Source organism: Eleutherodactylus coqui, chromosome 13 (genome assembly GCF_035609145.1).
Source record: "Eleutherodactylus coqui strain aEleCoq1 chromosome 13, aEleCoq1.hap1, whole genome shotgun sequence".
NCBI classification, from domain to species: domain Eukaryota; kingdom Metazoa; phylum Chordata; class Amphibia; order Anura; family Eleutherodactylidae; genus Eleutherodactylus; species Eleutherodactylus coqui.
In genome coordinates, this window is record NC_089849.1 from 21295325 (window position 1) to 21583682 (window position 288358).

General features: G+C 46.5%; 3 protein-coding genes across 7 annotated transcripts in view; all 3 read left to right on the plus strand.

Moving 5' to 3' along the window:
- Positions 1–14929: 14929 nt before the first annotated feature.
- GNAS (GNAS complex locus) lies at positions 14930–207955 on the plus strand. 4 transcript variants are annotated; one of them, XM_066587231.1, is made up of 14 exons: positions 14930–15040; positions 15159–15394; positions 148232–148304; positions 161700–161754; positions 161839–161958; positions 174444–174541; positions 187172–187226; positions 190930–191003; positions 192127–192185; positions 192586–192706; positions 195432–195562; positions 196295–196362; positions 205233–205373; positions 206662–207955. In XM_066587231.1, exons 2-14 carry the CDS (start codon positions 15169–15171, stop codon positions 206806–206808), a joined length of 1368 nt encoding a protein of 455 aa, XP_066443328.1. In that variant the 5' UTR covers positions 14930–15040; positions 15159–15168; the 3' UTR covers positions 206809–207955. The 4 variants fall into 4 exon arrangements, with proteins under 4 accessions (XP_066443328.1, XP_066443330.1, XP_066443329.1 ...); XM_066587233.1 differs by lacking the exon at positions 205233–205373; XM_066587232.1 differs by lacking the exons at positions 14930–15040; positions 15159–15394 and adding an exon at positions 126297–127426.
- Positions 207956–224902: 16947 nt separating this feature from the next.
- On the plus strand, positions 224903–244553 carry NELFCD (negative elongation factor complex member C/D). Of its 2 annotated transcripts, XM_066586099.1 has the most exons (15): positions 224903–225108; positions 226757–226869; positions 227567–227676; positions 230955–231064; positions 234083–234190; positions 234549–234701; positions 234821–234951; positions 237541–237706; positions 238430–238564; positions 240037–240176; positions 240313–240427; positions 241292–241387; positions 242331–242471; positions 242560–242689; positions 244339–244553. In XM_066586099.1, the coding sequence occupies exons 1-15, from the start codon at positions 224971–224973 to the stop codon at positions 244371–244373; spliced, it is 1821 nt and encodes a 606-aa protein (XP_066442196.1). In that variant the 5' UTR covers positions 224903–224970; the 3' UTR covers positions 244374–244553. The 2 variants fall into 2 exon arrangements, with proteins under 2 accessions (XP_066442196.1, XP_066442197.1); XM_066586100.1 differs by lacking the exon at positions 224903–225108 and having other exon boundaries at positions 227567–227693.
- A 20116-nt stretch (positions 244554–264669) lies between these two features.
- Positions 264670–288358, plus strand: part of ADA (adenosine deaminase) — a 99463-nt gene continuing 75774 nt past the window's right edge. The window contains exon 1 of the mRNA XM_066586269.1: positions 264670–264696. Coding sequence (XP_066442366.1) covers positions 264685–264696 — 12 coding nt within the window. The 5' untranslated portion in view covers positions 264670–264684. The remainder of the gene's footprint in view (positions 264697–288358) is intronic.

Genomic DNA, 288358 nt, shown 5'->3' on the forward strand with positions numbered 1-288358 from the left:
TTTGGATATAGTCCACACTTTCCAACAGTCCTGTGTGTTGTTGCCAACTGGCTTGTAAACCAGATGCTAGTTTATGCAAATTTAGCATTTGTAATTTTTGGGGGCGAAATGGTAGCAAACTTATAAATGCTGCATGATTTGCGATACAAATGTTGGCAACTACATATAGTGGTGCCCTTGGTTCCTATGCAGTTGGGGGTTTTACCAATAGGGAACGATGTGGACCATGCATACTATGGGGAAATTTACAAACCCTTTACGCCAGTAGCTCTTTGCTGGTGTAGGTTTCAGTCTGGTGCATGAAGTGGCCAGATATTCACCAAGTTTATTAAAAGGACTTGACCCAATCTGTCTTTACTTAGACCCTATAAAATTCTATTCTAAGTATATCTGTTCTACAAGCCTGGGCTAAATAGAATGGCTTTTCAGGCCCTTCATGTTGTGCACCAGACATGATCTGGTAATATTGCTAGCGTGCTCTGTAGATGGCAACACGAGGGGGAAATGTGGTCTTACATTGTGCCCATTCAAATGAAACACATGGCCATACTGTGCCAGCCAGAGCGAGAACTATTCTTTCCAGCAGCTGTGTGCTCCAAGTCCTGCTAACATAGATTCAGTATGCCAGCAAGAACAGGGTGCAGATAGACAGGAGTATGACTGCAAGATCAGATTTGTTTTTAGTTACCATAAAAACTGATTTTTTTTTTTTGTCAAGATTATTCGCAAAGTTGCTTCATTGATTGTTTTAGATAAATTGAACCTATATAAAAGTTTGGTTGCATAAGTGTACATCGCTTTTAACCCCTGAAAGACACGACCTTTTTTTTTCCATTTTCGTTTCCCCTCTTTCTTTTAAAAAATCATAACTCCTTTATTTATCCATCAATCTAGCTGTATGATAGCTTATTGTTTTTTGTGGGACGAGTTGTATTTTTTAATGGTGCTATTTAATGCACCATATAATGTACTGAAAAACTTTGCAAAAGTTTTGAGTGGAGTAAAATGAAAAAAAAAAAAAACATTCCGCCATCTTTCAGTGCGTCTTGTTTTTACGGCGCACAAACTGCAACACAAATGACACGTTAACTTTATTCTGTGGGTCAGTACGATTACTGCGATACCAAATTTGTATAGTTTTTTTTTGCTGTACTACTTTTAATTATTTTCTGCCGCCATTTCATGTGCACAATAACTTTTTTAGTTTCCATCAACGTAGTTGAGCAAGGGCTCATTTTTGCAAGACATCCTGTAGTTTACCTTGGTACCATTTCAGAATACATACGACTTTTTGATCGCTTTTTATTTCATTTTTTCTGGGAGACAGGGTGACCGAAAAGCGCATTCCTGGCGTTCTTTTTTTTTTTTTTGGACGACGTTCACTGTGCGGGGTAAATAATGTGTTACTTTGATAGATCAGACTTTTACGGACGCAGCAATACCAAATATGTATTTTTGTTTTATGATTTAGACTTGATTATTATAGATATGGCAAAAGGGGGGTGATTTAAACTTTTATTACCTTTTTACATTTTTTTTTTGCAATTAGTAAAACTTTATTGATCTTTTTTTTACTTTTTTTTTTAGCCCCCTTAGGGGACCACAACTAACTATGCTTTGGTCGCTCCTGCAGTATGATGTAATGCCGTAGCATTACATCATACTGCAATCTGACAGACAGTCTATCAAGCCACCCCACGGGGATGGCTTGATAGGCAGTCTACTAAGGCAGCCCTGGGGCCTTTCAGTAGGCCCCCGGCTGCTATGACACCAGCACGACTCTCTGCGATCTCATCAGAATTGACAGCGGCATTTAAAGGGTTAACAGTGCCAGTCAGCCGCGCGGCTGATTGCAGCTATTGCCCGCGGGTGTCAGCTGTAATAAACAGCTGACGCCTGCTCTATATGAAGAGAGGTCGCCTCGCAAATCTCTCTTTATACATACCCTGACGCTGCAGGAGCATTAAGGGGTTAAAAGGGAATATTTCACCAACCAAAGTTTTAAAAATTAAATCCAAATAGAGAAACATATATATTATATTTTTCTAATCTGTTTTTATTTTCTGATTGTAGATTATCTATACTTGACTGTGGGGGCAGCCATCTAGCCTGAGCTACATTTAACAGTATTTAGAGCACTAGATGGACCCGATGTTTGGAGAGATTGTTGTAGATGTTTTGAGAACTGTGGAACTGAGGATTCGTCTTAAACTGTTCACTGGCCACGGCTTGGTCTTCCATGTTTTGTGGACATGGCAACAGTCAATCTGGTAAGCACTTTATATGAACGTTCATTAGCACCACTTGACTCTCCCAAGCGGCGATGTTGGCTGAAGCACAACAGCACCGCTAGACATTCCGCCTGCGGATTTCCGCGCAGAATCTGACACCGACCGCAGCGGTTAACCCTGCGTTCCAGTGTGTGCAGGCGGTGTCTGCGCGGACCTCTTTTCTTTCGACTTCTCTGTTCTGCTGATGGTCCCGATTCCGCAGCAAAAATCCGCCCGTGTGCATTGGGCCTTACCATAGGAACTTTGACTTTGCCTGACAGGTCACTCAATGTATCAAACTCAAATCTTATGATTTTACGGCGGTGGTGAGGATGTCACAAATCTAATTCATCACCAACACCAAAATCATCCACCAAAGGTCACGCAAAAGGGTCAAAGTTTGGTGCAAGAAAAAGCCTCTAGGCTTTTTTATATTAGATTTAGAAATAAGCTTTACTGCAGCTTCATGGAACATTTACACAGTGGATAGGAGGGACCCACTGACCTGTATGGGAGACTGTTCTAGACATGCTCTGTGTCCTGTGCGGGGGTCATTTTGCAGGGAGGAAGGTAGATAGTTACAGCTTATACCTATTATGAATGGTGGATCCTGAGTTATCTACACATAGGTGTCACTTCTCTGTGTAATCCTGCTTGTCATGTTGGTGAGATGACTGCTGCAAAGCCTTCTCTACAGATCAGGTACTATCAGACCGTTTTTAGGCTCTGTGCCCAGTGTCAACGAAGCAGGATTTTATAATTCTTTTAAAAATATAGATTGTGACTGAAGGTTAAAAAAATCGCCAAAAATTGTTTTAAAATATGTTTAACACAAAAATGTGATTTGTATAATAAATGGATAGTTGATAAATGTCTGATCTCTGGGTTCTCCACCCCGAGTGTTGTACTTGGCTTTCTCTTTCAGTCCCATACCAACTCCACCTTACTATTAGGCCTCTTTCATACGGGCGACAGCAATATCGGCACTGCAAAAATCACGGCAATATCGCAGCTGTGTTCCCATGATTTTGTCGCAAGAAGGTTAATGTAAGGAGAATTTATGTGTTTATCAAGGAGAAGACAATCCCAGATCTCGTGTAGAAGTCTGAGCCCATAGGAGAAATACAAATCACACCAGCCTTGTTGCTGTATCAAATGATTTCTAATTTATTCTAAGGTGTATTTGGTTTTTATACCATAAATAACATCACAGGAAAAGTACATACCTCCAAGATTAATAAGAATACATGATAGAGTACAACTAAAATGTTTAACATAAGTTACACCTTTTAAGGTGTAACTATAACATACAAAGAAACCGTTATGAATTCAGTGAAAAGAATTGCAAGGGGGTCTGGGAAACTGTCTTATCTTCTGTCTGTCTCTATCCGTAACATTCACTGGTATAGAAAAGGTTTCTTTTAACCCCTTCACTACTTATACTAGCATCATGCTATATCTTTCTAGTCTAGAATATAATAGAAAAACAATTAACTGATACAGTATTCAACAATTTTCTTAACAGTTAAACCCTCCCCCTAAAATAAGACCTAGCTGAATTCCCTGGAAAAAAAGCGAAATACTTACCTAAAAGGCTTGGTGCGGGTTTCCCGCTGCTCTCCGAAGCTTTGCCGGGCGTCCTGCAATCCTCATTCGCCCACAGAAGATCACTTCCAGGTTGTTGGATTCCAAAATCCCACCCCAAGGAAGCGATGGCTCTAATTAGTTCATCCAACGCTACTCAGCCAATCAATGCAGCGCCCTATCAACTGTGATTGGTTCATCCAGCTCTGCATTGATTAGCTGAGCAGAGTTTGAAGAACCAATCATGCTGTGGAGGCAGGATTTATGAATTGACTGAGCCGTGGTATTGATTGGCCAATTCATAAATCCCTCCTGCAGAATGTGATTGGCTGAGCAGAGTTTGAAGAACCAATCAATGCAGAGTTGGATGAACCAATCACAGCTTTCGCATTAATTGGCTGAGTAGCGCTGGATAAACCAATCAGAGCCATCGCTTCCTGGAGGTGGGATTTTTGAATCCTGCAACCAGGAAGTGATGTAATGTGAGTGAATGAGGACTGCAGGATGCCCGGCAGAGCTCCGGTATCAGGGAGAGGGCCCGGACTAAGCCTGCTAGGTAAGTATTCCTTTGTTTCTTGGGAATGCTGCTAGGGCTTATTTTAGGAGTAGGGAAACGCATTGCATCTCACGAACATCGCTAGTTCGAGAGATGCTATGCGATAAACAAGGAGGCTCCAGAGGGAAACATGAGCTACAGAACATTGCAAATCGCGGCAGTATAAAGCATGCCACGATATTGTTCTCTAGCAACATCGCATCAGACAAAACATCACTAATGTGAAAGAACCCATAGGAAAGCAGGGGCTTCACATATATGGGATTAATAGCGCTGTTGCAATCGCACGATTTTGTCGCCCGTGTGAAAGTGGCCGAAGTCAGGGAAGTGGAACAGGGAGTTTAAGACCCCCTTTCTAATGATTGGTGGGCCCACAATGATCAGACTTTTATCAACTATCCTATGAATAGGTTGTATATGTCAATTGCGGGATAATTGCAGAGCTGAATGGTGGCCGGACAATCGTTCCCCCAGCATATTTGCTCATATAAAATGCCAATCAAACCAGCACCAATCTCAATGATCATTACTCGCTTCATGTTGGTATCATCCTGTGTAAGGGACCTTTTACAGGAGCAGCACTGTTACGCAGGACGCAGTGGAATTCGCTATTCTGCAAGAAATTTTGCACTAAAATTTGCATGCCTAATGAACATGGCTTCCTTCTGTCTGCAGTTCCACATCAAAAACTGCATTCAGACATGCAGGTTTTGGTGTGGATTTCAGGGATGGCAAGTTCCGCTGCATCCTGTGGAACAATTTGCGTCTGTGTGAAAGGTCCCTAAAAGGGCTCTTACTTTGCTTTCTTTGTCAGTGCTCCTTTCTTTAATTACTGGGTCGCTATCATTGCTCTTGAAATTTTCCACAGCTGATGTCGGTACAGAGCTGCCCTGTCTTGATGAAAGGCTCTATTTTGCATTTACAAAGGGGAAGTTCTTCAAGCAACTATTTAAAGATCATATCGACGTGCTAATTTTAGGCTACAATATTATCACTAGGATCAACACTGTTTAACAGATCGTTAATGCAAAACTAATTTGCCTCTTCTCTATGAGGAAGTGAGTAGAACTTTAGAGCGGACGGTCGCAGTGATGTCTGGATGCACTATTTTACTTTAATGGATCCATGTGCTGTCCATACAGAGTCAGGAAAAAATACAGACCGCACACGCACAGAAAATACACCCATGCAAATGGGTCTTGAAAACGGACGGTTTTAACCATAAAGAGCAATCATCAGATAAAATTTAACAATGAGGGCTTATTCACAGGAGCATATATTGGCCGCTGTGTCCACGGCCGGCCGATATATGCTACCATTTGAGCTGTATTCCCCTTGCTGGCTCCCTGCCTCTCTCCTGCCTTACGGCTGTTAGCAATTGGATGGGGGCGGAGCTAAGATCCCACCCCCTCCCTGCCGATTGTTCGGAGCCAGCAACATAACAAAAAATCTCAGCATGCTCTATCTTTCTGCAATGTGCGTTCTTTTTTTTCTTCCTATTTCCCATGTTTCCTTATGGAGCCTTCCTATGTGTTCGCATTGAATGGCTGTGATTGGTTCATCGAGGGTTACAGTGAGTGGCTGAGCTGCGGTGCTGGAGAACCAATCAGAGCCAGCGCTTCCTGGAGGCGGGTTTTTTAAACTCCTTCACCGGGAAGTGCTGACAGAAGAGTACAGACAAGTGCCGTAGTTTCTGAAGGAGACGTGCGGTGGAGCAGACAGCGCCTGTTACTGCAGCCAGGCTTATTTTCCGGGTAGGGCTTATATTTCAAGCCCCCACAAAAATCCTGGCAAAAGAGCGCTGCAAATAATTGTAATACCATGTATAACCACTAGTTCACTCATTTTTTTTATAATTGTACAATCTGTCTGGCTCATGTGCTCATAAGCCAACTATGAAATATCACAGCACTATGTAAACTAACTCTGTGCCAGTGCTGGGCCCAGCTCTTTCACACTCTGGAGACCTCCTCTCACTGTGCACCAGCCAATGAAGATGCTGGGCTGCCACTGCAGTGAAGAAGTGAACGCGCCAGGGCCACTGACAAGGCAGAGAGGGAAGACCATCAGGGAAAGGTAAGAGAGTACGCCGAGGACAAGTCTCACCTGCCAGGGCCATTGGTCCTTCCTGCCCCTGCCGGTATTTAGTAAGTGGTGAGCGGCCGATGGCTCTGCATGCCAGCAGAGAGGGCTCTGCGTGCCACCTCTTGCACATGTACCATAGGTTCGCCACCACTGGAATAGAGTAAGGCGACGAATTTGGATTTTGTATTCCTTGATCATCATCTGCACGGACTATCTGTGGTAAAACGTGGGCATTGAAAGACATGCATTTTTGCTTTTTCATTCACACTCGCAAACACTAATTGTCCGGAAGAAAAAGCGCAGCATGCTTTATTCTGCGCAGAATCTGCATAATGACTAAGCGACAGCGTGGGAAATTCAAAGAAAAACCTTGTACTGCGCATGACCATCAGCGAATGAATGAAAGGCGTTACATGTAGGAAACTTTGTAGAACAATTAGATGGTTGGGTGAAAACATTTTGGCACTATGGTGGTGCCTGTTGGCATCTTGGCAGCTATCCTGGATTTATCCCAAGAAACTTTAATGAAAAGAGGGGAGACATGGGATACAGAATTTAAGGGTAAAATTTCATCAGAAAAGACAGCTGCAATTTTTTGAATATCTGCAACCATTTTTGAGTTATGGATGATGTCGTGTTCCGTATTAATAAAGTTGTTATGTTGAATTTTGTGGTATGGAAAACACTAATCGCATATTTTTTCAGGTACCAGAAGATGCCGTTAACAAACAAGGACAGAATTGAGATTATCTTGATGGACTCTAACAGAAGGTCTTGTTAGGTGGCCTTGGCCTTCAATTAAGCACACCCAGGAAGACAGACAATAAGTGTATTTACTGTCAGGAAATGTATTCAGAAGGTCAGAGAAATGGGCATAGTGTCCACTGTCCAGGACTCTTCAAGAACTGGTTGAGAAGTGTATCTGATCCTCAGGTGTCTGCAGTTGTGCTACTGTGTTTCCCCCAGTCTTAAATTAAAATTTCCCACCAAATAGGCACAGGGTCTTATTTTGGGGGGGATGTCTATTGGTATGTAAACCCGCCTCCAGCAAGTGATTGCTCTAATTGGTTCTCCACAGTGATTGGCTGAGCCGTGACGCTCGACGAATCAATCACAGCTATTCAGTGCGATGCTGTGATTGGTCCATCAAGTGTTGCAATAATTGGCTGAGCCACGGCGCTCGAGAACCAGTCGGAGCAATCGCTCGCTGGAGGCGGGGTTTACAAACCCTATTACCAGCAAGCGATGTTCTGTCGGCGCTGAGAACTGCAAGGAAGCCTGTCGGAACTGCGGAGACCAGCAGGAGGGACCTGGACGCCGCCTGCTAAGTATTGTTTTTTTTTTTGTATGTAGTGTAGCTAGGGCTTATTTTCAGGGTATGGCTTATATTTCAAGCATCATGCCTTTTAGGGGTAGGTCTTACTTTTGGGGAAACACGGTAGCTGTCCACAGAAAAGCATCAGTAGACTAGCATTGGAGCATGGTGCAAGTCGGGTTCTCCAGTTCTTGGTTTGTCCTGGACACTACCAGTTTCTTCTTAATCACTTTCCAGACAGTCATGCACTCACTGGCTATCTTCCTGGTTGCTTCTGATTGAAAGCCTCAGCCATCTGACGTGAACTTCTCTAACCAGGATGATCTCTGCTCTGTCCTGGATTGTTATCGGCATCTGCTGATACCTGAACAGATATGCTATGAGTGTTTTCTATACCACATAACTCAACAGGAGAAAAGCTTCAGCCAGCTCACCTGTATATAGTCAACATCCAGGTATGTTCTAACACTCCGTGTGCGGATGTTCCCAGAGGAGGCTTCACCAAATGGCAAAGATGGAAGTAATCTAGCAGCAGGGAACTTCATTAAAACCAAGCGTTTATTTCATGAGGTTAAACACCAGCAAGCAGTTCACATGGAGACAAATTCAGTTCATGTGTTTCGGATGGAACATCCTTAGGCCGCTTTCACACGAGCGTTTTTATTGCCCCTCGAAGGACTTCTCGCATCTTTTGCTAGAATACGCCGGCCGTTCCCATAAACTTCTATGAGAGCCATCAGAAAAGGCAAGGGGGAGGGAGTTTAGCAGCGGCTTGCATTGCTAAAGCTTCCCCCTTGCCGGCAGCTCCCATACCCTGAGGAGGAAATTTAGTGTGACAAGTGCTGCTAAAGTTCCTCCACCTCCCCTTTATGGCAGCTCCAATTGGCTTCTATGGGAGCTTCTATTGCCACGATCAGCTGACAAGGGAAGGGAGTGGGAGAAACTTTAGCAGCGCTAAGGTCTCTCCCCCCCGGCCCACGGAATTCCGGGTTGTGGCCTATATACACCACTGTCCGCCCATGTGAACGGTCGAGAAAACGGGAGATTCAGCTGCGACGTGCGATGCGGATGGCCAAAAATCACAACGTCCGTGTGAAAGAGCCCTTAAACAAAACATGACACATAAAACATTCTCACACTATCGCATGAAAATGATCGCCCGATCTGAAACCGACCAATGCATAATTACACTAATTAAAATCTCAATATGTAAATAAAAGTGTATCGGTAGTGATAGAGGGTGTCCAGTCCAATGTTCATGCCCTTTGGAATAAGGGTATGTAATAACACAATCTAGAATGCCTCTTGATTTAAAAGCTCATGTTTGTAATCTCCCCACCTTAGGGGTTTGGTTACCTTCTCAATGCAAAAGAATCTTAGTTGCCATTATGGCATTTCCAAAAATGCTAGGACACTTTAGACATATTTAATGCATTACGATATCTAACCTCAGAGAGATGCCTACGTATTCTGATTTTAGGTGGACCTGTGGTGCATCCGACATATTGTATGTTCCATAAATAAACTACATAGTTGCTGGTGCAGTTAAGAAAATGTCTGATATTATAGGTTTTATAAGTAATGCTAGAAGCAAAAGTAGTAGATCTGTCCACAAATGTGCACACCTTACATACATTATGACCACAACCATAACAGCTGCCATGCTGGGTCTTGTGGTACTAACAGAAGTGCTAGGTGATAACAAGTTACGGAGAGCGGGAGCAAACAAAATGAATTAGATTTTTTAATATTTCATGCAGTTTTATCTTGATGTAAAATGGGAATATATGTTTTCTATCAATTAAATAACATGAGAATTTGGTGACAGAATGTGGTGAAAAAGGTAATAACTTTGGAATTGGCATTATTGTGACCTCTAGGGGGCTCCTTATCCACAAGCAACTCAGCTACAGTAACTTCCGCTCGATCTAACATCCATTTAGGATAATTCCGCTTCTGTAATTTATTGCGTGCTTTTTTAATTTCCTGTGAATAAACGTCATCCTGTGTGCAATTTATCTTTATTCTTACGAACTCTCCCGCTGGTATGACTTTTTGTAACATGATTTGGATGGCATGATGAAGCTGACAAAACGGAATTTGTAGCTGTAGGTTTAACGAAAAGGGAAATCGTGATGTTATGAGATATTATGACGAAGGATGTTGCATCCGAAACGCGTCAACTGAATTTGTCTCCATGTGAATTGTTTACTGGTCTTTAAACCCTTTTAAAATAAACGCCTGGTTTTAATGAATTACTTATATCTTTGACATAATGAAACAAAAATTTATTAAAGGGGTTACCCAGGGACATAGCTCTGTTAAAAAACATCTTCAGTCTGCCATAGTACAGTGACAGAACCCTTACACTTCTTCCAGGCCCCCTTCGCTACTGCCATTTCGCTGGCTCTTAGGCCGCCTGCACACAGCCGGATTTGCATTGCGGAATCCGGAGTGGCCGTCCGCCTCTGGATTCTGGAGCAAATACCTGCCATAGCATGCTATGGAAAACCGCTTTTTCCTGCCCACAAGCAGAAATCACTTGCGATTTTCTGCTCGCGGAGAAAAAGCTGCAGCATGCTCTATTTTATGGCGGATTCAGTGTGGACGGCTTCCATTGAAGTCAATAGAAGCTATCCGACCCACGGCCCTTTCTCAATCATCATTGTGGAAAGGTTGCGGGATCCACGTCATCGCCCGCCTAGCAACAACGCGGCATTATATGTACTGCACATATGTGTCGACGTACCAGCTGGAGCATCCGTAATACAAAATAGAAGAATCCGGACAGGTACACAGGGGTCACCGGACGGGCACCGGGTCGAATTTGCATGCAGAATCCGACTTGGTCGTGTGCAGGCGGCCTTAGGTACCCGCTAAACTTCACCTCCTGGAGGGGAGTCCTAATGACCCAACACCTGGTTACGGGAGCACAGTGGCTTTTCATAGGCTAAAGGGAGCCAGAGTTCGGCTGCGGTGTTCACATTGCCTTTTTGTCAGAAACGTCATCAACGGCTACCTGCATCGGGAAGTGAAGACCTTCGGGAGCCGATGAAATGGCAGCAGTGGGGGAGCATGGGAGGTGAGAAAGAGCTCTGTTATTTTACTACCGCAGACTGGAGACTATGTCCCCGGATAAGCCCTTTAATAGTCAACATGACCTCATCCATAACTTGTAAATGGTAGCATGAATTGAAAAAGTGACTGCACCAATCAATTTCTGATTAAATTCTATCCTAAAAGGTGTTTTGTGGGGCATTAAAAAAATTACAAGGGGTTAAAATGAAGAACAATTGAATACTCACCCATCCGGACGGCTCTCTATCCAGTGCTGTAGCCCTGGTGCCCATTACTTGGAATCCATGTCAGGCCGTCACGTGTCATCCATTGTACATCTGATGGCTGAGCCATTCACAAGCTTCAGCAGTGCTTCTTCTACTTAGCATGCCATAACTTGAAAATGGTTGCAGGTATTGAAAAAAATGACTGCACTACTGATGAGATTCTACCCTTACATCATGTATTCCTATTTTTTAATGTCCTTGAAAATCCCTTTAAAGGGAACCTGTCACCTTGAACATGCTGTCCAAACTGCAGGCATCATGTTATAAAGCTGGAGAAGCTGAGCGGATTCATACGTAGCTTTTGGGAAAAGATTCTGTATAACTTGTACTTTATTTTTATATTTCTGATTATTCCGACAGGTGGTTCTATCAGTGATCGACAGCCTTCCCTGTATGTAGACTAATACACAAATTGTTGTCCATCACCTCTAGGCCCGCCCACTGGACTGTTCAGAGATGGAAATGAATAAAATGCTGAATGTTTTCCCATAAAACTATATATCAGTCTGCTCAGCTTCTCCTGCTCCATAACATGCTGACTGCAGTTTGGACATCATGTTAAAGCTGACAAACCCCCTTTTAGTCATGCATCCCATGACCACCTTTGCATTGAAGTTTCAAAGGCTAAAGTTGGATTCACATGGCCATTGGTGTTTATATGTACGCCCGCCGGTGCCGTTACAATGTGTGAACAGGCTCACAAATCTAACATTTGTGCGGCCGTTCAGACGGCATGGACTAGGCACATATACGCCGAGCCTGCAAAGCCTTTCGGCGGGTGGGGGGACAGTTTAACTCTGCTAAGCTGTTCTCCTTCTTTTCTCCCCCTCGCCGACTCTCTGCAAGGGGAGGAGGCGTGATGGGGCAGGAGCTAGTGTGCTAAGCTCCCGCCGCATCTTCGCCCCTTGTCGGCCGTCGCGCCCCCTGCCATTGCAAAGGTGCGGAGAGAAGGGAGAGGGGGTTTAGCAGTCACGCTGCTAAGCTCCCTCCCACCTTCCCTCTCCAGCAGCTGTCATTGGTTCCCATAGGAGTCTATGGCAGCAGCCGTATTCCGGCCGGGAAAGATAGATCCAGGATTATCTTTCCTGTCCGGCGTAAAAGCGCCCGGGCCGGCCAATATAGCTCCGGGGGTTTTTTGCCGGACAGGAAAGATAATACACCTGTGTGATCTGATGCATTGGAATCCAATGCATCAGATGGTAGCATATATCGGCCAGCCCTGAAAACAGCGGCCGATATACTCTCGTGTGAATAAGCCCTAAATTCAAGACTGCTGACTGGAACCACCATAGTGCCAAAATGTTTCTTCCACTCATCTAAATGTTCTGCAAAGTTCTCTACTTTTATCTTTTTTCCTTCAGTAGATGATCCAGATGGCCTGGACTTTTGAATCACACTGTCTGTATTCCATAATAGATATATAGCATATGCAGTTGACTTTTTTTTATCTGGCACCACCTTCCCCAAGTCAGTCATGTCAACGTATCTTATAATAGTTGGTATAATTTGTGAGTTTGTCATTTACTGTTTGTCTGTTGTCACCTATCTGATCAGCTTTGTTCATAGCTTCATACAAAGTTGTATCATAATTACCATCACCAGTGTTCTGTCTGCCATGGTAAAGCATTTTTGTTCTTTTTTTGTAAATTGTGTGTAATGTGTTTCATTTAACCCTCGTTATAACAACAACCTGTCTTTTTATGTATTGATTTAGGTTTCTATGGGTTACATCTGAGGATTGTTTTCCTGTCTCCTCGGTAAGACTTTGATTACTTGCGTGTTTTGTGTATGCTTTTGTGTATTATAAATCACTTCTTTTTTGGCTAACTGTGTACTCCTCTCATTCCTCGTGTTCTTTAGGTACATATTGTGCAGATTTAGAAATTTATAGGGCGATTTCCATGTATCTCATATCTCACAGACTATCTAATTAATCTGTCTGACAAGCTGCAAAGTTCTATATAATTTGTCCACCCTTGCTGCAAGTATGTGCAATGTAATGTTTGCCCCAGGTAAACAGATTTAACTCCTCCTGCCAACTTTCTAGAGTGCAAAGAAATCAGGCGAACTAGAAGACCCACAGTTCTTCCTTGTTTGGGTCCTTTTACACGTGAATATAAATTTTGTAAAAACGAGCGCCAGTTGGTAAAAGCGGGTTTTAACATTCAAAAAACATGAATTTATACATTGCATGGCCACTTTATTAAAGACAACCATCTAATAGTGTGTTGTACCTCCGTAGGAACAGCAATTCATCATGGCATCCACTGACAGTTATCGGACTACCTAGTGTGTTATTCCAGCTCCACCAGGCTGACAGGACAGGATCATCAATTCTTGCTACTCGTGCCAAATTTTTACCGTCCCATCATCATGGTGCAACAGAAATCTGGATTCATCTGAGCAGGTGATGTTTTTTCCACTACTCAGTGATACAATTTTTATGCTCTTGTGCATTTCGCCTTTCTCTTTCACAAGGGAGCTGGAACTGGTCATCTGCTATTATACCCCATCCATGCTAAGGAATGCCAAGTTGTGCATTTTTCCGCAGATTTCGTGCAGACAGCTTCCATCGAAGTAAATAGAAGCTGTACGTTCCAGGGACCATCCACGGTGGCGTGGGAAAATTTTTAAAAAAACCTGTATTATGCATGTGCGACGGTCAGTCGCCGGGTCCATTTGCAGTACAGATTACCCAGTGACAGACCAGGTACACACGGATGCCGCTGCTGGCAAAGCCGGATTCTGCTGTGGGATTCTACATGCGGAACCTGGCTCTTCAGTGTGCAGGGGGCCTAATGTGGATTCACACTGAAGTTAATCCAAGGAAAACTTGTCACGTAATTTTATGCTGCACTCCGGGGTCACAGGGATCATTTCCACACAAAGAAATGCCAATTGGGAAAGGACTGGCGACTCTAATAAAGTGGCCATTCAGTGTATTTAACACTAATTGTATGTGGGTTTTTTCCCCCCGTAATTTCGATCGCTTTTATGATTGCTTGTCTTACCGTCTGTCTCCATTGCTAACGACTATTAGATGCCTTTTTACACGAGGAGTTATAACGGCGACAAATGATAACTAGAGATGAGCGAGCGTACTCGGAAAAGCACTACTCGCTCGAGTAATTTGCTTTATCCGAGTATCGCTGTGCTCGGGTCTGAAGATTCGGGTGCCGCTGCGGCTGACAGGTGAGTCGCAGCGGGGAGCAGGGCAGAGCGGGTGGGAGAGAGGGAGAGAAAGATCTCCCCTCCGTTCCTCCCCGCTCTCCCCTGCAGCTCCCCGCTCCGTGCCGGCACCCGAATCTTCAGACCCGAGCACAGCGATACTCGGATAAAGCCAATTACTCGAGCGAGTAGTGCTTTTCCGAGTACGCTCGCTCATCTCTAATGATAACATTTAGGTCATTCTAAAAGGTTTGATCAACGACACACAAGCTCATACAATCGCTGCATATGTTGCATTGGACAATGATTGGAAACATTTGCTGTTTTTTTTCTGTTTACATTATAATCACCACATATTTAAGGCCCCTTACGGGCGTTATAATAATTTCAAGGCAGTGCTTTGATCTTGTTGCTCCGCTCTCATTAGTGTTTACCTGATATTGGACATCAATCTTCCTTGCTGTATTTCTTGTGGGATCAGAAAGGTGAAGCGCAAAGTTTCCACTTCGTTCTGTACGTTTGATCACCTGGATTCCCTTGCTGGGACCTGAGTTTCTAAACATTACGGTAAACAGGGTGCTCTCTAGTCACGTGGCACTAAAGAGTATGTTTCTCCTTTGCTTCTCAAACAAATTAACAGTGAGAGAGAGAGAAATAGGGAGGGAGGGAGAGGGACAGTGTGTCCGGGAGGCTGAGAGCAGGAAAGCACTGGAATACGGTAAGGGAGTGGGACAAGGAGAACTGCACACTGCTACCTCTGGGGTGCACGCTCTCTTATTGGGATTATGTTGGCTATTGGATATTAAAACTTTTTCTTCCACAACTCTGTCCCTCAGCTGCATCATTATGGGGATGTGTTCCAGCCTCAGGCCCAGGCTGTTAGGAGACCATGCACTTTCCTGTACGAGCGATACTGGGACTGGAGGTAACGATGATGGATGTAATACTGACACAGATGCTTCCAAACTGCGAAACCAGCAGAAGGCGGATAAGAAAAGGAGCAGAATTATTGACGACATGTTAAAGGCAGAGAAAAGGGCATACAAACAGATACACCGACTGCTACTCCTGGGTGAGTGGACACTGACATATGTAAAAATATGCAACTTTGTTGCCATACACCTGGATTCATTACAAAGAAGCAACATCCCGTCCTACTAGAATATATGGGGGCAGGTGTTATTTGTAAGCCATAGCCTAGGAAGAGTTGTGAATGTCATTATCTACATTTGTCGGTGTTACTGCATAGTTTTTAAAGGGGTTTTCCAAGTTCTAAAGAAATTTTGGACATGGCAACAAATAGTTAATAATGAGAAACTGCAGTATACTTGCTACTCTGATCCCTCGACAGTCCTGCAGCGCCCCTCCTGTCCTCACTGCCAGTCTGTGTTTACAGTCACATTCCGTATACACAGTTACCGGCCTCAGCAGTTTACCGCTCGGTACCACTAGGCTATTGATTGGCTGAAGCGGTCAAGTGTGGATACACACTTGTCACCACCGGTGTTTTATTAAAAAAAAAAAAAAAAAGACCGATGGTAAGGATGGAGGCGGTGGTGCCGGATCAGTGGCAATCAGAGCGGTAGCTATACCATAGTTTGTTATTTTAACAATTTGCAGCTCTTACCAAATTTTTTATTAGAACTTTAAATACACCTTTAAAATAACCCTCTGTTTTCTGGACAAAATTCTGTCCTGGGACCAGATTGTGGAGGGGCTATATTACCTGTACTTTTCTCGCCTGTACCTCCTTTCCACCAGTATTCTTGTGGCCAACATGGCCGCTGCCATCTTTATACTACGTAATCCCCTGTAGTCGCACTGGTAGTGTTAGGATTACCAGCTGCACTATACCTGCTCTGGAATTGGTCAGTGCAGCTTGTGGGATCAGTACTGGCCAATCACAGAGCAGTGCATAGTGTAGTTAGAAAATGGTGGCAGTCACCTTGGCGGTCAGAAAATGGGACTCGGAACTGGAGAACGGAGGGACAGCCGAAAGGAACAAGTACAGGTAATATATTCTATCAACCGTCCGGTCCTGGGACAGAAATGTGTCTTGAAACCAGAAGGCCACTTTAACTTTGTAATGAGTTTGTGAAAGTGTGCTAAAAGTTTGTCCCTGGTCTTTGTAGTTGGGTCTAGGCAACCTGTGACTCTTTTCAGACATTTTACTACCGATCCCAGAAAACCCAACCATCTTGTCTTTTGTAAAAGCTGAGAAAAAACAGCTTAGCTAGTGCAATGCAATGGACGTGTCAGCATAAGTTCACTCATCGGTAGAGGAAACGTCTAAGTCATTAATTTATGCCTTTGTCATTTGTACCGTGATGTAATCTTGTAAATTGCAAGCTTCATGACCGAAGAATGTCAGTTAATGTTCTCTGATTGTATCAGCTAAAACCGCAGAGAGATTATTATTACTAACCATAATTATCCTAATATATACCTGCTCCGTCGAGCTTACAGCATTTCGTTGTCTGGATGGTAGAAGCAAAAGTGACTTGTACAAGGTCACAAAGAGCGCTCAGTTGTGTCTCAACCAGGTTCCTTCCCCAGTTCTTACAGCTCTTGTCTTACAATCGTCACCAACACGAAAGACAGATTGTATTGGTAACGTCTAAACATGTCCTATCTGGGCTGGGATTGTCCTACCGTTAGTATATGGGACACTGATCCTTAAGGTGCCTTTATATGGGGCGACTATCGAGCGCATGGGCACCTGACAGCCATCCCATGGACTACCACCCAAACCCTGCTTCTACAGGATTGATAAGCGTTTGAGTGAGTGGCAACAAAGCAGTCCTACATAAAAGCATTGGGGTTTAAAGCTTAAGGCTTTATTCAGATGAGCGTATATACGCAGTTATATACCTGCGTAAATCCAATGCATTCATTCTGATGGCCATTGTATTTACACAGGTATATAGCTGTGTATATACGCTCATGTGAAGACATCCTAAGTAAAACCTGCACCTCGGAGTGCTCCTGCTCCGCTGGCTGTTTTTGTCTCCTTCTAGCAGCTGAAGACAATCCCATATAGCGCTTATGTAGCACTGTATGGGGTCGTCTTCAGCTACTGGAAGGAGAGGAAAACAGCTGATGGAAAAGGAGTGCTCCGAAGTGAAAGTGCAGGTAGTCTTTAACCCCTTAGTGACCACCCTATAGTGTTTTTACGTCCTGCAGCTGCAGGACGTGTATGGAGGGAGGTAGCGCCGCTATTACAGCTGACACCCGCGGGCAATAGCCGCGATCGGCCGATCGCGGCTATTAAACCTTTAAATGCCCCGAACGCTGTTTGGGGGTCCCGCATGGCCCCCCGCGGTGAGATCGGGGGATCCGTGCAGGTGTCATGGCAGCCAGGGGTCTAATGAATGGCCCCAGGGCTGCCTTAGCAGACTGCCTATCAAGCCATCCACACAGGGTGGCTTCATAGACTGCCTGTAAAAAAGCAGTATGACGTAATGCTATAGCATTACGTCATACTGCAGGAGCGATCAAAGCATCGCATGTTAAAGTCCCCCAGGGGGACTTCAAAGTAAAGTTAAAAAAAAAAAGTTCTAAAAGTTTAAATCGCCCCCCTTTTGCCATATCTTATTAAAAAATCTAAAACATAAAATAAAAATATGTATTTGATATCGCCGCGTCCGTAAAAGTCAGATCTATTAAAGTAGTGCATTATTTTTCCTACACGGTGAACGTCGTCCGAAAAAAAAAATAAAGAACGCCAGAAATACACTTTTTTAGTTACCCTGTCTTCCAGAAAAAATGCAATAAAAAGTGATCAAAAAGTTGTATGTATTTCAAATTGATACTATCGGAAACTACAGGACATCCCGCAAAAATTGAGTCCTTGCACAACTACGAAAATAAAAAAGTTATTGCGCGCACAAAATGACAGCAGAAAATAACTGAAAAAAATTAAATATCTTAAAAAAAAAATACAAGTACTACAGCAAAAAAAAACTATACAGGTTTGGTATCATAGTAATCGTACTGACCCATAGAATAAAAATATCAGGTCGTTTTTGTTGCAGTTTGTGCACCGTAGAAACAGGACGCACCGAAAGATGGTGGAATGTCGTTTTTTTTTTCCATTTCTCTCCGCTAAGAATTTTTAAAAAGTTTTTCAGTACATTATATGGTACAATAAATAGTGCCATTGAAAAATACAACTCGTCCCGCAAAAGACAAGCCCTCATACAGCGACGTCGATGGATAAGGGAGTAGGAAAAAACAAAAATGGGAAAAAGCAAAAAAGCCTGGTCACTAAGGGGCTAAGCCAGGGCAGCAGACATGTATTTATCCACATGTCAACTCACAAAGTGCACGGAAAAGCTATAAAAATTGCTGCGAATGGCATTAAAGTGAATGTATCACTTAGATTTTCTTACTGATTTAAACCATATTTATTTTCTGATAGTAGATTTTTTAAAAAATTTCATTATCTGTATGTGACTACGGGAGCGGCCATATTTCTTTTGACTGATATATATATATATATAATATATACCGTATATACCGGCGTATAAGGCGACGGGGCGTATAAGACGACCCCCCAACTGTCACCTTATACGCCGGTATACAGTGGAGAAAAAAAAAAAATTCATTACTCACCTCCCACGGCGTTCTGTCGCGCTCCGGCAGGATGTCGCTCGCTCCGGCAGGCTGTCGCTCGCTCCTCGTCCCCGGCGCAGCATAGCTTTCTGAATGCGGGGCTTGAAATCCCCGCTTCCAGAAAGCTAATACACACGCCGGCAGCCATGACATCATTGAATGGCTGTGATTGGCTAAAGCACACGTGGCTTCAGCCAATCACACTATTCAATGACATCATTGAATGGGTGTGATTGCTAACACGTGCGCCTTCAGCCAATCACAGCCATTCAATGATGTCATTGAATAGTGTGATTGGCTGAAGCCACGTGTGCTTTAGCCAATCACAGCCATTCAATGCTGTCATGGCTGCCGGCGTGTGTATTAGCTTTCTGGAAGCGGGGATTTCAAGCCCCGCATTCAGAAAGCTATGCTGCGCCGGGGACGAGGAGCGAGCGACAGCCTGCCGGAGCGAGCGACATCCTGCCGGAGCGCGACAGAACGCCGTGGGAGGTGAGTAATAAATTTTTTTTTTTTTACACTTTTTTTTTTTTTGTATTACCGGCGCATAAGACGACCCCCGACTGCAGAGCAGATTTTTCGGGGTTCAAAAGTCGTCTTATACGCCGTATATATAATATGTGTCACCTTTGAGTGTAATCCTGGGAAGTTTTCTCTACAGAACAGGAAGTTATAAGACTATTATAAGGCTTAGTGTAGTGAAAAAAGTAAAAAAAAAACTTTTTCTGCGCTACTTTAGGAATTGTCTCGTTCTCCACAAACTCCGGATAAACCAAGTCCAAGAAGGGAATTTTATTTACATATAGAAATAAGAGGTGATCAACGTCTCTTTTAAAAAAACAAAAATAAATAAATAAAAAAACATCCAAACTCCATATGCAACGCGTTACGGCATTAACAAACGCCTTTATCAAGCATAATAAACACTGACAATCATTGCAGAAGGCTCAGTGTGGGAGATTTTAGGGTTTGTTTAAAGTATAGTTCAAAAATTAAAATCAACCAAAATTCTTTAAAAGCTTAAAAGGGTTGTCTCGAGGAAGCAGTGATTTTTTTTTTTTTGCCCAGTCCCCCTAATTAAGCAAACATTACTAAGCCCCCCTGTAAATGACTTTTCTAGCTGGTTTGTACTTACCGTTCCAGCGTTTCAGCAACTTATAAAAGTTTCCCCAAGATGGCCGCCGGCTCTTTTCCCGTCGCTTGCTGTAGCCCGACGTGCGCGCTCCCGAGACGCTACCAGCTGTGTCTCCCTGACAACCAGACGCCCCGCAGCCGCCGACCGGACCCCGGGATTGAACGCCGCCGACCAGTCACCCACCGCCAGGCAGCAGGTAACCGGTGCTAGCCCCCGGCTCCCCAGCGCTAGCCCCCGGCTCCCCAGCGCTACGCCCCGGCCCCCCCCGCGCTAGACCCTGACAACAGACGAAGGCCCCTCGGCCCAGCGGTAGGCCCCGGAGCCCAGCGCTGGGCTCCGGAACCTAGCGCTGGGCTCCGGGGCCTACCGCTGTGGCCCGGGACCTTCACCTGTTAGTGACACATCACCCCCGACCCATCACTTACCTGGGCGGCTTCTCAGGACAGCTGGACGGCGGGACAGCTGGGCGGCTCCAGTTTCTGCACCTTCCTCTAACAGAGGATGGTACAGAATGGCCGCTCCAGCGCGCTCCCGAGCAGTGACAGCTCGTCTGCGCATGCGCAGAAGAGCTGTAGCTGGGAGCACACTGAAGCGGCTCGTGCTGAAAGGAGAAGAACGGACTGCGCAAGCGCGTCTAAAAAAGCAAGCTGCCGGCGAATTTAGACGGATCCATGGCGACAGGGACGATAGCAACGGAGCAGGTAAGTAAATAACTTCTGTATGGCTCATATTTAATGCACGATGTATATTACAAAGTGCATTAATATGGCCATACAGAAGTGTATAACCCCACTTGATTTCGCAAGACAACCCCTTTAATATAAAAAGTTGATTTGTACAATCGGTAATTTCTTGAAGAGACAGCAGGAGGTGTCGTATCTATGTGCCATATTATTATAGTGGTTGGCTGTCAGTTTTTACCTCTTTTGCTTGTGGTCAGTGAATTTCTGGGCAAGATGAAAATCTTTTGCTCCATAAAGCCCCTTTCACACAGTGTAAGTTATATATTATTTGTACTCAAATCTGGCACCAAAACCTGCAATAAAATTCACGCATGACTTTGTTACAAATTTTAGTGTGTTAGGGCTCCTGCTCACAGCAGTATATGTGCTGCGGAATCCGCAGTCGGCGTCTGCACTGTGAATCTGCAGCAAATACTGCCCATTACTTACTATGGAGATCCGCTGCTTCCTCCAAACGAGTGGAAATCAATTGCGATTTCCGCTTGCGGCGGAAAAATCGCAGCATGCTCCATTTTTACGTGGATTCTGCACGGACAACTTCTATTGAAGTCAATGGAAGACATCCGACCCACAGCTATTGCGAACTGGTTGCGGATTCCGTGTTGATGCCTAGCGACGGCGTGGGAAAGAAGTGTTGGAAAAAAGAAACTTGTACTGTGCATATGCAAAAGCAAGCCGCCGGGTGTGCGACAGAGCAGGTACGTGGGGAAGCCGCTGCTGCCAGAGCCGGATTCCGCTGCGGGATTCTGCATGCAGAATCCGGCTCTGCAGTGTGCAGGAGGACTAAATAGCTGTGGATTTCATGCAGCTCATTGCAGTGAATGAAATGTGGAGAATCTGTTGTGGCTTTATTCCGCTGTGAATGAATGGCACGGATCTGCACCTAAATTCCACAATAAAGTGTTGCACTACTAGAATGGGGTGCCCAGGAACCACCAGTAAAACGTATTCATGGGACCCACTATATAGCTACATGTAAATATTATAGTTTGTGTGGTTAGCAAATGTGCAGCTGACGCGTTCCGGCCCTGGTAGCAGAGGCGTCTGCGCGTACCTGCTTTCTTGATCCTCATCTGGACTGCGGATGTTCCACACGTCTGGCTCTCAGACATGCGCAGTACAGTTATTTTATTTTTAAACTCCTGCTTTTCCTGCGGGCACCACAGGACAATAAAGCATCATATACGAGCGGAAACCGCAATTGCTTTCTGCTCATGTGCATGAAGAATCACTTTGGCATAGCATGTTATGGGCAGTATATGCTGCAGGAATCCAGAGGCGGTCGCCGGCTCCGGATTCCGCGATTCAAATCCGCCGGTGTGCATTCACCCTAAGTGGGAATCAGTTGACTCCCATTCATTCCCAGAGGTTGCATTCATGGCATATCCTTTAAAGGACAAGGTCACACAGAATAGCCACAGTACGACCGGAAACTGGGCCAGCATGACGTTTTATCATAAAATGTCAGTTTTTAAATAGATTTTTAATGGTTGCATGCTTTTGCAGGTGAAAAGCAGTTTTACCTATTTAACCATATGGCCACTAGCAATAAATTTGAAAACCATGTCAATTTGCGCTAAAACTGGATACCAATGTGATATTTGTGTGACCCCACCCTTAAAGGGAACCTGTCATCCTCTTTTATCCTCATAAACTAGGTTATTGGGCACAAAGATGATGAAGCAAGGAGTCTGCGGAGGGGTGTTTCATACTCACAGGGTACCCCGTTACAGTGTTGTGTCCCCGCAAAGCTGCTGCACGCACACAGCGTGACTCTGTGCATGTTCTGTCCCATTCATCTATATGGGAGAGCACATACACAGAACCAGCTGAAAAGAGTCATGCTGTGCGTGTGCAATGTTGCAGGGAAACACTGCTGGAATGGGCGCCTAGCGAGTATGAAACACCACTCCCTGGACTCCTTGTTCCATCATCTTTCGGCCCCATAACGTAGTTTATAAGGCTAAAGGTGATAACAGGTTCCCTTTAACAAAGTAGCTTGTGAATATGCCTATCTGCAGGTACTGTAGTACAGCGAGTGTACTGTGGCATGCACTGCTCGTGCAGGATTGGGGAGTTGGAGCCCTCTCTGGCATAGGCTCCACCAGGGGATTCACCTGTTCCCCTGAGGTCCAGTCTGTACCTGGAAACAAAGTAGCTTGTGAATATGCCTATCTGCAGGTACTGTAGTACAGCGAGTGTACTGTGGCATGCACTGCTCGTGCAGGATTGGGGAGTTGAAAATATCTTTAAAAGTTTTACTAACCCGCACTGTTTATAGTTGGACTCCATTAACATCAGCGTTATCTATCAGTTTTTAACAGATCCATTATAAAATTAAAGTAAACTGATTAGAAGCTGAAACATAACAGAAACAATGTCTCCATTTTTAACAGAAACGTTTGACGGTCCCTTAAAAAAAAATGGACACTTTGATCTCCCTTTTCTTTCGTGAAGCTTCTGTTTCTCATCAGTTTTTGGGGGATCCGTCGCTTATATTCTGCACATGTTCAGATGAGAAAACTGATCTGTTAAATGGAATAAATATGAATAGGAACAGAAACCATCCCGTTTGCATCCGTTTCCCATTAACTTCAGTGTTAAAAAAAGATTAAATTGTCCCTTTAGTCGCGGTTCTATTGTTTTGAATAGTAGAAATAGCGCTGCAGAATGTATTATTTTCTCCATCCACAAAATGGCGAAACTGAAACAAACTGAAGGGAACAGAGATGATTTTTTTCCCCCCCGTTGACATCAGTTGGACTTAGGCCTCATGTCCACTAGCTAAATGGAATTGCAGCAGATTTTGCCCATAGGGGATCATTGGCCATCCGCGGTCCATTAAATTGATTTTTGCACCCGTGGATGGCATTTTAAAAGAATTGCGTCTTTCACACACGGGAGAAAAAACTCGGCATGCTCTATTCTGCTGCGGATTCCGCGCGGATCAGCAACTTTGCTATCACATTGATAGCAATGTGTGCGGATATCTGCATGCAAAAAAATACCATTTAAAGCAAATACGCGCGGAATCTGCCGCAGAAATCCGCGGCAGATTCTGCGCGGATTGTATTTTTCAAGTGGACATGAGGCCTTAGGCTGCCTGTTTACGGGTGATGATCCGCGGGCAATTTATCACACTCTGTGAAGCTTTTCATAGGATTAATATGGAAAGCATATTCTCCACTCGCGGGATTTAAATCACGGCAATTGCCACAATTCTCTGCGGTGAGCCTATTAGATAGGCTCACTGCTAATGATATTCCACCTCAGGGGGCCTTAAGGTGGATCCATTTATTTCTATTTTTCTGGTCTGAAAATGGAACAGAACAATGGAAAATATAACGCTGATGTAAACTGAGCCTAACTTGGGGTTATAAAAAACTATACATGGTCATCAAGTTCAAGCAGGGGAACAGACATGGATGAAAAGAAGGAAGGGGGAAGGATTGATCCTCAGGATAGGTTTCAATATCTGATCAGTGGCGATCCCCAATTCATTACCCCTAGCGATCAGCTGACTGAAGAGGCTGCATCAGAGGGTGAGCACTGTCCTCTCTTCTCAGGCTTGTGATGTCACTCTCATTGGTCACATGGGCCTGAGAACAATCCAATCCCATTCAGATGATTGGGATTGAGCTGCAGTACCAGGCATAGCCGCTATGAAATGTACAGCGCTGCACCTTGTATCAATGAAGTGACAGAGCCAATCACCAGAGTTCCACGGCCACTTGGGGATCTTGAGTGCTAGGGGTCATGAGGTTAGGTCATCAGTATTGAAGTTCTGGAAAAGCCCTTTAAAGTGGGAGAAAAAAAATATTGCATGAGCCAATGTAACATGAAAAAAAGGATCTCAGTAAGGATATGTTCACATGGCGGAATCCGAAGTGGAATTTCACACATGGATTCTGCCTCCACAGCCGTGGCAGAAACTATGACTATGCCTCATATTTTATAGACAAATTTTACGTGGCTATTTAGCCGTGTTTTCACGCCAGCCGAAAATCGCGACCATCTGAGGTATTGGATTCCAAACAATCGCCCCGTTGGGCAAAATAGCGCATATGCTGCCGACTCCGGTAGCTCTGGCTGTATCTTTTGACCGATGTACGCCGGCGGCTTCCATAGACTCCTATGGGAGCTGGAAAAATAGGGAGGGGGAGGCAGTTTAGCTGTGTCCAAAGCAGGGAAACGCTTACAGGTGCTTCTATTTAGGCATTTGAAGTCATTCCGAGGATTTATGCCGAGCGAGGGTATTCCGGGCTGCGGCGTATTTTTTCGCGAATACATCGCACCCAGCTGTGTGAATGGACGAGAAAACACTAATTAAGCTCATGACTTGATCACGTCATTTCTTCATTCACGCGATTTAACGGCACGTGCTGTATACTGTTCCTATGACCTAAACTGGGTCCGTTTACAAAGTGACATGAGGATGCCATAATGGTCCTTAGGCCTCTTTCACACGAGCGTGCTTTTAGCGCATTATAGGCACGGGAAAAGATCACATCTATTAGAGACAATGGTTTCCTATAGAAGCGTTCACATGAAGGAATCTTAAACGCGCAAAATACTTGCATCTAACAAAAATAAAACATGCGACTGCAAAACTCGTATTTAAAGTCTACTAAGCCTATGACAACAGCTTATTAGACTTTGTGGGAGGCGGGGCTTAGTCACATAGCAGACATGTAGGCCTTTGCCTTGGGAAGCCATCGGTACCTTGTGATCACACTACAGGGTTTCTGATTAGTGAACGGCTTACTTGCAGCCATTGCTATTGATTGCGGCATGTAGGGTATTAAACTGCCAGGATCTGAGGTTTTTCTGTTCCTGGCTGTTGGAGTAGGAGCCTGGCAGTCAGTAGTCACTGAAGCCACCGCCTAAGGCCGCCTGCACACAGCAGGGCCATGGATCGGACGGCTTCCATTGACTTCAGTGTAAGCCGTCCGCGCAGAATCTGAGCAAAAATGGAGCATGCTGTGATTTTTTTTTTTTCACTTGTGGAAACTGCAATTGGTTTCCGCGAGTGTGCAGGAAAAAGCGATTTCCCCTTAGCATGCTATGAACGATTTGTGCTGATGACCCGCGGTACGGACCCACGCTGTGGATTCCGCAGCAAAAATCCATTCGTGTGCAGGCGGCTTTACAAAGATGTATGTGCTGGTTAAAGCCCTTTAGTAAAGTGCATAAAAAATGCATATTGGTGGTCACTAGAGACGAGTGAGTAGTGCCTTAGTCGAGTATCTGCCTGCTCGTGTCTAAAGATTCGGGTGACGGCGGGGAGCGGTGGGGGAGAGCGGGGAGGAACGAAGGGGAGATCCCTCGCTCCCCCCTGCTCACCGCCGCAACTCACCTGTCACCCGCGCCGGCAGCCGAATCTTTATACACGAGCGGGTGATACTCGACTAAGGCACTACTCACTCGTCTCTAGTAGTCACTAAGGTATTAATTACTAGCATATTTCTGTATGCTTATTATGTAATTTGGAACATATCTTTGTATTTCTATTGCAGACGTCGCTGTTTGAGGGCTTCTTTTCGCGGGATGAGGTGTATTTTTTCATGTTTCATGTTCACTCAGACTATCTAGAATCAATAACACAGAGTAGGTAGGGATACCTGTGAAGAATTCCTCTAATCCAGGTGCAGATATATAGATGGTTTACGCAAGGTGAGATTTGAACAATAGAAGCACAATAGACACTTACAAACTGTGGCCCTTGAACTTCTGTGAAAGTAAAAATTCAAGTTGGATCACTTCCCAGGACTGGATGTTCTAGAGCTGCCAAGGAGCCAAAAGTTACCTCTACATGACGTCTATCAGTGGGGCAAAAGACCTTCCCCATGACTGAACTCGGAAACATAACTGAAACTCAATGCTTCTTGTTCATTGCATTGTAGTTTATGATAAGATGGTCACCAAAGGGTTTGTCGGGTTTAGGGAGCCCGTTCGCAATAATTAGGAGTTAATGAAGAGTCTCTCCAATCAGAATACATTCTCATCTATTAGCCAGGAGGGAGAACAGCTTCAAAGAGCCTCTCTGGGGGATCACGTCTGTACATTACACAGACAGCCCATTGATTTCAGTAGGAATCTTGTAATGCTTCCTTTTTCCTGTGGTGGCGCTGCGTAGAACTGAATGCTTGCTGCTGGTTTCCATCACAGATTACAGTTGGTGTCTAGGGGTCCCAGCAGCAGGACACTATGTTATCAACTAATTGTCGTGGAACCCTAATAAGAGAGGACTGACGACCCACAGATGACCGTTAAAGTGAATCATAAGCTTAGGCCCCCTGTCCACGGGCGTTCTGGGAGCTGATGCCCAGGAGCAGGAGCCGGCAGACAATTCTCCGCTGGTCAGCCTATCTGACAGATAGGCTGACCGCGTAGAATCAGGACAATTTGCAGCATGCTGCGAATTGCCGGCCGCAAGCGGAGAATCTCAGTGATTCTCCGTTCGCAGACACGGGGCCGGCGCTTTCCATGGCAACGCTATTGAAAGCTTCAGATGGCGTGATTCGCCGACGAAATCACATCCGTTGACAGGGGGCCTTATAGATTATAAATAATATTTACTATTGAATTTTTAACCCCTTAATTATGCTGCCCCCATTTCCTTTTTTCAGTTTTTTTTTCCCCACTTTCAAAAAATTTTCTTTTTTTTTTCTTTTCCATAGAAGTTGCTGTTTGAGGGCTTCTTTTTGCGGGATGAGTTGTATTTTTTTAGTGTTAGTATTTAGTGTACCATATAATGTAATGAAAAGCATAAAAAAATTCTAACTTTTCTTTTTTTACTTTCCCATCGATATAGTTGTGCGAGGGCGCATTTTTTGTGGGACGTCCTGTAGTTTCTATTGGTACCATTTTGTAGTTCCTATAACGTTTTTTGATCTGAATTTATTAATTTTTTTTTCTCGGAGACCGGGTGACCAAAAAGAGTGCAATTCTGACATTGTGTATTTTTCTTTCTGATGATGTTCACCATGCGAGATAAATAATGTTTTTTATTTTATTATAAATATAGGACACAGCAGTTTTTAAACCTTTTAGTACGTTTTATATTTTTTATCAATTAATAAAACTTTTTTTTACTCATTTAAACTTGCAATCATTTGATCGCTAATCGAGTATAAGGCTGGTTTCACAAGCCTGAGAAATTCGTGTAAGATTTGTGCGTTGCGAGATGCACAAATCCCACACGAAGAAGAACCCCATTCTTTTGAATGGAGCCATACACATGAGTGATGAAGTGCGGGAAAAAAATCCTTGCATGTCCGATCTCTTCCGGTTCCTCGGAACACATCACCCATTGATTTCAATGGGACCTTTTATGCATTGCATGGCTCTCTCATGCTGTGAGATGTGCATGGGAGTGCGACGTTGGGTTTCCCATAGATGTCAATGGAAAACACTTTCAATCCTCTATCGCATATGAAACTCGATGGCGTGGATCCCGCAACCTTTCTGCAATGATAATTGCAGAAGGGCCGCGGGTCAGTCGACTTCCATTGACTGCTCTGGGAGCAGGAAAATCGCAATCTATTTCCACTCCTGTAGAGGAAATCGCACTTCGCCATAGCATGCTATGGGTGGTATTTGCTGCGAAGTCCAGAGGCGGATGACCACTCCTGATTCCACAATACAAATCCGCCCGTGTTTAGGCGCCCAATGGGTTTCCCCGATTCTAAAGAATTGGTAACTTACATGTACATGGATACAACAAAAAAAGTATTGAGAAGCAAATTTTATACTCCCTTCTCCTGTGGCCCACCGCTCCAGTGCTTGCAGTCTCTGTTCCCTTTCGGGTTCTGCAGTCACGTGTCTATCTAACCTTGTGAGTGCTCTGGCCAATCACCGGCTTTTGTATGCATTGAGGCCAGCGATTGGCCTTAGTGGTCACATGCTTAGACAGGCATATGACTGCTGGCGCTGGAAGCGGAGACCACGTGTAAGCCTGCTGGATTAGGTGAGTATTAGTGCCTGTCAAACTGTAACACAGGTGTCCTAAGGCGAGCTCGGGGAGGACAGAGACCTCCTGTGGGGCAATAGTGGGGGGCAAGGGTGGAGCGAGGAGAATGTTTTATTACCCGTACATTGGGCCCACTCTATCAGGAGGCAGAGAACATTCAGTACCTGTTGTCACCCCAACAGGTCCTCTTTAACTAGACATTGTGGTCTTATAAAATATCAGACGGCAGAGTCTGTAATTTTATCCCGTTAGTCACATATAAAAGGAATAATTCTAAAGATGGTAACAGCCGTGTCCCGTCAGATGTCTGTTCCAATATATAGAGAGGGGGAACGAGGGGGATGTTGTGGAACATCATGACAGCCCTCTCCTCTCTCGACTGCCAAAAATAGCACCTGTAGTCTGTGGATGGCGCCAGGGAAAGCAGCCACAGGGAATTTGATTCCTTGCACTTGATCTCAGGTAAATTGCTCCTACTTCTATTGGAGTAATTGGACAAATAGGTATACATTAGGAAATTGCTCCCTAATGTAGAAGTGAAAGTCTACATGATACCTTTTATTGTACATTTAACAAAAAATTGTCATTGGAGCCTAATTCCAGTATAGGTTATGATCAACATCGGATGAAACAGAATAACAATCTCTATTTCCAGTCCTATTAACTATCTTGCTGGGCTTGAGAGGCAGACAATGCCGTAACAGGATGATGACATTGGCCTCCACCCAACCTACCTGCTCTCCAAGATTACAGTGTTTTTCCTGTGTGTTTAATGAATGGATATTTCACCCTGCATTTCAGGTGTCAGACCAGATCCTAGAGAGAGGTTGTCCTTTGGACGGGACTATTTCTGTGTCTAAGGTCATTGTGTGACCAGTATACTGTACGATTAATGGGAACCTGGCATTAACTATTAGCACCGTAGCCCAAGTTATGGTGCTTAGAATTTAGGCGATGGGGAGTCAGGGAAACCTTTTTTCATACTCACTCAGCGCCCCGTTCCTGCGGTGCCCAAAGTCAGCATGACTCTTCCGAAGACTGTGCGCACTCCCATGGAGATGAATGGAAATGCATCTGAACAGAGTCACGCTGACTGTGCTTTACTTTGCCGGAAAATACCCCAAGAAAGGGGGTACTGGTTGAGTATGAGACACGACTCCCTGGACAGCCTGTCACCTAAACTATAAGCACCATAACTTAGTTTATCGTGCTTATAGTTTAAGACAAGTTCCCTTTACTGGCCACTTTATTAGAGACCCCATCTAGTAGTGTGCTGACCCTCATTTGGTCTTCAGAAGCACAGCAAATCATTGTGGTGTAGATTCTACTGGGAGACGAAATCGTTCTGCAGGAATATCGGCCCCTGCGGACAGGAAGATTTTTGTAGTTGCCGAAGATTAGACGGAGGTGCTGACATGTTCTGACCAGCTGACAGGAAGGGGTCATCGATTCATGCTGTTTGCGCCAAATTCTGACCTCCCATCAGCACCATGCAACTGAAATCTGGATTCATCTGACCAGGAGATGTTTTTCCGCCGCTCAGTGATACAATTTTTATGCTCTTTTGCCCGCTGGAGTCTCGCTTTTCTGTTTCTCTTAGACACAATAGAGCTGTAACTGGTCGTCTGCTGTTATAGCCCATCTGTGCTAAAGAACGGCGAGTTGTGTGTTCAGTCACATTAGTTGGAGATCCAGCGTTGCATGTAGCTGCCATTTACTTGACTGTGCAGCACCTATTAATCAGGACAATTCCTGACATCCTCCTCTGACCCCTTTCGGTGACATGTTGTTTCCATCCGCATGATCCCTTTTCGCTGGATGTTTTCCTCCATCACAGACTCTTGGTATACTCTTCGCATTAGTACATGGGAAAACCCCACCTGGTTGGCAGTGAGACCTCGGCTAGTCTAGCACCGATGACCCGGCCTAGTTAGAAGTCGCTTGGATTTCTGGATTTTTCCATCTAATGTGGATTCACACTGAAAACTGATCCAAGGAAAACTTGTCACAAGATTTTATGCTGCACTCCGGGGTCACGGGGAGAATTTACAGACAGAAAAAGTGCCAATCATGAAAGGGCCGGGGGCTCTAATAAAGGGGCCATTCAGTGTACATTGGAAATATATACAAGCAGTTTAGATCAGTCATGTACACGGATCGCTCATTGTTACATCTGTAATCAGAAGTTATTCCAGTAGCTGTTTCTCTGAATGTTTCACACAGAGCCTTTTCATTCACCTAAGCTCTGCAGGACCAAACGAGGATTTCTACAGTAAGGCCAAGTGTAGTTAGACCTACGAAGAGCAGACGTGGAAACAATACCCATATTGTCAGGACTGAGTTACCTGACTTGTGTGATTTGTTCAGCCCTGAGGTCTGCTATAGCTAACATAATAAATGGATTATAATACAATAGTAGAGATATTGCCAAATTGTAAAAACTGCAGGTGGAGTGTAATTGTCATGAATAACATTATCGGCCATTTTTTCCAACTGTAATGTAATGGGCGGTAATACTATTAGCACAATATGGGATGTTACACCATAACCCAGAATCTCATTGTGCAGGAGAAAGCTGATGGCCAGAGCCTGAAAATACATTTCTAAAGGTCTCTTTACATGGGACTGCTGTCAGGCGCGTTAGACCTGACGGCCGCCCCGGGGGCTATCGCTCTTGTGGTTCTACACAGTAGCGATAATCGTTCTGTGAATGGAAGTAGAGTGTGCTGGAGAACTCTTCTGACCCGCTCGCCTCCATTCACAATAAACAGGCAGTCGCTCAAAGATTGAGCAGTTCCTGTTTACACGGCCAACAGTCACTTGGTTTTTAGTTGAGATAAAACGAAAGGACTCCAACTCCCTTTACACAGGGCGATCACTTAAAACTGTTGGCCTATGTAAATAGGAGCCACTCAATCTTTGAGCGACTGCTTGTTTACTGTGAATGAAGGCAAGCGGTCGGAAAAGAGATCTCTGGCGCACTCCGCCTATATTTACTGGACAGCTATTGCTCCTATGTAAAGGCACAGGAGTGGTATAGTCACTGGGATGGCTGTCAGGCACTAATGTGCCCGACAGTCGTTCTGTGTAACGAGACCGTAAGGCTATGTTCACATAAGTGCCAGAGTGTGCAGATCTGGCATGAAAACCTGGACGAAATAGTTCAGCATGCTGCACTATTTTAATGGGGAAAATTTCTGCCTGCATGCCTAAAACCGGAAAAACTCCATTATTGCCAATTGGGTCCGTTCGGTACTGACTGAGTCCAGAATGTGCCAAATCTGGCACTTCTGTTCTTCTGTTATCCTGCTATGAGAATAGAGCCAAACAATGGAAAACAGAATGCTCATGTGAAATAAGCCTAAAGCCAGATTCAGACATATGTATTGTCACATGCATGCAAAACGGTTCCATAATACGGACGTGTTACAGATAACATTGCAGCCGTGTTACAGATAACATTGCAGCCGTATGTCATCAGTAGTTGATCTATTTTTGCCTCTTTATTTGCAGTCATTGATTTGATTTCTACAGGCCAAATACAGTGGAGAATGATACAATTTAATGCAAAAACAGACACAGGCCTCATGCCCACGGCCCGGGTCAGATTCCGAATGCGACATTTCGCAGCGGAATCAAACCTACTTCCGCCCAGAGACACACTATACTCACCTGTCAGGATCTGCGGTGAGAGTCTCGGCTGACGCACATGTGCAGTGTAGCGCATGACGCTGCCGTTGCGCCAGCGATTACGCGGATTCGTGGCGACTTGCCGATGGGACGGACGGCTTCCATTGAATGCAATGGAAGCCGTCTATACGATTTTCCGCACAGAATAGAACATTCTGCGATTCTCCCCCGCGAGCTGAAAATCGCGTTTGATTTCCTCTCATGGGCAGGGAAGAATCTTTTAACATGGCACGTCTATGGACGGACATTGCTGCAAAATTCTGCAGCAATAATCCGTCTGTGGGCATTGGGCCATAAGTAGCACATGCTGCAGCCTTGTGAATAGACACATAGATTTACACAACCTTCGTACTACAGTCCGTAAAACCTGGCCCAAATACAGCGTAAAAATACGCTCATCTGAAAGGGGTCTAGGAGTGGGAATTAAGATCAGAATATAATGTTTTGTAACACTTAGGTTTCACTTTAGGATGTTTTTTCACACAGCTTTTTGGGGGGAAAAGCCCACGTTTTTATTGTCACTTTTCCAGGAGTTTATACCTCAGCCTTTTCTTAGTTGTATGTTAATAGGTGATTATAAAATGCACTGAATAAACTAATAAACAGTGAATTTTTTTTTGTCAGTGACACTTTTGCAATTGTAGCAAGCCGTAGAGTTTTTTTTCTGGCAGTTTAGTATAGGCTTTTCTATAGGAAATGGAAGATGCCACCGAAAATACCGTAAAACTGACAGACCACGTTGTACGTCCCTCTTACAAACAGACGCCAGGACATAAGAGGAAACGGAGCCCTATATGTTCTGGTATTATTGGATGCTGTCTTGTCTGAGCTCTATTATCAAATATTTTCTAATTCCCTTTATCCAACTGCATCACGTTATCGCCACTCTCACACATGCATTCAGTTATACGCCGTTCGGAACTGCAGCATTTCACCGTGATTTCGAGCTGCATTTTTGACTGCATGTAACAGCGTTTGACGGCGCTTTTTAACGCACCCCATCATTGTGACGGGTGATGGGGTGCGTTTAAAAAACATGAAAAACCTGAAAAATAGCACAGACACGCTAATTGCAGTAAAAAGCGGTGTGTGTAAGAGTGGCCTAAGAAAGGGAGCAGGGAAAAGTAACTTTTTGGGGTTTCTACTGATTTCAGAGGACACCTCCCATTCGGAGGAACCTCCTTAAGGTACCGTCACACGGGACAACTACCCAGAGGCGTAACTTGAAGCTCCTGGGCCCCAATGCAAAACATGTAACAGGGCTCCCAACTATAATGCTTTATTCATAGTACTGGGCTCCCTATATGGAAAAGAAAGGCCTTATGGGCCCCCTAAGGCTCCTGGGCCCCGATGCAAAACCTGTAACAGGGTCCCCAACTATAATGCTTTATTCATAGTACTGGGTTCCCTATATAGAGAAGAGAGGCCTTATGGGCCCCCTAAGGCTTCTGGGCCCGGGTGCAACCGCATCCCCTGCAGTTACGCCAGTCTGCCTGACATCTATCCCAACAACTATCATGCCTGTGCTTCCACACAGGAGCAATAGTCAGTGAGCGGAGCTGCTGGAGATCCTCTGCTGTCACCCACCTCCATGAACAGTAAACAGGCAGTCAGTCATTCATAGATGAACACCTCCTGTTTACACTGAGGTTCCAAGTGAGCCGAAACAAAGAGACTAGCTACTACTGAGCAAGTTGCGGCACGGTACCCTCTTGGGGGCTGTGTTTATACAGGACGGCTATCGCCCCAAAATCTCTGTTTCCAGCTATTATTTAGGCAATAATCGCCCTGTGTAAAGGTAACTTTAATTAGCTTACAGTACCGCAATACGGCTGTAACCAATAAACCCATTTAAATGGTTACTACGTGGTGGGGTGTAGCGGGCGGTTTACTTTTTGCTGCTGGTGGAGATCTTTTTGTTTTGATAAAGTGACTCTCATACGTAACTGCCGGGAGTGTTCTACTTGCCTGTTTCCCAGGGCTGGAAAGTATTTTTAGGACCCTGACCCAGTAAGATTTAACTTGGGAGAACAGGAGCAACATTCTCATATTGCTGTGAAACAACAAACTGCAAAAATAAAAAATATGTCCACACAGACTGCCCAGCCATAATATTGTGCAGTTGTGTAGGGCCCCGTGTACTGCTGAAAAGCACTGACCCCTTGAGACTTGGCTCCTAGACATTAGCCACAGATCCTATAAGTCCTGTAAGTTGTGGCCTCTATGAATCAGACTTATTTTTACAGCAAATCTCACAGATGCCCAAATGGATTGAGATCTGAGACATTCAGAGGCCAAGTCATCACCTTGGACCTCGGTCTGTTTGGCGTTTTTTAAACAATTGCTGAACAATATTTGCAGTGCAGCCGGGTGCAAGAGGCTACTGGCATTAACTGGGGTTTTCACGCAAATGCTATTGATGACGTATCCCGAGTATAGTTCATAAATAGTTGATCGACTGAGGTCTACTGCTTGGAAACCCAGCTGATCGGGCACCAGCTGTGAGCGCCACAATACATGGATTGATCGCTCCAACTCTTATAGTGTGTCCACGATTGTAAGAGCAGATGCAGCTGTTATTGATTTTAATGAGGGCTGTGCCTGCTGTTACAAATGCCGGCCACTATATGGAGGTTCGAGCTGACTGCTTCTGCTCAGACCCATTTGCATTGTGGTGCAGACAGCAAGTGTGCAATCGGCTGACTGGCTGGGATCCCAAGCAAGTGGACCCCAGACGATTAACTACTGATGACCTGTCCTCAGAAAAAGTAATAAATAGTATTTGCTTGAAAAACCCCTATAGGCTGGGTTCACACTGGGCGGAATTGCCGCACGGAAATTCCACCTGAATCTTAAGCCTAAGACTAGGCAGCAAAGTGGACGAGATTTTTGCAAAAATCTCATCCACACGCGGCGGACAGTCCGCGCTGAAACGGACAAGCCTCGCGGAATTCAAAGCCGTGACATGTGAATTGTGTCGCCGTTTCCGTTGTGGGCTCTCTCCTCTCTAGGGGGAGAGATGGCTGCATCAGAATAAACCGCTTTCAAAACCCGCGCCAAATGTCTCGGGACTTCGGCTGCAGAAATTTTGCAGAATTTCCTGGAGGTCCTGATGCTGACATTCCGCGGGATTTCCACCCGTGTGAACTCAGCCTTAAGGGTGTACTTGTCTGTACAATGTTTAGCTAGGTAGGTGGCACATCCACATAAATGCCTGGCTTCATTTCTTCCCAAGGTTAGTGATGTAATGATACTCGCCTGGCCATCCGTATGATATAAAAGTAGATGTTATTCTTCAAAACAGGCCACGTTCTTCTGTTGCTCACATGGCCATTGTAGACAGGGATGGACAGGGATCAGAAGGGGCCCTCTGACTGGTCTTTGGCTATAATCCATACATTGCAAGCTGCGATGCCCTGTATGATCTGTCATCTCTCTGTATTAGCCAACAGTACCTTTTTTTTTTAGCAATTTGTATTCCAGTAGCTCTTCTCTGGAATTGTAGCAGACAGGTTAGCCTTTGCTCCCTACACACATCCCTGAGTGTTTGGCACCCGACACCCTTTTGCTGGTTCACCGATTTTTTTTTTTTCCTTCCCTGGACCACTTTTGGTAGGTGCTACCAACCTTGGACCACAAGACCTGCCAGTTTGCAGCTGCTCTGACCCAGTCGTCTAGACATCACTACTTGTCCCATCTCAGAGTTGCTCACACTTGCTCACTTTTCATTTTTACAGCACATGAACATCAAGAACCGACTATACCGTGCAGTGACGGGCGAACTTTTCAAAAGCTTGGTTTGTCTGGTTCACCGAGTTAGTACTAAAAGTTCAGTTTGGTCCGAATTAGTTCAAACTGAACCAGAACTTCAACAATACCTCTAAAACTGGTCTATAACACCATCTAAGGGCTCACTCACACAATCCCATTTTGGCTGCATATTACGTGCGATATACGCAGTGTTAAAACCCCATTGATTGGGACATTCAGACCTGTATTTTTCACCTGCATGTGTCACCCAAGTAAAAAAAAAAAGCCCTATCACTGTTAAAGGGGTTGTCCCGCGAAAGCAAGTGGGTTATACACTTCTGTATGGCCATATTAATGCACTTTGTAATATACATCGTGCATTAAATATGAGCCATACAGAAGTTATTCACTTACCTGCTCCGTTGCTAGCGTCCTCGTCTCCATGGTGCCGTCTAATTTCAGCGTCTAATCGCCCGATTAGACGCGCTTGCGCAGTCCGGTCTTCTCCCTGGTGAATGGGGCCGCTCATGCCGGAGAGCTGGTCCCGCGTCGTCATCGTAGCTCTGCCCCGTCACGTGTGCCGATTCCAGCCAATCAGGAGGCTGGAATCGGCAATGGACCGCACAGAGCCCACGGTGCACCATGGGAGAAGACCCGCGGTGCATCGTGGGTGAAGATCCCGGCGGCCATCTTAGTAAGGTAAGGAAGAAGTCGCCGCAGCGCGGGGATTCGGGTAAGTACTAAACGTTTTGTTTTTTTTAACACATGCATTGGGTTTGTCTCGCGCCGAACGGGGGTCCTATTGAACAAAAAAAACCCGTTTCGGCGCGAGACAACCCCTTTAAGTCACCTAGGAGAGTATCTAAGTCCTTTTGAGCTGTTGTTAAAGCAAAGTTAATGAAGAAGAAAAATGATAGAAGGAAAATATTTGTTTTCCTTCTTTGCCGTCGTTTTTTTCTTTCTCCTTTTTAAAAGAAGGAAAAAGAAGAGGAGGAAGAAGAATTCGGCCCAGACGAACCGCCTGAGGTTTAGGTTTGCGCCAAGCCGAACTTTTAGTAAAGTTCGAGCCAAAACAGGGTTAGACTATTTTGGTTCGCTCAGCAATAAGACCGTGCAGTATACCTTTGTTAACATGGGATGCTATTGGCAACATGTGCCACTATGAGCCTGTTCAGCTATGGAGCCTTCAATCAGAGATCTATGTCAGGAAATGCTCATAACGCATACCTCTGAGAAAATGCTCAAACGCAATATGGACAGAGTCTGCCATTCACTTAGGCCGGTTTCACACGGCCAAAAATCTCGGCGGGAATGGTGTGTTGCGATTTTTTTTGAATGGGGTCATACACTTGAGCAATAAAGAAAATTGTGGCATGTTCTATCTTTGGGCGTGCCTTCGCATCGCATTGCCTATTGTTTTCAATGGGGTCAGCAAAGCATCGCACCTCGTGCTAGATGCATGCGAGTGCGATACAAGGTTTCCAATTGAAAACCGTGGAAAACACTCCATGATCCACAGCCATTGTGGAGAATTGCTCCTTCTCCGAAGTGATCCGAGATGTTAAAAACGCATTGCATCCATGGGGAAGTCATATGTTGGTGAGCACGATATTGAGTCATCTTTCATGGCCCAATATCACACTCGCCCATTTGAAATTAGCCTTAAGCCTGTTTCACATGCTACAAAACACGTGTATGTGAGGATCATGGTTTCCAATAAGTTCTTTCAGGCTATAAAACATCACTCATGTGAAAGAACCCATTGGAAACCATGGGCCTCACATGTGTTTTGTAGCCCGTGTGAAACAGGCTTTACAAAATGTAGCTTGATTGGTCGCCATGGCCAACATACATACACATCGCTCCTCTCTGAATGAATGTCTTGTGTTAAAAGCATTTGCATTGGTATTTTTTCACCTTCCGAGAAATCGGGGGACCCTTGACCTAAATTTGCAATACAAGTCACCAGGTGGATGCTAAGAGGAGGAGCAACAGGAAGGGCTGACTGTACATATATGCAATTCTCTTCATTATATACAAAAGATAAACTCTACGGGGGTTACAGAAACATTTGAAGGGATATGCCGTAAATGTAGTTGGTCAGGTGTGAAAACAGTAAAAGTAGCGCATTTTCCGGTCCTCGGCCCCAGCAATCCAACGCGGCAGCCCTTTTCTTCTCAATCTTTCATTAAGATCAGAAACCACGTGACTGCTGTAGCCAATCAGACGCTGCTGCAGCCAGGTGCCCTTATCCTGGCATCGTAGCTTCCATTCTCAGAGCGATGATGCCAGAATGGCACCTGTCTGCTGCTGTCACTAATTCGCTGCAGCGCTATATTGCCTTGGCAGAGGACAGGTAAATACCGCTATTTTATTGTTTTCACAGATTTGGATCTGTTTAAAAAAAAATTATAGCATCCAGGCAATCCCTTCAAAGGGAACCAGTCACGTCCCCACAGCACCAAAAACTAAGTTATGGTGCTGTTAGGGAAGGTGATGGGGCTCCGGGTGTGTATTTTCTTATACTCGCCCGCTCCCGTGATCCAGCGCCGTCACCCGGTAAAGTCGTCACGCGGCACAGAAATCTGACTCTTTTCAGACTCCCATGGACGCTTTCTTCCATACAAGTCTGTGGAGAGCGCATGCACTGGATCCTGAAAAGAGTCTGATTTTCAAGCCCCGCATGAGTTTCGAGGGGGAAAATCATGGGAGTGGGTAAGTATAACAAATACATCAGCTGGCTGCCTGTCACGTCCCCTAATCGCACTATAACCTTTTAGTTTTTAATGCTGTGGGGACGTGGCAGGTTCCCTTTAAATATGGTTATTATTGTTCTATTAGTTTAACATTGCTCATAGTTATGCCTTATGACTGTTAACCGCTGCCTGCCCTGTAAAATATGAACAATTCTGGCTTGTTGAATCCTAGTTCGTGTTCTTCAGCCGAGGGAATGTTTCTCTTTTTGAGCGTTGTGTTCAGTACATTTACTATTTTTAGCAAAATATGTTATTTAATCAGTTTGTCCTTTCAGCATATAGAGGCTGTGTTGGAAAAGCCTCAGATCATTATTTATGTACAGAAACAAGTCCCATCCGCTCTCCTCACATGTCCGATTTCTTGTAACTATTTGTATTCTACATATAATTACAGTTCTGTTGCATCTTCTCTACGTTGTACTGTTCCTCTGTTATTCCTGTCGGAAATATGCGAATAAATTGACAACCGCTGTTAGTGTTCCTATTGTCAAAGTGATGTGTCCTTATATCATCATCACTGATTGGACGATGTCAGGCTGTGCAGGGACACGCCGCCAGCTGGTAACACCCAGTCGTCACTTTATTCATACGTTTGTAGGCGGAATCACAGCGGTGCGGCACAATGTAGAGCGCTGAGAAAAGATGCTCCAGAAGTGTTACATTTTGGGCAATGCAAGTATTTACTAAAATAGGCCGCTGATAGATCCTTTTTAAAGGGTTTGTCCCATTTGGATAACCAAATCTTAAAGGGGTTGTCTGGGACTTTTTCTTTTTTTCTATTGATGACCTGTCCTCAGACTTCAGGTTTGCTGCTATTGATTTTGTTATTTCTCTTACATGGTTATTTAATATATCCAAATTTTTTAGGCATTTATACCTTATACCCTATGTAGTAGTGCAGTACACAGAAGGGCCTGTAGAGGGCTGCAGACAGGACTTCTGGTGCAAAGGTTAACGCAAAGGGGTGGAGCAGGAACTAGAAAAGGGTCAGTTCCTGCCAAAATCAAGTTAGAGATGAGAGAGGACCAGCGCAGCAGAGCTGAGGTGCTGCAGGCTGGTGGTCTAGCAAAGGCCAGAGTCCGACAGGGGGACAACCCTGGACTCACCCAAGCTGAGAGAGGACCAGTGCAAGCAGAGCTGAGGTGCTGGTGGCCTAGCAGAGGCCAGAGTCCGACAGGGGCGACAACCCTGGACTTGCACCAGGGTTGTCAAAGTGGGGTGCATATGGACTGTGTACATTGACATTGGATGATATTGCTGTGTTTTGTGAGTGCGGTTATGACAAATAAAGGCTGGCAGGAGCCAGATAAAGAAACCCACATCTCCTGAGCAGTTTCTACACGTGTGGTGTGCCATTATCATGTGCAAGAGGTCGGTGATCTGCAGGCAAGTGCACCCCGCTTGCTACACCTGATACTGGAAAATGTGCCTAAAAATATATTACCTTTCCTCTCCTAACTTACACATTACAATTATCATTATTATGATATCTGATATTTGGTATTATGCGCTGTTTGTTAGCCATCACCTTTGGCTAACTTCACATGGGGGAGCGTGATACCTGGCCAAGATTCACTGCCTGATATTGCGTTCACTAACATGTGAATTCCCTGTAGATGCAAGGCGTTTTTATGTAAAAACCGTCTCACATCACTTTCGGGAGGAAGCGATCCTCCACCTTGGGTGATACCCGCGGCCGAGGATCGCAGAGTTTCTCCTATTGTTTTCAGTGGGAGACCTCACATCGCATGCACCTAGCACATAGTGTGATGCTGCCACCAGCACCATTGTAAACAATGGGAGATGCGATGCGACACACGCAGCAAAACAGAACATGTCGCGATTTGTTTCCCGGACCGCGGTGCCATTTCCGAAAACATCGCTCGTGTGCATGACCTCATTCAAAAGAGGTGTGGTATATTATACATTACTTTAAATGGTACCATTGAAAAATACAAGTCATCCTGCAAAAAGCAAGCCCTTATGTAGCTATATCACCGGAAAGATAAAAAAAAGTTATATTTTTTTAAACTAGGGATGCCAGAAATGCAGAATGTGACCTGGAACAGGAGCATCAGTGGGCCTTGTGAAAGTGTGAAATAATATACATGTATGTAGAAAATTGTCAGGTGAACACAATGGGAGAAATGTTGTCACATGTGAATACTTTGGTTTATTTTCCAACTTTTCACTTAAATACAAGACAATCAATGAGCCTGCTGAGCTGGCGGCTCCAGAGGGCGCCATTCCTCGGTCTTGAACAACCATAAGTATACTTTTTGCTTTACAGCAGTGTTGGACCCGCAGTGTAGAGATCACGGATCTGCTGCCATGTTGTCAGGTCAGGCCGTCTTCACACACGCAGGATCCGCTGCAGGAATACTGCAGTGTTTACAGTACAAACCAAGTGAATGAGATCTTCAAGCGCTCCTGCACATGTGGCAGAATCTTTCTGCTATGGATACACAACAAATATAAAACTGCTGTGCATTACAAATCTGCAGCATGTTGAACTGTGTTGTGAAAACTGTACAGAAACGCAGCACAGTTTTGCTAAGGAGAACATAAAAACTTTCCAAAATAAACAAATACAATTTTATTGTGGATTTTGAAGCCTTTCTGCTGTGGAAACTTAGGCTGGGTTCACACAGGGCGGATTTGCCGCGCGGCAAATCCGCCTGCGGCCGCTAATCTCGGGATTAGCCAGCCATGTGGACGAGATTTCTCAGAAACCTCGTCCACACAGGACGGCCAATCCGCTGCGGTAAGTTCGGCTGAAACTGCGGCGGCCGCAGCAGCGGTTTCAGAAGATGCAGCATGTCTATTTACCTTTCCTTTTTTGTTTATTTTCGTCGCGGCCGCGCTCTCCTCTATGGGAGCGCCGGCTGCAATGGAAAAGCGAGCGGCCGGGCCGCTTCAACCGTGGCGGTTCTCCTGGCGGAAATCTCGCGGTTTTTGCTGCGGCCAAACCGCAAGATTTCCGACGGGAATACGCCTAGTGTGAACCCAGCCTTACTGGTTCTGCTTGGAAATACGCATTTGTTGATGTGTGAAAACTAAAGTTTACCAGTGTGAACTAAGTGCAGGAACTACGGCGGCCAGATCACAAGAAAGTAACACAATCCGCAGCAGAAAATCCGCACATAAAAACGCAATTACAGATACAAATTCTGCAACAAAAACCACAGCAAATTCTGCAAAGCTCATTAATTCTGGCCATCTGCAGAAAAGCAACAAATTCTACGGCAGAATATGCGCAGCTCAGACATAGAGTATGAAGGAAGCCTTGGGCTGCATTCACACAGGTGAGCGTGAGATTGCGCGCGTCAATGTGCATTTTACCCACGGATAGAAAATGTTTTTCATGCAAAAACGCCTCGCTTTGCTTTTGTGAAATTCCTATTTTCACACGCCATAGAGGATTGCAAGTGTTTCCCATTGACTTCATGCAAGTGCAATGCAATGTCTTTCAGGTCCCATTAAAAACAATAGGCGGTGCGTTTGAGGAACGCAAAAAAATAGGACATGTAGTGTTTTTTGTTTTTTTTTAACCTCTCGTGTATGACTGCATTCGAAAGAATGGAGTTTACACTTGCGCAAGTTTCGTGCTCGTGTGCATGTAGCCTTACTATGAGAATCTACAACTGATTGAAACGATCTCTTGTTTATAGGGGTATTCATATCATACAGTGATATGTTATCACTTTTTAATTGGTAGGGTCCGACCTCTGGAACCTTCGCTGATCCTAAAAATTAAGAAGCTGCGGCCCTGGCATAGCACCGAGTCCTCTTCAGTGTTTTCCCCTGTACAATGGTATCCTTAGTGAATGGCGCGGTCGGCAGGTCCCTGCATAGGGATACAATGTTAATCAATGGAAGAAAAAATTTATTTTTTTTCTATTGTGGACTGTACTGGTGCGGCTATGCTATTTGTGAAGAAAAGCTTACACAATATGGGTTGATGGGTAACAAATAGGTAGCTGTAGCAAAGTAATTATGAGTTCCTGACAGTGAAATTGTCTTTCAACTACAGTACACACAGATACACTGACACACTAATTTATCCCTGGATTGTCGTCTTTGTCTTGTATTCATAGTGTCAAAATTGACATTAGATTATAAGAATTGTGTAATGCTTTATTTCACCTGTGGAGGCACTGCAAGAGAATTGAACACTTAGGGTTCCTGCATGGCGTCTGTTGTCTTTGTTGTTGTTTTCATGCACGCTCGGTTTATGTATGATGTTGGTGTCTGGTCGAGTGCATATTCTTTCTGTTTCTCTCCACTCTAGCCCTTATTTTGGTTGCGTTTCTGTAGGTTGTTGTTCCGACGGCCTGCTTGGATGTAACAGAAATCAATGGCTTCTGTTCTCTGCATATCATGTGTGTAAACTTTACATGCTCAACTACTTTCATGTGAATCTAGTCTTACTGTTGGCTCCCTCCACAAATTATGGCTGTTTGTTTACGGTACCATGTGTGGAAACCCCTATGATTAGCATATTACATAGTATGTAAGGCTGAAAAAAGACACATGTCCATCCAGTTCAGCCTATTACTCCCCAAATTTTATCCAGAAGGCGGCAAAAAAATAACCAATGAGGTAGAAGCCAATTTTCCTCTTATTAGAGAAAAAAATTTCCCCCCGACTCCAATCTGGCAATCAGAATAATCCGTGGATCACCGACACTTGTGAAGTAATGAGTGATGTAACATGTAATAATGTTACACTCCAGAAAGACATCCAGGCCCCTCTAGTACTCTTTTTTTAATATTAAATTTTGCCATCACCACATCCTCAGGAAGAAAGTTCCATAGTTTCACTCATCTTACAGTAAAAAAAAACCCTTTCATGTTGTGTAGAAATCGTATTTCCTCTGGAGATAGAGAGCGCCGGTACTGGTGTATCTTGACGCCACCGGAAGCTTGGGGCTGACCTGCGTTTGCTGGGGTTTACGCCCTCTGTCAAGACCCTAGCTTCTGATTGGCTGTTTGTCAGGCAGTAGTGCACTTGATCTGTGCTTCAGAAGTCGCTGTCACTGTCACAGCCGGACTTCCATCGATGTTCCCCGCTGTCAGTGTCAGAAGCCGCTGCACGGGTGGCCTCCCAGCAAAGTTCCCTGCTGTCAGTCTCAGGGGCCACCGTGTGTGCGGCTTCCCAGCAATATTCCCCGCTGTCAGTCTCAACCTCGGCGTCCGAGGCCGTGCACCTGGCTGTGCATGCCTTCCCATTCGGTGGTGTGACTGCTACTGGCGGCCTCCATGCGTCGCAGGCGTCCATGCTGTCAGTCTCTCAGCACCTGTGCATCAGCTCCTGTTCGGTGATGTGACTGCTACCACCGGCCTCCGTGTGTGCGTGGAATAGGTAATGCGTCCAAACGCCCCACAAGCCAGCACCGCTGTTGGTCTCCCCCTTCCCTGTATGGTGTCAGATACATCGTCTGGCAGGAGGGGGGGGGGGGGGGCACTCACAGCGCCTGTGAAACTCCACATGATAGGGGCACAGAGACCACAAAAAAATAACCAGCTGGGAGCTGAGATGGGATGGCACTGGGGCAGTGTCCCGATCTGCGGCACCATGCACAGTTATCAGCTGTTCCATGGCAGGACAGACGGTCACTGTCCCCTGGAGCCGGACGGCTGAGTGCAGCCAATCAGGCACTGGGGGCGTGAGCTGGCTGTCAAGCAGCCTAACACTTGTATACACCCACCACTTCTGGTGGTGTCAAGATACACCAGTACCAAGAACACCTTCTTGTTACAGTCTTAGTCCTTGGTATAAATAGATTGTGTGAGAGATCTCTGTATTGACCCCTGATATAGTTAAACATAGTTATAAGGTTGCCCCTCAGAGGTGAGCTGTATCCATTACCTATTGTAAATGGGGGATCTTGTGTTATCTGTAGGTGTGATAATTGCTGAGACATTTTCTCTACCAAACAAAGTGTCAGACTATTATGTTCAGTATTTAGAGTGAAAACTGCAGGATTTTATATAGATTCTTTTTAATATAGATGGTGAAATCAAAAAGCAAAAATTGTTCAACAAACATTTGATTTGTACTGTCAAGATCCTTCGCTGTGAACCCACAGTGCAACACACTGGTTTGACTTTGGCTCAGATCCAGAGGCTAAACCTGAAGAACCGTGGGCTTCACCCTTTAATCCCATCAATCATAATGTGGCCTTCACTGTGGTGTCCCCAGGCCATTACACTGGAAGTGGTCACTGACCGTACAATGGACCAGAGTGCGGTACCTGAATGTGTGAACCGAGGTGTAGTCAGGGAGATCTAGATAGAGATAGGCAGCATAACTTCAAAACGAGGGACAGGCCAGAGGACAGGGCAGACAGGAGAATGGTCAAGGCAACAAACCAAGGTCAGGGGTCGAAAACCCAGTAAAGTCAGGTATAGCCAGAGTTAGAAACGAGAAAGTCAGCGCAAATGAATAGCATCTTTAGCTGGAATAAAAGTTTTGGAAGCTGGCTTAGGCTGCTCTCACACGGCCGAGAAAATTGTGTAAGATTTGTGCGTTGGAAAAAATTGTGGGATGTTCTATCTTTTCGCGTTCCCCAGAACACATCACCCATTGATTTCAATCACAGCTTTAACGCCTTGCATGCCGTGTGATGTGACGAAACACTTCCCTTCCCCTATCGCACGAGAGGATCATGACAATGCGTTTTGCCTAAAAAAAAAAAAAAAAAAACGCCTTTCATCTGCAGGTACCTTGCATGTTCACGAGTGCAATATTAGGCTGAGTTTCACGGCCTGATATTTCACTCACCCAGGTATATGTAGTCTTGGGTTAAGGTGGCTGATACAACCAGAGATGCTCCATGATTGGCAGGGGACAGAAAATTAGGGTGAACAAAGAGAATGCGAACATGCAAGCAGCAGAAACGGTCAAGTAGGAGGCTGAAGCCGGATGCTTGCTGCAAACATTGAAAGAGAGCGTGCCGTGGCTGCCAGCAGAGAGAGAGGAGGCAAAAAATAACTCTTTTATTTGTATAGCGCCAACTTAGTCTGCAGCAGTTTCAGGTAATTTATTACCCGCCCCCCCACCCCCACCCCACTAAGCTGGGTACTCATTTTACAGCTCTCAGAAGGATTGAAGGCTGAGACAACCTTGAGCCGGCTACCTGAAACATGCGGGCATTGAACTCTCAACCTTCAGATCGTTAGCGAGAGCTTAGCACTGGCTTTCTGCTGCCTTAGCACTTTCCGCCACACAGGACTTTAGGCAAGATGGTGGATGCGAATCATAACATACAGTAGGTCATTTTCTGATCACACATGCTTTTTAAAGGGTGCACCCATTTAACTCTAGCAGCTGCTCTGAGCTAGGAATGCTTTGGGGACTTCACTCAAATTCTCCTTTCATAAGCAAGAGTACCCACATGGGCATATAAAACCATATCCACATGCCAGGGGCGGTCATCATTTAAAAGACAGCATTGAAAAATAACAGTTGCACGTTAATGTTTGCCTCATATGAGGCTTTGGTTTAAAAAGTTAAAAGTTTGCTTTTAGATTAAGAGATTTAATACACATCTAGTGTTCTGGACGTCTCATGATCCTGTCACATGGCAGCTATTTTTTGAGGCTAGAAGCAAACAGAGCATGTCTTGTCCCTCAAAGGCTTAGATAAGAGCATTTCAAAGGGGCCATTTTGCTCTTAAAAATATTTAGTAATCAATAGCTTGTCAATGATAAGATAAAAAATAATAGAAATAAGTAATAGAAATAAGTTTTTTAGGTTAAAAAGTTTGTCCAATTATAAACACTTAATGGCTTATCCTCAGAATAGGCCATCAGTAGTAGATTGGTGGGGCTTTTTGGCCAGGGACCCCTGTTGATCAGCTGTTAGCTTAGGATATGAGCACGCTAGCCCAGCAAACTTCAGCAGGAGCAAACAGCTCTGTTCTTACTATAGTGGTGAGACTTGGTATTACAGGCAAAGTTCCCACTGAAATTAATGAGAACTTTGCCTGCAATACCAAGCCTGGCCACTGCAGTGAGAACGGAGCAGTCTGCTTCCTGCAGAAATCAGCTTAGTGTATGAGTGCACCAGCCTAGCAAACAGCTGATCGGCAGGGGTCCTGGACGATAAACCCCCACCAATTTACTACTGTTGTCCTATCCTGCTGATAAGCCATTAAAGGTTTACAACTGGACAACCCATTTTAAACAATTTATTTAACTTGATCAATAATAAATTGGTTAAAGTGACCACCCCATAGACTTTAGTGGCCACCCCATAGACTTTCTATGTCCTGCTTTGCTGGGCTTTAATTTCCAGGGCCGTAAAAACACGCTTTCCCTGGGGATTAAAGCCCTGCAAGTTGTGGACATGATAGCTCCATGCTGTGGGTTACCGAAGGGAGGTGACAATCTGGAGCTGTCATGGGGGGCCGTGGGAAGTCCCCCCCATTCACCACCACCACCAGCAGAACGCGATTGCGGGTATCCACCAGATACCGGCGATCGCATTAAGCTCAAAGGAAAGTAAAAGAAAGTTAAAGCTTTAGCTCCCCTTACAGATCAGATCCGTAAGGGAAGTTGAGGATACTCACCCCCGTCCTCCGCAATCTCCTGCGGTGTTCTGGTCCTCCAGGGCCTGACGCCGGTCTTCTGTGCATGCACGCCACACGTCATTGTGTCACGCGCATGCGCAGAAACCCAAGAGGCCCGGGAAATTTAAAAACTCCTTGCTCCTGGCTAATAAGAGATTTCAAATCCCCCACGCCGATCCGGTATTTACTTTCATGCGATTGGTGTTCTCCATTGGATAGCGCTGATCGCATGATAGGGGGGTCAGAATTCCCAGCCCCTCTTCCCATGACAGCTCCAGGTTGTCGGCTACCTCCGTCAGCCATCTGCATGGAACGGTCATGCCCACAGCCCACGTGGCTTTACTCCTCAGAGCAAGCGTGTTTTTCGGCCCTGAGGATTAAAGCCCACTAAAGCAGGACGTAAAAAAGGCCATGAGGCTGTTACTAAGGGGTCAATATATATTTATTTTTTTAACTGTTAAACTATTAACCCCTTAGTTACCACCCCATAGCCTTTTTTACATCTTGGCTAAGTGGGCTTTATTCCCCATGGTCGTAAAAACACGCTTGCTCTGGGGATTAAAGCCATGTGGGCTGTGGACGTGACAGCTCCATGCTGTCAACAGCTGGAGGTAGCCGATATCCTGGAGCTGTCATGGGGGGCTGTGGGGAGCGACCCCTGGTCACACGTTAGCCGCTATCCACCGGTGTAGTACAGAGAGTGATACGTCAGATTTCGAAACATTAGTCTGGTCATTAAGACGCAAACAGGATTGGTCAATAAGGAGTTAAATCTTTTTTTACACTTTTATTTAGTCCACACAGGGGAATTGAACTTGCGGTCATTTGATTGTTTGTACTATATGCTGCAATACTTCAGTATTGCAGTATATAGAGATTTTTGATGTTGCCTTTCAAGCCCTGCCACAAGCCGGACACATGGGTAGCCTTAGCGTCTTCTGAAACACAAAGTACATTTCAAGCATAATATCAAGCTGCTGCTCTAACAACTGATTTCTATTTTAGCAAAATATCTTTCGAATTTTGATTCGTTTTACCTGTGGATTGTATAATTTTTCTTTATAAGGGATGGGGGGGGGGAATGGGGTAAGGTGGAATTAAAAAAAAATGAAAAAGGCATCACTTACCTTGTAAACTGCTCTCTCTTCCGCCTTCTCCCTGCCAGCCCTTACGTGGCTTCTGCATACTCACATGATCTCTGCAGCTAATCTCCTGCCATCTCGCTTTCCCAAAATGTAATGACACCAATGACATTGCAGATACTGTACTGGGCATATCATCTCTTAGCCCATGTGACTTGTATATGGGATGTAGAACAGGTAATATCACAGCTCATGTGACACACTGCTGGGGTGCCAAATAGATGCCCTTCTGGAAGGTACATTATTTACCAAGTTAATGCAAAAATAAAAATCAGAATCAATATTGTGATAACTAGTAGAGATGAGCGAACGTACTCGTTTCGAGTAATTACTCGATCGAGCACCGCGATTTTACTCGGGTGAAAAGATTCGGGGGCGAGGGGGGGGCGTGGCGGAGCGGGGGTAGCAGCGGGGAACAGGGGGGAGCCCTCTCCCCCCCACTCCCCGCTGCAACCCCCCACTCACCCACGGCGCCCCCCGAATCTTTTCGCCCGAGTACGGAAGTACTCGAAAATCACGGAGCTCGGGCGGGAAAGGGGCGTGGCCGAGTACGTTCGCTCATCTCTAATAACTAGCAAAAGTGCAAATTACTTAATTTATTTACCTAAAATTATGCTGATGTGCTTAAAAATCGCTCTAAAGTGCTAGAGGCCTTCCCTCCTTCCTTGCTTCCTACTGCCTGTTGTCAAGTGAAGTAATAAGATGGGTAACAGGATGTGGTGGGCTGGGTGTTGTCTCGTGCTACCTATAGAAGTCTATGAAGAAGGGGGAGGAAGAGGGATGTACTAACAAGAATCACACAGACATGCTATTATGGGTAATAGTGACTTGGTGTTACAGCTGCTGAAATAACATCTACACTCCTCAGTACTGAAGCATATCGTCCTGCATGATGCTGGATTCTGATTCTTTGTGTGTGCTACAGAGAATTAGGGTGGCTTAACGTGGGTAAACTAGTGGCTGAAAAATCATTTAAATGATCAATTTTGAGTGATAGTTATCTTGTGTAAACATGGGACCTAACAGGGTACTGAGCGAATTGCGGCATGGCTCATCTTTGGGCGTTCCCTTGAAACGCCTTGCCCATTGTTTTCAATGGGGCTGGCAAAAACATTGCAAGGTGCACGTGACTGCGATGCAAGGTTTTCTATTGAGAACAGTGGAAAACATTTGCCGATTGTCCGGCATGGCATTAAGCCCCACCAGAGGATCGCTACTTACCTGAAGTGATCCGCCCGTGGAAGCTGCTATAGGATTGCGTTATAAAACGCAATCCTATGCAAACGGACGCGATTTGTCCGCGCGAAATCTCGTGCGGAAAACAAACCGCGGCATGTCATTCCCTAGCCGCTGGCTCCGCTCTGTGCATGCGCCGGCTGGGCGGCAGCTGACATATCACAGAGCTGGAGCAGGTGAGTGTCACGCTGGTCTCTGCAGGGGCTCGGGTCAGGTCCCGCTGCGAGAATTCTCGCAGCGGGATCCGACCCGGCCGTCTGCAGGCGGCCTAAGGAAGACATCATAGCAGAGGGCTCCTTACACCAGCTCAGGGAAAACTGAGAATTTGAGATGCAGTCTGCAGAGGGGAAAACTGGACATAGAATTCCATGCAAGTCATATAATGACCAGAACGTGTTATTCCTCAAGTACTCACACACAGAAGTTTATTCTGGAACGTCTCCTGAAACTGTGAGTGCACTTTAAATAAAACAAGCCCTTTCTCCTAGCCCTGGTAGATTTAGTTGCTAAATGAAGAACTAAGAAAATGTGAATAGTAGTCAACAGAAACCACGATGAAAAGATAATTTTGCAACTAAATAAGTTTAATGTAGCCTCTTTTCGTAAACTGGCAACCTTTGTGCTCATGTCCAGCCACACCCTAAGTGCAAATGAAATTAATTTAGTTTTGGTATGATTTTCCATGATTCTATTAGTTGCATAAACTTAATTGGGACAGTGGAAAGTTAGAGTATCCTCTCCATATAAATAGTATATAAAGGCACAAGAATGTGAGAATGTTTGGGATAAACATCGGACTATTCTAAGAATCACTCAGGACAAACATTGACACAATGTTCTTGCCACAGATAAGTCAGTGGGCAGATTAGATGGAACTGTTGGTCTATCTGTTTAATATGTCTGTGCTTTTCAATGGATACAAGAGAAAAGTGTCCACACAAGTACATGGTTGTCTGGGTTAGAAAACCCACTTTCAGATACCCCATTAGAGAATTCTGTGATAATGATGGAGGATCCTGCATTCAAGGACCCTCATCTGTTTGAGGACTGAGCAGTTACAAAAATGTGCTTGTTGAGAACCCGACCCACCCATGCATTTCACAGACAGCTCATTGATTTCAATAGGAACTATGTACGGCTTAATTTCTCCAGTAGAGGCACTGGCTGTAACAAGGCTGATTGAACACTGAACAAAACAACTCTGCTTCACTTTTAGCAGTCGCCCTTCCTGGGTATAAACCGTGTCTCCTAGTATTCTGACACCCCCAGGATTTACAGTATTGCCGGCTGCTGCAAGAATATCTGATATGAATCAGGTAGCAAGACAGTGAAATGACAAATGAAACTAGGGATTCACTATTAGATGCTTGGGTCAGGGCATGATGATAAATTGATGAGGATAATGAATATAATGAAACTGGAAGTGGAGACTGGAATAAATGGTATGAAACTGAACTAGCAACCACAGAAATGTTGACCTTAAAGGGGTTGTCCCGCGCCGAAACGGGTTTTTTTTTTTTAACCCCCCCCCCCGGTTCGGCGCGAGACAACCCCGATGCAGGGGTTAAAAAAACAAACCGCTCAGCGCTTACCTGAATCCCGGCGGTCCGGCGTCTTCATACTTACCTGCTGAAGATGGCCGCCGGGGTCTGCTCCCTCCATGGACCGCAGCTCTTCTGTGCGGTCCATTGCCGATTCCAGCCTCCTGATTGGCTGGAATCGGCACGTGACGGGGCGGAGCTACACGGAGCCGGCATTCTGCACGAGCGGCTCCATTGAAGAGAGCAGAAGACCCGGACTGCGCAAGCGCGGCTAATTTGGCCATCGGAGGGCGAAAATTAGTCGGCTCCATGGGAACGAGGACGCTAGCAACGGAGCAGGTAAGTAAAAAACTTTTTATAACTTCTGTATGGCTCATAATTAATGCACAATGTACATTACAAAGTGCATTAATATGGCCATACAGAAGTGTATAGACCCACTTGCTGCCGCGGGACAACCCCTTTAAGGCTGCATGTCCACAGGCATGAGTCCACCGGCAGATCACGCTGTGTGAAGTTTTCCATAGGGTTGCTATGGAAAGTGCAGCCGCGGCGCCCACGAGTGGAGAATCATAGCGATTCTCTGCCAACGGGATCTAAATTGCTGAATGCCGCGATTCTCCACGGTGAGCCTATCTGACAGATAGGCTCACTGCTGAGAACAGTCAGCGCTCCCCTATTCTCCCGCGGCGCAACACCTGTGGACAGGGGACCTAAGACTCTCTCTCTCTCTCTCTGTCTCTTCCTGCTCTCTTCTTGACGCGTTCCTTCAACACCAGACCCCATTGTCCTTAAATAACCCCAAATTGGTCCTATAGATGACCATGTCTAAAACACTATCCCTGACAACAGGAGGGGGCCTGGGCCCTGATTAAAAAAGTAAGTGCTGAAATGATCCAAACCAGACCAAAACAAACAAAAGATTAGACAAACTAGGAAACACAAACAGGACTAGAAGACCAAGGAGCTAGACACACTGACAATAACTTAGACAGCAGGAGTTAATGACACAGTGGGACTTCTCCTGCTCATCGTAATACTTATTCAGACGTGTGTATATCAGCCAGGTTTTCACGCCCCTTCCGATATACGCTGTCCCTCCCACTCACCGGCTCTCTGCTTCTCTCCTCCCCTCCGAGCGGTTTGCAATGGGAGTGGGCGGGACGGGGGTGTTGCCAAGCTCCCGCCAACTCTCCATCCCTTTTCCATAGCCAGCAATGGGAGTGGGCGGGACAGAGTGGAGCTTAGCTCCGCCCCTCCCATTGCAAACGCAGGAGTGGAGGAGAGAGGTAGAGAGCTGGTGAGGGGGAGGGAGAGGGGGACTGCTTAGATGGAAGCGTATATCGTCCGGCCGTGAAAACAAGCCCAAGGCTGGCTTCACACGGCTGAAAAAAAATCACATGAGATGTGCGCATTGTGAGAAGCACAAATATGAACCCCATTCTTTTGAATGGGGTCATATACATGAGCCTTTTTTCCCCCCTGCATAGCACCGCAATACTATGGAAGAAACAAATTGTTCTATCTGGTTTCGTGATCTCACATCGCAGCCCGATTGTTCTCAATAGAGTCGGCGGCAGCAGCGCCGGCCCCAAATAAAAGCAATGGGAGAACTCTGCGATCCTCTGTCGTGGCTGTCACAACCGCGGCGGGGAATTTCCTTCACCCCTGAAGTGATGCAAGGCCGTTTTTACATAAAAAACAGTCCCATCCACGGGGCTTTCACATGGGTGACAAGGGTGATACCACCCTCACCTTTGCGAAGTTAACCTTAGCAACAGATCAACTTCTACCTCTCATTACTTGCAATGCATGTTAGAAAATAAAATTGCTGTTTACTTGGTAGCCATCTGCAACTTCTCCAGTTATCTAGTCTTTAAACATTCCTCCTCCTATAGTGTTATACACAGCTGTGAGTATGAATTGCAGTGTAAAGCATGGGGATGGGACAATGCAACAGCCAGAGGCTTTGGCGATACAGGAGATGGATCCCAGACTGCCATTAGATAATGCAGCTAAGGGCCCGACCACACTGCTCCGCATCCGTTTCACATATGGACTTTAGAAGTGTGTTACGTGCATATGATGCTCTGAGTTCGGCTGTGGAGACTCGCAGTCAGACTTCTGAAGTCTATACGTGAAACCGATGAATGAAAAGACAGTGTGGTCGGTCCCTTAGCTGGAATGACTGATCAAAGCTGCCATAATGGAGCCGGGCTAAAACGTAGTTTAACGTTATAGAAAGACTGGAGGTTTTTCATACATTTAGTGTTTTTATAGTTTTTGTCAATGAGGTTGTCGTAAGGCTTGGTTCACACAGGGCGGAATTGCCACGGAATGTCTGTGCAGACTTTCTGCATGGAAATTCCGCCTGCGTTTTCAATCCCGGGATTAGCCAACAAACTGGATGAGATTTGAAAAAATCTCGTCCACACACTGGTCAATCCATTGCGGTGAAGCCTCGCTGAAATTGACACGTGGCGCAGAAATCAAAGATGCAGCATGTCAATTCTTTCTCCGTTTCCGCAGGGGACGCTCTCCTCTCTATGGGAAGAGATGGCCGCAGCGGAATGCAGGCGGCGAAGCCGCTCCAAAATCCGTGGCCTAAGGCCGTGCGTTTTGAAGCTGCGCTTATCCTGCGGAAAGCTCACGGTTTTCCCGTGCAGTCACTCCACGAGATTTTCGCGGGATTTCGGTCCTGTGTAAACCCAGCCTTACATTGATGCGCTAGTAATATTTCGAGACCATTGGAAAGCTCTAATAATAATAAAGAATATATATTTGTTGAATGCATTATATTTTGGCGTTTGTATATGGTAGCTGGAGGAAAAAAGCAAACAACATGTTAATATTTAATAAGGCTGGGGTAGATGGGGTTGTGCTCCACAACAGGAGTTCTTGGAAAGAACAAACAAAAAATTGAAGTAGTTGATTTCTGCTGGGCTACGTTTATATCCCTTCTGTTAAAAATAGATGTTGAAATCCTTTTTCTTTCCATTGAAACATGTCTTACTGGCACAGCCCTCTACAGGATGGAAGTCATAACAATTAGACTAACATATTGATGACCTATCATCAATATCAGCTCAGCAGGAGGGGGGCCGCCTCTCAAGACTCTTCCCAAACAGCTGATTGAGGAAACTCGGGGTGCGCGACGCAGCCTCTACTCAGGCCTGTGACAATCACGTTCCTTGGTCATATGGCCTGAGCAGCTCAATCAGGTGAATGGAACTGAGCTTCAATACCAGGCACAATTGCTGAGTGCCGCGGTCACTTCAAACCGCTGAGGATAGGTCATCAGTAGAGATGAGCAAGCATACTCGCTAAGGACAATTACTCGATCGAGCATTGTCCTTAGCGAGTATTTTCCCGCTCGGCAGAGAAGGTTCGGGTGCCAGCGCGGGTTACAGGTGAGTTGCGGCAGTGAGCGTGGGGAGAGATCTCCCCTCCGTTCCTCCCCGCTCTCCGCCGCCGCCAGCAGCCGAACCTTTTGTCCGAGCGGGCAGGTACTCGCTAATGGCAATGCTCGCTTGAGCAATTGCCCTTAGCGAGTATGTTCGCTCATCACTAGACATCAGTATATTAGTCCCAGAAAGCCATACTAAACATTAACAGTGTATATGGCACAATGTAAAGGATTGTTTGTAGATATTACCTGCTGCAAGTTTGTTCAAGTCCAGCATGCATGGATATACAATATACACACTGAGTGGCCATTTTATTACATCTAGTAAAGAGTTGGACCTCCTTTCGCCTTCAGAACTGCAACAGTTCCTTGAGGTGTAGATTCCACTGGGTGATGAAATCATTCTGCAGGAATATCGGCCCCTGCGGACAGGAAGCTTCTTGTAGGTGCTGCCAATTAGATGTAGGTACTAACAGGTCCTGAGCAGTTGACAGGAGGGATCATCGATTCATGCTGCTTGCTCCAAATTCTGACTTCCCGTCAACACAGTGCAACAGAAATCATGATTCATTCAACCAGGAGACGTTTTTCCACTACTTAGTAATACAGGTCTTAAACGCTTTTGCCCACTGGAGTCTCAACTTTCTGTTTCTCTTGGACACAATGGTGCTGGCACTGGTCGTCTGCTGTTATAGCCCATCCATGCTAAGGAACAACGAGCTGTGCATTCAGACACATTAGTTGAAGCTCCAGCACTGCATTTGGCTGCAATTTGCTTGACGGTGCAGTTCCTGTTGGTAGGAATGATTCCTGACATCCTCCTCTGACCCCTTTCCTCTTTTGCTGACAAGTTTTTTCGTCCATAGGATCCCCTCTCACTGGATGTTTTTCCTTTCTCACACTATTCCCGGTATACTCTTCGCACTGCTGCACGAGAAAACCCTATGAGGCTTGCAGTGAAATCATTGGGCGATGCTTAGATTGACAGATTTTCCCACCTCATGTTGATTCACACTGAAACCGATCAATGGAAAACTTGTCATGTGATTTTATGCTGCACTTTGGGATCATGCTCTAATTTCCATACAGGAAATTCCAAACATGAAAGGGCCGGAGTCTCTAATAAAGTGGCCATTCAGTGTATACACCTTTGTTTGGATATTAGGAAGTTACATTATCAATAATTCCAAGTCACTTCTGCCAGAACATTTAGTAATAGGGGAGAGCAACCTTGGGAAAACGAAGCCTCCAGCAGTTACTCCACCTGGCGCCATCAGCACAATGCTGGTGTTATTTACAGTGCTCATGTCCTGTGAATGGAGAGAGGAGGTGCATTCATATGTGCCGGTGGCCATCATGACAGTTCCAGTCATAAAACACAAATGTTCCATAAAAATGTGGTAACCGGAGTGTAAAAGCAAAAATAGAAAAATAATTAAGTGAAAGTAAAATAAAACCTCCCAGTAGCCATAGTGCTGACATAACAGTATATACCAAAAGGAACAAACCTTTTTCTTATTTTTTGTTGTAAGAGTTATAGGTTTAGTTAACTTTCAGATGTATTTCTCCCTGTGTTGGCTGGCACTGTAGTTGTATATTTGTTGCCAGGTTCCCATACATAGGTGATCAGCTTTTTGGGGGATTGGAGGGGGGGTTAACAGGTCTTACTTAGCTCATGGGAGGGGAAAGCTGCATGGAAGTAGACTCAGGAATGTAGCCTGTTCTATACCAGGGGGTTTTCAGTTGTAAATATATAACATCTGCCTTGCTGACCATATATTAATGCACTTTAAGCCCTGCCTGTAGCTAATATTAAAAGTTACAATACACTGCAATATAGAAGTATTGCAGTATATTACACAAATGATTGCATATTAAAAAAAAAAAAAAAAAATGATGAAAGGGAAAGGGACTTGTTATTTGTATAGCACCAACTTATTCCGCAGCGCTTTTAGGTAATTTATGTATGGTATAATTGTATCTTGACGCCACTGGAAGCTAGGGGTTTGACAGGAGGAACGCCCCTCTCACACCCCTAGCTCCCGATTGTATCAACACTGGCAGGTCCTAGTAGCACAGTGTGGATTGATTTGTGCGTTCCCTGCAGGCTTACGGTCAGGGTAACATTTCTTCTTAGGCTTACATTATGAGTTGTCAATGCTGCCATATTACCGCTGTAACATGGCACTATTAACATCTAATAATGTTAGCCAAAGGATCAATATTAACCTCACACTAAGGTCCCCTGCTCACAGCTGCCACTCTCACTGCTTGTGCTCCGCCGCTGAAACGGTCATCTCTGTGGGCGGCCGCTCCCCCGCTCACAGCTGCCGCCCTCACTGCTTTTGCTCCACCGCCGAGACTGTCAGCTCCGCGTGCCAGCCGCTCCGCTGCTCACAGCTGCCGCCCTTACTGCTTGTGGTCCGCCGCCGGGAAAGCCAGCCGCCCACGGCCTCAATGCTGCAGGCGGCTGATCTCCCACTGACAGCTGGCAATGCTGGCTCACTGTGTGCTTGTGGTCCGTGGCAGGGAAAGGTGGATGCCTGCTGCCTCAGTGCTGCAGGCGGCTGTCAGCTGCGTGCCGACCGCCGCCTCTGTGCCCAGTGACGGCCGCCTTAGTAGCATTCCAGGACCTGCAGGCCAAGCAGCTCCCTAGCCAATCACGTACAGGGGGCGTCACCCCCTGTCAATCTTGGCTCCACCAGGACTTCCTGGTGGCGTCAAGATACAATTATACCTTTATGTATTACACCACAGCAAGCTGGGTACTCATTTTACTGACCTCGGAAGGATATAAGGTGTAATATATATATACACACACACACACACCCACACACAGTAAACCCTTGAGTAGCATTGCTCTTAAGTAACACTGTTTTCAACTTAGGTCGATGTGTCAGGGCAGCGACGGTCCCTCAAATAAAGTTGCATTCCTCAGATAAGGGCGCCGACCGCTCCATAACCCCGGGCACCGCTCAGTGAGCCTGCGCACCACTGATGCCGGTCGCTTCCTGCTTCTCCTGCATCAGCGCCCGCCTACTCCTGCCCCTCCCCTCTCCACAGTGCCGGCTGAGTGTTGCTGTGTCTGACTGCCTCCTGACACAATACAGCAGCTGAATCCCCAAAGTGCCGGCTGAACGCTGCCTGCCTCCTGAATCCCCACTGTACTGAAAAATGTAAGTACTGTACAGATGAGTACAGTAAAGAAACATTTGCAAATAAATACTGCAGTCCTATGTCAAAGGACAGATAACACTGTGATATATGCTGCTATAATGATGTCCCTGCAGTCCTATGTCAAAGCACTGTATATCATATTATATATGATATATATAAATTTACAAACCCAGTTTCCCATGAAAAACCTACACAATAAAAACAAATTAATTGATACTGCCGCATCTGTAAAAGTCTCATCTATTAAAATATCCAATTTTTCTCCGATATGGTGAACGCTGTAAAAATAAAAGAACACAATGCCAGAATTACTGGTTTCTTGTCACTCTGTCTCCCAAGAAAAATGTACTAAAAAGTGATCAAAAATTTATATGTACCCCAAAATAGTACCAAAAAAACTAAGGCTCAATGTGCAAAAAACAAGCCCAGACAGCCCCAAAGACCGAAAAATAATAAAGGTCTTGCATGTCATAGTTTAGTGACTTAATACAATGAATTTTGTAAATGAAAATCTAAGTAGTAAAGCATAAAAACATTACGTAAATATATCACAGTAATCGTACTGAACCACAGGATTGGGTTACCACACTGAACACCGTAAAAAAAAAAAAAAAAAAGGCACAATTGCATATTTTCCATCTCCTTCATCCCATTTAAAAAGTTTTTTTTTAAGTTTTTCAGTACATTTATATGGTACCATCATTGAAAATACAACTTTTCCTGGAAAAGGCAAGCTGTCGTCAGAAAAAAATAATTAGGGCCTTGAAAGGCAATGATAACAAAAAGAAACTAAAAACAAAAACCCGAAAATGTCTGGTCCTTAATTAATAATAGAAAAGCAAACTACTCAAAAATCTCTTTGTGGTTTAGGAGTGTGGGTCATATGGGTTCATCTATAGCTGGTTGTAAGAACACACTGTTTTCAGCGGAAACCCAACAAGCGATTCACAGCAAAGAATAACAATATAACCAGAAACAAAGTAGCACAAAATGACACAAAGTATCCAGCAGAATGCAGCGAGCAGGTGTTCTAGTAATTGCTACACAGCGATCTACATGTGACTAAGGTGCTTTCACATTTGCGCTCTCTGCTCCATTTAGGAAGCCAGAAAGGGGAATCCCCGTGGCCGAATGGTTCCGTTGCTAGACAGACCCGAACTGCACCAGCGGACCCCATAAACTATAATGTTGTCTGAAATAAATGTACAGAGCTGCTGTTCTTGAAGTGGAAATCCAAGTGATCAAGACTAGATGAGCGAACACGTTCGGCTCCGCCCCTTTTTCGCCCGAACACCGAACTTTGCGAACACTTCAGTGTTCGGGCGAAAAAGTTCGGGGGCCGCCGTGGCAGCGCGGGGGGGTGCGGCGGGGAGTGGGGGGGAGAGGGAGAGAGAGAGGGCTCCCCCCTGTTCCCCGCTACTGCCGCCCGCGCCGCCGCGCATCTCCCCGCCCCCCGGCGGCACCCGGACACTTACGCGCGAACACTGCAGTGTTCTGCAAAGCCGGTGTCCGGGTGCGGATGTGTCCGTAACGGACACGTTCGCTCATCCCTAATCAAGACTCTTTTTTACAGAGTTGAAACGCGTCCTATGTCTGTGCAGCATCTGACCTTTTTTATGTAGCACTTCTTATAATAAAGGCTTTTTTGGATTTCCACTTCAAGAACAGCAGCTCTCTATATATCTGGTGCATGGCCGTATTGGACTGAATGGCGGAACTGCCCTGATGGAATCCTGAGCCTGACACTATACTGGGAGCAGCACAGACATTAAAGGGGTTGTCTCGTGGCAGCAAGTGGGTCTATACACTTCTGTATGGCCATATTAATGCACTTTGTAATATACATCGTGCATTAAATATGAGCCATACAGAAGTTATTCACTTACCTGCTCTGTTGCTGGCGTCCACGTCTCCATGGCTCCGTCTAATTTCGCTGTCTTCTGGGGTTTTTAGACGCGCTTGCGCTGTGCGGTCTTCTACCTGGTGAATGGGGCCGCACGCGCCGGAGAGCTGGTCACCGCATCGTCATCGAAGCTCCGCCTCCATCACGTGGTGCCGATCAGCCAATGAGGTGGCTGTATCGGCAGTGGAACGCGGAAGACAGAAGAAGAAACTCCACGGTGCACCATGGGAAGACCCGCGGTGCACCGTGGGAGAAGACCAGCGGCGCCATCTTTAAAAGAAGAAATGAAGAAGCTGCAGAACGCTGATGCAGGTAAGTGCAATGTGCTTGTTAAAAACTAACACATGCTTTCTTTTTCACAGGGCCATTTAAAAAAAAAAAAAAACGCTTTCGCCGCGAGACAACCCCTTTAATGGGTGAGCGCCTTTTCCTTTATAATGGGGTCTGTCCGCTTTAAGCCCAGCTGCCCAGCTTTTGGACGGAAGAAAAAGTGCTGCATGCATCGCTGTTTTTTCCTGGTAGTTTGAGCTGGATCCGGCCGGAGGTTCCAGCGCACATGTGAAGCCCGCTTCCATCCGTAGCTGTGAAGCCATGTGAAGTAACTGCATACTTCAGTTCTATTTTTTCAAAAGATTGCCAACCCTGATGCTGTATGCAGAATTTTACAATTCAAGGGATTTGCCAGTAGGTGGCACTTTAGTACACAGACTGACAGACTCCACACTAGGAAGTTTTTTCAGTGCCTTTTAGTCGAAAAGGGAAAGTGTAGTGCCAGGCAAGTGATTAAGGAAATGTGCATTTTATTTTTTTGCAAATCTGCTGTGAATCAGTGGAAACTACTGTATGAGCTCTCAGCCTGACTACAGGACTTCCCTGGGAGGCGCACTCAGGAGTTTGTATGTGAAAGCTTGTCAAATAGGCTGGAATGTGTATAGAAATGAAGATACAAAAAACATCCTATTAGAACTCACCCTAACACAGTGGCACAATTTTTTGGTTTATGAGAGGGTGTCCAACCCATGGGCCACGGGCTGTATGCCACTGAGGGTGGCAATGAATGTGGTCCAAAGAGAAAGGGGACAGTGCAGGCTGGATCTGGAGAAGAGGAGGCCGCAGGTGCCAACTGACAGCGGACAGGCTCATACAGATGACGAGGCACTGGGCAACACTTGCCACTCTGTGACTGTCTGACTCCAGGTCCAGTGGGCGGCCTGCAAGGGTGATTCTCCTCCTTGTCCTCCAGAGTTCTGACTGCTCCTACCCAGTATCGAGGCGAGGACAAGAGATGGTGGTCTCATCATGGCCAGCCAACTCTGTGTCCCTTTCCTGGTGTCAAAAATGGGCTCGTGGTCATGAACTGCATGTAAGCCTGAATAGGTTTGTTTGTTACACTTGCATGCAGAAGCAGGCGCCGACTCCAGTCTGGAGTCCATATGGCCTGGTGGCAGTGGTGGAGGTTATTTAGGGGCACAGTGGAAGATGATGGGATATTTGGGGGCACAGTGGGAGTTGTTTAGAGGACTGTGGAGGATAATGGGGGTTGTGTGGAGGATGCTGCCCTGCATCCTTAGTGTTTGTGTATCTAATGTGTGACCCACGACAATTGTTCTTCCCATGTGGTCCAGAGATGCCAAAAGGTTGGATACCCCTGGATTATGACAATTAAAGTTTACTTGTAACTCCCCCCAAAATCTGAAAATTCAGGTTTGGCTGCGGTTGATCCCAATATCCTATTTCACTCGTCAAACTCACAAGGGTCCAATAAGTTAATATATGACAATGTTTCTTACATGGTTGGCCCACCTGAGTACCAAAGATTCAGAAACTTTCTGAAGGTGTGACCCACCTTTTGGCAAGACCTCCCCTCCCTACCCCCATAGCTGTACTTAACCCCTTTCAAAAAATATAAAGTCCCCATGACATTAATATCAGCAATAATTTTACTCAAAATGAGTGAAGATCATCAAAAGCTGAAAGCAAAGTCTATGTTGCAGCAATGATGCCAAATATTCTGCACAGACTTTTAAAAAGTTTATCTATCATTAATAAAATACGTAGAGCCGTACAAGTTGTTTAATATTCGTTGCTTCACTTGTCACTCTACAGTATGGCACAGACTGGAAATGATGCGTCATCGTGCTTTCCTGCTTAATATATAGTTTCCATAAGGCTCCATCTAGCCATGAATAGCGAGCACTCTCAAACATGCTGGAAAGTCCAGAAAATAAAGATAAACAAGTTGGGCTACCAGGTAACAGATGGCACAAGCATCACTTTCTATTTGTATTGAACTACTAGAACTATTGCTACAACGTCATGGCGGTACTAGTTCAAAGTGCTAGAAATGATGCTTACATAAGCCATATTACATACAGCTACTCAGTAGCCCAATTTATCGCACAGTATGCGCTGTCATCCAAACAAAAGGATCGGCACTAGAGATGAGCGAACGTACTCGGTAAGGGCGATTTCGCAATCGAGCACCGCGATTTTCGAGTACTTCACTACTCGGGTGAAAAGTACTCGGGTGCGCCGGGGGGCAGGGGGAGGCGCGGCGGAGCAGGGGGTAGCAGCGGGGAACAGGGGGGGAGCCCTCTCTCTCTCCCTCTCCCCCCTCCCCTCTGCAACCCCCCGCTCACCCACAGCGCACCCGAGCACTTTTCACCCGAGTAGTGAAGTACTCGAAAATCGCGGTGCTCGATTGCGAAATCGCCCTTACCGAGTACGTTCGCTCATCTCTAATCGGCACACTTCAACCATGTAGGGACCTTCGGGACACTGTTGTAGGGATCGGTGGGGATCCAAGCTTTCGGAACCCTACAATCCAAGTTTTCCCCTATCCTCTTCATAGGATATAACTTTGTGTCTTGGTACAACCCCTTTAAAACAGACACTTCACATCTGTGTTGTGGTTCTTGCCATGAACACCATCAATCCTGGCAGACTCCATTCAGATCAGACTGGTTCCTTGAGTCTGTCATATTGACGAGAAAAGTCGGGCTGCATGCACTACTTCTTTCCCATAAATAATGATGCAATCTGCAGTGGAGGATCCTAACTTCCCAAGGGCCAATTCACATGACTGTAATTTTGGGCTTTGTGCTGTCTGTGTATTTCCCGAATAGCACATGGCCCCACTATAACCTATGAGGCTATACATATATCCTATTTTTATATGAACTGAAGCAAAGTGACTAGTGAATGGATTCTCGCTCATCACCCAGTTGGTGACTATGTTTATATGGACTATGCATCACTTTTAAATTAGTTCTATTGAGCGGCTATTCAATCGGCAGTTTATCTTATCCCCTTGCACTTGCTAATATTCTTGATAATTACATACAATAGCACAGACAGCAGGTGGAAGAGAGTAAAGGCCCATTTACATGCAAAGACAATCTTTCAAAAGATTGACAGTTTTAGTGACCATTTTACATAAAGTGGTAAAGGACACTGATGTCCATTAACACTTTATCAGCTTGATTTGCGTGTAAAAAGGCCTTTGGCAGCTGTTTCCAGAGCACAGCGTGTGGTCTGACCTCTGCACACACCACCATTGTTTTTGCACGGGCTGTCGGCTGAATACAATGTAATTTCCAACTCCCATGCAGAACACAGCGTGCGCTCCCTGTTATCTCTCTCTGGCTGAAGAATGGATTTTAAGCTCATCTTAAAATCATCATTCATCCAAAGAGTGAATGATGGCAGCATTTACATGCAACGATTATCGTTCATATGCAATTGTTTGAACGAATTTTGAGTGATGATCGTTGCGTGTAAATGGGCCTTAACATGTGACTGCAGGATTAGACTACTCGGGGTTTGTTTGTAGTTTCTTTCCTCAGCGACAAACAGATCTGCATGTGAGCTGTGTACACAAAGTGGCATGTCATTTTTAGTGAAGAGCTTGCAACCATCGGCCCCATTGAAAATAATGGGAGTACATTGCGATCCCCTGCCCCGGCTGTGACGGCCACATCGGGGGATGCCTTCAGCCCTGCAGGAATGCAAGGCTGTTTCCATGTGAAAGCGCATCACATCCCGGGGTTTCCACATGGATGGCGAGGGCGATATCAGGCCAATATCGCCCTCACCAGTGTGAAGGACTGACTCTCCCTAACGGCGCTGTTGGCTGAAGCACAACCGCGCCACTAGACTTACCATAGGAACTTAGACTTTGCCTGCCAGGTCACTCAATGTATCAAACTCCAGTTTTATGATTTTACGTTGGTGGTGAGAATGTCACAAATCTAATGAGACCAAAAGCATCCAGCAAAGGTCACACTGAGGGGTCAAAGTGTGGTGCACGAAAAGTCTGTAGGCTTCTTTATATTAGAAAAGCTGGATGTAAATGTCTACATACCCTGGCTTTAAATAGTATTTTCAACCCAAACTGCAAAATACAGATTAATAAATCAGATAACAGCGCGAGAGTCAAACCTAATCAATTTGTGCATTTGTCTGCCTGCTAATCAACTATTTTTTGCAGAAATTATGGCTTTTTATCTTTTTTAATTCAGCTTCAGCATTGATGATCCCAAAAATTGCACATAACGGGTGAAGCCTGAGTGAGCATGTGCCCAATGAATGGCATGTGACCACTATCAACCTCTTCTGGGAGCTTGTGTGGCATGGGGGGGGGGGCGACATTTGAAGGGGTTGTACCAGAATAGAGCGCTGCCCAGTGAGCGCTCCATTCATTTCAGTGGAAGTGATGGAAATACCCAAATGCGTACTCTTTGGGTATCTCAGCAGTCCCATTGAAAGTGAATGGAGCACTGGTGTGCTTGTGGGACTGGCACTCCATTCAGTCTCCTCCTCATTGTGGAGGGTGGGGGTGCAGTGACCCCGCAATGAGGAGGATGGGGGACACGGGATAGGGACTCTTGTTCTTGAAATCAGCAAGTTATCTCATATTTTGTGTTTTTAGGGGATAACTTGAAATTCTGGTAAACCCCTTTCAGGAGGTGGGGAAGGCTTATTTCTTTATTTTACATTCTTTGGCCATAGAATTTTTGTTTAGTTCTGATAAACCCATTTAAGAACATATCAGTTACTGCAAACGTGGCGAACAATAAGGTGATTGGTCTGATTATCACTGGTTTGTACGAAATTGGTAGCTGTAGCGCAATAGAGAAATACCAATAACTATCTTAAAATACTATTGGCTGGGGTCAAGATAAAGGTATTGTGGTATTTGTTGCAAATTTTGGTGCAGATCTGCAGCAAATCAGCGAGGTGTGAATGCAATTTTAGACATGCAGATTCTGGTACGGATTACTGCAGTTGGAAACTCTTCTGCATGCTGTGGATCAATCCCAGCCCGTGTGAGGGGTTCCTAAGGCTTTCACAGCAACAGCTGTCACGGTTAGGGCTCATTCATATGGGTGTATCATCACCGCGTATAACACATGCGAATATTCCGTGTGCAACATGCGATGAATGGAGTCAATGGACTTTCATTGATCCATGCACACCTGTGTATTGAAACACAGGAGAAATAAATCGCAGCTTGCTCTATTTTCTGCGTATCATACGCAGCCCTTGTGTGGGCATCATTTACATATGCATCCCCACTCTGAACGTTTGTTTTCGGACACAGCTCCCTGCAGCTGACAGTGTGCTTTAGCACACCATATCATTGTGATGGGTGATGAGGTGCGCTAAACGGACAAAGATAGAGCAGGCAGCGTTGAACTTATCGGACGATCGTGTCTACTGGTGGTCTGTAGGGGGCGTCCTGAGCTCGGTCACCTTGTGTGCCCTCACACATCCACTGATCCCAACATCTCCTAACAGTCTGGTCAGGCGCTTCGATCTACTGGTGGTCTGTAGGGGGCGTCCTGAGCCCGGTCACCTTGTGTGTCCTCACACATCCACTGGTCCCAACATCTCCTAACAGTCTGGTCAGGCGCTTCGATCTACTGGTGGTCTGTAGGGGGCATCCTGAGCCCGGTCACCTTGTGTGCCCTCACACATCCACTGGTCCCAACACCTCCTAACAGTCTGGTCAGAACAGCCGGTGGGGGACAATTCATCGATACGACCATCCAGCTTCTCCCATCCCAATAATGCGCCCCTCTCAGACTCTGGTAACGGGGTGACATCTCTTCTCTGCGTTGTAGAGGCGTCTAGTGGCCAACAAGCTCTACACAAGTGGAAGAAGAGGTCACTACACACAAGGAGCCTCCGAGAGCCTCTTATAGGCCAAGGGGGAACCACTTTTAGGGCCTCCAGTGACAAGACTGTTCATCTAATCACCACAAGTCATTTACAGATCTGCCTGAGATGGAACGGCAGGACGGGTTTACAGGATAATAACTCCTTCTAGGGGACGGATTCTTTTTTGACAGAGCGTACATCCAGATCTCAGATATCGACATTTCTTTGGAATCTGTGGCTGACGGAAATCTTTATTAAGCATTTTTATGCTTTGTCAGTGCTATGTGGTGACTTGTCCGGTCATTCTGGTTTGGGACAGTCCTGTCTGGTTTTCTAAAGTATAATCAGCTTAAGTCAATTTAGAGATGATGAAATGGTGAGTGAAGTAATAATTGTAGAATGTGGCTGCGCAGTTCTAGAGCCCCTTCCCTTTCCAAGCTCCTACCTGTATCTAGGAAGACACATGCGGAAATAAACTATTTCTACATCGCTATTGGAGATCCTTTTTCACCAAATGACTAATTTCTGTGCTAAGTAAGATTCCATCAACTAGACAATTAAGGTTAGGGGTGCATGAACATTATTTTCTTTGGTCCAAGTCCTGCAGTCCAACGCAGATGATTTAAAGCATTACAAAAGGGCAACTAGACAAATTGCAAATGCAAAAACATTGGTCAGATCCACAGACAAATGCTGACTGATGTACCAGAAATGTCTAGAGTGTTTTCCACCTTGGAGTTGCAGATTGCTTTAGCCTGACCATCCCATATTTCCCATTCACTGTAACAGGAAGTGCCTATGCTATCCTCCACGAATAGGGCAATCCTGTTCTTAGAATCAGTGAGTCCCATCAATTAAGAATTCAAAAATACAACTACGGGCAATATGGGGCTGCGTATTATGGACGTAATACGCAGCACAGAGTTACATACGCACGTAGCATGTCTGTTTATTGTGTATTTTAAACCCATCATAGCCTATTATACCATAGAACACTATACCAGCACCACGTGGAAACGTAACCTTCCAGATACACCATAGTATACTATACCAGCACCACGTGGAAACGTAACCTTCCAGATACACCATAGAATACTATACCAGCACCACACGGAAACGTAACCTTCCAGATACACCATTGAATACTCGACCAGGACCACGCGGAAACGTAACCTTCCAGATACACCATAGAATACTATACCAGCGCCACGCGGAAATGTAACCTTCCAGATACACCATAGAATACTATACCAGCGCCACGCGGAAATGTAACCTTCCAGAAACATTATAGAATACTATACCAGCGCCACGCGGAAACGTAACCTTCCAGATACACCATAGAATACTATACCAGCGCCACGCGGAAATGTAACCTTCCAGAAACATTATAGAATACTATACCAGCGCCACGCGGAGACGTAACCTTCCAGATACACCATAGAATACTATACCAGCGCCACGCGGAAACGTAACCTTCCAGATACACCATAGAATACTATACCAGCGCCACTCGGAAACGTAACCTTCCAGATACACCATAGAATACTATACCAGCACCACGCGGAAACGTAACCTTCCAGAAACATTATAGAATACTCTACCAGCGCCACGTGGAAACGTAACCTTCCAGATACACCATAGAATACTATACCAGCACCACGCGGAAATGTAACCTTCCAGAAACACCATAGAATACTATACCAGCACCACGCGGAAATGTAACCTTCCAGAAACACCATAGAATACTCTACCAGCGCCACGTGGAAACGTAACCTTCCAGATACACCATAGAATACTCTACCAGCGCCACTCGGAAACATAACCTTCCAGATACACCATAGTATACCAGCACCACGCGGAAACTTAACCGTCCAGATACACCATAGAATACTATACCAGCGCCACGTGGAAACGTAACCTTCCAGATACACCATAGTATACCAGCACCACGCGGAAACTTAACCTTCCAGATACACCATAGAATACTATACCAGCGCCACGCGGAAATGTAACCTTCCAGATACACCATAGAATACTATACCAGCGCCACGCGGAAACGTAACCTTCCAGATACACCATAGAATACTATACCAGCACCACGTGGAAACGTAACCTTCCAGATACACCATAGAATACTCTACCAGCGCCACTCGGAAACATAACCTTCCAGATACACCATAGTATACCAGCACCACGCGGAAACTTAACCGTCCAGATACACCATAGAATACTATACCAGCGCCACGTGGAAACGTAACCTTCCAGATACACCATAGTATACCAGCACCACGCGGAAACTTAACCTTCCAGATACACCATAGAATACTATACCAGCGCCACGCGGAAATGTAACCTTCCAGATACACCATAGAATACTATACCAGCGCCACGCGGAAACGTAACCTTCCAGATACACCATAGAATACTATACCAGCACCACGTGGAAACGTAACCTTCCAGATACACCATAGAATACTCTACCAGCGCCACTCGGAAACATAACCTTCCAGATACACCATAGTATACCAGCACCACGCGGAAACTTAACCGTCCAGATACACCATAGAATACTATACCAGCGCCACGTGGAAACGTAACCTTCCAGATACACCATAGTATACCAGCACCACGCGGAAACTTAACCTTCCAGATACACCATAGAATACTATACCAGCGCCACGCGGAAATGTAACCTTCCAGATACACCATAGAATACTATACCAGCGCCACGCGGAAACGTAACCTTCCAGATACACCATAGAATACTATACCAGCGCCACGCGGAAACTTAACCTTCCAGATACACCATAGAATACTCTACCAGCGCCACGCGGAAACGTAACCTTCCAGATACACCATAGAATACTATACCAGCGCCACGCGGAAACGTAACCTTCCAGAAACACCATAGATTACTATACCAGCGCCACGTGGAAACGTAACCGTCCAGATACACCATAGTATACCAGCGCCACGCGGAAACGTAACCATCCAGAAACACCATAGAATACTCGACCAGCACCACTCGGAAACGTAACCTTCCGGATACACCATAGAATACTATACCAGCGCCACGTGGAAACGTAACCTTCCAGAAACACCATAGTATACCAGCACCACGTGGAAACGTAACCTTCCAGATACACCATAGAATACTATACCAGCGCCACGCGGAAACGTAATCTTCCAGATACACCATAGAATACTATACCAGCGCCACGCGGAAACGTAACCTTCCAGAAACACCATAGATTACTATACCAGCGCCACGTGGAAACGTAACCGTCCAGATACACCATAGTATACCAGCGCCACGCGGAAACGTAATCTTCCAGATACACCATAGAATACTATACCAGCGCCACGCGGAAACGTAACCTTCCAGAAACACCATAGAATACTCTACCAGCGCCACGCGGAAACTTAACCTTCCAGAAACACCATAGAATACTCTACCAGCGCCACGCGGAAACGTAACCTTCCAGATACACCATAGAATACTATACCAGCGCCACGCGGAAACGTAACCTTCCAGAAACACCATAGATTACTATACCAGCGCCACGTGGAAACGTAACCGTCCAGATACACCATAGTATACCAGCGCCACGCGGAAACGTAACCATCCAGAAACACCATAGAATACTCGACCAGCACCACTCGGAAACGTAACCTTCCGGATACACCATAGAATACTATACCAGCGCCACGCGGAAACGTAACCTTCCAGATACACCATAGAATACTATACCAGCGCCACGCGGAAACGTAACCTTCCAGAAACACCATAGAATACTATACCAGCGCCACGCGGAAACGTAACCTTCCAGAAACATTATAGAATACTCTACCAGCGCCACTCGGAAACGTAACCTTCCAGATACACCATAGAATACTATACCAGCGCCACGCGGAAACGTAACCTTCCAGATACACCATAGAATACTATACCAGCACCACGCGGAAACTTAACCTTCCAGATACACCATAGAATACTATACCAGCACCACGCGGAAACGTAACCTTCCAGATACACCACAGAATACTATACCAGCGCCACTCGGAAACGTAACCTTCCAGAAACATTATAGAATACTCTACCAGCGCCACGTGGAAATGTAACCTTCCAGATACACCATAGAATACTCTACCAGCGCCACTCGGAAACGTAACCTTCCAGAAACATTATAGAATACTCTACCAGCGCCACGTGGAAACGTAACCTTCCAGAAACACCATAGAATACTCTACCAGCGCCACGCGGAAACGTAACCTTCCAGATACACCATAGAATACCAGCACCACTCGGAAACGTAACCTTCCAGAAACACCATAGAATACTCTACCACCGCCACGTGGAAACGTAACCTTCCAGAAACACCATAGAATACTCTACCAGCGCCACGTGGAAACGTAACCTTCCAGAAACACCATAGAATACTCTACCAGCGCCACGTGGAAACGTAACCTTCCAGAAACACCATAGAATACTCTACCAGCGCCACTCGGAAACGTAACCTTCCAGAAACATTATAGAATACTCTACCAGCGCCCCGTGGAAATGTAACCTTCCAGATACACCATAGAATACTCTACCAGCGCCACGTGGAAACGTAACCTTCCAGAAACACCATAGAATACTCTACCAGCGCCACTCGGAAACGTAACCTTCCAGAAACATTATAGAATACTCTACCAGCGCCACGCGGAAACGTAACCTTCCAGATACATCATAGTATACCAGCACCACGCGGAAACGTAACCTTCCAGATACACCATAGAATACTATACCAGCGCCACTCGGAAACGTAACCTTCCAGAAACATTATAGAATACTCTACCAGCGCCACGTGGAAACGTAACCTTCCAGATACACCATAGAATACTCTACCAGCGCCATGTGGAAACGTAACCTTCCAGAAACACCATAGAATACTAAACCAGCGCCACGCGGAAACGTAACCTTCCAGATACACCATAGAATACTATACCAGCGCCACGTGGAAATGTAACCTTCCAGATACACCATAGAATACTCTACCAGCGCCACTCGGAAACGTAACCTTCGAGAAACATTATAGAATACTCTACCAGCGCCACGTGGAAACGTAACCTTCCAGATACACCATAGAATACTCTACGAGCGCCACGCGGAAACATAACCTTCCAGAAACACCATAGAATACTCTACCAGCGCCACGTGGAAACGTAACCTTCCAGAAACACCATAGAATACTCTACCAGCGCCACTCGGAAACGTAACCTTCCAGAAACACCATAGAATACTATACCAGCGCCACGCGGAAACGTAACCTTCCAGATACACCATAGAATACTCTACCAGTGCCACTCGGAAACGTAACCTTCCAGAAACATTATAGAATACTCTACCAGCGCCACGTGGAAATGTAACCTTCCAGATACACCATAGAATACTCTACCAGCGCCACTCGGAAACGTAACCTTCGAGAAACACCATAGAATACTCTACGAGCGCCACGCGGAAACATAACCTTCCAGAAACACCATAGAATACTATACCAGCACCACGAGGAAACGTAACCTTCCAGATACACCATAGTATACCAGCACCACGCGGAAACGTAACCTTCCAAATACACCATAGAATACTCTACCAGCACCACGCGGAAACGTAACCGTCCAGAAACACCATAGAATACTCTACCAGCGCCACGCGGAAACGTAACCTTCCAGAAACACCATAGAATACTCTACCAGCGCCACGCGGAAACATAACCTTCCAGAAACACCATAGAATACTATACCAGCGCCATGCGGAAACGTAACCGTCCAGAAACACCATAGAATACTCTACCAGCGCCATGCGGAAACGTAACCGTCCAGAAACACCATAGAATACTATACCAGCGCCACTCGGAAACGTAACCTTCCAGAAACACCATAGAATACTATACCAGCACCACGCGGAAACTTAACCTTCCAGATACACCATAGAATACTCTACCAGCGCCACTCGGAAACGTAACCTTCCAGATACACCATAGAATACTATACCAGCACCACGCGGAAACGTAACCTTCCAGAAACACCATAGAATACTATACCAGCGCCACGTGGAAACGTAACCTTCCAGATACACCATAGAATACTATACCAGCACCACGCGGAAACGTAACCTTCCAGATACACCATAGAATACTATACCAGCGCCACACGGAAACGTAACCTTCCAGAAACATTATAGAATACTCTACCAGCGCCACTCAGAAACGTAACCTTCCAGAAACACCATAGAATACTATACCAGCGCCACGCGGAAACGTAACCTTCCAGATACACCATAGAATACTATACCAGCGCCACGCGGAAACTTAACCTTCCAGATACACCATAGAATACTAGACCAGCACCACGCGGAAACGTAACCTTCCAGATACACCATAGAATACTATACCAGCGCCACGCGGAAACGTAACCTTCCAGAAACATTATAGAATACTCTACCAGCGCCACGTGGAAATGTAACCTTCCAGATACACCATAGAATACTCTACCAGCGCCACTCGGAAACATAACCTTCCAGAAACACCATAGTATACCAGCACCACGTGGAAACGTAACCTTCCAGATACACCATAGAATACTATACCAGCACCACTCGGAAACTTAACCTTCCAGATACACCATAGAATACTATACCAGCGCCACGCGGAAACGTAACCTTCCAGATACACCATAGAATACTATACCAGCGCCACGCGGAAACGTAACCTTCCAGATACACCATAGAATACTATACCAGCGCCACGCGGAAACGTAACCTTCCAGATACACCATAGAATACTATACCAGCGCCACGCGGAAACGTAACCTTCCAGAAACATTATAGAATACTCTACCAGCGCCACGCGGAAACGTAACCTTCCAGAAACACCATAGAATACTCTACCAGCGCCACGTGGAAACGTAACCTTCCAGAAACACCATAGTATACCAGCACCACGTGGAAACGTAACCTTCCAGAAACACCATAGTATACCAGCACCACGTGGAAACGTAACCTTCCAGATACACCATAGAATACTATACCAGCACCACTCGGAAACTTAACCTTCCAGATACACCATAGAATACTATACCAGCGCCACGCGGAAACGTAACCTTCCAGATACACCATAGAATACTATACCAGCGCCACGCGGAAACGTAACCTTCCAGATACACCATAGAATACTCTACCAGCGCCACGCGGAAACGTAACCTTCCAGATACACCATAGAATACTCTACCAGCGCCACGCGGAAACTTAACCTTCCAGATACACCATAGAATACTATACCAGCACCACGTGGAAACGTAACCTTCCAGATACACCATAGAATACTATACCAGCGCCACGCGGAAACGTAACCTTCCAGATACACCATAGAATACTATACCAGCGCCACGCGGAAACTTAACCTTCCAGATACACCATAGAATACTCTACCAGCGCCACGCGGAAACGTAACCTTCCAGATACACCATAGAATACTATACCAGCGCCACGCGGAAACGTAACCTTCCAGAAACATTATAGAATACTCTACCAGCGCCACGCGCAAACGTAACCTTCCAGAAACACCACAGAATACTCTACCAGCGCCACGCGGAAACGTAACCTTCCAGATACACCATAGAATACTCTACCAGCGCCACGCGGAAACGTAACCGTCCAGAAACACCATAGAATACTCGACCAGCACCACTCGGAAACGTAACCTTCCGGATACACCATAGAATACTATACCAGCGCCACGCGGAAACGTAACCTTCCAGAAACACCATAGAATACTCTACCAGCGCCACGCGGAAACGTAACCTTCCAGAAACATTATAGAATACTCTACCAGCGCCACGCGGAAACGTAACCTTCCAGAAACACCAAAGAATACTATACCAGCGCCACGCGGAAACGTAACCGTCCAGAAACACCATAGAATACTATACCAGCGCCACTCGGAAACGTAACCTTCCAGAAACACCATAGAATACTATACCAGCGCCACGCGGAAACGTAACCTTCCAGATACACCATAGAATACTCTACCAGCGCCACGTGGAAACGTAACCTTCCAGATACACCATAGAATACTATACCAGCGCCACGTGGAAACGTAACCTTCCAGAAACACCATATAATACTCTACCAGCGCCACGCGGAAACGTAACCTTCCAGAAACATTATAGAGTACTCTACCAGCGCCACGCGGAAACGTAACCTTCCAGAAACACCATAGAATACTATACCAGCGCCACGCGGAAACATAACCGTCCAGAAACACCATAGAATACTATACCAGCGCCACTCGGAAACGTAACCTTCCAGAAACACCATAGAATACTATACCAGCGCCACGCGGAAACGTAACCTTCCAGATACACCATAGAATACTCTACCAGCGCCACGTGAAAACGTAACCTTCCAGATACACCATAGAATACTATACCAGCACCACGCGGAAACGTAACCTTCCAGAAACACCATAGAATACTATACCAGCGCCACGTGGAAACGTAACCTTCCAGAAACACCATAGAATACTATACCAGCGCCACGCGGAAACGTAACCTTCCAGATACACCATAGAATACTATACCAGCGCCACGCGGAAACGTAACCTTCCAGATACACCATAGTATACCAGCACCACGCGGAAACGTAACCTTCCAGATACACCATAGAATACTATACCAGCGCCACGCGGAAACGTAACCTTCCAGAAACATTATAGAATACTCTACCAGCGCCACGCGGAAACGTAACCTTCCAGAAACACCATAGAATACTATACCAGCACCACACGGGAACGTAACCTTCCAGAAACACCATAGAATACTCTACCAGCGCCACGCGGAAACGTAACCTTCCAGAAACACCATAGAATACTATACCAGCGCCACGCGGAAACGTAACCTTCCAGAAACACCATAGAATACTATACCAGCGCCACGTGGAAACGTAACCTTCCAGAAACACCATAGAATACTATACCAGCGCCACGCGGAAACGTAACCTTCCAGATACACCATAGAATACTCTTCCAGCGCCACTCGGAAACGTAACCTTCCAGATACACCATAGTATACCAGCGCCACGCGGAAACGTAACCTTCCAGATACACCATAGTATACCAGCGCCACGCGGAAACGTAACCTTCCAGATACACCATAGAATACTATACCAGCGCCACGCGGAAACGTAACCTTCCAGAAACACCATAGAATACTATACCAGCGCCACGCGGAAACGTAACCTTCCAGATACACCATAGTATACCAGCGCCACGCGGAAACGTAACCTTCCAGAAACACCATAGAATACTATACCAGCGCCACGCGGAAACGTAACCTTCCAGATACACCATAGTATACCAGCACCACGCGGAAACGTAACCTTCCAGAAACACCATAGAATACTATACCAGCGCCACGCGGAAACGTAACCTTCCAGATACACCATAGAATACTATACCAGCGCCACGCGGAAACGTAACCTTCCAGAAACATTATAGAATACTCTACCAGCACCACTCGGAAACGTAACCTTCCAGATACACCATAGAATACTCTACCAGCGCCACGCGGAAACGTAACCTTCCAGATACACCATAGAATACTCTACCAGCGCCACGCGGAAACGTAACCTTCCAGAAACATTATAGAACACTATACCAGCGCCACGCGGAAACGTAACCTTCCAGAAACATTATAGAATACTCTACCAGCGCCACACGGAAACGTAACCTTCCAGATACACCATAGTATACCAGCGCCACGCGGAAACGTAACCTTCCAGAAACACCATAGAATACTCTACCAGCGCCACGCGGAAACGTAACCTTCCAGATACACCATAGAATACTCTACCAGCGCCACGTGGAAACGTAACCTTCCAGAAACACCATAGAATACTCTACCAGCGCCACTCGGAAACGTTACCTTCCAGATACACCATAGAATACTCTACCAGCGCCACTCGGAAACGTTACCTTCCAGATACGCCATAGAATACTATACCAGCGCCACGCGGAAACGTAACCTTCCAGATACACCATAGTATACCAGCACCACGCGGAAACGTAACCTTCCAGATACACCATAGAATACTATACCAGTGCCACGCGGAAACGTAACCTTCCAGAAACACCATAGAATACTCTACCAGCGCCACGCGGAAACGTAACCTTCCAGAAACACCATAGAATACTCTACCAGCGCCACGCGGAAACGTAACCTTCCAGAAACACCATAGAATACTCTACCAGCGCCACGCGGAAACGTAACCTTCCAGAAACACCATAGAATACTATACCAGCGCCACGCGGAAACGTAACCTTCCAGATACACCATAGAATACTATACCAGCGCCACGCGGAAACGTAACCTTCCAGATACACCATAGAATACTATACCAGCGCCACGCGGAAACGTAACCTTCCAGAAACACCATAGAATACTATACCAGCGCCACGCGGAAACGTAACCTTCCAGAAACACCATAGTATACTATACCAGCGCCACGCGGAAACGTAACCTTCCAGATACACCATAGAATACTATACCAGCGCCATGCGGAAACGTAACCTTCCAGAAACATTATAGAACACTATACCAGCGCCACGCGGAAACGTAACCTTCCAGAAACATTATAGAATACTCTACCAGCGCCACACGGAAACGTAACCTTCCAGATACACCATAGTATACCAGCGCCACGCGGAAACGTAACCTTCCAGAAACACCATAGAATACTCTACCAGCGCCACGCGGAAACGTAACCTTCCAGATACACCATAGAATACTCTACCAGCGCCACGTGGAAACGTAACCTTCCAGAAACACCATAGAATACTCTACCAGCGCCACTGGGAAACGTTACCTTCCAGATATACCATAGAATACTCTACCAGCGCCACTCGGAAACGTTACCTTCCAGATACGCCATAGAATACTATACCAGCGCCACGCGGAAACGTAACCTTCCAGATACACCATAGTATACCAGCACCACGCGGAAACGTAACCTTCCAGATACACCATAGAATACTCTACCAGTGCCACGCGGAAACGTAACCTTCCAGAAACACCATAGAATACTCTACCAGCGCCACGCGGAAACGTAACCTTCCAGAAACACCATAGAATACTCTACCAGCGCCACGCGGAAACGTAACCTTCCAGAAACACCATAGAATACTATACCAGCGCCACGCGGAAACGTAACCTTCCAGATACACCATAGAATACTATACCAGCGCCACTCGGAAACGTAACCTTCCAGAAACACCATAGAATACTATACGAGCGCCACGCGGAAACGTAACCTTCCAGAAACACCATAGAATACTATACCAGCGCCACGCGGAAACATAACCTTCCAGATACACCATAGAATACTATACCAGCGCCACTCGGAAACGTAACCTTCCAGAAACACCATAGAATACTATACCAGCGCCACTCGGAAACGTAACCTTCCAGATACACCATAGAATACTATACCAGCGCCACGCGGAAACGTAACCTTCCAGATACACCATAGAATACTATACCAGCGCCACGCGGAAACGTAACCTTCCAGAAACACCATAGAATACTATACCAGCGCCACTCGGAAACGTAACCTTCCAGATACACCATAGAATACTATACCAGCACCACGCGGAAACGTAACCTTCCAGAAACACCATAGAATACTCTACCAGCGCCACTCGGAAACGTAACCTTCCAGATACACCATAGAATACTCTACCAGCGCCACGCGGAAACGTAACCTTCCAGAAACACCATAGAATACTATACCAGCGCCACGCGGAAACGTAACCTTCCAGATACACCATAGTATACCAGCGCCACACGGAAACGTAACCTTCCAGAAACACCATAGAATACTATACCAGCGCCACGCGGAAACGTAACCTTCCAGATACACCATAGTATACCAGCGCCACGCGGAAACGTAACCTTCCAGAAACACCATAGAATACTATACCAGCGCCACGCGGAAACGTAACCTTCCAGATACACCATAGTATACCAGCGCCACGCGGAAACGTAACCTTCCAGAAACACCATAGAATACTATACCAGCGCCACGCGGAAACGTAACCTTCCAGAAACACCATAGAATACTATACCAGCACCACGCGGAAACGTAACCTTCCAGAAACACCATAGAATACTCTACCAGCGCCACTCGGAAACGTAACCTTCCAGATACACCATAGAATACTCTACCAGCGCCACGCGGAAACGTAACCTTCCAGAAACACCATAGAATACTATACCAGCGCCACGCGGAAACGTAACCTTCCAGATACACCATAGTATACCAGCGCCACACGGAAACGTAACCTTCCAGAAACACCATAGAATACTATACCAGCGCCACGCGGAAACGTAACCTTCCAGATACACCATAGTATACCAGCGCCACGCGGAAACGTAACCTTCCAGAAACACCATAGAATACTATACCAGCGCCTCTGCTCTTAGGGTGGGTTTTTTTTTGCATTTGATCCATATTTTGAAATTCCATTGATTTCCTTTTACTGACAGGTAACTGTTTTTTTTTTAGCGGTGTGTATTTTAACCATTAAGGACTAGGGACAGGATTTTACCCATGTGGTGGTTTTACTGATTGATTTTTTTCCCTGTGACATAAAGGACTATTTTTAGATCCTATTCCACCAACTTTTTTTTAGGGGAGAAAAGCTAAAAACAACAATTTTTTTTAAACCGTCTATATAAATTTGTATAGTCACAGATTATAGGGCGCATATGGCGACGGTTTTTGTTGGCGTCGGCAGTGGGTCATTTTCTTTTTTCTATATATATTTTTTATTTTATTCTATCATTTAAAAAAAATATATCTATGTCCCCCATGATGTCATATAAGAACTCTGGGGGAAAGAGAGAGAGAGAGACTATTGAGCAGATTAACTTAACTGCCCATTTCAATGAATGAGAGCATACTTTGCGTGCGCAAATGCGCACAATTTGCACGTGCAAGAGGTACAGTAAAGCATACAGATGAGTCCGCAAACACACGATGGCCATAGTGAATACGTGCATGTAAACATGCTGACATCTGTGTGACACTGGCCTTAGGGCGTATTCACACAAAGCTCTTGCCCTACATATTACATGTGCAAAATTTGCGCATTTTGGTCACGCAATTGAAATGCATGTTTTTTTATCATGCGTATTGTGCATGAAAATAGCACATATTAAATTAATCGACTTTATTGCCCAGTGAGATCAATAGTTCATGCTTGCAGGGTTTGAAGGAATCATGCGGGGATGAAGGAATGCGGGGATGAAGGAATCCTCTGCCACAGCTGTCACATCTGGGCAGAAGTCTATCATGCTGTCACATTGCTTTCAATGGGGTCGGCGCTGCTGCCGCCCCCATTGAAAGCAGTGGTTTGTGGCAACCCCTGCAGTATGATTTTTGGGGAAGGTCTTGAAATATAAGCCCTTCCATGAAAATCTTCATGAACTGGTTAAAAAAAAGCGCTTGATGAATAGCTAAGCGCTGCCTGTAATTGGCTGAGTGCTCAGCCAATCAGCACAGCCCTTTCAGGAGGCAGGGATTTTTTCAGGAGGCTGAAAGTGCTGGACAGCAGTGCCAGGGAGCCAGCCGGAGGACGCGTCTGAGCGGCGAAGAGGTGAGTAATTTATTTTTTTCTTTTTTTTAACCAGTTCATGATGATTTTCAGGGAAGGGCTTATATTTTAAGCCCTTCCCCGAAAAATCATACTGCAGGGGTTGCCACAAACCACTGCTTTCAATGGGGTCGGCAGCAGCGCCGAACCCATTGAAAGCAATGGAACAGTATGGTAGACTTCTGCAACAGCTGTCACAGCTGTGGCAGAGGATTCCTTCATCCCCGCAGTCCCGGCGGGGATGAAGGAAACTCCTGCCACATCTCTCACAGCTGCGGCAGAAGTCCGTCATATTCACCTTATGTTTTCAATGGGGCTAGCGCTTTTGCCGCTGGCCCCATTGAAAACACTGAGCGATATCGCAGTTTTCTTCTCTGCGATGCGCAGCTCTGCTGAAACATTGCAAGTGAGTATGAAAACATTGAAAAATCATTGGTTTCATATTCATCGCTGTCGCATCGCAGAGAAAAAAAGAATCGCAAGTGGGTGTCCAACCTTAGGCCGGCTTTAAACGGGTGATAAAATCTTGCAAGACACACAAATATAAACCCCATTCTTTTGAATGGAGTCATACACATGAGCAGTGTTTTCCTGCATGGCACCACGATACGATGCGGGAAACAAATCGCAGCACGTTCTATCTGGCTGCGTGATCTCATATCGCAGCGCGTATTGTTCTCAATGGGGCCAGCGGCAGCGTCGCTCCAAGTGCAAAGTGCTTGCAATGCGATGTCTCCCATTGAGAACAACCCAGCACCCCCGAAGTGATTTAAGGTTTTCACGCTTCGCATCCTCGTGGAATTCACATAGTGGGGAATGCGATATGGGGGAAGGATTCACAGCCCCATATCACGCTCGCCAGTGTGAGGTTAGCCTAATGGCTCCTGCAGACGGGCATAGGCGCAGATACGCTCATGATAGGATGACTTTTGGTGTTGCGAAGGTCACGCTATAGTCTTCGTATCGGTGCTTTTATCTATACTGTCTGCTGTGCCAGGGTCTGTCCACATTGGCCCCAGAGTGATTTAAAAGTCAGAGCAGCCTAATTAGTGTTATCTATTATCGATTTCCCCGCAAAATTGTGCAGTTTATTGCACAAGTTCACGGGGATCCGATGGCAAAATAGAGCAGGTTGTTTTTTTGGGGTTTTTTTGCGCACGTGAAACGCGCATGCAAAACCAAATGGCAATGCAGGCAAACGCGCTTGTGTGATTAAGCCCTGATACTGGGGTGGCTGCAGGATAAATGTCTGGCGGGCCGCAGGTTTCCCCAGAAAGATCAGCTGTTTGTTGAGGGTCCCGGGACCTACGGTGATCAGCTGCTCGCCCCATGTCCTACATTCTGAAAGAAGTTGTGTATGATGGCACAAAACCTCTAAGTGGTGGATAAGAAATTCCGCGCACACAAGACCTCATGTTGTTAGTGCAGCTTTGTGTTCCTGGGCGGCAAGAATCGCTGCATTGTGCAAGAAGATTACACAGCGTTCTTTTCCATAGAAAGCATGTTTGAGAAAAACCTCGTTCACATAGGACAACTTTATTATAAGCTTTTGGGAAGACGTCTACTGCCCTCCCTCAACAGATCCAAAAGACCTAAAAAGTAGAGATAAGCAGTAGAGATGAGTGAGCACCAAAATGCTCAGGTCCGCGAGGTTCGAGAGCTCTATTCGAGTAACGAACCCCATTGACTTCAATGGGAGACTCGAGCATTTTTGTATGGGACCCGCAGGTTGCCGAACCTTGTTTTTTTTTCCTTTCCTGTGTTCGCTCGTTCTCTCTCCCCCTCTCCTCCGCCAAGCCAGCCACAAACTACCGTTGACGTGCTCAGTGTCGCAGCGGGGAGACGTCAAATCTGAAGCATCGGGGAGGGGCCAAAACTGCGGGGGGAGGGGGGGGTCAAACACGGCATGATGCTCGCTCGAGTAGCAAGCACCATCGAGTATGCTTATACTCGAACGAGCATCAGAAGAGTACATTCACTCAACTCTAATAAGCAGTAGAATAGAAAGTACGGGACAACTAAACTTTCTATGCATCCATAGATTGCTCTGCTGAGCCAAGACCGTCACAGATGAGGAGGTACAATGCTCAGCTGAGCGCTTCCGCCACTTGGTTTCAGCAATGTTTGGGGATCCAGTGGTCAAAACTTCTGTCATATCAGTCTAAGGTCTCTTTCACACAGATGACAGCTCTATCACCGGCAGAAAATCGCTGCGTTTTCTCACTGCGATGGCCGTGATTGGCGCTCGAGAACCAATCAGAGCCAGTGCTTCCTGGAGGCGGGATTTATGAACCCCCTGACCAGGAAGTGGCGTCTGAAGACTACAAACAAGTGTGGCGGAACTGCCGGAGGAGAACTGTGGTAGAGCGGACAGCGCCTGTTGGGTAATGTTTTGTGTCTTTTTTTTTTACTTTAAATTTTAGGGACAAATAGTAGGACTTTAGGGACGAATAGTGGGCTACAAAACATCGCAATGTGCAGGAACCCATTGGAAAACATGGGCTTCACATACATGTAATTTGTAGCACTGTCGCATTGCGCGGTTTTGTTGCCCGTGAAGGTGGCCTTAGGCTACATTCACACGGGCGAACTTCATGCAAGTGCGATGTTGCTCCACGAAACTGACCGATATCGCACTTTGTCAAGATGCAATTGTTGTTGTTGGCCGTTTAGTCATTCACAACCCTCGGTGGCCCTGAAGACGAGCTCCCTCCATGTTTTTCGGTTTTGCACGGCTTCTTCCAGCTGTGTGATATCCATGCCAGTATCCGCTTTGACAGTATCGGTCATTGTGTTCTTTGGCGGCCGGGTCTTTTGCCACTGGTCTCTCCAAGCATTATAGATTTTTCTAGCGATTCTGCTCGCATTACATGGCCAAAATCCGTGAGTCTGAGCCCGGTCATCTTCCCCTCCAGTGATATATCAGGTCTTATACGGTTCAGGACTTCTCTGTTTGTTACTCTCGCCGTCCAGGATATACGCAGCAGCTTTCGCCAGCACCGCAGCTCAAACGCATTAGTCTTCTATCAGCTTTTTTGGCAGTCCAGCTCTCACATCCATACATGGCTGTGGGGAAAAAGGTGGTTTGCACATTTCTGCATGCAGTTGCTATACCAAGATCCCTACTTTTTCAGATTTCGTCTATGCTTCGCTCCAATGCTATCCTACGTTTTATCTCTGGCATAGATCCTCCTTCCTGGTCGAATCAAGGAAGATGAAGTCTTGCACGCCTCGTTTGATTTGAATTTGGCCATTTTTTTCAGTTGTCATAATTTGACGTTTTCTTGGCAGACTGTTTTTGCCACCAGCGCTTGCCATTGCCTTTTCCCTAGCATGCTGGGTACTCATTTTACCAACTTCAGAAGGCTGAAAGGCTGAGTCAACCCTCAGGTCGTGAGCGAGAGCTTAGGACTGCATTTCTGCTGCTTTAGGGTGCTTTCAGACGAGTGTGTGCGTACATAGGTGCGCACAAAACGGCACGTCTATTAGAACCATTGGTTCCCTATGGTGTGTTCACATGTCTATGTTTTACAGGCGTGTACCATAGGTCCGTGGTGCGTGTCAGTATTCCCCGCGGGAATTGACCTTGTCACTGAACACTGACAGCACTGTCAGATAGGCTCACCACCGAGAGCTGACAGCTCTCCCCCCTGCGGAATATCACTGGCAATATTCCGCAATGGCCTTGGACAGGAGGGCCTTAACACTCTGCGCCACACGAGGCTCTGAAATTCAGGTAGAGGCCCATTTTTTCACCGTCAGTTTTAATCTTACATATCGGCTGCTTCAGACCGGTTTCTTTTTCTGCAGAGTTGTGTCATCCGCATAACAGAGATTGTTGATGTTTCTTCCACCTATTTTCACCCCGTTTTCCAGTTCATGTAGGTCCACATGATCGCTTCCGGTTAAACAAGAAGGGTGAGAGGATGCAGCCCTGTCGGAAGCCTTTGCAGATCCCAAACCAATCTGTCCCCCTATACTGTGTTCCCATAGTGGCTTCTTTTTTGGTATAAAGTGATTTTATCAGCTTGACTAGATGTGCCGATACGCCCGTCTCTTGTAGGACCTGCCATAGCTTGTCATGGTCAACGCAGTCAAAGGCCTTGATGTAGTCGATGAAGCACATGTATATATCCTTTTAGTATTCTCGAGCTTTTTCCATGGTCCTTCGCAGGTTTACAATATGGTCGTGGGTGCTTGGTCCTCGCCGGAATCCTGCCTGCGCATAAGGGAGCGCCGCTTCAACTACCGATCTCAGTCTTTCCTGTATAATTTTGAGAAGGATCTTGCTTCTATGTGGAATGAGGGCTATTGTTCGGTAGTTGGAGCAATTCTAGAGGGATGAAGACAGATCTTTCCCAGTCCTGTGGCCATTATGTGGATGCCCATACTGCCTGGCGCACTGTGATTGTTTTCACGCATCGCAGCACTTGAGATTTTCTTAACCAGCCATTATTTCCTATGGGGGCAAAAAAGATCACATTGAACGGGCATGTACATGCGAGAGCAATGCGTTTTTTTTTCGGTTTCCATAGGGAAGAATGTGCTAAATTGCCAAAAATAAGAGACCCTGCAGTTCTTCACTCACATCGCATCTTCTCACAATGCTGAAATCGCACATGTAAACGCTCCATTAAAAACAATGGGTTCTCTTTCCATGTGATTTCTGTGCATCTTGCAACACACAGTAATCATGCGGGGGGGGGGGGGGAATTAAAAAAATCGGCTGTGTAAATGCACCATCAAACTACAATATAACAATGATCCTTATGTCTGCGGCGACCAGTGCGCTGAGTGTAGAAAAGATGAAGACATCTGTTATATCATTAACCCCTTAAGGTCACAGCCAGTTTTTATCCTCAGCTTCTAAGACACACAAGGTTTTTACTTTTCCATTGACCTAGCAGTATGAGGGCTTGTTTTCTGCACGAGTTATATATTTTTTTAATGGCATCATTTAACCCTTTCGTGACCAAAGGTCATTGATGCCCCTGTTTCCAGTTCACATTCTGCAGTTTTGGTATGCCCACTTAAAAAAAAAAATAAAAAATCACAAGTTTTTGTGGGACAACTTCTATTTTTCAGTGGCACCATTTCCCGTAGCATATAATGTATTGAAATATATTTTAAAACTTTTCAGTGGTGTGAAGTGGGGGGAAAAAAACCAAAAACACAATTACACCAATTTTTTACTTTCTTTTCTTTTTAGATATAACTGGGAAAGGTTTTTTTAAACTTGTAATATTTTTCCTTTCGCTCCACATAGCTTGTAGTGTAAACGCTGCGGAAATTCCACAGCATCTACTGCCTACGTGACTCTGGACTGAAGTGTTATTGTTCTCAGTAAGAGAAACCAAGTAATCTTGTAGATAGGAGACCTTTTAATGGCTAACAAAAATACATGATGTTATAGCAAGCTTTCAGATCGTCTATCGATCCTTCCTCAGGCTAAAATGGAACAGGGTTGGATGGGGCACATATATAATGTATAAATGCAGAGAGGACACTCCTCTTGATTGAAATACAAATGTTCACACACAGAAATTTGAGACTGTTTTGCACTCAAAACTTAAAACAGACAAACTGAGCTGAGAGATAAATACTTAATCAGTTCACTGAGCTCAGGAATGTGACAGTTTGATGTGTTTTATCTCTCCTTCAATCTTCACATGGAAGGAGATGCAGCACCACCTGTTGGATGGCAAAATTATTACAAGTCAAGTTCTAAATTTTTATGAAGTTTAAAAAAATAAAAAAAAAATGATTGGGAAGAGGACATCCCTCTTGACCTCCTTCAGACTTTTCATATTTTCCACTTATGCAAGAATCCCGGACTGAGGTTCATTCCATTCTTGAGGGTATCAAACATGGCCATAAAATTGTATTCCCAAATTCTTCTGTTATGCTGCGACTTAAACTTGCCCTTCAGTATGAGAACTCTCATCTGCTCTATGCTGTTTGCCTGACCACAAAAATGTTTTGCCACAGGTAGTTCAGTCTTTCTTTTTCTAATTGAGTGGCGATGAGATGTCATCCTGGCTCTTAGTTTTTATCCTGTTTCCCCGATATAAAGCCCCCTAACAGGACATTTACTGCACATGATCAGGTACACAACATTGGAGGTGGAACATGTGAATGTCCCCAGGATCTTATAGTCCTGCTGTATGTTGGGGATCCGTATCCTGTCCGCAGTCAGTATATGTGAGCAGGTCCTGCAGCTCCTTACCTTACAGGGATAAGTTCCTTTTTGTGTGTCAGAGAGCAATGCACTGTTGATTATACAGTTCCTTAAACTAGGAGGTTGCCTATAACATAGGAGGGGAGGGTCCGGGAGCATGGTTTTCAGATGGTCATCCTTGTTTAGGCTAGCTAACACGGTACCAAACCTTTTTTTTTCGTTTTACTGTGGACTGAAACATGCTGATTCAGCACATTTTCCTGCCTATTGGCATTTTCTTATGCAAGAAAATATGCAGCATATTTCCACACATAAAAAAAATAGCATGAAATCCGTTGATTTTTTTTGCGCAAATATACAACAAATGCACAGGTTTTCTGCCTTATTTAGGCCTCGTTCACATAGATGATTTTGTGCAGCTATTATACCTGCGCTAAAAAAAATCGTGACTAATAAAACCTATGGTTTCCAGTGGAAATGTTCAAATGAATGATTTTAAGCTGCCAAAAAAAAAATAAAAATCTCATCTAAAAATCTAGGACATCAGCGACTGAACTCAGCGACTCAAATTCCCCGCTGCGCAAAAAGATAGGTCTTGATCTATCTTTTGTCTGAAAAATGTAGGAGTGGCCATAGACTTCTACGGGAAGTGGGAAAAAAGGGAAGGGGGAGGGAGTTTAGCTGCGTCCAACGCTTGGAAAAGGAGACCGGTGCCTGTATTTAAGACATTAGAAGTCATTAGGAGGATTTTAACCAATAGAGGGAATTCCAAATAGCACATTTTTCCGGCACCACGTCGCTCCCGATTGTGTGAATGGCCGATTTAAGTACTAATGTGGCTCTGGACCTGATCGCAGAAAATCATCTGTTCGTGCGATTTTCAGGGGATTTTGCCACAATTTTTTGGGCACATTTTGACACCCGTGTGAACAGGCCCTTACTGTATATTTGCACACACCATTTCACTTCGATGAGCTATAGAGATAGGACATGTTGCAGTTTGTTTTTACATAACTTAAAGGGGTTGTCCCGCGGCGAAATCGAAAAATTGTTTTTTCACTTACCCCCGCATTCTGCCCTGTTAAAAAGAAAGCATAGGTTAGTTTTTAAAAATAGCATTGCGCTTACCTGCATCAGCGTCTGCAGCTTCTTTTCTTCTTTTAAAGATGGCGCCGCTGGCCTTCTCCCACGGTGGACCGTGGGTCTTCTCCCACGGTGCACCGTGGATTTTCTTCTGCTTCCTTGCGTTCCATTGCCGATTCCAGCCTCCTGATTGGCTGGAATCGGCACACGTGACGGGGCGGAGCTACGATGACGACACGGTGACCAGCTCTCCGGCACGAGCGGCCCCATTCACCAGGCAGAAGCACAAACTGCGCAAGCGCGTCTAAAAATGCCAGAAGACATCGAAATTAGACGGAGCCATGGAGACGGGGACGCCAGCAACAGAGCAGGTAAGTGAATAACTTCTGTATGGCTCATATTTAATGCACGATGTATATTACAAAGTGCATTAAAGGGGTTGTCTCGCGAAAGCAAGTGGTGTTAAGCACTTCTGTATGGCCATATTAATGCACTTTGTAATATACATCGTGCATTAAATATGAGCCATACAGAAGTTATTCACTTACCTGCTCTGTTGCTAGCGTCCCCGTCGCCATGGATCCGTCTGATTTCGGGGTCTTCTTGCTTTTTTAGACGTGCTTGCGCAGAAGGGTCTTCTCCTTCTGGTCGGTCCGGGCACGAGCGGCGTTCTGGCTCCGCCCCCTTCTACGCGTCATCGCCCCGTCACGTGCGCCGATTCCAGCCAATCAGGAGGCTGGAATCGGCAATGGACCGCACAGAGCCCACGGTGCACCATGGGAGAAGACCCGCGTTGCATCGTGGGTGAAGATCCCGGCGGCCATCTTGGAGAAGGAAGAAGGAAGAAGTCGCAGAGCGGGGATTCAGGCAAGTAATATATTTTTTTTTTTTATTTTAACACATCCCTTGGGTTTGTCCTGCGCCGAACGGGGGGCCTATGCGGAAAAAAAAACAACTCGTTTCGGCGAGAGACAACCCCTTTAATATGGCCATACAGAGATGTATAACCCCACTTGCTGCCGCGAGACAACCCCTTTAAAGTTGCATGAAAAATCCGCAGCTGTGAATAAACACATTGTATTTCACAACTATACAAATTCTATACATTGTAGCTGCAGGGTTCTGTTACACATTTTGCACTGGGGCGCAGCAGCTTCACCTTATGCATCTGTTGCCTATAAGGCATATGCAGATGATCAAAGGATGTTATCTGATAGGCATGGTCCAAAATACAAGCTATTAGAAGTAGTAAGAGGTTCTGAGGTCATTCGATGGGTTCTTTAAAATATTTGTTAGATTTCCTTCTAAGGCCTCGTTCACATGCATAATGGGGCCGGCGCTGCTGACGCCCCATTGAAAGCAATGGGATGAAGGCAACCCCCGTATCGATGATTTTCGGGGAAGGTCTTGAAATATAACCCTCACCCCGAAAATAACCCCTAGCTGCTCCGCCGCGTGTTTTCTCCGGCTCCCCGATACTGGTCTTCATCATTTTTTTCTGGCCGGGGATTTATTATCCCCGCCTCCTGGAAGCACTGCCTCTGATTGGCTGAGAGCAAAACAGACATTCAATCATTGAATGGCTGTGATTGGTTCCAGCGCTCAGCCAATCTTAGGCAACGCTTCTAGCAGGCAGGGATTTTGCTATCCCCGCACAGAAGAAATACAGAAAAAGACTGCTGGAGACCACAGAGAAGAGCCGGACAGCACTTCTAGGTGAGTTATGATTTTTTTTGTTTTTCTGCAGCTAGGGATGATTTTCAGGGTAGGGCTTATATTTCATCCCCGCGGGGAGTCCTCTCGTCACTGAACACGGACAGTGCTGTCACAGTGTTCAGTGATGAGGGGACCTTCGTGGGGATGTAGCTCCAGTGAATGGGCAAAGTTTTGTGCGCTGTGCATATGAAACTTTGCCCGTTCACGTGTTTTCTGCTCATGTGAGCACTGCAGTTTTTTCATGCACATGGGCGCGCAAAAAAACACGCTCGTCTGACCTCGGCCTAAAGCAGTAAACTTTGTCTGGAAATAGAAAGTCATCATCGGAAAAGCCGATGCGCGCAGCTATAAACAGTTTATTTTCTGCTTGAAAACAAGTTATTAATGATGTCAGCGTAGTGGAGTTTATACATAATAACTCATTTCTATTTACAATCGCAGCTAATAATAGAAACGCCTGATACATTTATAACTACAAGGAGGTGCCGGGGCCGCAGGCTGTATACCACCAATGATGTGCCTCCTGTGTCCACCGATTACAGACACGATCAAAAGCTGCCCGTATTGGCTGAGCATGCATGAGAGGGGAGTAAGGCCGCTTTCACACGGGCTACAAAACTGCACCATTTTCTCACGATGCCACAGCGCTACAAATCCCATGTATGTGGAGCCCATGCTTTCCTATGGGTTCTTCCACACGAGCGATGTCTTGTAGGCTGCTACATTGCGAGTATACAAAATCGTAGCATGCTCTATACAGCCGTGATTTGCGTTTTTATTTTTTTTATGTAACCCATGTTTTCCTATGGAACCTCCTAGTTTATCGCATTGTTCCAGGCACACCAGCATGTGGATACAGCATTTACATACTCAAGAGAAATAAATCGTAGCATGCACTATTTCTAGGGGCGCCGTATGAAAAGCTGTCCCTACACAGACATTGCGAGAGGGCAGCGTTCCGATACAGAGCAGGGAATTTGGAGGATTAGAAAGGCACATTACTACTGAAGTAGTGGGTATAAACTTGTTTTATTATTTTTTATGCATTTTTAACCCTTTAGTGACATAACTAATTTTAGGCTTAATTAAAATTTTTGCTATTTTATCACAGTTTTTTCAGATTTTTTTTTATGACTTTTACCATGGGGTATAAATATTATGTTGCTTTATTCTATAAGTCATTACGGATATGACAACACAAAATTTATAGAAGTTTTCTAATTTTTTTACCACTTTTGTGCAATAGAAACACCTTCCCCCCCCCCCCCAAAAAAAAACCTGTTGATTGGCGCCACATTCTAGAACCAGAGCGGTTTTATTTTTCAGTGGACAGAGCTGTATTGGGGTCTTATTTGCAAAAAAGCATATGTGCACGTACAATACGCAGTGAATACAACCCATTGATTTCTATGGGTTCGTTCACGTGTGTTTTTTGCGCACGCATTTCATTCACACACAAAAAAATAGACAACATGTCCTATTATGCTAATTAGACTTAATTGCTCACTGAAATCAATGGGAGCATGCTTCCTTGTTTTTTTGCGCATGAAATTACACAGGTCAGCAGTAACAGATGCACACGTGAGCAAAATACAACGCCCATCGCGCAAATGCTGAGGCTGGCTTCACCCAGGTGTAAGTGTATTTCCGCTGCAGTTTCGGACAATGGTCATTGCGTCTCTGAGCCAACATACTATTATGGTGCAGTGATGGCACGATCTCAGGAGTTAGTCTTCTGCCATCATTTGCGGCTAAATTTACTGAGAAAAAATTCCACGTGAATTCCAACCCCTACATCCACGTCTCCTTGGTATGTGGACACGCATGTGCAATTTGTCCTCATTTCCGCATAAAGAACTCATTTTTATCTAGTTTCCGCATCATTTCTGCTTCAAAATACCGCATGCGGATTTTGTCCATTAAAATGAAAAATCCTTGGTTACTCACCTCTTCACTCCCCTGTTTGTCCTCCGCCGGCTCCAGTCTCTGCTGTCTGTTTTGCAGGTAAGTAAAATCCCATAAACCTGCTGCAGCAGCCAATGACAGCGCTCAGCCATGATCACTGAACTGCTGCAGCTTGTTTGTAGATGGGCTCAGCCTGCAAGCGGACGTCACAGAAAGACCGGAGCCGGTGGCAATCATAGTTGTTATGGTACAAGTCCCCTACAGGGACATAAATTGTGTAAGAATAAACAAAAAGAAACCCCTCTATTAGTATAACAAACTTTTTGGTGTCATCTTATCCGTAACAATTCGTACAACTAATTACGTGCACTTTTTATCCTGCACGGCAAAAAGCGTAAAAAACCTGAGTTGTAAAATGCTTATTTTTTTCATTTTGCCTCCCAAAATAAACACAGTAAAAGTGATCTGTACCCCCAAATGTTGCCCATAAAAACTACAGCTCATCAAGCAATAAACAAGCCCTCACAGAGCTCCATTCATGAAGAAATAAAAAAAAAAAAAGTTATAGGATTTTGAATGCAGCGATTTAGAAAAAAAATTTTTCCCCAAAAAAGTTTTTTTATTGCAGAAAAGCCTTAAAAAAATTTTGGTATCGTTTCAATCGTACCAACCTGCAGAAAAAATGTATTGTGTCATTTATGCTGCATGATTAACACTGTAAAAAGCAATGCAGAATTGATGTGTTTTCTCTCTCTGCTATCATAATCTATGACCCCAAAAATGGCACCAATAAAAACTACTGTTCGCCGCGCAAAAAAACAAGCCCTCATGCGGCCACGTCGACGGAAAAATAAGTGTTATGGCTTTTGAGAAGTGGAGATGAAACTCCCCCCCCCAAAATCGTTGTGTCCTTATGCCCAAAATCGACCATGTCGTTAAGGGGTTAAAGCCTTTATCTACAAATCTGAATGCATGCAGTGAAATAGAAGACAAGGAGATATGTGTGCAGTACATTGTATCTGGTGATCGCCCCAAACAGGATATTGTGTGTATGGCCGTATGTGAACGCTATAAAAATGCAAACCTTGTAAGCCATTCAGAAAATCTATCTGGAGTGCGGACTTCACCTTCCCGGTGTATATGTGGCACAGACAGCAGAATTAGTGGAGAGGCAATTATTTAAGCTTATTTTTAGAAAAAGCAAAAACAGATGCCAAAGAACAAAGAATTAGAATCAGAGGCCAAGTCAATGTTCTGCAGACATGAGATGCAGGAAGCTAAATGCACACAGCCGTATTGTATATTGCATGTCCTATTCTCGTCTGTGATAATGGATGAGAACAGGACATAACAGCAATTTTTTTTTCACATGGATCATCCGTCCGTGTAAAAAAATTGTTGTCTTTCACTTACTAGCCAACAACTTTACGGAAAGCTGTGCACTTGTTCGACGTGTGCCTCCCACTAAATGCTAATTGGCTTCCACATTCTTTTTGAACATTTTCCCCATTCACTTAAAGGGGTTGTCCCGCGGCAGCAAGTGGGTCTATACACTTCTGTATGGCCATATTAATGCACTTTGTAATGTACATTGTGCATTAATTATGAGCCATACAGAAGTTATAAAAAGTTTTATACTTACCTGCTCCGTTGCTAGCGTCCTCGTCTCCATGGTGCCGACTAATTTTCGCCCTCCGATGGCCAAATTAGCCGCGCTTGCGCAGTCCGGGTCTTCTCCTGTCTTCTATGGAGCCGCTCGTGCAGAATGCAGGCTCCGTGTAGCTCCGCCCCGTCACGTGCCGATTCCAGCCAATCAGGAGGCTGGAATCGGCAATGGACCGCACAGAAGAGCTGCGGTCCACGGAGACAGAGGATCCCGGCGGCCATCTTCAGCGGTAAGTATTGAAGTCACCGGAGCGCGGGGATTAAGGTAAGCGCTCCGGTAAGCTTTCTTTACCTCCCTGCATCGGGGTTGTCTCGCGCCGACCGGGGGGGGGGGGGTTGAAAAAAAAAAAACCCCGTTTCGGCGCGGGACAACCCCTTTAATGCTCATTGGTTCCCTAAAACCCACAAATATGTGTCAGTGATCCTTGGCTGAACAGTCCCTGTTGGTCTTCGAAAGAGCACTCGCTGCTACACTCACTGCCGTTTTTTTTTTTTGCTGTCTTGGTTTTCAACGGAACGCTCGGTGCTATGGCCGGTACTGGTGTATCTTGTCTCCACCAGAAGAATAGGTGGAGACATCGGTTGAGAAGGCGGAGTAAGAGGGGGGGGCTCGGTGATTGCCAGAGCTGAGGATTGGCTGGCGCACACACACCTCCCCACACTGCTTTTAGCCGGGCTGTCAAACAGCAGCAGGCTGTGATTGCTGGGGTCCCTGCTGCTGTGGAGACACCGACAGGGGAGGACGGAGTATTCAGCTGCTGCCGAGAGGCTGAGAAACACACACACAGGGCATTCCCCTGTGACATGGCCCTGGCAGCTCACGCATGTGCCCTCTGTCTTCCAGCCACCGGGGACAAGTTGCAGCGAGCACCGCTACAGCCGGGAGGAGAGTGTTGGCACCAGGGTGTGCACCATGGAGGGACACACTGGCATCATGGAGGATCACAGCGGGAATCAAAAGCGACAGCAGTAGGGGAGCAGAGTGACAGCCTCATTGGCTGCAGCACAGAAGTGGAGCGGAGACAAAAGTTGGAAGCTGAGGGGGGGGGGGGCGTTAACAGGGAGGTAACGAGGTGTTATCTGTCACTGCGCAGGTCTCCACCCATATTTCTGGTGGAGACAAGATACCCTTTTACCGCTACGGCCTATTGCAGCAGCGAGTGTTCCCTCAATGACTGCTTGCACTTATTAATGGGCATTTAGTGAACTTTGTAACCAATGAGCGAGCGTTAGGGAAGTGACAAAATTTCAAATACATGTCCACTAAAAACCTCACGGCCCATAACACACAACCCACAACTAATATTTTGGCTGTGTAAATGCCACCAACAATTCATTCAGCTATTGCGAAACTGAACAAGTTAACAACAACAATGACTCCATGTAAAAGTACGTTTTAGTGATTATTTCAAACAACTATTCAGATGATTTTACACAGAGGCATCTCAACTTAGTATGAGTCTCACAGGGGGAGAACCCTAAAAAAACTTTTATTATACTTAGTTTAAAATTAAGAACGGGGCTAAAGACAGACACACAAAAAGACAGAAAAAGGAGAATAGTAATCAGAAGGTTGCCTTCCTAATCAGAGTATGTAACAATTTCATACCAGGCAACCATCGAGGCTCAAGGATAAAAATAAAGCTCGTTATTTGTACAGCGCCAACTTATTCCGCAGCGCTTTCAGGTCATTTATTTATTACCCCCCACAAAGCTGGGTAATTTTACTGACATATTGTTAAAGAATTTTTTGGTGCTTCTTTTTTTTTTTTTTTTTAAGTAATTTTTGGTCAGAATCTATTTTTATTTATTCTAAACTCCTGCATTCTTCACACTGACCACAAAGCCTAATACTAGTCTGTTACTTCCTGATCATGGACGCATGCGCAAAAGCCACAGATTGCCACGGTAATTTAAAATCTCCCCGCATCTGGCTACTAAATGTAGCTGAGAGCCTGGAGATCTCACGATGCAATAGATAACAGCGATCACGTAAAAGTAAAAAAAAGCTAAAGTTTCACCTCCCGTCACGGATCCAAACTGTGAGGGAAGGTGAAATTACTTAACAAAGGCCACCGGCGATGTCCCCCGACAGGATCCTTATCCGTGGACCTTTCCCCATCTTTGGCGCATGGGCACATCACCAAAATATCGGACGCAAGTGTAGGAGCTGGAGAGGGCCCGGAAATTTGAAATCTTCATCCTCATGGCTACTGAAGGTAACCGAGAGCTTAGAGCAGCAACCGAGGGCCGCGCTTAGCGGTCACCGATCACGTAACCGCCATTATTTAATGGATAATGGTGATCACGTAAAAGTTAAAAAACAGTTAAAGTTTGATGCTCTGTCCGGTTAGGGCCCCGTTATGCATCCAGACAGAAGATTAGGGCCACAATGGGTATGTTCCTGAACACGGGACAAATGAGGGTATTCATTTTGAGGTGAAAATCTTTATTCATATGTGTGCAGTACTAAAAAAAACTTTTTAAAATGACACAATTGCCAAAAAACAAAAATCGTATTTTTTTCCTTCTGCTTTGCTTTGATTCATTCAAAAACTGTGGTGTCAGAATACGCAGTACACCCCTAGATTAATTCGTTAAGGGGTCTATTTTTTAAAATGGGGTCATTTGTGGGGGTTCAGCCTCATTTTGGCTGCTCAAGGGCTCTACAAGTGGGCTAAATCACCTTCAAGCAAAATTTCTGTTCTGAAAGCCAGCAGCTGCTCCTTTCAGTTTGGGCCCGGTTGTGCATATAGATATAAGATTAGGGCCACAATGGGTATTTTTCTGAACACGGGACAAACAGGGGTATCCATTTTGGGGTGCAAATCCTCATTTTCATGTGCATTATAGGAAAAAAATCCTGTCCTTAAAATGATATATTTGCAAAAATATGAAATTTCATTTTTTTTCTCCTCTAAATTGCATTAACTCCAGAAAAGAAACTGTGGGGTCAAAATACTCCTGCCCCCCTCTCAGTGAATATATTAAGAGGTGTAGTTTTTAAAATGGGGTTATTTGTGGGGGTATCTATCATTCTGACACCTATGAGCCTTTGCAATCTTGGCTTGGTGCAGGAAAACAAAGTGTTCCTCAAAATGTTAATAATTAATGTTAAATTTTTACATCTGCTAAAAGTTTTTCCAATGTGCTTCCAGAATAAAGCAAACAGATGGAAATATATATCTTATCAAAAATGTCTATATTATGTTTGCACCTATTTGAGATATTGCAGTTGAAAATGTGAAAAAAAATGACTTTGTCAAAATTTTTTCAATTTTGACACTTTTAATAAATATACCCAAATTCTATCGGTCTATTTTTACCACCTAAATTAAGTACAATATGTGGCGAAAAAACGTCAGAATCACTTGGATATGCAAAACCTTTACGGAGTTATTCTATGTTAAAGTGACACATCTGATTTCCAAAATTTGGCCTGGTCATTAAGGCGCAAACAGGCTTGGTCACTAAGGAGTTAAATGCAGCTCAGGCAAGATGGCCGCCCCCACATAATAAAACAATTCTACAATCAGAAAATAAAACAGATTAGAAAAATGTAACATGCTGCCTAATATAGCTCCATTTATGGGTGTATTCACACAGGCAAGCACAAGTGGCACCTGGCATTCTCGGGACGACTTGCATGGCAGAGGACACGGGCACTCCGGTCGTGCGCAGGAGACGTACATCTGCATGTTCTGAACTCGTGCGAGACTCGCATGAAAATAGAACATGCCACAAATTTTCTGTCCCGTAGCATCACTGCAAGAGAATAATCACCCACGTGTATAACCTATTAAGAAGAGTGGGTTCTATTATCGTAATCTCACCACGCAGAAAACTCGCGTGCATTTAAATCGCCTGTGTGAACGCATTCTAAGTTTGCGTGGGAACTGAATACAGAAGAGTCTTTTCTTAACAGGACTATTTGAAAAGTTAGTAAATCTTTGGAATTTCAGAGAACTAATAACAAAAAATTATTTGCAAAAAGTCTGCATGCCCATTAATAAGTGAAACATGCGGCCGGTCCAAACTGGAAGCGACGATGGAACTGGGAAACAGCAGGCAAATTAATACGCAGTAATTGTGACTCACACGTTTTCCTGGATGCCGGGACAGTTTTTGACAGCGCACCTGTGAAGCGCGCATTGTCAGCGGCTCTCCATTTGTCTTGGACGACGTTACTTAGAAGGGGGGTTAAGCATCAGACATGTGTCCAGTACGGCGCTCGGCGGCCGCGGCCGGCACGAAGGCTTTGTGTACTTATTTATTACAGCACATCAATGCAGGAATGAAATATTTACTCGGATTACAGAGCTTTTTCTCCAAATATAGAAGGTGGCAGGATATTTATATGGATGAGTCACTTCCAGCTGCACATTCATCATAACAGGAACCATTTTCACAAAAATCAAAAGTGAACTTTTATTGTGGCTATTCCGTCTTTAACCATTTCATATCTGAGGAGGCTTCGTTGTAAACCGTGAAGTCGGCGTGTCATTCAAATAGACGTGTCATTCTAAGTGTGGCCAGTCTGAGTGATCGTATATACAGCCAGGCTTACAATTGGTTATAGATCTTTCATTAGGATTATATTAGTACAGTCCATTGTGCCTAAAATACACGGGGCTCCAGAAGACTCATCGGCTACTTCTTTCATGAAACGTTTAAATGCTGACTGTGGAAGCGTTTGCAGGATGGTAATCCCCCCAGAGACCCAGAACCCCTTCATTGTGTTGCCATACTGTTTTTGGCCTCATGTCCACAGGGACAGATCCGCAGTAGGTCACCCGCACTCGTGATCCGTGCCCCATAGGGATGCATTGGACGCCCGCAGGTAATTAAATACCTGCGGATGTCATTTTCCCCTGAGGCGCGGATTGCGTGTGTGGGAAAACACCCGCAGCATGCTCCATTTTAGTGCAGGTCTCCTATGGAAGCCGTCCGGATCTACGGCACACCCGCAGCTGAATTCCTGCTCTCCGGGGCGGGAGAGCAGGAGTTAAAAAAATTTTTAAAAGAGTGCACGGCGTATGCGCGTGGTTCACTGCCCGCGTGCCAAGCACATCTGCCGGGCCGAAGAAAGAAGATCCGGCCGCAATGGAGGACAGATTTGCAGCATCTGGACAGGTAAGTAATGCTTATTTTTAGGCCTCATGTCCGTGGGCAAGGAGGGACCCGCTGCGGGATTCTGCATGAAGAATCCGCGGCGGGCCTGATTTTCCCCGTGGACGTGAGGCCTTTAAGGGTTTTATATTTTTTGTTATGGTTTTAATTTTTCTTAGTATTGATTCTATGCAGTTATTTACAAATCAGTCATCAGGGTTGACTTTCTGCGCCGGCGATTATGCTTTCCTGTTCCATTCGGGAAGCAGGAAAAGGGAATACCCGCAGATGAACGGTTCCAAACAGTGCCGGGCAGACCGCATTGACCACAGTGGGGTCCGCCTGCTTTCTGCTCAGTTGCCCGGCTTTAGGATGGAAGAAAAAGCGCAGCGCTTTTTCTTCTGGTGTTTTCAGTCGGAATTGCGGGGTTGCGACGCAGATGTGTAATCACCCTCACTAATACTGCTGAACGTTTAACCGTGCAAACTTAGACAAGGCAGTCTGAAAAGGCGCCAGATTTATCACCGTGACTGCTGGATGAGAAACTGGCGCATTTTTAAACAGTCTAGTCTGATTTTACAACACATTAATTGGCTTAAGGCTATTTTACACCAGACGATTATTGTTAAAAAAAAAAAAATCGTACAAACGAGCCGAAGTGGACAATAATCATTCAATGCAAACGCAGCCAATAATAAAAGGATAACTCTTGCTCTTTTCGTTCATCATTCACTTTATGCAGTCATAATAATCACAGTTGGCTCATTCACTAATTCGGTTTTAATACGCGATGTGGGGGGGGGGAATCACTCTTGTGTATGACCTCATTCATATTGGTGCGTCTCGCAATGCACAAATCTCACCCGATTTTCTCTGCCGTGTTACAGCCGGCTCCATGTGCTGCAAATTGCATCTAAAAACTGGCTACTTTTCAGTAGTAAATCCACATCACTGTTGCAGACTTTTTTCCTGACTTGGGAAGTAGTTAGCCTCGCTCTGCTCCATGGGCTGTTTGAACGTTTACGTCATTGAAACAAACTTTTTGGGAGGTGTCTGAACATACTTTTCAGGGGGTGCACAGTTTTCAGGTGGGCGGGGGAACAGACAATTTTTAAAGGGGTTATCCCAGGATACTGCTAAGACACCCACCAACGCTGACAATGGAGGTCTTTTGTCACCCTCTTCTCCTCACTGTGGGCTTACTGCCCCCCCCCCCGCAGTGACATCAGGTTGAATGGAGAGCGGTTCACATATATGCGGTGCCGCTCCATTCATTTTAAAGGGGCTGACAGAGTATAAGTGCTCTGCTATCTCAGACAATCTCATTAAAAAATTAATGTAGCGGCACCGCGCTTGTGCGACCACCACTCTACTTCAGCCTTCGCCTCACTACAGAAGTGCCATGAGCCTGCAGCCAGGAGGAGGACACGCAACCCCAATGCTCAGGATTGATATAGATCTCTGCATAGGAACACTCACTGATCAAACTTTTATTCCCTTTCATATGGATAGGGAGTAAACGTTGTTTTAGGTACAACCCCTTTAACACCTTTTTACTTTTTTTAAATGTAATAGTTTGCTGGTATAATACACTGCAGTACAAAGATGGCAGACATGGGCCATTTCATTAGGCTGGGTTCCCACAGGGCGGAATCCTGCCGGAAATCTTGCGGTTTGGCCGCAGCGAAAAAACGGGAGATTTCCGCTGTGAAGGCGTCGCTTCAAAACTCGCGACACTTAGCAGCGGGTTTTGGGGCGGCTTGGCTGCATGCTTTTCCGTTGCAGCCGGTGCTCCCATAGAGGAGAGCGCAGCCACACCGAACCCCCCCCCCCCCCCCCCAAAAAAAAACAATTGACATGCTGCAGCTGGGGAATCCGCGCCGATGGTAACAGCGTTGATCCATCAGGGCAGTTTGGCCATCTGACTTCCTAAGCATGCTCTTATGTCGCCTGGGACTGTGATGGCCATTTTCTAGACCGGCAAACATGGAATTATTGTAATGTATGAAATGTTTCCTTCCATCTAAGGCCTTGTTAACATTTAGTGCTTTATTCCATTAAGTGTATACGGCAGGACGAGCTCTCAACGTATATATGATGGAAGGCTGTGATGGACACTTAACAGTGCCATCTGTCACCCATTAAACGTCTATGTGATGAAAAGCCTATGACATATACGTTTAATGGATGCCTGTGACAGATGCCATGCAGGGGCATCCATCACCCATATCGTATACCGCGTGATATACATTGTTTTATTGGATACTGGCAGAGGCCAGCAGAACACTCTTTTTGCCTCTGTTCGACAAATGGACCCCTATGGAAAGCATTCCCAGCATTACATCCCCAACCTGTGGCAAAAATGGGATGTAAATGAGACGAAAACTTTTTCTTGAGCGCCTTCTATAGAAATGATTTTATATAGTAATCTCTGAAATTACCCATCATTTAGGTTTCTATAGAAGAGGGTGATCCGCTCCGTAGTCTGGTGGGGGTCATAGACCACTGGGATGTTTGGAGAGGTGGTAGTGTGATGCCCACCCTCGGCTGTACTGCTGCTATCACAGCGTGACTCACTGCACTCAGGACTGTGTCTTTATTAAGCCGTAAGCTCTCCAGGCTTGTGAATCACTTACGGGAAAACTGTTTATTACCTGCGGACAAATACTCATTGAGAAGAACTGAAAGAAGCAGCCGAGAGCGACAGCGCTTGTTCAGAAACCTCTTTCTTGGAAACACTAGAATGTATGTCCTAATATACATCCGTAGAGGAGAAGAAAGAACATTGCGCTAAGATACATAGAGGTCAACACCTTCACCATAATACCGTACTGTCAAATCTGGAATTTGTTCTATAGTGAGTGGCCACATTATTAGAGACCCCCATCTAGTAGAGCATTGGACTCGTTTGGACTTCAGAACCGCAGCAATTCGTTGTGGTGTAGATTCCACTGGGGGATGAAATTGTCCTGCAGGAAAATCGGCCCCTGCGGACAGGAAACTACTTCGTTTAGATGGAGGTGCTAACAGGGTGTCTGTCATGCTGTTTGTGACAAATTCTGACCTCCCATCAACACGGTGCAACGTGCAAATGTGGATCCATCTGACCAGATGTTTTTCTGCTGCTTAGTGATACAAGTTTTCTGCTCTTTTGCCCCTGGAGTCTCGTCTTTCTGGTTTTCTTAGACAGCAGTGGTGCTGGTTGTCTGCTCTATAGCCCATCTGTTTTAAGAAATGCCAAGTTGTGCTTTCAGACAAAGCGTTGTATTTGGCTGAAATTTGCTTGACTGCGTACAGCGCCTGTTCACCAGAATGAATCTTGACATCCTCCTCTGACCCCTTTCAGCAATAAGTTGTTTCCATTCACACAATCCCCTTTCGCTGGATGCTTTCCTCGAACACGCCATTCTCAGTATGCACCCAACACCGCTGTATATTTACCCCCCCCCCCCCCCCCCCAAGTTTGGCAATGAAATCCTGGCTCCGACTAGTCTAGCACCAATGACTAGGCCTCAGATCGCTGGATTTTCCTATGTAATGTGCATTCACAATGAAATTGATCCAAGGAAAACTTGTCACGTGATTTTATGCCGCACTCCAGGGTCACGGGGAGAGTTTCCATGCAGAGAAGCTCCAATTGTGAAAGAATTGTGGCCTGTCATAAAGGGGCCATACGGTGTATGATGGCTCAGTGCTCAGAAGTGTAGTATTATAGCCCTGGAGACCTGGGTTCAAATCTAGTCAAGGACAACTTCTGCTCTGAGGTAGTTTACCTCTGACACGCCAAAAACTATACTGATTAATTGCTTTAGTGTGTATGCGTCTCCAGAAATTGCATTGTAAGCCACACAGGGCCTAATGTGAAGAGTGACGATCTCCATATAAGCACTGCTGAATATGTTCAGGTTATACAGAGAAAAAATATGATTTATAGCCCAATATTTTTTTTTAAGCCTTATTTCATACCTACTTTTTGTGTTTCGGTATATAGTCAGTGGTTGTAGTTCTCTTTTAAATATCACCTCAAACACCCCTTACATTTCCATGACCTTGGTCCCTTTTCTAGTTCTTTAGTCCTCTTATCTTTTCCGCGCTCCTGAGACTTGTGTGCAGCCTTTGTCCTAGAAAATGTACCCTCTGCAATGCTCCTTACGCCTCCTGTGCGCGACTGTACGAAAAACACTACCACTCGGCTCTCTGTAGTACACTGCACTTGTAAAGGTTACCCCATTTTGGACCATATGGTGTTCTGTATGTGAGCATTAGGAGTTCTCTCTACTTCTGCTCGAGTTCCATATGTTGTTACCTCTGAGTTACCCTATGGATGGGTTCGGACGGGGCTGATGTATAGCGGAATGTCCGAGGCAAATCAGCAGCAAGCCAGCCTCTAAACCTACGCCATTTGGTGCGGGTTTCATTGCGCATTTCTGTGCAGAATTCACCCCCTCACTGAGAAAAGGTGAATTCCACAGCGGAAACAGCGAGAAAATTGAATTCTGCGCCGCATGGCACTTTGCACAGGGTTTTACGCAAATTATTTCTGCAGCTTGTAGGTGAGATTTATCAAATCAACTTTGCTGTAAACGCCGTGGAATTTCAGTGCGGAGCGTCTGAGCGAGAATTCTGCAGCAAATCCCCCCCAAGGCTAGTTCCACCCGAACTATCGCAATTTTGCTGTGAGAAGATCACGGTAAAATTGTGTCTTTGTTGCCGTTTTTTTAATAATAATCTCACATCGGATCGCTGCCGCCCGTGATGAAAGTGCATGATTTTTAATCGCAAAAGTCAATAGGACTTCCTAATGTTAAAATCGCATCGCAACACAAGTTTGTGCGATGCGATAAAAAGAAAGCTCCATAGGGAAACATAGGAGATAGGAAAAAACAAACAAAAAACAAAACACACATTGCAGAAAGATAGAGCATGCTGGGATTTTTTGTTCTCGCAACTTTGCATCAGTGAAAGAATCGCTAATGGGAAGGAAACTATCGAAAATCATTGGTTTCAGAAATCTGCTTTTTTTACTCACTATCACCCGTGTTAAACCACCCCAAGGTCCAAGGTCCACTTGCACGCACGGATTTCGTGTAGGGAATCCCGCACAGAATCCGCCCGTGCCCGCAGCCATGGACAGTTTTTTACCTGTCAGGAGCCAGTGTGGGTATCCTCTGTCCACGGCCGGATCTTTTTTCTGCACCACGGATGCGCTTGGCATGCTGCGCGGCGTGCTGTGCGCATGCGCAGTCCTTTTTTTTGTTTAATTTCTGCTTTCCCGCGGATCTACTACCTTATGGCTTCTAAGTACTTAGTTGGAGCATCATACAGTTCTTTCCGGATTCCATATAAATTCCGTGTACACCTGGATTACAGCTCTGCATGGTATGAATCTTCTACGGAGCCACAGGACAGTCTGGTGCGTTGTTCATTGTACAATGCAGTCAGAAAGTCTTCACCCCCTTTCACACGTTATGTTGTGGTCTTGTGCAAATTTAAAAAGGAATTGATGTTTTTCCCCATCATCCTGCACTCAACACCTCATAATGACAAAATATTAGAAAGCTTTGTAAATAAAAAAAATGCAATAACATAAGTATTCAGATCCTTCTGTACGACACGTGAAATGTAGCAGTGAGGGCCTCCAATGTCTCTAGATCATCTTTGAGATGTTTCTACACCTTGATTGGAGTCACCTGTGGGAAATTCAGTTGATTGGACATAATGTTAAGGCCTCCTTCACACGGGCGACGAAGTCACAATTTTGTCACAATGCTACAAGTCGCGATTTTGTCACGTTGCTACAAGTCACATGTATGTGAAGTCCATGCTTTCCTATGGGTTAATTCACACAAAAACCTTGCGGGTCCGGTGATATGCCTGCGACTCGTGAGGTTTCATAGCCCATGTTTCCCTATGGAGCTTTCTTCTCTGTTGCATCGCACAAAAACACAATTTTCGTGCGATGCAACTTTAACAGTAGAAAATCCTACTGTCAAAGCGTAAACTAAGTCCTAACTGCAAGGGAAAAAAAACCTGCTCATCACCTGCCCAGTATCATCCCTACAGTGAAGCATGATTGGGGCAGCATCATGCTGTGTGTGGGGGAGGGGATGGGGGTTGGTTAGGTGGCTGGGCCAGGTAAAGCGGTCAGGGGTGATGAAAAGCTGAATGGAGCAAAGTATCAGAACCCTGATAGATCACAAGGGACCTCAGAAGGTTTGCCTTTAATATATTTATCAATGACCTGATAGAGGGGCTGCACAGTAAAATATCAATATTTGCAGAGGACACAAAATTATACAATATAATCGATGCAACGGAGGACAATGTGCGGCTACAAACGGACCTGGATAAGCTGGGGGCTTGGGCAGAAAAATGGCAAATGAAGTTCAATGTTGAAAAATGTAAGATTATGCACATGGGCAGGAGGAACGGATGTCACCAATATTCACTTAATGGGGTACCGCTGGGGAAAAGTGATATGGAAAAGGATCTGGGGGTACTAGTGGATAGTAGACTAAACTGGAGTAACCAATGCCAGTCAGCTGCTAAGGCAAATAAGGTCTTGGGGTGCATTAAAAGAGGTATAGGGGCGAAGGACGAGAACACTATCCTCCCACTATATAAGGCACTTGTCAGGCCTCACATGGAATACTGCGTACAGTTCTGGTCACCGGTGCTCAGGAAAGATGTCACAGTGCTTGAGGGGGTTCAAAGAAGAGCAACTAAACTAATACATGGAATGACGGGACTGGAATACCCAGAGAGGCATCAAAATTGGGATTATTTACTCTATAAAAAAAGACGGCTAAGGGGACGCTCAAAAATAACCATGTATAAATACATGAGGGGACAATATAAGGATCTCTCCCATGATCTGTTTATACCCAGGACTGCGACGGTAACAAGAGGGCATCCGCTACGATTAGAGGAAAGCAGGTTTCATCACCAACACAGAAGGGGATTCTTTACTGTTAGAGCAGTGAGACTGTGGAACTCTCTGCCTGAGGATGTGGTGATGGCAAAATCAATAGAGGAGTTTAAAAGGGGACTTGATGTCTTTCTGGAGAGGAAGGATATTATAGGTTATAAATCTAAGGTTATTTGTTAATCCGGGTATACAGGCAGGTAGGGACTATTAGGGGTTGATCCAGGGAACAGTCTGATTGCCATTAGGGAGTCGGGAAGGAATTTTTCCCCCAAAAGGGCTAATTGGCTTCTGCTCTTGGGGTTTTTTTGCCTTCCTCTGGATCAACACAGGAGGATAGAAGGCTGGACTAGATGGACAATGTCTTCATTCGACCTTACAAACTATGTTACTATGTATGTTACTATGTAACAAGACAATGGGGCACATTTATTAACAGGTTACACCAGAATACTGGCCCTGCTTGTGCAAAAATTTAGCAACTTTCCTTCCTCCTGTGCCGTCCCATGTTTCCGAAAAATGAGTGGAGCTTGTTAGGAGGTGGTGTGGTCACCCCAGATTGACAAGTTTATGTATAAATTATGCCAAAAATGTACTCCTGGCATAAGCACGCAGCCAAAACTGAGGAGTGGCTTAGGGGCAACTCTGTGAATGCCCTTGAGTGGCCCAGCCAGAGCCCTGACATGAACTCAATCGAACATTACTGGAGAGACCTGAAAATGACTGTCTACAGACGGCCCCCATGCAACCTGACAGTGATTGAGAGGATCTGCAGAGAAGAATGGCAGATAATCCCCAAATCGAGGTGTGCAAACCTTGTGGCATCAGACCCAAGAAGACTGGAGGCAGTAATCACTACCAAAAGGTGCTTCAACTGAGTACTGAGTACAGGGTGTGATTACATATATAGTAACACAGTATGTTGGGCTGAATGGAGACAATGTCCATCTAGTTCAGCCTCCCCCTCCTGCCCCCCTTGTTGATCCAGAGGAAGGCAAAAAAAAAACCACACACAATGAGGCAGTCAAAATAATCCCCGGATCAACATTTTGAAAGTTCCTACCCGACTCGAAGACCCGGCTCAACAACCCTGCTGGTTATTATAGGTCAGTGCAAAATGTTAGTTTTTTAAATTTTCTTTAAAGAATTTACAAAGATTTCTAACATTCTGTTGTCACATTTTTTGATTTGCACAAGACCACAACATAAAAATTTTTTTTAAAAAAAGGGAAAGGGTCCGAAGACTTTTCGAATGCAGTATATGCAATGCTATACATGCAGTTATGTGCCCGCGCTGTGGTGGACATACTGGTGGATTCTTGGTATTTTAGTTTTTCTCCCTGTTACTGCGGGGCTTCTGATGCTTCCTTCTGCTGAGTCACTGAATATATACCACGTATATCTCGCCTGGTGCAGGAATACACAGTGTTCTCTGCTGCTTTGTTGTTTTAAACTGATTATATTGAGTCATCATCCTACAGCGTAAAAAGCCCATTCATAGAAATGGCTCCGTTTAGGTAACAGCAAGGTCTGGGTAAAACACTCCTTATATCATACAAGGGGAGGGGGCTGCACAGAGGAAACTTGCTAAATAATCGAATACAGGTTGCTTTTTTTTTTTTTTTAAAGACCATTGTGGTGGTTTTCCTGAAGCTTTTGCATGGGGACACGTGTAGTCTCATCTATTTCAAGTCTGTTATATATTTATACAGAACCTACAGATCTAAGTTTTGCAGACTTTGCTGCTGGCCTGTAGTAGTTGGGCAGCACTCCAAATTGCAAAACATTAGCTAGGCGCCATGGCACCCGAAACTAAAAAAATTAGTCACCAAATGAAAATACATATATAATTAAGGTTGAAATGCTAAAATTTCTACTGTATGGTTCTCTAATAACACATACACATCTAGAGTGCCGCCCCCCAGTATAATCTACAGCGATCATCCAAAGTTTTTCTCCTCCAGTAATCATGTACACATTCAGAGTGAGGACCCCCCAGTACAAAATACACGGTGCCATGCCCCTAGTAAACTCATCCATAGCATCCCCTGAGCAGTATAATAGCCACATCCATAGCACCCCCCCACAAGGTATCATATCGACATCCGGAGTGTCCCCCGTGCACTATAACAGTGACATCCGGAGTGTCCCCCGTGCACTATAACAGTCACATCCGGAGTGTCCCCCGTGCACTATAACAGTCACATCCGGAGTGTCCCCCGTGCACTATAACAGTCACATCCGGAGTGTCCCCCGTGCACTATAACAGTCACATCCGGAGTGTCCCCCGTGCACTATAACAGTCACATCCGGAGTGTCCCCCGTGCACTATAACAGTCACATCCGGAGTGTCCCCCTACAGTAAAATAGTCACAACTGGAGTGTCCCCCGTGCAGTATAACAGTCACATCTGGAGTGTCCCCCTACAGTAAAATAGTCACATCCGGAGTGTCCCCCAGGCAGTATAATTGCCACATCTGGAGTGTCCTTCGTGCAGTATAATAGCCACATACGGGATGGCCTCCTACAATATAGTAGTCACATCTGGAGTGAAACCATGCCTGTTTACACTCCCTGCCATCATATGGAAAGCATCCAGGTGGCCCCTACTTGCCAGGTCACATGAATGGCAAGCAGACACCTCCTTCCCCCCAGTTCTGGTTCGGATACTTATGGTCAGGCAGGACACTCGTCCGTATTACAGACGCATAAATGTGGCCATAATACACTGTCACCAGCTGTAGCTGCAGCGTGTGTGAGACTCTGCCTGTTCCCTCACCCAGCAGCAGCTTGCTTCCTTCTTTATAGACTTCTATGGGTAGCACGAGTCGTCTCCTCCTGTATTCTGTCTTATCTCTGTTACCTGACAACAGGCAGTGGACTAGAAAAAAAGTGAGACCCCTAGTGGCAGCACTTGAGGGATCTTTCAGCACAACATCATCATTTTAGGTAAAGGCATTTGCACTTTGGTTATCACATAAGTTTGTTGAAAGGTCAGTGACTATTTAAGTTTTGCTAATTTACCCATTGTATCTAAGGAAGTAGGAGGAGGTGCGAGCTCTAGTGAAGCCCTTCAGCACTATCTGTCTGATGGCTTCCAAGGAGCAACAAAACTTTGTAAAAGAAAAAAATAGAAGTAATGGAGTGTTTTACAGAGATGGTCGATTCCACACTTCTGTCTCCGTATCCAGATTCGCTTTCTGATTTCCCAGGGTTTAGGCATCTCCTGGCCGCTGTCATTGCATTGGAATGCCTCGGCTTCAGCCTTCTGTGCGGTGGCTCTGGAACAATGGCATTGTATTTATTTATGCTTAGCCATAACAACACCGCTTTGGAATGAAGCGCTGTTTGTTTAAGTAGGTCAGTTATTGCGGGAGTGGTTTAGGTATTTAATAGAACAGTCTATATATAGAATTTGGCTTCCCTCGAGGTTACCTGTTTTATTAGTGAGTCGCCCGGACCTACCTGCCGTGTCATAGTGAATATATACGGAGACCTGCGATATAGAGAAAAGGGCAATACTATTGCTCATGAATAGTTAACTCCTCGTGTGCTCTCAACACTTAGCCTGGCCATAACAATGCTGAAACGGAAGAACTACACCTCCTTCACGGGACCTTTCACACAGAACGGAACAGGGCCGCATGACATACCACACCAAAATCTGAAGGCTACCTGTGGATTGTGATACAGAATTAAAAATGGCTTAAAACCTCCCTGAAATTCGGTATTAAAAACGGCCGCTCCCCCTGCTGTGTTTCATAGTTTTAATAGTTCTAGTCTTGGTTTCACATTCACCTCAAAAGGAGAGAAAGATCTAAAAAAAAAAAAAAGAGTAACAGGAAGGCCCCCTGTCCACAGGCGTTACAATATCCCGCGGCGAATCTCAGCTACGGGAGCAGGAGCCGGCAGACTGTTTTCCGCAGGTCAGCCTATCAGATAGGCTGACCGCGGAGAATCGGGGCAATTCGCAGCAAGCTGTAAATTGCCGGCCGCGATCGGAGAGTCGCAATGATTCTCTGCTCATGGACAGGGGGCCGGCGCTTTCCATAGCAATGCTATGGAAAGCTTCAGCCGGCGTGATTCACCAGCGATCTACCGCCAGCGAAATCACTGCCGTGGACAGGGGGCCAAATACCTGTTAGATTACCTGTAAACCGAACTGTGTGGATGCTAATTGTTTTGTTTTTATTGTGAATTGGCTGGCTGATCAGCTTGTAATAATTCATTTAGCTTTTTTCTGTGTGCTCACAGTGGAAGTATCGCGGGACGCACGGCTTCCATTCATTGCCATGAAAGCCGTCCGTGCGATTTTTCGCAAAAATTAGAACACGCTGCGATTCTCGTTTAACATGGCATGTCTACGGACGGACATTGCTGTGGAATTTGCGGCGGGTGCCTGACCCCGAATTCTGCAGCAATAATCCGTCCGTGGGGATTCGGCCTTCGACCTGCAGATTTGGCTGCATAACTTCATCCTGTGTGAAAGGCCCCTATAGTAGATGGCACATTCAACCTGTTCATTAAATATAGTGATGATACAATTAATCTCTTTATCACCTTGTTATTACAAATATAGTATAATGGGGATTAGATGATCTTCATGGCTTGGCCGCAATCATGTTATCAAAGATTACTACACCTCTCAACACTACCGCCCACTGGACATGACATAATACACTATTATACTGTATACATAGAGCACTACAACCCCCAGCATGACCGACTGCCGGACATGACATAATACACTTCTATTACACTGTATACATAGAGCACTACAACCCCCAGCATGACCGACCGCCGGACATGACATAATACACTATTATACTGTATACATAGAGCACTACAACCCCAGCATGACCGACCGCCGGACATGACATAATACACTATTATACTGTATACATAGAGCACTACAACCCCCAGCATGACCGACCACCGGACATGACATAATACACTTCTATTACACTGTATACATAGAGCACTACAACCCCCAGCATGACCGACCGCCGGACATGACATAATACACTATTATACTATATACATAGAGCACTACAACCCCCAGCATGACCGACCGCCGGACATGACATAATACACTATTATACTGTATACATAGAGCACTACAACCCCCAGCATGACCGACCGCCGGACATGACATACTACACTATTATACTGTATACATAGAGCACTACAACCCCCAGCATGACCGACCGCTGGACATGACATAATACACTATTATACTGTATACATAGAGCACTACAACCCCCAGCATGACCGCCCGCCAGACATGGCATAATACACTTCTGTTATGCTCTATAGAAATGCACTAATACTGGTATGTGTGATCAGCACCTCATTAATCGGACTAGGAGTCGGGCCGCCTGCGTCGCCCTCAGTCAGTGTGTATGAAGGTGCGAGCCTCAAGGCTACAGATTGCTTTCCTAAAAGAACCATATAAATAATTGTTCCTCCTCTCGCCCCTGATAGCGCTCGGTGTCCGCTGCAGATAAATGGCTCCAGCAGTCTAAACACCGAGGAGAGTTTAAAAACAACCCTATCACAGACCAAATACTTCCAGACCAAAGAGACCTCTAACACAGCCGGGTGTTCCTGTGCTGCCAGGGACAGGCATGGAGCTCCACAATCCATACCTACTCAGCCAAAAGTCAGGAAACACCCAAATAAGGGCCCATCCACACTGTTAAGCGTTTCTTGGAAGTGAAGAATGTACATAAAGTGTAAAAACGCATGCATTTTAGGCAGATATTTGTGTTTTTAAATCATCTGTGTTACACATTTCAAAACACTTTGATTTGTTTTGATAGTTTGTTTTTTTTTAATTAAAAATGTGTACATTTTACTGTAATTTTTTTTTAAATGCAAAAACATTGTATATGGACTTATTCCCACGCCCGGCCGATATATGCTCCCATCTAAGCAGTTCCCCCCTTACCGGCTCTCTCTCTCCTCCAGTCCTTTGTTTGCAATGGGAGTGGGTGGGACAGTGGCGGAGCTAAGCTCTGTTCTGTCCCGCCCACTCCTATTGCTGGCTATGGACAAGGGGTGGGGAGGGGAAGCAGGAGCTTAGCTCCGCCCCTATCCCACCTACTCCCATTGCAAACCATTCAGAGGGGAGGAGACAAGCAGAGAGTCAGTGAGTGGGAGGGACAGTGTATATCGGCTGGGCGTGGAAACCCGGCCGATATACATGTCTGAATAAGCCCTCTGTTTGTATCTGCTTTTTTGTGGAACAGAAATGCATAGTAGGCTATGCTTATCGATCGCAGAAAGAAAAAAAAAGGAAATGTATGCCATGCAGTGTAGTGTAGTCAATCATATGCATAGTTTGTGTAAGGACTGTGGATGTGGAACCACTGGGTCAACCTACCGGATAGGTGAAGATCCAGCACGGCTGACAGCCAACCCCAGCATGGGAGATAAGATACCAGATGAACAGCCCCATATATAGATGGAAACTAGGGAAGGTATCCTGCCCTGAACTGATAACCAGGAGAGGGAAACCCCTGTCCACAAGCGGAGCACTGGTGCTGATAAGGACGACCCCACGGTCTTCCTCTAGGCGCTGAGTGACTCTGGCGGGCCAGAACACCTATCAGACAAAGATAGAACAACACCAGGGAGTTAAGAAATAAAAGGAGGAACAAGCGGACAAGGATAAACAGAGAAGCGGACAACGGGACTAACAGACCACAGAGTACACGAACAAAGAACATAAGCAGATAGCAAGGTAACTGCCGAAGCAGCAGCTGGACATGAAGTGATAGGAACAGACTCTCAACAACACTGCAGCAAGGTCTGAAAGGCCCAGGGCAGCTATATAGGATGGTTATTGGAAAAGGTGCATCAGCTGAACAGGAGACCAGAAGCTATTAACCCTAGAAGTGCTGGAAAAGAGTAAATATAAACTCAGGGAACAGAGAGAATGGAAAAACGCCCATATTTTCCAGACACAGAAGCAGAATATTGTGTCTGAACAGTGCACCTAACAGTTTGATTACATTTAACACATTATTGAGTATGGATTCATGAAACACTGTTTTCAGCCATTTTTTGGACTAAAAATATGTGCGTTTCATGGATGATCATATGAGAGTATGGACAGGCCTAGGATGTGCAAAGGGGATGGATTCTTTTCCAAACAATTGCCTCAGTGCACTAAAAGAGAAGTAACATTGCAAAAAGTTTTCTTTAAAAATCTGATGATGTATACAGCTCCCATGCAGATCAATGTATCTCCATGGTTACAGGCTATAAACAAATCATGTCTAATCCTGCAGTCATGTGTAATACTTCATTTCTTCTGCCCTTTTTCCTGATAACTTAAAGGGGTTTTCCAGTGAAATACTACTGATGAGCTATCCTCAGAATAGGTCATCAATAGTTGATCGGCTGGGGTCCGTTGCTTGGGACCCCAACCGATCAGCTGAATGGGCGCATGCTGTCAGCACCGCAAATACACAGAGGTCGGAGCGGAAGCCTCGGAGCCGACCTCCCATGTAGTGGCTCTCATTCAAATCAATTAGTTGCCCTGTGCACACGGGGGCGCCGACAGGACACTGAGTGACAGATCACTCATTCGTTGGAGTCGATTGGTTATTAGCTCATCTAAAGACCAAGTGACTGTCAGTTAGGGTGCGTTCACAAGAGCGTATATCGGCTCGGTTTTCACGCCGAGCCGATATACGTCCTCCTCGTCTGCAGGGGGGGGGAGCCTGGAAGAGCCAGAAGCAGGAACTGAGGCTCCCGCCCCCTCTCTGCCCCTCTGCACTATTTTCAATGAGAGGAGGCGGGACAGGGGTGGGGCTAAGGTCCGTGAATTTGCAAATAGTGCAGAGGGGTGGAGAGGAGGCAGAGAGGGGGCGGGAGCTCAGTTCCTGCTCCTGGGCTCTTCCATCCTCCCCCCCCCCTGCACACGAGGACAACGTATATCGGCTCGGCGTGAAAACCGAGCCGATATACGTTTGTGTGAACGCACTCTTATGTAAACAGGAACTGCTCAGTCTCTAACAACGGCCTGTTTCTGGGGAATAGAGACGGGCGGCCGGAAGAGATATCCTGCCGCTCCACCTCCATTCACAAAATGACTATTGCTCCTGTGTTAAAGAGCGATAGTGGATGGGAGAACGTTGGACACTTATGTAAAGGGACCTTCAGGCTGGGTTCCCATGTATCAGTTGTATCTGGCCGGTTGTTTTATGCCAGAGTTGGACATAACTGATGACATTTTGGCGCACTCTGCCCACCAGTCTGGCATCTATAGATGGACAGGGAAATGCTGCATGTAATGTTTTTCTGTCAGGCACAGAGACATCTGGCATCACAACTGATACCCGGGATGCCATGAAGAATCCTAGAAAACTGTAGTATCAGTTCTGGCATGCGTTTCCCTCTGATGTTACACTACTGCACTGCAGGAGAAAAACCTGGCCGGATATATGGGAAGCCGACCTACCACACAGGAGAATAGGTGGCACCAAGAGGCCGTGCACATTAGACCAGAGGCAGGAGAACCCACACCTTTTGGTGGGATCAGCTAGCTATCCCCCAATGAACATTGCTGGGAACGTCAGGGTTGGGCATTTTGGCTAATCAATGTCTTATAATCGGTTCTCTCGGCTCAGTGGATATGTGAGATACCAGAATACAGTTCAGCATCGACTGCTGGGGTGTAAGAATGCCTGAACTAATCGATTAAAAGGATTGTATTGTTCACTATGACATACGGGTCTCGTAGAGCACAGGAGTTCATTTACAAAAGGTTTAGGCCGCTCTCTCACAGGATGCTTGTCCCGAACGCCGCGCTAACTGCGGTACAACGCCACTATTGACTTCAATAGGGCCTCGCAGACCAGCACTAGAATGCGGCGCTTCTAACGCCGTGGTTTTCGAGAGCTGTCTGCTCTATTTTCAGGAGGACGAGTGAGTTAGTAACCGGCAACCCAGTCCAAAGAACCGGAAATCTAGGGCTAACGGTACACAATCAGGTTGAATCCTGCAGCGGAATCCAACCCTGTATCCAGCCAGCATCCGCGCTTACCAGTCAGTCGTGTTCTTTTTTTTTTCTGTGATGCGGATGGTCTGACTGGCACACCGGCGCACATGCGCAATACAGATTTTGCCACATCGTCGCTAGGCAATGACACAGATCCCACGATCTTTCCGCAATGATGATTGCGAAAGGGTCGCGTCTCGGACAGCTTCCATTGACTTCAATCGAAGCCATTGGTACTGATTCCGCCTAAAAATAGAGCTTGCTGCATTTTTTTCCCTATGTGAGCAAAAAAAAATAAAGAAAAAAAAATAAATCGCAATTGATTTCCACTCGTGTGCAGGAAAAATCTCCTTTCCATTGCATGCTATGGGCGGTATTCGCTGCCCACTCCGGATTCCGCAATGCAAATACACCCGTGTGCAGGCGGCCTTAGTCTGTAGCGTCCATTTTCCTCCTGCACTGTAGACGTCATTTTGTTCACAGGGCCAGGCCACTTTATACTAGAAAGTAACGAGTCGAAGTAGTATGTTTCACAAGATGATCCACACTTCCATTCTGCGGGAAATCTCTCTTTTTCTTATAGAAATTATGGAGAATTTATCATAGGAATTATGGGTAATTTGAAAGTGAAGTAGAAAGTGACAAAATTAAAGTCTTCACACATGGCATAGACAGATTGGAGCCAAGTTTATATCCTGCCACACATTATCATATATGATACAATGTGCATTGAAATGCTAACATACATAGATTAGTATGGGGGCACCTATGCTTATGGGGCCCCTGGGCAAGTGCCCATCAGGCCCATGCATTAAGATCGCACTGGCCAGGATATACAATATTCCACATATTAGGCGACTCTCACAGAGGCGCTTGAATAAACACTGCATTATTATGCGTTTTTGCCTGCGTTTTCAGCACAGTTATAAACGCAGTCAAACATGCTGATAATGCCAGAACTGAAAAAACACAGTCAAAAACATTGCTGAACACATGGTAACCACATTCTACCGCGTTTTCATTTCAATTGGCAAAGCATCACATTTTAAAACGCAGTAACGTATGAAAATAGATTAGACAGAGCTTGAAAAACGCAGCGATTTAAGGCTTGTCTGAGAAGCCCCATTGAAATCAATGGTAGTAATTGACAGCATTTAGTGCTGCTCTGAAAACACAACGTTAAGTGCAGAAAAAACGCCTGTGTGAGAGTGGCCTTAAAGTTATTTTATTTTTTTATTCAGTGGGAGCTGCGCCTGCAGTACCTAACTGGGCCACTGCACTATGGACAGCACTATCTGCTTCCAGCTCTGTTTGCAGTGGCAGTGGGCCCAGCAAACAGCTGATAGGCAGGGATCCTGAGTGCCTGATTCCTACCGATCAACTATTGATGACCTTTCCTGAGAATAGATCATAAATAGTGAAGTCCCGGACAACCCTTTTAAGAAGGTTAATGTGAAGCCATCACTATCATTCAGACAAATACACTGGTGGAATTTTAAACTGTTACCCAAAAGGAATTTGTGAAATTTAAGGAAACCTGGTATATCTGTACAGTCATAGCTAGAATAAATGATAGCAAATTGGAATGAATCAGGCAAAGTTTATTACAGTTCGGTACAGGTTTCAGTAAAAAGTCAGCCCACCATGAGCAGCTCTACAATCTTGGATCCTTGCAGGTATCGAATCAATAAGTGTTCATAAATTTTGTTGAGGTCTCCCCATGCCAGCATGATTTGTGCGGTGAGTTTTTGTACAGTTTGTGGTTGTTAGCCATGTGACATAATGCGTCTACCTATGGCCTCACAGACATATTCTATTGATTTCAACTCTGGGGACCGCTTTTTTCATTTTTCTTGCCCAGATGTAGGACTTTGCATTTCTCCTTGTTAAATGCCATTCTGTTAGTCGCTGCCCACTGTTCAAGCTTTTTTAGGTCTTTTTGAATCCTCTCTCTCTCTTCCCTAGTGTTAGCTATCCCTCCTAGCTTTGTGTTGTCAACAAATTTGATCAGTTTTCCATCAATTCCCTTCTCCAGATTCTTTATAAAAATGTTGAATACTGGGCCTAGGACAGAGCCTTGTGGTACCCCACTTGATACATTCTTCCACTTGGATGTGCAGCCATTTATGACCATTCTTTGAGTACGATCACTCAGCCAGTTGTGAATCCACCTAACAATTGTCTTGTCAATTTGTCATTTTTTCAATAAGTATGGAATGAGATACTGTTGTGGCGGTTCTGCGATTGTTGCCATGCTGATAGTCTGGTGCAGGTTTTGCAGGGGGTTCTCCATCTTCTGGCCCTCGTAGCTGGGTATTAGGTGAGACATGCTTTGTCGTACCTGTGGGTAATTGTCATGGCTATTTAGTCTGCAAACAGTAATGGTTAACAGCAGTAAAAAAAGGCACACCAGCCCATGGTGTTCACAGCCCTCCAGGACGAGGAGAAAAAATGCAAAGCCAAAAAGGATGGGTCTGGATCTTGACCCAAATTATATCATGCACAAGTATGAGTCATTGGCGGCATCCGATGTAGATAATATCAAATTTTTAGTTCTCCATAGCTTAAAATAGCAAGCTTGATAAAGACCTATTTTGTTTTGGCTATTTAGTCTGCCTGATGCTGGACTGAATTGCCGTTGAATCTTCAGTCCAGCTCTGACTGTGGTTTCAGTCAGATCTTGGTCCTGGACCTATCATTTGCCTGCTGCATCTCAAAGCTAAGTTTGTGTTTCTTTTCTTTTGTGTTTCTTATGTTATTCCCCCGTCCCACGTAGGGTTAACTAAGGTCGGGTACGTCCTTGTCAGGGCAAATTGCCTGCATGTAGGTCCCCGTCCCTAAGGTTATTTAAATAGGGAAAGAGTCCCCATGTTTTAGTTTATTATTGTTTTAACGCAGTTTGTGTGTTTATGTGTGAGATCTGTGGGTTACGATTCCAGCACGTCCTGGTTGGACAAGACAGGTACTTTGTCAAATGCTTTAGGACTCATGCCCAGGGCCGAGTCTGATTCCGCCTGCAAAATATCGCAGCGGAATCAGATCCCCCCCCCCCCCCCCTTTAGTCGTTGTGTCTAAATGAGCCTTAATACCGTAAAAAAACAATGGCAGAATTAAAGGGGTTGTCCCGAGGCAGCAAGTGGGTCTATACACTTCTGCATGGCCATAATAATGCACTTTGTAATGTACATTGTGCATTAATTATGAGCCATGCAGAAGTTATAAAAAGTTTTATACTTACCTGCTCCGTTGCTAGCGTCCTCGTCTCCATGGTGCCGACTAATTTTCGGCCTCCGATGGCCAAATTAGCCGCGCTTGCGCAGTCCGGGTCTTCTGCAGTCTTCTATGGGGCTCCGTGTAGCTCCGTGTAGCTCCGCCCCGTCACGTGCCGATTCCAGCCAATCAGGAGGCTGGAATCGGCAATGGACCGCACAGAAGAGCTGCGGTCCACGGAGGAAGAGGCCATCTTCAGCGGTGAGTAGAGAAGTCACCGGAGCGCGGGGATTAAGGTAAGCGCTCCGGTGAGCTTTCTTTACCTCCCTGCATCGGGGTTGTCTCGCGCCGAACGGGGGGGGGGGTTGAAAAAAAAAAAAACCCGTTTCGGCGCGGGACAACCCCTTTAAGGTTTCTCTCCCTGCTCTCCAAAATATTTTCTAAAAGTTACACAATACATTACATGCACCCAAAAGTGATACCAATAAAAATTACAGCTTGCTACGCAAAAAACAAGCACTAATACGGCCGTGCCAACGGAGAAATAAAAAAGTTATGGCTTTTGAGAAGTGCAGATGAAAGTTCTCCAAAAAATCGTTGCATCCTTATGGCCAAAATAGGCCATGTCCTTAAGGGGTTAATGTAACACACTGCAAGGAGGTCCGAGGGAATGCAACCCAGCTCCAAGCAGTCGGTTTACAATTGTTCATGGGGTGACCCTGACTCCAACCCATGGCGTGCTGCAGTCGCCCATCTACCAACAACCGCCATCGCACAATTTGGGAGTTGTCACGTGGCGTTGTTCTGCGTGGACCAGTGTCAGGTCTGAGTACTGGAGCCCTCCTGTGTCCACTGAGCCACCACTCTCTATGGACAGGCCTTCAGGAGATTTCATGATATGAAGCCCTCATTTATCTGACCTCTCTGTCAGACATTTGGGTGGACAGAGTTCAAACTCCGATTTAGCTTGGTGTTACATAACACACTTTAAAACCTTTAATCTAAAACAATGTAACGTTTTGCATGACTAAGGGTCTCATACTTGCTTACTAAGGTTGTCTCTGCATGACCGGATTCCTATTGTGGAACCCATCAGCGATCGCGTCCGTGCGCAGGATCTGCAACAAATCACACACATTGGAAGGCATGTACTTTTGGTTTTTCGCTCACACTCGCGAAGGAAAAAACGCAGCATGCTGTATGGACGGACTCCATTGAAGTCATTGGAGGCCGTCCAACCCGTATATTGCATATAGGCTGTGGGTACCCCCGTCATCGCTAAGCAACAGTGTGGGAAATACAAGTATTGAAAAAAAAATCTGTACTGTGCGTGACCGACGGCGAGTACACAGGGTCACCGACCGGCTTCACAGCCGGAATCTGCTGCGGGATCACGTATGCGGAATCCAAACCCGGTTGTGCGCATAATTCTTAACTATTCACTACTCTTCATGTGGAAGGAGTTTTATCCATTTCTGCAGCTCTGTCTGGGTGTGAGGGCTCCTTCTCACGGACGACCACGGTTTTGCTGTGAGAAAATCGCAATTGTGTGTAGGCGTTTTTTGAGTGTCAGCGATGCTTTTTCTTGAGAATAGTTTTGCATGGCATCGCTGCCCGCGATAAAATCACACAATTTTTTAGCACTAAAGTCAATAGGACTTTGTAATGTTAAAAACGCATCGCAGAAAAATCGCAAGTTTGTGTGTTGCGATGCGATAAAAAGGAGGCTCCATACGGAAACATAGGAGATAAAAAATAATAATTTTTTTTAAAAATCGCAAAACGCAGAGAGATAGGACATACCGATGTTTATCGCAAATAGGAATGAAACCATTGAAAATCATTGGCTTCCTAATTCTGCGTTTTCACTCACTCATCGCACCAAAATTTTGTCGCAAGTGTGAAGGTCTTGTAACACAAATTTCCACCAATGTATATTTGTAACGCATGTTTTAGGCATATTGGGAAATCATGAATAAGGAGTGAACTGAGCTTTACCGCTGATAATGGGATTGTCTCATAAAGACCACCTGTGTCCATGCGCCCTGACTGAGGGGGCCTTCACACTGGCGAGAAAATCAGGCAATTGTGAGAGTGAGAACGCATGATTATAAAACCAATGAATTTTACTGGTTTCATTCACATTTGCGATGTTTTCACTCCTGTGATGCTGCGTGGAAAAAAACAAAAAGCAGCATGCCCATTCTTTTTGTGATATCACCCATTGCCTCCAATGGGGCCGGCGGCAGCAGCATCGGCCCCATTGAAAGCAATGGGAGAAGATCTGCAGGGATGCGAGGCTGTCACATTCAGGGGTTTCACCTTGTTCTCAATGGGGCCTGCGTTCCCCTCATCACTAAACACTGTGACAGTAGCGGCAAGGGTTTCCTTCATCCCCGCGGGGAGTCCCCTCATCACTGAACACTGTGACAGGAGGGGCAGGGGATTGCTTTATCCCCGCAGGGAGTCCCCTCATCACTGAACACTGTGACAGCAGCGGCAGGGTGTTCAGTGATGAGGGGACTCCCCAGCAGCAGCAGAGGATCGCAATGTTCTCCAATTGCTTTCAATGGGGCTGGAGTTGTTGCTGCCAATGAATGGCTGTGATTGGTTCATAGAGCGCTGGCTCTGATTGGCTGAGCATCACAGCACCCAGCCAATCAGAGGCAGTGCTTCCTGGAGGCGGGGATTTTCCAATTCCTGGCCAGAAGAGATGCTGAAGACCAGTGCCGGGGACCGGGGCGAAGATGCAGCGGAGCGGACAACGCTCCTTAGGTGATCTATTCTTTTTTTTTCTGCAGCCAAGGCTTATTTTTGGCGTAGGGCTTATATTTCAAGCTCAACCCTCACTCCCCCTCCCCCCTAAAAAAAGAAAAATCCTTGCAAGTGGTCGCACAACTTTGTAGCACCACAAAATCGCGGAAATGCAGCGATATTGCACAGACCACTGATGTGATTTAACTGCGATTTCACTGCAGCACTGCTGTGTTGCCCTTGTGAAGGAGGCCTTAGGCATGTATGTGAGGCCGCTTCCACACGGGCGACAGCGATATCGCTGCTATGTACACATGATTTTGTAGCATCAGTGATGCTTTTTTCTTGAGAAATATATAGCATCGCGCTGCTGCTACCAAGATTATGTTTAGCAATTTTGTAGGCGAAGGTTAATAGGACTTTCTAATGTTGAAAAAAAACCCCCACATAGCATGAAATTCGCAAGTTTGTGCTATGCTATGCGATGTGATAAACAAGGCGGGGAAACATGGGCTACAAAACATCGCAAATCACGCCAAAGCATCCGACAAAACATCGCTTGTGTGGAAGAACCAATAGGAAAGCATGGGCTCTACAAACGTGATTTGTAGCACTGTCACATTGCTAGAAAATCGCCCATGTGGAAGCGGCTTTAGGCCTCCTTCACACGAGCGACACAATATCACTGCGAGAAAATCGCATCAGTGATCCGTGCGTTATCACTGCGATTTCTCACAGCAATACCGCGATTTTGTAGCCCTAGGATTTTCGGGGAATGGGGGGAGGGGCTTGAAATATAAGCCCTACCCCGAAATTAAGCCCTAGCTGCAGTAAAAAAGCAAAAAACAATAATGCATCACCTAAAAAGCGCGGTTATCTCCGGCGCGGGTCTCCTCTTCACGTCCGGCACTTGTCTTCAGTCTTCTGCTAGCCCTTCCTGGAAGGGCCTCTAGGAAGGGCTGGTTGTGATTGGTTCACAAGGAAGGAAGGGTTGGCAGAAGACTTCAAGCAAGTGCCGGGTAGCTTCAAGGAAGACCCGCGCCGGAGATAACAGCGCCTCTTAGATGACATTATTTATTTTTTCCTGCAGTTAGGACTTAGTTTAGGGCTTTGACAGTAGGATTTTCTATTGTCAAAGTTGCACCGCACTGCACAAAAGTTGCGTTTTCATGCAATGCAATAGAGAGGAAGACTCCATAGGTAAACATGGGCTACAAAACCTCACAAGTCGCGTGCATATTGCGAAACCCGCGAGGCTTTTGACTCCCAATGTCGCATGCTACAATACCTCGCAAATGTGAAGGAACCCATTGGATAGCATGGGCTTCACATACATGCGACGTGTAGCATTGTTGCAACGCGTGTTACCCGGCGGCATCAGCCCGACAAGCTGCGCGGCCGATCGGGGCTGTTAAGCCTGTAAATCCCCACCCATGAGATCACAGGGAGCCGTGCGGGTGTCATGGCAGCCGGGGGCCTTCCAAAAGGCCCAGGGCTGTCATGGCAGAATGCCTATCAAGCCATCTCTGTGGGGTAACTTGATAGACTACCTACCCGATAGCAGTATGATGTAATGCTATGGAATTACATCATACTGCAGAAGCGATCAAAGCATCGCAAGTTGTCATCCCCTAGGGGGATTAAAAGAAAATGTAAAAATAAGAACAATAAAGTTTTACTAATTGTTAAAAAAAAAAGTAATAAAATTTAAAAAAAAAAAAAAACCCTTTTGCCATATTTACAATAAAAGAATCTAAATAATAAAACAAAAATACATTTTTGGTATCGCTGCATCTGTAAAAGTTCAATCTATCAAAGTAACGCATTATTTACCCCGCACAGTGACCGTTGTCCGAAAAAATAAAATAAAGAATGCCAGAAATGTGTTTTTGGTCACCCTGTCTCCAGGAAAAAATGTAATAAAAAGTGATCAAAAAGACGTATGTATTCAAAAATGATACCAACGCAAACTACAGGCCGTCCCGCACAAAATGAGGTCTTGCACAACTATGTCGACGGGAAAATAAAAATGTTATTGTGCGCAGAAGATGGAGACAGAAAATAATTTTAAAAAATACAAGTAGTACAGCCCCCCCCCCCCAAAAAACTATATAAGTTTGGTATCGTAGTAATCGTACTGACAAGGGATGAGCGAGTATACTCGCTAAGGCACTACTCGCTCGTCCCGAAAGATTAGGGTGCCGGGGCGGGGGAGAGCGGGGAGGAACGGAGGGGAGATCTCTCTCTCCCTCTCTCCCGCCCGCTCTCCCCTGCTCCCCGCCGCAACTCACCTGTCAGCTGCGGCGGCCCCCGAATCTTTAGGGACGAGTGGGGAGATACTCGGCTAAGGCACATTACTCGAGCGAGTAGTGCCTTAGCGAGTATACTCGCTCATCCCTAGTACTGACCGAAAAATGGCGGAATGTCTTTTTTTCCATATCTCTCTATTTTTTAAACGTTTTTCAGTACATTATATGATACATTAAATAGCACCATTAAAAAATACAACTCGTCCCGTCAAAAACAAGCCCTCATACAGCGACGTCCATGGATAAATAAAGGAGTTACGATATTTTAAGAGGAGGGAGGAAAAAAACAAAAAAAGCTCCGTCACCAAGGGGTTCAAGTTATCTCAGACAACCGTTTTAACCCCTTAGTGACCAAGCCTGTTTGCACCTTAATGACCAAGCCAAACTTTGGAAATCTGACATGTGTCACTTTAACATAGCATTACTCCGTAAAGGTTTTGCATATCCCAGTGATTCTGACGTTCTTTTTTGCCCCATGTTGTACTTCATTTAGTTGGTGAAAACAGTCTGATATAATTTGTGTATAATTATTAAAAGCGACAAAATTCGGAAAATTTTTAAAAAACTGTCATCCCACATTTACAACTGCAATATCGCAAATATGTGCAAACATACTGTATAAATTTTTAATGATATCTATATTTCCATCTGTTTATTCTGGAAGCACATTGGAAAAACTTTGGTGTTTTTTTAACCGTTTAGGAGACGTACAAATTTAACATTCATTATTAACATTTTGAGAAACATTTGGTTTTCTTACACGAAGCCAAGATTGTAAAGGCTCATAGGTGTGAGAATGATAGATACCCCCACAAATGACCCCATTTTAAAAAATATGCAAATATGTCATTGTAAAAACAGGTTTTTTTCCTATAGTGCACATGAAAATGAGGATTTACACCCCAAAATGGATACCCCTTTTTTCCTGTGTTCAGAAACATACCCATTGTGGCCCTAATCTTATATCTATATGCACAACGGGGCCCAAAACTAAAGGAGCAGCCGGTGGCTTTCAGAAGACATTTTGCTTGAAGGCGTTTTAGGCCCCATTGCCCACTTGTAGAACCCTTGAGCGGCCAAAATGATGGAGAACCCCCACAAATGAAAACTAGACCCCTTAACGAATTCATCTAGGGGTGCGCTGCATATTCTCACACCACAGTTTTTGAATGAATCTGAGCAAAGCAGAAGGAAAAAAATTACGATTTTTTTTGGCAATTGTGTCATTTTAAAAAGTTTTCTTTGTACAGTGTACATAGGAATGAAGACTTTCACCCCAAAATGGATCCCCCGTTTGTCCCGTGTGTTTAGAAACATACCCATTGTGGCCCCAATCTGCTGACTGGACACATGGCTAGGCCTATAATGGAGGGAACACCGATTGGATTTCAGGGCACAACTGAATAAATTCCAGACCCCACTGCTCACTTGTGCAGAAAAAAAATGGACTCCCTAAAAATACCCCCCTTTCTTTTTTAGCATTCCCTAAATCTTAGATGAAAGTAATAATGTAAACTGTGTAGTATGTCTGAAAACGGGTAATTACAGGGGCTGGTTGGGATGGGTACATGGGGCAATAAAACCAGGTATCCCTCCTCCTACAAAGCTTGCTGCAAACTCTGTTTTTGGCGGGGTACTTCTTGACCTCAGCGGCAGGGATGAGGTGTAAAATGTGGCGCTCTGTGAGGCTTCGTAAGCTTGCTGAGGTGCAGCGGTGTCACACAGAAGGCGCTCAACAAGCTGCTCCTGGTAGCAAGGAGATTTTAAATTTCCCGGGCCCTCCCCGGCTCCTTTGCATGTGTCCAACATTTATTCCAGTGGGCGCATGCACAGAAGTCGGGGAAGGTCTGTGGAGGAGGATCGCGTCAGGCTTGAAATGTAGAGACCTCCGGTAAGAAGTTTGATCTCTTCCTTTTTTACTTTCATTTTCACATCAATCCCATGATGCATCAGCACAGCATTCGCTATAGGTTATACCATTCTGCCTGCTGGGGTGGGGGGCAATTTAATTATCATTACCTTCATTATTCACCACAATAAGCTACAGACCATAAGTATACAGTCAGGAGGATGAGCTGCGGTCTCCTCTATTATGCCTGTGTGACAGGAGCTGTGTGATCAGCAGCAGTGCCTCTGTAAGCAGTTTCTATGGTAGACCCATTTTACACCAACACGCAAACTGAGAATCTGACTAGAAAAGGAATCCATAACCCCCCCAAGTAGATCTGAGCTGGTCAGAATTGAGATCACAAAAGGCAAAAAAAAGGCCAGGAGGTTGGGCTAGAGAGGAATAACTACCCAAGGTAACACCAGCTTATATATACTGGCAGATAGGTATATAATAAATGAATTTAAAAAATCAGCGGGCTGTCCCTTTAATGTAGGCCGTTCTGTTGAAGCGGGGTCCTTGTTGCTGCAGGATACAGATCTTCAGCAGATCCCGCAGCGGGCAGGCTCAGTCAGGAGTGGATTTTGCAGCAGAACTGGTGCTAAAATTGACATGCTGCGGATTTAAATCCCGCGCCACATTTCACTTTCCGCACGGGGTTGGTGCAGATTTTTTTCCCTCGGTGTGTGGGCCAGATAATAAAAAAACCTCGTCCCCTTTGCTGCTACTGTAAATGCAGCGGATTTTCTGTGTGGAGGGTCCGTATGGAAAATCCACAGCACATCCCCCCGTGTGACCACGCTCTGATCTGTATCCTGGTGTACGAGGGTACACTATATTTAGGGTACATTCACATATAGCGGATCGCCTGCAGTGGAGATAGACCTGCGGCAGCAGTGAGGCATTGTTACTTAGTGGTGTCATGTGACTCTCTGCTGCCCCATAGAGACCCCATGGGATTCCCCAGTCATCCATCCGTAATTACTGACAGAGCTGGGCACAGGTACCCCCCACATCCCCTAGCCATGGTCGTGTGCCGCACTGATGGGAACTGAAGGCTTCTCTCACCGCAGTGGCAGGAAATCCCGCGGCTGTAAGTGGCGCGCATCCTGCGGGATACGACTGATACACCTGGTGCTTACGTGATTTCACTTAGGGCTGTGCTGAGAATCACCTGCCAGAGGCGCCCAGGGGGCTCATTTATCTGCAGTGCGCTCCTGCGGCTCTTTGGCTGCCATTAACCCTTCTAGGACATTGAGCGAGTGGCAGTGTATTCAGCCCTATTGTATTGTGGCGCGGCTCCGTCTACAGAGGTATCACCCGTCGGTGTAGCGGTGGACATTGGCCGTGAATACCATGAAGCCACAGAGTGATTATATGGTGTGTGCCGCCATATAGGGTCCTCCTCCCCTTATTGAAATGCCCATTCCACCATGAGCTAAGCAGGATGAGACACTACGCCAGGGGCGTCCAAGCCGCGGCCGGGTGATGGGAGTGGTTTGGGGGCCCCGTGGAGGATGGTGAGGGTTGTGTTGGAGGGCTTGTTTTATGTTACCCTATTATCCTATATTTTATACACCCCTCAGTGACGTAATAACTTAGATGCGCAAATCATGCGGTCCCGCTGCGGAGATTCCGCGGGATTTCTGGCCCCTGTGAGCCAAGCCTAAAGCCATGTTAGTAAGCTGAGCCCTTGCCATCCACAACGGCTGCCGGCTGTGACCGACCCCCTGCTACAACAGCAGCGATCTGTGGGACCCCCGATCCCCACTGTTAACCCCTTACATCAGTGTTGAACGCAGCATCCAAAGTTCTCACAGAGGGAACCAGACAATGATGTCCGGGTCGGCGACGGTCCGTGATCTCTACCAATAGTGATAATGCACTGCAGCGTGCAGGTACTGCAGTGTATGATCAAAGCCGTCATAGGCTCAAAAGAAAAGAAAAACACTGATTTTAAAAAAAAATTGTGCACTTGTCCCCGTTACCAAAAGCGGGGTTTTTTTACATTTTTTTTTTTACCATGGCATCTACAACATCTCTATCCTGCACAACTGCTATACATAGAAAGCAATTCTAAAAAAAACTGAGCCGGGTGCTATTTTTGTCCCCCCCCCCCCCCCCAAAAAAGCACAATAAAAAAATGATCAAAAAGTATAGGTTTCAAAGTTTTCTTTTTCGTGCAACAAAAAAGCTTAGTACTCTTGGAACTCCTTGGCTCCAAAACCGGCACAGCACCGTACGCCATGCTAAGCGTGCGCGGCGACTGCGTTACCCGCACCACCGCCGTGGGGCGCAACTAAACGCTATGTCATCCGTTTTTTACAGTAACAACGTGCGCGATTCACGGATAACCGCAGCGGCCGGGCCCTAAAATACGTATGGCGGTACAGTATTATATGGCGGTACGGTATTATATGGCGGTACGGTATTATATGGCGGTACGGTATTATATGGCGGACTAGTCACCGAAACAGCGGCACAGGGTGTGCACAACGCCTAATGGAGACAACGGGGGTCATAGTGCAGAGAGGAGCAAAAGGGGCTCCTGGGTGGCTGTGAGCATGCAGGGGGGCTCCTGGGGGGCTGTGAGCATGCAGGGGGGCTCCGCACACTGCTTTGAAGAGGGCGCCCGGCGGAGCCCAGGCCTGACGTCTCATCATGTGAATCGCAGCCGTTTCCCGGCGTGCAGTGCGCGCTTTGCCCCACCCCGTGTCTCAGCCCTCATTTCCAAGCCGTGAGAAATAAGAGCAAAATACTGCAAGGAGCAGCAGCAGCCGCGGCGGTGGTGGAGGAGCCCTCCATCTACAGCACCAGGGACCGGGGCACCCCGACATCCCCCCCGCCCCCAGGGGGAGGAGGACGAGTCCAGCCGCAGCCACCAGAAGAGCGGGGGGGTCCTGCACCGCATCGGGAACCATCACCCCAATAATCAGGACTGTACCATCAGTCACCCCCCTTCTCCTCAGTGGATTATCCTACCGGACCTCATCTGCAGGGGGGGTGCTGTGTGCACCCAGTGACCCGGACAACCGCCGGGCCCATTACCGGGGCTCCCCGTCCAGCAGGATTGATTAACCCATTCACTGTCAGGCCGCCCCCCTCCCTCCCGCACATCCTGCTATTTACCTGGCCGCGCCCCCTACCGGTGACATTGCGGGTTCCCCTCTCCCCCCTTTTTTTCCCTGATCGATATCGGGGCGCTCCCCCAGTGTCGCCCCCCGCCGTGCGATCAGACCCCCGAGAGGAGGAGGAGAGACCGGGCCACCATTTTAAGACAGGAAGGAGCTGGAGAGAGGAGGGGGAGGCTGCTGGCACCCCCCGTCCCCGCGCCGCTACCAGGGGGCCGCCGCCACTGCAAATGGTTAATTCGGGGGCGTGTGACCCCCGCGCAGCTGTCACCGATGACTGACGGTTACCGGGCTCACTAGCGGCCGCGGTCATCGGGGCGGGGGGAGGCGCTCCGCCGGGTTTTTTCCCCTTCTGTCGCGTTTTATCGGGGACGTGAAAATTTGTTTTTTTTTTTTTTTTTTAATCGTGTGTCGTGACAGAGGGGGGGCGGGGAGGCCGCGGCCTACTTGTTTGTTTTGCCTCCTCCGGCCAGAGCGGGTTTTCCTGGGCGCGTAGGCCGGCCGGCGGGTGGCAGTGATCGGTCAGTGACGGGCGGAGTGCTCGGTGTGGTTGCGGGGCCTGACGAGGAGCGGACGGCGGAGGAGGAGGATGGGCTGCTTGGGGAACAGCAAGACGGAGGACCAGCGCAACGAGGAGAAGGCGCAGCGGGAGGCCAACAAGAAGATCGACAAGCAGCTGCAGAAGGACAAGCAGGTGTACCGGGCCACGCACAGGCTGCTGCTGCTGGGTGAGCGAGGGTGGGGCCGGGCGGGACTACAACCCCCAGCGGGCCGGGGCATACACTGCAACCCCCAGCGGGCCGGGGCATACACTGCAACCCCCAGCGGGCCAGGCGGGACTACAACCCCCAGCGGGCCGGGGCATACACTGCAACCCCCAGCGGGCCGGGGCATACACTGCAACCCCCAGCGGGCCGGGGCATACACTGCAACCCCCAGCGGGCCGGGCGGGACTACAACCCCCAGCGGGCCGGGCGGGACTACACTGCAACCCCCAGCGGGCCGGGGCATACACTGCAACCCCCAGCGGGCCGGGGCATACACTGCAACCCCCAGCGGGCCGGGGCATACACTGCAACCCCCAGCGGGCCGGGGCATACACTGCAACCCCCAGCGGGCCGGGGCATACACTGCAACCCCCAGGGTGCACTACAACCCCCAGTGGGCCGGGGGATACACTGCAACCCTCAGGGTGCACTACAACCCCCAGCCGGCCGGGGCATACACTACAACCCCCAGTGGGCTGGGACATGCACCACAACCCTCAGGGTGCACTACAACCCCCAGCAGGTCGAGGCATACACTGCAACCCCCAGCGGGCCGGGCCGTACACTGCAACCCCCAGCGGGCCGGGCTAATGCTACACCCCCAACAGGCCAGGCCCTACGCTACAGTCCACAGTGTGCTGAGCATGTACTACAATCCCCAGCATGGCAAGACCATACTCTACAACCATAATCGTACACTACAACCCCTGGCATGCTGGGCATACCCTACAATTCCAGTGTGCTGTGGCTGCACTATTACCCCCAGGGTATCGGGCCTGCACTACATCCTCCAATGTGCTGGGCATACACTATGACAGCCCTCCTGTGTGTCCAGCCTGGGGAGAGGTGTCGGGTCCAAGCAGCTGGAGGAACACAGGTTATGCCCACTGTCCTGGCATAGACATGCCCATACCGCACCGTTCTAGGACTTGCTAACGTTGGTCTGCAGTAACCGCTGCACACGGATGCTTAGCTTCAAGAGCGGGGTTCTTCTGAGCGCTATCTGTGTGTCTGACCGGCGGGACGTGATGAGCCATATAGGAGGCGGCCATAGACCTGGCATGGGGTGTCTGCCCTTCCCGACCCGCCCATATACTTGGGGGAGGGAAGCAAGCTGCTACCACACACCTCTGCCCCCTGGCAGCAGCTTACCTTATACAAATAAAGTACCAGACTTTTCTATCCAACATACCCCGTCATCCTTCCCAATGCTGGGGGAACAGTAGGATCTAGGGGGCTCCTTAAAGGGATCTCATCACATTAAAAAGGCTATTGGATCTTCGGTCAACAGGCTATAAAGCAGGAGGAGCCGGGCGGAATGATACATGACATGCGGGAAAAGATTCAGTAGGACTTGTTTAATGACCTGAATCTGTTCATTCTGGGCTTAGGAGTCCAGTGGGCGGTCCTATCAATGATAACTGAGATCTCTGATCATGCCATTCTAGAAGGAAGGGTGTCTGTCACCGATAGGACCGCCCACTGGACTCCAGACAGCTGTGCATGTACAACTAGATAACCGAGGCTGTCACTCACTGATAGGACCGCCCACTGGACTCCGAAGTCCGAAACAAGCAGAGATTCAGTGCCATGTACAAGTACTTTCCCCTTATGTTATATCAATCTGCTCAGCTCCTTCCGCTCTAACATGTGGGGGGAAAAATTCAGTAGATCTTGTATATTATGTGTAATCTGCTCGTTCCGGACTTAGAGTCTAGTGGGCAGAGCTGTCAGTGACTGACAGGCTTCCCGGTATAACTATACATGGAGAGAGAGCTGTCAGGAGTCCAGTGGGTGGTCCTGTCAGTGACTGACAGGCTTCCTGGTATAACTGCATACAGAGAGCTGTGAGTCACTGATGGGATCGCCCAGTGGACTCCTAAATGTACAGGAGGGATTAACAAAAGACACGTTATACTGCATGTTGTCCCACATGTCATATATCAATCTGCTCGGTAGCCGCTGCTCTTTTAATTCTCTAGTGACATGTCTTCTACACTTAGTATTCGTGATTAGTTTCCTGGTTTTCCCCTACAGTCCAAGGCTTGGTCAGTCACCCATGTTTGAAGTCAGTGTGACATGTAGAGATTGTTCCTGCTGTATCAGTCTGATGCACTACAGTTGGCTGATCGCTGGGGTCTTCCGGCTGCAACCCCAACTGATGTGGGACCTGCTGCTCCCGGTAGAGAGCTGGCTGTTGTAGTCTGTGAATGAGCTGTGTTACCAGATCTCAATGAAGAGCAGCCAATTCTCCACTAGTAAGCGGGGATGCCCACTTCCCAGTACATATGCTACTAATGATAGGATGTTTTTGAGTTAGTGTGATTGTTCTCGGTGAGAGAAACCAAGTAATCTTGTAGATATGAGACCTTTTAATGGCTAACATAATTACATGATGTTACAGCGAGCTTTCGCGTCTTCTATCGATCCTTCCTCAGGCTAAAATGGAACAGGATTGGATGGGGCACATATATAATGTATAAATGCAGAGAGGACACTCCTCTTGATTGAAATACAAATGTTCACACACAGAAATTTGAGACTGTTTTGCACTCAAAACGTAAAACAGACAAACCGAGCTGAGAGATAAATACTTAATCAGTCCACTGAGCTCAGGAATGTGACAGTTTGATGATGTCTTCTCTTTCAACCTGCACATGAAAGGAGATGCAGCACCACCTATTGTTAAAGGGGGTCATGCAACTTTATTTTATTTTTTAACTACTGGCCGTGCGATTAAAATGACAAAGTGAGCCATACTCTTCTGTCTTCTCTCAGGAAACGGCAAAACTGCCCTCAATCTGTACTGACAGCGGAGATCAGGTGGCAGCGAATCGGAGGCTGCAGCCAACAGCTAGGAACGCTGATACCAGGAGAACACGCTGCAGGCTCTGATTGGCTGCAGTGGTCACCTGACTTCCACTGCCAGTACGGACCGGGAGCGCTGTAGGGAGCAGACGGGTCAGTATTAGAGATGAGCGAACACGTTCGGCCCCGCCCCTTTTTCGCCCGAACACCGAACTTTGCGAACACCTCGGTGTTCGGGCGAAAAAGTTCGGGGGCCGCCGTGGCAGCGCGGGGGGGTGCGGCGGGGAGCGGGGGGGAGAGGGAGAGAGAGAGGGCTCCCCCCTGTTCCCCGCTACTGCCGCCCGCGCCGCCGCGCATCTCCCCGCCCCCCGGCGGCACCCGGACACTTACGCGCGAACACTCCAGTGTTCGCTAAAGCCGGTGTCCGGGTGCGGATGTGTCCGTTACGGACACGTTCGCTCATCTCTAGTCAGTATGGCTTCTTCTGTTATTTTATTCCATGGTCAGCCGTTGAAAATTAAAGCCAGCCATCCTTTCATGATTAATCAATTATGCGTTCGGTGATCCTGGGGTGGTTGGTATGTGCCTGTCTCCCTTTCCCAGGGTATATCAGTGTGCAAAAAGTGGAGCAGTTGCCCATAGCAACCAGATGAGTTTTAGCTCTTTATTCACCCTGGGCTGGCTGCCATGGACGGCACTTTTTTTTTTTTTTGCTGCTATTTGGTTCGTTTGATACAATAATATTAATGACCTCTTATATCCTCATCGCGGTCCTGCCGGCAGCTCGGAGGGTCACGGTGGTAGTGGATGGCGGTCGGTGAAGTCTTAGTACATTGGGAGGCTGAGTGTCCTTCCAACGACGAGGCGACTCCCTCCGCTACAGGTCCAAGATGCCATTTGCCCTCCTTAGACTTAGTTAAAGGGCCGCTGCATCAAAGCGCCAATTATCAGCAGCGGCAAGTCTTCTCCGCTATGAGAATATACTTTCTTGGTACACTGGGGTGCACATGCCAGTGACGGGGTGTGATTACCCAAAATACACCTGGACGTGATCTGGGTTGACTCCGTTTTGCTCCTTTTTTCCACTGTTGCTTCTGTTTTGATCAGGGCTGAACAAATGGAAGTATGTTAGAAGTGTGCCGGGACTTGGCCTTATGGAATGTCTTCTTCTGATATCTGCTGAGGTTCTCGCCCCTCTATGGTACCATGGGGGTCTACTTGGCCCCAGACTTGTTCATTGTAGTCCTGTACTTTGAAACTGGTATCATAGGAGGGTTAATGTTGGGCCACTAAAACTCAGATTGGCTACTAACACTTAAAATAGTTTGCACCTTTGATATCAACACATTATTAAAGGGGTATTTCGGGGCTTTTAGTACTGATGACTTCTCCAGGAAAGGTTATGAATAGTTGTTGGACAGGGGCCTGGTACTCGATCCCCTCCGATCAGCTGATCATTTGGTCCGCCGTCAGTGCCGGAAGTCACGGCTGATTACAACAGAGTCAAGCCAATAGGAGCGCCGCCTCTGATTGCACTTCTGGTTCCCCATTGCCATCCGGCCTGGACCACAAGGAGGGGTGGGAAGTCTAGTAGAAGGTACCACTGCCTTTGATTTCAGTGGAAGTAAAGCTGGCTATCGCACTTCCGGCGCTGACCAGTGATTACTACATTTTTGGCCCTGTGCATTGGCAGTAGGCCGGACGATCAGTTGATGGGCAGAGATCCCAAACGACGGCCCTTCATTGATGTCCTATCCTCAGGATAGGTTCTCAGTAGTTAAAGGGTATTCTGGGAGACTTTTACTGTTGAGGATTGACAGGTCATCAGTAGATGATCGTCGAGGACACGCCGTGAGGACTGACTGTAGCGCAGTGGTCGGAGTGGGTATTGCAGCACAGCCCTATTGAATTCAGTGCTTTCTCCGCTGGCCATAGCAACAGCAGCACTGGGAATCAGCTGATCGACCGGGATCAGAGCTGCGGGTCGCCACCGGTCATCTGTTAGTCATTAATAGCAAAAAGTTAGAAATGTCCCAGAATACCCCTTTAAGCAGTGATCATTTTACTCTGTATCTGTAGATGGTTCCTGTACTCTGAGACTGTTTGTTTGTCTTAGTGGTAAAACCCCCTGTAACACAGAATATGCATGATTGCCAGGGGTCTGACCGCTCGGACCACCAGTCATCCTGAGGATGCTTCCACTGAAGGCTCCATGTGAATGAACCTCCGCTGTATTCACTTCTATGGAACAGGCTGCACTCCGCAATCTTGTCCCTCCCATGAATGCGAATGGAGCGCTGATCACGCATGCGCACTGCTGCTCCATACCCGTGGGGCATTTGTGAGTGTTGTTCTCGGGATCACTGGTGGTCCCAGCAGTTGGACCTCATCCACAGGACAATATGGGACTGATTAGGAGAACAAATGGCTTTGGTGGTAAAACCCATTTTAATATGATAGTCAGTGTGCCCAAAATAAAAAGATCCCTCTAAAGTGGCTGGCACTAGGGGTCTACCATCCTTCTGATTGTCTAATAATATAAGTATCCACTGCCTGTTGTCAAATGATGTCAATTTCTGGTAAGAGAAATAACAAGATGGAGAGCAGGAAGTGGAGGATGATGGTTTATGCTGCACATAGAAGTCTATGGAGAAGGGAGGGAGGAGGAGGAAGCTGCTGCCTAGTGAGAGAGCACACAAGATAGGCCTGTTGCACAAAGGGGTGGGAATTTCGCAGTGGGATTTCCTGCAGAATTTCCGCCCGCTGCCATAGGATTGTATTAGATAATGCAATCCTATGCAGGCAGCCGCAATTTGACCGCGTGAAAACTCGCGCGGTAAACAAATCGCAGCATGTCCTATTTCTGTGTGAGCCTCGCAGAGGTCCCCACAGAAACGTCACGGGTGACGCGCCGGCTGGGCGGCAGCAGGCACATTGCAGAGCGGGGAGATGCCGGAGCAGGCCAGTCGCGGTGGTCACTGCAGTGGCACGGCTCGCATCCCGCTACGAGAATTTTTGCAGCGGGGTCTGACCCTGCTGTCTGCAGGAGGCCTTATTCACAGACGCTGCAGAATCTCCTAGTGAGTTCTTACTGGCGTGTGACCTCTCCTGCATTCATGCAGGGACCTATGGGGTCCTAGTGGTTGGACCCCACTGATCATAAAGTGATAACTTTATAACTTGGCACAACCCCTTTTAAAGGGACTTGTAGGGCCCTGTGTTTACCATATCGTAAGGCTATGGGTTCGTGTAAAGGGCCACACAGATCAGGGCTGTGCTGCTTATACTCTACTTCCTCCCTGTTCTCTTGCTACCTGCTCACAAACCCTTGGTCCATTAAAGGGGTCTTCTGGGACTTCAACCACTGATGACCTATCCTCGGCATGTGTAGTACGCTCATGCTCCAGTAGATGGATGACAGACGCATTGAGCGCAGTCTCAGGATGCGTTTTATAGCAATGTTGTCATTGCCATTGATCATTTGAACGCCGCCACACTTGTGATCTGCATTCAACCCTACAAATTTCTGGAGCACATCAAACGCACTCCGAGCGTGACCCAGTAATGACGAATGCCCTGAACGTGCGCTCCAGAGACACATGATGCAGTGATGAACAGGTAGAGCATGGTTGTTGCACTCTGAGCATGCTCGGAGTGCAGTGATGAATAAGAAGGCGCCGGCACATGTGGTCCTGGTAGGTGTTGTAGGAGTAAAGATACTCTGCATGGTCATGGTTTCTGGGATCGTCTCCGTCCATCTTACCCATGGTGGTTGTCATTCTGTCTTGCCGATGAGGCTGTGTATGACTTGATGGAGTAAAGAAGCTTCATGCCACAAGTCAGCAAAGTGTTTGCCCCCAGTTCTTGCCCATTATGGGAGATGGAAGACCCTAAGGACAGCGCTCAGTAGACGTCCTCATGCGCCCGTAGAAGCAGTTCTTCCACCTCTTGCTGGTTGTTTGTCCCGTAGAGGTCAGTGCGGAGGACGAAGCCTGCTGGATTTAGTTTTACAGCGCTGTGCAGGATTTCTAGGATCGTTAGTGCTTCAGCTGGGTGATTAGCCTGACACTTCCTAACTTCACAGGCATCGCTACTTCTTCTGCACTCTCATCCTTGTAGAACCACTAGAATACCAGAATCGGAATACTTCTGTTCTTAAGGCCCAACGTCCACAGGCGGATTTGAATTGCGGACGATCCACAGTTAAAGCCGCCAATGGGGAGGCACGGGGCGTCCGCACTGCAATCAACGCCTGCGGATTTGAGTTGTGGATGCCACACATGGAAAAGAAATTGCAGCATGCGCCATAGATCTCTACGGAAGCGAGCAATCCGCAATTCAATTGCGGATGCGTTGTGGATTTGTAGGCGGATACCGCTTTGGTTGCTTGGAGACCAAGCTTTACACATTCGTTGCCTCCTCAAATAATGGTATCTATGATTTTCTTCATAAAGGGTTAAAATGGAAAACGTCCACTAAAACATTTAAAGGGGTTTTCCTGTCAAATACGATCGCTGTATCCTCAGGATGTGTCGTCAGTGGTTGATCGGTTGGGGTCCACCGCTTGGAGCCCCGGCTGGTCGGGCACCCACTGTCAGCACCCACAGCATACCGTTACGGAGCAGAAGCAGTTGGCGCCAACCCCTGTGAAGTGTTGGCCACTTGTGATAGAAGGTGCAGGCTTTTAGTCGACTGATGACAGACTGCCATCATCTGCAAAGAAGGCTGCCATTTTTTAAAATTAGCTGGTCCATAAATGATTCATCCTTGATTGGACGTTAGCAGAAAAATCTTTCATCCTAGGACTTCCAATGGAGCGGTGGTCATGTGTGCACCTCGAAGCTTCATTCAGTTTCCATGGGACGCACTGAGATAGCCAAGCGCTAAACGGCATTATCTCCATCAGTCCCATAGTGCACAACCTTCCATTTAAAAAGTCTATTTCATGACCTCTTCCAGAACAGAAACTAGGAACCCCCGTCCTAGTGATCAGTGAGGTTACCAGCAGTCGTACATCTATTGCCCATTGAGTGATCCGGTGATAAATATTGTAATGCCCTGTGAGTCAATGTTGTTTCAACAAACTTTTCATAAGTTAATAGTACTGGTGAAAATCAGAAACTTTGTGTATTGTATTAGAGAAAAAAGCTTCTTCCTACATTTAGCAAGACTCTTCTCCCCTTCTTCCTACACTTCCACTGCTAAAATCTGCCTCGCCTCTTCTTCACTGACAAATCTGGTTACTTACTGCCCATAGAAGTCTACGAAGAGGAGAGGGAGCAGCTACAGAGTCGGCGATGCTGCTACTGATTCTATAGTCAGTGGTTTATCGCATCCTAGTACTGGATTCACATCTGTACTGCTGTATAATGTCCTCCATGCCACCGCTGGTCCTTGGTGTGCTACAGAGATATGGAGGTGCAGAATCTCCTTATCTGTATGCAGTGTATGGGGGACGACATGGCAGCGTACTGCACCCACCAGCTCAGGGAAGACTGAGAAGTAGATATACAGCCTGCAGAGAAAGCTGGGGATAAATATAAGATAATGGCGAGAAGTGGTGGTATTCATTATATGTACTTGGCATTATATGCCAAAACATCATATATGGACCGGTACAGTCTCTAAATGGAGTAGTTTATAGAATTATAGGAACGGTGTACGGCAGCTAATATAGCATCGGAGACTGTGGGGCGTTAGACGGGAATGAAGTGACTGTGCTAAACCACTCTGTCTCCTGTTTAGGTCCTTTTGGCTTTCTTCATTGGTGGCCAAACATGTAGTCATCAGGAAAACAACGAATGGAGCTACCGTGTTTCCCCGAAAATAAGACAGTGTCTTATATTAATGTTTGTTCAAAAAGGTTTAACTTTTTTACATGTATAGCTGCCTGGACACTATTTAAAATGACTTTTTTAATTAACTGTTAGCAGAGCTTAATTTTGGAGTAGGGCTTATATTTCAAGCATCCTCAAAAAGCCTGGAAAATCATTTTACATCCTCAAAAAATCTGGAAAATCATGCTATGTCTTATTTTCAGGGTATGTCTTATTTTCAGGGAAACAGGCTAACAGAAGGGACATGCATGCATTGTCAGGTTCCCACCGTTCGGATGTTGGCGATGTATGTCATGAGTGTTTTGTCCGTAGACAACCCCTTGTAAACTGCTAGCTTGTTGCTGCTAAATGATACCCCTTAGAATAAAGTTTGGTTTTTTTTTTTTTTTTTTTTTTTTAAAAGATGCTTTCAAATCATGAACAACCCCAATATACGCCCACATAATGATAAATGCATTCTTAGGGTTAAGGGTTATACAGCAGGTCTTACTGCAGTACTGGCGGTTTGTTGAGTCCAGCTCTGTTGATAGTACTACATACACTCACCGCTTTCCAGGGGCAGCCGGCCTATATTGAAGGCGATGTTCTGAGAGCACACTGACCCTATACAGGACCTACGATCACCCTGCCTAACTGTGGGGTAACCGCCCTGACAAAAGCGCCCCCCCACTCAACGGAGGCCAACTCTGCTGTAACTCTACGAAACCCTACAAACACTATATCCAGCTTAATGTTTCTCCCATATAGGTAGTTAATGGGGTCATCAGGATATTCGTAAGGAAGGACGTGGAGAGCAGGAATATCCACTATCCCAAAGTGATGTGAACACCATGATAATGGATGCTGACCTGTTAGAACGATCATATTATATAACTCCAAACTCCACTTACCACCCCACTAGGCCAACCGTGAATGCCAGACCCCCAGCGTGCGGTTACTGGGCACACACTGAAGCATGGCTGTTGAACACACGCCGACCATCGTCTTTTAGTGATGTTATTGCATGTGCACATTGATGTTAAAGGAGTATCCACCTCCGCACAGACTGACGGCACCCTTGGTTACCGTCGCCGTATACTCGTACAGCCGGTGCACACTTGCGTTCCACCATGCACGCATGTGAGATAACATCCGCATGTCTGATAAAACAGAGTGGCAGCTAAGTGCCATGCCGGGTTACATAGGGCGAGGCTGAAGGATCCCTCTGTCTTTAATTTGCCTATTAAGCATGAAGCGCCTGACAGCGGCGCCCCCCCCCCCCCCCCCCCACTTCGGCCGGAGAACGGGCACTTTGTTGTTTTAGTCATGTAGAAATAAAGTTTCCACTGTGTAAACTCTGAGCCGGAGGGTCACAAGACGAGCCGCGCCATCTTATATAACGGATATTATGTCTGCCTCCTCCATATTGCTTAAGGTGAGCGAAACGCTAAACTTACCGATAAGTTATGACTGCCTTCTGTGTCACACTTGCAGCAACTTGATAGTTGGGGGGGCTGAGTGATGCGGACCACGGAAAGGGAGTGTACCACCCGAAAACGTTTGCCACGACCCACAATGCCATAAGCTTATGTTGCTTTTAGGGGACTGTAAGGGAGCCGGATGATTCAATTTTTTTTTTTTTAATATGCTCCTGGGATCCAGCGGTATCCTCGTCTGAAATCGGCGCACGAAAATCTGACTGAGTACCATGCGTGTGATCTCCTATACAAGTCAATGGGAGAGTGTGGGCATGGGACTCTGAAAAGACTCCGATATAAGAGGACAACACGGCTGGATGATGGGAGCATGTCATTAACATAGTTACAATGGAGTTGTCCGGGTGGAAGGAAACTTTCTCTGTGACTGCAACGTTCATGTAAATAAGGGATTATAATACCCCTGGTAGAGGGAGGCTCTAGGACCCTGTTGTACCGCTTCTAGCTTGGATACAAGATGTGATACAGGCGGGCATGCAGGCTCTGGTACCCTGTTGTACCGCCTCTAGCTTGGATACAAATGTGATACAGGCAAGCATGGAGCCTCTAGTACCCTGTTGTACCGCCTATAGCTTGGATACAAGATGTGATACGGGCAGGCATGGAGGTTCTAGTACCCTGTTGTACCGCTTCTAGCTTGGATACAAGATGTGATACAGGCGGGCATGGAGGCTCTAGTACCCTGTTGTACCACCTCTAGCTTGGATACAAATGTGATACAGGCAAGCATGGAGGCTCTAGTACCCTGTTGTACCGCCTCTAGCTTGGATACAAGATGTGATACGGGCAGGCATGGAGGCTCTAGTACCCTGTTGTACCGCCTCTAGCTTGGATACAAGATGTGATGCAGGCAAGCATGTGTGCATACCTTCACACATCCACTGGTCCCAGCACCCCCCAACAGTCTGGTCAGACGCTCCTCTCTACTGGTGGTCTGTCGGAGGTCCTGAGCCCGGTCACCTTGTATGCCCTCACACATCCACTGGTCCCAACACCCCCTAACAGTCTGGTCAGACGCTCCTCTCTACTGGTGGTCTGTAGGGGGCGTCCTGAGCCCGGTCACCTTGTGTGCCCTCACACATCCACTGGTCCCAACACCTGCTAACAGTCCGGTCAGAACGGCCCGGTGGGGGACAATTCACTGACACGACCCTCCAGCTTCTCACATCCCAATAATGCGCCCCTCTCAGACTCTGGTAACGGGGTGAAATCTCTTCTCTGCGTCGTAGAGGCGTCTAGTGGTGAACAAGCTCTACACAAGCGGAAGAAGAGGTCACTACACACAAGGGGCCTCCGAGAGCCTCTTATAGGCCAAGGGGGGAACCACTTTTAGGGCCTCCGGTGACAAGACCGTCCATCTAATCACCACATCCCATCATTTACAGAATCACAACTTCTTCTGGGGACTGTATCTTATTGTTTTTTTGACCGTGTACATCGCCCGGCTCCCTGTCACATCCTCGAACAGCACCGTAACATAGTTTATTGTGCTGTGGGGATGTATGACGGCTTCCCTTTAAGTTATGTTTTAATATTGAACTTTAGTTTTAAGTTCTGTGTGTAAAATATATTTATCCTGCAGTTCTGACACTTCCTGTTCTGTAGAGGAAACTTCTGAGACTTCATCTTATCATTACAGACAGAACTGCAATGAAAGGTAACCCTTTTTTGTATGTAGGTACACCAGAATCCAAAATTCACTATAGGTGATCGTCATAGCTTACCTCCTCCTCCCTCGCTGCACAAGTGATAGAGCATGCTTACAACACTCTTCCGTAAAAATCCATGAGTCAGTCCATGAGTACAGGTTCCTATGCTTTACAGCAGTCTCATATCGTGTTTCCCCGATAATAAGCCTTACCCTGATTTTCAGGGGTGAGGGAGAGCTTAAAATATAAGCCCTCCCTGAAAATAAGCCCTAGCTACACTACATGAAGAAGAAAAACCTCGAAGACGGCGTCCCAGTTGTGATTGGCTCATCAAGCGCCGGCTGTGACTGGCTCAGGCTACGGTCCTGAGCCAATCACAGCATTCTCTTGCTGGAGGCGGGGTATTCAACCCATGTTACCAGGAAGAGAACACTGCAGCACCCCTGGAGGACACAGAGAGGGACTGGGACGCCACCTGTGAGGCGAGTATTAGGACATCCCCTGTAAATAAGACACCGTGCCTCTTTGGGGCAAAAATTAATATGACCATGTCTTGTTGTTGGGGAAACACAGTATCTCTCAATGTTAACTGTAGCTCAGGCATGATGGCTGCCCCCATGGTCATGTGCAGACAGTGGAAGGAAAAAAAATCTGCAATTAGAAAATAAAAGCATTGGATAAAAGTCACTATCTAACCTTCTTGGAGACCTGACATGTCCTATTTAAAGGGGGTTATCTGCACCCCGCCCCCCTCCCCCCGCCCCCCCCCCCCCCACACACACACACACTTGGGACCCCTGTCCATCTGCTGATCATCCAGTCTGCTGTCCACTGCAGCAGGCCAGACATTGTCATCGGCGGACAAGGGAGGAGGCGCAGGCGTCGGCTTCACTCCCATTACAATCGGTGTGAGAGCGGCGCTACTGCTGCACTTCCTGCGCTTCTTTTGGTCACGACTGGATATGATGTCCTGAGCGGAAAGTGCGGTAGCAGCGTGGCGCTCCTGACGCCAGTGAAGCCGCCGCCTGCACTTCCCTCCGTGTCCGCTTATGACAACATCCATCCCACTGGGAGATCAGCTGATCGTCCGGGTCCCGAGCAGCCTCGTGGGCATAGGAACCTGCAGTAGCACAGACGCAAGTGTGGCAGTGATGGAAATATCCCTGTAGGGCCGCCTGCAGACGGGCGGGTCGGATGTGGCGGGGATTCTCGCCGCGGGACCCGACCTGAGCGCCTGCAGGGACCAGCGCATACTCGCCCGCGCCCCGCAGCTCCGGCTTCTTCATGTGCCGGCGCAGACCGGAGCCGGCGGCGGCGAGTGACCCCGCACAGAAATTGGACATGCCGCTGTTTGTTTGCCGCGGTTGATTTCGCGCGGCTGTCTGCATAGGATTGCGTTTGCCGCGGAATTTCTGCCCTTGTGCAGGCGCCCTATGTGTTGGCTGAGAAGATAGGAAGCTGGTCCGTGCGTGGTTGGGTCTCGTTCTTGGCCCCGAAAGTGGGCCCAGTGTCTAAATCGGACTTTTGTGGCATTGCATATCAGTTCAGATGGGAATACCCCATCTACCGTACCCGAATTACTGCTTGTCCGGATCGTAGATCAGTTTCGGGCTTTTTTATTGTGCTACGATTTTCTCCATAACTGATATGCAAATAAATGAACAATTTGACAACTGGGCGTGACCCTGAGCTGCACCTTCTCTGTCCAATCAGAGCGGCTCCAGCAGCATGATCTCTGAGATTAAAGCCCCTCTTAAGCGGCACAATTATTGCGTAAATCATTAGATTGAGCGATTTGCACAATAATTGTGCAGTGAAAGAACGATCATAGATAAGTCACTGATGGGAACTTTCATGCAGACCTGAAGATCATCGCTGGCCTCCCGCTGCATCATTCCATATAACCGAGATGAATGGAGGCGGGCGGCCCGGAATGATCAGACCTGAGCGATGAGCCCTCCTGTGTAAAAGTACAGGAGCCATCATCGCTGGCCGACAGTCGGCCCTTGTAAAAGGGCTTTATACCATCTCCCTTCTGGCAGCGCCGAGGGCATTCGGGAGACGAGGAACAGGCAGCAGCAGGAGAGGCGGAGGAGATCCGGACTGGAACTTCTGCTTTCCCTGCTGCTTGCTGGCACTGAGTGCCGCGTCTCCTCTCTGCTACATGCTGTCTGGAGGGAGTGGGATCTCGGGGGGGATCGTGTGAGTCTCAAGAGGGCATGATGGATTTGGAAGATGTGACCGGTCCTCTAATTAGCGTATCAAATCTATAACTTTGGTCAAACATCTCTACAAAAGAGGGCGAATTTCTGTAGGACCTTTTTATGACCGCTCTATAATGAGGTTGCAGGGCTCCTTATACAAGAGAGCTGCATGTAAAGGAGCAAGGTAAACAGAACATCCTCATTTATGGCCCATTTACATGGAACGATTGTAGTGCGACATTCGTTCAAAATCGAGCGATAATCGTTGCGTCTAAACGCGAAGCCAACGTGCGCTACTCGTGCCGCTCAGCTGCATCCTGCATCTAAATCATCGCTGATCCGCTCACTTCTGGTTGCGTCTCACCGCTCCGTGTAGATATGGAACGTGAAGCGCTGAGCGAGACGTCGGCGATGATCTGCCGGTCTACACATTCTGCGGGGCGTGGACAACACGTCACCTGCTCGCTCAGAGGATGGTCCTCTAGTGTAAAAGGAGCATTACTGACTGCAAGCAGAGATCTTGAAAGTGGGGAGGAATTAACAGTGCGGCAGATCTACTAACACTGTACAATAGTGTAACAGAACGCACTTTTTCGCTGCAAGATAAATTGGAACGACCATGTGACCAGCGAGGAAGCAGCGATCGTCAGTAACATCCCTAACATAGAAGAAGTCGGATGGAAGAAAACTTTGTGTGATTGTAACATTGATACAAGTGATTACAGCATCAGAGCGAAAGGAGAACCGACCCCTTGTAGGGAGACTCTAGTACCCTGTTGTATCACCTCTAGCTTGGATACAAGATGTGATACAGGCAGGCATGGAGGCTCTAGTACCCTGTTGTACCGCTTCTAGCTTGGATACATGATGTGGTATGGGCAGGCATGGAGGCTCTAGTACCCTGTTGTACCACCTCTAGCTTGGATACAAGATGTGATACGGGTGGACATGGAGGCTCTAGTACCCTGCTGTATCGCCTCTAGCTTGGATACAAGGTGTGATACAGGTAGGCATGGAGGCTCTAGTACCCTGTTGTATCGCCTCTAGCTTGGATACAAGGTGTGATACAGGCAGGCATGGAGGCTCTAGTACCCTGTTGTATCGCCTCTAGCTTGGATACAAGGTGTGATACAGGTACTGTATGGCATTCTGCAGCATATCGGTGCACATTTTTGGTAACTGAGCCACTAGATCCTGTAAACTCGTAGGCTATGTACGTTTGTGTCCCAGATTGTCCCATACATGTTCCACTGGTGGTAAATCTGGCAACCATGCAACCACAGAAGTGTGACAATGTTGTGGGGGCTCTACTGGTGGTCTGTAGGGGGCGTCCTCAGCCTGGTCACCTTGTGTGCCCTCACACATCCACTGGGACTAACAGTCTGGTCAGAACGGCCCGGTAGGGGACAATTCATCGATACGACCATCCAGCTTCTCACATCCCAATAATGCGCCCCCCTCTGGTAACGGGGTGAAATCTCTTCTCTGCGTCGTAGAGGCGTCTAGTGGCCAACAAGCTCTACACAAGCAGAAGAAGAGGTCACTACACACAAGGAGCCTCCGAGAGCCTCTTATAGGCCAAGGGGGGAACCACTTCTAGGGCCTCCGGTGACAAGACCGTCCATCTAATCACCACAACTCTCATCATTTACAGATCTGCTGAGATGGAACCGCAGGATGAATTTACAGCAAAACTGTCTGCCTATCTTTTTTTCTACAGTATAGGTTTGCTTGGCATCATACTGAACACTAATTATTTTGGGGTAGTTTTGATCATGGATTGGGTTATAGCCGCTCCTCTAGTCCGCCCTTCTGCCACCACTTTCTATTTAGCAAATCGATCAACGCCTGTTCATACCGAAAGATCTGCAGCTGATCAACAATGATTTTCAGGTCCGTAAGATTATCACCAATTGGATGGTTCAAACGATTATTACTGATCAGTTGCTGCACACCTAACGATGATTGTGCCAACCAATCGATCTCCCCATTATTGGCAACAGCAATCTAAAAACGTGCCAGAGTTTCCGGTGTGGTTCATGCTGGATGATACATTTGGTGGATCTTTAGACACCTCTACCCTCTTGTATCACCTATTGCTTGGTTCACTGGCATTTCATTTGGACCCTTTCCCTTTTAAGCCACACCTCTTCCTCTTAGCCACACCCTTTTGTCAAGCAAAGGGCATTCTATTCTTTTTGGTGCATTTGCCTCAGAAATAGGTCTACGTGATGTGAAACATGCCAAGTTTGTTATATTCTGTAAGGATGTCTATGCGCCGCTACGTTAGGCAGTCTGGCCAGTGTCTTCATAAGTTGTAGAACTTTAAAGGGGTTTCCAGGACTTGGCTACTGATGACTTCTTCTCAGGTTAGGTGATCCATATCATGTTGGTGGGGCCTGCTGATTGAAGAGGCCACTGCTCTTGGGTTAATGCTGTGGCTTCTTCTCAGGCCTGTGATGTCATATTCATCGGTCGCATGACTTAGAGCAGCTCAATCCTATTCAAGTGAATGGGATTGAGCTGCTACTATGAAGTGTCCGCCGCCGCAACTTCTGACAGCTGATTGGCTAGTGGAGGTCCACCGCCGCTCAGAATTTTCCCTATCCTCAGGATAAAGCAGTCATGGTGCCATTGTATGACAGAGATGGTATAAATCTGTAGTATGGCGCTACGTGTGAGCCCATCCGTTGGTCCTCAGATGAAAGTACCTGCTGGTCAGGGATTTTAGATGACCGCTTTCTGAATGATTTGGCGGTCTGCGGGGGTTGATGACTTGATGCATTAACCCGCGGTATTGTTCCATTCGGACACAGCTGCGGTCTACTTTGGCCCTCCGTTCTGTTCGGCACAAACAGTCTTTCAACTACAGCACTTGCCGATATACGAAAAGATCCAAGAAGGCACAGAAGCCTCTCGACGCACCTCTACCGGTGAATGATTATCGTTCAATCAAGCAAAAGCGAACAATAATCGTTCGGTCTAAAGGCGAGCAGCGACAAACTATCTTCACCTTTTTGTTTTTGGGCACTTAAATCCCTATTGGCTCGTTCAGTCCCTCTCATTGACTTTTACAGGGAATGTGAAAGACTGACCGATTTTACGATTTAAACGATTCTCGTTTAACGAGCCAATGCTGTCTCTGCCTGCATGAATGGGCGAATGAATGAGCCATGACGTCACTCATTCAAACAGGAATTTGCTCGTCTAGAAGGACCTTTTTACAAATGCTTGCTAGTGTCGTTAAAGGGCCCGACCATTGGATGGCTGTTCGAAATTGGTATTTTCAGATTTCTGGTATATTGCCAGCTGTCACCCCTAGTGATCAGTCATGATGGCCAGGGAAAGTCGGGTCTAGAGGACCTCTTACACAGGTCAGTGTTTGGGTACAAATGTTTGCTTGCCTGGTTTTTGGGCTTCATGAAGGCCGACCCAATCAGCCGATGAACGAGCGAACGTCCAGTCATCAGCCGCTCATTAGTGCTGCTGGAAAAGTCATTGACCGCACATCCCTGTGTGTAAGATCCCCTAGGGGGACCAAACTGTTGTATGTACGATCGTTCATCATCCATCCTGATGGACACGTCAACCAACACTGATCTCGTTTATCAACGATCACTTCAAATGATCTTAAGGGGCCCGAACTGAACGCAGCAGTGTGTCAATGGGGCCGCGCCTCTTCTGTCACTTACAAGTCCCATGGCTCAAAGCAGGGTGACAACTATTACAGCCCCCCCCCCCCCTCCCATAGGGGTTGTGGGTATTTCCAGAATCCCGAGTGTTGCTGCGTCCCTAACCACAATCTATGCACCGTAGCAAAAAAGTGTCATTTTCTAGGTGGGCAAAGTAGCAAAAGCAGTAAAACTGTAGAGGCTGAAAAGACAGAAAATGCAATTGTGACAATCGTTTTTTGCCTATTTTGGCATTTGGTGTAGGGTGCCATGAAAACCCCTGCCGACTCCTGAGCTAGTCCTCGCAGGACTTGTCATGTCGCTAATGACACCCGGCTTGTTACATGAGTGTAAACAGCCGCACCCGTCAGATATGTTGTAAGTCCCTACCCCGCTCCTGGGTGTACAACCTGCTGCCGGCCCAAGGAGTTTCACTTTTTACACCCGGTGTATATCCTCCAAACAAGGCTAATGGCTTTCTCTCCGTGCGCGGCACTGAAGCGGCCCGCCCACGCTGCGAGGAATGAGTGTCGGCCTAATGTTGTGGCTTTGGGTTTTTTTTCGCTTTGTGTGACAACCGTATTCTACGAATCTCCTCGCAGCCTTCCGAGAGCTCTAAATGCCCCCCCTCCCCCACCCCCAGTACAATGTGATTGTGTGAACAGCTGATAACGCTGGGGCCAAACGCCTCTAATGCGTATAGTCCATAGGGGCCGTCCACTGGGGTTACCCTCCAACACGGGACTGATGCTTTCCCAGCCGGTATTTTGTATTCCTGCTGCCATAATGGAAATCGGAAATGCAAGTGTGGTCAGAGCTTTGCTTCACTTAAAGGGATTGTCCAGCTTTGCTTCACTTAAAGGGATTGTCCAGGGTTAGAAAAATATGGCTGCTTTCTTTCCAAACACAGCGCCACACTTGTCTGTAGGGTAGTGTGTGGTATTGCAGCTCAGCTCCATTGAAGTGAATGGGACATGAGCTGCAATACCAGACACAACCCACGGACAAGTGTGGTGCTGTATTTTGAAGAAGGCAGCCATGTTTTTCTAACCCTGGACAACTCCTTTAAATGGGTTTTCCTGGCAGTTTCCATTGGATATATCCTTTTTGGGATTGGCTATCAATAGTTTGAGGTTCGCGGCTCAGGACCCCAGCTGATAGGTTGTGCACTGTCAGCGCCACAGTGAAGGGAAGCACATATCTCCGACCTCCTGTGTAGTGGCTACCGCTTGTCATTGTAGGTACGGCTCCAGTTGAGTTTACTGGCAGCTGAGCCTGTAATTACCAGTGCCGACCACTACACATGTGCCAGAGCTATAGGCTTCCACTCTGTACACTGGGCTGTGGTGCTGATGGTGGGCACCCTTTCAGCTGGCTATCCAGGGTCCCGAGCTTTGAAATCCAGCTGATCAACTATTGATGACCTATTCTGAGGATGGATCATCAATGGCAATTGCCTGGAAAACCACTTTTTAAGGACCAAATAACCACGTCTGGGTTTTAAATGGATCAAATTTTTTTTTTTTTTTTTCTCTATCTGATACCAACTGAAGTGAACGGAGACACTATTTTGGCGGATCTGTTCGGTTTGTACCCGCTTTCTATCAGTTTTGATTAGTTTTTTTAAGAGTTGCTGTCGTTGCCTTTTAGCCCCATAAGCTGTTGTTGGACCTAAAGGTTTCCCTGCTATAAAACCGCCATGTTTTCCCCGCTGTGTGCCATGCCACCGCGCTGGATCTTCCCTGTGCCGTCATGTTTGCAGGCTGCTGCAGCCAACGACCGAGCTCTGCACTGAACCGCTGAAATCTGTTGGTGGCTGCAGCAGCCTGTGACATCTTGTAAACAAACGGCAGCGAGGAGAGTATATGGCGGTTTTATGGTGGCGGGAGGGATAAAATCTTGGGCATCCCCTATAAATATAGAGGAACACTCCAGGAAAAGTGTTCTGCCCGCTACATTACAGACCGCTGTGCTACCACCTATGTTGGTGTCTTCTCTCCAGCGCCCATTACTAATAGGTAGAGGAGGTGTAGGATTGATGTGGAGGGGAACGACCTCAAGCAAACTTGTTTTCTTGATTCTTAATTTAGTTTTTTGCCATTTTTGGGTTTTTAATTGTACTTTTAATTTCTGAGGCGTTTGGTGGCCACAGATTGGATGTCTTTGTGTTGAGTTCTACATATTAGTGGTTGTACAGCCGTGTCTGTTGGTCACCGACCGATCCTCACGGGGGCCGTTATGTACTCGTTGCGTATTTTGTTATCTAAGTGTTATAATGGTTTAGTGCATCTTGTTCTTCAAGCTGACGTGTACGTTGTATGAAAGGTGACGGCGGGTGAACGATTGATCATTTAAGGCTTATTTACAGGGGGGAGAAAACTGCATAAGTTCTGCGCATCAAGCAATGTATTAAAGGAGTTGTCCAGTTGTAAACTACTAATGGCCTATACTCAGGATAGCTCCTCAGTAGTGGATTGTGAGGGTTCACCGCCTGGCAACCTGCTGATGTGCTTGTTAACTGAGCTGACTTTTGCAGGAAGTAGACAGCGCCGTTCTCTCTGGAGTGGCCGTTGTTTGCTATGGGCCAGTTAAAAATCGCATGGAACTTGCATGTACATTCGAGTACTTAATAAAAGTTTGTGTGTTATATGGGGACTGTGGAGACCACCTCTCCCAGACAGCTCTGCCGACGACCGGTCAGGCACTGAAATTCAAAATCTTCAATCTCTCTCCCCCCCCCCCTCGTTAGGAATGATTGTTTGCCACTCAGTTGCTGGCAGCGGTTTCCCGGATGATTATCATTCAGGTTCCTGCAGTTCGTGGAGAATCTGAACGATAATCGCTCCATGTTAAAGGGCTCAGAGTAACAAAGTCTTCTGACTGGTTTGGATTTTTCTACACAATGAAGTTACCGAAGGTGGAAATGTTATGTAATTTTTTTTTTTTTTTTCATGTATTGAATCTACTTGTGTGTTTTGGTTCTCTTTGACTCGAGGATGTAACTTTGGATGGATTGGACTTCGCTGCCTTATTTGCTTCTCTGTTTAGTATAAATGTACTTTTCCTGGTTTTTTTTTTTCTGAGTTTTAATAAACTTTTTTTTTTTTTTTTTTTTTTTTTAGGCGCTGGAGAATCGGGGAAAAGCACAATTGTGAAGCAGATGAGAATTCTTCATGTGAATGGATTTAATGCAGAGTAAGTACGTCTATGATATGGCTCCTGATACGTGATGCACTTGATGCCAACTCTGAAGTACAGACGCTCGCACGGCGTTCCTACATGTAGGGTTGTGATCGCATTTGCTGTTTGGCGCAGAACCACAAAATCGTGCAGCATGAGAGATGCCCTACACACCCCATTGTAGTTAATGGGGGTCTATGGCGTGGGGTTCGTTTCCGTCATGGAACTGTTTTCCTGTTCTTATGTTGGATCAGGAAAACCTAAGGCCGCAACACTAATTGTTAACTTGGCCTTAAAGCGTTTTGCGTAAAGGGAAACTTCTGTCAACGGGTTCCCCATGAATTACATGCAAACTAGCAGTTACCTCCGCCATCAGCTCCGGTCTCCCTGTGATGTCACTTTGCACCCTGAGCCCGTCTACAAGCCAGCTGCCGCAGCCAATAATGGTGATCGTGGCTGAGCACTGTCATTGGCTGCTGCAGCAGGTTTATTGGATGCCGCAGCTGCCTGTAAACAGACAGTGGAGGATGAACGGGGAGAGGCGAGTAACTGCTGATTTATTTTGATGCATGGGGACCTGTTGACAGGGGTTTTCCTTGACTCGGACAACCCCTTTTGAAATGCCTTCTAGATTTCCGTTTTTTCTGTTCCTATGTCGTGGTTTCCAATGTTTTACTGGGAAAAAAAGTGCAGCATGTTGCGCTGTTTTTATTTATTTCCGCACCCCCGTCACTATTTTAGCCATATCCCACGATTGAAAATGTCTGATGGAAACTTGAACAGAGCCTTTTTGTCATGGCAGTAAAAAGTATTACTCCTAAATGGGAGTTTTTCGCTCCAACTTCATGTATTCTGCATGAAATGACAATGTTGGATCATGATTTATTTTCTTAGATGTTTGTGCTGTTCCTCTGTTATGCCTCCTGGAAATATTAATTTAATGACTGGGCCTACTAGTTGGCACATGCCCCTGCGCAGTATGACCAATCAGGGCTGAGAATGCCAGACTTGTCTAATGACACCTTCCCTCTTGTCAGTCAGGCGTAACACGCAGTTGTTGGTACGTGTATTTTCGGAAGGAATAACAAGCATCAAACTGTTACGAGAAGCTCCAGGGTTGTTGGCAAATCGTGAATTTGGTATTTACTAACTGTTTGGTCGCCCCTTTTCTTCGTTCATGCAGTGGAATACGTTTCAGGTTTTTCTACACAAATTTCACGTCTATAAACCCTCACACAGACTTATGTCAAATCCTCTGCAAATTTCCCGCCATGTGAACATTCTTTTTTGTGTCATTCCTCTGTATGTTCCTCTTGAAAATTCATGACTTAATTGACAATTGCATGTTGTCATTCCCTTTTATAAAAAAGAAGTGTTCCCATACAGCCTGGCAGCGATCAGAGGATGTCGGCCGGCTTAGGGCCACGCGTCCAGCTGGCAACAGCCATTACTTTATGCACTTCCAGGAGGAATAACAGAGGAACGGCACAGTACAAAGTTGTAAGAAGCTCTAAGATGCTTCCAAACTGTTTGCTGAAGAGTACAAGTATTTACTAACGGACACCTCGGGAGTTGTGATAGGTCCTCTTTAACAGCCTGAAGGATGGCGCGGTCATGGGTTCTGCGATTGTCCGTTTATTGGAACCTCCTGCAGTGAATTTTGCAGCTGCTTGAAAGGGGGCTGCTTATTGGCAGGGCTGTTTTAGAAGAGGGTGCTTAAGATTGGGCAGCCCGTTTAAGGAGTTTACCAAGCAGCTCCCATTCAATGAGCTCCCCAGCCTGCAGTTACAAGCACCGGCCACTATACAGGGGTCGGCACAGCAGCTTCCACTCCCAACCCCTGTATGTAGCAGTGCCGATGGCATGTGTCTGCAGCGGACCCCCGTCCAATGAATAGTAATTGTGCCTGGAAACCTCTTTAATATTCCATAGCCTGCATTTCATTCCATGGTTTGTGTAGTGATGGTGGCTTCACAACCTCCGTTCTCGGTCACATTGGAGGCTCCTCATTACCTGCCAGGCGGAGCTGCAGGGGAACGCTTGTTGTGCTCCACTTTCTGATCACACCTAGGATGTTGCATCTCTTGGACTTTGTTTTCTGGCTTGAAATGACTGTAATCTAAGAAATGGTGCCGGTGCCTTCATGTTGAGCATACGCGGGGCGTTCCCTACTCTGCAGGTTATATCATACACTGATTATATGTCATTATTATTATATAGCATTATGCTTTGGGTGTTGTAGCAGATCTAGGATCCTGTACCTTCCAGCCCCGAGCTGAATGTCTCCTTGATGAGCCACATTTGGAGGTTTTATTAGGGTGTGTAGAGATAATCATCTGACATGGTCTTGTGTTTTTGCGATGGCTACAAAGCCTGTTGCTAATTAATGTCCCATAGAGAAGCGCTGAGATTGCGATGCTGTAATTCCATGTTATTGCTAGGGGTTGAGCATGACCAAATGTCACCATATAGCCCAGTCTTAAAGGGGGGATCCGGGACTCCAATATTGATGACCAATGCCCAAACAATGGGGCTCCGCTGCTTGGGATCCCACCCAGTCAGCTGTCTAGAGACCAATGAGCTGACGTTCATACTTCACATGGCCTGAAAGCTGTCCGCTCCCATTCTAGTGGATAGGATTGAGCTGCTATACCGGAACCTTTGCCCTGACATGTATGCTGCTACACTTGGTATGCAACAAAGAGGTTATGGGGCTCGCCTGAGTTCCCTGGCCTCTTTAAACAGTTGATTGGTGGGGGTCCCACCAATCTGATAATGATGATCTATCAGGACGATAGGTCATCAATATCTTAGTCCCGGAAACTCACTTTAGTGTGACTTAAAGGGCTGTATGGGTTAAAAGAACAAACTGAAACCTACATATTCTCCGGCTGCCAGTATCCAGGGCTGCAGCCCCACTGTGGTCCCACTTGTGATTGCTGACGTTACAGGAACTCAGGTGACCGCTCCAGCCAATGAGAGGCTGCAGCATCACATTCCTTAACTCCTGGCATCATGGCCCTCAAGATGTGAGCGCGGACGCCAGGAGAACAAGCGGTGATGTTGCAGTGGTCAGCGATCACAACCACCACTGGGACCACAGCGGGGCTGCAGCCCTGGATGCCAGTGGCCACGGAGGTGTAAATAAGTTGTTTGTTTTAACCCTTGCAGCCCTAGTCAGGTAACCACACAACCCTTTTAAAAGGTGCTGAATAGTCAAATTTTGATATAGATGCTTCCGGTAGATAGACGGTTAAAGGAGATGTCCCGAGGCAGCAAGTGGGTCTATACACTTCTGTATGGCCATAATAATGCACTTTGTAATGTACATTGTGCATTAATTATGAGCCATACAGAAGTTATAAAAAGTTTTATACTTACCTGCTCCGTTGCTGGCGTCCTCGTCTCCATGGTGCCGACTAATTTTCGCCCTCCGATGGCCAAATTAGCCGCGCTTGCGCAGTCCGGGTCTTCTCCTCTTCTCTATGGGGCTCCGTGTAGCTCCGCCCCGTCACGTGCCGATTCCAGCCAATCAGGAGGCTGGAATCGGCAATGGACCGCACAGAAGCCCTGCGGTCCATGAAGATAGAGGATCCCGGCGGCCATCTTCAGCAGGTGAGTATGAAGACGCCGGACCGCCGGGATTCAGGTAAGCGCTGTGCGGGTGGTTTTTTTAACCCCTGCATCGGGGTTGTCTCGCGCCGAACGGGGGGGGGGGTTTAAAAAAAAAAAAACCCGTTTCGGCGCGGGACATCTCCTTTAAGGGGAATCTGTCGTTCGAAAATGACATAGTATAGAAACTAAGTTTTTAAGTTAAATTTTAAGAATTTCTGTTCTGCTCTAGGCTTCCATCCAAATATAGTTTAAAAAATAACATTCGCAGATCCTTCAGTTCTCACAATGACCAATGAAGGTAGGTTTACGCAGGGCCATTTATCCCTCCAATTAATTGCTGGGCAGTAATTTTCAGCGGTAGTTGCACGTATATACACGGCAACCTACGGGGGTCAGAGTGAGAAGCCGCTCAGCCGCTTTACATTCGCTCGGGGTAAACAGGAGGCGTTTAATCTGTGAGTGACTTCCTGTTCAGTGTGAGTGGAGGCAGCCAGAAGAGATCTCCGCCACGCTATGTCTCCACGCGCTGAACGAGTATCACAGATGGTCGTTGGAGTGGCTGTCGGGCACCTATGTAGCGGACGGTTGTCCTGTGGAGAGGGACCTTTAAGCCTAGAATGGTCCCTGACACTTCCTGTTCTGTAGAGAAACCTTCCCAGCTGTCATCTCCTCCTCGTCCTCACAGGCAGGATTACGCTTTATATACAGCGTGGAGTGAAAAAGCCGGTTCTATATTACAATAACAGTAGTGCACTGTAGTAGAAAGGCATGGATGCGCTACATAATGCATGGTGCACGGGCCCCTGGGGGCCCCAGAACACAGCATCTGAAACGCCGAGCTAAATGCAGTAAAAATCTCCTGTGTGAGCGGCCCAAGAGTAAGACCCAATCACAAGGGCGAAGAGGAGCATGCGAGAAGCAGAAAGAATGGAAAGCAGATGTCTAAGTCCAGTGGAACGGCTGCTATGACTGAAGTAAGGAACGTGCTGGAAGTGGCCGCCTGCTACGTTAGGGACAGATCTTGCAGGAAGTCATCCATCATCGTCTACAGAAGAGTCAAATATCCATCCATGTTGATAGTCCTTGGAATGAACACTGGTTCAAAGAGATGATTGTGCCATATTCTAACCCACACGGGCACTCTGAGATTTGCATTGGCTTCTGATTGGGTCATACTTTTACTATTCGTTCATGCATGGAGTCCAGGCCTGACGCCATCATTGGTGAACGGTGACGTGCCAGTTCAGTACAGACACCATGCAGATTACTAGTGAGAGCATGACCCAGCCAGAAGACCATGCAAACTTCAGTGTGAACGTGGGAGTTGGAATTTGGTGCAAACGCCTCGATGGACCGGTGATCATTCTAGGGAATTTCAACGCTGATGTGTACTTGGATCTCCTGCAGACGGTGGATGACCTCCTGGATGATCTGTCCCCGTCCTAACAGAAGGAGGAGGCCGCTTCCAGTACGCTTTCCTTACATCAGTCATAGCCGCAGTCCCACTGGACTTAAAGACGCGAGGAGCGGAATTTTGATTCTCACGTCCTACTCTTCAACTATGGAACTAGGTTTTACTGTCTTGTTCTGGGGCTTGCGGACCATACCATCGTGTAGCTCATCTATGCCTTCCTGTTCAAGTATTTTGATATAGAATACCAGTATTGAGAGACCGGGAGAGAGCGCTGGATCAGGTTGTTTTTTTTTTTTTTACTATTTCCTGTATAGATAATGGTGAATCCACCAATCACAATATGAGATGGACACAGCTCACCACCTCCCCCTCCCTGCACAGGTAACATGTATACAACCCTCAACCATAGAAATCAGTGGCCTCATGCACACGGGGAAAATTGAATTGCAGATCCCGCGCAGGCAATCCGCTGTTCACTTCACCCATAGCTGCGTGTGGAGATTCCGCTGCTCTGCGCACATATGTGGATTTTTATTTGCGGACACAATGTGCTGAAAATAAAATCCCAGCATGCTCTATTTTAGCCTGAATTCTGGGCAGACTGCTTTCATTGACGTCAAGGGAAGCCTTCCATCCCGCGGCCCTTCCGCAACGAGGGATCCGCATCATCACCTAGTGACGGTGTGGGGAAATCTGTACTGCGCATGTGCGTTGGTGGCACAGCCGCAGTACAGAAGGGAAAAATAAAAACCAGGGAGCGAGGTCGTGGGCACGAGCGGATTCTCCATGCAGAATCTGTGCGTGGCATGGACATGAGGCCTAACTGCTGTAAAGCATAACTCTAAATACGGTTGCCCAAGCAAGATGGCCGCTCCGTATTCATGTACACACAAGACAAAAATCTGATCCGTTTTACATTTCTGATTGTAGAACCTGAAATGTTTTAGTATCTGGTTCGAATTGGTTACATGTAGATGATACGTTCCTTGCTAGTATCCCGCTGTCCCTGTAATCTGTTCTGCTGACGGGCGCCATGATGTTCCGGGCTCTCCTTTGTCTTCTGGTGGAAGTAAGCGCCAAACAGTTGGTATTTCTGTGTATGGAGCCGTTATTGGACGTTCTGCGTGATGGTTATCGCGCTGCTGGTAGTCTTAGTGTTTCTATACATTTTTACTTTATCGTCTTGAAGTGTGGCTGTACTTTCTGAAACTGTTTGGCCTGTCATGGGGACGTGTCAGAGGTTTTGATAGTTGGGGATCCGGGTGATGACACCCCCGTCATTCACTACAGCAAAGCGGCTAAAGTGCTCATCCAGTCACTGCTTGCTACCCAAAGACTGGCTCATAGACCTTGTCAAGTCCCTCTTCAGCTGGCGAGCAATGATGGCGTTTGGATTAGCACTTCAGCTTCTGGGGGGGATCAGCACAATTACACTTTAAAGGGGCTATCTGGGGATTTAAATTCCTTACCAGTCCCTGCCAAGTCAGAAGGGCTGCGTTCCAACAAAGAGTATTGCGGCCCAGTGGTGTTGGTGGCCTCATCAAGCGAGGGACGGGCTGTTGGCTAATTATAATAAGCCTCTAACTTGGTTAATTACTAAAATGAGCTGTCAACTTGTCCCTCACCGATAAGGTCCCCAACACCATGTCCGCAGTACCACGTGTCTCCTTGTTAGAACGCAGCGGAAGTGGTCTGAATCGGCAAGTGCCGGTAACTAATTTAAATCCCCTGCAACATGCTGGATTATTGGCCAAAATAATGTAAGATGATGGCATATCGCTAGTTAATGCCGTCAATTTATGAGAAAGACGCTGGATCAGAGCAGCCCCTACACCATGTCTGACTGGTCAGGCTCTTCTCCCAGGTCCTTCTACCAGAGTATCTGCCCGACAAGCGGACTGTATGTACGGACCAACCATCAGCCAACAAATGAGCGACCGCACATTCATCAGCTGATCGTCGAGAGCATAAAAATGTGTCGGATGGTGGGCTGCGAACTAGAAGATGTACCAGTCACCATTTGGTCCATGGAAGAGAAAAGGCAAACGAGCGACGCGTGTGGATCTGTGCTTGTTAATACTGGGCTAAGAATTAGGCTAGTGTCTAATGGACCCTAAAACTTTTTCACGTTCACCTTGGGGCTTGTGGCCAGATCTGTGCCAAAATCCGGAAGGGCAGGATGGAAGCCGGACGCACCCCATTATAGTCCTAGGGGTCCATCCGCCATCAGTTCTGTTTATCGCACAGGTCCGTTCTCTAAGTCCGCCCATACGTACGGTGTCGCCGCCTTACAGGATCGCTGTCCCATTCTCACTTTGCCTGTGCAGCAGTACGGACTTGCCAGAAGTTTTGGCCATACTGCTGTGAGCTCCCTTACTGAAGAGTCCGCTTGTGTTGGGTGGCCCAGTGGTGTTGTACGCGACTACCTATCCCAGACCGGTGGCCACAGATTATGGGGGTTGGGAGTGATCAGTCAGTGACACCTACTGAGATTTACTTGCCTTTGCTCTCATGTAGGCAGTGAATATTCCACGGACACTCCTAGTGTTTTATAACGAGCCTCGCCGGAGCGCCGTCACGTTTTCTCTGTCTCCGGCGGATAGGGTTAATATGTTGGCAGCGATCGTGTTCTTTTCCCCCAGCGCACAGATTGATACCGTTTTGCCAGTAAATTTGCCAAGATAGAAGTTTCTGTGTGTCAGTGCCGGCTGCGTCCTCCCACTTACAGTGTGTCTCTTCCTCCGTTCCAGCAAGTCTCTAAACCTGACGGTACTAATTGCTTGTGCAATTCTGTATGAAGAGGAAACGACTACCTTATTAGGTCATCGGATCATGTGACCGACCCTCGCGTCTATTGTCACCATGGACAGAGAGGGGACCGTTTTCTAAAAGCGAATAGAATTCTTCTAGAGTAACTGCAGGACAGTCACTATTCGTCATGGTATAGCTAAGCCGCAGCCTGGCAATATAATGGTAGCAAGAGCAGGGTCACTGACTACTTTGAAGTCACATGATCCCTGTCCCCTTTGCATGGAAAAAGAAATCGCCAAATTTACCAATGCCGCGGTGCCTGTGCAAACATGTAGAAAATCGGCTTCTCTGATCCCCTGTGGCATAGCATGGAAGTACAGCTGAAGTGCAAGACGACCGCGATTGAGGCTTTTGTGAGTGTTGCGTCCAACTTGCATAAACGCAGTCAACCAACAGCAGTTACAAGAGGTCAACTGGTCTGTCTACATAGGCAATCACCATTACCGGCGATGTCAAACATGATGTCCTCTATGGTATTGGGAAGGCGTGGGCAACTGTCCAACAATGATGCCTTTGTGGCCTGTAGACGGTCACTTGCCAGGATCCCGAGTCGCCGACTCTGCTTTGCTGGACACATTCTAAGTTTCCCTGAGGCAAAACTGGCAAGAATCTTGTGGAATCCAAAAGTCCAGTCCAAAACTTGGGGCGCATCAAAAGATCACCCGACGCACATTTACAGAGGACTTGTGTACTGCCGACCTGTAATGGGATGATGCTGAAACCGCTGCCTTTGATCGCCAGCCATGGCGTTCACTCAATGCGCCAAGAAGCATGGAAGAACCCAAGTCTAAGGGGGTCCAGACTGGTGGATTTGCTGTGAGGTTACCACTCAGGCCCTCCACACAGAAACTCTGCGGCATTTTACAGTAGCCGCAAAGTCGATGAGAGTTTGAATGTCTCATCCGCCAGCTGTGGAAGTAATCCGCACAAAACCCGTGCGGAAATTGACATGCGGTGCGGAATTCAATTCTGCGGCGTGTCAATTTTATTTCTGTTTTCACTGTGGAAGTCGCCTCTTCTCAATGAGGGGGTGAAATCTGCGCAGAAATACACGATTAAATCAGCTTCAAAATCCGCACTAAATGGTGCAGTTGTATGGAGGCTTTCCGCTGCTGTGTATTGCCCGCTGCAGACGTTCTGCTGCAAATCGGCCCCCTATCCCCGTGTGCACCCTGCCTAAAGTCTCAGTAATTATATGGAAGTAAGTTCCGCGCAGCATGGCCTAGGAGCGAGGAAGGAGTTTAGTCATGGATGGATGGAGGGTTGGGGTCTCTAGTAACAGATAATAGATAATAAGATGGAGCACAGGAAGTGGAGGTCTCATGCGACCCATAAAAACCTATGAGTACCAAGAACGTGGCTGCTAAGGCTCACAAACTGCAATCACATCTACATTGATCGGTACTGCTGTCTAATGTCCTCCATGTTGCTATTACTAATGAGGTGTACTGCAAAGAGCTAGAAAAGAGATCCTACTCCTCTGTGTGTGGTGTACATAGACATCATAGCAGCAGTCTACCGCCACCAGCACAGAGATGGAGAAGAGATCCTGCTCTCCTGTGTGTGCAGTGTATGGGAGACATCATAGCAGCAGTCTACACCCACCAGCACAGAGATGGAGAAGAGATCCTGCTCTCCTGTGTGTGCAGTGTATGGGAGACATCATAGCAGCAGTCTACACCCACCAGCACAGAGATAGAGAAGAGATCCTCCTCTCCTATGTATACAGTGTATGGAGACATCATAGCAGCAGTCTACGGTACTGGTGTACCTTGACTCCACCGGAAGTGGTGTGTGTACACCAGTGTTAGGCTGCTTGACAACCAGGTGACGCCTCTACTTCCTGATTGGCTATTAACAGCAGGGCCGGCCTGATTGACATCGGAGGACAGGATGGAGAGGGGCGGAGCAGCAGGGGAGAAGGCACAGCAGCGGCGGCTGTTTGCAGCAGCGCCGACCTGATTGACAGCGGGGGACGGGACGGAGGGCGGCAGAGCAGCAGGGGAGAAAGCACAGCAGCAGTGGCGCCGGGGACCTTGACAGCAGGGGAGAAGGCGCAGCAGCAGCAAAAACTGCGTCGGGTAGATACACAGCAGGGGACGGAGAATGCCGGATCTGCAGGAAAGATGGCAGAGCAGCGGCCAAACTTACAGGTGCCAAAAAGCAACTAAGCACTCGGGTCGGCGTTGGAAGCGGCCTTGGCGGCAGTGCCGGGGGGGCTTCAGACACGGCCGCGTAAGTTCCGAGCAGCATGGCCTAGGAGCGAGGAAGGAGTTTAGTCATGGATGGATGGATGGAGGGTTGGGGTTAGGGATTGTTTCACAGTTACATACATGATGAGCGGTAAATGCTTCCATGTTAATGCCAGCCGCCGGCTCATGCATGGAAGGATTTACAGCTAATGTACGCCTAATTGTGAAACAACCCCTGACCCTAACCCTCCAACCATGACAAAACTCCTTCCACACTCCTAGGACCTTGCACCAGGCGGGCAATTGGGAGCTTTTCAGCCAATAAGCCACAGGGGCATCACCTGGCTGTCAAGCAGCCTAACGGTGGTGTACACCCACCACTTCCAGTGGCGTCAAGATACAACAGTACCGCAGTCTACCTCACCAGCTCAGAGCTAGAGAAGAGATCCTGTTCTCTTATGTGTGCAGTGTATGGAGACATCATAGCAGCAGTCTACACCCACCAGCTCAGAGATAGAGAAGAGATCCTGCTCTCCCATGTGTGCAGTGTATGTGAGACATCATGGGAGTAGTCTACACCCACCAGCTCAGAGATAGAGAAGAGATCCTGCTCTCCCATGTGTGCAGTGTATGTGAGACATCATGGGAGTAGTCTACACCCACCAGCTCAGGGATAGAGAAGAGATCCTGCTCTCCTATGTATACAGTGTATGGAGACATCATAGCAGCAGTCTACACCCACCAGCTCAGAGCTAGAGAAGAGATCCTGCTCTCCTATGTGTGGAGTGTATGGAGACATCATAACAGCAGTCTACACCCACCAGCCCAGAGATAAAGAGATCCTGGTCTCCTGTGTGTGCAGTGTATGTGAGACATCATGGGAGTAGTCTACACCCACCAGCTCAGAGATAGAGAAGAGATCCTGCTCTCCTATGTGTGCAGTGTATGTGAGACATCATAGCAGCAGTCTACACCCCCAGCTCAGAGATAGAGAAGAGATCCTGCTCTCCTATGTGTGGAGTGTATGGAGACATCATAACAGCAGTCTACACCCACCAGCCCAGAGAAGACAGAATGAGATATACAGCCTGCAGAGGGAACTGGTGATGCACAGGATACAAGTCATATAATGGTCAGCTATAGTGTTATTTCCCATGTACACACAACACTTATTCTGTAATGTCGCCTGAGAAGATTGATACACTTGAACCATGTTTGATGTTACTTGCCCCTTGATGGCACTTGTTGTCCTCTTGTGTTTGGCAGTTCATAATATTTGATGCCACAATATTCTTAACTGAGGCCCAATGTACACGGGCGTATTTGCATTGCGGAGTCTGGAGTGGGCGTCCGCCTCCGGATTCCGCAGCAGATACTACTCATAGACATGCTATGGAAAATCGCTTTTCCATGTCCACAAGCGGAAATCAATTGCATTCTCCCACCCCTCGTGGAGGGAAAATCGCAGCACATCCTATTCCAGCACGGATGCCTTCCATTGAAGTCAATGGGGGACGTCCGATCTGCGGCCCTTTCGCAATGACATTGCAGAAGCATTGCGGATTCGGCGTCATCGCCTAGCGACGGTGCGGCATTTTCTGTACTGTGCGTGTGCGCTGGAGGGGGTGGGGTGGGGTGGGGGGTCACCGACCAGGCACAGGGTCGGATTCCGCTGCAAGATCCGATCCTGCCGTGTGCAGCCGGCCTTAAATGGTGATTGCATATGGACAGACAATGATGTGGATATGTGTTTGGTTCGGAGTTATAATTTTCAGTACCTAATCCCAATACATAATCTATGACCTGGGCCTCAGTGTGTTTATGGGCGCCCTGGGCAGCAGCAGCTCTTCCCTCGCTGCGCCGCTGACTTTGCAAACACTACAATATACCTTTCCTTGTTGCTTGTATAAGATCCTGGTCAGCCTTCATGGGTGGGGTGTGTGTTCATTGCCTCAACTTCCAAGAGCCATAGCCATTTGAGGGATTGTTTTTTTTGACAGAAGCTTTTTTTTTTTTTCAAAAGCACTGGTTTTGGTTAACCCCTTAGTTTTTTCAGGACTATAGGGAGCCTGTGAGCCCATAAACCAATCCTATAGGCTCATAGGAGCTGAGTCTGGGGATGTGAGTCCCATACATTGCTTCCGCAATGTGTGCTGTCACAGCTGCCGCTGCATGCTCCTGGTGGACCACATAGTGAGTGAGGAGACTTATAAGGCCATTCATGCTCCTCTGGGTAATATGCAAATAAGGGAGATGGAACAATACCTCTGCAGCGCCACCTGTTGGAAGGCAGCGTTCCTGGAAATCGATGTTAGACTTTATACAAGCCTTGTGACAATGACTGGGAATTGAAAGCAAAGCCAGAATTCATACACGGACAGCTGTTTCGGAGTGTTTGCCCCTCATCAGTGTGCAGTAGGTTTCTGGCTTGGCTAGCGATATGGGTCAGAAACGCTAATGTTTCTCCTTGGGGAGAGCAGCTAGAAAGTAGGTGAATGAGGAGACTTATAAGGCCATTCATGCTCCTCTGGGTAATATGCAATTATACATATATGAAACTTCTGGCTTCTCTTTCCTCAGATGGTCATGGGATCTCAATTCTGACCATTACTTCACTTGTTCCGGGTCTGTGTGGATCTTCTGTGTCCTAGCCGGATGTTTTTTTTTCTGCACGGCAGATGTGTTACCGCGGCACTTCTGCAATATCGGCTGTGGGTGTGCCGCGTATTGAACGGCTTCCATTGACTTCAATGGAAGCCGTGAGTGCGGGATCCGCAGAAAAATGGAGCATGCTGCGATTTGTTTTCCGCACCAAAAAGTCTGCAAAACAAATCGGCATGCTTAAATTATTTTGTTGGCGCCCATAATTACCAATGGGCGGTTTGATTTGCGGGTATCCCGTACAGGTTCCGCAAATCAAACCCGCCCGTGGACATGAGGCCTAAAGGGAGGTGGGAGACGACGCCTCATTGTTTCCCCTCTTTTTTTCCTTAATACCTGCAGCCAGCCCATCTTAGGATCTTCGTGTAAAGTCTTGGCCAAAAAGTTCTTTGCTCTAGAAGTGCCCCAGACTGGAATATGCCGGGACTGTTGTGCCGTGTGCCCTGCGGGGTGCAGCTGGTGGGCCTTTCTCTAGGGATCCTCATGTGACTTCATCAAACTGTCATTCTTTCTAGAGTTTTACTCCTTTTAGCTGAAACTTTTAGTGTTTTGGTTTTTCTGATTTGTCGATTCCAGCTTTCTCTTGCGTAAGACTCGGCGCGCTTTAGCAGCATTAGTGACCGCTTTACATCCGTGTGCACCTCAAAATAGAAGGACACATGGAAGGCAGATGGCTCGTAATACAATAGACTTTTACAGTTATTTATTTTTTTACAGGGAGAAAAAGATAAAAGTTCAAGACATAAAGAATAACATTAAAGAGGCCATTGAGGTAAGTACTTACAGATTAATGCTGGGGTTACTTGGTGACTTCTTCTTCCTTATGTAAAGTGACTTTATTTTCTTCCATTTGCAGACCATAGTAACAGCAATGGGCAATCTGTCGCCTCCAGTGGAGCTAGCAAATCCAGACAACCAGTTCCGAATTGATTACATCACAAACTTACCGAGTCACAAGGATTTTGACTTTCCTTTGGTGAGTATCTGATTGTGCAATCTATTTGTTACCAGATGACCTTGTCCTTTTTCAGAGGGCTTATCTATCCTATTAAAGAGTTGTTCCCAAGATAACAAGGTATCCATGGAATAGGGAATAACTTGCTGATCAGTGGGAGTCTCAGCGGTGAGAACCCCATCAATCAGCAATTATGCCATATCTTGGGGATAGGTGATAACTTGTTGTTCTGGTAAGAACCCTTAAAGGACATTTACCCCCTATCCATAGCATAGGGGATACATTTTGGATTGATGAGACCCCCAGCAATCCTGGGACCTGTGCACCCAAATGCCGCATGTAAATGGAGCGGTGGTGTGCATGTGTGACCACGGCTTCATTCGCTCCTATGGGACAGACTGAGATTGATGTGCCTGGCTGTCTCCCTCCGTGGATGAGCCAGCACTGCTCCATTCACATAGAAGTGAATGGAGCAGTGCTCATCCATTTACATTGGGCATTCGGCTGCACTCTTCTCCGGGTTGCTGGTTGGGTACCAGCAGTTGGATCAGCAGCAGTCAGACATTTAACCCTGGATGAAGGGGACAAATGTCTTTTATGTGAAAAGCCCTCTTAAAGGAGTATGCCTATTGCTAGGATATGCCTTCACTTTCTGATCAATAGGGGTCCAACCTCTGGGATCACTGGTCCTGAGAATGTAGGGGTGCCAACGCTGGTTTAGTGCTGTGACTCCCTGTGCGGAGAACTGCAGTTGTCCCTATCCGCTTAATTGGAACTAGACTGCAAGGGAACTGCAGCATCGCTCCATTCAGGTAAATGGGGCTGAATGCGGTTCTCTGCACAGTAGGTGGTCAGGGCGCCGCTCTGCAGAGGGAACTTAGGACCAAACCAGCGCTGGTGCCCCTGCGGTATTGGGATCGTAGGGTATTCTAGAGGCCGGACCCTCACTGATCAGCATATACTATTTACTTTTTATAAGATTGGAGTACCACCTCTTAACACTTTCAAAGGGGCTATAGTTTTGACTCCATCGATTAAATCGCCTATCCATAGTGCTAGAACCGTGCTGCAGGTTTCATATATTCCTTCTATAACCCATATAGTGTTTGTCTTCACAAAAGAAAGCCCTTTGAGGAAGTTAAGGCTCGCCATGTGATTACGGCTCTGCTTTAAGCCCAGGCTACGCTGTCATACAGCCGCAGATGGCAAATATTATGCTGCTACATCCCAAATTGTGAATGTGGGTCATGTTGGGACCTGAAAGTTACCGCGACACAACAGTCTGCACAAATCCCAACCTGCTGGGTTTCCTCGTGGTCACATTAACTTCTCTTTGCCAGTCTTGGGCAGCCGGCTATATGTTGATTATTGCTATGTGGCAGGTCCTGAAATCTTACCTTCTTGGCTTGTCTGTAAGAGTGACTTCTAGGAAACCTCTAGATCCTCCAAAAAGTGAAGCCTCCTGCCTGCCTGTCCCTGTAAATCTTTTAGTAGAGTACACGGCAGGTCTGGTCTGTCACGCTTCCCATAAATGGACCTTTCATTATCTCCATTAGTCCCTAGATGAGGTAATAAATGCCTTGTGATCAGGAAAGTCCAGGATTGTGCAATTCCTGCGCTGAGGTGTGATATCCTGTAAATAATATGGCAGGGACGGGTGCCTGCTGCTCCGCTGTTAACCACTTGACACTACATTGTATCACTGCTGCACACCGAACAAAGCATTAAGAGGGCACTCTGCCTTGTGTGCGGAGGAACGATGCCGCAGTCCTACAAAATGACCTCCAGCGGCTACTCGCCAAATGTCAGAAACCCTCTGAGGGCCCGATGTCCTGAAGTGGGGGCCTACGCTCACAACCCGTGCAGATTGATCAGAAAGAATCTGGAGACGATGGAGATCAACAAGATCAGATGTGATCTGCCACTTGTGCTCAGCATGAACCTGCTGTCGTCTGTGAAAAGAATGGGGCGCCAATTGTGGACCTGCCAATTCGGATGAATGTCAATCGAGCTGCGTGGTGCTGGCTGTCAGCAGAGGGCCCCCTACAGGACGTCCTGGAGGCGGTGTGTGATAGTTTAGTCACCAGACCGCTGTAGGGCTCTTCCTTCAGTCCTGATGCCGGGTTGATGCCCTTCTCCTGTCCGGCTCTCTTTGTGTAACGGCCGTGTCCTGGTATCTGCTCCAGGCTCTTGAGATGCTGGGAGACACGGCAAACCTCCTTGTGCCATCCTGGAGGAGCAGAACTACCTGTACAATCTGATTGGGTGCAGGTAGCGCCTAATGTACCAGTAGTGACAAGGACACCAAAAAATGCAGAACTAGAGAAAAATCGGGAAGGAGGAGAGGAATTGTCTAGTTATACTGGGATGTGCAAGTGTTTGGGGTTTTTTTTGTTTTTTTTTTTTGCAGTGTGTGCGGGGTGCAATTCATCCTCAAATAACACTAGAGAAACCTACACCGTTCTGGTTCCTACAATGGCTGAGTAATCTCTTCCTCGTATGCTGGCCGTCCTCTCGTCAGCCCCGTGGCTTCTCTGACAGGTCATTGACCCTTGTGTAGTTTGTATGGTCGTTTGGTGTTTGTATACAAACAGACCCATGATCACACATACCAGTGCGAAGCTTTCTAATCTTGGACGCGGGACCCAGTCACCTGACCGGCGTTAATGTTTCCACTGGCCTTGTCCGTAACCCATTCAGCCAGCACCATCCGGAGCCGTTCTCCATCACTCATTTGTATGGACATTTCATCCTCGCTGTGCTGGCTGCTGTCCTATGCAGAAACGTTCCAGACAGACTAAAGTTGGAGGCTGTAACCGGTAGATGGATGGGGGATAATTTTCAGATCAGTGGAAGTCTGATCCCGACTGATCCTGAGAACAAGGGTGCCCCCATAAATGAGATGGTTGTCAAGCATGGGCACCACCGCTCCATACATTTCTGTGGGACTACTGAAGATCACCAAGCGTTTGAACTTGGCGATCTTCATCAGTCCTATTGAAACTATTGCTTTACCGCTGCTACATTCACTTCAGGGCCCCCGTTTTCCTGATCTGAAAGGGTGCCAGCAATTGGACCACCACTGATCAGATGGTTATTATCTAGCCTGTGGATAGGGGATAACTTTATTTCATCGAACAAGCCCTTTAACCTTAATTGCCTAGTTAGGAGTAGATTGTATAAGGTATATGAGCCACGCTTGTAAAGGTGGCCAAACACAGCAGGTGAATGTTTGTGACTCAGTCGATCATGTAATGTGTATGGAGGTGCCCTGATTATCCCTGATAGCAAAGGTGGCCATGTTGACTTTCAACCTGTCCGATTCATTGCTGCCATGGTAGATAAGCTGTTGACAGCAGTCTTCTGCCAATTGAATACGCATACACAGGTGAGTGTATGAGGAAGGCTGTGAGTGTATGAGGAAGGGTGGAGGTCGGGAGGAATAGCTATCAGCCAAAACCTGCTTTCTAGTCATGCAGGAACCTAATTATAACTTCTGGTTAACTATATAGACTTTAGAAGACTTGGGACTAAAGGTGGATTCGCATGGGATGCGGCTAAAAACTGCGTCTGCAAAATGCATGTTTCTGTTGTGAATGCCCATAATGCAGTGCTGCATCCTCTTCTTTCTGGGGATCCGTGGCAATCCCAGAGCTACAATAGGACCATCGCACATCAAAGGCTACACATCCAATTGGAAGAATGTATCAAGTGGGGTACCCCAAGGAGCAGTGGTGTTCAACATTTTTATAAATGATCTGGAGGAGGGAATTGATTAAAAACCGATCAAATTTACCAACAGCACAAAAGTAGGATGGATAGCTCACACTAGTGAAGAAAGAGTGAGTACTCAAAAAGCTCTAGACAAGCTTGCACAGTGGGCGGCAACTAACAGAATGGTATTAAACAAGGAGAAATGCAAAGTCCTACATCTGAGCAAGAAAAATGAAAAAAAGCACATACAGAATGGGAGGAATTGGGCTAAGCAGCAGCACATGTGAACAAGACTGCGGTACACTAATAGATCATAGACTGAACATGAGTGAACAATGTGATGCAGCAGCCAAAAAGGCAAACACAATTCTGGGATGTATTAAGAGAAGCATAGAGTCTAGATCACGTGAGGTAATTATCCCCCTCTACTCTTCCTTAGTCAGACCTCATCTGGAATACTGTGTCCGCTTCTGGGCACCCCACTTTAAAAAAGACAGACAAACTGGAGCAAGTTCAGAGAAGAATTACCAAGATGGTGAGCGGTCTGCAAATCATGTCCTATGAGGAACGGTTAAAGGATCTGGGAATGTATAGTTTGCAAAAAAGAAGGCTGAGAGGAGACGTAATAGCCGTCTACAAATATCTGAAGGGCTGCCACAGTGCAGAGGGATCAGCCCTATTCTCATCTGCACAAGGAAAGACTAGAAGCAATGGGATGAAACTGAAAGGGAGGAGACACAGACTAGACATTAGACAGTGAGGGGGATCAATGAGTGGAACAGGTTACCACAGGAGGTGGTGAGTTCTCCTTCAATGAAAGTGTTCAAACAAAGGCTGCACAAATATCTGTTCGGGAGGTTGGACCAGATGACCCTGGAGGTCCCTTCCAACTCTACCATTCTATGATTCATATCATAAAAGTTGATTGTAGACGGGAATACCCCTTTTAGATTCTCATTCTTTTCTGTCTTCCATAAGACGGCGGGTACTTTTGGCTGAAGAATGACTTAAAGGAGTGATTTAAAAAAAATAAATAAATAAATAAAAATTTTTAAGCAATACTGTGTTTTCCCCAAAAATAAGCCCTCCCCCAATGTGTTTGTTTTTTCTTTCTTTCCAGCGACTCGGACACCGTGGGCTAGGTGAGTATAAGACCTCCCCGAAAATAGGACACTGCCTCTTTTGGGGCCAAAATTATTATAAGATGGTGTCTAATTTTTGGAAAACGCTGTAGTTGTCCCATGTAAATGTGGGACTCGACAGTGCACTGAAGGGGAAATCCCTTGCTAGTCGCTCTGTTTTTGCTCCCTGAAGCAAAACGACTAATGAGCGACTCTCCACTCGGTATAAACAGGCAGTCGTTCACCTTTTAAACGGCTGCCTGTTCACAGTGAATGGAGACGCAGGGCCAGAAGAAATCCTCGGAGCCTCCGTTCACTGAGCGACTATCGCACCTGTGTGAAAGCTCAAGAGTGACGGTCCCGTGTAAAAGTACCCTAAAAGCTGCTTTTATGCAATTGGTGCACATCATACTGAATGGCGCTTACAAATAGTATCATGATACATTTATATATAGGATAACTCCATATAGCGCTATATGGGGCTGACTTCAGCTGCCAGAAGTGACTGCAAACAACGGACGGAGCATGAGCGCTCCAGCGTGAAAGTGTAGGTACTCTTAGATGCTGCACTAGAAAAGGTCAGAATCCACCAATGAGGGTGCGGACCTGCATTGGGAGCTCCTGGCCGGCGGTGGAACGCGGCCGATAAGTGGCCCCTGCTGCTGTGTACTTCTGCGGCTACCCACAGAGCCCTTGGTATGCCAGAGCTGCGTGTGAAGGAATATGCAGCACCTTTCCTCAGGTCGTTTACCCCTGTTCTGCTGCAGGTATAGTTGTTATTAATTACATGGTTTTCCAGTCCCTATCCAATTAACACTGCTTAATGAGTGGGCATCGTCCCTGTGCGGTAAAACTCCCCCCAACGCTGTTAAATTAACCTTCCGCTAATGTGCGCTAATAAATCAGGAGCGGGGCAGCATCTGTCTTGGTAGTCTGGACTGACCGTGCTCGTTAAGGCTTATTCATGTTGAGGTTTTTGTCGCAACTAATTTTCACCTAGCTAAAAGCTGGATGTATAAGGCAGCCTTCACACGGGCATCAAAATCAGGTGAGATTTGTGCGTTGCCAGACGCACATGTATGAACCCTATTCTTTTGGATGCGGTCATGCACATGAGGGAGGTTTTCCTGCATGGCACCGCAATGCTATGTAGGAAACCAATCACAGTGTGTTCTATCTTGTTGCATGCTTTCACATTGCAGCGCCCATTGTTTTCAATGCGACCAGCGGCAGGATCGCGATGTCCTGCATTGAAGATTGCTTCTTCCTCAAAGTGATTTGTGCGGCTGTTTTGACATGAAAACTCCTCACGTCCTCTGGAAATTCACATGGTGGAGAGCGCGATATGGGAGCAGGATTCACGGCCAGTGTAAAGTTAGCCTAAAAGTGACAGGGATTGGTGGAGGAGATCAGGAGGACAGAACAGAGGTAACCATTATTACAGAGGGCTGTAATTCACTCCAGGTAATTTTTCTGCTCTTATCAGCAGTAAGAGAGAGGATAATATTGTGGAGAGATAGCTGTGTAGTACTGAGTGGGCGTGGTTATGTTACACAGCCTTTGAAAGAGGAGAGGAGAGAAGAGGGGGAGCTGAGCTTGTGTGCATTCTTGAGCGAGACCAGCTGATCAGTACTGGGAATGCCTGTGGTCAGAAACTTGAATGTTGGAGAGCCTGCAAACAAAGTATGAGAGGCTTTCTAAATGCACGAGAAGGAAAACTCAATGCAAAAAAAAAGATGAGTAAAAAAAAAAGTATTCTTCCGGTAACTTAGTTCCATAGCCTTTTAAGTGAAGGGAAGTCCCAGCTTTATGGTGTGCTCACACTGCGGGTTATTTGGTGAGAATTCGGTTTCAGATCTGTGGCAGAATCCGTGCTAAGTGTCCCATTCATTTGAATTTGGAGCACAGATATAAAATCCCTGCGCAGGGGGAAAGTCTTCACACTGGTCGCACCCGCCTATCTGTAGTGTTTGCTGTTTGTGGCTTCAAACCCCTAATGCCCCGTAGAATAGCACAAGCAATAGAAAGGAAATGCAGCAGACTTCGGTTTAGTGTAGTTTAAAACTGGCTGCAGTTTATTTTCCTCGGGGTTTCAAAGACTTACGCAGGTTGTAGCAAAGTTTCTGCCTATTGTCCTTCCTGCTGCGAAGCAAACTATGTTGTTGCAAGAAAGTTGCTTATACCGAGCCAAAACGTAATTGGAGTCCAGATGACTCATGTGCAAAGATGAACGAACACGAGGAATATGCATATATCCACACCGGCGGCGTGGTCCCTGCGTTTTTACATGGGAGTCACCTGGACTCTCCTAATTGCCTTTCTGGTAACTACATGTTTTGCTACGTAGCCTGAAGTAGAGCAATAGGCAGAAACGTTGGTGTGACCTGTGATGGCGGTAATAGTATAATCGGTTTTGAATCGCATCTGTGGTATGTTATGTTTTTTGTTTTTTTCTGTTGGATGCGTAAAAAAAAAAGTGACTTGACGTTTTTGACATGGATTCGGAGTTGGAAATTCTGCCTGTGGATTTTCTCATTGACCGAGCTAAATCCATTCAATGGCAACCACATCCACCTCTGATTTGCAGATTTCTGCCCATTTGTCAAGTTAGGTCGCCGTGTCCAAACGGCACGGCCAAAGCAGGTGACTCTAGTCTGGTTATTCCCAAGCATGCTTTCATGAAGATAAAATGGGAATTGGTCTTGTTGGTAATTCAGCTTCCAGGACGTTTCCGAGCACAACGCTGTCCATCCGTAGTTAAACTATTCCCCAAAGCTGTAATTGGTCCTTGTTTTGACTTGGCGCTCTTTATAGACCCAAGGATAGTCTGTGGAGCAGTCTTATTTCTTGAATTTTTCTTGAACCAATTGATCCCTGGTATACGGTCATGGACGTCTGGGAAACCAGATCACCGCTACCACACATTCCTGTTTTTGCTACTTTCTTACAACGTATTGTCAGCGGGGTACAATAACATGCAAGTCATGCATCGCTATTTCCATTTTTATCAGTTACAAGGACCCATCGAGATCAATATTCGTTTATTTGGCTGTTTTAGACACCGTTGAAGATGATTGATCATTCTGTTGGTTCCCCACTCACCTTGTTAGCTCTGCAGCCCCGCTCCCGTTCACATGGGGATATGTGATGGCGGCAACTAGTTACTTATTTTCTGGAAGCGTCCTGATTCTTGCCAGATGTCGGCCATAACTGTGTAGATGGAGCAGCTAGTCCACAGAACTTCTCCTAGTGCTGGTTTCATCCCTGCAGCCGTTGGAAGGGAGCGCCAGGCACGTGATGGGATGAATGGGGATCCATACAGATAGACTATGACCAAATCAGATGAATTTGGCTACTTTCCTGTCAGACGGAGTGACTGTCAGCTGACGACCACAGCGTGGTTTTTGGAAGGGCCATATAATCTCAGCCGCTAACAATTGGGTATTTATTCGCTGCTTGTACTCCGTTACCAGGAAACTGCATAAGCCAAAAGAGACGGACGGAGTACTGGAGGAGCCCGTATGTGTGACTTCTATGCCCATCTACCGGAAGGAGGTCTTTCTGGTTTATTTTCTATTGATGTCTGTAATGCCCATTAGGAAATACTTATGATCAAGATTCCAAATTAAGCCATTATGTTTTTTTGAGAGTTCCTAGGTCCTTATGGTATCGGGGACCAATATGAGTAACCATCTCTATACAGCACTGTGGTTCTGTATAGTGGTTTTCTTGAGCCAGTCATCTGCTGTTCTAGACCATCTGTGCTAAGTAATGACAAGTTGTGCTTTCAAGGCACGTTATCTGGAGCACCAGTGTTTATTTCTTGGCTCCTTATCAAATCGATTCTTGACATCCTCCTCTGACCCCTTTTTAATGACAGGTGGTTTCCCTCCATAGGATTCCCTTTTTCTGGATTTTTTTCTTTTGGTCACGCCATTCTCTGTATTCTCTCCACATTACTGTACAAGAAAACCCCCACGCGGTCGGCAGTGACATCCCGGCCCCCCGGCTAGTCTAGCCCCGAAGACCAGGCCTCGCTGGAATCTCTCAGATCGCTGGAGTCACACTGAAACCGATTCACGGAATACTGGTCACATGATCTTATGCTGCACTCCGGGGTCACGGGGAGAATTTACATCCGGGGGGGGCTCCAGTTGTGGATGGGGCCAGGGGCTCTAATAAAGGGGCCATTCAGTGTGTATACACAAGTTACTGGTGTAAATCTAGTGGTCTCCTGGCATTTGATCAGATAGTTTGCGTCAGGCCATCTAGTTCTTTTTAAGGAGGTTGAAAGCGCTTATTTTAGAGGAAAATGAATGTTGATGGCAACCAAAAATGTTAACGAAACCGCGTGAAATGAAATTCCACTTTGTCGTAAACTGCACGAGATTTGATGTGGCCATATAATGTCCTGTGCCATAATGTAATACCGCATAGGCTGCTGAAGTTGATTGCAGGAAATTGCTTCGCTTTAGGTCTTGTAAGCAGCCGCAGGTTGGCCGGTGTTACTGTGTAACCACAGCGCCCCTAGTGGAGTGGGTAAGTAACTTACTCAGTTTAATGTACGTACACTAAAGGGGGCCATAACGTAATAGCTGTCCACCATACATTAGTTTGACTGACTGCTATTCCTCTCGCTCAGTCAAGCGTGCATCTATTAGTGAAGAGATTGTGGAAATTGGGGGGTCTGCCCGACTCTTAGGTGTTCGTTTCCGATGGCTGACAGTAATCGTGCAGCTTTACTATACAGGATTTGAGCTGGGTGGCCCTTATAGAGGACCTCAGTATGGCCGGGGCCCCTACCTGTAGCTGCAGAGTTCTGGAACGGCCCTGTCGGGCAGAGATTACAGGTTACATTCCTGAGCAGGAGTTGACCTAGAACTGTGGAGAGCGAGCGATCCACCTACGCTCCTCAACACGCTCATACCAGTCTAACCAGTGCTGCAAGGTGCCAAACTGGGAACCATTTTGGAGAAAGCATTCTTTTACTGGAAGCGCACTCCCCTCCCGTCACTTGGGTTGTTTATGTCTCGCTTTAATCCGAACTGGACTGTCCTGCAGGAACGCGCCCCCTCCTCCCAGTAGTGTTAGAACAGTACAGTCTGCCCCAGCCGGACGATTTTATTGGCTATGATCATAATCTGTGCGTTCCCTTCATGTTGGCATGTGACGAGCGTGCCGATGCCGGGTGACTAATAGCCGCTGAGCACAGGTGTTTGGGGGTGTTTATAATCTGTGCAAACTTGGTGCAATAGAAGGATTTCCAGTCTCCCCTGACTGGGCGGGGGGCGCTGTTCTCCTGCACACCAGAAACGTGCGTCTCGGTTCTCGGTGGCAGAAGTCTGTTTGCTCTCAAGGTCACGTTTGTTTATGCAATTTTTATAGGTTTCCAGCGCTAAACTCTTAATTAAGTATTGCTGACCTATATTCGGGATAGGTGACTGTATGCAGTGGATGGCCCCCCGCCAATCGGCTGTTTGAAGGGCCCCATGGCACTCGGGTGTATACCGCAGCCGCTTCTCAAACCAGTAATATCACATTGATTTTGTCGTTTGCCGATCAGCGGAGGTCCTGAGCGAAACCTCAACGCCGATCACCTGTTCATGGCCCGTTCCAAAGATGGATCATCAGTATTGAAGTCCTGGAAAAAACCCTTTAAGCGAACGTGAAATTCTTCACGTACATGAACAGCCGGAGGTTTGTCTGTTTTCACTGTAAAGTCTGTCCTTTCAGTAAGATTTTTGGTTCAGTGCCTTTTTTTGTAATTTGAGAACAAAAAACGGACATCTGAAAGCCGCTTCCGTGCTCGTTACCTATTGACCGTAAGTTAAAAAATAGCGTAGCTTTGTGTTTTGACGCTCCGCTCTTCTATCCCACAAACCACGTGTGCACTTTTGAACGGGACACGGAGCTAAATGTCTAAATATATCATTCTTGTAATCCAACATATAAGCTCAATGGATCTCCGACAGTAAGATGGGAACGGATCCCAGAATATATATATATATATAATTTATATATTTTTTATTATTTTTATTTTTTAACCTTTTTTAGGTTTTAAGTGTATTAAAAGAATTTCAGAGGAGTGGCTGAGCTTGTAAGGGTCATTTTTCACGTGCGATATCTGACTGACTGATGTGGTCCGATATCACCCGTGAAAAGGAACACATTGCGTTCAGGACTTGTTCACCTGAGCGATAGTTGTTTTTTTTAAAAAAAAAAACTGGTCCAAGAGTGGAGCATCGCTGCAGGTCTTCTTATTTTGGGCTACCGTGTTAAAATTGCCCCAAATGACCTGTGGCAGCAAAAAAATAAATTGCACCGCACTTGCATGCAGATGTGATTTTCATGTGAGTGTGATGTGACTTTTTATCCCTACTGAAACATGCGTTTTGGTTTTTTTTATATATATATATATATATATATATATATATATATATATATATATATATATATATATATATATATACGTGTATGAAATTTGCATGTTTGCATTTGATGTAATGTGTTTTTATCGCAAAATGCATCGCGCTTCCAGCAGAAATCAGTTTTTTTGCAAGCAGGATATCAGTCTGATGTGAATGCACCCTAACACAAGGATGGGCTGACTCCACCATGATGGGAGCTGCTCTCCATTCTTGCTCGGGGTGGGGGGAGTACTCTGCTTGTGTCCTATAAGGGCGTATACACATCATAGTTGGTCTTCATGAGACAATCTCCATGTTAAAGAATTGTTCATTAGGCCATCTGACCTGGTAAGGCTAACGATTCTTTCTCCTTGGGCATTATTTTCCTTTCCTGTGTTGTCCGTGTATTTTGCAGACAGCACATGGACCCATCATAGCCTGTGGGGGATGGAGGAATTGTTGTATGTCCTATTCCCGTTCATATATGTCTGCAGTCTCTGCGAATCGGTGTGCACACGGACAGGTCGGTGTGCTGGCCATTGTGAGGTGTGCCCAAGATTCTTCGGCACAGCTCATAATCTGGCTGTCTGAATGAGGCCATAGACTGACCGGAAGATGGGATCTCTGCAGAAAGAAGACAGATCCACGATCCTATCCTAGTATTGATGAAAGACCAGGTTTCATTGCTTTTGTCTAGATTATGCGTCTGAATGTGGAAGAATGTATATATCCTCTACGTACGGGCTCGCTCGCTCGCATCCATGATGCATGTTCCATTTGGAACTTCCTCGCCAATCAAAAAAAGGCTGCATGCTGCGCTATTTCATCCTGGGAACTGAAGGGACTCCATTATGCCCAGTGGGGTCCGCCCGGCACCGTTATATTCCATTCAGCCACTGGGTGCTGTTTTCTTGTTCTCATAACCTAAATATTTGAGGGCTCCTCCATGCATATAGTGACACGATGCATTCATATATAGGATTTCCTTTGTTTTTATTTGCATAGATATTTCACCTAAAATGCCTGTTTTGCTTCAGTTCTATGATATTATCTTAGAAGGGGCTCACCTCTAGGGACCTCCGTTATAACTTTGGGCCTGGCCCATCCATGGCTTAGCGACCACTAACCTGCTTCTGTTTAGGAAGGGGCTATCTTTGTGGGACGAACACTTTCCGCCCGGTATCACCCTTGTACATCCAAACTGTTTGGCCAGATCTTTTACCTTGTGATCGGAGTTTGCAGTAAATATCTGATTCTCTTGCAGGAGTTCTACGAACATACAAAAGCACTCTGGCAAGACGAAGGCGTGAAAGCCTGCTACGAAAGATCGAATGAATATCAATTAATCGACTGTGCACAGTAGTAAGTGTCTCCTCACTCCTACACCGCGTACATGTATTCATCTCCACAGATTGTTTACTTGGTACCGAATAGACCAGATCAGGCCCCGAGTCTCTTACTGGAAGTTCACACGGGGCAGATATGTTGCAGAAACTTCTACGACCTTCATTCATCTGAATGGATATTTCGGCTGGAATTTTCATTCAGATGAATAGAACAGTCCTAGAAGGTTCTACAATAGATCTGGCATGTGTGACTATATCCTTAAAGGATATTGTGTAGCACTAGTGACATGCCAGAAGTTTTATATCATGGCGTCTGGGTGACGAGAATCAATTTCCCTCGTTAGTCAAATTTTTTACCTATTACTTTTTGCAAAACGGCACTAGTCTTTTGCGCAACTATTTTTTTCCATTGCTGCTTCAGACATTGGATTGATGATTGTTTCTAAAGGCAGCCATCCGCATCAGATAGCTACCAGCCGGACGCTCGTTCGTTTGACCGCACCCGTGTACATATGAACGCTCGGTACAGCCAACTGTTCAAGCGTTATCCATGGGAGCAAGCCAGAAAACTGCAACCGGACAGCTCTGGTGGTGGCTTATCTCCAGGATAAACAAAAGGATCAGGCATTGACATTCAACGTGCCCAATCCTCTTTTCCCCAATGTTTATGGTTGATGTCAGACGACCCAGCCTGGCTGATTTAGATTATGAGTTTTTCCCTACACCAAAATCAAAGTTGACCTGTCGGCTGATACCGGTAGAGCGCCACCGCACCAGTACTTATGGCATAAATGTATGGCAAATCAAAGCTCGCCAGCCCATTAATACCAATCTGTATTTCTTGGTATGACTGCATTGTGGGTCGCCATCTTATCTTTCACAATAACTGCACAGCGTTTCAGCTCCACGGTTTCCTTGGATGGCACACAAGTGACTCTTTCAGTAAGTGGCAGCGGAGATGAAGTAGGGGGCTGTGGTAGGAGGTAACTGCAGCGCGAAGAACACAATAGTGCGTATTGTTTAAAGATCCTGGTCTTCTTGTAAACGCTGTCCTCCTGCCTCCGCAAATAGCTGACACATTCCGGCAGTCCCACTTGTCACAACAGCCGCGTCTTGTCTTCCTCCATCAGAGATTCTTAGTTTTGGACTTTGACGGACACCGTTCTAGATCTTACGACTGCCCCGTAAGGCTGCAGGGTTTCGTACCAAATACACCCCCACCCGCACCTGGGATTTGCTATTGCGCTGTGCTGTCTGTTCCTACTGCGTGCCCTATTGATATCATTGGCATCTTGTAGGGTTCTTATTGCTTCTAAGGGTTTCACCCTACATGTCAATATGTGGAGGTAAGAAAGGGGGATATAAAAGGTTGTTGGGCTGCTTTCACATCCACCATTAGGCCTCCATGATGGAGCTGAGCAATGTAAAACCAATGAAAATCAAAGTGCCGGATCGAACCCATCACGGACACGAATTATGTCTGATGGACCCATTGACAATAGGGTGTGTTGGGTTTCTGTCGTGCCACCCCGCAGTTTACAGCATGCCGTTCTATTTTGTCTACCGTTTTAGACATGATCTGCAAATAAAGCCTCCAGTGCAGATGTGAGCGGAGCCTAGATGTGCCGCCCATGGTCAGTTTGTGCCACCATATAGTCGGCTGACATGCCCTTATAATGCAGCCTATTAGATGGCCTGTCAGTGTCTGAGGGGACCTCTTGGGGAACATGTAGAGGCTAAACCCGCAGCTTCTGCTCATAGTAACATCGTATGTAAGGCTGAGAAAAGACGTCTGCCCATCCTGTGCAGCCTGTCTCCCCTGTGGTCCCCCCACTAGTAACAGTGACCCTCTCCAAAACTGCCCCCTGTGGTCTCCCGCTAATAACGGTGACCCTCTCCAAAACTGCCCCCTGTGGTCTCCTCCTAATAACGGTGACCCTCTCCAAAACTGCCCCCTGTGGTCTCCCCCCTAATAACGGTGACCCTCTCCAAAACTGCCCCCTGTGGTCTCCCCCTAATAACGGTGACCCCCTCCAAAACTGCCCCCTGTGGTCCCCCGCTAATAACGGTGACCCCCTCCAAAACTGCCCCCTGTGGTCCCCCGCTAATAACGGTGACCCCCTCCAAAACTGCCCCCTGTGGTCCCCCGCTAATAACGGTGACCCCCTCCAAAACTGCCCCCTGTGGTCCCCCGCTAGTAACGGTGACCCCCTCCAAAACTGCCCCCTGTGGTCCCCCGCTAGTAACGGTGACCCCCTCCAAAACTGCCCCCTGTGGTCGCCCGCTAGTAACTGTGACCCTCTCCAAAACTGCCCCCTGTGGTCTCCCGCTAGTAACGGTGACTGCCTCCAATACTGCCCCCCCCCCCCCCCATGGTCCCCCACTAGTAACGGTAACCCCCTCCAAAACTGCCCCCTGTGGTACCCTACTAGTAACGGTGACCCCCTCCAAAACTGCCCCCTGTGGTCCCCCGCTAGTAACGGTGACCCTCTCCAAAACTGCCCCCTGTGGTCCCCCGCTAGTAACGGTGACCCTCTCCAAAACTGCCCCCTGTGGTCCCCCGCTAGTAACGGTGACCCTCTCCAAAACTGCCCCCTGTGGTCCCCCGCTAGTAACGGTGACCCTCTCCAAAACTGCCCCCTGTGGTCCCCCGCTAGTAACGGTGACCCTCTCCAAAACTGCCCCCTGTGGTCCCCCGCTAGTAACGGTGACCCTCTCCAAAACTGCCCCCTGTAGTCGCCCGCTAGTAACGGTGACCCCCTCCAATACTGCCCCATGTGGTACCCTACTAGTAAGTGACCCCCTCCAATACTGCCCCCTGTGGTTCCCCACTAGTAACAGTAACCCCCTCCAATACTGCCCTCTGTGGTTCCCCACTAGTAACGGTGGACGAGACGCTTTAGGCGTGGATCAGTGACTGCCTTCTGCAGAGCAGTCTCCGTATTGCCTGAAGGGGTCTAAAGGGGTAGACATGGTTGCAGACTTCTATACATCGGTCTTTACATTACACCCGGCTACAAGGACTAGATGTCCAGATTGTGTTTGGCGGTCTATATGATGAAGCTGGAGGACTGTGTGCATGGGGTAAGAAAAAACCCAAGTCCCTGAGATGGCACCGCAGTGTCCTTGGGTATGATGGGCCCATGCCAGTATTGCTGTGTACTGCAGCATTGCAGATTGCGGGGCTTGTACAGCATGGCTGCCGTTGGGCACAGGTTCCTTGCTGGTGTATGTGATGTATGTAGAAGGAGTGCAGCTTGTGTAACTCGGGCTCCAGTGTCTGCAGTTGGTATTTGGGCGGATCGGCATGATGTCATGACAGCTGATCACTGGCAGGTAACCCTATTGGCCACCGTCCTCTTCCTCCTTGTAGCAGGGCCCCAGCTAGGGAGGCTCACTACCCCTGCCGGCAGTTACTGCAGCGCCTGTGTCTGCTCTTTTCAGGCATTTTCATGAAGCGGGCATGGGTCCTGCATACACTACGACCAGTGCGGGCTTCTCGGTGCCCGTGATGGCACGGTCCACAGTAAATGGCATGCATGTTCTGCCTGCTTGATAAAGATCCACAGGTAGCATTGAGCCCACCGTGTTATATCAGACATTGTTCGCAATAAGGCCCCTGTGTTTTAGAAACGGACTCCCAGCAACTCCAATCACCTATGAGGGGTCTCGGGTCTTATTAGAGGGGTTTCAGAATTTTTGACTGCACAAACAGCAATGCTGACTGCGCCATTACCAACGCAGGTGTGAACTGGGCGTACACAATGAACGGATTTGAATTGCGTATTACGCGTGCGTAATACACAGTGAATAGCATCAATGAAAGTGCACTTATTTTCATTTTTCCATTCACACTTGCATAGATATATTTACTGCGTATATCACACACGTAACACAAACAAACCGCAGCATATTCTAGGTCACTGCTTATTACTCGTGTAAAGCCCTATTGTCTTTTGTAGGTGCGTCCGGAACGCTGTATGTACGCAATTACATTGTGTGCCTTTTTTGCACATATCGCTAAAAGACCGAAGTTTTAAAAAAGTGCATTCACAGTTTGCAACATTTTACCGGCGTAGGAGTTTTTTAACGCAGCCCATTACCGTACGGTCGTGTGAGCCCGGAATAACGCCTCTGTACTCCGTGTCTGGATGTAGTGGGTGCCGATGCATCCCACGCACTACTTTATCGAGCATAATGGGGTCCGGCCGGCATTTTACTGGACCGACTCCATTCGGCGCTGGCGTGTACCGGATCCGCCATTTTCGTTCCGCTTCGAGGACGGAGCTGAACAGACATGTGCAGGAACCCAATGCGCCAATGTAAACGGGGCCTCGATGAGGCTCAATATGGTCGCCTGTGTTGATTCTAGAAGCACGACTGTATCTTGTATCCAGAATTAATCATGCGGACTGTAATGATGGTTTCTCGGCACCATGTAGCCATGTTCTCCAGACGCCTGCAGGGCTCCGCCGACTACGCCAATGTCTATTTTGGTTACATTGAGACAGCATCAGTGTTTCCCTGCGGAGATGGGATTCCTTGTTTTTTTTGTATTCCACCACCTATGATGGAACTGAATGACGCTGGACAGACCCCGGCGCCTATATTGGGGTCTGTTAGGCCCTCCAGCTGTTCCCTGGACACAGTAGCTCAGAGAGCTGCGCTATTTTGTCTGCCGACCTGAACCGTCTGCAGTCAGCGCTCGCACGACTCGTCACTTCCCAGCAGTCTCTTAACCCTTTCCAATCCAATTTGTATCCTGGTTTTCCTAGGGGGCTTACTCTTTTTCTGCCGTTATACAATGGTGCTATCTGCTGGCTAAAGCCAGTACTGCATGAGGTGACACGTTGGATAGGCTCAGACAGCAGAGAGGCTGGCAATATACAGTAAGAGAACCCTGACGGATGTCTTCTAACATCAGAGCTGTACAGCCTTAAATCATAATGTCTTCAGACGTCAGACATTGGATTGGAAAGGGTTAACGCTCGGGCTACACGGCATCTCTGGTCGCACATCCTCAGTGGCGGGACTTGTCTGCGGCTTGTCGCACGGCTGTTTAAAGCGCTGGGCTCGCCAGCAAGTCCCGTGCAACTTCATTGTAGGCTGTGTGATCGCAAAATCACTCGCAATCTAAAAACTGGGATTTTGTGCGATATTTAGTGTTGAGTCGCAAAGAAACCCCATTGACAATCGGATGTGATGTGGCACTGCAGCCTTCATGTCACCTGACCAAAGACTGCATGTAGCCCTAGCCTTAAAGGGATAGTCGGGTTGGAACAAGTTATGCCCTATCCATGGTATAAGGGATAACTAGTGATCAGTAGGGCTGTGACTGCAGGGACCCCCATTGATCCCAAGAATGAGGGTCCAGTCGCTCCCCATATTAATAGGGCGTTCACCCAGTCGCTCCCCCGCTCCATTCATTTAATGCTGACCCCTTTGCGATGAGTGGCGAAGCCTTCGCTGCGCCCGTTACATCACCAGCTCTGCGGTTTTGGAGTATTAAAAAAAAAAAAGCGACGCTAATGACGTAGAATGGAGGCATCAGACTGCAGCTTTTACGTTTACAGTTAGCTGGTGGTCTTTATTTGAGGGTCTCGGTGGGGTTTTATGCCCCCATCCTGGCCACTGTGGCACTGAGTTGCAGCGCATTGGGTTCTGTCGATAGGATGTCCGTGAGTGTAGACCCCCGTCCTCCTCGGCAGCTCTGACGTAGAGCAGTTTAGGGGGTGGCGCAGATGGCACATGAGACCCACTTGACCACTGTAGTGGGTTTCTAGACTGTGAGGCTGGCACATGCCAGCGCCTCCCATCCGCTGCCCCTCCTTCCCAACGGCTTGTGTAAACTAGAAGCAGCGCAGCTATTTATAGCCCGGCTGCAGCGGAGGGGGGGGGGGGGGAGCAGTGGGGGCCGGCTCGGTCATGGGGGCCGGCTCGGTCATGGCAGGGTGGATCCTCTCCTGGCAGCCGGAACTTCTGTCCAAGGGAAAGAAAGCAGCAAAACGACTTTCATGCCATTTGCAAATCTGCAGTTTTGTTGAGCGTGGAAAACCTTCTCCTTCCATGCGGCTGCAGCTGCTGCGCTGCTCCCGATGCTGACCGTCCCCCTGAGAGGGGCGCTCTCTTCTCGTTGCCCCTCTTGCACGAACACACAATGTCATTCAGCCGCAGATTTGATCCTAATCCGATATAGAGGTTGGCAGATTATAAGTGCTCCCCTTCTCTCTTTTTTTTTTTTTTGCGGAACAAACTTTGCTCACTACCGAATCCTATCATTTGCTCTCTGTTATCTGCAGATCCAGTGATTGTAGATAAGTCCTTGCCCCCCACGATCAATCCCTGCATTCTCAGTTCTGGATGTGACGCAGGCGTGGATTGACTGCAGTGACTATTTTAGACCGTGTTCGCACAACAGATTTCAGTCCGCAGCAAATAAGCGTTTAATTGAATGGAGATGTGCGCAGTCGTCTGTACGCCGCCGGCACGTTACTTCTTGGTGCGGAATCCTCTTTGGGTATTCTGCCCTACTGATTGAGGCTAATCGAGTTGTAAGAAGACAAATCCACAGCAGAAGCGTGCAAATTTCTATCATGGCTTTCTTTGAAATAGAATGTGTAAACGTAGTCTAACGGGCGCATCCACGCGGGACGTGTTACATGCAGTGGATTCGCCACGTATTTCACCCTAATTTGAAAAGAGGAAATCCGCAGCATAAACTGAGATGTTGCGGATGAGGCCTCTCTCACATGGGTGACCGCGATATCGCTATGAGAAAATCGCAGCTGTGTTCAGTGCGATATCACTGCATTTTCTCGTGGCGATATCCCGATTTATTTTTTTTTTTTGTGTGGCGCTTTTTTGCTAGGATCTTTGGGAGGCGGTCGGAATATAAGCCCTACCCTAAAAAAAAATAAGTTTGAGCTATATTTAAAAAAATAAATAAAAAATTACCTAATAGGCGCTCTCCACCTGTAGTCTTCAGCCATCACTTCCTGGTCAGGGGGTTTAAAAATCCCGCCTCCAGGAAGAGCTGGCTGTGATTGGCTGAGGTGTGGTGCTTGAGAACCAATCACAGCCATTCAATGCAATGGCTGTGAAGGCCTCACCTTCTAATCTCCTGATTGCACATTTATTCGTAGACCACTTACGCCCATGTAAGCAGGCTGGGCTCACACGGGCGGACCAGAAGTAGTGGCATATAGCTGGGCAGATCCTCCCTTTATGATTGCTGGCAGTCTGACCTCTGGGACGATGTGAAAGTCCACCGCATAAATTGACCTGTGGATTTTAAAATTCGCAGCGCAATTGATTTTCCGCTGCGGATTTGGTCCACGGCTGTAGGTGGGATTTCTAAAAATCCCACCCACTCTATGCCTGTACTGTAAATGCTGGCCAAAATCCGCAGCATCTCCTCGCAATGTGAACGTACCCTTAGACGCGCCCACACGGTAAAATCCGCTTCGGAAAAAATTCAGCGTGAATTTCCGTGGAGCGCTCCGCATTTGCAGCCGATTTGCACTACAGCTACCACTAATCGCATCTGGAGCAGTCCCATTCAGCGAAGCTTCCGGAAACGTCACGGTTTCAGCGCTAAAAAAATTTGCGCACCAGAAAAATAAGTTTCTCCATTTATTTGTATGGGAAGTCGTATTTGTCGTGGTTTTGCGGACGTCACTGAATCGGTACTGCAGCCCCTTCGTACACTGGATCGGTCGGGACCCCCAGCAGTCAGAATGATGGCATATCCTGCCAATATGCCACCGCTTTATGACATAGGAATACACCTTTAAAATATATTTATTTTGGGGCAGTTCACGGCTTTTCGGCGTGCCGGTCGCGCTCTCCTGATCCAGCGTGTGGTACAGCAAAAAGTTTGCAAGTTGTTCTATTCCACTTTAAAAGTGCTGAGTGCACAGAATGTGTTCCTGCAGGAGCCGCCGGAGCGTCCCGATCCCACTAATGAATGACTTGGAAGCCGCTGCAAGCATTTACACAGCATAAAGAGCGAATTGTGGGTTTTGGTGAAGGGGGTGGGGGGGGGGAGCCTTTCAATGGTGTGTCTTTGTTCTGCCGCCTGGCACCGCGCCAGAGATCTCTCACAAGGTTTTGTGCTGACGAGCTATTTATAGTAATATGGCCCCATTGTCATGACAACAGAGCTGGAGGCCAGGGCGCGGGCAGCTATTTCTGGACCATTTGTAATGTAACACTGGGAAAGTTAGCTTATCCTCTCAAACTAGTCCAACTTCAGATAACAAATCCGACTCCTCTCCATTCTCGCGCCGGGCATTACGCTTTCGTGGCTGGAGTAGGAACGTTTTGTAGGGTCCCGGGTTAGACAGGTGATGCCCACTTAGTTGTCGTCCCCCACCCCCGTGTAGGTGCTCCATTGCTGCGGCGCGCCGGTCTCCGATAAGCTTTGCCCCTCTGCCTCGGTGTGGGAGGAATGTGCGCTACATGCAGCCGGCTGAATGCAAAACTTCTAGTTCTGCGAAGTGTTGGGAGGCAGTCCGATAAAAAGGAGAATCGCAAAAATATAGCTTTCGGGTGTCGCACAGATTTACTGTTCTCGCCGGCAGAGTAGCGCTAATCTTCGGTTACACTGCGACTTTTTTTACTTTGAAATTGTAGCTGAATCAAAGCAATCCCGGGAGCAGGAGACGCCGTTGGGATCACATAATCGTTGATGGGGGGGGTCTAGCTGTATAGTTTGGGGTCCTCCTGGGACCGGCAGGGAAGTATATGGGGTATCTGGCTAGCCTTAAAGGGGTTGTTCCACAAATATTAAAGAGACCCTCTGGTCGCCGGGATTAGAAGGAGATGGGAGTCCTATTACCATGCGCGAATCTGCTAGTTCCGGGGCCGCCTTCAGTATTCTGCAAGTCTGCAGCGCCCCCGACAGTACCCAGCGCACGCTATACAGCGCTAGTCACACACTGCATGCTGCTTCCAGATTGGCTAGCGTTGCTCACATGAGCAGCTCTGACCAATAGGAGATGAGTATAGAGTTTCAGATATCGGGGAGTCAGAAGAATACTCTGGCCAACTTGGGAGACCAAAGAGGAGCCCGACAAGCGGCGGATTCACTTTTATCGCTCCTGTTTGATGTGGAATAAATTTTCATTTGTAATAATTTGTAAAGGGGATTTTTGGCCTTCCAGACCGAAGGCCGAGAATGGGAGGAGCTGTGACCTGTGCGCTGCTCACCCATTAGATGCATAGTCTCACTGTGTCTGCCAGTTGCGCCGTTCATCACGTGACCACTGCAGCCAATCACTGGCCTCTGTGGTCACACGTCTTACATGACTATCACCGCTGCAGGCCCGAGACCACTGTGGTGGGACGTCTAGCAGGAGATCACAGAATAGCCTTTCACCCCATTTCTTCTCCTAAGGACACATTCACACAGGCGTATTCTCTGTACGTTTTTTTTTTTTTTTCTTTACAACCGCATACGGCGCCATTGATTTGCATTCAGATGTGCGGTTTTCATGAGCATACAAAAAAAACAAACCCGCAGCATGTCCCATTGTCTGTATTTACAGACCAAAATCTTCTATTAAAGTCAATTGGATCACGTAAAAATGCAGCAAATACGCAGTTGCATGCGTATTGTGTTTTTTACGCATGTTGCCAGGAAACACTGGTGGGGAAAAAGTGACATAATTGCTGTTTTTTTTTTTTTGTTTTTTTTTTCTAAATACGGTCATGGAAAAACGGATTATGAATGCAATAAGGACTTTAAAAAAAAAAAAACAACTTGCACAGCTATCAAAAACACTTGTAACCTGCAGTGATGACTGTTTTTTACAGACTGAAATTGCGTCCGCCCGTGTAAATGAGCCCTTAGTCCTGCAGTGATGTGTGTAAATATCACTGTTGCCTACTTGTTATGATGCCCCCTGGTGGTGGTTGGTTGAGTCTTTTTTTTCGTGTTGGTCACGTGCGCTGAGTATTCTCCCCCATTTATTAATGTACTGTAGATGGATAACCGAGTGATTCCTGCTATTAAACACGCCGCCATGATGACCTGTGCGGCAGAAGATGGACGTTCTGAGACCAAATCAAAAAAACAGGGGGCGCCACCATGAGCATGTAAAGGCAATATGTAAAGCAGGGGGCACGTGTAGCCCACCACTATCTGCTAACAGACCTGCTTGTCCGGCGGCTGCGCACATGTGTTTTCCATGTCGTAGTCTGAGAGCCGTGTTGGGTAACTACTAATGGTGCCCCGTGTGACCATCTTTGGTACCATCAGATATTGGCAGACATGGTATCTTCCTTTTATACAAATAGGAGAGAAAGGGCCCCGCATTCTTGATTGTTGCTGGTTCCAACTATTTTATGTAATTTTGTAGGACAACTTTTTAAAGGGGTTGTCCGATTTGTAAACTATTGATGGCCTGTCTGCAGGGTAAGCTGTGAATAGTTGATCTGCAGGTATCTGCCGCATGGGACCCCCACCGATCTGCTGTTCACCGGGCTAGTGTGCTAGTAAACTGAGCTGATTTCTGCAGACAGCTCCGTTCTTATTGCAGTGGCCAGGCTTGGTTTTACACGCACACTTTCTACTAAAGCGAATGGGTGTAATAACTCTGGCCACTGCAGCGAGTACGGTACTATCGGCTCTATTTACAAGTACACTGATGCAGTGAACAGCAATCGATGGGGGTCCTATGCGGTAGATGCCCACTGATCAACTATTTATGCCTGATCCTGCAGATAGGCCATCAATAGTTTGACTGGACAACCCCCTTTTTAAGCACCTGCTTTACTGTGTCTCTCCTAACACTGTGGCAGAGTTCACGGACCGTTCTGGTTATGACACGCCGTCATGTTTGTGTTGCCGGGGTGGGAAGCTATCATTATCAACGGTCAATAGTGATCACCAGATAAAGGAGGCTTCCACCCAAAACCTGCTTAGCAAAGCTGGAGATTTGTGTTAGGACTCCATCCAAAAACATTTTTTTCTTAAATGCTAACCCACCCAAGGGCCCCTTTAATGGCTAGCAAGGGTCTTTCCACCGATGATGTGTTTTTTTTTGTTTTTTTTTAATAAGTATTTGTGCCTAAAAGCGGAAATGTCAACAGCCAAGATTGCCGTATTATCCTGTTGCCTCTTTGTGTGCGGAATGCTGAAGTGTATGCTGACCGCGGGTCTCCTGACCCAAACTGCGGGTATCATATGAGCACATGATGTGTGGGTCAGGAGCCCCGCGGTCAGCACCACAACTGCCCTTCCTATTGGCTGCCACTCTTGCAGTCAGTTTCTACAGAGTGCGGATTTTTACGTTTTATGCCCCATTTACATAATGCTTGTTGTCGTTTTTGGAAACTAACAAATGGCCCAATTTCGCGTTTTGGTATTGTAGCGTTTGCATTGGAAATCCCAGGTATGATTTCTGACATGTAAACTTAGTCCTAGAGGGGGTTTTCTTACGGTAGACCGCCATATTATCCATATAAGCCACAGGAAGTGACCCCGCTACAATGGAATAGGTAATATCGAGGTGATGTAAGGCAAAAAAACTGTAGGAGAAAAGCAAAATTCAGTAAATCTGATGATCCGGAACAAAAACGTTATATAATGCGCAATTTTATAAGACAAACAGAACACTAAATCGGCTGCGATCGTTAATTGGTTCTACCTTTTTTTTGTTTTGCGTTGTGCTTTATTACGAGTCTTTGCATTACTATGACCTCCAATAATCCAGAATACGTGGTGATGCAGCATCTGGCCGCACGCAGTGATGGAAACCTGGCGTCACAATGTCCTGCTCCAAACTGTAAGATTATTCACATCCCTGCATTTGTACGGCGGGTTAAGGCCCAGTTAGACCCAACGATTCTCACTCAAAAATCGCCCAAAGCCGTCTTATGAGCGCGGCTCGTTGGGTCTACCTGCACAGACATCGTTCAGTTTTTGGTAGCGAGTCATTCATCGCTGTCTCTCAGCATGTTGAAAGACAACGATGAGCCTTATCAGTGCCATGGCTGTGTTCTCAGCGAGATACCGCGGATACTATTGTTTCAGCTGGTACCCCGCTCGGAGAACACAGCCAGAGTATACAGAAGACAAGCAGTCCAGCTGTGTTCTGTATATAACGCTCAGCTGGATAAAAGCGCTTTGCCTTGATTTTAGTTTCGCGTTCAGCCGCCGCTCCTTGCGGCTGACAACGTGTTTTAGCGCACCCCATCATTGTGATGGGCGATGAGGTGCGCTAAACGCACAAATATAAAACAGACTTCACTCGACAACCACGGCGCTGCAGAGCGCTGTCCAGTGCTGCGGTCGAGCCCATGTCTGCCAAGCGCCATTCATTTTAATGGGAGCGTTATACCGCGGTTACCACCGCATTCAAAACGCTGCATTAATCACGGTAAATGGCGCCTTTTGTGACCTCCCACACGTGTGCGCTGCAGAAAGCGGACGGGTTTTACTTTCAGTTTCAGCTGCCGGCATTTAGCACGTCTCATTAACGAGGAGGACCGACTCCGCTCGAAACTCGCACTTCTGGAGCGGCTGTGTGAGAGCCTCTAAATGCTGCATAAAGCGGGGTGTGAGGGCGAAGTGTGTTGTGTGCAAATAAATAACATTTTGAGTTGCGGCCAAAACTAACTTTTTTTTTTTTTTTTCTTTCAGTTTTCTAGATAAAATTGAAATTGTGCAGCAGAATGACTACACACCGACGGATCAGGTGAGTGCGCTAGAAGGGCGCCAGCGGTATTTTGGGATCCTTGTTGACCGATTTTAGGTTTCACCGTGAAAGACTTGGACTTCGAGTAATTAGTATAATCTATGGAAGCCTTCATAGGTTTAATCCGCAAAGTATTGATTGCTACGCGTTGCGGCTCCAACGTGCGCCTTATTCACCTCACCTGGTTCAATCACTGAGCGGTACGTTATTCACCAGGCGCAATCCTTTTTTTAATCTATGCTTATTGACTGACACATTGAGCTCTCATCATTGCTCTTGGAGCAGGAGTCATTTGCTAAAGGCGACTGACGCGGCCATGTATGAACCAGGCTCAGCTTCCAACCCCGCGCCATACTATACCTCTGTGCTCATGCGGTGCAGATGTACATCTTTGGGCACGAACGGGTTATAGGTTGTTTTGTTTTTTTCTGCCCATTTAGGGTCCACATAGTGGAAATGGTGCAGATTTGCTGCATTAAATCCACATCAATTGGAAGGGCAAAATCTGTTGTGGATCTACAACAAGAGCAGCAATTTGTATGTGGTTTTTGGTGTGGACTTGCCGCTACGTGTGAACATGCAGTAAAACTCTAAATACTTGGACCACAACCTCCGTGAATTAGATGGTTGAGGATGTTTTTCCGTATAATTCACCATTTCCCAGCCATTCGACGAATTTCCGGTCCGCGATGTGGCAGTTCTACCATCTGTGCCGGGGGTTGTAGTTAGTAGCGGACCCCGGCTGCAAGCAGAGGGTGTTCATCCGAACGTAGCAGTATCACGGATAAGACACAACCGTGTTTCATAGCGGAGCATGCAGACTTCATGAAACTCCTCCTATTAATGAAAGGAAACTATTGTCATTATTAGAATATTAAAGGGGTTGTCCCGCGCCGAAACGGGGGTTGTTTTTTTTTCAACAGCGCCTCCCCCCCCCGTTCGGCGCGAGACAACCCCGATGCAGGGGTTAAACAAGAACACCGGACAGCTCTTACCTGAATCCCCGCGCTCCGGTGACTTCTTACTTACCTGCTGAAGATGGCCGCCGAGATCTTCTCCCTCGGTGGACCGCAGGGCTTCTGTGCGGTCCATTGCCGATTCCAGCCTCCTGATTGTCTGGAATCGGCACGTGACGGGGTGGAGCTACACGGAGCCCCATTGAGAAAAGAAGACCACCGGACTGCGCAAGCGCGTCTAATCTGGCGATTAGACGCTGAAAATTAGACGGCTCCATGGAGACGAGGACGCCAGCAATGGAGCAGGTAAGTGAATAACTTCTGTATGGCTCATAATTAATGCACAATGTACATTACAAAGTGCATTAATATGGCCATACAGAAGTGTATAGACCCACTTTGTTTCGCGGGACAACCCCTTTAAGGGGAAAAAGTTATGGAAACTTTAACTTGCGACTCTTGAAACGAAGACCGACCCAAGTCTAATGTGGGGAAACCTACTTGTGTCGCGTGGTGTTTTTGTGATGCATTTCTGGTTCCATCCACATATCTGTCCTGCATGAGAGGTGGGGAGGAGACCTCTCGGGAGGCGGCTGTCCCTATTTTGTTAATGTTTTGCCCAAGCTGGATGTAAAAGTGCTGATCGCACCTTTTTGTCTGACACAAAAGAGGGCATGGAAGCTGAAGCTACCTTTTACACGGGACGACTATCAGCCGAGTAATCGCTCAACTGAGCAAATTAAAACCCCTTTCAATGTAAACCTGGCCACCGACGGGGTGACGAGCAGTAAGTCACTAGTCCTATTGCTTTTGGCTTACCACAAAAAAAGAATTGCTGGTTGATCAAATATTTTTTCAACTTTTTTTTTTTTTCCTTTTTGCAAAATCGGCGTTGCCTGACAGCCGTACCCGGGGTACATACCGGCGTTGCCTGACGGCCGTACCCGGGGTACATGCCGGCGTTGCCTGACGGCCGTACCCGGGGTACATGCCGGCGTTGCCTGACGGCCGTACCCGGGGTACATGCCGGCGTTGCCTGACGGCCGTACCCGGGGTACATGCCGGCGTTGCCTGACGGCCGTACCCGGGGTACATGCCGGCGTTGCCTGACGGCCGTACCCGGGGTACATGCCGGCGTTGCCTGACGGCCGTACCCGGGGTACATGCCGGCGTTGCCTGACGGCCGTACCCGGGGTACATGCCGGCGTTGCCTGACGGCCGTACCCGGGGTACATGCCGGCGTTGCCTGACGGCCGTACCCGGGGTACACGCCGGCGTCACAATTGCAAAGATAACTTTTAGATATGTGAAAGAACGGGGTATGAACTTCTTCAGAGTTGGGGCTCGTTCACACCTTTACATTTCAGCACTATTCATTCTATTAAAGGAAACCTAACAAAATGGAAATCAATGGGGGGGAAAAAACAAAACCGCTTAGTCCAGTTTTTTTGCTCCAGAAACACAGACCTGCTGACCGCGGGTGTGAATGAGGCCTTGCATACATGACCGTCCCATATAGTAATAGATGACTAATATGTAGTATCGATGTGCATCTCTGGGAGTGAGAACGGCTGCCCTGAAATGTCTGTACAAACGGCCACCGACCAGTAATGAGCATTTCTTTCAGCCCTTGTTCTACACAGGCAGATGATCTGTCGTTCGTTTCCATACGGCTATCGTGGTTTGGCGGCACACCTTCCCCTTTTACACAAGGAAGCGGGCAGCTGACCGGCGACTATTTTTATATTTGCACAAAAGATGCGGTTAGCTCACAAATGAGCTCCTTTGTTGGCTTATTGTTTTGTCCTTTTACATGGCCTAAAGAGCGAACAAACGTACAGATGATCTGTCCATGTAAAAGATCCCTGTGCCAAACCCCAAGGAGCTGCCTCGTCTGCAGTGACAAGCGCCATCTGTTGGCAGGAGCAGTATACAACATCTGGTTATATGATGAAGCATCACAGCCCCTTCAAACAGCTGATCACCGAGGGTCCTCACGAGCTGATATTGATGACCTATACAAAGAATAGGTCATCCATATTTTAAGTTCTGGAAAACCACTTTTAAAGACTTTTTCCAGTTGTAAACTATTGACGGCCTATCCGTAGAATAGTACAGCGAGATCTGCCACCCAAGAGCTCCTCCAATCAGCTGTTTGCCAGGCTGATATGCTCATGCACAGAATGGATTTTTGCAATAAGTAGACAGCTCCATTCCCACTGCAGTGGCCAGGATTTGTATTACAGGCAAAGTTTCCTTTGCAGTGGATGGGAGCTGTATATGTAATACCAAGTGTGGCCACTGTAGTGGGAACAGAGCTCTCTGCTCCCTGCAAAAATCAGTTCAGCGCACAAGCACACTGGCCTAGAGAACAGTTAATAAGGGAGGAGGGGGCACAGCAGACCCCTACCAATTTTGCTATTGCTGGCCTGTCCTAAGAATGGGCCATCAATGGTTTACAACTGGAAACCCTTTTAAGTATTTCAGGAAACCTACTGACTTTTCTCAGTCTTGCTATCTTTCATATTTTTTCCCATTCTCATCCCAGTGTGGGCGTCCAGCATCCTTGTTGTCTCCGGCCCTCGAAGCGCATCGGCAACGCTGGTCCTTGGCCTTCAGATGCTGTGGCCTGAAAATCAAATATACAAAAAATAACTTTTCATAGAGCCATTAAACATTAACACAATTTTCAGATCTTAGATTGCAACTACTATAAACCCGTAATGCGTTGTGTGTTTTTGCTTTAGGATTTGCTACGATGCAGAGTCCTGACTTCAGGAATATTTGAAACCAAGTTTCAGGTTGACAAAGTGAACTTTCAGTAAGTACAAGAATTCCCGGGGCATTGGGGCTTTGTGTGACCCTTTGAAATGATTGTGTAGAGTGAAGCTCATGATCACCATAGAATTGTGACGTGTGGGAGACAAACGTATACAAGGTCCACGACCATCTACACGCATGGCCACTCTATTACAGACTTCCTTTTAGTAGAGCGTTGGACTCCTTTTGGCCTTCTGATCCGCAACAATTCATTGTGGTGTAGATTCCACTAGATGTTTGAATCGCTCTGCAGGAATATCGGCCCCTGCGGACAGGAAGCTTCTCGTAGTTGCGGCAAATCAGATGAAGACCAGCTGACAGGAAGGGGTCAGCGATTCATGCTGCTTACGCCAAATTCTGACACACACACACACACACCCCTCCATCAGCACGGGGCAACAGAAATCTGGATCCATCTGACCAGATAATGATTTTCTACTGCTCATTCGTTCAAAATATGCGCTCTCTTGCCCACTGGAGTCTTTCTTTCTTGACCGCACAGGAACTGGTCATCTGTTATAGCCCTTCATGCTAAGAACAACAAGTTTTGCATTCCGATATATTACTTGGAGCACCAGCTTTGTATTTGGCTGCAGTTACCTTTTACTGTGCAGGCCCTGTTCAACAGAATGATTCCTGACATCCTCCTCTGACCCCTTTTTGGCGACCATTTGTTTCCGTACAAAGGATCCCCTTTCGCTGGATGTTTTTCCTGATCACACTATTCTCGGTATAGTCTCAATACTATTGCATGAGAAAACCCCACGCAGTTGGCAGTAACATCCCGACCCGGCCTCGATGGAAGTCGCTCAGATCGATGGATTATCCTATTTAATGTGGATTCAGACTGAAACTGATCTGCAGAAAATGTGATATTATTATTATTATTATTATATATATTTTTTTTTTGCTGCACTCCGGCGTCACGGGGATAATTTCCATACAAGGAAGCTGGAAGGGAAGATCTCTAATAAAGTGTATATTTTGGCAATAAAGCACATGAGCCCCATTATGTCCCAATGTATGCCATGTCTGCAGCAACACAACCACTCATACAGATCTGTAACTAGGGTGACGTTTCGCCCACCATTGGTTACTGCAAATAAGTTGTATGTCTATTTCAGCATGTTTGATGTTGGTGGCCAGCGTGATGAACGCAGAAAATGGATCCAGTGCTTTAACGGTAAGAAGTGATCACCTCCTGCTTTACTGCCATCCGTATAATAAATGATGGATGGAACGAATCGGCTTATGAGAAAAAGAATGTCATGACTTGAGTGGAAAAGAAATACCAGATGTTACAATGTCTAAGTAAATTCTGCACGTCGTCACGATGAGACCCCACATAAGGAGATCAAAGATACCGCTGTATTGGCGTGACTGTCTTGTGTAGCCGCTGCCGGCGATGGAGAATGATGAGACTTATTGCCAGCAGCCGGCCATTAGCCTGTCCCTAGTCTCTCCGGTTACTCTGGTCAGGGCAGAACAATCATACGAGAAGGCACAAGGAAACTTGAGAGGGCTTATTAAGGTGTCGGCGACTAATATCGATCCCTGTGTTTAATCAACCTGTTTTGTTTCAGATGTGACTGCGATTATATTTGTGGTTGCCAGCAGCAGCTATAATATGGTGATCCGGGAGGACAATCAGACCAACAGACTCCAGGAAGCACTAAACCTCTTCAAGAGCATCTGGAACAATAGGTACTCTATGAACTAGATGCCTGCCTGTTTTCCTAGGAGTCCTATTTTCGATGGGTATTTTGCATGTCTAGATCTCAGCAGATGGATGGATGGAGGACCTGCAATGGTTGGAGGTCCTGTGAATACAAGGTGCACTCAAGTTCTAAGATTTCCTAAAAAAAAAAAAAATTTTCTAAAAAAAAAGCACCCCAGAAAGCTGAAGGTATTGTCACTACTCAACATAATCTCCATTCTGAGTTGCACATTTTTCACAACATTGATACCTGTTGTGACGGAAACGTCTTAAGGGGTCTGTATTACCGACTGGAAGACTGCAAGGGCAGAATGACGGCAACCATGGAGAGCGTCCTACATCCACGGCTCATCCATTCTGACAATCGACACCATGTAGGCACTGTTCATGCTGTCATGTGTCAAGATCGCCACAGCCTTATGATTGTCAGTCAACATTCGCATCACTCACCTGGAGGAAACGTTGCATCTTCAGGGCTTCCCGCAGGACAGTGTGCAGATAGATTTATCTGGCAATTTGGCATTTTGGTAGGATCTGTGCAGTCAGTCGGTGGTCCTCCATGACCACATGTGGCTGTTGTGTGGCCGAAGCTCCCGTTGGCCTGTTCCCATACGACGGCCTTCTTTGAATTGTCTCTCCCATGAATGCACATTTTTTTCCCCCCATCCATGATACCTTTTACCAAATTAATGCCGGTGGGTGTCATTCCACGCAAGTGAAGAGAACTGATGATTGCCCGCTGTTCTTGGAAAGTGAACCTCGCCATTTTAAGTATTGAAAATGCTTCCAGCTTCAGCCACTGTCACGTGGGTCCTGTGCCCTGGAAGATGCCATCAGTCCTACTCCTTCCAGAAGAAGGTCTGCGTCTCTGAAAATGTGGCCCATGTTTCTATCTGCTCTTATTCCCAAGAGAAAAAATTAGGAGACCTTAGAACTGGATTGCACCTCTTAAATAGCGGAGCCGGTGGATCCAGCCTGTCCGTGCATTGGCATAACCATGCTGGCTTGTAATACTGCGGTGTAATACTGCGGTGTACTACTGGCCATAGCAATGCTTCAGTTGTAGAATATATTCACAAGCGGCAGATTTGAATGTTCCAGTTATCTGAGCGGCTTGTAGAAATCCGTTTGCTTCCCACCATAACGACCGTAGTGAGATCAATAGAGCTATTTGCAGTTTCAGAAATCTGCCATGTGGACCTGCCCCTTTTTGAAAAAGGGTTTAGTTTAGAATCAACTACTTCTAAGCGCTCTTCAACTCTGAAGTATTGCAGTATATGGTATAATAAGTGATCAAACAATCACAAGTTCAAGTCGCCTACGGCAACTAAAAAAGTAGCAAAAGGTTTATTGTTTAAAAAAAAAAAAAAAAGTGTTACTAAATGTATTTATAATAAAAACACTTTAACAAACAAACTGCCACGTCTATAAAAACCTGAAGTAGCAAAATCACACTCATCCTGCACAGTAAATGTTGTTGGAGAATACAAATACAGAACGGCAGAATTGCATTTTTGCTCACCTTGTGTCCACAGAAAAATTTTAATTAAAAAAAAGCAATCAAAGTCGGGTGTACTCCAGAATCGTACCAATAGAAACCGCAGCTCGTTCTTCAAAAAAAACAAACGCACAACCCCATCAACAGATTAAGTGGTGGGGGCAGAAAAATTGTGGGTTTGGTTTTTTTTTAAAGATTTTATTTCTTAAAGGTAGTACAGCAAAAAAAGAAAAACTTCTTCATAATCCTACTGACCCATGGAATAGTTTGTTTTTGGGACATAAGCGCCAACAGAAAAATACGTTACTATTTTTAGGAAGTTGGAGGAGGTGGGGGGGGGCGACATCCTTAGGGGGTTAAAATCTCTTGTTGACTGGAAGACTATGGCTTCATGTCCACGGGAAAAATATGGCCCGCGCGGATTTCTGCTGCGGATGAATTTTAAATTGCCCTTTTTTTTTTTTGCATGCGGCAGATACATTGAGATGGAGGAAAATGGAGCCCATCCGCGCATGATTCGCATTAATGCAGCATGCTATGTTTTTTTCCCACGAAGGAAATCTGCGTCTATTTAATTAAAGGGGTTGTCCCGCGAAAGCAAGTGGGGTTATACACTTCTGTATGGCCATATAAATGCACTTTGTAATATACATCGTGCATTAAATATTGGCCATACAGAAGTTATACACTTACCCCCTCCGGTGTTAGCGTCCCCGTCTCCATGGCGCCAACCGAAGCCGCCTTCTGCCTGGATTAGACGCGCTTGCACTGAAGGGGCCGCTCCGGCATGCTCGCGCTGCACATGTCTTTTGCGCATGTGCAGAAGACCTCTGCGGCGCGAGCACGCCGGAGCCGGACAGAAGAGGGCAGACTGCGCAAGCGCGTCTAATCCAGGCAGAAGAAGGCTTTGGTCGGCGCCATGGAGACGGGGACGCCAACACCGGAGGGGGTAAGTGAATAACTTCTGTAGGGCTCATATTTAATGCACGATGTATATTACAAAGTGCATTAATATGTCCATACAGAAGTGCTGAACCCCACTTGCTTTCGCGGGACAACCCCTTTAAGCGCGGATGGTCAATGCTTTCCTATGAGATGCAGATTTCACGTACGGGAAGCCCGCGCGGATTTGATATATCTAATTTCTCCGTGGTCATGAGGCCTATAACACTAGACGGCTAAACAGGTTGCCTTTCATGTCCTCTTCTCATCAGGTGGCTACGGACCATTTCAGTCATTCTCTTCTTGAATAAACAAGATCTACTTGCAGAGAAAGTTTTGGCTGGGAAATCAAAAATTGAGGACTACTTTCCAGATTTTGGTCGTTATACCACCCCAGATGATGGTAGGTGTTTTCTTGACACCCTTTTCTTCTAGATCTTAGGTTCTGTTTACCTCCTACGTTTTTGGGTTTCGGTCTTCCTGCTGCTGAATTAAAGGCCCATTTACACGGACCGATGATCGCTCAACCGACAGTTTGAGTGACAGCTTTGAGCAATCATTTTGCATAAACTATTGAGTAGCTACTCAGCTGCTTAAGAGTAATTAAGTGTGCAAATGAAGCCTTTAGCTGAATGCAGTTAATAGCCCGAGGGCTCTTATCTGCTTTCAGTTCCTTTGTTCCCCAGCGGGAAGCAATGTTATCAGCACTCCCCGTGGAGAACTTCTGATAACACCGCACAACGATTTTTAGGTTGGACTGAATTTGTCGATCAGCTAGCAGTGCACGATGGGCGCGTGTTTATATGCAACGATGATCGCTCAAACGATCACTTTTTAGCGATTTTTGATTTTTTTATTTTTTTTTTTTGAGTGATCATCGCTCCGTGTAAATGGGCCTTAAATCCCTGCAGAGAACAGATCCATCCTGTGACTGCACTGCTCCAAGTAGACCCCATTAGCTGCAATGAGTTCTGCCGGCTTATATCATGCTCTCTCGCACAGAGCATTCGACACAAATGTGGCCAGAATCCTAATTGGAGGCAACCTTTTTTTTTTGGACTTTTTGTTGCCCTGATGGCCCTTCCTTTGCTGAATGCACTCTCTTAATCGGGTTATCTGTCTTCTGTCATTCCAGCAATTCCAGAACCCGGGGAGGACCCGAGAGTCACAAGGGCCAAGTATTTTATTAGAGACGAGTTTCTTGTAAGTATTTATGTTGCTAGGATGTGTTATCAAACCTACATAAACTCTGCATATTGGAGGGAAATTATTTGCATAAAGAGTTAAACATTTTTGCGCAAGGGGGCGGGGCTCCAGTGGCCTGTTGGATTTTCCATAACTTCCAACAGAAGCTGTCAGGCCTGACGTGTGCCGGATTTATTAAGAGGCGGGCATCTCTTAAATTGATGCTCTTTACTTCAGTGCTCAGTTATATCGCCTCATACCCAAGTACATTTTATAAGGAAGTGTCCCCAATATCTCTAATACATTACAACTTGCCTAATGGTGCTTTATTATAATGTCCTTACCTGATCCCATGTACACAGGGGCATTGCAGCTAATTACAAAGATCTGTTAGGCAAGCATTTACCTTATTTGGCCATCATTTTTTCTTTCCAGGTGTTTACTTAATACAGCACTTGGTTTAAAGGGGTTGTCCCCTTGTAAAAAATTAATGGCCTAGTCTTACATTAGATCATCAGTAATAAATAAGCTGGGGTCTGCTGCCCAAGATCCCTGCCAATCCGCAGTGTTCTGGGCCAGTGTGCTGCTGCACGGAGCTGATTTCTGCAGGAAGCAGACAGCTCCATTCCCACTATAGTGGTCAGGGTTGGTATTACACCCAAAGTTCCCACTGAAGTGAATGGCCCAGATCTGAACAGCAGAGATCCAGGCAAACCACTTGCACTGTTCTTCTACCGATAGCCTATCTTAAGGACAACTGGACAGCCCTTTTAATGCTCCTGTATGATCTGTAGTATCGCTCTTTCTGTATTGGACAGTCTGGTCAGCAGCCGCTGGAGGTCATTTTGTTGGACTCTGGCAGGGCTCCTCCTGTTCCTCCAGATACAGGTCTATTAGTGCAATGGCATGTATGGATGTGCCATCCTGGAGGAGCAGGACTACCTGTACAGCCCGATTTTTTTTAAACGCTATTATGAAGCGTGAATCAGCGATGGGATCTTTAGTTTCCTGCGGAGTATTTTCTTTTTTTTAAATTCGTTTTGTTTATTAATTAATAACAAGCAGTTTGTGAAATACACATTAAAGAAAATTTGCACGGTACATAGTGATGTAGATCAAATCAGGGTCTTGCATCGGATTGACATCGCTTTGCTACTGTATCTCTCAAACTATCTGATCATACATTTGTAACAATAAACTTTTTTTAACTTATAGAAACAGTAAAAACGACTTCTGCTCTTCCTTGTTTTGGGTCTTGGGAGTTGAGGGTTGTAGGTCTTCCAGGCGTTTGTCAGTGGGAAGGAGGGGAGTGGGAAGGGTAGGGGGGGGGGTTAGCGTAAGGTAAGTTTAAATTTTAATCAGTGGTTAGGGTGGAGTGTGAGTTTAGCCAGGCTCCCCATATTTTTTGGAATTTAGTCGGGCATCCTCTTTTTTGATATATGATTTTTTTCGTATGAAGTTAGTGTTTACGGATTGGACCCAGTGTGGGACCGAGGGGGGCTCCGTTGCCATCCATTTCATAGCTATTTCTTTGCTGGCCAGGAATAGCGTCTTTTCGAGAAAAATGCGGGTGTGGTATGGCCACACCTCCTCCTCCAGCAAGCCGAACAGCGCCACCTTAGGGTCTAGTTCGATGGATAATGGGGGTCGTAGAAGTAAGTTTACGAGGTTTGTCACTTTTGACCAGAATTCCCTGACGAAGCAACACTCCCAGATCAGGTGCCAAAAGTCGGCCCCTGGTTGGCGGCATCTCTGGCACAGGTCCGAGGTGGCGCCGCGCATTTTATGTAAACGTTTGGGAGTAAGGTAGGCTTGGTGTATGATGTATAGTTGGATTAGCTTATTGTTTCGGCTGGTGACACTGACAGATGGGATTCAGAGACATCTTGCCATTCCTCAGGTGTGAGGGAGGTGATGTTGAGTTTCCATTTATCAAATGCTGGGGGAGGGTTGGGGTTTATTTTGGCTGAGAGGAGGTGTGTATATAAGGCTGATATTAGGCCTTTGGGTCCCTGGGATTTGAGGATGCCTATTGTGGGGAACTTGGTTATGCGGGCTGGGGGGGGGATTGGGAGTTTAATGCATGTCTCAGTTGGAAGAATCTAAATAGGTTGCAGGCCCCGCACCTCCAGCTATCGCGTAGTTGTGTGAATGTGGGGAGCGTTCCATCTATGTATACGTCTTTTAGCGTTTGTACCCCTTGGGCGATCCAGTACTGTGGGTCTGGGACGGACTGTAGTGCGGTAAGATCGGGGTTACTCCAGAGGGGGAGTTCTGGTACAACACCCTGGTAGCACTGCAGTGTCTTTGCTTCCTTCCATACATTAAGAGCCAGTTTATGAAGTGGGGTTAGTTCAGAGGTTTTGGTGTGTTCTGGGAATTCTAAGAAATTCAGGAGATTGTGACCCGTTACTTGCTTTGCAAGTTGTTTGTCTGCTATAGGCAGTTCTTTTCTTAGAACCCAAGCTCTGATATTTCGCAATTGTCCTGCTAGGTAATAGAGCCGGAGGTCCGGAAGGGCCATTCCGGCTTGTTCTTTGGGTCTTGGTAGGGTTGATAGGCTCAGCTTGGAGCGCGAGGAATTCCAAATAAATGTTGTGATTAGGGAGTTTAGAGTCTTAAAGAAATGCTTGGGGACACTCACTGGCATATGTTGTAATATGTAGAGGCATTTGGGTTGGATGACCATTTTGATGAGGTTTATACGTCCGGCTACGGATAGTGGTAGTTTAGCCCATTGTTTCAGTTTGTGTTTTATGTTTTCTAAAAGTGGGCTTATATTGTCTGTTATTGCATTATTATGGTCGTGTGACATGAGCATTCCCAGGTATTTGAATGTTGAGACTGGTTTTAGTCCATATTTTGCTACATGGGGGTCATTTTTTGGGGCTAGCCTCTGTGTAAAGGATTGTTGATTTGGACCAGTTGACATGTAGTCCGGAGAAGTGGGAGAATCTGTCTATGTGTGTCATAGCTTAGGCGAAGGAGTTTGATGGGTTCGATAGGAATAGGATTGTATCATCTGCGTATAGTCCTAATTTGCTTTCAAGGCCTGACCATTTAATGCCGGTCACGCTGGGGGCATTTCTTAATCGGATCGCCAATGGCTATAGCGAACAGGGCCGGGGATAGAGGGCACCCTTGTCGGGTGCCTCTTGTCAGTTGGAATTCTGCCGATGGAACCCCATTGACGATCACGTTTGCGCTCGGGGACTTATATATGGTTTTGACCCATTGTTGAAAGTTAGGTCCGAATCCGAAACGGATCAAGCAGGCTTCCAGAAAAGCCCATTCCACAGAGTCAAAAGCTTTTGCCATGTCAAGTGAGACTAGGGCCCAGGGCATGTTATATTGTTTGCCTAGTTGGATAGCCGTTTGGACTCTACGGATGTTTATGGTTGTGGATTTTCCTGGCATGAAGCCCGTCTGATCGGGGTGTATGATGGAGAGGATCACTTGATTCAGTCTGGTGGCCAGAATTTTGGTTAGGATCTTGTAGTCTGTGTTCACCAGTGATAAAGGCCGATAGGAGCCGCAGTCTGTAGGGTCTTTCCCGGGCTTCAGGATCACTACTATGGAGGCTTTGTAGAAGGAAGTTGGGAGTGTTTTGTCTAGTTGCGCTTGGTTTAGTACTTTGAGGAGTTGTGGGCCTAGTTGTTCATAGTATTTGCGATATGTCTCTATTGGGAGACCGTTGGGACCTGGTGATTTATTAAGGGCCATTTCTTGGATTATTAGTTGGATCTCTTCCAAAGTGAAGGGAGCTTCTAGGAGATCGACCTGCTCCTCGGTGAGGGTTGGGAAATTTAGGTCATTTAGATAATCTAAAATGTCTGTCACCGTGTTATGAGAGGTGGAGGTGTATAAGTTGGCGTAGAATTCTTTAAAGCAATTTGTGATGGATGGGGCGTCAGTAAACTCTATTCCATGTTGGTTTTTGATCTTGAGGATCGTATTTGTTTGGTTTTCACGTTTGATGAGGTTGGCGAGTAAGTGGCTGGATTGGTTCCCTAATTCAAAGTAGTGTTTGGAGAAGAATAATTGGCGTTTGGCTTTGGCGTGTATTTGCTGTTTATACAGTCGAGATAGGCTAAGCCAGGCTATTTTGTTGGCTTCGGTGGGGGTTGATATATATTTCTTCTCGGCTTCTAGGGTCTGATTTTCTATCTCTCTATCAGCTTGGGATGTCGACCTTTTTTTTTTTTTTTTTTTTTGTGTGTGACATGGCGGATTTTAGAAATCCTCTGATATAGGCCTTCATGGTGTCCCATTTCAAGGCGGGGTGGGTATTATCTTTGTGGGCATCTAAAAATAAGGAGATGTGGAAGGGCATCTGAACCAATGAGTTTAAGCCAGAATGGGTGCAGTTTCCAAGTGGGCCTTATTTTGATTTGAGGGAATTTTAGGGTTAGTAATATGGGGCTGTGGTCTGAGATGCCTCTCGGGCAATGTGTTATATTTGAGAGGTATACCGCTAGTTCTATGGAACTGAATATGTAGTCAATTCTTGTCAGCGCATTGTAACCCGGTGAGTGACGGGTATATTCCCGCGTTTCGGGGTGGTGGAGTCGCCAGAGGTCAACCCATCCAACGCTTTCAATTAGTTGTCTCAAGGGGGAGTTTGAAGTGGGGGTGGGGTTGGAGGGAGTATGGAATTTGTGTTTAGTAGGGTCCATTATCATGTTGAAGTCGCCTAGGCAGATCGCCTCCGCCAGTGGATAGTGATGTGCAAACGCTATAGCAGTCTGCAGGAGGTGGAGGTTGTTGTGGGGCGGGTTGTATGTGGATAGGATGACATATGGTTTAGAGTCTATTTCTCCGTATATGAATATAAACCTTCCTTCGGGGTCTCTGCGGGTAGCGATTGGGTTCCAGCGTACCGACTTATGGATTAGCACAGAGATGCCCCTAGAGGAGGAGGTGTGATAGGAGTGGGAGGCCCATTGGATCCATGGTTTTGAGAGGGTGTCTGCCTTATCTTTGGTGAGATGGGTCTCCTGCAGACTAATGATATGAGGGTTTAGTTGTTTAATATATGAGAATACTCTCCTTCGCTTAAGTGCTGTGCCGAGCCCTCGCACGTTCCAGCTAAGACACTTGAGGGACGTCATTGTTTTCGTGGGTATAGAATTTAGTCCCCTTGTCTGTGTCTTTGGGGGTCGGGAGGGGGGGGGGGGGGGTATTGGTGGGTGTGAGGGGAGGGTTGTGTTAGCGCCTGTTTGTGAAGAGCATTGATGGAAAACATAATACAACATTTCAAACCAATAAACATTGACATCTTGCTAGAATGATACCGCAGATTATCAAAGAAAACAACAAAAATAAAAAGGTTGAGAGAAGAGGAAGGAAAGAAAACCGGGGGAGGGACAGGGGTATATTGAAAAAAAGAGGAAAAAAGAAAAGGGAAAGAGGAAAACCAGAAAGACGAGAGAAAAAAGTAAAAAAGACAATTTAGCTACAATCTGATTAGAAGTAGCAGTTGTTGTGGTGTTGGGGGGAGTCTCTCATGGCCTTTAGAGGCTTAAAGTTGACCGCTGGGCTCCAATAGTGTCTTTAACCCCTTCATGACACGGCCTATTTTTGGCTTAAGGACGCAACAATTTTTGGCGGATTTTCTTCTCCGTTTATCAAAAGTCATAACTTTTTTATTTTTCCGTCGACGCGGCCGTATGAGGGCTTGTTTTTTGCGTGGCCAACTGTAGTTTTTATCGATGCCACTTTTGGGTACATAGACTATATTGTAAAATTTTTTTATTTTTTTTTAATGATAGCAGAGAGAGAAAACGCATCAATTCTGCCATAGATTTTTTTATTTTTGTTTTACACCATTAATCATGCAGCATAAATGAGACTTTCCATTTTTTCTGCAGACCGGTACGGTTACGATACCAAAATTCTAACATTTTTTTTTTTAAGGTTTTCCCACTTTTCTGCAATAAAAACCCTTTTTTTTGGAAATCTTTTTTCTATTCTAAATTGCTGCATTCAAAGTCACGTAACTTTTTTATTTTTTGATGTACAGAGCTCTATGAGGGCTTATTTTTTGCGAGACGAGCTGCAGATTTTATTGGTACCATTTTGGCGTACATACGGCTTTTTTGATCACTTTTATTGCGTTTTTAGTGAGGCAAAAATGCTAAAAATGAGCATTTTTGCCTCAGTTTTTTAGCTTTCTTTTTAGCGTTTTTTTTCCGTGCACAGTCAAAAGCATGTGCAACTTATTGTACGCATCGTTACGGACGCGACCATACCAAATATGTGGGGTTTTATTTTTTTTTACCTTTTTTTTATGCTAATCTGAGAAAAAGCATAAAAAATGTTTTTTTTACTTTTTTTTTAAATTCCTTTTTTAAATCTTTCTTTTTTTTTTACACTGTTTGTGTCCCTCTGAGGGACTTTAACCACTGCCCTGATGATCGCTGGTATAAGGCATGGCAGAGCTACTGCTCTGCCATGCCTTATCGCTCATACAGCGATCTCAGGCATAGGCAATACAGGACGCCAGTGTCTGGCGTCCTGTTGCCATGGTGACAGGCCGGGCTCTTGCGATGACATCGCGAGTTCCGGCCGGAGACACAGAGGGAGCCGCGCTCCCGCTGTGAACTCTTTCCCTGCCGCGATCTACTTAGATCGCGGCAGGGAAGGGGTTAACAGTGGCGGGCGCATCTCCGATGTCCCCCTGCTGTTGCAGCGAGACGCCGGCTGTGACTGACAGCCGGCTCCTGCTGCGGGATAGCGCGGGATCATATGTGATCCCGCGCTATCTCCAGGACGTAAGTTTACGCCCTGTTGCGGGAAGTACCCCGCTCCCAGGACGTAAACTTACGCCCTGCAGCGGGAATGGGTTAAAGGTGCCTCGGTCGTGTTGCGCACCATCTATACGTCAAGGGGGTGTTGAAAACCTAGGTCGCAACGCGGTTTACAGTCCTGTTAGTGAATATGGAGGGGAAACGGTCATCCTTTTGAAATTTCGGAGTGCATATCCAGCCACTCCAGGGCCTCCATAGGGGATTGGAGGAAGATCGCCTTCCCCTGGGCTACAATTCGTAGGCAGGCGGGGTATGCCATTGAGTAGGGGATCTGTCTTTCTTTGAATTTCCGTTTCACCTCTGTGAAGGTGGCTCTTTGTTTTTGTAGCTCAGCAGAGAAGTCAGGAAATATGGAGATCGTTGTGTTATTATACTTTAGTGGGCCTTTTAGTCTGGCTTGACGTAGTGCAGCGTCTCGGTCCCTGCAGTTTAGGAGCCTTACTAGAAAGGGGCGCGGGGGGGCTCCCGGCTGTGGTGGTTTTGCAGGGACTCGATGGGCTCTTTCCACTGTAAAGTGGGTAGAAAAGGTAACATTTTTAGCCAGGTTTCCGCAAATGTTTCCAGATGGGAGCCCTCTGATTTTTCGGGCAGGCCTATTATACGCAGGTTGTTACGGCGCCAGCGATTTTCCAAATCATCTGTTTTAGATTGACAGAATTCTATTGCTCTTGTTGCCTTTTTGACCGCTGTAGTTAACGGGCGCAGTGTGTCTTCTGCGTTGGAGACGCGGTCCTCCATTTCCCGCATTCTGTCACACATGTTGTGTAGGTCTTGTCTTAATAGGGAGACATCGGATTTGATCTCCTCTATTTTGTTGGTAAGAGAGGATTTGCAGGTGTTGATCGCGTCTAGGAGTTGACGCATAGTGGGTTCTGGGTTTTGCCCTGTTTCGTTTTCAGGATCTTTCGCCTGTGTGGGTAGCGTTGCACGCGGGGTGTGATCAGGGGTTTCAGAGCGAGAGAATCCTTTGTTTTTCGGCGGCGGAGCCACCTTTCGCGCGTGTACTCATGTTAGATTTCGTTAGGTTGGTCTGGCGGATTATGAGAGTTGTTGTTGTAGTATAGACGGTGTCGGTGTTTGCTTGTAGATATCAGAGGTTTGTATCTTTGTGTTGTTATGAGTTGCTAAGGTGAGAGTGTTCGGTCGTCCAGATCTTAGTAGCGCCCTGTTATTACTGGCCTAGGTCCGGCCGCGGTAGAGGGGGCAGGGGGCCGCGCCCGTCAAATATAGTAGCTTGTCAGCCGCGGGGTTCAACAGACCACCCCCGTCAATGTGAAGATAAAAACGGAAAAAAAGCGCCAAAGAAAAAAAGATATAAACTTCTCCTTTTTCTTCCAAAAAAGGAAAAGAAAAATTTCAATATACCACCTCCAAGATCTCACCTCAAAGTAGATCTTCCCAAGTTCTGTATTTGTAGAAAATACACAAATATCCTCTCTTCACTAGAGGAGAGACGCTGGAAGTCACTCAGGGATCCATCGAGGGAACCCCCATATAGAAAACAAAGACATTTTTCATTCAGTAAAAAATACTTCCTGCGCTCACAGAACTTTAAAGCTGCATATTATAAATTTTCCTTCAGATGAAGGAGACTTACTTTGAAGGAGGGGGTTATGATGTCCAATATTCCCCCTCCTAATTCCCACAGGTCTTAGTGACTTTCAAAAGATGAGGTTTCCAGTCCAGGGTTTTTCTCCTTTCACTCCTTAATGATACTAATTCCAAATCCCCTTCAGGGGATGATTCTCCACCCCCCAATTTATAATATGCAACTTTAAAGTTCTGTGAGCGCAGGAAGTATTTTTTACTGAATGAAAAATTTCTTTGTTTACCCCCGTCAATGTGGTTTAGGGTCGGAGATGGGTCAGTGTCTGTTGCGGGGTCTTTTATTTGTTAGCTTGGTGCAATACAGTCCACTCACAGGAGCACAATAGGGTAGCCGGTCCCTTGGCTATTTTAGGGGACGGGGTGGCCTTGTTATATCGTGCGCCGTTTGTCCAGGATTTATGACTATTCCGTCTTGTGTGTTGTCCCCTGGCCCCTTGTGGGTAACTTACAGTTTTGTTGCCGGCTCCGCAGGGCCGGGACCAAAGGGGGGTCCCTTCAAGAGTGGTATCTCGAGTGGTGCAGTCCGGTGGCGGCAGGGCGGCCCGGAGATCGGACGAGCCGCCGAGGAAGGATCGTCGGGGGCGGCCGAGTCCTCCGCAGCCGGGGCCGAAGGTGGGTAGAGGGGTTTTCGGTCGGCGTGCGGGCTCGTGTTTGGTGCGCCCTAAGGCGTTAGATGTCACCGCTGTGTAGCGGTAAGGAGGTTGCTGTGCGGAGGGTTCGGCGGGGCGCTATCCCCCGCGGGTCTCACAGCGGCAGCGCCGGTCCGGGGGTGTTCCACGCAGCCCTTCTAGGAGAGAGGTGTTCAGCGGCGGCGTTCCCGAGCGATGCAGGAGGAGCACGTAGTTGCGTCTCGGGCGCAGCCGGAGGCGGGCACCCACCAACGGGGAGCGGACGGCGCACCTTGGCTCCGCGGGGTCGGTCGCAGGTAGGCGGCGTCGGGACAGTCGGAGCCGGCTGGTGTTCTGCGGCTTCCGCGGCGGCGGCTTCGGCTCGGGTGTATGACCGGCGAAGTACCTCGCACTCCAGGTGCGAGACTGACACTTTCGGCGGGGGGTTACCTCCACGGGGCTACGGTCCGGCTGGGGCAGTGCGTTCAGCCCTGGACGTCCGAGGGGTCTCCCGCTGGGTGGTGGGTGGGAGAGGATGGTCCGTCGGGGTTCCGAGGTAGCCGGACGACGATATGAGTTGGGGAGGTGGTCCGTGCCCGGAGCGCGGGAAAAATGGCGGGCGTTGGCGCCTTTTCTCACCCGCAGCTCTGTTGAAGGAGTCAGAGGGTTGCAATTTCCTTTAGTTGCGGTCCAGTTTATCTCTGGAGGTTTAGGAGCCCATTAGCCTCGTTTGGGTTGGTCCGGTTCTGGTCAGGCCAGGATTTTGGACGGATCTTGCTATTCCCCCTGGGGAGCTCCTCTCAGTTGCGACTGTTCATGCTGGTCGCAGGCCACGCCCCCCCTGCGGTGTATTTCTAGGATGTCTATATTGTAGGGTCAGTGTGGCCGGTTCTATACTCCAGTTTTAGTTTTATCAATTATTTGTACGTTGTCAACTCTACATTTTTATAAACCTAAGGGCTTATTCTGACGTTTCTGCAGGGGGAGGAGGCGGGCTGGGCAGCAGTGCACTGAGCTCACACCCCATCTCTGCCCTCTCTCTTCCCCTCGCCACTATTTGCAATGGGAGGGGGTGGGACTTAGCTCTGCCCTGTCCCGCCCCTCCCATTGCAAATAGTGGAGAGGGAGGGGAGCTCAGTGCATTGCTGCCAGACCCACCTCCTCCCTCTGCAGAGAGGGACAGCGTAAATCGCACGATATATGCACGTCGGAATAAGCCCTAAATCATACTGGCTGTATTAAATCTGTGTGGTTTTTAATTTTTTTTTTTTTTTCCCTTCTGCCCTCTACAGAGAATCAGTACAGCAAGCGGGGACGGGCGGCACTACTGTTACCCTCACTTCACGTGTGCAGTGGATACAGAAAATATTCGAAGGGTTTTTAACGATTGTCGGGACATTATCCAAAGGATGCACCTCCGTCAATACGAACTGTTGTGATGGAGATACTCTAAAACAAAAAAAATGTAAAAAAAAGAAGAAATAATTTTTTTTGTTCTCACTTTAATTCCCCCCCCCCTTTTTTTGTTTTTTTTTAGTTTTTTTTTTGTTTTTGTTTTTCTCCCTCCTCAGAACTTGTAATTCAATTAAAGAAAACGAAACTACTACAAAGATCCCCTCACACACAACCATAAAAACAAAGGAGGTGGGGAAACTATCCACCCACGAAGGGGGATGGAAAAACTGTGCAATCTCCCTCTCCAGCTTGTTGCACCTATGTTTTTTTTTCTTTTGCTTGTTTCCTTGCTGTCGGACAATTTGTGGAACTGTAAGCTTGCTGCCCTTTACCCCTCCCCCTCTTGCCCTGAAACAGCACGGGCTGGCGCCAAATGTACCCTTGACTATGGACTCCCATCTTTAACCCAATTGCCCCCCCCCCCCACCGCCCCTTTTAAATGCCAATGTTAAATGCAGTGCGTGTGGAGGATTTTGACTTCATATAATGTATTACACATGTGTCTGGAAGAGGTCCGTGCAGCAGGCTGGAGACTACCGATTATTTCCATCCCTCCAATACGGGCCGAATTCTCTCCTCTCGACCTTCACTCATTATATCCACTTTGTATTCCTTCACTGCATTTGCTGACCGCCGGCTGAGAAAAGGACAACTTGACTCTTGACTGTAATATTGTGTCTTGATATAAAGGAGCTGGGAGGCTCCCTGCCATCACTGGGAGGGCAATGGCAAGAGATTTTATGCCTTTAACAAGGGTGCCATTTTTTCTTTTCTTTTTTTTCTTTTTAGAAAAAACAATAAATACTTGGATATGAATTTCAACATATCAACGTATTTATTTCCAAAAAAAACAAAAAAACCTGGACATTTGTGCCGCGTTCGCCACGCTTTATTTTTTTTCCCCCCCTTCTCTCCCCACTATGTCCTTTAAACAACCTCGTGTGATCTTTAAATCTTCAATCCTGAGCAGAATGTTAGACCTCTGTCCTCACAAAAATGATCACTCCCTTTCCTCCTGTACACCCCTCACTTTTTGTTTTTCTTTTATTTTACTGCTGGATTATTCTTTGTACAGAATGTAAAATGTATTATTTTGTACAACTTTATTGAAAAAAAAAAACTTGTAGAAGAGCTTTGTGCCTTGATTTTGGCTGTGCCCTGTACAATGAGCTAAGATGTAAGTATGTCAAATTACTCTGTATAGCAATGTCACCTTTTGCTCCCCCCTCAACCCTTTTCCCTGTTTCACCTTCCTGCGTTCGCTCAACATGGGGCAAATTGATCTGTAGTACTAGTTTTTTTTTATTTTTATTTTTTTTTCCTTCCTGGTTTACAAAAAAAAAAAGCGAAAAGCTGTCAAGTAAAAAAAAAATTTACAAAAAATTGTACAAATGTTGCAAATCTAACCACTTTTTAAAGTGGGTCTTCATGATGTTGACCCACTGTGGCATCATCGTGCTTTTTAGCTTGATCTCATTTAAACATCTATCCAAGTGCAAAAAAAACTGGCTTGTTTCTACATAAACCAAATTTTGCTACAAATAAGTACTAGTGCTTTTATCCTTTTAATTACATAACAATGTTATTGGCTACTCCGCCACAATATTGAAGGGTTAGTGTCTGACATTTGTTTGCATTGGTCTGGTCTACCCGCTGTACATTGGCAACACTAGAGCTAGAAAAGCATTTTATCAATGCACAATGACTTGTGCCTTATGTGAAGGTATTGCGGTATATTACTGTCTTGGTAATCCTTTAAAGGGCCACTCCAGCAAAAACACCTGTTCCAGCCCTGCCCTCTCCCAACTTTTATTGCCTGTCGCACTTTGGAGGTCTCCTCTGTTTTGCATCCACTTCTATGCAATGCATCCCCATCTGATACTTATTGGGCACCATCTTGATGGTGTGTTTTTTATTTTCTTTTCTTTTCTTTTGTTTGTTTTCACTTGCACATTAATTCCATGATGCATCATCACAGCATTGAGGCTATACCATTTCTGCCTGCTGGGGAGACAATTTAATTATTACTTTCTATATTCTTCTAAATACGTAGACCATACAGACCATAAATATACAGTCAGGAGGATGAGCTGTGATCTTCCCTATTATAACTGTGTGACAGGAGTTGTGCGATCATCAGCAGTAACTGTGATTGGAGTGCCGGTGTTCTCCCTCTAGGCAGTTTCTGTAGTAGGTTCATGTAACAACATAACACAGACTGAGAAATTGACTAGAAACTAAACACACAACCCCAAGTAAATCTCAGCTGGTCAGAATTGAGATCACATTACCATCTGAGGAGAAAGAGGGGCCAGGAGTTTCAGATGGAGAGGAATAACTAACCAAGGTAATACTAGCTCACACAAATACTGGGCGGATAGCTATGTAATGAATTACAACAATAAGTAACCGGAGTGGCCCTTTAAAACGGTTGCTCCACTTCTGGCTGTTTTGCTACAGGAATTGGGCAGCCCCATACATTGCATAGTGGCTTGGGGTTGATTTTGCAGACAGAGTCCTACTGAAATGAATGGGACTCGGCCTGCACTACCAACTTGGAGCACTGTGAAATGTATGGAGCAGTCTGCTTCCTGCAGCAAAAATAGCCAGACATGGGACAACCACTTTAAAGGGCTAGTCTAGGGAGAAGATTAAAATCTGCTCAGTACTTAATAACAAAGTCATGCACTCCTCAACTGATTGCAGCTCCTGTATCGGCGGGACCCGCTCCCTTGCTGCACTCTTCCAGCTTTAACATAGACAACCAATCATCAGCTGATTCTTAGTTGCATAAGCCAGTAATTGGCTGCAGCGATCATTTTCCTGTGACGCAACCTCCTCGCTAGAGGCGGAAGAAGAGTGCAGCAGGGGACCAGGCCCCGTCGGAACAAGGGCTGCGGGGGATCAGGGGCCGAGTATCACATTTGTTTTTAGACCGTGCTGAGTATATTATAGTTTCGCTTTATCTTCTCCTTAGACCACCCCTTTAAAAAGCTTACAAGCACCTGATCTCCAGCTGTTACTTTAGTTTCCCCAGCTCTCCTGTCATCATTTCTAAACTTCTGACCAGGAAACACGGCCGTCACCATTAGGGCAAGTTCACACTTGGGCCACTGTCACACGGGAGGTTTCTCAGTTCTGGCATTTCATCTGGCTTGGCTGCGTTTGACTGGGTTTTCAGCAGTTGGTTACAAACGCTGTCAGACACATTTCAATGCAGCTGAATCTGCAGTAAACGCTGCATTGAAAAAAAATGCAACGTTTTTTAGGGCCTGTGTTCTAGCGGAACCTCTCCGTGTGCGAATCGACACAGGACTGCATTGCAGATTTTGGTGCGGATTTTCACAGCAGATTTCACTCATTGCATTGCTGAGGGCTTATTCACACAGACGTAGATCAGTTGTGTTTTCACGCCCGCCTGATATGCGCTGTCCGTCTCTGCAAGGGGAGGAGGCAGGCCTGGGCTGGAGCTAGTGCACTGAGCTTCTGCCTCTTGCCACTGTTTGCAATGGGAGGACAGACTTGGCTCCGCCCCTCCCATTGCAAGCAGATGCAAGGGGGGTGGAGAGGGGGCGGGAGCTCAGTGCACTCCTCCCCTAGCAGAGAGGGACAGCGTATATCGGCTGGTCATGAAAACTAGACCGATATACGCCTGTCTGAATAAGCCCTGAGAATGAAATATGGGGGGAAAGTCTGCTTTCTTATGTGACCGCTTTAGTAGGCTGCAGATTTTAAAATCTGCACTATGACTAGATTCCGGTGTGAACGTGGTTTGATAAAACCCCATTCACTTATGCTGTATATACTTTGTTGTGGATCGACGGCACATTCCGAGGGTGAAATTCTGCAACCATTCTGTGTGAACTTACCCTTAGACCAGTGACAGACTACCGTATGTGGACCTCCATTTTGCATCCATAATACAAAAATAAATGCTGGCCTGAGCATGGGTCTCCTACCCCAAACTCACAAGTGTGCATGCTGCTCGGAGCGCGAGTCAGGAGCCCTGCACTTATGTATTATGGACGAAAACTGAGGCCAATGTATGACAGTGTCACCAGCCTTACTTGGAGGTATCCTTTTTTATCGGGTCGTCTGAGTTGTAACATCTGTGGACAACCCCTTCCCCATGCAGTAAAATAACAAATGGTGATATATTCTCCCCCTTCTGCTGAGCTCTTATTGGCTGCAGTTCCTGTAACCCAGGTGGGGCGGCAGCTGTCAGTAGAGGACTGAGCACCGATGCAGGGAGCAGTGAGGATGTCACAATGATTGTTATTTTACTTTGTTCACAACTCGGCCAACCCCTAAGCTGGCCATAGGCCGATATAAGGTAGCGGTAAACCAATTGTTTAGGCATGAGTTATCGCCTGCATTAACACTAGCACACTTGGATTGTGAACTTTCCTTCAGAGTACAGTCAGGCTGGCCCATATATCTTGGGCCTCTTTCACACGAGCGTGTTTTTGGCGCAGTATAGGCGTGTGGAAAGATTGCGGCTATACTGCACTAAAAAGAGCGTAAACGGGCGATTTCCAGCTATTAAGTCTCGAGCTTAATTCAAAGTGAAATTGCCCGTTCACCCAATCGGGAGCTGCGTGTTATCCAGCTCCTGTAGGAGTCTATGGAAACTCTGCCGCGCCAAAGATAGGTCAGGTTCCATCTTTTCACGCACCACAGCCCTTAGATGCGAGCTTTGCATCTCTTTTAGGTCCGAGGTTCTTGTGCGTCTAAAATTCCTTCACCTGAAGGGTTCTATAGGAAATGATTGGTTCCATTAGACGCGATCTTTTCACATGCATATACTGCGCTAAAACCATGCTCGTGTGAATGAGGCCTTAGACTGGTACCTGAACCTATTGAATGTGGTGCGTTTAACCTTAATCTAATTCACATGAGTTTTTAGAGACACAAAATACAGTGACTGGTTAAAAGTATCATCTGATCTAGCGCACACCTGTATATTAAGAGAATGGTTCTTCCTCTCTACTGCATCCTGTAACAGATATGAGACACTCCATGGTATTACGTGGTTCTCAGAGCAGCCCCTAGATCAGTGATGGCGAACCTTTTAGAGACTGAGTGCCCGAAACCCACTTATTTACTACAAAGTGCCAACATGTCAGGGGCCGGGGCTCCTCACGACGTACTATTTTACCCCCGTCATTCTAAAAAGGACAGGGCCACTTCAAAATAGACAGCGTGCAGATTTTGACTCCATTTTGGACACGGAAATACTGCAGAATGTCCTCAGCAGAAAATTCTGCAGCATTTCCGCATTCAAAAAGCAGTCAAAATCTGAACCCTGTCTATTTTGAAACAGCCCTGCCCATTTCCACCACAAGTAAACCAGCAGTAATAGTGGCATTCCCCACAGCGGCCCTAGCGATAATGTTAACACCCCCCAGCGGCCCCAGCAATAATAGTGTCCCTTTCCAGCAGCCCCAGATATAATAGTAAACCCCCCCCCGCAGCAGATCCAGCGATAATAGTGAGCGGCCCCCACTATCAGTGACCCCTCCCCCCCAGCGGTCCCCAGTAGCAATAGTGACACCCCACAGCGGCCCCCCGAGACCCACATACTAACCCCCTCCTCCTCGTGGAAGTGCCGCCTCTCTTCTGCCCAGCGTGCCCTCCAACACCTCCTCCCCCTGCTCTCGCTGAACCAAGTAGGAGACGTCAGGGGAGAGGGCAGAAGGACCCCGGCTGCACACTGATGCCACAGTGTGCGCAGATCGCAGCGCTGCTGAGTGAATGCCGGCAGTGGAGCCACCACCCCTGCCGGTATTCACTATCGTGGTGAGTGGGTGACGCGTGCCAGCAGGAAGGCCTCTGCGTGCCGCAGGTTTGCCACTGCCCTAGATGGTATAGTTGGTCAGTTGAAGATTATATAGAATATAATTTGTCATGTTTTTGGAAGTTCATGCAGTGATGGGTTAAAGGGAGCCTGGAACTAGGTTCACGATTCCTGGACCATGAACCCGGGATAGGCATTATACATTCCAAGTACATATGTCTTCTGAAACACTGCAGCATTTCAGAATAAATCTGGAAGATCTCGCCTGATCGGAGCTTGGAGTCATGGCGCCGCACCGCACCAGCCTCTATCTACCCGCCTCATCTATACTGTCTGTATAGTGAGAGAGAAGTCACTCTAGAGGATCCGGGCAGGGAGAGGCTGGCACGGTGCCCTCTCCATGACTCCAAGTGCCATTTGGATAGGCTGTTCAAATATTCTGAAACGCAGTGCCGGTTCACAGTCAGATGTGGCTGGGATGTTCATGCCTGTCCTGGGTTCATGGGGTCAGGTTCCCGTGTAAGCAATTTTAGAAAGGTTTGTCGTCCTACTTTTACACCTTCATGGAGGAATAGTGCTGGTAGTAATCAGCAACCCACTGTATAGCTGGGGAACGAAAAGACTGGCCCTGGACAAATCCTTCCGGAACATCCTGGTTAGTCGCCAGCAGGGGGTCAACTAGACCCCATAGCCTTTATGCTGGAAGCAAAAGTTGGTTTCTTGCACACAGCCTTGCTGTTTTGCCTTGTTAGCTGTCTCTCGTCCTCCTATTATGTTTACTATATTGATATCATCTCCCTGATTTATTTCTAATTTACTACTACCCTACACCCCGAGTAACTAAATCTGTGCCTAATACTCGTTCCTCCCTTTACACGGCGTGAAACTTGTTTGCTTTGTCTTTAAATACTGTACATTCAAAACTTTCTTTATGTGGGAGGACAAAAAAGGCCTACAAGCCACACCCCAGAACAAGCTCCTTGAGGATCATTAGAGCCTTTTTGAAGTTTTATGTAAGGATGTATCAGAAAAACCTTTTTGTATACTGAATGGCAGTATACAAATGGAAACCGCTAGTCCTCAAAAGGGGTTAGAGGAGGATGTAAGGAATTGTTCTGACCAACAGGCACTGCACCGTCAAGTAGATTGAAGCTGAATAAAACGCTGGTGCTCCAACGTGGCCGAATACCCAACTTGTTCCTCAGCACAGATGGCCTATAATAGCAGACGACCAGTTCCAGCGCCATTGTGTCTAAGAGGCAGAAAGATGAGACTCCAGTGGACAAAAGAGCGCAAAAATTGTATTGCTTGGCAATGGAAGAACTTCACCTGGTCAGATGGATCCAGCTTTCTGTTGGCCCGTGCTGATGGGAGGTCAGAATTTGGCACAAGCTGCATGAATCGATGACCCGTTCCCGATTGGTGTTCAGAACATACCACCATCTGTCTAATTTGCGGCTACTGCATGAAGCTTCCTGTCCGCAGGGCCGATAGTCCTGCAGAACGATCTCATCACCAAGCAGAATCTACACCACGATGAGCTGCTGCAGTGCTGAAGACTAAAGAAAGGCCAACGCTATTCTAGATGGGGGTCTGCAATACAGTGGCCATTCTCTGTGACTTTTCCATGAATTGGCCCCAAACTGATTGAACCAGCAGATTCAGGGTCTGCATTAGGGCTAATGTCCACTGGTGTAGACTTACAGCATTTTACCCATTTTGTAAACCCCGGCTCAGAGTGAGGATGCTTATGAAAACACTGCCCCTATGTAATGCATTGCGCAGGGACAGTGTTTCATCCCCAGCCTGTACAAATGTATAGGGCTCACTCTGTGTGGTACGCACAGAAATACAGCATGCTGCGATCTATTTCTCGGGCATATCAATACACAGTGTCCACACGCATATGAGCATGGATCAATCAAAGTCCATTGACTCCATCGCGTATTACGCAGCCATGCAACGCACATGTAATACGCGGTCGAGGACAGGAGCCGTTCGTGACATTTCCATGCAGTTGGTTTGCCATATAACCCAGTATTATTTAGAATGTTCTGTAGTGCCAACGGTGAGGTTGGCACATTTTCTTGCCTCTGTGGTAATTCCTTTACATAAATGAATTAAACATCTGCACCCAGCCTTACAAGTCCTCTGTAACCAGTACAATGTTCACTATTATTAGTAATGGGGGAAATTGTTCGAGATGTCCAACTCCTTATATAATTTACTTATTGGTGTAAGTGATACCGGCTATATCCACTGGTTATAATTGACACAAAGCAATGAATCGACGATCGTCGCGAGATGACGTGTGTGGACCAGATGTACAATTCGACCATCTCAAGAAACGACATTCAGTTCCATCCAAGATTCAGTTGGCGAAAACTTACCAGCCCCATAGACCTTGTCTTGAAGAGTATGGCTTCTTCCTGACCCTGTGGAAGCTTGGGTGTTCTTAGTGCCAACCTAAATGTTCCCTTCTACACAGCACTATTTGTACGGACAGTCGCTCTAAAAAGTCAGTGAAGCGTACGAATTACAGCCGTCTTGTTTGCGTTTCCAATGATTGTTCATCAGTGGTCTGCTGAGATATTGTTCGTAGAGGGGATCTCCGTGCGAATTCGTTCACAAGTTCAATATATGAAAGACCGGCTTTCCACAATTTTTTTTGTTGGATGGCTGAATCGAAGCAACTAATGACTTATTGTTGGTCACCCTGTTTACACTGAACGACAATTGTTTGACTTCCCTCCTCTGAGCGATTGTTTGGATGATACTAGTGCCATGTAAGGATACCTGATGGAAAATAGACGTTCTTTTCTACAGCCAGTAGGATGGTTTACGGCAACCCTACCTGACTGGCATAGTGAATGGGACAACGGACTGCTTTTTATTTGGCGTGATTCTTTCTTTCTGACATATTGCAAGTGCATTAAAAGCCGTATTTTCTTAAGGAACATCTGTCACCGGTTTTTATTTCGTACGTTTTTCTCTTGTTTACACTATCCTCCCAAAAATAATTGGACACCTGAGTGAGAATCAAGTGTTTTATTCCCACATATTTAATAATCATTGGGCCTCCTTTGGCCCAATGACATCAGATATGGGCTGTGATATGCTTCTACTAATGTGTGATGGACTTCATCGGGTATTTCCCTCCATTCATCCTGCAAACCTTTAGCAAGTTCTTTCAAAGAAGATGCATTAGCTCTTCTTCAATTGTGCAAGGAGCATCATCATTGAATTCGAAAGAGTTACAAATCGCACTACTCCGTCTTCAAATCAGATGAACGTACCTTGATGTGGAGGATTCCTAGGGAACACCTTTTGCCTGAGTGGTTTTGTGGCAATAGTTCGTTACGGCAGAGGTTCTCTTATTGTCTGGGGAGGTTTTACGTTGCATGGTCTTGGTCTCGTGGTAGTAGACAAGAACCATGAACATGGAGGTACACCTTGACATTCTTTTCAATGTGGCAATACTCTGGGAATGGTCAGCAATACTTACCCCTTGTTACAAATCTAACGCTCTTTTACATTGGTTTGTGGATATGGGTGTTCCATGATTGGACAGAGCCCGATCTGAACCTTACAGAAAATCTTCAGGACAAACAAACGTTAGCTGGGGAAATATGAACCGTGTCCATCGTGTTTAAAAGAACTCGCCAGACAATTGCAGGATGAATGGAGGGAAATACCAGGGAGAGTATCCAATGTCATTATTGCTGAAGGAGACCCCAGTAAGAACGTACGAGAATACAACTTTTGACACTTGCTCAGGTGTCCAATTAGTAGGATAGTGTAGTTGTGAACCCTTACCCTTTTAAATTAGATGCAAATGAGTTTAGCAGTGGGTCTCCAGCTGTTACTGCCCTTAAAAAAACTGCAATGTGCAAACTAAACTTTCTAATGTACACCTTTTACAACCCCTGTACCATTCTTCAGCTATGCAGTTACCTTCACCCCCATGTGTCAAAAGCAGGAAGTAGAATGTTAATCGGTTTTCATCCTGCTTTCAAAGGTTGAGTATGTGGGTTTTGAACCCTCTTTCTGTCTCGGCAGCGTGCTGCTCCAGCTTGGCGTATGCTCAGATCTTCGTTTTGTTTTATTGGGGGGCCGAGCGTTTCCATTTACAGTGCATGCTCGGCCGTCTCCATTTACTGCTATGGGTTCCATTGAATTCAATAAAGGCCATAGAAATGTGTAATAGGATGAGCCTGGAGTAAAAGTGTGATCGTTGGGGCAGCCATCGGGTCTGAATGTCGCTTATTTTATACTTGTTCCAGTGTATAAACAGAAATAAAAGCATCATAAAACACAAGCAGCGCATCCTCTTGCTTCGCACTTGGCTGCTTTGTATGAAACCGTAATAAGCTGGGCCTGTCCATTATCACTGTCTGCCACAATATATGTTTACTGCGCATACTTGGCCAATTACTATCTTCTTTGAGCTGCATTAAAACCTACCTCCATTTACCTATATGGGCTCTGTTGATGAGTAAGAGCAGTAAGCGCACATCCTGGCAGAAAGTTGCTGTGCATGCTCAGCTTATTACTTTTCATACAATGCACCAAGCATGTGCAGTAAGAGGCTTTTTATTTCTACCCCCATAACACAGGCCCTCACTTCTCCCAGCCTCCCCCTCACTTATCTCAGTAATGATGAGCCCCCAGCAGTGACACTGCCCCCCACAGCGGTCCCCCAGCAGTGACAGTTGCCCCCCACAGCAGCCCCTAGCAGTGACTGACCCCTAAGACCCATATTCTTTCCCCCTCCACCTCATGGAAGCGCCGCTGCTCCTCTGCCCGGCGTGCCGCTAGCAGCGATGATCTCCGGCGCACACTGTGAAGTCAGTGTGCTCCGCCCGACACCTACCTCCAGAAGCTCTTGCGGAACCAAGTAGTAGGAGATGTCAGGGGAGGAGAATCTCGGCTGCACACTGATGTCACGGTGTGCTCCGGGATCAGCGCTGCTTAGTGAATACTGGCAGGGGAACTGCGGGCCCTGCCGGTATTCACCACTAACGGGTGAACGGCTGACAGCAGCCGCATGTCAGTGACAATGGCTACGCGTGTCAGTGCTGACACGCGTGTCATAGGTTTGCCATCACGGCTCTATACAAATTTGCTACTCAATATAGTCTCTATTAAAAGCGATGCATTTGTGCCATTCTCGAATCCTCTTTGAAAAAAGTCACTGTTGTATCCACTTCTTTACAGCCACTTTCACCTCGTCTGTGTGATCAAATCATTGTGCCCGAAGACTGTTGTTCATTGAACCGAACAGGTGGAAGTCCAGGGTGTCAGACTCGGGCTGTATGGTGGATGGGGGACCACGGACCAGCCCAATTTGGTCACGTATTGTCATGGTAAATGTAGTTCACTTTCAGATTCTTGTGCGGTCTCTTCCTTCTAATGGCTTCTCTAAGCTTCTGGAGTGTCTCAATGTACCACTGGCTGCTGATGGTAAGTCTTTGTTCCAGAAAAACAAGGAGAATGACGACCTTGTCATCCCAAAAAACAGTCGCCATGACTTTCTCTGCTGATCGCTGGCTCTTGAACTTCTTAGGTCTTGGAGAAGAGGTGTGCCACCATTGCATGAAATGATTCTTCGTTTCCGGATTATAAAGATATGCTCACATTTCATCCCGTCACCAGATCGGGAAAAAATGTGTCTTCATTGGCTTCAAATTGTGTGTCAACTGCTACTTCGCATACACTTTCCGATACCGCAAACTTCCCACCATCTACTGTAAGACATTGTGACCACAACTTAATTGTTTAACAAGACCACGGATTGTGACCTGTCTGTCTGCGCGAATCAACTCATCCACTCGCTGACGATCCGTGTCAGTGGTCGCAGTTGATGGTCTCCCACTGCATGGTTTGGCTTCAATGCTGTTTTCTGCTTCTGTAAACTTCTTCATCCGCTTGTGATCATTGCTCGTCAATGGTGTCAACTCCGTACACCTTCTGTGGATTTCGGACAGCCTGCACCACTCCTTCATCAAGAACTCAATGACAGCACGTTGCTTCTGCTTGGAATCCATTATTCACCTTCAAGGAAGAAAAAGATTCTGAAGCACCTGTATATAGAGGGAGAGTCACTGCAACCATACGGGATAGGTAAACAATCTACAGCAGTTAATAAAGAAGTTATGACCACTTTTGCATTGCTTTCGATCCAGCCCTCATATAATATTTGAGTGTATTCAAATGTAGTGCTTTTGGTGTGGATTTTCCACAGAAAACCTGTGTTTAGCGCCACATCAAATTTCCCACTATTTGGTGCAGAATTTGACGTGAACCTGCAGCACCCTTCCATTGAAAGGGTTAAATCTGCTGCAGATCAGTTCCATATCTGCAGTGGGTTCTATGCTGTGATTTTTTCTAGACTGGAATCCATCATGTGTGAAGATACTGAATACATATATATATATAGTAGTGCACTACACAGAAGAGCCTGTAGAGGGCTGCAGACAGGACTTCTGAAGGGATAGGGTTAACACCTGATGGGTGTGGCAGAAATTGGTTACATAAAAGCCAGTTCCTGCCAGAAGCAAGGGGGAAGTTACAGCTCAGGTGAGCTGAAAGCCTAAGGTCCAGTGTGGACCAGTGCAAGCGGTGGAGATGCCGGGTCAGGAACTGGGAGCCTGAGCCGTGTGGACCAGTTTTGGGGTCAGTCACACGTCTGATAGACACCCTGGGGGGAGGGGGGGTGAAGGGGTGAACCCCGGATTACACATGGACTGTGTTTGTATGCTGCTTGCTGTGAAATAAAGTCTTGCAAGAGCCAGAACTAAAGCGAATTCACGTCTCTGGAGCATTTCTACACATGTAGTGCGCCATTTTCATGTATGAGAGGTCAGCGATCCGCAGGCGAGTGACCTCCAACTTGCCACTATATATATATATATATATATATATATATATATATATATATATATAAATGTTATACACACTGGCTGTTATCTTTGTTTAAAAAAAATTCTCAGGCGGAGCTGCAAATTAACGAGTTGTGATGTGATTAGGTGAATGCACTTGCCACTTTAGGCCCTAGAAGTGGTTCCCCCCTTGGCCTATAAAAGGAGGCTCGGAGGCCCCTTGTGTGTAGTGACCTCTTCTTCCGCTTGTAGAGCTTGTTGACCACTAGACGTCTCTACGACGCAGAGAAGAGATTTCACCCCATTACCAGAGGGGGGCGCATTATTGGGGGTGTGAGAAGCTGGATGGTCATAGCGATGAATTGTCCCTACTGAGTGTTCTGACCAGACTGTTAGGAGGTGTTGGGACCAGTGGATGTGTGAGGGCACACAAGGTGACCGGGCTCAGGATGCCACCGACAGACCACCAGTAGAGAGGAGCGTCTGTTGCAGTGGTGTCGTAAAAAACAGAACTGGACTGCTAGGGACTTGAACTGGGTTGTTCTCGGTGGTCAGGTTTAGATTGGGCACTGACAACGGCAGTGTTCGTGTCTGGAGACCTAGTGGTGAGCGCCTCAATCCTGCCTTTGCTGTAGAGTGGCACACTGCCCCCTGCTGGTATGATGGTCTGGGGGCCATTGCATACGACAGTCGGTCACCCCTAGCAATGGTATGAGGGACAATGATAGCTCAGCGATATGTTCAGGACATCCTGAAGCCACATGTGTTCCTCTCATGGCGGCTTCCAAGAGGCATTTTCCAGCAGGGTAATACTCGGCCGCACACAAGGGGGGCACAGGAATGTCCCCACAACAATGTCACACTTCAGTGGCCACCGGGTCACCAGATTTATCGCCAATAGAACGTATTTACGAGTTTACAAGATCTAGAGGCTGAGTTACAGGAGATGTGGAGCGATATGCCACAGGATAACATACAGAACCTGTATGCCTCCATGCCGGCAGTATTGCATCTTACATCCAAGCTAGAGGCAGTACAGCAGGGTCCTAGAGCCTCCATGCCTGCCCATATCACATCTTGTATCCAAGCTAGAGGTGGTACAATAGGGTACTAAAGCCTCCATGCCTGCTTGTATTACATCTTGTAATAAAGCTAGAGGTGGTACAGCAGGGTACTAGAGCCTCCATGCCCGCCTGTATTACATCTTTTATCAAAGCTAGAGGTGGTACGACAGGGTATTAGAGCCTTCATGCCCAATCATATCACATCTTAAATCCAAGCTAGAGGCGATACAACATGGTACTAGAGCCTCCATGCCCGCTCGTATTACATCTTGTATCTTTAGTCAGACCTCATCTGGAATACTGTGTCCACTTCTGGGCACCCCACTTTAAAAAAGACATAGACAAACTGGAGCAAGTTCAGAAAAGAGTTACCAAGATGGTGAGCGGTCTGTAAATCATGTCCTATGAGGAACGGTTAAAGGATCTGGGAATGTATAGTTTGCAAAAAAGAAAGCTGAGAGGAGACTTAATAGCGGTCTACAAATATCTGAAGGGCTGTCACAGTGCAGAGAGATCAGCCCTATTCTCATCTGCAGAAGGAAAGACTAGAAGCAATGGGATGAAACTGAAAGGGGGGAGACACAGATTAGATATTAGACAGTGAGGTGATCAATGTGTGGAACAGGTTACCACAGGAGGTGGTGAGGTCTCCTTCAATGGAAGTGATCAAACAAAGGCTGGAGAAATATCTGTCTGGGATGATTTAGGCCGCCTGCAGACGGCCGGGTCGGGTCCCGCTGCAGGCCCGACCCCCTGCAGGGACCAGTGTGATGCTCACCTCTCCCGTGGCTCCAGCTCTCTGATGTGCCGGCTGCCAGCCCGCCGGCGCATGTGCAGAGCAGAGCTGGCAGCGACATTTCTGTGTGGGCCACTGCGAGACCCGCACAGAAATAGAGCATGTTGCGATTTGTTTTTGCGTGCATTTGCATAGGATTGTGTATTGTAATGCAATCCTATGCAAGCGGGCAGGGGCGGAAATTCTGCTGGAAATCCCGCCACAGAATTTCCGCCCGTGTGCAGGGGGCCGTAGTGAATCCTGCACTGAGCAGGGCGTTGGACCCGTTGACCCTGGAGGTCCCTTCCAACTCTGCCATTCTATGACTCCAAGCTAGAGGTGGCACAACAGGGCACTAGAGCCTCCATGCCCACCCGTGTTACATCTTGTATCAAAGCTAAAGGTGGCACAACAGGGTACTAGAGCCTCCATGCCCACCCCTATCATATCTTGTATTCCAGCTAGAGGCGGTACTAGAGCCTTCATGCCCGCCCATAACATATCTTATATCCGCAATAAATTCTCCTTTTGCTCCGATATTGTAATCACTTACTTATATCAACGTTACAATCACACAGAGAAGGTTTCCTTCCATCCGACAACTTCTAGGGAAGGGATGTTACTGACAATGAGTGTATATAAAGAAATCTGTGTCCCATAAGATCAGCCATATTTTCCCTCTTCCTTACAATCCTGCATTTGGCTGTAATACAACTGGCTGCAGCAGGAGCCTCTCCCTCTGCACTGTCTGCAAAAATACTGTTAGCAATTTACTAAGACATAAAGCCCTCTGCCAGTACCAGCCAAGAATGACACAGATATAGGGTCTTTTCACACGTCAAAATAAATTGGAACGAGCATGGAACCAGCCGCAACGTAGCATGTGCAGCAGCCAAACTGACTTTTAGGTCCACATGAAAGATCCAATGAGCGATGTCTAACAATGTATTGCTGATCATGTGTTCTCTGCGCGTGTTTACACCTACGAATTCTCGTGCAAATCACTCAATCTAATGATTCTTCGCACAATAATCATGCTGTGTTAAAGGACCCTCACCTCTACGTTCAGTGTTAAAGGGATTGGAAAAAAAATTCTCAGGCCGATCTACAAATGATAGACTTGTGACATGATTAGGTGAATGGACTTGCCACCTTAGACCCTAAAAGTAGTCCCCCTCCCCCCTCCCCCCTCCCAGGCCTATAAAAGGCTCTCGGAGGCCCCTTGTGTGTAGTGACCTTTTCTTCCACTTGTGTAGAGCTTGTTGACCACTAGACGCCTCTACGACGCAGAGAAGAGATTTCATCCCATTACCAGAGTCCGAGAGGGGCGCATTATTGGGATGTGAGAAGCTGGATGGTCGTATCGATTAATTGTCCCCCACTGGGCCGTTCTGACCAGACTGTTAGGAGGTGTTGGGACCAGTGTATGTGTAAGGGCACACAAGGTGACCGGGCTTAGGACCCCCAACAGACCACCAGTAGAGAGGAGCATCTGATCAGACTGTTAGGACGTGTTGGGACCAGTGGATGTGTGAGGGCACACAAGGTGACCGGGCTCAGGATGCCCCCTACAGACCATCAGTAGAGAGGAGCATCTCACCAGACTGTTAGGAGGTGTTGGGACCAGTGGATGAGGGCACAAAGGGTGACCGGGCTCAGGACTCCCCGACAGACCACATGTAGAAAGGAGCCTCTGACCAGACTATTAGGGGGTGTTGGGACCAGTGGATGGGGGCACACAAGGTGACCGGGCTCAGGACCCCCCGACAGACCACCAGTAGAGAGGAGCGTCTGACCAGACTTTTTGGAGGTGTTGGGACCAGTGGATGCGTGAGGGCACACAAGGTGACCGGGCTCAGGATGCCCCCTACAGACCACCAGTAGAGAGGAGCTTCTGACCAGACTGTTAGGAGGTGTTGGGACCAGTGGATGTGTGAGGGCACATAAGGTGACCGGGCTCAGGACGCCCCCTACAGACCACCAGTAGAGAGGAGCGTCTGACCAGACTGTTAGGGGGTGTTGGGACCAGTGGATGTGTGAGGGCACACAAGGTGACCGGGCTCAGGATGCCCCCTACAGACCATCAGTAGAGAGGAGCATCTCACCAGACTGTTAGGAGGTGTTGGGACCAGTGGATGAGGGCACAAAGGGTGACCGGGCTCAGGACTCCCCGACAGACCACATGTAGAAAGGAGCCTCTGACCAGACTATTAGGGGGTGTTGGGACCAGTGGATGGGGGCACACAAGGTGACCGGGCTCAGGACCCCCCGACAGACCACCAGTAGAGAGGAGCGTCTGACCAGACTTTTTGGAGGTGTTGGGACCAGTGGATGCGTGAGGGCACACAAGGTGACCGGGCTCAGGATGCCCTCTACAGACCACCAGTAGAGAGGAGCTTCTGACCAGACTGTTAGGAGGTGTTGGGACCAGTGGATGTGTGAGGGCACATAAGGTGACCGGGCTCAGGACGCCCCCTACAGACCACCAGTAGAGAGGAGCGTCTGACCAGACTGTTAGGGGGTGTTGGGACCAGTGGATGCGTGAGGGCACACAAGGTGACCGGGCTCAGGACGCCCCCTACAGACCACCAGTAGAGAGGAGCGTCTGACCTGACTGTTAGGAGGTGTTGAGACCAGTAGATGTGTGAGGGCACATAAGGTGACCGTGCTCAGGACTCCCCCTACAGACCACCAGTAGAGAGGAGCATCTGACCAGACTGTAGGAGGCTGAAATCGGCACACGTGACAGGGTGGAGCGACGCGATGACGCGTAGAAGGGGCGGAGCCAGAACGCCGCTGCTGCCGGACAGACCCGAAGGCAGAAGACCCTTCTGCGCAAGCGCGTCTAATCGGGCGATTAGACGCTGAAGTTAGACGGAGCCATGGAGACAGGGACGCCAGCGCAGGGAAGGTAAGTGAATAACTTCTGTATGGCTCATATTTAATGCACGATGTATATTACAAAGTGCATTAATATGGCCATACAGAAGTGCTGAACCCCACTTGCTTTCGCGAGACAACCCCTTTAAAGGGATTGACTGTCCGGGACCTTCCTATTGTCCAGCCCCATTCCAAACAATGGACAATGTGTTGTAAAAGAACCCCCAAGGATAGGGCATGCCGTGAACTTTTCCCCTCGCTGCGATGTGGAAAAGAATCGCTTATTTGTATGACCCCATTGAAAAGAATTGGGTTCATATTCTCACAACGCACAAACCTCACACAATTTCCTCGGCCGTGTGTAAACGACCTTACAGTCTAACTACCGTCCGCCTTCGAATGTTGGATTTGATCAGTATGTCAATAAAACTATTGCAGTTACCCCAAGCAACCAAATTGTGTTGCCAGTTCCCCACCCACATAAACAGTGCTGCTTCATTAAGCAATGAAAAGGATTGATTCACACAAACCCAGGAGCCCCTAATCTGCTCCCGGGACCCCAACTGTCCCTGACTATCTACAGAGCCTGCTGGTCTCCACAAACATGGCCGCCGCCGGGGACAAATCCCGGCTTCCAGCCTGCGGGCGGCCTTCCCTCTGCGCTTCCGCTGAGAGCAAATCGTCATCATCCCGCGCCTGCAAACTACGGAAAGCCGAAAGAGGAAGCTGGGGACCCCAAAACTGGAAAGATGGATCCCGACTTCTTCACGGGGAGCAGCGGTAGCAGCAGTAGCAGTAGTGGCGGCGGCGGCGGAGGAGGAGGAGGAGGAGGAGGAGGAGGGATCACCGCGGGGACCATCCTTGGAGACTGGGAGGATAGAGGAGCGGTGAGAGGAGGCGGAGCTTCCTGCTGGGATTGTTGTTTCCCATAGCAACCAATCAGATGCTGGGCCAGAGAAAAACAAGTGATTATAGGGGAGCAGCCATTAGTGAGGAAATCCCCTTTAATAAATAGTGCCAATTCTGGTCGACTCCCCATTGTTATTATTACAATGGGTAACGGAGCGCCCCTTTAAATCCAACTTGCAGCGAGATCTTCCTGAAGTCTTTACGGGTTTATTCATGCGGGAGATTTTCATGCGCAAGTTCCGTCCAATTCTGAGACTGACAGAACTCGCGTGGGAAGAGAGCCTGTCTATTAGATTGGGTTCGTTCACACACACCGTTTTCCTCTTAGACCGACAGTCCGTGTCTTTAAAAATTGCTGCATGTCCTATTTCTGCGCAATTGTTGTCCAAGAATCGCCCATTATTTTCTATAGAAACTTTTTTTAAAAACGGATCGGATTCACATGCGGTGCGAGTCCCTATTAGACTCAGATCCGTTTTTAATGCGTGTTACTATGGGGACCACAGGAAAACCCCGAGCCATTATATATACCGGACCATCCACCATCCTCAAACTTAATGGCCATTTACACGGGAAGATAATTGCGCAAAATGCGTTTGAACTAAAATGCGCGACAATCATTACGTCTAATTGCAAAACATTGTTTACTTTTCATTTGCATAAAATCATTGTTGCATTCTGGCTGCGTGTAAACGCTCCCCGCTCAGTGTATACATATACTGTGAGGCGCTGAGCGAGAAGTCAGCAGTGATCTGCCTGTCTAAACACTCTGCATGAGTGTGAACAACTTACTGTAGCGTCACCTGCTCGTGCGCTCGTTTAGCCGTCAGTCGTCCCGTGTAAATCAAGCACAAGTCAAACCTTTTTTTTTTTTTAATATATTCTCCTTTCCAGGGATACAACCAGGCGGGGGCGCTCTCAGCGCCACGATAAATAAGAGTGATTAATGGAATAATTTTTAGCAATGGTCCGTCTGTACAAGGAAAGCTATAAAAGAGAGAAACATAGCAATAGAAAGAAAGGGGGGGGGGACGACACCCGAGAGAGACGCCCCCTGCTCGCCCCCAGATTTGTATCTCCATTTGCTCGCCTATTCAAAAAATTCCCTGAACTCTGTGGACTCTAGGAAGAGGGACCAAATCATCCACTTTCCCAGAGGGTCCCTGTGTTCTGGGTGGTCTTCTGTCATCAGTTGCTCCATACATCTCAGGTGGCCCAATTCTACTATCGAGGGGGGGCGAGTACTCCTCCAGTGTCTGGGAATCACGGCCCTTGCTGCTGTCAGGAAATGGCGCAGAAGGTCCTTTTTTATTGCTGACAAGCCCCCAGGGAGGATCCACCCATAACTATAGATTCTGCAGCATTCCCACTTTGTTTGATCCTCGGGTTACTACTGTGATGTTGGTGGGAGCTGCCAGTACTTCCCACTAGGCTCTGCTTGTTTAATAGTGGTTTATGGAATTGTATAGAAAGCGATTCCCCGGTCACTTTCCCGTGAAGGACGATTAACCTAACAGTCCAAGCCACTTTTTGCAGTAATTACCAAGAATGTGAAACCTGCACTGTTGTATTTGTACCGTTGCTTCAGCCTTGACAACTTATTTGCTGCATTTCGCTTTATGGCAGGATGAAGAGTATGGTGAAGCAGAGGATGATGCTGAGCTGCAACAGGAATGTCTGGCGAAACTTTCCAGTCGTGACTACATCATGGAACCTGCTATATTCAACACCTTAAAGAGGTGATCTATCATAAACATTAGAGATGGGCGAGTATACTCGCTAAGGCACATTACTCAAGCGAGTAGTGCCTTAGCTGAGTATCTCCCCGCTCGTCTCTAAAGATTCGGGGGGCCAGCGCGGGTGACAGGTGAGTTGCGGCGGGGAGTGGGGGGGAGAGAGATCTCCCCTCTGTTCCTCCCCGCTCTCCCCCGCCGCTCCCCACCCGCCGCCGGCCCACAAATCTTTAGAGACGAGCAGGGAGATACTCGGCTAAGACGCTACTCGCTCGAGTAATGTGCCTTAGGGAGTAAACTCACTCATCTCTATTTAACACCCCAAATACCACATTTTTATTTTTGAGACATAGGGTATGTTCACACTGTTGAAATGACTGTGGATTTGATGTGCAATCGGTGCTGATTCTGCATGACAGCTGGCGACAATCCACATCACCAAAGTGCCCCGCTGCTGTCAATGAGAATCCGCGTTGTGGGCAATATGACACGGATTTGCAATTCACATGCAGGAAAAAAATCAAAAAGTGACGTCCGTTCTTGATTTTTGCATTAAAATAGTGCAAAATAAAACTGTCACGCTTACGACTTTTTTTCCCTCCTTAAATTGGCTGATGCTGCTGTTCTGCCGTGATTTAATAGCGACCTGGTTGATGTGAACTCCTAGTCTAAATACAAATTTTGATTCTCCTCTTGCATGCAGGTATTTCCAGGCAGGAGGGTCTCCGGAGAACGTCATTCAGCTTCTGTCGGAGAGTTACACTGCTGTAGCGCAGACCGTGAATCTGTTGGCAGAATGGCTCATCCATTCCGGTACATGGACCTTACAAGTAATTAACACTAATGATTAGAGGACGTGACCCTGGTGGTAAGCAACATACTATCCCCAATCAGGGAAAGTCTACTACCATGTTCACTCCGTGAGCTGTATCTGCAGTACCAAACTGGGCCACTGCAATACGGACAGCACTATCTGCCTCCTGCTCTGTCTGCATTGACAGCTGGCCCAGTGATCAGCTGACTGGTGGAGATGCCGACAGGCAGGCTATCCGGAGGGTAGGTCATCAATAGTAAAAGTCCCAGTCTAACGATCGAGCTGATGGAGCTCCCTGCCCGATCATAGAGAGCTGGGTCCTCTGTCCCTTCGCTGTGACCAGTACAGGGGGGGGAAACTGAAGTATCCATGTTCACCTTCCTGCAGCGGAGGGGCTAGGAGGTAGTTTGAGGGATGGGAGCAGTCTGTGTGACAAAAGAGATGTCTGCTCATTCAAGCCTCAGGGACATTGATGAAGCCTGCAGGGGTGAGTAGCCCACAGCACAACAGGTTTGCAACATTAAGCCTTTTGAAACCAGTTTGAAACCACCAGTGATACGGGCATTAACCCTTTCCTTGCCCGAGAACACCAGGGATAATGACCTTAACACTTTCACTGCCCCAGTCCCCGAGAATGTTACCACAAACCAGTTATTAACTATCCTAGTTAATTATATCAAATAATTTAGCGCTTTGTAGCAAAATTTATTTGTCACTGTTTTGGATCACCCAGTTTAGAAGGAACAACACCCAGGTCCCTAACGTCCCCGTTCACTAGCTGCCGAGGCTTAGCGGGAGCTCTGGTGATAAGTTTGGCCAATATCAGGATGGGTTAGGATCCTGCAGAAAGGATGTTGTTGTTCTTGGGCGCAGTATGTGACGGCAGAGCGGGGTCGGGTCAGTGGGCCGGCGTCCAGCTGTGACATCTAATGGGGAACTTGACGGTAGAGCTGGGTCAGGTCAGTGGGCCGGTGTCCAGCTGTGACATCTGATGGGGAACCTGGCGGCAGAGCTGGGTCGGGTCAGTGGGCCCGTGTCCAGCTGTGACATCTGATGGGGAACCTAACGGTAGAGCTGGGTCTGGTCAGTGGGCCGGTGTCCAGCTGTGACATCTGATGGGGAACCTGGCGGCAGAGCTGGGTCGGGTCAGTGGGCCCGGTGTCCAGCTGTGACATCTGATGGGGAACCTAACGGTAGAGCTGGGTCTGGTCAGTGGGCCGGTGTCCAGCTGTGACATCTGATGGGGAACCTGGCGGCAGAGCGGGGTCGGGTCAGTGGGCCGGTGTCCAGCTGTGACATCTGATGGGGAACCTGGCGGCAGAGCGGGGTCGGGTCAGTGGGCCCGTGTCCAGCTGTGACATCTGATGGGGAACTTGATGGTAGAGCTGGGTCTGGTCAGTGGGCCGGTGTCCAGCTGTGACATCTGATGGGGAACCTGGCGGCAGAGCTGGGTCGGGTCAGTGGGCCGGCGTCCAGCTGTGACATCTAATGGGGAACTTGACGGTAGAGCTGGGTCTGGTCAGTGGGCCGGTGTCCAGCTGTGACATCTGATGGGGAACCTGGCGGCAGAGCTGGGTCGGGTCAGTGGGCCCGGTGTCCAGCTGTGACATCTGATGGGGAACCTGACGGTAGAGCTGGGTCTGGTCAGTGGGCCGGTGTCCAGCTGTGACATCTGATGGGGAACCTGGCGGCAGAGCGGGGTCGGGTCAGTGGGCCGGTGTCCAGCTGTGACATCTGATGGGGAACCTGGCGGCAGAGCGGGGTCGGGTCAGTGGGCCCGTGTCCAGCTGTGACATCTGATGGGGAACCTGACGGCAGAGCTGGGTCGGGTCAGTGGGCCCGGTGTCCAGCTGTGACATCTGATGGGGAACCTGATGGCAGAGCTGGGTCGGGTCAGTGGGCCGGTGTCCAGCTGTGACATCTGATGGGGAACCTGGCGGCAGAGTTGGGTCGGGTCAGTGGGCCAGTGTAGAGCTGTGACATCTGATGGGGAACCTGGCGGCAGAGCGGGGTCGGGTCAGTGGGCCGGTGTCCAGCTGTGACATCTGATGGGGAACCTGACGGCAGAGCTGGGTCGGGTCAGTGGGCCCGTGTCCAGCTGTGACATCTGATGGGGAACCTGACGGCAGAGCTGGGTCGGGTCAGTGGGCCGGTGTAGAGCTGGGACATCTAATGGGGAACCTGATAGCAGAACGAGGTCGGGTCAGTGGGCCGGTGTCCAGTTGTGACATCTGATGGGGAACCTGACGGTAGAGTGTGGTCGGGTCAGTGGGCCGGTGTCCAGCTGGGACATCTAATGGGGAACCTGACGGCAGAACGGGGTCAGGTCAGTGGGCCGGTGTCCAGCTGTGACATCTGATAGTACAGCAGGGACTGAACACATGTGGAATCTGACGGCAGAGCATGGGTTGTGTCGCTGTAGTTCATGATAACACAGTTGGCAAGCTCTAGCTGTGGTGTTCGATGGCAGAAGCAAAGAGTCAGTAAGTTTACGTCCGGTCATCTACAGAGAAGCCTATATAACTAAGTATGATGAGTAACGGGAATACATGACATGGTAATGTGAAAAACAAAAAAATCATCTATATCCTTTTAAAGGGGCTCTGTCATTCGAAAAAAAAAATCATTAGTTACCTATTCCTTCCCCGTCAGTCTTCTTACCGCATCTTCACCTCACCGATCTTTCCCTGGCTCCTTCAGTCCCCCGGGTCACGTGACTTCCAGACGACCAGATGCTCCTCTTCCTGTTCTGGAACGTCCATTTGCTGCAGTTCACTTCCTGTAGGGCAGTGACCTCTACAAGAGACGTAGCAATTACTGCCTAGCAGGGAATGCTGAATCCCTGCTTTAGCGCGCATGAACGATATCTCGCCGCTAACGTTTTAATATAGTGTATGACGAACGGCGAGACAATGCGCAGTTGCTCTAAAGCAGGCTGCCGAGGAGTTGGCACTCCCTGCTGGGCAGTGAATGCTGCGTCACTAGTAACCGGGTACACTGATCTGCAGGAAGGAGAATGCGGGCAATGTGCTCGACGTCACAGGAAGAAGAGGATCCGGCTGCAGGTGATGTGACCTACGGGGACTGGAGGAGCCAGGAGAAGATCGGTGAGGTGAAGATCTGGTAAGAAGACTGACGGGGAGGAGTAGGGAAGTATAGAAATTTTTTTTACATTTTTTTTTAAATGGCAGAACCCCTTTATTATGCGAGTCTGTTCCATGAAGAGTCGCTCAACAAGTGCTGTGCAGTCATTGTACCTCATGTCTTGTTATTTCAGGGGTGGAGCCGGTACAAGTCCAGGAGATGGTGGAAAACCACTTAAAAAGTTTGTTGATTAAACATTTTGAACCAAGAAAAGCGGATTCCATCTTTACAGAAGAAGGCGAGGTAATGACCAGGGATCTTATTGTAACGATCACACTGTGCAACACGTTTTTTTTTTTAAATGTTCATAAACAAATGTAGTTGATGTTTCTGTAAAATGAAAAGCTGCTGTTTCCACTGAACAATAGCGGCGCGTCTCGTTTTCAAGTTATTTAACCCCTTAGTTACCAAGCTGTTTTTTGTTTTAAAAAATCGTAACTCTTTATTTATCCATGGACGTCGCTGTATGAGGGCTTGTTGTTTTTCGCGGGACGAGTTGTATTTTTCAATGGTGCCATTTAATGTAACATATAATGTACTGAAAAAAGTTCTAAGTGGAGTAAAATGAAAGAAAAAAAAAAAAAAAAAATGAAATTCTGCCATTTTTCGGTGCATCTTGTTTCTACGGCGCACAAACTGCAACACAAATGAATGTCAACTTTTATTCTATGCTTCAGTACGATTACTACCATACCAAACTTTTGTCGTTTTTTTTTGTCTTTCGTTTTTGTTTTTTTTTTTTGTATTTTTTTTTTTTTATTTGCTGTACTACTTTTATCTTTTTCAATTATTTTCTGCCGCCATCTTCTGAGCACAAGACCTCTTTTTATTTTTCCATCCACATCGTTGTGCGAGGTCTCATTTCTTGCGGGACGTCCTGTAGTTTGCGTTAGTACAGTTTTGGAATTCATACGACTTTTTGATCACTTTTCATTGCATTTTTTCTTGGAGACTGGTTGATCAAAAAAAGCACATTTCTGGTGTTCCTAATTATTATTTTTTGGATGACATTCATCGTGTGATGTAAATAATGCATTACTTTGATAGATTGAACCTTTATGAACGCAGCTATACTAAACATGTATTCTGGTTTTAAGATTTTGATTCTTTTATTTAGTCTAAGCAATGACCTGTAGAAACCCAGTTCATTAATTACAACTTGCTGGTGGATGATCCTCAGTGTGTGCACCATGTGGAAACATAACCTATATGTTACATAAACCTACCCTTATAGTGTTCAGTCAGCACACTGTGTACCCTATATGTTACATAAACCTACCCTTATAGTGTTCAGTCAGCACGCAGTGTGTAACAGTGATTGTGACATAGTTGCGCAATCACTTTTGTTCTTTTTATTAGGCAAGGTTAATGGCGAGCCGACTGGAGTAATTGTAGAGGCAGATTTCCAAAAAATACAATACAACGGCAATTAGATTACATTATTTCCCATAACTGGAAAACCTCAAATGGCAGAAAAAATGGATATCATATTTGAATTCGGCGCACTAAAGTTACTATAGGCCGCCTATCTGCTTATCTGTTACACAGAATTGTGTTGCACAGTGTTATCGTTCAAAGGAGTGAAAGTGAATCCTAATTGTCTAAATGCGAGCAAATGGCTGAACCGTGAATGAGAATCGTTCACCTTTCATTCGTGGGTAACTTTTTGCAGGCATAAAAATCCTCGTTGGTTCGTTAGCTTATTGTTTGGTTTAGGCAGGGCTTGCCGCTTCTACAGGGACTGAAGGATTCTCGTTTGAATGAGCCATCAATGCATTTGCCTGTCTGAATGGGCTGCACGAGTGCAAACGAGTAAGTGTTGACGTGACTCGCTCATTCAAATGAGAATTGGCTCGTCTAAAAGGACCCTTATTTAAAGGCCCCCAGAAAGTGCCAGAGGAGGGATAGTTATGTTCGGGACTGATATGTGCTGCTATTTCTTTCTGTCCTTGGATCACCTTTAATGCTTCTGATTTGTGTGGTAGCAAATCCCTACAATACAATCGTATCATCTAAATAGTCCAGACTCTGATACATTGTGGCGACCTACCAGGACAGGAGTGATAGATTTGTGCTAGACTGGATACAAGTATAACAAACGCTCAGCTGTGAGAAATGTGAACTGTACAATGACAAGCCAAAAGTCATGGGATTTAAATTAATGATGAAGTGGGGTACCCTCAGGGGGCGGCTTGGGAGAGCCCACACTTATATAATCCTGTGAGTGAGATTGGACACTGACCAACGTGCTCATGGAATTACCGGAGTTTGAACGAAGCGTGACAGTGGGCGCCACACGGGTGAGACTTTCCATCTCTGAAGTTGGGAGAATATTTAACATCCTGCGCTCCACAGTGCCGCATAAGTGCCAGAAATGTGTCATAGAAGGCATTACCCACAGTGGGTAGCGCAGTGGCCAACCAGAGGTGCTTAATGATCACAACCAGCGGCATCTCGCTAGAATTGTGCATGCGAAGAAACAAGTGACCCCACACACGTATCCCAAAGGTCAGTGCAGCGTTTTTTAGCTTTCATGGAATATGCTCTCCCACGGATTTCAATGGGGATGGCGTTGCCCCACTGAAAGCAATAGGACACTGGCACCCCCACAGTGACTTTTGGGGAAGGGCTTTAAACATAAGCCCTTCCCTGAAAATCATTCCTAGCTGTAGTTAAAATATATATACTCACCTGTCTGCCAGGGCTCAGGTGTGTCTAGCCGCTGCTTGTTCTCCCTGCACGGCTCTGAAGCTGTTCAGCAGGCGGGGATTAAAAATGCAGGGAGAACACACAGCGGCTAGACATGCCTGAGCCCCGGCAGCGGCGGACAGGTGAGTATATATTTTTTACTACAGCTAGGGATGATTCGAGGGAAGGGCTTTTATTTAAAGCCCTTCCCTGAAAATCACTGCAGGGGTTGCCGACAGGCCATTGCTTTCTATGGGGCCACCGGCAGCAGCGGTGGCCGCATTGAGAGCAACGCTTGTAATCCAAGTTTTTTTTCTCTTAAATCAGAGGAAAATTCGGGAGAGAGCCTGCTCTCAAGTCAATCAGCTTGTAAGCTGAGGCACTCTTAACCCAAGGTATCACTGTATTAGAAAGTTACAAACTTACATTCAATTAGCTTTAGTTACATAAAAATGAGAAACCCATATAGGTCTGTTTATTGCTGTCTTAATGTTCATCTTTTGGTAGTTTTCTGATCTTAGCAAATTAATTGACTTGCATATAAGAAATTCTCACCCCAACTATGATTTGCAGACTCCGGGATGGCTGGAGCAGATGATTGCCCACACCACATGGAGAGACCTGTTCTACAAGCTTGCTGAGGCGCATCCAGACTGTTTGATGCTGAACTTCACAGTGAAGGTGAGCGACTCTTGTAAAGTGACCCTCCATACCTGGACAAACAAAGATGGCCGCACTGCTTCTCTGATTACCTGATGCACACTGGACATTAGTATGCATTGGTAGTCTAAGACCCTACATGCTGCTCTGACTAGCGAGCACCGCTCATGTGGGCGGTACTGGTTGACCATAGCAGCATGTAGTGCCTTACACTACCAACACATACTAATGCCCAGTGTGCATCAGGTAATCAGACAAGCAGTGCGGCCATCTTTGCTTGTCTAGGACTGGAGGGTCGCTTAATTAGACCATAAGTTCTTCTTCATGGTGGGATAACATATCAAACTCCCACAAACCCTCCTCCTTTTGTGTCTTCCAGCTCATCTCCGATGCCGGCTATCAGGGAGAAATCACCAGCGTCTCCACAGCTTGCCAACAGCTAGAGGTCTTCTCCAGAGTGCTCCGGACATCACTGGCCACCATCCTTGATGGAGGAGAGGAGAACCTTGAAAAAAACCTCCCAGAGTTTGCTGTGCGTGTTCTTCTCCGCGCTCTGTTTACCCGGGGCTGTCATGGGGTCCTTGGACTTATTAGCCATATTAGACTGTCTGCCTCCCCTAAGCTTGTATATACTCTTATCTCTTCTTGTAGAAAATGGTTTGCCATGGGGAACACACCTACTTGTTTGCACAAGCGATCATGTCTATATTGGCACAGGAGGAGCAGGGAGGATCGGCCATGCGCAGGATTGCACAGGAGGTGCAGAGATTTGCTCATGAAAAGTAAGAGCGGTCACTTAATCTATTCAGGCATCTAATACAGACGACTAGTGGTAAACACACATTCATATATTCTAACTACTTTTGGCCTTCCGTTGTTTTGGTTGACCTCTAACTAATGGACCTCTAAGGACTTCTTTAGTATGTCCAACAGGTCCAAGTCCCCAACAACGAGGAAAAAAAGGTATAAAAAAAGATCCAAATAAATAAATTAATAATTAATAAACTCCCTTTTTTGGAAGATTTGGGGTATCTGCCCTTTGGCTTCAAATTTAGCAAAACATTTTGTTTTTAAGTATATTCCTCTTTCCAACTGTATGATCCCATCCATATTACCAATAGACTCTTGGATTGAGGGAAGAGTGGACTGGAAACCCTAATGAAGAAGATACAACTGTGAGAGTCTCTGGGCCTCATATGTAGACAGTAAAGCGGTCCGATCAAGAACCTCATTACATTGATCATAGTCAGTTGGCCCCAGGTCTCTCTCCCAATTTTGCAAATAAGCAGAGAGAATCTGGCTGTATTTCCTCTCATCTGGCATTAACTCTACCCCGAAAATAAGCCCTAGCTGCATTACATTAAAAAAAAAAAAGGAATACTTACCTAGCAGGCTCGGTCCAGAGCTCCGCCTTGCGTCCTGCTGTCCTCATTCACCCACAGAAGATCAGTTCTTGGTTATGGGATTCATAAATCCCACCTCCAGTAAGCGATGGCTCTGATTGGTTCTCGAGTGCTGCTCAGCCAATCAATGCAGCGCTCGATGAACCAATGCGATGGCTGTAATTGGTTCATCGAGCGCTGCATTGATTAGCTGAGCAGCAGTCGAAGAATCAATCACAGGCCTCACATTGTGGAGGTGGGATTTATGAATTGGCCAATCAATGATGCGCTTCGAATGTGTCGGAGCTCCGGAGAGCAGCAGGAGGAACCTGGACCGAGCATGCAAGGTAAGTATAATAAGACATCCCCCGAAAATAAGACCTAGTGCCTCTTTGGGGCAAAAATTAATATAAGGCGGGGTCTTATTTTCAGGGAAACACGGTATATAATAAGCGATTACCCCCTTCCTATTCCTGCTTCACCAGTAATATCTATGACCAGATGAGAAGAAATCCCCTGGGGTAACTGCTCAAGCTTGTGTATTGAACGCGTCTCAACCTTAACCAATCTGTAATGCATTTACCTATAAGAATCTTGTAATTGGGTAAAGCGTTTGAATATTCCATCAGATTAGACGTATTCCAGGTTTATTATACCCTGTATCTCCCAAGGCGCACAACCTGTCACACAGGAGCGAGGATCGCTCAGGGAATGGTGGTGGAGCGGTCCGGAGATCGCTGCAGCCTCTCGCCTCCATTCACAGTAAACAGGCCGTCGTTCATAGATGAGCAGCTGCCTGTTCACCCGGGCCGATTCTCATTTAATCTTTATTCTTGCTGAAACTAAATGACAAACTAATTATCATTCATTGTTCAGTCGCTGCCGGCCTTGACACTGAACGATTATCATGCAGGTTCTTGAAATCCAGCAAGGATCTTGGTGACTATCGTTCAGTGTAAAAGGGCCTTAAAGCGTCCCTCCAGGCTTGAACAAAAAAGGATGGCTGAACTGCCTCTGACGACCTGTGCATAGTATGCATTGGTAGTCTAAGACACTGCATGCTGCTCTGATTGGCTAGTACTGCTCATGAGGGTAGCACTGGCCAATCAAAGCAGTTGGAATGTCTTTACCTGATGCACAACGTGCATTAGCATGTCAGAGCAGTGGTGCGGCCATCTTTGTTTGTCCAGGCCTGGAGGGTTGGTTTGACTCGGGGAGTCTAGGATTGCGCCACAGTGGTGTGAATGGTGTCAAGCTAAATATCTGCAGTAATACTTTAAGTTTATCCCACACTTAAATCATTAAGTTAAGGCTAGTAACGGCCTTTCCTAAAAATCTTACTGGTGTAAAGGCAGTGAATTAAAGACAGGGAGGAGGGGGATGTATCTGCCGACACTATGACAGCTTGTGTGAGACTGTGTGCTGTGAGAGGGGAGGAGGAGCAGTATCTGTTTTGAGAAGCTAGTAAGCAAATACTGCCTTTATGTTGGCACCTGATATTTAACTTGCTTCCTTACTATCTGGTGCACAAATTTCAGATTTTACTAACTCATGGTAATAATTAAGGGTTTGCTCAGTTGTAAACTACTGAAGGTCTATCCTTAGGATAGGTGAATAATAGTAGATGGATGAGGGTCTGCCACCCAGGACCCTTGCCACGCAGGACCAGTGTACTTGTGTACTGAACTGATTTCTGCAGGAAGCAGACAGCTTCGTTCCCACTGCAGTGGCCAGGCTTGGTATTACAAGTGAATGGCCTGTAATCCAAAGCCAGGCCACTGCAGTGGGAACGGAGCTGTCTGATTACTTCAAAAAATAGCTCTGTGAATGGGCACAATGACCCAGCAAACTGCTACCAGAGGTGATCCTGGGTGGCAGACCTGCTGATCCACTCCTTGGTGGCCTATCCTAAGGACAGACTATCAGTAGTTTACAACTGAGCGCCCCCTTTAAACACTAACTTTTGTTTTTCTTTGTTCTTTTCCTCAGGGGCCACGATGCCAGTCAGATCACTCTTGCTTTGGGCACTGCTGCATCTTACCCCCGGGCGTGTCAGGCTCTTGGTGCTATGCTGTCAAAAGGTGCTTTGAATCCAGCAGACATTACTGTCCTGTACAAGATGTTCACCAGCATGGACTCTCCCCCGGTGGAGCTGGTTAGTACATGGAGGTGACCGTTCACATTGTGCACAACTAATGACCAGCAGGGGTCCGCTGCTCAGTCTAGAAGAGCATTAAACCCTTCATAGTTACATTCTAGGACGGGTTTCTCAATTCCTGTACATCTTTTTCTTTTTTTTTTTTTAATTGAAAGTTTTCCAATTTTTCCAAAACACAACTTTCCACTTTTCCAAGAACCAAACAAAAACAACAGTTTGTACATCCTCTTTAAGTGTCATGGCTCCCACTAAGCATTTTTTTTATGCACAGTGATGCTCTGGGCCACTTACTGTACAGGAACCTACAGCTCAGCCCTACTTGTATGGCCTGTATTGCAGCCCCCCGATCATTAGAGGCTGGGAGCGCCGCTCTGAAGGATAAATCCAAAAAGACTTCCATCCCCGTGTTCTCTGGATTGGCGGCGGTCACAGAGGTCAGACCCGCATTAGTTATGTTGTGGGCGTGATATAACATTAGGCGATGGGAATAGCCCTTTACTGTCCATAAACAGGATCATTCAGCAGCCGCCTCCCTCATAAGCATGCAGCTCTACAAGACGGCCATGTTGGCTGCTGCAATCATTTGCTATATACTCCGTGTGATGTGTTCTTCTACATAAGCTTCATCCACATCCTGCGCAGCGGTCCGTCCTTGTAATATGTCCTCCGGTCAATCCCATGATGTCTCCGTGTTTCATGCATCCGTTCCTCCTCTCTTAGATCCGTGTTCCTGCCTTCCTGGATCTCTTCATGCAGTCGCTCTTCAAACCCGGAGCGAAGATAAACCAAGACCATAAACATAAATACATCCATATATTGGCGTATGCCGCCAGCGTGGTGGAGACGTGGAAAAAGGTATCTTAGAAGATTTCTCAACTACTTAAAGCGACCCTCCAGTTTTGGGATCGAATTCTATCCCAAAACCGAAGAGGGCGGGAGGTTTATTACCTGCAGGTCTTTCCTGCCGTTCTTCCAAACTGACGGTTTCTAAATCCATTTTTCAGCTGTTCGAGATGATTGACACAATGGTCAGACTACCTGATTCCCATAGTGCATTGGTAGTGTTAGACTACCAGTGCACTATATCTGCTCTGATTGGTCTGCACTGCTCACATGATCATTACTGGCCAATCAGAGAGCAGTGCACAGTGTGCAATTAGATAGAAAATTTCAGCGTACATCTTGGACAGACGAAAACTGGGACCAGAAGCGGCAGATCTGCAGATGGCATAGTAAAACAAGTGTAGGTATCATATCCCCTCTCCTCTGGTCCTAGGACAGAATTTTGTCTTGAAAGCAGAGGGTCTCTATAAAGGGAAAACCTGATCATCATATGGAGGTTTATTACATGTCAGAAATTAGATAAAAGTGGCTGCTATTTTTTTGGCCACACCTTCCCCCAAAACTGCCATGGCAGTTCCTTGGTACTGCAGCCCTATTCACCTAAATGCAACCGTGCTGCCCTTTAGAAGTGTAGAACATCAGAACAAACTCTTAGGCCGCTTTCACACGGCCGAGAAAATCGTGCGAGACTTGTGCGTTGTGAGACACACACAACTTGCACAAATATAGATATAGAACCCATTCTTTAGAAGTAGATCATACACGGGTGCGACTTATTGTTATCCCCCCCCCCTCCCCCCACATCGCGTGCAAGGAATCATGGCATGTCCCATCCTTGGGCGTTCTCTCAGAACGCCTCGCATCGTATCGCCCATTATTTTCAATGAGGCCGGCGATGCGAGGTTAGCTGCGGCAGAGGATCGCTGCTTTCCTGAAGTGATGCAAAGTGTTTTTAATACATCGCATGCTGGCACGCGCGATATCGGGCCGAGTTTCACGGTCTGATATCACACTCTCCCGTGTGAAACTAGCCTTGGGCTGCAATTACACACGGTGGCTTTTCCTGCAACTGTGAGTCAAGATCCGCATTTAACATGTAGATTACGGTGTGGATTTTGACTTGGCTTTCATCTCCTCATTTGAAGAGCTGAAATTAGCGCTAATAATCGTCAGTATGAATGGACATGCGGCGTATTTGAAGTCCGCACTGCAGTTGTCTACTCTGCTGGTTCTGTAAAATGCCACGGAATTTCCACAGCCAATTCCGCTATGTGTGAACATAAGCTAAGGCCAGTGACACCCCGGGGTACTCCGGCCCCATTTATGCGCCCCAGCCTGACTACGGATCCCTTGACCCGTACCCAGAGCATCATAGATTCTTATCAGGCTGGGACATTCGTCCGTATTACAGATGCATAGATGAGTGGCGTCACCCTAAGATTAAATTCTACCCTCCAGTCATCCCTTTATCTTGTTTTCCGCAGAATAAGCGAGTGAATATCAATAAGGATGAATTGAAGTCCACATCTAAAGCTATAGAGACCGTCCATAATCTGTGCTGCAACGAAAACAAGGGCGCCTCGGAGCTTGTAGCTGAGCTTGGCACATTGTATCAATGTATCAGGTATGTGCAGAAGGTACAGCATGATGGGTGGCACAGCGGGCTTCACCACAGCAGGGCTACTAGATGCCCTAATAAACAGGAGGGGCGTCTATAATGAGGTACAACAGCTGGTAATTTGCTTCTGTTTCTGCACCAGGTTCCCAGTTGTAGCAATGGGTGTCTTGAAGTGGGTGGACTGGACGGTATCGGAGCCTCGTTATTTCCAGCTACAGACGGATCATACTCCTGTCCACCTGGCCCTGCTGGATGAGGTGAGTGCAGTAGGGATAAGTATATGGCATTTTAGGAGAAGTGGCTTATGATCTGTCAGTAGGGGACAGTTCTGTGGTCCACTTTTCTAGCAGAGCCTGGGATCATAACTGGCCAATCTTTATCAGACCACCCATTAATAAGTGTTTTAATAGAATGTAGATCGTGTATTACCAGAATGGAAGTGAATGAAACTTACCTCTGACAGATACTGGTATGGTGTTATGCCTAGAGCCGGGACGTAGGGTGTATATGATAACACGGGGAATATCTCTTAGGCCTCTCACTAAGCATAAGTGTGTCAGTTTTTGCATGTAGTGTACCGTTAAAGGGAACCTGTCACTACCAAGGAGCCCCATAAACTAAGTTATTGTAACTCCTAGTTCAGGTTCCGAAGAGTCCAGACATGTAGTTTTTATACTCTTCTTGCTCCCTGTTCCCATGCTGCCTCCCAGGGAAGTTGTATCTTGCACACTCCCATAGAGAACAATGTGTGTTCACATGCAGAGATGAGTCCGCTGTGTATACACACACACACACACACTCTGTTCTCCATGGGAGTGCATAGATCAGTCTAATGGCGCCGACTTCCATGGGTGACCGCATGGGAACAGGCAGCCGGGTGAGTAAAAAAATTACATTTCCTAACTCCTCAAAACCCCAATCATGAGCACCATAACTTTAGGTGGTGACAGCCTCCCTATAATCCTTATCTTCTCTGTTCTTGGTAACATGATTTCGGAATTTTCTGTACTTTCCCGTATGACCTTCACGTGAGAAACTACTGAAATTCTCCTTCACATTGTACAGAAAGTAATTGTGTATCCAGTATTGAGTTCTTCCTTGTTCTTCTCCTGTCTTGGCAGATCAGCACTTGTCATCAGCTTCTACACCCACAAGTCCTGCAGCTGCTTATCAAGCTCTTTGAGACTGAGCACTCACAGCTAGATGTCATGGAGCAGGTAGGTGACTACATTGTATGCTGGGAGCATCCTAATATCGTCTGCCCATCTGCTACTTAACCCATTGGTGACATCCACCACACACGTACAGAAGATGTGTGTGGGGATTGTATGGAGTGGGCTTTGGAGCCGAGCCCAATCTATATGCCGCAGGTATCAGCTGTCTTTGACAGCCGACACCCAGACGCAGCGGCTGCTATTGAATATAACTCTATAATATTGTGGCCATTAACGATTTAGATACCATTGTCAATTCTGACAATAGCATTTTTAATGTCTTAGCAGGAGGCAGGGCGCTCCCTCTGTCACCCGAATAGCTTGCCTGCGGCAAGGATCATGGGTGGTCTTTCCTATATCATGGCAGTCTGGGGCCTTTTGAAGTCCCCCATGTAGCAAGGTTTAAAGGGGTTATCTGGAACTTTACTACTGATGACATATCCTCAGGATTGGCTGACAGGTCATCATTAGTAAAGTTCCAGAAAACCTCTTTACTAGAACGTCTTCCAGAATATAATATAAAGCAGTCAGCTAGGCATTTGTCCTGCAGCGGTCACTGTAGTATTGCATGGCAGCTATTCATCTGAATACCTGTCCATGTAATGCAAGGAGGGTTTGAGTCCCCAAGAACAAGAATCATTTTACAGAACAACTCATTCTGGCTTATAGAGGGGGTCCTGTGCAGTAAGTAGACCCCTCTATACTATGATGTCCATATGGACATGGTTTGTCTTCATGAGATGACCGCTTTTAAAGCGAGTTGGCCATGAGAATATATTGCCATATTTAAGGAATGCGTGTTATCATGTCTGCTAAGCTATTGCACCAAAAAGAAAGAATGCAGCACTCCTCCTATTCCTCACCAACCGTTCTACTAATCCTTTTGGAAACTATCAGCAAGCTTGTTGTCCGGCACCTTCTGAACACCTTTGTTCCCGTAATTTAGCTGGAGCTGAAGAAGACGCTGTTGGACAGAATGGTTCACCTGCTGAGTAGAGGGCACGTTCTGCCTGTCGTCACTTACATCCGCAGGTGCCTGGAGAAGCTGGACACGGACATCTCCCTCATCCGGTACTTTGTGACAGAGGTGGGTTGTATTGGTATGTTCTTCCAGCATCACCTGTAAGGTGCAGCAAGCTTTTCCCACTGTGTATAAACTGTAATTTCCCCCCCAGGTCCTGGACGTCATCGCTCCTCCGTACACATCAGATTTCGTGCAGCTTTTTCTTCCCATCCTAGAGAACGAAAGTATAGCCGGAACCATTAAAACTGAAGGAGAGCATGATCCGGTGACAGAGTTCATAGGTAGGAACCAGCGGCTCCTTCACCGTCCTGCCATGGAGGAGGCCATCTTTTTTTGGACATGTTCAGGAGAACACAGCGAGGATGTTGCATCGCTAATGTCATTGTCCTCCACAGGAGTGTCCTTTTGATTCATTGACTGACTCTGCTGTGTGGTGCTGCTCTGTACTAAGGTCTGCTAGGCACACTACAGAAATGTGCCAGTGTCTGTTGCATGCAAATGGGAGATGACACAATGCCTCTACAGCACGACGTATTGGAAGGCACAGGCTTTGTACCTGATACCAATTTTGCAGAGGAGCATTGCATGGCCTATAAGTCTCCTCACATCTACTTGGAGAAGCTGTACCCCTCCTGACCAGTGTCTCTTGCGGTGAAGCCTTGTTTCCCAGGTGACACCTGACAACTGGTGGTTTCCTGTCACCTGCAATTGTCATTGTCAGCGCCAGGAGGTGCAGCATAGCTTGTGTGTAAAGGCCCTTTTACACGGCCTGATCAAAGGCACGTTCATTTGTTTGATCATCGGTCATGTGAAGCTGCACCCAATCAGCTGACTAACGAGCAAACGCTCATTCATTAGCTGATCAAATTTTTTGTGCAGCCAAAATAATCATAGTTATCGGCAGCAGTAGAATAGTAGAGTTGGAAGGGACCCCCAGGGTCATCGGGTCCAACCCCCTGCTCAGTGCAGGATCACTAAATCATCCCAGACAGATATTTCTCCAGCCTTTGTTTGAACATTTCCATTGAAGGAGAACTCACCACCTCCTGTGGTAACCTGTTCCACTCATTCATCCCCCTCACTGTCTAATATCTAATCTGTGTCTCCTCCCTTTCAGTTCCATCCCATTGCTTCTAGTCTTTCCTTGTGCAGATGAGAATAGGACTGATCCCTCTGCACTGTGACAGCCCTTCAGATATTTGTAGACAGCTATTAAGTCTCCTCTCAGCCTTCTCTTCTGCAAGCTAAACATTCCCAGATCCTTTAACCGTTCCTCATAGCACATGATTTGCAGACCGCTCACCATCTTAGTAACTCTTCTCTGAACTTGCTCCAGTTTGTCTATATCTTTTTTAAATTGGGGTGCCCAGAAGTGGACACAGTATTCCAGATGAGGTCTGACTAAGGAAGAGTAGAGGGGGATAATGACCTCACGTGATCTAGACTCTATGCTTCTCTTAATACATCCAGAATTGTGTTTGCCTTTTTTGGCTGCTGCATCACATTGTTGACTCATGTTCAGTCTGTGATCGATTAGTATACCCAAGTCTGTTTCACATGTGCTGCTGCTTAGCTCAATTCCTCCCATTCTGTATGTGCTTTTTTTTTTTCACTTTTCTTGCCTAGATGTAGGACTTTGCATACCATTCTGTTATTTGCCGCCCACTGTGCAAGCTTTTTGGAGGGAAGTGCTGCCGATAATACTGATCCTCTTGATTGTTTGATTTCAGTATAGAGGGTGTCTGCCCGTGGGAAGGCCGTTTTATATGAGTGCCAATCTTGTTGATTGACACCCATCAAACAGTATGACCATGTCAAAATTCCTTAAGGCTTGACTGTCACATCACTAGGGGTAATTTTCTATGCAAATGCACTGTGTAATATCCAAGACTGCTAATATTAATTTCTCTCTTCTGTTTTGCTATTGCAGCTCATTGCAAATCTAAATTCATCATGATAAACTGAGCAGATGGAGAGAAGCAACTCCTGGGCATGGAGCGAGAGGCGTCTCCTCACTGTGTGCGTGGGGTTTAGTTTGTATATATAATTCCCCACCCCCATCTACCCCACCCTCTATTTTAGGACACTTGGATGTAATATTTGTCATTTTGAATCTTTTTTTATGAAATACAATTTTTTTTACAATTGTTGGTTTGTATATCTGTTTATGCCGGGAGAGGGGTGTGTTATCTAATGCTGGTGCACATATATCGCTTGTGTCTGTCCTCTGTGCTGGAGCTGGATACAACCGATGACCGTTTTGTGCAGTGGTTCGGCATCCATAGTGGGACTGAAAACCGCTGTATGGTACATATTCCTGTCTGTCGCAGGGAGAAATCTGGTAGCAGAACTGCGTCCGGGATGCTATGAACGTTTCACTACCGCTGCAGGGGAGAGAAAACTGACAGCCAAACCTATAGGAACCAGGCCTAAGCATGTGAGAAGCCGGCATCGCTCTGCATGTCAGAATGGGCTTCTTTTATTTTGCTCCATTCTCCTTAGGGGCCATTATTTTAGGAGTTCTGACGATGGCGATCATGCAGACTCTCTGGCTCCCCTAGGATTCGTCCTATATACTGTAGGTATGGCCAGAGGAAGACACGTCTCTACCTTGTCTTATGCACGTACGGACATTCGCACATGGGATGTACATTATATTAGGTTAGAGCCACACAGTGATTTTGGTCACTCGACATAAAGTCTCAGAAATCTCCTACAACCAACACATTTGTGCGACTAGTCTGTAATATGCTGTCGAGCAATAGAGATCTGATACAGCCGTTTACAATGACTGATTTACTGATACGCTTTTTATCCTGCACGGCAAAAAGTGTTAAAAAAAACGCTAAAAAACTGAGGCAAAATGCTAGCACCGAAAAACGCAATAAAAGTGATTTAAAAAATTGTACCCCAAAACGGTACCAATAAAAACTACAGCTCTTCTCGCAAAAAATAAGCCCCCACAGAGCTCCGTCCATGGAAAAATAAAAAAGTTATAGCACTTTGAATGCAGTGAGTTTAGAAAAAAATAATAATTTCCATAAAAAGGGTTTTTATTGTGGAGAAGTGGAAAAAACTAAAAAAAAATAAGAATTTTGGTATCGTTGTAACTGTAGCGGCCCGCAGAAAAAAATGTGTTGTATCATTTATGCAGCATGATTACCACTTTTTAAAAATAAAAAAAATCTATGGCAGAATTGATACGTTTTTCTCTCTATACGATCATAAAAAAAGTTTTGCAATATAGTCTGTGTACTCAAAAATGGTACCAATAAAAACTACAGTTCGCCACGCAAAAAACAAGCCCTCATACGGCCGCGTCGACGGAAAAATAAAAAAGTTATGGCTTTTGAAAAATGAATATGGAAAAATACCAAAAATCGCTTGGTCCTCAATGCCAAAATAGGCCGTGTCATTAAGGGGTTAAAGTCCCATTGAAAACAATGGGCAAGGCATTCCGAGGGAACATCAAAGGAGAGAACATGCTGCAATTTTATACATTTTTTTTTTTCAATCCTCGCAGCATCGCTATAAGGGAAAAGGAATCGCTCGTGTGAATAAGTCCATCCGAAAAAATGGAGTTCATATTGACAAATGGAGTTTTGTGCGTCTCACAAAAGCACAAAACTGACTCGAGTGTTGTTCGTGTGAAAGCGCCCTTACGGTGATTTGATCTTTTGCAGTGCCCTTTAAAACCTGTGTACTAATCTGACTGTTCATATTGCGTTTCTCCTGTATGTTCGGCATGTGCCTTGGGCTAATCTCCCGATATTATCCATGAAGGTCCAACATATGCCTATTGGAATTGTGTTGGTTTGCCAGCTTCTTGGTTGCATTTATTTGCAAGTGTATACCCGCCGCCTCTTATGTTGACACTCCCTGGTATCAGACCCAAACAAACCTCTCATATTGTATGGTGGAATAATGAAGGCAAATTCTCTAGAGATTTTATATATTATTAATGCCTGAAAGATGTAATTATCATGCAGTGAATAGGAAGGAGCAGATGATGGTGAGTCCGCTCTTCAGGCCTTGGCTTACTCTTCTGTTGCGTCTTACAGGTCTAGATCACACAGAGGTGACGTTTTCCTGAATTCCTCTAGGATGTTTTCCTCAGACATTATTACTTCTTGTTCGTCTACTGTATTGGTCAGACATCTAGCATTAGTCACCATACAGTTTAGAAGGTTTTGGTTATTTTTTATATTACGTGTATCCCTAATAACTCTTCTGCCGGTTCTAACTGTACTAACCCCTCCCACCGCCCCGCCCCCATTCTCATTACTTAGTCACAGGTCACTGTCTACACTGCCTTCCCCCTCGGTCACTCTGGTTGCCCCCCAGTCCTTAGTTTAAACACTTCTTAGAACTTCTCACCATCTTCTCTCCCAGCACAGCTGCTCCCTCCCCATTGAGATGCAGCCCGTCCTTATGCTAGAACCTTCAAAATGGGGATCGTACACATAGATTAGATGAAAGTAGTACATGCTAAAATTCAGATAGATAAACAGTAATTAAATACAAAATGACTTTCCCAAAGTCACTAATCCCAAGTCACACTTATGACACAAGACCGTTATGTCAGCCACGCATTCTCACTTAGGTTTGGGTTGATAAAACACTGAGCTAAAGTGCTTCTGTTCCTCCTCTGTTTGGAGTTTGGGAGGAGATCGGAGTGCATGGAAGAAACCCATGCAAACATGGGGAGAACATACAAACTCCATGCAGATGTTGTCCTTGGGCTGTTTTTACACAACCTATATTTCCCGTGTGAGTTCTGTTCAAGTCGGACATGGAGAGAACTTATTAGATGATATGAGATAACAGCGCCTCCTGTGTATATCTATGCGCCTTACATATGAGCGGTAAGGGGTATAGAACTGCTTCCCTGTATGGGCGATGTTAGGTTCCAGCGCAGCCCCCCCACAGGTGGGAGTTGATTGAGTTGGCTAGATGTGGATTTCTTCAGCCAGACAGTCCTCCAGGTCTCGGGCCCCTGTGTGTAGGGTGCCTGTGTCTCCGTAGGCCCTTCTTTAAGACTGAGCTACTATTAGGGTGTTCTGCTGGGATCTGTTGTTCTACATGGTTTTCCAGCAGTGCAGCCCCACAGGTGGAGGTTGATTTGAGTTGGCTGGGGTGAATTTCGCCAGCCAGCCAATCGCCACCAGTCTGCTGCTCATATATACCAGCTCCTCTGCTAGAGGCTGCTGGGCTTTCCTATGTTTGTTCAGTGGAACAGTGTCATGTTCCTGTGTGTCAGTGCATGTGCCGGACGTGTGGTGTGAACAGACCTGTTCAGGGAGCATGGTGTTCGGTGTTGTATGCAAATCCCTGGCCTGTTGGTGTGAGCTACATTCAGTCCTGCTGTGTTTCGTTTGTCATCTTGGTCTAGGTAGGTCCCTAGGTTCCAGCGTGGGGCCGTCCTTGTTGGGACGATCGCCCGACATGCAGTCAGGTTTCATGTGGAACTTGTCTCGTTAGAGTAGAGACCCGCAAGACAATGAGGACCCTTGAAGTGAGATCGCGGGTTTAACTATCTTGGCCAAAATACGATCCAATACCTTGCGTCATATCGATTTACAGCTGTTTATGCGTGCGGGTATGCTTGGTCGCGTTTGTCTGTCCGTGAGTTATGTCTGCTGTTTCCGAGTTTTGTCAGAGTTTCACTAGTTCATGAGAGTGAATGACATGATAGGCGATGATGCACACAGTACTAATATACCCTAAACCACCGGCGGCCGCCTCGTCATCCCTTCTATGGGATCCAAGAGCTGTAATGGGTGGCAGGAACTCAAAAAAACGCAGAAGGTGAGTATAACACTGAGAAAAAAACAAAGCAGGTGACGTGCTTCACGGCCAAGAGCGGCAGCTTCCTCAGACCCCGTTCACATAGAAAAGAGCGTGGACATTTAAACGAAATCCGTTAAATCACGAGATTAAGTGTCAAAGGTTATGACTGCTGCTTAACCCCTTAAGGACAGGGCGTATTTTGGAGGAAGCAATGATTTTTCGGGGATTTTCATCTTCACTTTTTTAAAAGCTATAACTTTTCTATTTCTCCATTGACACGGCCGTACGGGGGCTCGTGTTTGTGCGGTGAGCTGTAGTTTTTATTGGTACCATTTTTTCGATACATATAATGTATTGTATAACTTTTTTTTTTAGGAAGAAAAAGCGCATCACTTCTGCAATTTTATTTTGTACAGCGTTAGGGGGGCTTCACACGAGCGTGCATATGCGCACACAAAAACTCGCTTCTATAAGGGCTCATGTCCACGGGCAAAATAAGAATTAAAATCCGCAGTGGATTTTAACTCTTCTTCTGCCCGCGGATCCGCACCCCATAGGGATGCATTGACCACCCGCGGGTAGATAAATACCCGCGAAACGTCAATAAAAATGATTTTAAAAAAAATGGAGCATGAAAAAATCTGGACCATGCTCCATTTTCATGCGGGTCTCCCGCGGGGACGGCTCCCGCGGGCTTCTATTGAAGCCTATGGAAGCCGTCCGGATCCGCGGGACACAAAAATCTGATTTTACTCACATGCTCCGGTTCTTCTCTTCGCCACGGCGCCATCTTCTCTCAGTCGCGGCCGGATCATTTTGCTTCGGCCCGGCGCATGCGCGGGGCACGTCACCGACGTTGTCATGCACATCCACCGAGCCGAAGAAAGAAGATCCGGCCGCGACGAGAGAAGATGACGCCGCAGCGAAGAGAAGAAACGGAGTGGGTGGGAGGTGAGTTTATTCTTATTTATTCCTATTTTCAGCCCTCATGTTCGCGGGGCAGGAGGGACCCGCTGCAGATTCTACATGGAGAATCCGTAGCGGGCCTGATTTTCCCCGTGGACATGAGGCCTTAGAAGCAGTGCATTCCCTATGGTGTGTTCACATCTCCGTGCTCTACCGCCGTGCGCCTGCAAAGATAGGACATGCGTGCACCATAGGCAATGCACGCATTGTCTTCAGTTAAGCCACGGCTGCTGCCGGCGGCTCCATTGAAGACCATAGTCTGCCAGCACCCCGTAATTCTTTTTCAGGGAAGAGCTTTAAATATAAGCCCTTCACTGAAAAACAAGGCAAAGTAGTGTGTGTAAAAGAAAAACATACTCCCCTTCCTTCAGCTCCCGGGGCAATGCAATGCAGTTCTATAAGCAGGCGAGGATTTAAAATCCCCACCTGCTGAAAGAGCTGCTTGTGATTGGCTGAGGCGCTCAGCCAATCAATCACAGGCAGCTCTTGCCTTTCATTAATTTAGCGAGAGCTGCCCGTGATTGGCTGAGCACCTTCTGTTTGCTTTCATCCCAATAGCGCAGTCTGCAGCATGTTTTTTTGTTTTTTTTTTCTCATCCAAAAAAACGGAAACCTGATGGAATGGAAGCAAACAAAAGCTTTAATGGGGAAAAAGGATCTGGTTTTTTTTTTCTTCGAGTTTCTTTGCTCCAGAAAAGGGAGCAGAGACGGAAACCATGAACTGACCCTAACGCCAGTGTGGATTAATTGACCTTAACAGTATTTTATATGATTTGGGCTGGTTTGTGAATTGATTATCGGCTGCCTAGATTGTGTGGATTACAAATAATTGTTAGTTACAATTTTTAGCTCAAGGAGAGTCAGTGAGCTGGCATTCTGCGATTGGCTGACATGGCCTGGTGTCTCCTACTGGAGCCAACATGCGTACTGCCTTTGGCAGAGGTGGCACGGGGCACTATGGGCAGTGCTGGAGTTTGACAGGTCCACAGCTGCTTGGTGCAGGCCAGCTGAGTCTCTAATGGTGGGAGGGCATTAGAGCGTATAAGCACGGCGCTCGTGTCTGTGCGGGCTATATCTGCCAATTCAATAGATTAATAAGTCTGTGGATAATTACTTCATAAATAATTACAGACAGTGAGATCATTCTATCTAATCACTCAATGCCATAGATACCCTCCACCTGCAATATCAGGTGCTACCAGTAGATGGTGCTATATATTAATCACTCACAAGATGTAATAAATCTATTTCTACACATTTCTGAAATATTAAAACCTATCAAATACACCGTAACCGCGAAACCAATTCTTTCCAGAAAAGATTAAATAGAATCTATTTCTCATGATGAACCTCTGATAGAGGCCAAATGTATTTCCTCCATTTCTTAATCTATATATATAAAATTGAATGTATGTCTGTGTGTCTGTCTGTTTGTCCTTTTATGCGCTACTACACCATTCATCCGATCACCATGAAACTTTGGGAAGTTGTTGAGTACACTCCTGGGAAGATTATAGGCATAGTACAATTATGCTACGATAAATGGCGCGCGTGCGAGCGTCGTCGACAGTTACGCCCCCCCCCCACCTAGATCGTTTGATTTCCATCACTGCCACTAATTCTCTCACTTCGCGATGTCGTAGAAACATAAAATTTGGCACGAGCACTGATTTCATAAATAGGAAAAGTTAACGGGTCCCAACTCGATTATTCAATTCTAAGCGCCAAAGAATTAGCGTCCAAATTTTACGTACGGAATCTAATTCTCTCACTTCCCAATGTCATAGAAACTTGAAATTTGGCACGAGCCATGATTATGTCATAAATAGGAAAATGTAATGAGTCCAAACCTGATTATTCAATTCTAAGCGCCAAAGAATTAGCGTCCAAATTTTACATATGGAATCTAATTCACTTCCCAATGTCATAGAAACTTGAAATTTAGAACGAGCATTGAATATGTCATAAATAGGAAAAGCTAATGGGTCCCAACTCGATTATTCAATTCTATGCGCAAAAGAGTTAGCATCCAAATTTTACGTACGGAATCTAATTTTCTCACTTCCTAATGTCATAGGAACATGAAATTCGGCACGAGCATTGATTATGTCATAAATAGGAAAAGCTAATGGGTCCCAACTCGATTATTCAATTCTAAGCGCAAAAGAATTAGCGTCCAAATTTTACGCACGGAATCTAATTTTCTCACTTCCCAATGTCATAGAAACTTGAAATTTGGCACGAGTATGGATTATGTCATAAATAGGAAAAGTTAATGGGTCCCAACTCGATTATTCGATTCTAAGCGCAAAACAATTAGCGTCCAAATTTTACATACGGAATCTAATTTTCTCACTTCCTAATGTCATAGGAACATGAAATTTGGCACGAGCATTGATTATGTCATAAATAGCAAACGTTTAAGGGTCCCAGCTTGATTATTCAATTCTAAGCGCCAAAGAATTAGCGTCCAAATTTTACGTACGGAATCTAATTTTCTCCCTTTCCAATGTCATAGAAACTTGAAATTTCGAACGAGCATTGATTATGTCATAATTAGGAAAATATAATGGGTCCCAACTCGATTATTCTATTCTAAGCGCAAAAGAATTAGCGTCCAAATTTTACGTACGGAATCTAATTTTCTCACTTCCCGATGTCATAGAAACTTGAAATTTGGCATGAGTATTGATTGTCATAAATAGGAAAAGTTAATGGGTCCCAACTCAATTATTCAATTCTAAGCACCAAAGAATAAGTGTCCAAATTTTACGTACGGAATCTAATTTTCTCGCTTCCCAATGTCATAGAAACTTGAAATTTGGCACAAGCATTGATTATGTCATAAATAGCAAAAGTTAATGGGTCCCAACTCAATTATTCAATTCTAAGCGCAAAATAATTAGCGTCCAAATTTTACATACGGAATCTAATTCTCTCACTTCCTGATGTCATCTATTTATATAAAAAGGAATGTATGTCTGTCTGTCCTTTTTGCGCTACTACACCATTCATCTAATCACCATGAAACTTTGGGAAGTTGTTGAGTACACTCCTGGGAAGATTACTGGCATAGTACAACTATCCTGCGAGCATCGTCGACAGTTATGTCCCCCAGACAAAGATTGTTTGATTTCCATCTCAAGCACAAAAGCAAAAGGCATTACGAGCAACGGGATGCGTGTTCAACCACAAAATGATGCATCCGCCGAACGTTTCGCAAGACAATTGCTGGATATTGAGAATGCTGAGGTAAAATGAAAGCTGTGCTGTGATTGGTTGCAATTTCTTATACTGCTGAGGTAACATGAAAGCTGTGCTCTGATTGGTTGCTATTTCTTATACTGCTGAGGTAACATGAAAGCTGTGCTGTGATTGGTTGCTATATATTATCCCGCTGAGGTAACATGAAAGCTGTGATTGGTTGTTATATATTATACCGCTGAGGTAACTTGAAAGCTGCGCTGTGATTGGTTGTTATCTAGATATATAAAAACGAATGTATGTATGTCTGTCTTCGCGGCAACGCGCGACGGGTACGCTAGTGTTCAATAAATTTTTATTAAGAATCAGCAGAATTGACACAACAGTGAATCAATATAATCTGCAGGTACAAGACATTTTACAGTGTCACCAAAAACTTTACATAGACTGTTTGTGATATCCATTCAAATACTGCAATTCTCTAAGTTCAAATAATGATCTAACTAGAAATACAATTGAAAAGCAGTGGGAGAAGGAAAAGAAGGAAGGGAGGAATATAGAGTGGAAACGTAGTATTTCCTCCATTTCTATTCTGTCACTTATATGTATGTGTATGGTGGTGCTATAGTCCTCAAGACTACAAGAAAGAAGCTGACGGACACCAGATACTACACCAAACGATCAAGACCCGACTCAAAAATCTGTGAGGAAATTGAGCAGGGTCATCAGAAGTCTGTCTGTGGGCTCCACAAGACATTTGGACTTGATACTGGAGAATCCCTGGGTTGGAGTATTCTATATGCTTCCCAAACTACACAAAGCTGGCAACCCAGGGAGGCCAATTATCTCTGATGTGGGAACCCTCACTGAAGGAAACTCTGGATGGGTAGAAGGTGTCCTCAAACCACTGGTGAGGAATACAACTAGCTACTTGCAGGACACCACGGACCTACTCAGATGGTGCCATCCTGGCCACAATGGATGTGGAGTCCTTATACTCCAACATCCCACATGAAGATGGACTGACCGAGTGTTACAACTCACAAGATTCACCCTAACACAAACCTTTCTCCTTTGGCAAGGAGAGATTCCTGCAACTAAACGGGCCCGCCATGGGCAGTAAAATGGCACCGCAATATGCCAACCTTTTCATGGCTAAACTGGAGAGTGACTTACTGGCCTCCAGCAAACCAATGGCCTACTTCCACTACATTCATAACATCATAAAAATTTAAAACAAGTCAATACAGACATCCCTATACCATAAATCGATAGATCGGCCCACATACCTCAGATGGGACAGTTTCCATCCTAAGCACATCAAAAAGTCCATCGCCTACAGCCAGGCCTTCAGATACAACCGGATCTGCTCCAATCCAACAGACAGAGAGGAACATCTATACCATCTTAAAAGGACATTTTTGAATCAGGGCTACCATCCCATCTCGATTGATGACCAAATCACCAGAGCCACCAGGATATCCAGAAATCAACTACTCTGATACACAGAGAAGGAAGGAAACAATTGTGTACCCCTATTAGTAACCTACAACCCCCAGCTAGGGGTACTAAGGAAAACCACAAAGAAACTCCACCATACCCTGCACAAGGATGACCGTCTGAAAACCACCCGACCCTCCGCTTCTATATTAAAAGCAACCTCCAAATTTGAGGAACTCTATAATCAGGAGTGCATTGTCCTCTGACACACAAAAAGGAACTTATCCCTGTGATGTAAGGAGCTACAAGACCTGCTCACATGTACTGACCGCAGACAGGATACGGATCCCCAACACACAGCAGGACTATAAGGTCCCAGGGACATTCACATGTTCCACCTCTGAGCTTGTGTGAATGTCCCGTTGGGGGTCTTTACGTTGGTGAAATGGGACAAAAACTGAAAGCGAGGATGAGATCTCTTTGCCACACAATTAAACAGAGAAAGACAGAATTACCTGTGAATTTTCTAGTCATGGACACGACATATAACATATGAAAGTTATGATGCTGAAAAGCAATTTCAAATCACAAAGCCATAGAAGAATTTGGGAATATAAATTTATAACAACTTTTGACACTTTTCAACAGAGGGTTCAATTGTTCAAGAGACTTCATGTGTGAATGGGAAGTATGAGCGATCTGTAGCACAGATAACACTGGTGACCCCCTAACACTAATTCAGGGACCATAAAACCTTTACAGCTTTATCAGTCACTATTTAAAGATGTTTGTATTTCTGTTGTAGTATTATTTTAAGTGCAAATTAATCACATCTATGTCTGTGCCTTGTCATAGGTACGTGTGTATAAATATGCATGCCTCTTCGGATCTATTTCACTTATGCCTGAAGCAGAACCCTGCGTTGGTTCGGAAGCTCGTATTTACATCATGTATTTTGTTAGCAATTAAAAGGTCTCCTGTCTACAAGATTACTTGGTTTTTCTTGCTGAGAACAATCACAGTGTGTGTATAATATATATATATATATATATATATATATATATATATATATATATATATAATATACTGATGAGGAATAAAAATGTGTAGATATGAACTAAAAAGATAAAAATTCTACTTGTAAACCCAGCACATTCCTGGAATCCCTTCTATCACCGGGTCCGCCACTGCATTTAAGCCATTATTACTCAGATCTGAATAAAGGGAACGTCATTCATCATATCATCATGTGGTAAACCCCATAGAGTGAAAACAAAAAAAAAAAGCAACAATGGCGGAATCACCCCCCCCCCCCCTCACTCCTTCCAGCATAAAAGTGAATAAAAGTTGAGCAGTGTATTATATGCTCCTCAAAGTGGTGTCTCTGGCCTAAAGAACAGCAAGTTGTGCATTTCAACATATTAGTTGGAGCACCAGTGTTGTATTCGGCTGCTCCTGACTATGCAGTGCCTGTTGGTCAGAACAATTCCTGACATCCTCCTCTGACCCCTTTCGGTGACTAGTAGTTTCTGTCCATAGGATCCCCTTTCACTGCATGTTACTCCTTGATTACACCATTCTCAGTATACTCTCCACATTACTACATAAGAAAACCCCACGTGGTTGGCAGTGACATCCCGACCCCCCGGCTAGTCCAGCCCCGATGATCAGGCCTTGGAAGTCGCTCAGATCGCTGGATTTTCCCATCTAATGTGGATTCACACTGAAACGGATCTATGGAAACTTGTCACGTAATTTTATGCTGCACTCCAGGGTCATGGGGAGAATTTCCAGACAGGAAAGCCCAAAGACGTAACTTGAAGCCTCTGGGCCCCAATTTTGAAAGCATCGGAGTTTGTAATAAAGTGGCCACTCAGTGCATTTTCTATATCAAATCTTCACACTTTAAGAGCTCTGCTTGCTGTGTTGAAATGGCAACTTAATAGTTTCTTTCCTGTCTTGGTCTCTGAATGACACACTGCTGTTCAGCTCACTACTCTCACCGTGTGGTTATCAGAGCTCAGCCTTGTGATTGCCATTCAGCAGGACAGATTTGCATGCAATGACAGTACATATTAAAGTTTTTCAATGAATGACAGCAAGCAGAGATCTTGTAAACTCCAAGGAAATGATACATTTTGACATAGATGTGTGAAGTGTAGCTGGGCATATGGACATCATAACAGAGGGTCTCTGGTTCACTAAATCAGATTGGAGCTCCTGTTCTGGAGGACTCGGCTGGTATTACATTGAGCTCACCCAGCATGTAATACCAAGTTTCTCCAGCAGTGGAGGCCGGGTGATGTTATTGATACATCTATAGATTCCATATTTCAGCAGGAGGAGAAACTATAAGGATTGCAGCTGCAGGTAAGTCATTTTAGATTGGTTCGCCATCTAATAGCGGCTCTTTGCTAATCATTTTTGCTGGGCCGTCATTTACACCGTGTGAAGAGGTCGACTCAATACACATCAATTGTAGTTTGTATCTAGTAGCTTATTCTTACTATCTCCATTGTACGTCAGTCTGGTACCTTAATGAATATAGAAAAGTTGTGTGACCACTAGGTGGCACCATTGTATTATAACACGGGTTTGCTATTTTAATGGACGCTTCAATTTTTATTTGCCTTTATTTACAATTACAGAACACTGCAAAATCTTTAAGCAGGTGTGAAAAAAATGCTGCAAAGTAAGAAATCTGTCAGAAATAGAAGGGAAATAGTTTAGTTTTGTCAATTAATAAAATGTAAAGTGATTGAATAAACAAGAAATCTAAAATCACATCAATATTTGGTGTGACCACCATTTACCTTCACAGCATCAGTTCTTCTCTGCATACTGGCACACAGTCAGGGATTCTGTAGGATTATAGTCAGGTGTGTGATTAACCAATTATACCAAAGAGGTGATAATGATCATAATTGTATTATGTAGGTTGAAACAAAGTCATTAACTGAGCCACAAACAGCTGTGTAGGAGGATTAAAACTGAGTGAGGGACAGCCAAACTCTGCTACAAAAAAAATAAGGTGAGGTTATGGAAGACAGCTTCATGTCACGGGTCATACACCATGGCAAGACTAAGCACAACAACAAGACACAAGGTACATATACTGCATAAGCAAGATCTCTCCCAGGTAAAGATGTCAAAGCTGTCTGGAACTTTCAAGATGTGCTGTTCAAGGTTTTCTGAAGAAGCATAAAGAAACGGGCACCCCTGAGGACTGTAGACATAGTGGTTGACCAGATGAAAGACATATCATGCTTACTTCCCTGTGAAATCGGAAGATGTCCAACATTGCCAGTTGAGAACTGGCAGAAACCAGTTCTGAAGGACAACTTGTAGTTTTCACTGATACCATTTTGAGAGCTATACGACTTTTTGATTATTTCTTTTCCTATTTTGGGGAAGAGAGATGAACAGAAAATTGCTACTTCCTGCTAGGGACGGGGCAATATCAATATAATGACTATTTCTTTGTTCTTGTTTTTTTCATTATTTAAAGCATTGTGTAAGGGAAAAAACTCATCTCATTCCTTTGTAAAAAAAAAAAAAAAGACCCTCATGTGACAATCGCAGAGCAAATGTGTTCTCCGATAAGGAAGGTGTGATACCATGAATAAGGCCTCATGTCCACGGGCAAAACTGAATTGCGGACGATTCGCAGTCCAAGCAGTCCATCGAGAAGCGTGGGGCATCTGCACTTATTAACACCTGCGGATTTGATTTTTATTTGATTTGTGGATGCCACGCACGGAAAAGAAATCACAGCATGCTCCATTTTACCATGGATGGCGCGCGGATGGGCTTCATTCATCTCTATGGAAATACTTTTGCGGATGCACTGTGGATTTGAAGGCTAAAATCAATTAGGAAAGTGGGTGGGGAAAAGGCTGGGAGGTGGGGTTGCAGATTTTTTCCGCGCGGAAAAAACAAAATCTGCGATCTCCCGCAAGCTATTAAAAATCAAATCTGTGATCACTTGCAGTGCATACACTGCGGAAATCTGCGCGTGCCGTGGACATGAGGCCTAAAAGCCTATGGTACCCTCCCTAGGACAGGGGACAAGCAGGGAAATCACAGATCTCTTCTACGCTGCCAGCTCCTCCCCCACTGCATCTCCGCTTTTCTGTACACAGACGAAGTTACAGCTACACATTCTGTGTTCCCAACCCTACTTCAAACAGCTATAGCTATGATTTTATCTTGGCTTTAAAAGTACACCAAAACAATGTTGTTAGAGCTAAGAGTGGTGTCAAATCTGCATCGGAATCTCCGGCTGGAGGTTCCGTCACAGATCCAGTTGAAAATACCAGAAGAAAAAGCACTGCATGCAGCGCTTTGTCTTCTGTCTATAAGCTGGGCTGTAAGCACGTGGGACCAATTCTAGTCAGCGGCAGCCACCCAGCGCTGTTTGTTTCCGTCCAGAGACTGAACCGTATGGCCGTGGGGATTCCCTTGTCCTGCTCCGTGAACAAAGCAGGTAAGCAGAATCCCTAGTGCAGATGTGAAACCACCCTGATAGAGTGAGAACTACAGCCATTTGAAGTAGGGTGAGCTCTGTTTGTCTAAAATCATAATGTCCTTTATCTGTAGAATAAACAGAGCTGGTCCTAATCCTAGTAATAATTCTAACTCCATGAGGGCCTCTAAGGGCCTCGATATTTATAGTACAAGCTTCTAGAATCGACTGCAGACTTGTCCGTATCTTTGTTCGCTGCTGTCAAGCATATTGTAGGCCCTATATCGCCTCTTGTCCCAGTGTCTATATGATGCATGAAGTTTAGCATTTGCTCTGCAGCTAGAGCGTGAAAAGATACCCTCGCGTCTAGTTTAACAACAAGGTCATTTCAACCCCTTCAATGCGCTCCCCACCCCCATGATTTGCTGCTTGCGGGATACTTGCAGGTACTACCCTCTGTTCTTTGGAGACGCAGTGAGATTAATAGGATAGTCCTAGAAATCCCGCTGGTATGTCAGACAATATTACATCTCATTCCTCTGGAAATCCTTTTGCAGACCGCTCGTTTTTCCAGGTTGGACGGTCTGGAAGATGCCAGAAAATGTGCAGTAAATCCTTCTGAGTCACTGATCTTTACATTAACGTCATCTTGGACTGTAAGAATAAACCTCGGTGCAGGATGTCGGGCTAAGTGTCACCTGGTAAATACACCATGCTCTACAACAAAGTGCTACCACTTGCCATGCACTAGGAAATTCAGTGTAGGGCCTAGTGCCCACAGCCATGATGGGCTTCGCAAGTGGAATACCGCAGCGGAGTCCATCACAGCGCCCCCTCCAGAGACCCCATACTTACCTCCGGATCCACTGCCCAACATCCTGCATGATGCTCTGGCTGTGCTACAGCGGAAGATAGCGTGACGGACAGCTTCCATTGACTGCAATGGAAGCCGTCCGTGTGTGTGCCCGCAGCAAGTAGAACATGCTGCGGGTGATTATGGGTGCTTTCACAGGCGGAATTCCACAATGGAGAGCATTGCGCTGTTATGTTCAATAGAACCTAATACCGTAGTTGCGGAGCAGCACCGCTGATTTACGCTGCGTGATACGCGGCGGAAATCCGCCCATGGGAAATGGGCCTATCTGTTTCATCTGGAGTATTCTTTTAACCCCTTAAGGACCAGACTAGAGATGAGCGAGCACCAAAATGCCTGGGTGCTCGTTACTCGAGTGGAACTTTCAGTGATGCTCGAGAGTTCGTTTCGAGTAACGAACCCCATTGAAGTCAATGGGCGACTCGAGCATTTTTGTATATCGCCGATGCTCGCTAAGGTTTTCATTGGTGAAAATCTGCAAAACCCAAGAAAGTGCTGGAAACGAGACAGAAACGGATAGGGCAGGCGAGGGGCAACATGCTGGGCTGCATTTCAGGTTCCCAGGTCCCACTATTCAGCCACAATAGCGGCAAGAGTGAGACCCCCCCGCGCACTGTCAGCATAAAGATCGTTCTCCTCTGCCACAGCTGTAACAGCGATGTTGCTTAAAAGCAATGGGCTGCTGGCGAGCGCGGGATGAATTTTCGGGAAGGGCTTAAAAATATATAAGCCCTTCCCTGAAATTCATCCAGAAATGTGTAAAAACAAAAAATATATATATACTCACCCGGTCCCGGTAGATAGAGTTCAGCCGCAGCCGGCGGCAGTTCTCCTGAACTGCTCTGAGTAGTATTCAGCAGCCGGGGATTTAAAATCCCTGCCTGCTGAATGAGCTGCCTCTGATTGGTCACAGCCTTACCAATCAGAGGCAGCTCTCACTCACACCCATTCATGAATTCATGAATGGGTGAGTGAGTGCTGCCTCTGATTGGCTCAGCGCAGGGACCAATCAGGGGCAACTCTCAGCTGTCACTCAGCTGAATTCATGAATGGGTGTGAGTGAGAGCTGCCTTTGATTGGTCAGGCTGTGACCAATCAGAGGCAGCTCATTCAGCAGGCGGGGATTTTTAATCCCCGGCTGCTGAATACTACTCAGAGCAGTTCAGGAGAACTGCCGCCGGCCGCGGCTGAACTCCGTCCGCCGGGACCGGGTGAGTATATATATTTTTTTTGTTTTTACACATTTCTGGAGGAATTTCAGGGAAGGGCTTATATTTTTAAGCCCTTCCCGAAAATTCATCCCGCGATCGCCGGCAGCCCATTGCTTTCAATGGAGTGGGCTAGATTGCCGGCTCCATTGAATTCAATGGTCAGTGCTCGTTTAATCGAGACGAGCACCCTAATACTCGAACGAGCATCAAGCTCGGACGAGTATGCTCGCTCATCTCTAGACCAGACACTTTTTAGGGATTTTACCCATGTGGTGGTTTAACTGCCCTATTTTTTTTCCTTCAGCTACCAAAAGAATTTTTGCTGCATTTTTTTTCATATCTTTTTTTCTCACTGACTTTTTTCCTGTTTTTTAGTTTTTTAAAAAGTAAGAATACATTTTATTTTAACATTTTATACATTTTTTTTTAAACTTATTTATGCTAAAGTAAAGTACGGGAATGGGTTCCTTATTTTGTTTTGCAGAGAGGGATGCCGTATATCAGCTGGGCGTGAAAACCCAGCCGATATACGATCGTCTGAATGCGCCCTTAGGGCTTATTTAGACGACCGTATATTGGCTCAGTTTTCACGCCGAGCCGATATACGGTGTCCTTGTCTGCAGGGGGGGGGGGATGGAAGAGCCAGGAGCAGGAACTGAGCTCCCGCCCCTTCCCCGCCCCTCGTCACTATTTGCAATGGGAGGGCGGGACGGGGGCGGAGCTAAGCGCCGGGACTTAGCTCCGCTCCCACCTCGCCCCCTCCTATTGCAAATAGTGGCGAGGGGCGGGAGCTCAGTTCCTGCTCCTGGCTCTTCCATCCCCCCCCCCCCCCCCCTGCAGACAAGGACACCGTATATCGGCTCGGCGTGAAAACCGTGTTATGAGACCTCTGGGGGGCATTCACATGGTATTTTTTTTTATTACACATTTTTCCACCTGCATTGACATCAGTCACTGACAGAGCTGATCAGGGTCTGCTAGACCGGGTCGCATAGTGGAAGTAATACTTCCACTTTCACTTCCTAGTACATAGTGCTCATTGAGTACTATGTACCTGGGAAAAGAGAAAGCAGAAGCGTTTAAAAACACCTTCTTCTTCTCCTCCTCCGGGTTCTAACAGCTGAGAACCCGACCTGCTCGTATTTGATTGCAGGAGCAGATGCTTTAATCCCATGCTGTACTTCTGCTATCGTCTGCGATCAAAGCCCAGGACTAAGGGCCGTATATTTACCATGTTTGGTCTTTTAAGGGGTCAAGGAATATTTTCTATTTTCAACACTATGGTAATATTCCCTAAACCTTCCTCTCAGACCCACTATTGTATATAGCATACAATCTTTCTTGCTTCTGCACTCTTTCCTATTTCTGAAAGCCCACATTAGTATTTAGTTGTCCAGACCCTCCTATTTCGGCAGGGCCGGACCACTCTCCAATGTGCATTGAGGCGCCTCAACTTTTCTCCAACAGATTATGCTGGGAGGAAGAAGGATCGAGGATGTTGAATTTCATTGCCCAATCCTGTTGTTCCCTAGAAGATAAGCTGCCACCAGAGCTATCTGACTATGGCTTACTTCCCTAAAAAGACAAACACTCACCTGAGCCAAACATTGTGTGGGTACTGGTGTATCTTGTCTCCACCACAAATTAGGGTGGAGACCAAGTGCTGGGCTGTATTCGCCCAGAAGTTAGTGATTGTACGTACTCTGTCCCAGGCAGCCTACCATCATGTTGGGCGACAGCTGTTGCCCGTGGCTGTGTGGCAGGGAGAGGAGCATAGGGCATACTCACAGTGGTCCCTGCCACAGGGGAACCAGTACCAGAAATGAGAGTACGGCAGGGAGAGCAGCGGGGACCCCAGTGATGGGGTCTTGTCTGCAGCGTGCGCCGGGGGAACAGGAGCCCTCATTGGCAGTGTGGTGTGGAGAGTAGCTAGGCTTGCCACTCAGCCGATAATTTATCGGCCTGGCCGGTATTCCGCCCGCCAGGCCGGTGCCAGTATTTTTTTTTTACCGGCCATATTACAGGTCGGTATTTTTGAATACCAGCCCCGACCGCCCATCTGAAACTGAGGCTGGTATTCTCAGTGGTTCCCAACCGAGTGCCACAGCTGCCTGGTGGTAACCACACTGTGGGGGTCTAATACTCACCTACCGCCAGCATTCCGGTGCGCTTGCGGGTCCTCGTCGCTCCTGCAGACTGCCACGATGTCCTCCATGCTGGCAGAGCATTTCTTTCTGGAAGCGGAGCTTGAATTCCCAACCTCAAACAAAGATAATGCTCTAATTGTCTAGCTAGCGCTGGCGTCAGCCAATTAGAAGCCGGCACTGGGTTAAGCAATCACAGCCATTCTATGACATCATGGAATGGCTGGGATTGGTTAAACCAGCGCTGGCTTTCATTGGCTCATGCCGGCGCTGGCTAGCCAATCAGAGCATTACCTTTGCTGGAGGTGGGGAATTCAAGCCCCTCTTCCAGAAAGAAATGCTCTGCCAGCATGGAGGACATCACAGCAGCCTGCAGGAGTGATGGGGACCCGCAAGCGCATCGGAACGCCGGCGGTATCTGCATATTGGTGGGGGTTTTTTTAGGTGTAGTGTAGTGTAGTTAGGGGTTATTTTTGTGTAAAATTTTTTTTACAGCATTTTAGGTGGGAAGTAGGGGGTGCGTCTTACGGTATATGGGTTGGGGGGAACTATTACTACTGAGGCGGTTACTACTATTACTGAGAGGGAGTTACTACTATTTCTGATGGGGGGATTATTATTGCTCAGGGGGGTTAATATTACTGTGGGGGTCGCTATTTCTACTGGGGCCACGGGGGGGGGAGGGGGGGGGTTGGGTTGGTGTTTCTACTGGGGCAACTGTGGGGATTACTATTTCAACTAGGGCCACTGTGTCATGTGATGCAGCAGCCAGCGAGACTGCGATCACTAGAGGCCACCGAGTGCCCGAAGGTCAAATAATATGCCGTAATAACCCACGCCCCCCCCTTTTTTTTCAACCATGGGCGGTATCTTTTCATGACAAAGGTGGCAACCCTAAGAGGAGCCTGCAGAACATTTACAGCGGTCAACAGGGTGGACAGGAGTGGAGGTGCCAGTCCACCGAGGAGAGCAGCGGGAAGCTCAGTGACAGCGGTCCCGGCTTCAGCTGTGGCAGTGGTGAGCTACGTGACAGTGGTTCTGGCTTCAGCAGCGACCGCAGGCTGCACGGGAGCAGTGTCCTCCCTGCCACAGTACTACCCAAACGTAAGCTATGGGTGTGACCGGGGCGTTCCCTCCTGCTAAGTGCTGTCACACCCCTAGCTTCCAGTGTCGACATGGTACAACAGTACCCATTGTGTGTATGGGGGAGTTGGGGAATACAGCTGTCAGACAAACGATCGTTTAGCCAACAGTTGTTGAACTGTATGGGGGTCTTTATATGTTTTATGTCTCAGGGGGATATCGGTTCTCATTGAAGGGAACCAGCGGATGCATGGAGATATTTTTAGGCAATGCTTTGTGGGAAAAAGCAGGCACATTAGTTCATGTCTGCCAAACTAGAGACTCCTCTCTGGTGCATTATGTTCATTTTTCTTCTTTTACTCATTTACTATTTTATTAGCTTCATTGTCCCCCTCCATCTAGTGGACCCTGAGGGCCCCATCTTCCACACCATGAGTCTCTATCGCCCTCATCTACCTGTCTAGGTACATGCTGAAGGGGGAAGAGGTTGCTGTGTCTTACAGGGGACTTACTAGATGAATAGCCTCAGAGCCCGAACTCCTTGCAGTGTGGGGGAGGCACAGGACTTGTTGGACCGGCCCCACCTTCTGTTAATTAAGCATACCTTTCCTGTTCAACTGGAGAGGAGTTGTGAAGAGACTAATGTAGCTTGGGGAGTTAGTTGGAGGATCTGATGCTGAGGCCAGATCCTAAGCTTATGAGAGACATAATTGGGGAAGAGGCTCTTCTGCCATGTGGGACGTGTGATGGACACCTGGTCAGGGGCTACGCTGCCACCTCTCGTGTTATTGCTACTATTTGGGGTTACAAATAAGAGCTGAGCTGCATGAAGATTTTCTGGCTGCTGGACGAAGGACACAAGTCATACCCCATCACATCCTCCAAAAGGAAGCGTGATCCATCTTTCAGAGAAGCCTCTAGTTTCGCTGACATGAGATAATCTGCATTCTCACATTTCCTGTTGGCTGAATGGGAGGGACAAGACTGTGCAGTATGGGAAAGTCTCTTGTATAGCAGATAGAACTTTCCGTGACCACTTCAGTACCCATTTAAGAAGTTATGTGCAAGAACAGTCAGCAGAAATTACTAAGGAGCAGCTATGAAGCTGAGGGTATGTAATGCTCATAGTACTATGTGTATCTGAATGTATAGTAGATGAGTAAAGGTTCTATTACACAGGCCATTGACCACAAACGAATGTTCACCCACCTGATAGGGTTGTCACCTGGTCAGTAATTAAGGTGCAAGGCCCGTGCCGGTATTTGTTTTTTACAGCCATATCAATGGCTGGTAAAATGTAATTAGTCTTTTTGTGCGCCTCCGGCCGGACTGCGACCATGGCAAGAAATAGGTCACCCACTGATGCACGTCCGCCCGCCCGCCGTGGTAGTGCACGCAGCGACCAGACCATACCTGCTACAGTGAACAAACTACTTGCTGCCATGGTTGTTGCTCAGGGGTGAGATGGCTACACTATTACCATTGGGGCCGCTATTGGGGGTGCACTATTACCATTGGGGCCGCTATTGGGGGTGCACTATTACCATTGGGGCCGCTATTGGGGGTGCACTATTACCATTGGGGCCGCTATTGGGGGTGCACTATTACCATTGGGGCCGCTATTGGGGGTGCACTATTACTACTGGAGGAGTCGCTATTTCTATAGGGACCACTGGGAGAATGGAGATAATATTAAAATTATAAGTTGTGATAAGCCACGCCCCTTTTACATTAGCCGGTATTTTTTGGTCACAAAGGTGCAACCCTACCACCTGATCATTGTTCCGTGTAAACAGGGCAGCAGTCAGCCGACATACGAGCAAACACTTTTTTTTGTTGGCTGATCGAATCTTTTATGCAGCTGCAATAATCATGTTTGTCGGCAGCACATCTTCCAGCCCCATTGAAAACAATGGGCGATGTGTCCTGAGTAGAGGTGAGCGAAAAGATTCGGGGGGCGCCGGGGGTTGCATAGGGGAGTGGGGGGGGGGAGAGAGCTACCCCCTGTTCCCCACTGCTACCCCCCCCCCCTGCTCCACCATGCCGCCCCCCTGGCGCCCCCTGAATCTTTTCACCCGGGTAGCCAGGTACTCGAAAATAGCGATGCTCGATTGCGAAATCGCCCTTAACGAGTACGTTCGCTCATCTCTAGTTCTGAGGGAACGCCCAAAAATAGGATGTGCCTCGATAGATATATATATTTTTTTCCCGTGACGCAATGTAATGTATGTGTATGACCCTATTCAAAAGAATGGGGTTCATATTCGTGTGTCTCACAACACATAAATCTCCTGCGATTTTTCTTGGCCATATGAAAGCCTTTTTAACATTAGAAAGTCCCATTGACAATTGCGTTAAAAAAAATGCAGCGATATCGCAGGGTTAAAAAAAACTCAAGTGGGTAAGAGCCCATAAGGTTTACTATATATTACTACTGTTTTTCCACTTTTATGTCAGTCAGGTTTATTTAGTGAAGTTCTGCAACGTTCAACTATACTTTTGTGTTTGAATTCTTCTCTGCTTTCAAGACCTCTTCTTGCTGTCAGTGGATGACAACATTCTTGTTTACCCCCAGCAGCTAAAAACCCATCCTAAGGGGTATTTCAGACGACCATATATCGGCTCGGTTTTCACGCCGAGCCGATATATGGTGTCCTTGTCTGCAGGGGGAGGAGGATGGAAGAGCCAGGAGCAGGAACTGAGCTCCCGCCCCCTCTCTGCCCCTCTCCACTATTTGCAATAGGAGGGGGTGAGATGGGGGCGGGGCTAAGTACCGCCTCTACCATTGCAAATAGTGGCAAGGGGCGGGAGCTCAGTTCCTGCTCCTGGCTCTTCCACCCCCCCCCCCCTGCAGACAAGGATATCGTATATCGGCTCGGCGTGAAAACCGAGCCGATATACAGTCGTCTAAATAAGCCCTAAGGGTGGCTTCAGACGGCCAATATACGAATCCACGCAGGGCACACACGCGGAAGATCCGCAATTCAAGCTGCCCACAAGGAAGCACATCAATTAAAACATGCAGATTTGTTTTCCAGATTCCTCATGCAGAAAAAAAATAATAATCGCAGTATGCTCCATTTCAGGGCGGATTCTATGCGGACGGCTTCCATTGAAGTCAATGGAAGTCGTCCTATCTCTGGCCTGTCTGCAATTGACATTGCGGGCAGGCCGCAGATTCTGCGGAAAAGCAGGAGTTTAAAAAAAAAACCAAAACGTACTGTGCCAGCCGGCATTTCCACAAGCATCCGCAGTACAGAAAATAGAAGACCTGGACAAGCACACAGGCTCACTGGCCACGGGAAGGGTCGGATTCTGCTGCAGGCTCCTGTCTGCAGAATGTCACCCACCCGTGGACATGAGGCTTAATTCTTTCTGCAACTGTTAGCTACATCTATCCAATCTAGACCATTCACTGTGCGAAATGTATCAATTGCATTAATCCCTCTCCTGTTTGATAGTTTGTCACAATGTATCAGTGCAGGTAAAATGTAGCAGCCTGAGGACCACATTGCTCAGCTGGCGGGATTGTTGCGAACTCATCTGTCAGCAGAACTAGGTCTTGGTATTAGTGTATCTTGACGCCACCAACAGTGAGGGTTTTGATAGGGGAATGCCTCTGTCACACCCCTAGCTTCCTATTGGGTACAGTCCCAAAGGTCCTGGCAGCAGCGTCCAACAAGCTCCGCTGGTGACACACGGCTCCCGGCCCCGCTCCCCAGTCTTACACTTTCCCGCTGCGGCCAACAAGCTCCCATGAAAGCATTAACCTCTGCCTTCCCCTCCCTCCCCCTTCCCGCACTGCAGTGGGCAACAGGTTCCATTGCTAACACAGCGCTCCCGGCCACGCTCACCACCGCTCCCCAGTCTTGCCCTTTTCCCCCGCGCCGCTGCAGGAAAGAAGCTGGCCTACTGACACTGCGCTCCCAGTAACGCTCAGCACCTGTACCCAGTGTTGCCTTTCCTTCTGTGCCGCTATCACTATGGATCTTTAGTTACATAAATGCGGAAGCCCCTTTATGTCGGCGATGAGCACGGGATTTGTACAACACTTTGGAAAGTTCCCTTCTCATTAGCAGCAATATTCTTGCTCTCCGGGTACAGTTATTGAGCGTAAATAAATCTCCCATCATATCGAACGTCAGCGCCGACACAATAATTGTCATGGGGTCTGTGCGGTCACATTCTTCAGCTGAGCTATTTCCTATTATTCCGCTTAGTACAAAACAGTTACATTCCTCTACATGGTGGCAAATATGCGCGAGTTCATGGCCATTAACTGCAAAAATACATTCAAGACATTCCAATGCCTACACCGTGGAAATAATACACATCAGCAAAAAATGTGAGGTTGCGTGAGAAATGGCGCCACTTTTGTCCATAGGCTATGTGTGGAATTTCAGCTCAACCCCATTCAATTGAATGCAAAAGACAAAACGGACAGAGCCTTTTGACGAAAACCTCTCCGCGTTGCAATCTTAGGCTAGTTTCACACGGGCGAGCGCGGTATCGGGCCATGAAACTCGTCCCGATATTACACTCCCATCACGTCAGGTAAGTAGCATTGTTTTCAATGCGAAACCTCGCATCGCAATTTGATGGGTTTTTTTTGATGCTCTGGTTCGGCCCCTCCATTATCCTGGGGTCATTAGTAATTCACTTGGATGATGAGTCTTGGTCTTCTCAGCAGTTGGTAAATGTGCTCTTGCACGGAACAATTATCGATCAGCGTAGATGCATGCATCGACTGAACAAACAAGAAGTCATTCACTTTTCGTTCGCCATTCTACTTGCAAAAAACGGAACACCATTTCGTTTCATGTAAACAGGCAGTTGTTAATGTATGAATGACTGCCTGGTTACTCTGAATGAAGGCAGGCCATCTGGAATGATCCCCGGTCTGCTCTGCCTCCATTCAGTCAGCGATGCTCATTCCTTTGTAAAAGCCCCCTCAGGCCCAATGTCCATGGGCAAAATTGAGATCCACAAATCAAGCCGCCCATAGAGAAGCATGGGCGTCCACAAACGAATTAGAACATGTAGATTTGATTTGCGGACCTTTTAGTCCGGACAACAAATCGCAGCATGCTTCGTTTTTGGGCGGTTCCCTGAAGTCAATTGAAGCCATCCGATCTGCGGCACACCCGTGGCTGACACTGTGGACGGATCCGCGGGAAAGCAGGAGATTTTTTTTTAAATCCTGTACTGCGCATGTACAGCAAACCCGGGAAGTGAAGGGATCTGCACGGACGCTGCTGCTGGGGAAATGCAGGTAAGCAGGGCTTACTGGCTGCAGGCAGTGCTGGATTCTGCGTGGGATTCGCTGCACGGAATCCGCGCATGCCGTGGACACTTGTATTACATGGGATGATTGTTGGGTGTTTGAGTATCTGACAGCCATCCCAAAGATTATTATTCTCATGCTTTTCTCACAGGAGTAGTTATCACTCTCTGAATGGAGGTGAAACGCGCCGGAGTGTATTCTACCCGCTGCCTCCATTCAGAGCAAATAGGCAGTCGTTCATAGCTAAGCAACTGCCTGTTTACGCGGGCCGATAGTCGTTTCATTTTTATGCCTGCATTAATTGAATGATGAACGATAAACGAATACCGTTCGCCGTTCAGTCGGTGGCTGCGTTTCCACTGATCGATATCATCCAGTTAAACACAATCCAGCGATTAATCGAATGATAATTATTCCACGTAACTACGAACATGTTGTAGAAAGTATCACATGTTCTAATGAAGTGATTGTACATTCATAATGACTTCACTCCAGAACTGAGGCTATTCTGTATCTTGCACTGATCCTCCACCAGCCGGAGGCCATGATCCCAAGATGCCGGGGTTCCTATGGCCCTCTCACGGGGCCCCATGGCCAAACTGATCATACCCACCACAAAACAACAAAAAAAAAGATTTTAGATATGTGTAGATCTACTCTATGTAAATATAATCTCAGAAACAGCATATCTATAAAACATTTATAACATGGCGGCCTTAGGCCTCTCACACAGGCATTCTGAATAGAGAGTAGTGCCTTAGCTGAGTATCTCCCCGCTCATCTCTAAAGCTACAGCGTACCTCTAAACGATGTGGTCACTATATAGTAGTCAAATACCTAGAAGCTACCAGTAATAGTATTTACAGTGCCGTTACCTCTAGTGATCACAGGTGATGTCTTCTCTGATTGGAGTCTTTCATTTTTGTCTTTTTTCTGGGCCTCCACCCCTATGATGACTTTTATTAGCTATGACACATCTCTGCACACTCCCCTGGTCTTGCTGCTACTCCCAATGCCCCTCTAAGTGCCCCTCCAAAGTAATAATACATCCTGTATGGCACCACCATGTAATAATGCCCCACCCCAGCACTACCCATAGTACTAGTACCCCATCTGTGACCCTACAAAGTAGTAATACCCCCTCTGTAGCCCCACAACACAAAAGTGCCCCCTCTATAGCACCACAAAATAATAATTCTCCTTTTAGCCACCTCACAGTACTAGTACCCCCTCTGTGTTCCAACAAATGATGCGCTCTCTATGCCTCTCAAATGAATAGTGCCCTCTCTGTATCTCCCCTCCTTCACTCCATTCAGCACAAGAACTCTCTAACTCCCACTACTGCCAATGCAGAAGCCGTGCAGCTCGGTGTAGTACATTGCCGGACTCTTCTCCATCTCCTACTCTCAGTACTGACACAAATCTATCAACAACACTATCTCTCTCCTGTTCTGATAGCTGGCTACAATGTATCAGGGCAGGTATCATGTATCAGACTCTTCAGCTTACAGAGGAGACTGGCTACAACTGGGATCCTGAGTGGCAAACCTCAGCCAATCAACTACTGATGACCTGTGGGGAGGATAGATCATCAATAGTAATTGTTTTTAAACGCTTGCCATTTATTTAAAGGGGTTGTCCCGCGAAAGCAAGTGGGGTTATACACTTCTGTATGGCCATATTAATGCACTTTGTAATGTACATCGTGCATTAAATATGAGCCATACAGAAGTTATTCACTTACCTGCTCCGTTGCTAGCGTCCTCGTTTCCATGGTGCCGTCTAATTTCAGCGTCTAATCTCCCGATTAGACGCGCTTGCGCAGTCCGGTCTTCTCCCTTCTGAATGGGGCCGCTCGTGCTGGAGAGCTGCTCCTCGTAGCTCCGCCCCGTCACGTGTGCCGATTCCAGCCAATCAGGAGGTTGGAATCAGCAATGGAACGCACAGAGCCCATGGTGCACCATGGGAGAAGACCTGCGGTCCACCGTGGGTGAAGATCCCGGCGGCCATCTTCGCAAGGTAAGTAAGAAGTCACTGGAGCACGGGGATTCGGGTAAGTACTATCCGTTTTTTTTTAAAACCCCTGCATCGGGTTTGTCTCGCGACGAACGGGGGGGGGGGGGGCTATTGAAAAAAAACAAAAACCGTTTCGGCGCGGGACAACCCCTTTAAGTTTTGATGCTACTAATAAAAACTACAGTTCGCCACACAAAAAAAAAGCAAGTCTCATACGGCCTTGTTGATGGCAAAATTAAAAAGCTATGACTTTTGAGAAGTGTAGATGAAAATGCCCGAAAAATCATCACGTCCTTATAGCCAAAATAGATCGTGTCACTAAGGGGTTAAAGGGGAGTAAATATATTAGATTAGAAACCTCCTCGCTGTTATCAGCACAGTAGACAATATATTTGTAGGTTTTTGCTCTTTTACTTTTTTTGGTCAAAAACCAAGTCTAGAGGGGAAAATAAATGCTGTGTTATTTCTGGCCGCTGTCAGACAATTTCCTGGATTATCCTGCAGCATATTAATGCCAGTGGCTCTTATGTCATCACGTCTGTCGGTGTCTCCGCTCCCTCCCTAACTTAAAGTCCCCGTCCACTAACCATTTAAAATCAAGTTTTCTGTGGATCAGTTTCAGTGTGAATCTACATTAGATGGGAAAATCCAGCGATCTGAGCGACTTCCAGCGAGGCCGGGTCATCGGGGCCAGGATTTCACTGCCAGGCTTGCCGGGTTTTCTTGTGCGGCGATGTAGAGAGTATACAGAGTTTCGTGGAATTGAGGAAACATTGCAGTTGAATAGACAATTGCCTCACTGAGCACTGCGTAATACGGCCTGGTCAGATGAATCCAGATTTGTGATACATCATGCTGATGGGAGGTCAGAATTTGGCATAAGCAGCATGAATCGATGACCCCTTCCTGTCAGAGGGTCAGAACATGTCAGCACCTCCATCTAATATGCAGCAACTACAAGAAGTTTCCTGTCCGCAGGGGCCGATATTCCTGCAGAATAATTTCATCACCCAGTGGAATCTTCACCATGATGAATTGCTGCAGTTGTGAAGGCCAAGGAAGGTCCAAGGCGCTACTAGATGAGGTCTCTAATAAAGTGTCCATGCATTGTAGGTGTCTCCTTGGTAACAGACTACAAACAACCCTGTGTTGTCTGATCCTATTTCTTTCTATCTAGCCTTCTACATCATGTACATTTGGTAGGTAGCAAAAAGTAGAGGAGAGGTGAACAGGAGTAGACATGCAAGATCAGATTACACAAGTTTGTTTGTAGTCTGTTACCATGGAGACACATGTCCACCTAGGAGCTGTAGACACACATGATGGGCGATTTTCTTAATTAAGACCTGTTGCAAAGTTACCTTAGGTCGGATTCCCATGACCGTATGCGTATTTGAGCTGTGTTTTGGGGTGTGCAGCTGCGTTTTTTACCATTCTACTATGATTGTTCTCAGCAAGAGAAACCAAGTAATCTTGTAGATGCGATACCTTTTAATGGTTAACAAAAAACATGATGTTATAGCGAGGTTTTGAACCTACGTAGGGTTCTTCCTCAGGCTCTACTAGCTAACGTGGTACCAAACTTTTTTTTCCTTTTTATCGCACTATTTGCATGTGTAAATTTTGCGCAGAAGAGCCCACAGCCTGCCAGCAGTGATCGCCGAAAGAACCATAGGGGCCCAGAGGATCTGGCACCAAACCTGCTGGAAAGTGAAGTAGAAGGGGCAATGAGATGGCTGGCAAACAGCAAAGCACCTGGCATCGATGGAATCCCTGCAGCGCTGCTCAAACCAGTCCCAAAAGCTGCACTTGCAACACTATGCTGGAGGGCCTGCACAAGGCCAAAGGATTGGAAAAGATCAGTTTTCATCCTACTGCCAAAAAGGGCGATGTCAAGGATTGTGGAAACTATAGAACAATCGCTCTCACCAGCATACCACTAAGGGTTGTAATTACGATCCGGTCCCGTAGCGAACGGCGGCACACAGGCCCTTGCCATATACAGTGTCACTGCCGCGGATAGTGGGCCGGGTATGGACGGCACTCCGGCAGGGGAGGCCCATTATCTGGGGCAGCCAGCAGCCAATTCTTTTGCACCCGCGCCTCTTCAGCTACCCACCTGATCGCTCCAATTCTCCACGCCAGCAAGGTGCTTCTGTAAATCACCCATAAGTGCTTGGGCAATATCCTTGACCAGAAACCTCATGATGTTCAAGCCGGATTCTGCAAGGGCAGAGGGACCCGTGACCACATCGCAAACCTGAGGTGGATTATGGAAAAGGCAAGAGTATCAGAAGAAGCTCTACCTGTGTTTCATTGGTTATGCCAAGGCTTTTGACTGCGTTAAGCATGATAAGCTTTGGGAAGCACTGAGGGAGGTAGTAGTACCAGCAGATCTGATCACTTTGATCAAATACCTCTACAGCCATCAAGAATCCACAGTGAGAAGCAAGTATGGAGATATAGAATGATTCAAGATAAAAAAGGCACAAGACAATGATTCATTCTCTCTCCTTTTTCTTTTCAACCTCTATACGGAAGTGATCATGAGGCAGCTGGACTTACATGATCAGGGTATTGGGTTCAAAATAGGTGGAAGAACCATCACTAATCTGAGATATGCAAATGATATGACCCTGGTAGCAGAGACAGCGAAGCATCTTAAGACGCTAATCCTGAGGCTAAAAGAAGAACGTGAGAAGATGGGACTTCACCTGAACATCAAGAAGACAAAGATCATGACCCCTGCCAAGAGGTAAGCCAACATAAAAGTCAACAACGATGAACTAGAAGTGGTTAATAGTTTTGTATGCCTTGGGTCCCTCACCAATCATAGTGGCAGCTCAACGGGTGAGATAAAGCATCAATTAGCACTGCGCCATATGGCCATGGTGAGCATGGACCTAATATGGAAGTGCAAGGATGCGTCTTCCTGTTGCAACATATGACTGTGAGACATAGACATTAAGGATCGCAGACAGAAGAAAAATTGACGCTTTCACGCTGTGGTGTTCGAGAAAGCTTCTATGAATCCCCCGGACAAGTAGGGTCACCAACAAAGCTGTCCTGGATGGTATCAACTCGGAGGTGTCCCTGGAAGGCAAGATCATGAGACAGACACTGTCTTTGGACATGTGATGAGAGTGAATTCGCTGAAAAAAGAGATTCTACTTGGAATGGTCAGTGGTAAAAGGAAACTGGGGAAGACAAAAGAAACGTTGGCTGGACACCATCAAGAAGGACACTGGAATGGACATCGGGCAATTGAAAGCAGCCATAGAGAAGCATGGAGAGGACCGGCCTACAGAGTATCCAAAAGTCAGACACAACTGAACAGATAGAATTGGAAATTGGACTGTGCCATTTATAATACTGGTGATGAATCACAGATGTAGTAATGCCAACACAGACATTTGGTGGGCTGCTTCTGTAGTGCAGACCACCGGGAGCTGTTCAGCCACACTACGCTAATTGCAAGGCAACAATTCTGAATGTACCACAACAATAACCAGCATTTAAAGGGAATCTGTTGCCTATCTTTAGCCCTGTAAGATATGCTTATGGATTAAAAGTAGATGATCCACTGATTCCGGGGATGTAAGTCTTATACTTGCCTTCCCTGTCGTTCCCCTGGTGTCAGCGCTGGAAGTGTATTGAGCAGCACTGCTAAGTAGTCCACCCATTATAAAATTAGAATGGACGGACTACTTATCAGCGCCGCTTAATGCACTGAGCAGCGGCTTCCAGCGCTGACACCGGGGAACAACGGGGAAGGTAAGTAGAAGACTTATATCCCCGGACTCAGCGGGTCACCTACTTTTAGCCCATAAACTTAGCTTATAGGGCTAAAAGTAGGTGACAAAGTCTCTTTAAATGGAGCCCCCCCCCCGTTCCTTTGGATTAATTATCCTGTTTGTTGCTGGACAGCTTACAATTAATGGCCCCATGGTGACCCACCATCCAGGAGCCCCCTTCCCTTTTACTGCAGGATTTGATTTATCTGTTGTTTTTGTCTGCAGCCCCGTGGGGCGGTGATGTAGCACATGGTGCTTTGTTCTTCTGAACCATCTTGGCATTGGGATGGAGTATAAACTACATTACATTATCGGCTTTACTGCACTACATGCCAAATGATTTCCTCCCATTTGTTCCCCCTTCCTCCTCGAATGGAATAAAACTAAAAGCCATTGGTTTCAGCTCGTTGATTGCTGAAGTTTCCATAAACGGAAAACCTATTGCAGGAGATTAGAAGGTGTTCGAGGTGATAATGGTCTGACCGCTGGGATCTGCACGTTCAACAGTCCTGATCTTATCCTCCCCCTAAGTTTGAATGGAGCAGCAGCTGACCATACGCGGTGCCAATCCATTCAAAGATATGATCCTGTGTCGCCCTGAGAATGTACTTTTCATAGCAGTCGTTCTGAGTACTGCAGACTTGTCCCATTTCCTTCACTCGCATGCAGGTTGTAGCCCCTTCAAACTGCTCCTTGGTGGAGGTGCTCAGATTGGGTATTGGTGGTGATCAGTTTTTGAAACCTGGATAACCCATTTAATCACAGCAAAAACTTTTTCAATGGTGTTTACTAGCAGCTACCACTAGAGGGAGCACTCTTCATAGAGATTTAAAGTGCCTTGCAAAAGTATTCACTACCACTACCAACCCTGGTGTTTTGCTGCATTACTACCTGTAATGAAAATGGATTTTATTTCAGATTTTATGTAATGGACCTGAGAAAATAGGCCAAATTGTTACAGTGGAAGGAAGAAAAACTTAAAAAAAATAAACTGAAAAGTTGTGCACCCTCTTTACTATGAAACACCTTAATAAAGTCTGATGCAGCCAATTCACTTCTGAAGTCACATAATTGGTTGAATCCAGCCCCCCTGTGCGCAACCAAAGTGTCACATGATGTCAGTATAAATATATCTGTTCTAAAAGGTCCCCCTGAGTCTGTGACATGACGACCAAGGAGTTTCTCAAACAGGCCAGAGATAAAGTTGTGGAGAAGTACAAATCCAGGTTGGATGATAAAAACCATCCTAAATGTTGAACATCCCATGGAGCACCATTACATCCATTATAACACAATGGTAAGAATATGGCGCAACTACAAACCTGACGAGAAGGAGACCTAAAAACCCACCGACCGGGCAAGGAGGGCATTAATCAGAGACTCAACAAAGCCACTAATGATAACTCTGAAGGAGCTTCAAAGAGCCACAGCGGAGATGGAAGTACCTGTCCATAGAACCACTATTGGCTGTACACTATGTAGTCGAGATGGAAGTACCTGTCCATAGGGCCACTAATAGCTGTACACTATATAGAGGAGATGGAAGTACCTGTCCATAGGGCCACTAATAGCTGTACACTATATAGAGGAGATGGAAGTACCTGTCCATAGGGCCACTAATAGCTGTACACTATATAGAGGAGATGGAAGTACCTGTCCATAGGGCCACTAATAGCTGTACACTATATAGAGGAGATGGAAGTACCTGTCTATGGGACCACCATAAGCTGTATATTATACAGAGGAGGTGGAAGTATCTGTTCACAGGACCACCATAAGCCCTACAATATATAGAGGACATGAAAGTACCGGTCTATAGGACCAACCTAAGCTGTAAACACTACACCAGAGATGAAAATATTTGTCTATAGGACCGCCATAAGCTGTACACTATATAGAGGAGATGGACGTATGTGTCTATAGGACCACTATAAGCTGCACACTATACAGAGGAGATGGAAGCACCTGTCCATAGGACCGCCATAAGCTGTACACTATATAGAGGGGATGGACGTATGTGTCCATAGGATCACTATAAACCGCACACTATACAGAATTGGGCTTTATGAAAAAGCAGCAAGCACACCATTGCTTAAAGAAGGACATAAGAAAACAGCATGTGGACGACTCCCCAACAGATGGAATAGGGTCACCTCGTGAGATTAGACTAAAACAGAACTTTTCGGATATTGTGGGAAATGCTATGTGTTGTGCAAACCCAATATTTCCCATCACCCCAAGAACACCATTCTTGTGGAGGCATCATCATGTTGTGGGGATGAAAAAGTGGTCAGGGCAATTCTGGAGGAAAACGTGTACCATCTGCCAGAGATGTGAGTCTGGGATGGAGGGTCATCTTCCAGTTGGAGAAGGACCCTAAACATACCGCTAAAGCTACACAGCTGTCGGACAGCTAGAGTTACCAATATTACCATATATTATCTCTTTGGTCCCTGATTTTTTTTCTGTAGACCGATTTTTGTCATGTCTAGCAGCAAACTGTACCACTAAATGGTGGGAATACCCCTTTATTCAAAACTAAGCTCACCCCCTACCGTCCCCCCCCCCCCCGAATCTGATCGGACGAATATACAGTTACTCGAGAAGAGCGATGCTCGCTCATCTGTATTTAGGGCGTTTGGTGGAGTTCTCAATGTGGAATAGTGTCTATTTTCTATGGGACTCTAATATTTTTGTGTACCGTTAAGAAGCGCTCGCAAAGTTGTGGTGAATGTCATATTGTCACCATTGTCCTACAGGAGCTGGCACCAGAACATGGGTGCTGTATAGGGCAGCCGGGGGTCCTCTGACCATCATAATGTATCTGCAGCCATTGCATGGAGGCTACCATGAATGAACATTTGGTTCCTACTTGGCTATCTGAAATTTCCTTTCTTCAATGCGGAGAGATATTATATGATATCTCTATAGCAGGGAACTGGTATTTGTGCAGTGTATATAGCTCCATATTTGCAGCTTCACTTTAAGTACACAGCTCAGCAAGTGATCTCAAGTACCGCCAAGAGCAATGATGAGATCTGTCCCCAACTTGTTTTATAATGCATATTTCGGCTGTATGTGGGAGCACAACAAATGTCTATTTCCTCAGATTGTCTTATGAACAACTATTGGCCAAGATCTACCCTCCCATTCAAATATTTCCTGAGCTTATCCACCAGCTGCAGAGTCCGCTCTCCATAACTATATGACTTATCTCATTGCTGCAGGCTCTTGAGGAAACTCTAAGGGGTTTGATTATTTGGCTTTTACATCATCATAAAAAGTTACACTAAATGGGAACTTAATAAAAGTTCTTAGCCCTTTAACAATTGGCGCTTCCCTGTATGGAATTTAGACCGGTGGCCCCGGAGGGCAGCAGAAAATCATGTGACAACTGTTCTGTGAATTAGTTTGTGTGAATCCACATTAGATGGGAAAATCCAACGATCTGAGTGCCTTCTAACAAGGCCGGTCATCGGTGCTAGACTTGCCTGGGCCGGGATGTCACTGTCAATCATGTGGAATTTTCTCATCTATCAATGTGGAGAGTTTACCGAGAATGGCGTGATCGAGGAAAAACATGCAATAAAGGGGGTTACTGTGGATGGAAATAACTCCTTGCCAAAAGGGGTCAGACAAGAATGTCAAGAATTGTTCAAAAGGGGTTAGAGGAGGATGTTAAGAATCGTTCTGATGAACAGGCACTGCACAGTCCAGGAAATTGCAGTGAAATGCAACGCTGGTGCTCCAACTAACGTGTCTGAATGCACAATGCTATAGCAGCAGACAACCAGTTCCAGCGCCATTGTGTCTAAGAGAATGAGAAGGCGAGACTATAGTAGGTAAAAGAGCGCAAAAAATTGTATCACCGAGCAGCGGAAAAAGACTGTCTGGGCAGATGAATCCAGATTTCTGTTTTACCATGGTGATGGGAGGACAGAAATTGGCATAAGCAGCATGAATCGCTGACCCCTTCCTGTCAGCTGGTCAGGACCTGTCAGCACCTCCATCTAATCTGTTGCAACTACAAAAATCTTGCTGTCCGCAGGGGCCGATATTCCTGCAGAACAATTTTAACACCTACTGGAATTTAAACCATGGTGAATTGCTGCGGTTCAGAGGTCCAACACGCTACTAGATAGGGGTCTCTAATACAGTTTTCATTAAGAGTATTCTGAGAATGGAATGCAGTATAGCTTGTGTATACGGCTGTATTATGGATCTGTGTTGTATATGCATAATGCGGCACTCATAGACTGAGAAGGGTCTATACTTTGCCTCCAATTTTTTTTCTCAACCAATATTTTATTGGTTTTACAATAATGCTGTCAATACAAACCGCATGAATGCAGTGTTCACGAACAACATATGGAAATAAGGAAAACAAACATGATGAACCAATTATAATCTGGCGTGCGCTATCTGTAGTAAATGCACACAATAAGGCCGCCTGCAGACGAGCGGGGTCGGATCCGGCGGCGAGGATTCTCGCCGCCGGACCTGACCCCAGCGCCTGCAGGGAGGAGTGCGTACTCACCCGCACCTGGCGGCCCCGGTTCTTTCATGTGCCGGCAGCTGGCGCATGCGCAGACCGGAGCCGGCGGCCGGGTGAGTGACATTTCTGTGCGAGGCTCTGCGAGCCCCACACAGAAATAGGACATGCCGCGGTTTGTTTGCCGCGCGACATTTCGCGCGGCGAAACCGCGGCCGTCTGCATAGGAGTGCTTATTGTAATTACAATACGCACTCCTATGCAGGCTTTTAGTGGCGGAAATCCCGTGGATAATCCTGCCGCGGGATTTCCGCCCATGTGCAGGCGGCCTAAAACCCTAACATGCCATAAGGATAGTTAGTCACGTCTTACAAGTTGTATCTCTCCATTAATGTAATCAAGATTAGGAGTCGGTATTCAGGATCACCTGGAGAGAAAGCGAGTTTAACAGAGGGGACAGGGGAGAGTAACAGGTGTAAACTAATAAAGGTGAACTTGAAATTGGGTCCAAGGATGTAAAGGTTAAAAGCTGAGGATGGCCTTGCCAGGATTACATACACTTGCCAGTAGTAGATTGCACTCGGTACTGTTGTACCTTGTCGACACCGGAAGCTAGGGGTGGTGACAGCCCTTAGCAGGAGGGAACGCCCCTGTTAGGCTCCTAGCTGCTGATTGGCTGCATCGCTGTTTATCTGGCCGAGAAGAGACTTTAGCCGGGAATACTAGCAGCACACAGTGGAGGACGACGGGGAGACTGACTGGGTGTCTGCCAACAGGCTACCTGGACGGAGGATGAAGAGAGCGATCTGACAGCTGGCGGGGACGGGGACACACTGTGGGGCCGGCAAGTGGACTGGGCGGCCGGCTTCACAGACGCCAGCAAGCATTGGAGCACATATGAGAGCTGCTGGGGGTGACAGAGTATGAGGGAGAAGGGAGAGCGGCCACGAGAGACACTGGAGCAGGTAGCAGAGATTCTGGACACCCGACGGGGCACAGAGACAGACCGCGGCATCAGCAAACTCCCAGCGCACCCAGGAGCTGGGAGGTGAGAGCGCAGAGAAGGCGTGACAAGACAATAAAGTGCGCCCGCAGTGACAGGAGATGGGAGAGGAGAGCGCAGAAGCCCTGAGCACAGAAGGCACAGTGGGCAAAGCTAATTTACCAGCCAATCAGCAGCTGTGAGCGTTGCCTACAACGTCACCCCCGACAATCCCAATGTTAGAAAGAGGGTTACCACTGGGGACGCTGGTGTCCGATCTGTGCGGGCTGCTCCTCCTGGTGTGGCTGGGATCCGGGCTGGCGGCTCTGTCCGGGGTTCCCCTGCTTTCATGGCTGGTCGCGACGGCCCGTCTCGCGTCCTGCACGGGCACGCCGATCCACTGGTCGGCTGCATGGTGCTCTGGTTAGTGTGCGCCGTCAGGGGGAGGTGCTTTTATGACTCCAGTCATCAGGTGACTTTTCCCCGTCCCTCTGTGCGGCGTAGGTCTGCATATAAACCCTGCTGGCCCAGACCTCCTGTGCCAGTGTTTGTTTTGACTCAGTCCTGACTACACCTGCATTCTGTGACCTGACTCTTGTGCTTAGACCTCTGCTTGTTTTTTGACCTCACTTTTGACTTATCCTCCTGTACCTCGCTCGTGATCTTTTGGTTTTGACCCGGCTTGCATTCTGACTATTCTCTGGTTTGCGCATCTCATTCCTTGTCGGCACACAGTTCCCACCTGTTGGTTTCACATTCCTGCCTTCTTTGGGTCCCTGACACTAGTGCAGCGCAGGGACCATCGTCCAGTTGTCGCCCTGGGGCTTAACCCAGGGGGGCAAGTAGGTAGGGACACGGGAGAGGGTTGGCGTAGGGAATCCCTGTCCATCTGCCCTGGCCAGCCCTAACACCCAAGACTCCACCCATAGTTTTGGTGGAGACTAGATACAACAGTACTGTTGCACACATAGGAAGCTGCAATGTGTATAGGTATAATGTACCATAGAATCTTCACAGACTGAAAATAGAAAACCCAATGATTGTTTTATCTTTAAGAAAATTAAGAATTATATCCCAAAAAATCAAGCCATTTTGCCCACTGAGTTTTAAACCCAGCTAAAGAATCACGTCTAGTCGCAATGAAGTGTTCCATTGTACAACTATACTGAACCATCAGGAAAATATCCGACAAGGAAGAAACCTCGGCACTCCTCGATCGTTTTGCTATAGATGTTCTGGCAGCTGTTAAGATATGGGATATAATGAGAAAATCAGCAGATGTGCCGTCCTCTATGCCTAACGACGACAGAAGAGCAGTACTAGGGCCCCAATGCACCTTAATATGCAGGAGTGAACATATTGCATAGTGGATTTGTTCCCAGAGACCTTCACACGACCTCCAAATATGCATTAAGGATCCAATTTGGCTATGGCATCTCCAACATAAGTTAGAGTGTTGTGGTGACATTTTAGATAGGCGGTGTTAGATACCACCGGTATAGTAACTTCCTATTGGTTTCCAGATGGTTCACACAGTGAGAATATCTATAACTAAGTGAGAAAGCCTGCGACCAGTGATCTGCAGAAAAAGAGTCGTTAAGATCCTCTTCCCATCTGGTTTTGAAGTAGAGGCGTAAATGCGGGAGAGCACAATGCAAGTGGGGAATATGCCTTAGAAATACTTTAGAGTGTTGCTTCTCGTTAAATAAAAATATTTAATACTCCAAGCGGGGCAAAGTAATAGGAGGGATATAAGATTGAAGGAAGTGTCTAAGTTGTAAGTACTTGTAAAATTCCTTATAAGGGATATGAAATATGTTGTGTATACGAGTGAATGACATAAGTGTCAAGTTTTGAAATCTATCTCCCACTCGTTGAATCCCCTTAGCTTTCCATGTAGCCAAGCCTATATCTGGAATTAGTGATTGAATCACTTCCATAGGTAGTTTAAGGATCCGAAGAATTTTATCACATACATAACTGTAAAGGGATGTCAACTTTGAACAATTTATTTTTTGTCAGATGGGTCACCTGACATTAAGACACTCTGTTGTAAGCTGCTAAGATGTCCAGGAGCAAATGCTAAATTTCTCTACAGTGCCTCCACAGGGTAAATGAAGTATTACATAGTTCCAATTGATATCGGAAGGCTGTTTACTTAATGCATGGATACATTGAGTCCTCCAGTGTGTCAGGTGCTCTTTGTAGCTGCACTCTGCTCTTGATAATAGATGAGGGTCCTGAATTGGTGACACCCCCTCTTATTTCAAAATTCACTAACTGAGTATTTGGAAATAGTTTTATTTTGTAACCATCATCCCCTTTAAAGGAGTATTTCTTCAAATAACATTTAAGGTATATTGACTTGACTCGCGGCTACTGGACCCAAAGTAATGCTGCGAAAGGGTAGCGCCTTGCTACTGTTTCTGATAAAAAGTTGGCCAAGACTTCCACAATTGCTCTCCTCTACAGTCTATAGGAGATGCAGAAACAGCCAACCCACTCACTCCATGTCTGAACTAGACTTCAGTGGAAAGCACCACACAACTGTTCACAGAGAGGACCAAACGACCCCATTTTCTGAATCAACATTTGTCCAACACTGAGCAATCAGACACTTATAGCACATCAGATTAAAGGGGTTTCCTGGGCAATTACTATTGATGATCTATCCTCCCCACAGGTCAGCAGTAGTTGATTGGCTGAGGTTTGCTACTCAGGATCCCAGCTGATTAGCTGTTCGGGTTCTGACTGTCACTGGCAAAACACGGTATACAGAGCAAAAGCAGATAACCCCGCCCCCCGTGTAGTTGCCGTAATTGCAGCACAGCTCCTATTAAAATCAATGACAGCTGCACCTGCATTTACCAGCGCCGGCCACTACACAGGGGTCAGAGCTATCTGCTTCTGCTCCATACACAGTGTTTTGCTGGTGACGGCGGGCACCCAACCAGCTTATTGGCCAGGGTCCCAAGTGGCAGACCCAGCCATACAACTATTGATGACCCGTGTGAGAATAGGTCATCAATAGAAATTGCCTGGAAAACCCCTCTAATACACTATAAATGTTATCTGAAGAAAATCATCTTAAAGACCAAGGCGTGTGCATATCAAATGGTTCAGCAATCACCTCTGCTGTTTCCTTTAGTATCCTAGGATGTAATTTATCTGGACCTTGAGACTTGAATTCATTTAAGTTAGCTATGTGTTCCCTCACAATCTCTCTGCTTATAGATAGCCTGCATTTTTATGTTCCCCCAATAGCTCAGGGAAGATCAGCTGATGTTCCATCTACTTTCTGAGAGAAAACCGATACAAAATAGGAATTAAAAGTTCAGCCTTCCCAATATCCTTCATAACCAAATCCCCATTTTCATCTTGTAAGCATCCAATAGCATCTTTGACTTTTCTTTTGCTTTTGACATACCCCCCAAATCCTTTTTTATTGCTTTTGGCCTCTGTTGCAAGTCTCAATTCATTATTAGCTTTAGCTTTTCTGACACTTGCCCTACAGTTTCTACAGACTGCATTATATTCTTCTTTAGATATTCCTCCCTCTTTCCATTTAATAAACATATTTTTCTTTCTTTTTAACATGTATGCAAGTTCTGTGCTCATCCATCCCGGTCTCCTTAAATGCTTCCCATTCTTCCTTCCTTTAGGGATTGTTAACGATTGTGCTTTGATGATCTCATTTCACAGTATTTCCCAACCTTCTGGGACATTTCTGTCCTTATGAACATCCAGCCATTGGATTCTTCCTATCCTACTCAGAGCAAAGGCCTGGTTAAGGATAATAGGTAATAACGGGGGATGGATAGACATCAGTGAGTACTGAAATCTGTTTTTCCTCCAAATTAGGAAAAGATGGTAGGTTAGAGGTTAGAGGTGAGAGAAGCTGCATAAATATGGGGGTTGTATTTTTGTCTCCAAAAATAGCATTATGTTCAACTGGAGCTCTTTTTGGGGACAAGTAGCATTAAAGGGGTTGTCCCGCGCCGAAACGGGTTTGTTTTTTTTTTTCAACCCCCCCCCCCCCCCCCCTGTTCGGCGCGAGACAACCCCGATGCAGGGGTTAAAAAAGAACACCGGAGAGTGCTTACCTGAATCCCCGCGCTCCGTTGACTTCTTACTTACCTGCTGAAGATGGCCGCCGGGATCTCCTCCCTCGGTGGACCGCAGGGCTTCTGTGCGGTCCATTGCTGATTCCAGCCTCCTGATTGGCTGGAATCGGCACGTGACGGGGCGGAGCTACATGGAGCCGGCATCCTGCACGAGCGGCCCCATTCAGAAAAGCAGAAGACCCGGACTACGCAAGCGCGGCTAATTTGGCCATTAGACGGCGAAAATTAGTCGGCTCCATGGAAACGAGGACGCTAGCAACGGAACAGGTAAGTGAAAAACTTCTTATAACTTCTGTATGGCTCATAATTAATGCACAATGTATATTACAAAGTGCATTAATATGGCCATACAGAAGTGTATAGACCCACTTGCTGCCACGGGACAACCCCTTTAAGCTTCTAATTCCACCCACAGAGGGGCTTTATGTCCTGCAAATATAGGGGAAATTTGTGACATTTGGGAGGCCAAAAAATATTTTCATGAAGTGGGGACTGAGAGACCTCCCAGACATCTGCAGTACATCAATTTTGGTTTAATTTGGGGTCTCTTGTTTTTCCAAATAAACCAGAAGATTGTTGTATGTCTTTCAAGTCAGTAGAGTAGATATTAACTGGAAAGGCATCTAAAAGGGTATTTTACTGCGTTTATGCATCCTATCCACGAAGGGGAGCGCTGACCCCCCTCTGCATATCAGATTTAAGCGAAATAAATAATGTTCGGATAGTTCCATTTATATAATGAATGTCAGGAAGGCGTGATCTTGATACCTAGATATGTAATATAGTGTAGAGGAGCATGAAACCCAATATTAAGTTCTCTGAGTATTTGCATATCTGAGGGAATGTTATGACAGAGCTTGTTTTTTGTCCATATTAACCAGCAGGCAGATACAGCTGCAAAGGACTCCAGCATTGCTATTAGATTTGGAAGGGAAGTAAGGGGCCTAGAAAGGGTGAGAAGGATGTCAACTGCAAAAAGACTGACTTTATATTCCGGTTCCAATTTATAATGCCTGACATATTTGGATTATTTCTAATAAGTCATGCCCAGGGTTAGTCATAAAACTAACTTTGAGTTTTTGTGTGTGAGAGATATGGATAAAGCTTAGAACTTTTGTCCCGTTGTCTGGGGCTTGGTCTTTATGTATGAGAGAAGGGAGAAAACAGTTTAAATGGTTGGCTAGTATACTCGTTAGAATCTTGTATTTCACATTTAGTAGTGAGATTGGGTGAGGGGTACGGTCATTGTTTGGTTCAGGGATGACTGTGATATGGGCATTTCGAAATTCTTCAGGTATATCTCTTCCAGATAATATTTTCAGTGTAAGCAGGACAGCGCCTTGACATATATGCCAATACAGAAATCGTCATTAACCCCTTAATGACACGGCCTATTTTGGGCTTAAGGACGCAACGATTTTTGGCGGCTTTTAATCTCCATTTTTCAAAAGCCATACCTTTTTTTTCCGCCGACGCGGCCGTGTAAGGGCTTGTTTTTTGCGTGGCGAACTGTAGTTTTTATTGGTGCCATTTTTGGGTACATAGACTATAATGTAAAACTTATTATTTTTTTAAAGATCTCAGGGAGAGAAAACGCATCAATTCTGCTGTAGATTTTTTTTTTTTTAAAAGCGTTAATGCAGCATAATCCATTTTTTTCTGCGGGTCGGTACGATTACAACGATACCAAAATTCTTATATTTTTTAGGTTCTACCACTTTTCTGTAATAAAAACCCTTTCTTTGAAAATCTTTTTTTTTTTTTTCTAAATTGCTGCATTCAAAGTCCTATAACTTTTTTTATTTTTCTATTGATGGAGCTCTATGAGGGCTTATTTTTTGAAAGACGAGCTGTAGTTTTTATTGGTATCATTTTGGGGTATATACGGCTTTTTTGATCACTTTTAATGCGGTTTTTGGGAGGCAAAATGCTAAAAATTAGCATTTTGCCTCCGTTTTTTAGGGTTTTTTCAAATGCTTTTTGCAGGATAAAAAGCATGTGCAACATATTGTGCGCGTTGTTACGGACAAGACAATAGCAAATATGCGCGGGGGGGGGGGGGGGTTATGCTTATATGAGAAAAAGCCCCCAAAAAAGGTGTTTGTTTTTTTTGCAGTTTTTTTTTTTTATACATTTTTATTTTTTGCACATTATTTTGATCTTTTTTTTTTACACCATTTGTGTCCCTCTGAGGGACTTACAGCATACCAGCTCTGATCGCTATGATAAGGCATTGCAGGACTTCTCTCCTGCAATGCCTTATCACTTATTACAGCGAACACAGGGTATGGCAATACAGGATGCCAGTATCTGGCGTCCTGTTGCCATGGCAACCAGCCGGGCTCTCTGCGATTATATTGCGAGAGCCCGATAACATTACAGAAGGGGCACACTCCCTCTGTGAACCCTTCCCATGCCGTGATTTACATAGATCGCGGCAGGGAAGAAGTTAACAGTGGGGGGCGCATCTCCGGTGCACCCCCTGCTGTTGCAGCGGGAGGCTGGCTATCAGTGACAGCCGGTTCCCGCTGCCGGATAGTGCGAGATTGCTTATGATTTCGCCCTATCCACATGACGTAAGGGTATGTCCAGTTGCGGGAAGTACCTCACTGCCATGAAGTACCCTTAGGTCATGTGGAGGGAAGGTGTTACAAGGTAAAAGACAATGGGACTCACCTGGTGCTCAGCAGGGTCACCTGCTAATGATAACAGGGACACTTTGCTGGCACCCGAAATCCCAGGGGGCTTTTAAACAATCCAGTCCTTCAGACCCCAGACAATCCATGGTACATGGAGAGAAGCAAACAATGGGGAAAATAGATTTATAGATATTTTTCTATAGCATTAAGGATTTTTCTATTTCTCTATACCCCAGGTAATATTTGGCTATACAAGTTTGTTAAAAGGCGGGAGAGGGAAATAATACATTTTTTGTAATCGAGAGCCGTGAAGCCATCTGGTCCAGGAGCATTGCCTAGCTTAAGGTCCTTAATAGTCTCTTGGACTTCTTCTTCTTCAGTGATAGGTTGGTTTAATTGTGGATTATGGCTTGTATTGAGTTTCAGGAGAGGAATATACTTTAGGAATTCTATGGTAATGGAAGGATTTTGTTGGGGCCCATGTTTATATAGGGTGCTATAAAATTTGGGCAATTTTATTTGGGTTTGAGGTGCATGTTCTGCTTCCGAATCTAATGGAGTATACTGTCTTAATTATCTCTTTTGTCTTAAGTCTTGTAGTTCGGAATCTATTGGGTTTATTAGTTAAAAATGAGTAGATTGGGCCCATTGAAGAGCTCTTTCAGCCAGGGAAGTGTATAGGAGATTAAGCTTCAATTTCGTGTCTCTAATGTCTTTAGTTAAATACTAGATCATTGTTGGCTAGCTATCTCTAGCAAGGTAATACATCTCTCCAAAGCAAGTTGGGCCTGTGAGTTCTCCCTCTTTTTGCGATAGGCAATCTGAGAGACCTGGCTTCTCATGAAGGCCTTATGATCTAGCCAAACCCAGATAAGTTGTGAATTGGGTTTTTTGTTCTCTGCAAAATAAGAAGTGAGGTGTGCGGATATTTTTGAAAGGGTTACAGGGTTTTTAAGAAGAGTTTCATTGAGCCTCCATCTCTTAGGAAAGACAGAGTAAATTGGTTCAAGGAATGAGATATCGAAAGGAATCCGTACGATATCGTGGTTTGACCAGACACATGGAATATGTCTCACCTGTGCGAAGGATGGTAGAAGGTGCGTAGAAACAAATATTGAGTCAATGTGTAAGTAAGATTTATGTGGGGCTGGAAAAAAAGGTGTATCCTTTCCTTGTACCATGAGCCTCTCTCGATACATCAGATAAAGCTAAATCCCCCAGCATGGTGTTCAACGAGGCTCTTTGCGATGTGCTGAGTTTGTCTGGGCCAATTCAGGAGTGGTCTAGGGTAGGGAAGAGGACCATATTGAAGTCGACCATCCAATAGGAGAAAATAGTTTAAAAAGGTTGTTGACTGGTGCATATGAGTTAACAAAAAGTACATTTTGGTTGTATAAGGTACCTTGTATGATTATGAATCTACCATATGGGTCTATCCCAGT

Coding starts and splice junctions, on each gene's coding strand:
- GNAS (XM_066587231.1), top strand. CDS start 15,169: ATGGGGATGTGTTCCAGCCTCAGGCCCAGGCTGTTAGGAGACCATGCA. Junction 191,004..192,126: donor GTTGACAAAGTGAACTTTCA/GTAAGTACAAGA, acceptor TGTCTATTTCAG/CATGTTTGATGTTGGTGGCC. Junction 196,363..205,232: donor TTATTAGAGACGAGTTTCTT/GTAAGTATTTAT, acceptor CCGGCTCCGCAG/GGCCGGGACCAAAGGGGGGT.
- NELFCD (XM_066586099.1), top strand. CDS start 224,971: ATGGATCCCGACTTCTTCACGGGGAGCAGCGGTAGCAGCAGTAGCAGT. Junction 234,952..237,540: donor CAGAGATTTGCTCATGAAAA/GTAAGAGCGGTC, acceptor TCTTTTCCTCAG/GGGCCACGATGCCAGTCAGA. Junction 240,177..240,312: donor ACATTGTATCAATGTATCAG/GTATGTGCAGAA, acceptor TTTCTGCACCAG/GTTCCCAGTTGTAGCAATGG.